Raw genomic sequence first — 281,441 nt, forward strand, 5'->3', positions numbered from 1 at the left:
GGTAAGGCTCACAGAGTCATCCAACCCGGCCCTGCCCAGGCCAGCAGCCGCAGGTGGGACTTGAAATCCAGTGCATGTACAGCGGGCTCGGTTTTAAGCTGACACTTTTGTACGGCCTACAAATGATGTTCTCACTATCTTGGCAGAAGAAAGGTTCCCCCCAACTCCCACACCATGGAACCCTCCCACCTCCCCCCCCATGACAGGTGAGTCCTGCCAGGTAGGGGTGAGGCTCTTCTCCCACCCTCAGCACTGGCTTCTAGCCCGGAGGTGAGCTGCTCTCAGAGGCAGCTGCTGGTTGCTCCCACCTTGTGTGACTGCTCCGCTGAGGTCCTGCTGCTGGGCAGACACCCTTGGGTCCAAGTCTTCAGCCCCTCTCCAGACAGGTTCAGGGCAAAGCTAGCCAGCGTCCGAGGGAGACAGGGCCCTTTGTCCACAGCCGAGGCGTCAAAGCTGAGCCTGGGGGGAGGAGGGAGAGAAGTGAAGTTTCACTGGGACTTGTCACCCATCTGACTCCCTCCGGGATGTGGAGGGATGGACAGGCCACAGAACCGTCTAGAGGGGAACCTGATTAAACTGTGGCAGCTGCATTGGCATAGCAGATCCGCCATTTTTGCATGGGCTGAATTTCCACTTGGGTTGACTTAGAAGGACAAGGGTGGCTGGGGTGGCCAAAGTTACTGCCTCCAGCTATTTGTGAAGCTGCCAGAGGGTGAGGGGTATGGAGCCCAGCACACACCTGGGTTTTGGTCCCAAGTGCACCTGTGGCTTTGTGCATGCAAGCTGTTAGGCATGGCGTGTCATCCAGTGTGCACAGGGGTGTTGCACATGTGGGCTCTTGTGTGTTCCATCTGCAGTCTGGGCTTGTGCACACACACCCTAGTAGCATGCACGTGGATCTGGGCATTTGCACACACACTCTGTGCTCGTGCAAGCACATGTGTGTTGGAAGAGGATATTTGGAGCTGGCTATGACCCGCCCCCAAGTGATCTGAGAGCTAGAAAATGCAGGAGCAGTGAGACAGCGTGGCCTGGGCCCTGGCTCTGTCCTGGGGACGCATCGTGGAAGGCGGGAAGGGCTGAGGGGCTGACCTCTGCCAGTTCTCGGAACAGCTCCGCGACCTCTCCCAGCTGCGCCTCTTGAGCAGGCCCTGGGCCTCCACTGAGCTGGTGAAGGGCGAGTCTCCTCCTGTTTCTTCGCTGGGAGGGCTGTTGCCCTGAGCCCCCCCAGGCTGGCTGTGGGACGGGGCCTCCAGGCCCAGGTCCTGGAGATATACACTTCCCTGGAGAGCCTCCAAGTCCAGGCTGAGGTCCTCGGCACTCTCACCCAGCCGATCTGGAAAGCCATCCTCCTATAGGGCAGAAGAAGGTGGCATTGGCTGAGAGATAGCAGGGGTTGGGGTCTCCTGGCCACAAGGCGCCCAGTCCCCAGTCTGCGCGTGCTACCTAGCCCCCTTCCCTCCAATATGGGCTGGGTGCTCTATTCCCAAAGGGGCCAGAAGCCTGGGTTTCCACGTCTTCCTAGCCTTGGCCGAGCACCTGCCCGGCTGAGTCTCCGTCTGATCCTCTTAGGCAGTGAGTATAATCACCTCTGCCATGGCTGCTCAGCAGCTAATCATTTCAGTGTCTGCATTAGCAGGAAGCTGGAGTCCGGAGCGGCAGGGGGAATTGAACCTGGGTACTCTGATATGGGAGTCTTACTGCTAGGCCACATATGTGCTCCTGATCAGCTTATTTTAATTTTATTTATTTATTTTTGCAGAATGAAACATTCTTTGTTTTCCTTTAATGAAAATTTAACTATATTTTTATCTCATGCATCATTTCTTCTTTAAACTTTTTTTTGATTAATGTGTAATACTTGTACATTTTTATGGGGTATAGTGCACAGCACATAATGGTCAGATCAGGCAATTAGCATTTCCATTTTCTTGTCTTGTCTTTATGTTTGCAGGCTACAAATTCCCTCGAGTTTTTCACCCAGTACAATACATTATTGTGAACTACAGTTACCCAACTCTGCTATGTAACAGGAAAACTTGTTAGTAGATCTGATTGTTTTGGTACTTGTTATCCAAATGCCTTCCAATTGACACATAATAATTATGTGATGATTTGATACATGTATATAATATATACATACATACAATGTGATATGTGTATATAGTGTATACAAATGTGATAATTTGATTCACTTATACAATGTGATCTGAAATTATCACACTATGTACATATAAACCATGTGATAATTTGATCCGCTTATACATACAGACATGTAGATAATGGGATCATCTGATTCATTTATATAATGCACACATGTATATAATGTGATAGTTGGAGTCATTTATACAATGTATACATGAATACAATGTGAACACTTGAATCATTTATGCAATGTACCCATGTATGTAATTTGATATGTGTATACAATGTAGACATGTTTACAATGTGACAATTCACTCACACAGTGCACACATGTATAACAATGGAGTTAGGGTACTTAGCATGCCTGTTTCTGTAAATACTGATCATTTCTTTGTGTTGAGGGCCCTTGCACTCCTATCTTGTATCCTTATAAAATTTATGATGGATTTTGTTAGAACACAAGAACTTATTCCTCCTATATAACCTTTTATTTTTTTCCCAAAAGGCTTATGGAAAAGGGAATTAAAAGACAAGCTTATTTTGGTGCAAAACATTTTTGAAATCCATGCATACGTAGGGTCTTACAAAAGTTCCTGGAAAATGTGCATTACGCAAAAGCTATGCCTGGATTTCAAATCTTTTTGCACCAAAACAAGCTTCTCTTTTCATTGCATTTTCCATCAACTGTTTGAAGCACACTTGTGCACCTGGCACACACAGCCCGAGGCCACCTCAGACCCTGCTTCTAGTGCACCTGCGTTTTCATATTTCACCCCAGAAGGTCAGGTATGGAACTTCCAGCTGGCATCATATTGGTAATCAGAACATTTCGGTTTTTGAAGCGTTCTTGGACTTTTGGATGAGGGATGCTGAATCTATATTGGATCCTGCTCTCCTGGTTCCGTTGCCTCCTGCCAGGGTGGAGCCTGGAATACCTGACTTTGTCAATCACCTTTAATAACATCTTTCCTTACCCAGCAGATGGCAGCTCAGGCCGAGCCCAAGGCACGCCAAGGCTTGCGGTCTAAGACGACCCGGACTGCAAAGCCGAGCACCACACGCCGCGGTCTCCTTCATCCACTAGAGGGCACTGTCGCCCCACTTTCCAGGTTTGGAGCCTGCGGTGCGGTGAGGCCACACTCCTACCCAGTTCTGTTCTGTCCCACATTCTGGGCGCTTTTTCTACTGTTCTCACTTCTCTCATTGATTCTTTCTGCTCGGCCTCTCCTGCCCGTCACTTCTCTCACCCACTCCTCCTCACCCTATTTGCTGTTCTTTCCAGACTTCCGAAAAATCGGTTCTCCTACCCAGCCCACCCAGAGCCTAGCTGGAGAACTATGCACTCTTCAAAACCCACCTTTGTTAGGCTCTCAAGACTGCCTTCCTGGCTAACCTGAGCCCACGGGATCTGCAGGACAGGAGCTGCTCCTTCCCTGCCTTTGTTAGGATTCTCCCCAGGCAGGCCTTGCTGCATGGGGGGGGGGGGGCCTCTCCCCATTGCTCCTCGTGAGGTCCCAGGCCACAGGACAGATGCTATCCCTAAGGGGACCTGTCCCTTGTCTCCTGAATTCTGCAGGAAGCTTGCATGGAGGCACTGCCAGGTCTGGCACTGTGGTGCTGTGGGTTAAGCCACCATCTGTGACACCAGCATCCCATACTGGAGCACCGGCTCCAGTCCCAGCTGCTCCACTTCTGATCCAGCTCCCGGCTAATGCACCTGGGAAAGCAGCAGGTGATGGCCCAAGCACCTGGGCCCCTGCACCCATGTGGGAGAACAGGATGAAACTCCTAGCTTCAGTCTGTCCCACCCTGCCCATTGCAACTGTTTGGGGGAGTGAGCCAGCAGATGGAAGATTTCTCTCTCTCTCTCTCTCTTTCCCCAAGAAGCTGTTTATTTTACTTATTTGAAAAGTAGAAGGAGGGAGAGATTTCCCACCCACTGGTTCATTCCCCAAATGCTTGCAACAGATGGGGCCGATGGAGCTGGGAACTCAGTCCAGGTCTCCTATGTCAGGGGGAGGGACCCAACTATTTGGGCCATCCCCTGCTGCCTCCCAGGATGTGCAGCAGCGGGAAACTGGACACAAACCCAGGCACTCCCCGATGGGACACAGGTGTCCCGGCAGCATCTAACCAAACTCCTGTGTCAGGGGGGCCTTGTATTTTTTTTTTAAAGTTTTATTTATTTGGGGCCAGCGTCGTGGCGCACTAGGTTAATCCTCTGCCTGTGGTGCCAGCATCCCATATGGGCTCCGGTTCTAGTCCTGGCTGCTCCTCTTCCAATCCAGCTCTCTGCTATGGCCTGGAATAGCAGTGGAAGATGATCCAAGTGCTTAAGCCCCTGCACCCACGTGGGAGACCCAGAGGAGGCTCCAGGCTCCTGGCTTTGGATCGGCGCAGCTCCAGCCTTGCAGCCATCTGGGGAGTGAACCAACGGAAGGAAGACCTCTCTCTCTCTGTCTCTCCCTCTCACTGTCTGTAACTCTGCCTCTCAAGTAAATAAATAAAATCTTTCTTTTTAAAAAAGATTTTATTTATTTACTTGAGAGGCAGAGTTACAGAGAGAGAGAGACAGAGACACCTTTCAAATAAATAAATAAAAGAGGTGGGAGGTGATGGGGCATCACAACCATCAAAGTAGAGCCTTTGTGATTGAATCTGGTGGTTTTATAAGAAGAGATATAAGACAGATGAACACTCACATGCACACACATAAAATGCACACACAGATGCACACAAACATATATGCGCACACACATACCCATATGTGCACACCTACATACATATGCACACACATGCATTCATACACAGATACACTCAAGCATGCATGCATACATACATACACACATGCACACAGAGACAGGCACATATACACACACAGAAACACACATGCACACACATACATACATGCAACACACATGCACAACACATATACACATAGTGCATATACACACATACATACACATGCACATACACGTGTACACAACACACAGGCACAATACACACAAGCACACAATATACACACGCACACACATATACAGTACACACATGTGCAATACACAGGCACAATACACACACACGCACACAACATACACACATATACAGTACACACATGTGCAACACACATGCACAATACACACAAGCACACGATATACACATGCACACACATATACAGTACACACATGTGCAATACACAGGCACAATACACACACACGCACACAACATACACATGCACACACATATACAGTACACACATGTGCAATACACAGGCACAATACACACACGCACACAACATACACACGCACACACATATACAGTACACACATGTGCAACACACATGCACAATACACACGCACACAATATATACACACATATACAGTACACACATGTGCAACACACAGGCACAATACACACACACACGCACACAACATACACACGCACACACATATACAGTACACACATGTGCAACACACATGCACAATACACACAAGCACACAACATACACACGCACACACATATACAGTACACACATGTGCAACACACATGCACAATACACACAAGCACACAACATACACATGCACACACATATACAGTACACACATGTGCAACACACATGCACAATACACACAAGCACACAACATATACATGACACATATACACCACACACATACATGTGCAACCATACACATATGCATACCTACATGTACACATGCACACACAAATACATGTGCCTACACATATGTACACACAAGCATACACATGCACAAAACAGATACGCCTATAGACACACACATACACACATAGTGCACATATACACAAGTGTACATGCACACACACATACACATGTGTGTGCTCCCTGTTTCCTGCCATGTGCCACCCTGTGCTGTCCCAGGACTGTGCCAGCAAGAAGCCTTGCTGGGACCCCCAGAACCAAGAGCCACGCAAGCCTCTCTTCTTCAAACACCTCAAGGATGTTTGTCCCCAAAACCTTGGGCTTGGGGGATTTTCAGGGAAGCTTCCAATGCGAAGCAGAGAAAACCTGCAAAGCAAAGCCAGGCGCTGGACCAGCTCAGGTTGTGTGTGGCCAGGAGGGGGTGGGGCCGTGCACGGGGATGTGGATGGGTGAGGAGGGGCTGCCAGGCACAGGGGCTTCTCTGGGGCTTCCTCTTCCTCCTGCCCTCACTCATGTGATCACGTCACAGGTCTGGCCTCTCCCTGTCTCTTCCTTCCATCACGGCCACAGAACACAAAATATGCAGCTTGAACCATTTTTAAGCACTCAATTCACCACTGTCCGTCTCCAAAGCCTTCTCTGCCCAGACTGAAGCTCTGTCCCCAGGAAACGCTCCCTCCCCAGCCCCTAGCACCCCACCCCAACTCCACATCCTATCTCTGTGGTTCTGACAGCTACGGGGACCTTGCTAGGAGTGGGGTCCTGCAGGGTTTGTCCTTCTGTGTCCCTGATGTCCCCAAGGGCCCTCCACCTTGCAGCAGGTGTCAGAATCCCCTCCCTTTTTAGCCTAAGTACCATTCCATTGCATGGATGCGCTATGTTACGTTTACCCACTGCTCTGTTGATGGACACCCTGAGGCTTCTACCTGTCTGCTGTTGTGAATTAGGCAAATATCCATTGGGGCGCCTTCCCCCTCCTGTCCTGGGCCTCCACCCAGGAGTGGGAGTTTGCACAGCAGCCTCTTCCCACCCGACACTTGTTGAGCCTCCGCCACATTGGTTTCTAGCACCCCCTTCCTTCTTGATCCTCTCCTTTGGGGCCACTGTCCTGGGTTCCCTCCCAGCTGCGCTGACTCCTCTTCCTTCTCTGTCCCCTCCTAACTCCAGCTCCTGCTGCCTCAGCATGGCCTGGCCCCCTCGTGGCTTCCACGGCAGCCTCCTTCTGGTTCTGGCTTCCCCCAGCCCAGGGATGGGTCCGTTCCTATCCCCGGTGTCTGGACAGCCTCCTGCTGGCTCCTGTCTCTTCTGCTGCTGCCTCCCAAGGTTTCCTCGTGCCTCTGGTTTTTATCCTTCCCTAAATATAAACACATCAGGGCAGGCTCTTGGCTTGGGCTGGGCCTCCCTCATCCGAGGCAGAGGTGAGAGCCAGGCCAGAGCCGGGGCGGGGGAGGAGGAGGGGGGACATGTGGGGCACAGGCTGTCCCGGGCTTGGCACCAGCAAGGACACTGAAGACGAGGGGGAGGGGGAGCAGGGGACCTTGTCCTGCGAGCTTGCACCTTTCCCCCAACATTTATTTCTTGGGTGAGAAAAGATAGGAGCCAGCCCAACAGGGGGCATTTCCAAGCATCCGATGAAACACTAATGCACCAGCCCTGGCACCCCACAGAGGATGCAATAAATCCAGGCTCCATCTCCCAGGCCCATGGGAGCCAGGAGGGATGGCTGCTCCCCCCCCGCCCCCTTCCAAAGTCAAACCCAGAGTCAAAACATCTCAGGAGTTCCCACTGTTCAGACGGGTGCTCGGCATGTGTGCTTTTTATATAGTTCGAGAGTACACTTTTATTTTTAAAAATGTAAATAGTTGTTCATCTTGCTCACTCTTAAAAGAAAATAGCACATCAAAGCAACTTGGGGCAAATCACTTCTCCGGTTCCATGCTGTCATGTAAACAACAAAGCAAACACCAGCAAACAAAACAGCAAGCAAATACGGGTTGAGCGTCCCTCACCATAAAACTCCAAGTCTGATATGCTCTGAGAAGTTTTCAAGCCCCAATGTGACACCCTCAAGTGGACAATTCCACACTTGACCTCATGGGTGTGGGTCAAGGTCAAAACGCAGGTGCACTGAAAATAGTGCGTAAAAGTACCTTCAAGCTATGTGTGTAGGACGTGTGTGAGACATTTGAGTCTTGTGTTTAGACTAGGAGTGGGATCCTGCAGACATCCCCAAGATGTCTCATTAAGGGTGTGCAAATATTCCACACTCTAAAAGAAAGAAAAACAGTTCTTTCTAGTCTCAAGCATTTTGGATAGGGACACCCAATGTGTGGAATGGGTAAAGCCCCCGCCTGTGGTGCCAGCATCCCACACGGGCACCGGTTCAAGTCTTGGCTACTCCACTTTAATCCAGCTCCCTGCTAATGTCCTGTGAATGCAGCAGAAGATGGCCCAAGTGTACCCATGTGGGAGACCCGGCTGGAGTTCCAGGCTCCTGGCTTCACCCTGGCCCAGCTCTGGCTGTTGCAGCCATCTGGGCAGTGAACCAGCAGATAGAAGATCTCATTCTCTCTCTCGCTCTCGCTCTCGCTCTCGCTCTCTCTCCCCCTCTCCCCCTCTCCCTCTCTCCCTCTCTCCCTCTCTCCCTCTCTCCCTCTCTCTCTCTCTTCCCTCTCTCTGTAACTCTGCTTTTCAAATCTATCATCTATCTATCTATCTATCTATCTATCTATCTATCTATCTATCTAAAGATAAAGGGAAGATGGTCTTGAACAACAGCCAGGTAGGAAGACCTCAGTCTAGGTTTTCGTCTGAGCTGTGGTTTGTACGAGTTGAATGTGACCTTGGCTACACTCCGAGTCTCAGTCTTTTCTTCTCTAAAATGGGGGTACTGCTGCTCTCCTGCAGGACCACTGTGTGAGTGACACGGTCAACACTGGGTGGTGTGGGCACAGATCCCGCCCATGGCATGCCCTTGGTCAGTGCATGGAGACATCACTGTCTTGTTTGCATTTCCAGAGTCGGAGACCTGCCTCTTCACAGGTCTCTGACAGCCCTAGATGGTGTCATAGGGATCCCCTGACTGCGCGGAGCTGATTGATAGTAACTAATAACCTAGCTGTTAGAATCAAGTGTGATAGAAGGTTCCAGGCAGCAGGCTGGGGGACAACCGAGCCTGCAGCTCACTCTGCAGGCAGAGTATCCAGGAGGGCTTCCTGGAGGAATGAGAGCTGGCCAGGCAATGTCCTGCCCTCTACCCCAGTGTGCCCTTCCCTGGAACCTGGAGTCAGACAGGAGGAGCCCCAGAACCAGCCCAGGGCCTGACGTGAGGTCCATCATGGACCTGCACCGCTGAGGGCCTTTCTTCCATGGGCCCAGCTTCCCAAGGCAAATGCTTGGAGAACAGGTAACCAGGGCAGAGGGCAAGGACACAGCTGCGCAGTCAGATGAGGTCAGGCTTCTTACTGAGCTGCCAAGGGAGCTGAACTAGGGCAGAACGCCTTTCTAGGTTGCATTTGCTTTTCCTGCCTCCCTGCCCTCTGCCTGCCCTCCTTCCCTCCCTCCCTTCCACCCTCCCATCTACCTATCTTCCTTCCACGCATCCCTCTATCCATCTCTCTCCCTCCCTCCCTCCTTGCTCCCTCCACTTCTTCTACCCATCCATCCACCCTGCTACCCACCCACCCGCCTTGCCTCCCTCTGTCTGTTCTAGAAAGAACGCCAATGTCCTTGTCTGTAAAACCTCTGACGAGGACTCACTGAGAAAATAATGTATGTAAAGGCTTGGCAACACGCCTGGGCTAAACACAGGGTACTTGCTGCCACTGTTGTCATCAGCTCCTGCCCATCTCAGCAGCCGGACACCTGCCTGCTCGTCCTCCATGGTGGAGAAGAAGTGCGGGCCAGACTTCCAGGGTCCACTGCTGCTCTTGGTGGCCGGGGCCGAAGCTCCTGAGTCATAGGGCGGGGCGCATGGCTTGGGCTCCGAGCCTGTGGAGAAAGCAGAGCCCAGGAGTCAGGGCTAAGTTGGCACCCAATGCCTGCATCTGCTGCTGCTTGCTCTGGGTTTCAGTTTTCTCACCTGTGAATGGGGGTGATGGTGGTGGGGAAGGGACTGAGGTCTTAGCAAAGATCTTTCAATGATCTTTATTTTTTTAAAAATTTATTTATTTGAAAGGCAGAGTTACAGAGAGAAGGGGAGAAGGGGGGAGGGAGGTATGGAGAGAGAGAGAGGGAGAGAAAGAGAAAGAGAGAGAGAGAGAGAGAGAGAGAGAGAGAGAGAGAGAGAGAGAATCTTCCATCACTGGTTCACTCCTAAGTGGCTGCAATGGCAGGATCTGGGCCAGGCTGAAACCAGGATCCAGGAATGCCATCTGGGTCTCCTGCATGGGTGCAGGGACCCAAGCACTTAGACTGTCACCTGCTGCTTTCCCAGGTGCATTAGCAGGGAGCCTGATAGGAAGCAGAGCACCTGGGACGTGAACCAGTCTCATATGGGATGCTGGTACCAAGATGCTTGGGTGCCAGCTCCAAGATGTTTCTTTTTTAAAGATGTATGTACTAATTTGAAAGGCAGAATGACAGACAGAGAGAGGGACACACACACACTCTCTCACACACAAAAAAAGTAGGGGGAGAGACAGAGAAAGAGGCAGAAACAGAGATTGAGATTTTCCATCCCTGGTTCACTCCCCCAGTGGCTGCAATGGCTGGGGCTGGGCCAGGATGAAGTCAGGAGCCTGGAATTCCATCTGGGTCTTCCATATGGGTGGCAGGGTTCCAAGCACTTGGGCCATCTTTTGCTGCTTTCCCAGGTGCATTAGTAGGGAGCTGGATCAGAGGTTGAGCAGCCAGCTTTTGAACCGGTGCTTATATGGGATGCTGGCGCTGCAAGCAGTGGCTTAGACTGACATGCCACAACAGCGGTCCACATGCAGCTTTTCAGCCAACATCCATGCTACTTCTTTCCTACCCTGAGCCTGTAGCAGACATTTGCAATCAACAATGAAACTCCTTCCTGCTGAGCCATTCAGAATCATCCCCAGCATACATTTCCAGCAGCTGTCTCCAGCTGATCATGAGCTGAAATCCATTTGTTATGCCTATCAGAAAGCCTTTATTTGGGGGTGGTGCTAAGGGGTTCATAGATCAGATGCCCACATTTGAAGAAGAATCTCTGAGGGTGGAACTTCAGGTTGTCCCCTTCTCCTCAAGCCCTCCTCTCTCCCTCCAATTATCTCCAAGTTAATTCTGGGTGGGATGGAAAGAGAGGGGAAACTCGGGGCTCTGGGGCCAACCAGGACCTGCCACTCACAATTGCACAAATCCAGGAAAAGTGTCTCTCTGAGAAATGGGAGGCGGGTATGGCAATGTCCACCCTCCAGGGGCTTGGTAAGGATTGTACATCAAGCAAAGTGGCTTTCGCTCTTCTGGAGCTCCCTGCATTGTGGCTGGATCATGTCCACCCCTGCTTATTCAATTTTCCAGGCAGGCTCCTCACCACTTATAGGAAAAAAGTTGAATCTCTTGGCCCAGCTACTGAAGCCTCAAGGATCTGCCTGCTGTATCTTGTTCTTGCTGCCTGTGAACTTTCCCATTCATACCCTCACATGACCTTGCATGAAAATCATACCCTTTTCCCTCCAAAAACCCCTGTCTAACTCCCAACTTCCAAAGATCTTGTGCCTCTCCTGAGTGTACATCCCATTGCCTTGTTATCTAGATGCTCCTTATTTCCCCTCTAATACCACCTTCCCAAACATACCCCAGGTACTGCTGAGTGGAGTGGATGGATGGATGGATGGGGAACAGAAGAGTGGATGGATGGATGGATACACAGATGGATGGATGGAAGGTTAGAGCATACATAGGGTAGAGTGTATATAAGGAAGAGTGGATGGATGGATGGATGGATGGATGGGGGAACAGAAGAGTGGATGAATGATAGATACACGGATGGATGGATGGGGGGGACAGAGAATACATAAGGAAGACTGTATATATGGTAGAGTGGATGGATGGGTGGATAGATGGAAAGATGTACGTAGCTTGGATGGATGGATAGAAGGGAGGATGGACAGGTGAATGGGAGAGTGGACGGGTGATGGAGAAATGGATGGATGGATGGATGGTGGAAGGACATATGAATGTGAGGAAGAGTGGATGGCTGGGTGGATGGACAGAAGGTTGCACGGATGGATGGAGAGTGCCTGGAGGTGAGGCTGGAGGGGTGGGTGAAGGTAGAAGAGAGGGAATAGACCACTGAGGGGGACACACATGAGGACTGATCATCATGTTCACTGGGAAAGCAGTAACTTCCCGGGGTGGGACAGAGATGGGGGCTGGGAGTGGCATGGCAGACACCTTGGGAAAGTGCCAGCTTGGTCCCTGTTCACTCCACAGCTCGGCTTCCCTGAGGCTCAGTGCCCCTGTCTGTAGCGGGAAAGTCCTTTTATAAAAGCCAGGGTGATTGTCAACAATACCCCAGAGTTCCCCCTGCAACGTGTGTGGCTGGGGGCCCTGCCTTTAACTCCTGCTGCTAGCAGAGGGGAAGAGAAGGTGAAGATGCCACTCTGCATCTTAATACAGAGGCACAGGGAGTGGGGGGCAGAGATGGGGCTGTCTGCGGCCACCTCACCGTCACCCTGCTCTCAGCTGTGTGTACAAAAATGCTCACCAAGTCTTGGGAGTCTGATCTTTTCCAACTTGAGCAGCCTTCTTTAAGCAAAAGAATAAAAAATTATGAATTTGGGGCTGGTGTCATGGTTCAGCAGGTAAAGCCGACACCTGTGATGCTGGCATCCCATATAGGCATTGGTTCATATCCTGGCTGCTCCACTTCTGGTCCAGCTCCCTGCTAATGGCCTGGGAAAAAACAGCAGAAGATAGTCCAGGTGTTTGAGCCTCTGCCACCCACGTGGGAGACTTGGAAGCAGTTCCTGGCCCGACGCTGGCCATTGCAGCCAGCTAGGGAGTTAACAGCAGATGGAAGATCTCTGTCTCTGTCTCTCTCTGTAATTCTCTCTGTAACAAATAAATAAATCTTTAAAAACAATTATGAATGCAAAATTTCTGGGGTCCTTGGGACATACCAAGAGCACCAGGCCATACCAAGAGCCACGGCAGAAATTAAAATCATTTTATAAATACATGAATGAAATGAGTTACATGTGCACCTGCATGTGTATCAAAAAATCCCAAGGAGATTGATAAATAGAAGGGCAGTTCCTCAGAAAATCAATTTTAGGGTTAGCATGTGACCCAGAAATTTTTTTCTTTTTTTTTTTTTTTTTGACAGGCAGAGTGGACAGTGAGAGAGAGAGAGACAGAGAGAAAGGTCTTCCTTTTGCCGTTGGTTCACCCTCCAATGGCCGCCGCGGTAGCGCGCTGCGGCCGGCGCACTGCGCTGTTCTGATGGCAGGAGCCAGGTGCTTATCCTGGTCTCCCATGGGGTGCAGAGCCCAAACACTTGGGCCATCCTCCACTGCACTCCCTGGCCACAGCAGAGAGCTGGCCTGGAAGAGGGGCAACCGGGACAGGATCGGTGCCCCGACCGGGACTAGAACCCGGTGTGCCGGCGCCGCAAGGCGGAGGATTAGCCTGTTGAGCCACGGCGCCGGCCTCTTTTTTTTTTTTTTTTTTAACAGGCAGAGTGGACAGTGAGAGAGAGAGAGACAGACAGAAAGGTCTTCCTTTGCTGTTGGTTCACCCTCCAATGGCTCCCGCGACCAGCGCACTGCAGCTGGCGCATCGCGCTGATCTGAAGGCAGGAGCCAGGTGCTTATCCTGGTCTCCCACGGGGTGCAGGGCCCAAGGACTTGGGCCATCCTCCACTGCACTCCCTGGCCACAGCAGAGAGCTGGCCTGGAAGAGGGCAACCGGGACAGAATCCGGTGCCCCGACCGGGACTAGAACCCGGTGTGTCGGCGCCGCAAGGTGGAAGATTAGCCTACTGAGCTGCGGCGCTGGCCTTAATGACCCAGGAATTTCACTCATAGGTTGTTTCCTGGAGAATGGAAAACTCCCATCTCTCCAGAAACATGTATATGCCTGTGTATAGCCGTATTATCCCTGGGGCCAACTGTGTGATGCAGTGGACTAAGCCGCAGCCTGTGATGCCAGCATCCCATATGGGCAAAGTTTGAATCCTGGCTGCTCTGCTTCCAACCCAGCTCCCTGCTAATGCACCTAAGAAAGCAGCAGAAGATGGCCCAAGTGCTCGAGTCCCTGTTACCCATGTGGGAGACCCAGATGGATCTCCTGGCTCTTGGTTTCAGCCTGGCTCGGCCTTGACCATTTTGGCCATTTGGGGAGTGAACAAGAGAATGGAAGATCGATCTCTCTCTCTCTCTCTCTCTCTCTCTCTCTGTAACCCTGCCTTTTAAATAAATAAATAAATAAACTTTATAAAAAATAAGTATTTTTTTTCCCAACAGCCAAAAGGTAGAAATAATCTAAATGTCCTTCCATGGATGCAATGGCTAAACACAATGTGGTCTATCCACATAATGGAATATTATTCAGCCACAAAACGGAATGAAGTGCTGGCACATAATTCAGCAGAGATAACCCTTGAAGACATTACATTATGTCAAGGCAACTGGTCACCAAAGAACACACAGTCAAGAACTCCATGTACACGAAATGTCCCCGTCGTTGTCCAAGGCTGGCTTAGGGGGAGGACTGGAGGATTATGCGTTGAGAAATAAAGGATGCAAGCTTCTGTTTGAGGAAAATGTTCTAAAGCGGATGCAGTCATGGTTGTACAATGCTGCGCATACACCCAGAACCCACTGAATTACACACTTCACATCGGTAATTTGAGGGCTGGCGTGTGGCGCAGCAGGTTAAGCCTCTGCCGGCCCATATGGGTGCTGGTCAAGTTCCAGCTGCTCCGCTTCCAATCCAGCTCCCTGCTAATGCACCTAGGAAAGCAGCAGAAAATGGCCCAAGTGCCTGTGACCCTGAACACACATGGGAGACCCCGATGATTTCCAGGTTCCTGGTTTCAGCTCAGCCTAGCTCAGGCCGTTGCAGTCATTTGAGGGAGTGAACCAGCAGAGGAAAGAGCTCTCTCTCTCTCTCTCTCTCTCTCTCTCTCTCTGTAACTCTAACTTATAAATAAATAGATAAATCTTTATTTGAAAATGGGTAAATTGTATGGTGCATGAATTACTTCTCAATAAAGTGGTTACAAAGAAATTGCTAGAGCATTGGGTGGGGCAGGTGCACAAGGGGACTGAGGTTTCAGCTCCAGTCAATTCAAGGCAAATGCACTCGGAGGCTAACCTTGCATCAACAGTGAATGGATAAACAATGCCATGGCAATGCCATGGTTTCCGCCATGGCCGTTTTCCTGGCCGCCTTCCCTGGCCCGTGGCAAGGACTCTGTTCTGCTGCTCTTGTGGAGCTTTGCATCTCCCCATCTCCTACCCTGAAGTCAGGGCAGCATCTATGACTCAGAGAAATGTGGGAAATAAACACACAGGCTGTGAAGGAGGAGAAAAGCCAGATGTGGGGATGTGTCCTGGAGGCTTATGGGAGCTCAGGGAGAAAGGGCCATTGCCGTCTGCCAGTCAAGTAGAGGCTGTAGGTGAGCTCCAGGTCTGTCTGCCTCCGCGGGCAGAACTCTTACAGCCTGGAGAGGCCATAGGCAGAATCCCACGCCCTGTATCTGTGAACCCCGAAGGGCCGGGGTCCAAAAGCTAAAGGTGAAAGAGCAGGGATGAGTTTAGCTTTTATGAAGATTCTGACCCAGGAGCAGATTGAACTTGACCTGATGATGACGTCAACTCGGACACAGGTTTCGTAGATTGAGCCTCAGTTTTTGCATCATACACTGAGCTTCCTCCTGGTCTCATGTACTGAGTCCCATCCTCCTACAATAGGTTGAGCCCTGATCCCCGTGTCACTGACTGAACCTCATCCCGAAGCCATGATCGAAGCTCTGATCCTTGTGGTATATCCTGAGCCCTGATCTTGCTGCCATAGCCGAGCCTCATTCCGCTCTCACAGGTTGAGCCTGGTTGTTGGTGTCATATTCCAAGCCCCTATCCTAGTGCCACAAACTGCACCCCAACTCCGATCACAAACTGAAGCCTCAACCTGGTCCCAGGCTGAGCCCTGATCCTGGGGTCACACACTGAGCTCTGATTTTGTTTCCAGTGGTCTCCAGTCATCACTACCCAATAGTGGCTCACACACCCCAACACCAAGCTGTCCCGACCTCGGTTTCCCTGGCCACAGCAGAGAGCTGGCCTGGAAGAGGGGCAACCGGGACAGAATCCGGCGCCCCGACCGGGACTAGAACCTGGTGTGCCGGTGCCGCAAGGCGGAGGATTAGCCTAGTGAGCCGCGGCGCTGGCCTACATAAAATCTTACAGTCACAAGCCACGCCCATTCATGTGTGTAACATCCATGACCGCTTTTGCACTACAGTGTCAGATGCAGAAGCTGCGTCGGAGACCACCTGGCCTATAAAACTGAAGGGATTTATTGCCGGTTCCTTTACAGAAAGATTCACTGATCCCTGCTCCAGGATATGAGGTCTGTGAGGGCAAGGACAGTATATGACCCACTTTTAAACACACAAGTTCCAAGTAGTAAAATCATATACACAGTGGTCACTTCCTATATGCCTAGCCTACGTTAAACCCATCCTGGACTTCTTTTCTTATCTTCACAGCAACCCTATGAGTTCTCATCTTATAGAGGCAAAGCTGAGACTTACACAGGTGTGCTATTTTTCTTTTTTAACCAAGATCGGTATGTTACAAGGAAGAGCACAGATTTGAACTCAAGATATTTCTGAAGTCAAAACGAGGGTTCACAACCTTTTGGCTGTCCTGTCCTGTGCTGATTTAGGCTGGGTATAGTCAGTGCTCCTAAGTTTGGGGACGAAAGAATGGATGGTTGGATGGATGGAAGGAAGGAAAGAAGGACCAGTGAGTGGGTGGATGAGTGGTTGACTGGGTGGATGAAAGTGTGTATGGATATATGGATTGGTGGATGGGTGGATGAGTGGACGGATGGGTGGCTGAGTGGATGTATATATGTATAAGTGGATGGGTAGGTAGGTGATGGGCAGATGGACGGATGGATGGGTGAGTGGACGTATATATGTATAAGAGAATGGATGGGTAGGTAGGTGATGGGCAGATGGACGGATGGATGGGTGAGTGGATGTATATATGTATAAGTGGATGGATGGGTAGGTAGGTGATGGGCAGATGGATGGATGGGTGGGTGAGTGGACGTATATATGTGTAAGTGGATGGATGGGTAGGTAGGTGATGGGCAGATGGATGGATGGATGGGTGAATGCGTGTACACGTATATATGGATGACTGAGTAGATGGATGGGTGTTTGGATACCTGGATGAATGGGTGGGTGGTGAATGAAGGGACGGATGGATGGGTGAGTGGATGTATGCTTATGTGTATGGGTGAGTGGATGGATGCATGGGTTGGTGTCCGGTTGTCTGGATGAATGGGTGGATAGTCGGCAGGTAAACGACATGAGCGTGTCCAGGTGCTGTGATGCACCCCATTCAGGAGATTGCATTCTGAGGGGATGATGGGTAGAGATGTAGAAGGTGGGGGAGGGGGAGAATGGTGGCATAGAAGTCTAGCAGGAAGGGAACCGAAGTGAGACCCGGAACTCACTCATTCCGTGTGCACTCATTATAAATGGGGAAATGGGCCAGCGCCATGGCTTAACAGGCTAATCCTCTGCCTTGCGGCGCCGGCACACCAGGTTCTAGTCCCAGTTGGGGCGCCGGATTCTATCCCGGTTGCCCCTCTTCCAGGCCAGCTCTCTGCCATGGCCTGGGAAGGCAGTGGAGGATGGCCCAAGTGCTTGGGCCCTGCACCCACATGGGAGACCAGGAGAAGCACCTGGCTCCTGGCTTCGGATCAGCGAGGTGCACCGGCCACAGCGGCCATTGGAGGGTGAACCAACGGCAAAAAGGAAGACCTTTCTCTCTTTCTCTCTCTTACTATCCACTCTGCCTGTCCAAAAAAAAAAAAAAAAAAACATGCTGAACCCCAGCATTGCTTCAGGAAGTCTGACTCGGGGCCCTGACAGCAAACGACAGAGCTTAAGAAGGACACAAAATGCCCATTCAGCCCAGAGCTAGAGACGGAGAGACACTGCGAGGGAGACTCTCTCCCAGGAGAGCTAAGCTGTGGCAGGGGGAGGTGCTCCCTGCTCACACCTCCATCCAAGCAGCCGCCATCGGCCCGAGTTCAGGTCCCAGGCAGCCTCCTCCTCCTCCATCCCCCGAGCACCAGCCATAAAAGGGTGTAAAAGTCGCCGAGGTTCTCAGAGCTCATTCCCCCACCTGCTGGCCTATAAATTACAGCATCGACCTGTGTGGGAGGCAGGGTGGGCTGGGCGGCCAGGAGAGGAGCAGACCCTTCAGGAGGACTCCCCAGGATCGCCATCCACAGATGGACTGGAAATCCCTCCCCGGGGACCCCACTCAGAACACATCACAAAGGTGGCCTCACACATGACTGGCTTCAAATCAGGGCTCCTCTGGTGCTGCACCTGCTGTGTGACATGGGGCAAGTCACTCAGCCTCTCTGAGCTCAACTCTGCAAAGGCTCAACCACAGGCAGCGGCTGCGCTCTGCATGTCCGTCATCTCTTCTATGGTGGCCCTGTTTCCCAGCCGCCCTCTCTGTTCCCAACCCCAGCCTTGGGTTTCCTGGTTCTCCTGCCTGCTTCCTGACCCCAGCAAGTCTGCCAGGAGTCTGTGGAAACGATGAGCTAAAGAACTTTCCCATCAGCCCCCTCCTTCGGGGAAACTCCTTGCTACCTCGAAAACCGATGGTGCCAATATTTGCTGAAACTGAGCAGTGCAGCTGGCCTGACCAGGTGGGGCTCAGACAGGAGGGCAGGGGGCGTGAGGGACACGCAGGAGGCCAGCTCCTTTCACCTTTCACTCTGCCCTACCTGTCCCTGGCTCCATCTGCTGGGGTCCCAGACACCATCTAATTCTCTCCAAGGGTTGACCCTCTCTTCTTTGCAAAGATGTCTCTTTGTAAGCCCAGTGCACTCAGACCCTAGGGGATAAAGGGACTCTGTGGTCCCCCGTAGAGGTAAACTGAGGCACTGGAATCCTGGGTAGGTGAACACGAACCACCCATTCTGCCCTTGAGTGTCACGTCTCACCCCTGTATGCACCACCCCGAGCCTGGTCCTGGAGAGACCCCAGGGGGCGTCACCAGGGTGCCCCTAGGAAGTCCTCCACACTAGACAACTTCATGGCTGGGCCTGGGAGGAGCCGTGCCTGACCAGAGAAGGAGACAAGCGGCTCCTGGGGAGTCCAGGCGGTCTGCGCCCAGGACAGGAAGGGCGCGTGGAGGTCGGGGTGGCGGGTGGGAGGGGATAGCGGGCCGGGGCCGCCAGGGAAGCCCGGCGCGGAGGAGGGGGGCCAGCCAGTCGCAGCTTCCCCTTACCTCTCTTAAAGGCCCACCGTCGCAGCCAGAGCTTGGAGAAGGCCGGCCAGGAGTGGTGGAGTGCAGAGTCAGCCATGGGACCCCCGCGTGCGCGCGAGACTGTGAGTGCGCGGCGGCGGCGGCGGCGGCGGCGCGGGCTGGGGAGGCTGGGGAGGCAGGAGCCGGCTGGGGATCCCTGCCAGCCCGGGGCTGCCAGCAGCAGTGGCGGAGGCTGCCTCCAGGGTCCGCCAGAGGCGTCAGCTCATGGGCTCCTGGGGTTTCGGGGTGAAGGGTGAGGGGCTCAGCGATTCTGGGCTCGGGGAGGTCAAGCTCCGGGTGTCGCACACCACCATGACCAGGTCCTAAGGCTGCCCCTGCCCTGGCTGGATCGGACGTTCCCAGGGAAAACAAAGCAGCCAGGGAGTTGCGGGGAGTCTGTGTGTATAGGCACACGATCTTTGGCGTGTGTGTCATCGCCTGTGTGTGCGCCATCATCCATGTGTGGGTGTCGTCATCCATGTGTGTGTCTGACAGTGCAGGCTGTGTCAGGGGCAAGAGTGTGTTTTGGGGCGTCTGAGTGTGTGTTGAGTGTTGGCATGTCTGAGGCCAGCTGTCTGAGAATCTCTGTGGGGCCGGCGCTGTGGTGTAGTAGACTAATAAGCCTCCTGCCGTGCCAGCATCCCACCTGAGTGCCCGTTCCTGTCCTAACTGCTCCTTTTCTGATCCAGCTCTCTGCTGTGGCCTGGGAAAGCCCTGGAAGATGGCCCAAGTCCTTGGGCCCCTGCACCCACGTGGGAGACCTGGAAGAAGCTCCTGGTTCCTGGCTTCAGATCGGTGCAGCTCCGGCCGATGCAGCCATCTGGGGCGTGAACCAGAGATGGAAGACCTCTCTGTCTCTCCCTCTGTCTGTCTGTAACTCTGCCTCTCAAATAAATAATTTAAAAAAAATTAAAAACCAGTCTCTGTGACTGTGTGTATGAAATGCGCACTGCTGTTCATGGGATTGGATCCACACGCAACACCTTTTTCTGGAATCTTGGAGTTGTGGTGTCTGTGTCTGGGTTTCTGTGAGTCTGCATTCTTGTGTCTTCATCTCTGTGTGTGTCCACCTGTGTGCTGTGGCGTGTGCTGTGGTATGTATATGACATGTGTGTGTGATGTGCATGTGCTATGTGTATGGTATGTGTGCTGTGTCTGGAGTATGTATGATGTGTATGTCCAAGTATATAGTATGTGTGTGGTGTGTTTGATTTGTGTGCACAGTGTAGTGTGGTATGTGTAGCACGTGTGTGTGCTGGGGCCTGTGTGGGCTATATGTGGGGTATGGCATGGGATGTGCTGTGTATATGGTATGCATATGATGTATGTATGGTGTAGTATGGTATGTGTGGTATGTAGGATGTATGAGTGTACTGTATGTGCTATGTGTAAATGTGTATGCTGTGCTGTGATGTGTAATGTGTGTATGGTATGTGGGGTGTATGATGTACATGGCATGTGTTTGCTCTGTATATATTGTGGTATGTATGGTGATGTATGATGTATGTGGCATGTGTGTGCCGTGTGCTCTGTGTGCAACATGGCATGTGTGGTGTGCTGTGATGTGTGTATGATGTATTTGGCGTGTGCATGCTCTCTGTGTAGTGTGGCATGTGTGGTGTGTGTGCTTGCTATGTGTGTGATATGAGTGCTCTGTGTGTAGTGTGATATCTATGGTTGTGTACTGTGATGTGTGTGAAAAGTAAGTGGGGTGTGTGTGCTCTGTGTGTAGTATGGCGTGTATGATGTGTGTGCTGTGGTGTCTGTATGCTGTGCGTGGTGTGCTGTGTGCTCCGTGTGCAGTCTGGTATGTATGGTGTGTGGCGTGCACGTGCTCTCTATGTAATGTGGCATGTGTGGTGTGTGCATGTGCTGTGTGTGGGGTGTGTGAGAGCCCACACAGGCCTGTGCTGTGTGCTCCGTGTGCAGTCTGGTATGTATGGTGTGTGGCGTGCACGTGCTCTCTATGTAATGTGGCATGTGTGGTGTGTGCATGTGCTGTGTGTGGGGTGTGTGAGAGCCCACACAGGCCTGTGCTGTGTGCTGCCCCTGGTGGAAGGCGCCCAGGCCTTGCATCTTCACTCTTGCATGTGAGAACTCCGCAGCTGCAGACAAGCGAAAGAGGAAGTGCCGGGTGCCAGCTTTGCTGTAGACGTGTGCTTGTCAGGCTCTGTTTTAATGCTTGCTAAACACCATCGGCGGGGGTGCATACCCCGCAGTTTAATGACTGTGAATATGTTAACATGTGCATGAACAAGGTTAAACATTTTTCATCTGATGACTGCCCTGCTGGGCTGTGCTCTCACTGCTTTTTATTTGCTGAACTCATTATTCAGTGGAGCACTAAGACTTTGGCTATGATATAAAATTAAAAATATAATCTCAAAAATAATACATAAATGGGGCCAGCGCTGTGGCATAGTGGGTAAAAGCCACTGCCTGTAGTGCCGACATCCTTTATGGATGCCAGTTCAAGTCCCGGCTGCTGCACTTCCAATCCAGCTCTCTGCTATGGCCTGGAAAAGCAGTAGAAGGTGACCCAAGTGCTTGGGCCGCTGCACCTGCATAGGAGACCAGGAAGAAGCTCCTGGCTCCTGACTTCAGATTGGGTCAGCTTTGGCCATTGCAGCCATCTGGGGAGTGAACCAGCAAATGAAAGACCTCCCCCCGACCCTCTTCCTCTGCCTTTCAAATCAATAAATAAATCTTTTTTTAAAATAAATATTTTAAAGCTACACAATATATTAAGTTGAAAATAAAAATTTCTGGGAGCCGGTGCTGTGGTATGCTAGGCTAAGCCTCTGCCTGCAGCACCAGAAACCCATATGGGCACTGGTTCCAGTCTTGGCTGCTCCTCTTCTCATCCAGCTCCCTGCTAATGTGCCTGGGAAAGCGGTGGAAGATGGTCCAAGTGCTTGGGCCCCTGCCACCCATATGGGAGACTCAGAAGAAGCTCCTGGCTCCGGGCTTCAGCCTGGCCCAACTCCAGCTGTTGTGGCCATTTGGAGAGTGAACCAGCAGATGGAAGACCTTTCTGTCTCTTCCTCTCTCTGCAACTTTGCCTCTCAAATAAATAAATAAATAAATAAATAAAATCTTTAAAAAAGAAAAGAAAAGTTCCTGGCTCTGTTCCTTCAGGACCCCCTCCCTATGTAGCCCAGATCCACCCTGCTTTGCCTCACAGGCAGGAAGTCCCAGGATGCCCCCTCCTCACCTCCTGGCCCACCTTGTCTCTGCTCCGCCCCCAGGAGCCATCTCCAGCCTGGCTCTATGTGTGACCCCCAGCCTCCTCCCCTCGGAGCTCCCTCTGGGGTCCACTCCTGGGGGCCTTCCAGCGTCCCCTTCCTGGTACCATGGACTCCTCCTCCGTCCTTCCCAGCGTCTCTCCCTGGCAGGACCCATCTTCCTGCCACCACCTGCCTGTCAGCTCTGTCCCCACAGTGTCCCTGGCCACTTCTTGCCCCCTCCACTGGCCCTGCAGACTCCCTCTGGTCCTTGCTCGTGACTCTAGCTCTCACGGCATAAGCAGATGACCCCCAAGCCTCCCCCTCACAGGCACACACCCGAGGGAGCCTGCGTCCCCTCTCAGAGTGCCCGGGTTCCGTCCCTGGCTCCAGCTCCTCATTCCAGCTTCCTGGGAGGCAGCGGTGCTGGCCCAAGGGTTGGGTTCCTGCACCCTGTACATGCTATTCTTTTTCCTATATAAAAGGTTAATTTTTAAATTAGGCACAGTAAGGAGTTAGCAACACTAGCTAAAAGAAACAATTGTAACAGTGAACTGTAACAAAAGTTATGTGAAGTTTCCCTCTCTCTGTCTCTCTGTCTCTCTCTCTCACACACTCTTTCATAGTACATAATGTTTTCAGACTGGCTGGTCACGGGTAGCTGAACCCACAAAAAGCCAAAACTGTGACTGGGGCGAGGCTACACTACTTCCCCAAACACTGGGAGCTGGGTGTGCGTTTGGTGCAGCCGTTAAGATTCAGTTAAGACACCCGGGTCCCAAATCAGGGAGCCCAGGTTCAAGTCCCTGCTCCGGCTCTGGCTCCGGCTCCTGCTTCCTGCCGACGCAGACCTGCAAGGCATCAGTGAAGGCTCAAGTGCTTGGGGCCCTGCCACCCACCTGGGAGACCTGGGCTGAGTTCTGGGCTCCTGGCTTGGATCGGAGCCCCGCTCTGGCCACTGTGGGCATGAACCAGCAGATGGGAGCCTATGCTTCTGTGTCTCTGTCTCTCAAACAAAGAACCAAGGAAGATCGGGATCCATCACGCATCCGTCTTTGGTCGCTCAGAACCACAGGCTGGTGTGCGGGAGGGGACTGCCTCGGAAGCAAGCCTCTGAGACAGGGACGGGGTAGGGAGGGACGGTTCCCAGCTCCTCTTTTGTGCCCAGCCCTGCGCTAAGGTCTCAGGTACAAGGTCTCCAGACGACTCTTTGAGGAAGGCGAAGTCTCTGCGCACAGCCACACGGGGGTGAGCAAGCCGGGACTGATACCCACATCTGTCCCACACAACAGCATCACACTAACACGGAACTGAGCCCAGGCACACATGGTCGCAGTGTCACGGGCTGGCGGAGACCCTAACCACACTCCCAGGTGTTTGCTGCTGAGATTGAAGAAGTCACAGAGCTCACCTCTGCCAGGAAGCCCTCCCAGAGGCACTCACAGGGCAAGGCGGTGGTGATGGCAGGGATGACCCCTCGACCTCCCCGGCTGCCCTGCACCCTGCCTTTGGAGCCCATCCCCAGCCGACTCCCCTGCTCTGCCTGCTTGATTCTGACCACCTGTGCTCCAAACTCTCCCCCTCCTGGCTCTGGGGCCGCCCTCTCAGACCCCCGATCCTCTGGAGCTCGTGTCAGGAACACATGACACTGGGCTGGCAGGAAGCTGCCGACACGGGTGTGCCCCACACAAACCACAGCCCCCTCCCCTCCTCGCCCCACCCCTAGGCCAGCAGCTGGGTGTGGGCGTTCCCCCAGGGGAGGGGGTTGGGTCCTCGCATGGCAGCAGTGGGGGGAGGGGTTCGTCCAAGAGTGAGGGGGAGCCTTCTCCCATCAACCATAAGCAGCTTTAGTGAGCAGGCTGGATCTCCCGCCCCCACCCCCCAGCATCCCCTTTAGGAAGGGCTGAGAGTGGGAGACCCTCCCAAGTCAGCACTTTAAGAAGGAAAGGGTGGGCAGTGGCATTGGCACAGAGTGCTCGGGCTGCCTTTGTCCCACATCAAGGGGCTTGGGTTCAAGTCCCGGCTCTGGCTGCTGAGGCCAGCCCCCTGCTACAGCACACTTGGGGGGCAGCGGGCGACGGCTCAAGCGCTTGCCCCCCCCCCCCCCTCACAAGGGACACCCACACTGAGCCCCTGGCTCCTGCCTCAGCCTGACCCAGCTCTGGCTGCTGCAGGCATTTAAAGAGCAAACCAGCCGATGGAGGATTTCTGTCACTTGGCTTTTCACGGATCCCAGCCCCTGGATGACCTCTCGTGACCGTAGAGCTACACGGGAAGCAGGCTGATGGCTGATGGCAGGGTGGAGAGACGCTGCACCCGGTCAGTCCGCCTGCTGTCCCCGGTCCCCCAGTCTCTGTGTCCCTTCACACCCAGCTTGGTGACTCACCAGATGGAGCCTGGATCTCCGCGCTGGGGAATCCTGCAGCCCCAGGCTGCACGGCCGTGGTTCCAGGGGCACAATGGCCGGCCAGAGTGTGGCGTAACCACAGGGTGACCCAGCTCTTCCCCCAGCTTCCTCTTCCTCAACCGCCCGCCGGCCTGTGCCACCATGCAGGCCCCGGGAGGCGCACAGAGGGCGGAAAGAGCTGTCCCCCCACCCCTCCCTGGTGTCTGCGCCCGCAGGTGTGCTGAGGCAGTGGGGCGGGGAACCAGGGGTGGGGGTGAGGACAGCTTCCTGTGGAAGCCATGGGTTCAGGGGACGCGCATGTGAGTTCGCAGAGGGAGGCATGGGCTGGCCCGTGAGTGCACACAGGGAGCGTGGGGTAGGTGTGTACTCACACTGCCCACGGCCTCTCAGGTGGGCAGTGCCTGCCCGTCCAGCACGGCAGGTGCAAGACGGACAGGAGCGGTCAGCAAGGCTGCGAAGCGTGACGGGGCCCGGCGCCTCTCCAGACGGATCTGATGAGACTGCATCCCTGCTTAGGCTGGGGTAAGCAAGGCTGCCAGGTTCGGTGGAGAGGATTCCCCCGGGGGGCCAGGCTGATGGCTCAGCACAGGGCTGGGAGTGGGAGCTGGGAACGTACTCTGTATCCAGACCAGGGCTTGGAAGGGAATGGGGCCCAGGTCTTCCTGCCACCTCTGGTCCCCTCGGCCACTTCTCTGGGACAGAGGCTCTGCTGAGTGTGGAGCAGGGGAAATTCCTCCCAAGTTTCGTCCCTCGATGAGGCAGCTCACTCGGCACTGGGCAGAGCGGATTCTTCTGGGTGCCTTCCTTGGTGGGCAAGCTGGGCCCACCTGCCTTGTTGCCGTGGTACGCGCAGGCCTTGGCCATGTAGACTTCCGGCTGCGCCCCAGGTTGCTGCACCTCCTTCCACAGGGGGCTGTGCCTTCCTCAGGCCCCCGTCTCACTCACACGCTGATTTCTGTCTTCCCACGTAAGAGGCTCAGCTGCTTGAGAGCAACTCAGTGTGGATTGGGAGGAACGGCTCAGACGTGGCTTAAAAAAAAAAAGAAAAAACCCCATGATTAATTAATTAGAGAGATGAGAGAGAGAGAGAGAGAGAGAGAGGTCTTCCATCCGCTGGTTCATGACCCAAATGGCCTCAGCGGCTGGGACTGGGCCAGGCTGAAACTGGGAGTCTAGAATTCCAGCCTGGTCTTCCACACAGGTGCCAGGGGCCCACGCACTTGGGCCATCCTCCACTGCCGTCCGGGAGCATCAGCAGAGAGCTGGATCAGCAGTGGAGTAGCAGGACTCCAACCAGCACGGCAATGTGGGATTCTGGTGTTGCAAGTGGTGGCTTACCCCACTGTACCACCATATCCGGCCCTGATGTGGCCTTTTTTTAAAAAAAAAAAAGATTAATCTGGGTCCGGCATTGTGGTGTAGCAGGTAAAGCTGTTGGCTGCAATGCCGGCATCCCATATGGGCTTGGGCTCATGTCCCAGATGCTCCTCTTCCAATCCAGCTCCCTGCTGGTGGCCTGGGAAAGCAGCAGAAAATGGCCCAAGTGCTTGAGTCCTTGCTACCCATATGGGAGACCCGGATGAAGCTCTGGCTCCTGGCTTTAGCCTGGCCTAGTGCTGGCCATTTTGGTCATCTGGGAAGTGAACCAGCAGATGGAAGATCTCTCTCCCTCTTTCTCTCCCTCTTTCTCTATAACTCTTTCAAAATAAATACATTATATATAAATATATTTTATATATTTATATATAAATAATATATTTATATATTTATAGTTTAATATATTTTATATATTATATATAAATAATATATATATATATATATATATATATATATATATATATATATAACTTGATGGGCCAATGCTGTGACATAGGCAGTAAAGCTACCACCTGCAGTGCCAGCATCCCATATGGGTGCCAGTTGGAGTCCCGGCTGCTCTACTTTCAATCCAGCTCTCTTCTGCTATGGCCTGGGAAAACAGTGGAAGATGGCCCAAGTACTTGGGCCCCTGCACCCATGTGGGAGACCCGGAAGAAGCTCCTGGCTGTGGATCAGCACAGCTCCAGCTGTTGCAGCCTTCTGAGGAGTGAGCCAGCAGATGGAAGTCCTCTCTCTCTCTCTCTCTCTCTCTCTCTCTCTCCCTCTGTCTCTCTGTAACTCTGCCTTCTAAATAAATAAATAAATCTTTTTAAAAAGATACTTGAGAGATGAGGGAGAGAGAGCTCGCCAAGGAACTTGAAAATGGTCACAGTAGTAAATGTTGTGTCATTTATTTTACCACAATAAAAATGCCCACTACTTCCTAGGTGTTGTCCCAGGTTTTCCTTCTGGGAGCTGAGATTCCTTACGCCATGGCAGTGCTGGAAGCTTACACGCCTTGGCCCACCTCCGTGTGCAGCGACATCACACTGGCAGCAGGAAATTGGCACGAGGAGTATGTTTCTTTTATTGATCGATTTCACTAAAACCAGAGGTAATAGCATTTAACATTTCCCCCCCTATTTATTTCCATTTTATTTGAAAGGCAGAGAAGCAGACGAGAGAGATCTCCCATCTGCTCGTTCACTCCTCAAATGCCCACAATGGCCAGGGCCTGGCCAGGCCCAAACAAGGAGCCTGTAACTACATGCAGATCTCCCATGTGGGTGGCAAGGACCCAAGTACTTGGGCCATCACTGCCGCCTCCCAGGGGGCAATTAGCAGGGAGCTGGATGGAAAGTCACGTCCTGCAGCGGGTTAAGCTGCTGCCTGTGACGTTGGCTTCCTATATTGAAACACCAAGTCCTGGCTGCTCCACTTCTGATCCAGCTCCCTGCCAATGCACCTGGGAAAGCAGTGGAAGATGGCCTAAGTGTTGGGTCTCTGCACCCACATGGGAGACCTAGATGGAGCTCCTGGCTCTTGACTTCAGCCTGGCCCAGTCCCAGTCATTGTGGCCGTTTGGGGAGTGAACCAGCAGATGGGAGATCTCTCTCTCTCTCTCTCTCTCTCTCTCTCAAGTTGTGGGCATCCTAAGCAATGTCTCGATGACCAAACACCCACCCCAGGGAGAGCCACGGGCACCGGCACCTGAGAACTGCTCGGTGGACACTCGCTGCTGAGTCCCACTGCACACAGATGCATATGCTGGAGCACCGTGGGACCGTGACCCCTGGAAACATGAAGCTGCAGGGACAGCCCTAGACGGGGCCCAGAGGGGAGACAACCACAAGCATGAGTTCCCGCATGAGCGCACACCTCCTCGTGGCCGCACGGAAGGGACACGGAGACGCATGCCCTGTGGCTGCTTGCAGAGGGGCAAACAAAGCCACGTTGAGCCTTTTTACAATAAAGATTTAAAAAATTTATCTGAAAGGCAGAGTGACAGAGTGAGGGAGAAGAAGAAGAAGAAGAAGAAGAAGAAGAAGAAGAAGAAGAAGAAGAAGAAGAAGAAGAAGAAGAAGAAGAAGAAGAAAAGAGAGAGAGGAGAGAGAGAGAGAAGAGAGATCTTCCATCTGCTAGTTTACTCTCCAGATGGCCAAAATGTCCAGGACTAGGTCAAGCTGAAGCCAGGAGCCAGGAACTCCATCCGGGTCTCCCACATGGGTGTAGGGGTCCAAGCACGTGGGCCATCCTCTGCTGCTTTCCCAGGTACATCAGCAGGGAGCTGGATCAGAAGTGGAGCAGCCAGGACTTGAACCTGGCTTCCAGCACAGGATGCCAGTGTCGCAAGTGGTAGCTTAACCTGCTATGCCACAGTGCAGCCCCACACAAAAGACTTAAACACACACATGTGGCAAATACTGGGCAGTTGTGGGAACGCGTGGAGACCCTCCATTCCCCTCCTGGGCCTCCCTCAAAACCCTCAATACAACTCTCATTAGGGCAGGCACCTGCCTCTCTGGACAACGCCCATATCCCTTATCAAAGAGTCTGGGTTCAAGTCCAGACTCTGCTGCTGATGCAGCTCCCTGCTAATGCAGACCCTGGCAGGCAGCAGTGAGGGCTTGCGTATTTGAGTCCCTGTCACCCACATGGGAGACCCAGGTTGAATCTGGGCTCCTGGCTTCGCGCTCACCCTGCCTTGGCTGTTGTGGTCATTGGGGAGTGAACCAGCTGGTGGAGGATGTCTTCCTGTCTGTCTCTGTCTCTCTGCCTTCCAAATAAAGAAATAGAAAATGAAGCGTTCACTGACCCAGACTTCCACACTTGTCCCCAGGGAGGCACATGAGGCACAACCCCCACCCCCTCCCCGAAACAGGCTCAAAGCAGGGGACTCAGGCAGACACCACAGATGCTGTAGTCAATAGGTTGAATGCCACATTTGCTTATGGGGCGCCTACTGTTTACAGGGCACTGTCACGGGTGTGAGATCACACAGGCAACAAGAGAGATATGACCTCCCTACCCGCTTCCAGCCTCGGAAGGAGTTCACGGTGCAGTGCAGGAGGCAAACCGTGAACCAGGAAGCACACCCCGGAGGAAGGCCATGAAGACAGGAAGTGAACAATGAGAGACTGGGCGGGGCAGGAAGGTCGGGGTGCTGAGCCATGGGTTGTGGGAGAAACATTCTGGGTGGCAGCAGGTGCCCGGGCAGAAGCAAGGAGGCAGGACTGAGCTCAGGATGGTTGACAGACAGGAGGCCAGCGTGGCTGGAGCCATGCTGGAGAACGGTGTGCTGTCCCATGCAGCCCCACCTACCACGGCTGACGTCCCCTCAGCTGTGTAATCTGGCTCTCCTCTTGCCCTTTGCCCTTTCGCCTGCCCCGTCCCACCTCCAGGGAGGGCCCTCAGCCCTCCTGGCTATTTTCTGCTTGCATTGGTGGTGAAATCCATGAAGCATTAAACGCACCATTTAACCCCTGTCAGGTGCACGGCTCAGCGGTACTGAGCGCACTCCTGGGGCTGAGCAGCCCTCACTACTGTCTGCCTCCAGAACCTTCTCCTCTGACCAGACTGAAGCTCTGTCCCTCCCCAGCTCCGGCGCCCCCACTCCCACTCTGCGTCCTGTCTCTGTGGCTCTGAGTTCTCCAAGGACCTGTTAGGAGTGGGGTCCTGCAGGGTGTGTCCTTCCATGTCTGCGTCTCCCACTGAGCACAGTGTCCCCAGAGTCCCTCCACGTTGTAGCAGGTGCCAGTACTCCCTTCCTTGTTGTGGCTAATATTCCATTGTACGTATGTGGCATGTATGACTGGTTTGTCTATCAGTGGACAGCTGGGCTGCTTTTACCTTTTGGCTGTCGTGAGCCATCCTGCTAAGAGCACGGTGTCTGTGTGTCCACCTGAGTCCTTGCTCTCAGCTTCATGGGTTTATACCCCTGGGGAGTGATACAAGCAAGGGCCTGGGAACTAGTCCTGCTTTTAGCTTTAAGAGATTTAAGCCTGGGGCTGGCGTTGTGGTGCAATGGGCGAAGCTGCTGCCTGCGGTGCCGTCATCCGCTATAGCTGGTTCAAGTCCCGGCTGCTCCACTTTGGATCCAGCTCCCTGATGATGCACCTGGGGAAGCAGCAGAGAATGACCCAAGTTTGTGGGCCCCTGCACCCACGTGGGAGACCCAGGTGAAGCTCCTGGCTTCTGGCTCCTGGCTTTGGATCAGCCCAGCTTCAACTATAACCATCTGGGGAGTGAACCAGTGGATAGAAAATCTCTCTCTGTCTCTGTGTCTCCCTCTCTTTCTGTAACTCTGCCTTTGAAATAAATAAATATGGCCGGCGCCGCAGCTCAATAGGCTAATCCACCACCTGTGGCGCCGGCACCCCGGGTTCTAGTCCCGGTCGGGGTGCCGGATTCTGTCCTGGTTGCCCCTCTTCCAGGCCAGCTCTCTGCTGTGGCCAGGGAGTGCAGTGGAGGATGGTCCAAGTGCTTGGGCCCTGCACCCCATGGGAGACCAGGAGAAGCACCTGGCTCCTGCCATCGGATCAGCGCGGTGCGCCGGCCGCAGCGCGCTACCGCGGCGGCCATTGAGGGGTGAACCAACGGCAAAGGAAGACCTTTCTCTCTGTCTCTCTCTCACTGTCCACTCTGCCTGTCAAAATAAATAAATAAATAAATAAGTAAATCTTTAAAAAGTTATTCCTTCCTTTTTCATAAAACAATAGTGTACAACAATTAATTATACATTTCCAAATAATCAGAAAACATTTTGTAACAGAAATGAGAATATTTGAGATGGAAATGTTAAGGGCCCTGATTTGATTGTTACATGCTGTATGTGTGTGCCAGAATATGATGCTGTACCTCACAAGTAAGTACAAATACTGTTTGTCAACTAAAATTATAAAAAAGCTTAAAAAAAAATCACTAACTTCCGTCCCTTATTGCTATCCTCGAGATGGCCACTAGAGGGCAGAGCTTTCCCATGGCTCCTGCCTCCGCAGAGCTAGGACCACAGCGAGCAAAACGGAAAAAACCAGTCGGGCGGGCCTGGAAAACAGTGGGCTGTGCAACTCAGGTGGTCCTTGGGTCCACTATTCCTTCGCCTGTATTTGACAGAGACGTGGTAGAGCAAAATAGTTCAGTGTGTGGGAAAAAAAAAAAGCAAAGCAAAATTTCGAGGTGGGCTAAAGTTACAATGTGAAAGGGCAAGTGATGGTAGTGGGAATTTACAGAGCGACTTTTACAATATCGTATTAAACCACGAGCCCAGGAGCCAAGAATGAAAAGACCTTATGTACGAAACACATCGGTGTCACCTTATAATATTTTACATACAAACTAAAACAATTTTATAAATTTTTAAAAAGATTTATTTGTTTAGTTGAGAGGCAGTGTGTGTGTGTGTGTGAGAGAGAGAGAGAGAGAAAGAGAGAGAGAATCTTCCACCTGCTGGTTCTCTCCCCAGATGCCCATACCAGTAGGAGCTGGACCAGGCCAAGGTGAGGAAGGAGCCAGGAACTCCATCTGAGCCTCCCTACTCAGGCCAGCTTCCATTACCTTCCCAGATGTATTAACAGGGCACTGGGGGGCCTGGCGCTGTTGTGTAGCAGGTGAAAGCCCTGGCCTGAAGTGCTGGTATCCCATATGGGTGCCAGTTCAAGACCCAGCTGCTCCACTTCCAATCCAGCTCTCTGCTATGGCCTGGGAAAGCAGTAGAAGATGGCCCAAGTCCTTGGGTCCCTGCACCCACGTGGGAGACCTGGAAGAAGCTCCTGGCTCCTGGCTTTGGGTTGGTGCAGTTCGGGCCATTGCAGCCAACTGGGGAGTGAACCAGTGGGTGGAAGAACTCTCTCTCTGTCTCTACCTCTCTCTGTAACTTGGTCTTTCAAATAAATAAAATAAATCTTAAACAAAAACAAAAACAAAAACAAAAACAGAGGCCGGCACCGTGGCTCACTTGGTTAATCCTCCATCTGCTGCACCAGCATCCCATATGAGCACTGGGTTCTAGTCTCGGTTGCTCCTCTTCCAGTCCAGCTCTCTGCTGTGGCCCAGGAGGGCAGTGGAGGATGGCCCAAGTGCTTGGGAGCCTGCACCCGCATGGGAGACCAGGAGGAAGCACCTGGTTCCTGGCTTCAGATTGGCGCAGCGTGCCGGCTGTAGCGGCCATTTGGGGGGTGAACCAACAGAAGGAAGACCTTTCTCTCTGTCTCTCTCTCACTGTCTAACTCTACCTGTCAAGTAAAAAAAAAAAAAAGAAAAAGAAAAAGAAAAAAAAAAGCAGGAAGCTGGACCAGAGGCAGAGTAGCCGAGACTTTAACTGGCAGTTCGATACGGGATGCTGGCAATGCAAGTCAGGGCGTCACCAGTTGAGTCATAATGCTGGCCCCAAAGATTTTATAGATTACTAAGAAAAATTATATCATAGGGGAATATCACAAACAAAACCAGTAAGTAGAAAATACATTGTTTGTCTGAGACACCTGTAAGGAAAAAAAACCAACATAAATGGAAAATGGAGAAAATATAGGAAGAGGTGCTTCTCTGAAGAACAGGGTTAAGAGGTTTAAGAAACATCAGGGCTGGGAGGGGGGAAGGTGGGGTCGGCGCAGTGGCTCAGTGGGTTAATGCCCTGGCCTGAAGCGCTGGCATCCCATATGGGCACTGGTTCAAGACCCGGCTGCTCCACTTCCGATCCAGCTCTGCTATGGCCTGGGAAAGCAGTAGAAGATGGCCCAAGTCCTTAGGCTCCTGCACCCATGTGGGAGACCTGGAGGAAGCTCCTGGCTCCTGGCTTTGGATCAGTGTAGCTCTGGCCATTGTGGCCAACTGGGGAATGAACCATCAGATGGAAGACCTCTCTCTCTCTCTCTCTCTGTAACTCTGACTTTCAAATAAATGAATAAATATTAAAAAAAAAAAGAAACACAAGGGGACTTCAATGAGTTCATGAAAAGTGGAATTGCAAGACACGCTTATTTTGGTGCAGAAAAAAAGTTTGGAATCCATGCACATGAAGGGGTCTTTAAACTGCTCATAGAAAACAAACGATGGAAAAGCAGTTGAGGGAGTCCAGATTTCTTTGCACCGAAATGAAGATCCTTTCATTCCAGTTTCCACAAACTCCAAAAAGATTTATTTATATATTTGTTCAAAAGGCAGATTATTAGGAGAGAGGGAGAGAGAGAGAGAGAGAGAGAGAGAGAGAGAGAGAGAGAGATCTTCCAGCCTCTGATTCACTCCCCAAATGTCCATGCAACAGCCAGGGCTGGGCCAGATCAAAGCCAGGAGCCAGGAGACAGGAGCTCCGTCTGGGTGGGTCTCCAGTGTGGGTGCCAGGGACCCAAGCACTTGGGCCATTGCTGCTTCCTCCGGGGTGCATCAGCGGGAGCTGGATGGGAAGAGGAGGCAGGAGTCCGCCCCAGGCCCTCTCCTGTGGGCCGCGGGGTCCCCAGCAGAGACTTAAGGGCTGCACCACTAACTCAGCCCTGGCGGGAACTTTGCAGCCCTGCCGTGCAGTCCCCAGGAGCCCAGAGGGTGCATTTGCACAGATTTTGACAACAGCCCTTCCCCATGTGAGAAAAACAAGACCCCTGTGCATGCAGGAGGCATGCGCAGCCTGGGTGCAGGGATGGGACCGCCCGATAAACCCCAGGAAGCCAGGCAGCCGTGTGTTCTGTTAAGCGCAGCTTCCCCACCCAGGGATACTCGGGGGTCACAGCACAGTCCCCAGGCACTGGTTCCCAGTTTGCAGGATGGGGGAGGGGAGCCAGGGCCCTCTCCACCATCGGCCACAGTGCCCCACCTTCCCCTCCCCTGCAGCCACAGCCTTGGACAGGAAAGCCGCGTCTTAATATAACCCGGGAATGTAGCGGGCCTGTGGCAGCTGCCTTTCTTTCTTTCTTTCTTTCTTTCTTTCTTTCTTTCTTTCTTTCTTTCTTTCTTTCTTTCTTTCTCTTTCTCTCTCCTTCCTTCCTTCCTTCCTTCCTTCCTTCCTTCCTTCCTTCCTTCCTTCCTTCCTTCCTTCCTTTCTTTCTTTTTGACAGGCAGCGTGGATAGTAAAAGAGAGAGACAGAAAGGTCTTCCTTTTTGCCATTGGTTCACACTCCAATGGCCGCTGCAGCCATCAGCTGGCGCACCGTGCTGATCCGAAGGCAGGAGCCAGGTGCTTCTCCTGGTCTCCCATGCGGGTGCAGGGCCCAAGCACTTGGGCCATCCTCCACTGCACTCCCTGGCCACAGCAGAGAGCTGGCCTGGAAGAGGGGCAACCAGGACAGAATCCGGCACCCCGACCGGAACTAGAACCCGGGGTGCCGGCGCCACAGGTGGAGGATTAGCCTATTGAGCTGCGGCGCCGGCTGGCAGCTTCATTTCTTGACCAGCTCCTCCCAGCAAGATGTATGTAGAATGCTTAGTGAACCCTTAAATCGGGGTCGCTGGCCCCGGAGCACTTTCAGTACCGTCTGCTGAACCCCATCTCACTGGCTCAAGTGTCCCTGGGAGGCCAGCCTCGTTGGGTCCATTTTTTTTTTGACAGGCAGAGTGGACAGTGAGAGAGAGAGAGACAGAGAGAAAGGTCTTCCTTTACCGTTGGTTCACCCTCCAATGGCCGCCGCAGCTGGCGCATCTCGCTGATCCGAAGCCAGGAGCCAGGTGCTTCTCCTGGTCTCCCATGCGGGTGCAGGGCCCAAGCACTTGGGCCATCCTCCACTGCCCTCCCGGGCCACAGCAGAGAGCTGGCCTGGAAGAGGGGCACCCGGGACAGAATCCGGCACCCCGACCGGGACTAGAACTGATCATCTCTCTGTGATGAGAGGTAGTGAGCTCCCTGACATTAGGGTCGCTCAAGCCCCGACTCAGGGGGTCCAGATTTCAACGTTTAGATTCTAAGTCTGTGCTGTGCAGCAAGGCCCCTGGGTCTTGGGCAGGAAAGCAGCAGGACTGTGGAGGGTTACTGCGAAGTCCCTGGTCCCCACCCTCCCCTCTCCCCCAGAGTGCTCCCTGCCCGTCACAGTCGGCCTGAGGCCCTCCTCCCCTCACACATGTCATGTCGCACGGGAACACTGGATGACAGAGGTGTGGGAGAAAGACAGAGAGGTAAGTGGGAAGCAACAGGAGCAGGTGTTAAGGTGGGCAGCCAGGTGCACGGTGAGTCCAGAGCAGACCCCCCCAAGGAAGAAGGAGGCAGAGAGGAGCTGGTGACAGGCACCTGTGACAGCCAGGAGAACCGTGAGGGGGTGCAGCCACTCCAGAGGGGGCTGCACCCAGACCTCTGTGTGTGCTGGGTCCCAGAGCAAGGGGTTTGGAAAGTGTTTGAGGTTGTATCCTGGGGGCAATGGGGAGCCATGGAGGGTTTAAGCAGAGGGGCAGCAAGATCCAGGCTTTGTTCCAGAACATTCCCCGAGGAGGGGCGTTAGGGAGGTGTGGTCCAGGAGGCGGGAGGCACTGAGGCAGCATTGCTGTCCTACATGGGGGCAGGACTGTGGCCCAGGCCTGGGATGGAGAGAAGCATCCCAGGAGACTTGGAGGGAGGCTCGTGAGGTGGACAAGCTGGGCATTGGGGGTGGGGGTCAGGGTGCCTCCTGCCTCTCAGCCTGGACTCCCCAGATACAGGGGCCTGGGGAAGGCTCCTGGTTGCACCTGGGACCCGCAGCCTCGATTCCCGTCTGCCTGTGGGTGCAGCACCCTGCCCCTTCCCGCCATTTGCCTGTCTGCATTTCCTGAGCCTGGAGGGTTCCAGTCACTGCTGCAGCTGTCCTGGAAACGACGGGGCTAGGCAGGTGGCCCCCACCCCATGAGGCCACAGCGGCCCTGGGCTGACGCTCTTCCTCTTCCTCCCGGGTGGGTCGGTGCCAGGGCCTCTGGGACCTGGCGGAAGGGCAGGGAGAGCAGTGGGTGAGCCAAGGTCATCGCCAAGGCTGCCTCTCTTCCCGAGCCCTCTTGGACACACAAGGCAGCCTCGGGTCTGCAGACCCCGTTTGGGTGCAGGGGACCCCTGTGTGCCCATCACCCTGGGGCAGTCTGGCTCCCTCTTCTTAGCTCAGCCTCCACTCGGAGCACTTGGTAGGGGCCTCCGCCTGCGTCTCTGGTATTCTCTGAGCTTCCCTAACTCCATTGATGTTCTGTTCATCTTTATTTATTCATTTGTTTTTGCCGCTTTCTGAAATCTTCATCCACACTCGTGTCCCAGCTGCCTCCTGCGTGGGGGTGTGTGTTCCTGGCAGCAGCGATTTCCCCCTCTCTCTGTTGTCAGCTGCAGCCCCAGCGCCTGCCCTGGGCACACCATAGGTGCTCAATAAATGCTGGTTGAAAGAAAGGAGAAGACAGTAGCTGCCGTCTCCCCCTGCTCCAGAGGTGATGAGGAGTGAGGGAGACAAATGATAGAGAGACCTAAAGAGGAGGAAGTGAGACAGGAATGTCAGGGAAATGAGTGCTTAGGCAGTGGGCACAGTACGTGCAAAGGTCCTGAGGCAGGAACATGGCTGAAGCAGAGTGAGCACCTGCCATGCCACCGCTGGCCCCCCAGACTTGGCTCTTTTTGAGGTTTGACCTACTGGGGCCCTGCCCGCCGTGCTCACAGGTGCCCCCTGGTGGCCACCTCAGGAAGGACAGATGCCGCTGTGGAGGCCGGAGAGCCGAGCGGTGCCACTGCCCCTTGTCCAGGCTGAGCCGTGGTGAGATGTGAGGCTGGGCTACAGCTGAGGATTGAGATAGGCCATGGGGCTTAGGGACAGGAAGGGCGAGAGGACACCCTTGAGGGTCTGGGGACCCTGTGGGGCGGAGCTGCCCTTATCTGTTGTGGAGAAGGGGCAAGGGGAGTGACGCTGGGTGGCAGTGTGTCCACTGCTCCCAGCTGGTGTGATCCCCGTGTATGGGGCCTCTGGGAGACCCCGCAAGCTGGAGCTCGGGAGAGAAGCACGGAGGCGGTGTTTTGTTTTGGGTTTGCAGTGCTTCGCGCGTATTCTCGCTACTTTGGGGATGAGCATGGCTTGGGAGAGTGCAGGGCTGCCTTAGTCCAAGTGTTAGAGCTGGCTCCAGAGGCCCCGGGAGCAAAAGGCTGCTTCTCAAAGGCTTAGGTTTTAAACAGTGACTGACTGATCGATTGATTTTATTTGAAAGAGCCAGAGATACAGATAGAAGAAAAGAGAGAGAGAGAGCGAGAAAGGGAGAGAGAGAGAGAGAGAGAGAGAGAGAAAGAAAGAAAGAAAGGAAGGAAGAAAGGAAGGATTGATGGATGTAGAGGCTGGGCCAGGCTGAAGCCAGGAGCCAGGGAGTCCATCCGGGTCTTCCACGTGGGTTGCAGGGGCCCAAGCACTTGACCTATCACCTGCTGCCTCCCAGGGTGCCCATCAGCAGGAAGCTGGAGTCAGGAACAGAGCTGGGACTTGAACCCAGGCCCTCTGATGTAGGATGTGGGCATCTCCGAAAGACAATTTGACTATGGCACCAAATGCCAGTCCCCCCGAAGTCTTTTTTTGGTTGTTGGTAGTAAGAGTGTGGATACTAGGGGCCGGCACTGTGGTGCAACGGGTTAAAGCCCTGGCCTGAAACACCAGCATCCCATGTGGGAGCCGGTTCTAGTCCCGGCTGCTCCTCTTCTGATCCAGCTCTCTGCTATGGCCTGGGATAGCAGTAGAAGAGCACTTGAAGGCTTGAGTCCTTGGGCCCCTGTACCCATGTGGGAGACCTGGAGGAAGCTCCTGGCTCCTGGCTTCGGATCGGTGCAGCTCCAGCCATTGCAGCCGTCTGGGGAGTGAACCACTAGATGGAAGACCTTTCTCTCTGTTTCTACCTCTTTCTGTAACTCTTTCAAATCAATAAAATAAATCTTTTTTTTTTAAAAGAGTGTGGACACTGAACCCCATGGTGGGGTTGAAAGGTGGGGCCGTTGAGAACTGATTGGATTGGGTTTGCTCCTTAGGGTGCAGCCCCCTTGGTCACATCCTGGTGACTCAGTGAGGAGAGATCCGTGCCGTGGATGCTCTGGGCCACCTTGGGACTCTGCCAGGGAGAACTCCATCGCTGAGTGCCCAAACCTCCAAAATCAAGAGTCAAAAGAAAGCTCTCTTCTCTTCAATGGGCGTGTCACAATAGCAGCAAACAGCAGACCGATGCAGCCCGTGACGGGCTCACTCCAACATCACTGTCCCAGGCTCCCAGGGCAAGTTCAAGTCCTTTGCTCTGCCCCATCCACTGCCCCAGACCAGTGCCCTCCAGGCCTTGCTGGCCAGTTCAGGTCAATGTGCAAGAGTGTAGCTGGGTCTGAGACACTGGGCTCCCCTCCTCTGGTCTGTGCCCTACCACCTCGTGTTAGCCCCTGCAAGGCACCCCACTTCGGTATACATAAGGTGCTCAATAGACATTTGTAGACACAAATCACATGGCTCTGGCTTTTTTTTAAAATAAAAGATTTACTTTTATTTCAAAGCCAGAGTTACAGGAGAGAGAGAGAGAGAGAGAGAGAGAGAGAGAGAGAGAATGAGAGAGAAATTTTCCATGCTCTGGTTCACTCCCCAGATGACCACAGCTGGGCCAACCTGAAGCCAGGAGCCAGGAGCTTCTTCTGGGGCTCCCATGTGGGTGCAGGGCTCCAAGCACTTGGGCCATCTTCCACTGCTTTCCCAGGCTATAGCAGAGAACTGGATCAGTAGTGTAGCAGCTGGGACCCAAGCCGGTGCCCATAGGGGATGCCGGCATTGCAGGCGGTGGCTTTACTCACTACGCCACATCACTGGTCTCTACTTGTTAATAATACATCCTTGAGCAATGTATAAAAGATAGAGCTGCAATATCCAAATACGTTGGGAAAAATAAGCTTCAAACTTTTTTTTCCCCCATGAAAAGATCAAGAAAGCAGCCAGCTGTCACCCGGAGGATGTTGCTCAGCAGAATAGGAAGACGTGCTGAGCCTCCAAGCCCCTTCCTGGCAGCTGCGCGGGGGTGACCCCAGAGTCAGGCCTGAGGATCTGAGAAAGTGACGCTGTGGCCAGGCAGGGCCTTCCTGAACCCCGCCCAGCCCAGGTTCCCACGGCAGATGCCTGTCCCGGGAACGTATCCCAAGGCCAAGGGATTTGCGGAGGTGGTGTGGGGGAGGAGAAAGGTCAGCTTCCAGGCGGCCACAGCGACTCCCACCCCTCCCAGGACACGTGGGAGACCCTTGTCACACTGATGACGTGAGGGCTGCGTGCCAGGCCTCAGGCCAGGTCGTAAAAACCATTGGCTGTCTTCCTCTCCTGCTTCCCACGGTGTTCCAGCTGCACAGGGGCTGCCTCTGTGTCCTTCCCATGACCTTGCCCCAGCCCCAGGGCCTTTGCATCTGTGGTGCCCTCCGTCTGGAGCTCCTTCAGCCCCGGCCTCCATCCTCATGGCTGCCCTCTTACGTCAGACACCTCCCAGGGTCCTCCCTCTTCCGAAAAGTGGACCCCACACCATCACTCACAGTTATATCACTAAACTCCAGTTTCCTGGTTCCATGTATAATGTTGAACAGTCACTTGTTTCAATTTTATTTGAAAAGCAAAGAAACATAGAGATCTTCCATCTACTGGTTCACTCCCCAAATGCCTGCAACAGCCAGGGCTGGCCCAGGCTGAAGCCAGGGTGCTGGGAACTCCATCGGGGTCTCCTATGTGAGTGGCGGAGGCCCGAGTCTCCGAGCCAACCCTTCTGCTTTCCCAGGGTGCAGGTTAGGGAGCTGGGCCTGAAGTGGAGAGACTGGGACTCTGCTACAGGCGGTGAGTGTCCCATTGGCAACTTACCCACTGTCCCCAATGCCTGCCTCTGTGTCTTGCTTTGAGCTTAGTCGTTGTTCCTGGGCTTATCCTAAGCTTTGTGAGAGCAGGAACCTGTCTGCTATTTCCACCTAAATTCCAAGCTCCATGTAGGAATGTCACTTCATGCCTCCACGCCTCTTGTTTCTAGTCTATAAAATGGGTATGAAAATGATGCTTCAGTCAGAGTGGTCCCTTGGAAAGTGCTTAGCAACAGTGCCTGGCGTGTGTGCTCCCAGGCTCTCCATTGCTGTCTAGGATCGGGTAACTGCCACGTTAGGAACTTGGTCTCTGGGCGGTGACGTTAGGAGGCGGTGAGACATGTATGAGATGGGGCCTCGTGAGAAGTCCCTGTGTGGTTTTTCGGTGCAATCCTAAGTTTCTCGAGGGCACACGCTATTGAGTTTTAGTCTAGTGCCATCTGCAGAACCTGGTTTCCCTGGATCACCTAGGTGGGTTACATTGTATTTAAAATAATACTTGAGGCTGCAGTGCCAAGAATGGGCTCTAGGGGGCAGTCGGAACTGGTGCCAGTGGGGTGATGAAGGATCAAGAAAGGGTGGATTTGATGGGTGTGTGTGCCTTTTTTGGCCTGTGATGGACATGCACCCAACTGCCAAATTTAAAGCACTGACGCTGGGTGTGTTCTGCTGCACCAGCACATCGCCCCCAAGTTTTCTGGCTGTCCCTTGTGTGTGTGTGTGTGTGTGTGTATGTGGAGGGGTCCTTCCTTCCCAACATCAACGAAAGTAGCAACAATAAAGAAAAACAAAACAAAACAACGAAAAGGCAACCCCAGCAGTAAAACCATCATCTCCAACAATAAAAGCAACAACACAAGTGACAGCAACAACCGAGCCCTAACCGAAGCCTCTCGTGGCTCAGGAATATTTTATCGGCTAAGTTTCTCCCATGCAGCTCCCTCTGTCCCAGCTCTGGGCCCGGGAACCTAGCAGAGCTCTTGTGGGGACCCACTGGGGATAGGGCTGCTGGATCGGCCACTGCTTCTTTCCATTTGCCTTGCAGGTCCGTGTGACTTCAAAACTGACCTGCGGGGTCTCCCAGCTTTGGGTCACACGTGAAGGTGCCGGAAGGTAGGGGTTGGCTTTTAGGAGTTTGGCAGGAGGTTACCCTCTGGGGTGATGGTGGGGAGGATGTTTTTTTTCCCACAGGGCTTCTGGTGATGGCGCATCTCTCATTGCCACTATGAAAGGGCCCATTCCTTTCCGTGTTGGTGTTCTTGGGAAGCAGTGCCTGGCCGGGGTTTCCTGAACATTTGCCATATGCCAGGCTCAGGGCTGGATGCAATGCCCCCATCATCTCATGCTGTTTCTCTGTCATCCCATTTAATCCTCTGGATTCCATGTCAGTCCCTGCCAGGTGGCTCTGAAGATCTACAGTGGCCTAGGAGACCGTGGTGGGTCCAAGGATCAGCCCTCACCTTGCCGCTCCCTGTCCCAGGCTGTGGTACCCACACCAACCTCCTGCAGCTCCTCCAGGGCTGCAGCAGCACTGCCTGCCTCGGGGCCATTGCATTGCTCATCCTCACTTCCCAGAATGCTTCTCCTCCAGCTACCCACACGTCTCTTGCCCTACCCCCCTCGGATCTCTGCATAGAGGCCACCATATCACAGGAAGCATCCTGATCTTCCTATTTCCAGATTCTACTCCCTACCTGCCCACCGTCCACCTCAGCCCTGTGTTACTTCCCTGAGTGCCCTCCAGATGAATGGAGTTCTTGTGTACATAGGGTCCCTCCCTCCCCTAATACACGAAGAAAGCGCCTTTTAATAAAGATTTTATTAATTTATTTGAGAGGTAGAGTTACAGACAGAGAGGGAGAGACAGAGAGAAAGGTCTTCCATCTGCTTGTTCACTCCTCAAATGGCTACAACAGCTGGAGCTGTGTTGATCTGAAGCCAGGAGCTTCTTCCAGGTCTCCCACATGGGTGCAGGGGCCCAAGGACTTGGGCCATCTTCCACTGCTTTCCCAGGCCATAGAGAGAGATGGATCAGAAGTGGAGCAGCTGGGATTTGAACTCACACCCAAATGGGATGCCGGCATTGCAGGTGGTGGCTTTACCTGCTATGCCACAGCAGCAGCCCCAGCACTTTGTTTTAAATTGACAAAGAGTATATTTTTGTACAGGGACCAGCATTTGTGTTCTTGTTGCCTGGTGTAATTCACTCAACGTAGCATCCGCAGGTTGCAGCTGGAGTTGGAATTTCTTCCCTTACGGAGGCTGTGTAAGGCTCCATTGTGTGATGGAAGCCGTTGCGTTTGTCCGTTCATCCGTGCGGACATGTGGGCTGGTTCGCTTCCCGGCTGTGAGTAATCACACAGTTATGAGATGGATGGGGAAGCACAGCTTCAAGCCCTGCCTGGAATTCTTGTGAGCATACCAAGCCATGAAACTGCTGGAGCAGACTTACATATAACTTTTTTAAAAAGTTTATTTATTTGAGAAGGAGGAGAGAGAGGAGGGAGAAAGAGAAGAGAGAGGAGAGAGAGAGAGAGGAGAGAGAGAGAGAGAGGAGAGAGAGAGAGAGAGAGAGAGAGAGAGAGAGAGAGAGAAATATCCCATCTGCTGGTTCACTCTTCACATGACTGCAATGGCTGGGGCTGTGCCAGGTGGAAGCCAGGAGCCAGGAATTCAATCCAGGTCTCCCATGTGAGTGGCAGGGACCTAAGTACTTGAGCCATCATTGCTGCCTCCCATTGTGCAAATTAGCAGGAAACTGGGCAACAGGGTGGCTGGAACTCCAATGAGGCACTGCAGGCTGAATGGACTTTAGCTGTTGCGTGCATCTGGGGAGTGAACCCCAGTGGATGGACAATCCCTCCCTCTGTCACTTTGCTTTTCAAGTAAATATAAATAAAAATATGGCACAGCAGGGTAAGCTGTCTTTTGAGATGCTGGCATCTGATATTGCAGCGCTGGTCCGAGTTCTGGCTGCTCTGCTGTCCACGCATCTCCCTACTAACACACACCCTGGAAGGCAGTAGATGAAGGCTCAAGAATTTGGGTCCATCTCACCCATGTGGGAGACCTGGATGAAGCTCCTGACTCCTGGCTTTAGCCTGGCCCTACCATGGCTGTTGTGAGCACTGGGGGAGTGAACCAGTGGGTGGATGTGCTCTCTCTCTCTCTCTCTCTCTCTCTCTCTCTCTTTTTCCCTCTCCCTCTGTCCTCACCAGAGCCCCAGTGAGACTGACTGTTTTACAGAATGGGAGCTGGAGGCTGAGAGAAGGGCATGGCCGAGCTGGAACGAGGGAAGGATATAGACACAGGCTGGGAGCCAGAGCTGGGACTCAGACCCGGGTACTCCAAGGTGGAGTCCGGGTGCCTTAACTGCTGAGCTAAACGCCAGCCCCTTAACTGTGTGTTGTAAGCCAGACACACCTCCTGTGATCTAGCCCTTGCTAACTCTGCACCCACTCACTTGGGACCTCCAAAGAGAGTTTATCAAGCTCCCAGGCGATGAGTGGTCTGCAAATATTCCAGGAGGTAAAAAGGGCAGCACACCTCCCGAGTGTGGAGTGGAGCTCTCACCCCAGGGGTTGGAAATCCGCCCATGTTAAGTATTCCCAGCCTGGGAAACATCCTCCTATTGTTGGTAGCTTAGCTTTGAAAGTTCAGTTCTTTATGTATTTGGTGAGATTCTGTGGACAGAATTGGCCCCGCCAACTTTGCTTTGAAAAACAAGATTTTAACTGTATGTACTTTTGGGACCAGGTGTTATCTTTCAATCCATACATTCAAAGCGTGACGATGGAGTGAAGCCACTGCCTGCGATGCTAGCATCTGAGTTGGGTGCCTGCTTGAGTCCTGGCTGCTCTGCTCTGACTCAGCTCCTGGTGATGCACCTGGGAAAGGCTCAAGTGCTTGGACCCCTGAACCCGCATGGGAGACCTGGAGAAGGCTCCTGGCTCCTTGTTTCGGATTGGCACAGCTCCTGCCATTGTGGCCAACTGGGGAGTGAACCAGCAGATGGAAGACTCGCTCACTCGCTCTCTCTCTCTCTCTCTCTCTCCTTCCTACCCTCCCCCCGCATAACTCTGCCTCTCAAATGGAAAAAAAAAAGGGTGGTGGTGGTGGGTTATGATCAAATCAGATTGGTTACATAGTTTCAAAATGAAGTGAGCCCTTTCTGCTGAACACTTAGTAGTTGTATGGATGGGGCACATATACAATGTATATACATCACGTCATATTCCTGTCCATAGCCCTGTCTCTGCATCACCAATCCCTGGCCCTCGATTCTGCTCTTTGATGAGGGCAGGTGCACAGCCCTGACTCTGTCATGCTCTCCTGGGGCCAGGGCTGTTGGTGGCTTTGGTTCCTGGTGAGCTGCTCTGTAATCAGAGAAGGAAGCTTTCAAACACACGGCAGGGTTTGCGTCAGATATCACAGGCGGCATTTATGGTCTTATAAGTGCTTTAATGAGTGCGGATCAATAGTCAGTTTCCACTCATAACTCCAAGAGCAAACAGCAGCTGCTCCCAGTGTCCTGGTGGACAGCAGGGGTCTGATTGTGTCCTTCAGCCCTGGAGCACAGGGGAGAGATGTCCAGCAGCTGTAGCGGGTTTGGGCTTAGCAGTAAAGACACTGACATTCCGCATCAGAGTGCATGGGTTCGATGTCCACCTCCTGCTCCTGGCTCCAGCTCACTGGGAGGCAGTGGTTAAGGCTCACGTAGTTGGGTCCCTGCCACCCACATGGGACACTTGGATAGAATTCCTGCCTCCTGGCTTTAGCTCCCAGCTGCAGCTATCTGGGGAGTGTATCAGTGGATAGGCACTCGCTCTTGGCTTTCGCTCTCTCAATGTTTACACAGAGAGAGAAACATCAAGATTGAGATCTTCCATCCACTAGTTCACTTCCCAAATGCCTGCAACAGCCAGAACTGAGCCAGACCAAAGCCAGGAGCCAGGAACACCATCCAGGTCTCCCATGTGGGTGCTGGAGTCCAAGCACTTGGGCCATCTGTTGTTGCTTTCCCAAGTGCATTAGCAGGGAGCTGGATAGGAAGTGGAGCAGAAGATTACTCAAGAGTTTGGGCCCCTGCCACCCAAATGGGAGACCCGGATGGAGTTCCAGGCTCCTGGCTTTGGCCATGCCCAGTTCTGGTCATTGCAGCCATTTGGGGAGTGAACCATTCAGTGAAAGATTCTCTCTCTCTCTCTCTCTCTCTCTCTCTCTCCTACCTCTCTTTCTTTCCTTTCTCTCTCTCTCTCTTCCCCTCCTACCTCTTTTTCTTTCCTCTCTTCCTCCCTCCCTCCCTCCCTCCCTCCCTCTCTCCCTCCCTCCCTTCCTTCCTTCCTCACTCCCTTCCTCCCTCCCTCCCTCACTCCTTTCCTCCCTCCCTTCCTTCCTTCCTCCCTCCCCCAGGCTCTTTTCACTCAGTGGTATTCTTTGGAGGCTCACCCCTGTTTGTCTATTGATAGCTTCTCCCTTATCATCGCTGACACCTTTCCATCACACAGAGGAGTCACTGTTGATTTATCCACTCCCTGATAGATATCCTGGTTGTTTCCAGGTGTGAGTCATACACAGACCTAAAGCGTGGACCTGGAAGATTATTTTGTTAAAAATTGTAAAAGTCTGTTACTTGGGAGACACAAAGGGCCAGCATCTGCTGGTTCACTCCCTAAATGCTTGCAACACCTGGGGCTGGGCCAGTATGAAAGGGGAGGCTGGAAGCTCCATCCAGGTCTTCCATGTGGGTGGCAGGGGCCCAAGGACTTGAGTCATCATGGCTGCATCCTGGGGTCTGCAGCAGCAGGAAGCTGGATTGGAAGTGGAGCTGGGACTTGAACCCAAGCACTCGATATGGGATATGGAGGTCCCAAGCAGTGGATTAACCTGCTGTGCCAGACCCCTGCCCCTTCAGTTTCTACTTTAATATTTCAAAAACTTTATTCATTTGAGAGGGAGGAAGAGAGCACTCCCATCCGTTGGTTTACTCTCCAAATTTCCACAACAGCTAGGAATGGGCCAGACTCAAGCCTGGAGCTGGGAGCTCTATCCAGGTCTCCCATGCAGGTGGCAAGGACCCAAGTACTCGAGCCATCCCTGCTGCCTCCCAGGGTCTGCATTAGCAGGGAGTTGGAGTCAGGAGCAGAAGCAAGGACTTCAACTCAGACGCTCCCAATGTAGGTCACGAGCACCTTCACCACTAGGCTGGATGCCCACACTCAGAGCCTCTTTTAAAAAAACCATAGTTCAGGGCCAGCGCTGTGGCATAGCAGGTAAAGCTGCCTCCTGCAGTGTCAGCATCTCATATGGGCACTGGTTCGAGTCCCAGCTGCTCCACTTCCGACCCATCTATTTGCTATGGCTTGGTAAAGCAGTCGAAGATGGCCCAAGTCCTTGCTCCCCTGCACCCATGTGGGAGACCAGGAAGAAGCTCCTGGCTCCTGGCTCCTGGCTTCAGACTGGTACAGCTCTGGTCACTGTGGCCAACTGGGGAGTGAACCAGCAGATGGAAGACCTCTCTTCCTGCCTCTCCTTCTCTCTGTGTAATTCTGACTTTCAAGTAAATAAATAAATCTTTAAACAAAAACATAGTTCATCCTAGAAGATTTGAGATGAGTCATTTAAGATTGTGAATAAAGCAATGCCTTTGGCTTTAAAATTTTTATGCTAAACCGAATATTGCTATGATTATGTAAAACTTTAAAAAGAACGCAAATGCTGCTTGTAATTTGTCTCTCTAAACATATTTAAAAAATAATCCCCTTGTCCGGTGTTTGTGACCAATGTCTACAACATCACATCAGTGATTATTCTGCAGTTTACCAAACCAACCCCACACTTCTGCCTTGAGAAGTTCTCATTTTCTCCAAGACGCGGTATTTGCCACAGCCTTATAGATAAAAGGCAAAGTCCACCAGAGCAGGACCACTTGGTATACAACAGGCACTCAATCGACGCTAGATGAATGAATCAAAGTTTGGATTATTTTCCTCAGCCCAGTTTCTTAGAGGTAGAATTGCTGCACCAAAGGGAATATATTTTGGAGCAGGTGTTCAGCCTGGCCAGCTACGGTGCCTGCACCCCGTATCATATCAGAGTACCCAGGTTTGATTCTCCGCTAGGGCTCCAGATTCCAGCTTCCTGTTAATGCACATCGTGTGGGCAGCAGTGATGGCTCAGGTGATTGGGTCCCTGTCACCCACGTGGGAGACCCGGATGGAGCTCCCAGCTCCTGGTTCTAACCCTGACCCAGTCATTGGAAGCCTTTGGAGAGAGAATCAAGCAGGTAAGAGCTCAGTGTTGGACCTGAACTGTGGCACGGTTGGTTAAGCTGCCATTTGGAATGCTGGCATACCACGTTGAGAGCTGGCTGGAGTCCAGGCTGCTCTGCTTCTGAGCCAGCTTCCTGCTCAAGTGCCTGGGAAGATAGGGGATGACAACCCAAGTACTCACCTCCCTGCCACCCACGTAGAAGACCAGGATGGAGTTCCTGGCTCCTGGCTTTGGACTGGCCTGCACCTGGTTGTGGCCTTTTGAGGAGTGAACTAGCAGATGGAAGATCTCTCTCTCTTTCTCTCTCTCTGCCTTTCAAATAAGACAAATACATCTTCTTTTTTTAAAAAAGGTATCTCTCAAATAAATAAAATTTTAAAAAATCATATAAATCATATACTTTTGTGAGCCCTGATAGTTTCTTTTTCCAAACCGGTGGTGACTGGCACTGGCCAGGCACTGGCCAGATTTTCCTATGCTCCAGGGTGGCCACGCCCCTCAAAGGCCTGCCGCTGACACAGGGCTTGCTTCCGGACTGTCATCCTGGGACCTCTTATCGGATCCTGGGGCTCATTCCCGTTTGCACTTATCTTTATTGCTCTTCCCTGAGGTTTATCGCTTGTTTTCCACCGCTGGCTGACATGTCAGCACGGCAAACAAGGACAGGGCAGAGGTTCGTTTCATCTTCAGCGCTTTAGGCAAGGATGTCCACATCCTAATCCCAGGCATCTGTGAGTATGTCAGGTTCTGTGGCCAGAGGGAATGAAGTTTGCTAATTTGCTGGCTGATGGGGAGGTTTCCCAGCAGGGTCCAGCGAGAGTCTCTGCATGCAGAAGTGGACAAGAGATAGAGAGAAGGGGCTTGGCCAGACACTGCTGGCCTTGGAGGCAGAGGACTGACCCCTGGGCCGTGTGATGCACCACCCCCTGGGCTAGGTGACCCACAGCCTCTAGAGAAGGAAACAGATCCTTCCTTGGAGGAAGGAACCAGCACTGGTGACACCTCCATTTTTTGGGGAAATATTTTGAATTTTTATGTATGTATTTAGTTGAAAAAGAAAGAGGTAGATGGTAGATAGATAGATAGAAATAAACATATGATAATAGATGATAGATACATGGAAATAGCTGATAGGTAGATAGATGTTAGGTAGGTGATTGATTGGTAGATGACAGAGAGATCATCCATTCACTGGTTCAAATGCCTGCAACTGCCAGGGCTGGGCCTGGCTGAAGCCAGGTTCCCAGAATCTTATCTGGATCTCCCATGTGGGTGGCAGGGGCCCAAGTACTTGAGCCATCACCTACTGCCTCCCAGCATCTGCTGTAGCAAGAAGCAGAGGTGGAGACAAACCCCAGGACTCTGATGAAGAATGACCAAGCAGTGATTTATTATTTATTTATTTATTTATTTTTTGACAGAGTGGATAGTGAGAGAGAGAGAGACAGAGAGAAAGGTCTTCCTTTTTGCCGTTGGTTCACCCTCCAATGGCCGCTGCGGCTGGTGCATCTCGCTGATCCAAAGCCAGGAGCCAGGTGCTTCTCCTGGTCTCCAATATGGGTGCAGGGCCCAAGCACTTGGGCCATCCTCCCCTGCCTTCCTGAGCCATAGCAGAGAGCTGGCCTGGAAGAGGGGCAACCGGGATAGAATCCGGCGCCCCAACCGGGACTAGAACCCGGTGTGCCGGCGCCGCAAGGCGGAGGATTAGCCTGTTGAGCCGCGGCGCCGGCCCAAGCAGTGATTTAACTACTGTTCAAAATGTGTGCCTGAGACTTGACTGTGACTCAGCAAGACCCCTTCAGATACCGCACAATCCCACGTCCCACAGCCACATCTCAGTCAGTGATGGGCCAACGAGGAGAATATTTCAAAAGGAAATCAGAGGGGCTGGGCTGTGGCGTAGCTAGGTAGCTGGCCCCTGTGGTGCTGGTGTCCCATATGGGCTCCTGTTTCAGTCCCGGCTGCTCAACTTCCGATCTAACTCCTTGCCAATACTCCTGGGAAAGCGGTGGAAGATGGCCCAAGTGCTTGGGCCCCTGCACCCACGTGGGAGACCCAGAAGAAGCTCCTGGCTTCAGCCTGGCCCAGCCTGGCCCAGCCCTGGCCATCATGGCCATTTGGGGAGTGAACCAGAGGATGGAAGATCTCTCTCTCTCTCTCTGTCTCTGCCTCTCCCTCTTCTAACTCTGACTTTCAGATAAAAAAAAAAAGGCAATGAGAAAATGAAATTTGAAAGATGTTCATTTGGCTGCTAACATTTTTGAAATCTATAATACACATTTTCCATGAACTTTAAAACGTATTATTGGGGCTGGCGCTATGGAGTAGTGGGTAAAAGCTGCTGCCTGCAGTGCTGGCATCCCATATGGGTGCCAGTTCGAGTCCTGGCTGTTCCACTTCTGATCCAGCTCTCTGCTATGGCCTGCGAAAGCAGTAGAGGATGGCCCAAGTGCTTGGGCCTCTGTGTCCATGTGGGAGACCTGGAAGAAGCTCCTGGCTTTGGACCAGATCAGCTCCAGCCATTGCAGCCAGTTGGGGAGTGAACCAGCAGATGGAAGATCTCTCTCTCTCTCTCTCTCTCTCTCTCTCTCTCTCTCCCTCTGCCTCTGCCTCTCTATAACTCTGCATTTCAAATAAATAAATAAATCTTTAAAAATTATTTATTTATTCACATTCATTTGAAAGGGAGAGGGAGAGGGAGAGAGGGAGAGAGGGAGAGAGGGAGAGAGGGAGAGAGAGAGAGAGAGAGAGAGAGAGAGACCTTCCATCTACTGGAAGATGCCTACAACTAATGCCTACAACAGCTGAGACTGGGTTAGGCTGAAGCCAGGAATTGAGACCCCAGTCCATGTCTGCCATGTGGGTGGCAGGGACCCAAATACTAGAACCACTTACTGATGCCTGCCAGGGTGTGCATCAGCAGGGAGCTGGATCAGAAGGGAGTTAGGAGTGTGGTTTTTTCAGCTTGGCTTCATTCATTTAGAGATAGGCATTAAAGATTCCTCCACGTCTTTTTGAAATGTTGGTAATAAGCATGAAACCTAAATGTTCCCATTTTAATGATTTTTTAATTCATCAATTTATTTGAAAAGCAAAGTTATAGAGAGGGAGCAGCAGAGCGGTGGGGGGTGGGGGGTGGGCTTCCATCCGCTGGTTCACTCCCTAGTTGGCTTCTTCTGGGTCTCCCACATGGGTGCAGAGATCCATCTTGAGCCGTCTTCTGCTGCTTTCCCAGGCCATCGCAGAGAACTGGACTGGAAGTGGAGCAGCCAGGGCTCAAATGGGCACTCATATGGGACACTGGCACTGCAGGCAGCGGCCTCACACACAGCGCCGGCCTCACTTTAGTGATCTTTGAAGTGAGACATCTCAGTGGCATCAAGTACATTCCTGGAGCTGTGCGGCCCTCACCTCCATCATCTCCAGAACGTTCTCCTCTTCCCAAGCTGAGGATCTGTCTCCAGGAAGCACTCACTCCCCAGCCCCTCCCCAGCCCCCGGTACCCCTTCTCTGCTTCCTGTCTCTGAGGATCTGATGACTCAGGGACTCCAAGGAGTAGATCCTGTAGGCTGTGTTCTCTTGTGATTGGCTTATCCCCACCCCCAGCCCCCCAGCACCAGGTCCTCAATGTCATGACACCATGGCAGGTATAGGGACTCTCTTCTTATTCTGAGGCTGACTCATATCTCACTCTGTGGATGTGAGTGTATCCCCTCTTCAATGGGTGCTTGGCTGGCTTCCACCTTGCGGCTGTTGGGACTCGCTTGGCAAGGAGCACAGGTGCACAGGTATTTCACTGAGTTCCTGCTTTTGCTTCGGGCAGATCCTAGGAGTGAAACTGTCAGTTCCTATGCGAATTCTGTGTTAAATTTCTTCTTGTCTTTTTATAGATTTGTGTTTATTCAAAATGCAGTTACAGAGAGATCGAGAGATTGAGAGATGGAGAGATCAAGAGATGGAGAGATTGAGAGAGATCGAGAGAGAGATTGAAAGAGAGATATCGAGAGAGAGAGAGAGAGAGAGAGAGAGAGAGAGAGAGAGATCTTCCATCCACTGGTTCACTTCCCAAATGGCCACAACAGCCAAGACTGGGCTAGGCTGAAACCAGGAGCCAGGAGCTTCTTCCAGGTTTCCCACATGGGAGGGCGCAGGGGCCCAAATACTTGGGCCATCTTCTGCTGCTTCCCCAGGCCATTAGCAGGGACCTGGATTGGAAGCAGAGCAGCTGGACTTGCACCTGCACTCATAGGGATGCCAGTATCACATGCAGTAGCTTAACCCACTGCCCCCAACACTGCCCCCTGTTCCTGTCTTTTTTCAGATTTCAAGTGTGATAGGTAACACATGGTGCCCACTAAGTTGCTTTTACTCTTTTTTTTTATTTCTTTAAGCATCAGATGGAACACTTGGCTCTTGGCAGTTTTATTTTTGTCTTGGGAACATTTTCTTAATGCCCCTGGCTTTTTATCTGGTTAAGGTGCTTTCATTCCTCTCTTATCAACTTGAAAACATCCTTTTGGACAGATCTGAGCTTTTTCCTGTCGTGCTTGTTAAATGAATTTTCCTATTAGCTTATCTAGCTTATATTTTCATGGCACTCATTTCTTTTTGGATATGTAGACATTTTTATTTTCATAAAATGAAATCTTGAAATTGCCCTTTCCTTTGGCGACTTTATACATCTCCAATTTCCTTCTTTTTTTTCTTCTTTTAAGATTTATTTATTTATTTGAAAGTCATAGTTACACAGCAACAGAAGGAGAGGCAGAGAGAGAGAGAGGTCTTCCATCTGCTGGTTCACTCCCAAAAGACTGCAACGGCCAGAGCTGTGCTGATCTGAAGCCAGGAGCCAGGAGCTTCTTCTAGGTCTTCCATGTGGGTGCAGGGGCCCAAGGACTTGGGCCATCTCCTGCTGCTTTCCCAGGCTATAACAGATAGCTGGATAAGAGGTGGAGCAGCCAGGACTCTAACTGGCGCTCATAGGGGATGCCGGCACTGCAGGCGGCGGCTTTACCCGCTACACTACAGCACCGGCCCCTATCCAGTTTCCTGCCTTGGGATTGATCCATACCCAATTCTGTGTTCTTTGAGTTTGTTCTATGTTGTCAGTTGTAATCTATGCTTAAGTGCACTTTTAGATCTAGTTTTTAAAAAATATTTATCTAGGCCGGCGCCGCGGCTCACTAGGCTAATCCTCCTCCTTGCGGCGCCGGCACACCGGGTTCTAGTCCCGGTCGGGGCACCGATCCTGTCCCGGTTGCCTCTCTTCCAGGCCAGCTCTCTGCTGTGGCCAGGGAGTGCAGTGGAGGATGGCCCAAGTGCTTGGGCCCTGCACCCGCATTGGAGACCAGGAGAAGCACCTGGCTCCTGCCATCAGATCAGCGCGGTGCGCCGGCCGCAACGCGTCTACCGCGGCGGCCATTGGAGAGTGAATCAACGGCAAAAGGAAGACCTTTCTCTCTGTCTCTCTCTCTCTCACTGTCCACTCTGCCTGTAAAAAAAAAATATTTATCTATTTAATTTTATTTGAGAGGCAGACAGAGACACTGGGGTGGGGGGAGGGAGGGAGAGAGAGAGAGAGAGAGAGAGAGAGAGAATCTTATGTTAGGGGTGAAGTGAGGGCTGGAGCCAGGAGCCAGGAGCTCCAGCCAGGTCTCCCAGGTCAGTGGCAGAAACCCAATCACCTCCCAGGGTCTGCTTTAGCAGGCAGCTGGAGTCAGGAGCCGGACTCAGGAATTGAACTCTGGCACACCGATATGGAATGCAGGCGTTTTAAGCACTAGGCTGAACCCATGCTCCTGTGAATTATTTTTTAAGGGAGAAAGATGGTCCTTATTCAGTCTTCGGTTTTTCTACTCAGAAATAATGTATCTTCCTGCATCCATTCCAGTCTTATTTCATGTCTTTCTATAACACAGTATAGTTTTTAAAACTTGGATTAGAGCCGTGGCTGTTAAATTGTTCCCTCTGATTTTTACTTCATGTTACTTTGTAGCCATGGTGATGCCATTCTGAAAAAGTGTAGCTGCCTTATGTTGATTTATTTTTAAAAACTTTTATTTGGAAATCATTTCAAACTTACAGAAAAGTTGCAAGCAAAATACTGTGACAAAGACCACTCAACTCTACCTTTCCTGAGCTTTGAACTGATTCGTCATTTGCTCACTGTCCATTATATAGATGTCATTTTCTGAGACATTTGGAGTTCAGTTTGGGCTTTTAGCAAAAACTAATGTGAGGGTACTTCACAAAGTTCATGGAGAAAGGAATGGAAAGATACTTATTTTTGGTGCACAGTTTTTGTTTGTTTGTTTTTTGAAAATCCCTGCATAGTTTTTCATAATATGCATTTTGGATGAATGTTTTGAAGACCCCCATATACTTCATTAAAATAAGTGAGGCCAGGGTGGCATCGTGGCACAGAGGGTTGAACAGTGGCCTGCAGTGCCAGCTTCCCACGTGTGAGTTCCAGCTGCTCCACTTCCAATCCCAGCTCCCTGTTAGTGCACCTGGGAAAACATGAGAGGATGGCCCAAGCGCTCAGGGCTCTGCCACCTACATGGGAGACCCAGATGGAGTTCTTGGCTCCTGGCTTAAAAGGGGTCCAACTCAAGCCAATTATGACCATTTGGGAGAGTGAACTAAGAGTTGGAAGATCTCTCTCTCTCTGTAACTCTGCCTTTCAAATAAAGAAACAAACAAATATTTAAAAAATAAGTCAGGTGAACAAAGTGAGTTTCCAGTTTCCTGTGTATTCTTTGAGTGATATTGCAGGATTCTAGAACTATCCATGAGTGGGTGCTGTTAGCAGGTGCTACGTGTTCTCTTCCCTTTTAATAGAAATAGCAATATTCGATGTACACAAGTCATTTTTTCATAGAATCATTTTATTTTGTACATTTTCATTTCAGGACCTGTAGATCGAGTTCATACTCTTCTTGGAAGCTCACAGATGTTTTCCCAGAATTTATGTCAGAAAAACAGTTTTGCTTAATTTGAAAATTTTACATGATTATTTTCTACCTAGATGTGGGTGACTGCCTCTCTCAGCCCATGGGAAAAAGTCTTTGTGTGTTTAAAGAAGCACTTTTGAGAATCAAAGATGTTTTATGATGGTTCCATCTTCACGTCTCGTGAGACGTACACAGGGTGGAGGGAGAGGGGAGGAAGCAGAGGCTGGTGCCCAGTGGAAAGGCCTCTGAGAAGGCGGTGGCATTGTCTTCATGTCGCCTGCCCCATTCCAGGGCACGAAGCTGTTTCCTGTCTAAGCATTTTATATACTGAGTCCAGTGGCTGTTTACACCTCTCAAACTCCGTAAGAGGAAGTCTCCATTTTAACTTGTTTTATTAATTTTTTAAAATAAAATCATTCAAGAGGCAGACAGAGAAAGTTTCAGCCAGTGAGAGCTTCTGTCCACTGGTTCACTCCCCCAACCGCCCATGTGGGAGCTCCATCTGGGTCTCCCACCTGGGTGGCAGGGAGCCGAGCACTTGAGCCATCACTGCTGTCTCCCAGGGTGTGCATCGGCAGAGAGCTGGAGTGAGGAGCCAGAACCAGAGTCTGAACGCAGACACTCGGATGTGTGCCATGGGCATCTTAACTGTCAGCTGAACACTGCCCTCTGGACGTCTCAGCCTTGACCTTGGCCCTGGCAGCATTAGAAGCCAGAAGTCTATTCTTCCAGAAATTACCACAGGTGGCTTGGAACTTCCAAAAGGCTGGGTTCCAGGTAGGAGCATGCAGGAGGTCTGAGCATTTAAAACCCAAGGTGGGGCCGGCACTGTGGCTCAGGGGGTTAAAGTCCTGGCCTGAAGCGCCGGCATCCCATATGGGCGCCGGTTCTAGTCCCGGCTGCTCCTCTTCCAGTCCAGCTCTCTGCTATGGCCTGGGATAGCAGTAAAAGATGGCCCAAGTCCTTGGGCCCTTGTACCTGCGTGGGAGACCTGGAAGAAGCTCCTGGCTCCTGGCTTCAGATCGGTGCTGCTCCGGCTGTTGTGGCCATCTGGGGAGTGAACCATCGGATGGAAGACCTCTCTGTCTCTACCTCTCTCTGTAACTCTGTCACTCAAACAAATAAAAATAAAAATAAATCTTAAAAAAAAAAAAAAAAACCAAGGGAGAATGTCATTGTCAGCACGGGAAGGAACAGAGCCAGGATCAGGCTGTAACAGCGTGGAGGGCTTGAACACATTCTGTTACATGCGAGTGATTGTCACAGATCTCACATGATTTGATTCCATTTATAGGAAAAGATCAGAAGAGGCAAATCCCAAATGTGGATCTGTGGTTGCCAGAGGCCATGGAGGGGAGAGAAATGGAGGAGGTTTTGCTTCTTGGATATGGGGTTTCTGTTTGGGATGACAAAAGCCTTTGGGGACAACACGGTTGTGACAGTCACACGACAACATGGCAGATGACACTGGATTATACCCTTTAAAATGGTTAAAATGGTGAATTCTACGTTCTGGGTATCTTACCACAATAACAAAAAATCAAACAAAAGAAAGGCCCAGGAATGGAGATTTCACATCAAGCCATGTATGCATAAAATCCCTCCTTTATTATTTTAATTAATTGATTTTGAGAGCTTCCAAGAGGGAGACAGAGAAGGAGGGGTGAAGGGATAAGGAGAAAGGGAGAGGGGGAAACGCTTCCATATGGGCACCGGTTCTAGTCCCGGCTGCTCCTCTTCTGATCCAGCTCTCTGCTGTGGCCTGGGATAGCAGTAGAAGATGGCTTGAGTCCTTTGGTCCCTGTACACACGTGGGAGACCCGGAGGAAGCTCCTGGCTCCTGGCTTTGGATCGGCGCAGCACCAGCCATTGCGGCCACCTGGGGAATGAACCAGTGGATGGAAGACCTCTCTCTCTGTCTCTACCTCTCTCTGTAACTCTTTCAAATAAATAAAATAAATCTTTAAAAAAAAAGAGGCAGATCAGGGAAAATTAATGATAGGTGAACTGATGAGTGTTTGAAAGAGAATGTAAAGGTCTCTACATTTGGGGGTGGAAAGGATGCGTTAGTGTAAATACAAGGATACTTTAGAAACTTCATGGGAAAATGAATGAAAGGATAAGCTTGTTTTGGTGCAAAAATATTAAACCCATCAGAGTTACATAGAGAGAAGGAGAGGCAGAGAGTGAGAATGAGAGTAAGAGCTAAATCTTCCACCTTCTGGTTCACTCCCCAGATTGCTGCAATAGCCAGGGCTGAGCCAGGCTGAAGCCAGGAGCCAGGAGCCAGGAGCTTCTTCCAGGTCTCCCTCGTGGGAGGGCGCAGGGGCCCAAGCACATGGGCCATCTTCTACTGCCTTCCCAGGTGCTTTAGCAGGGAGCTGGATCGGGAGTGGAGCAGCTGGGACTCCAGCTGGTGCCCATGTGGGATGCTGGCACTGCAGATGGTGACTTTACCTCTGCGCCACAGCTTCAGGTCCCCCTTTTGAATTTTTAAATGTCTTATGTACTCTCTCTCTTTCCCCTATATATTAAGGAATGGAACTGTTGTACAAAGCTTCCCTTTATCTGCTGGCTATCTTTCAAATATGAGGCTACTTCAAAAAGTTTGTGGGCAGGTGGAATTAAAAGATACATTTATTTTGATACAGATAATTTTGGGATCCATGTATAGTGTTTTTCATACTTTATATTCTCCATGAACTTTTGGAAGTCTTGTATGCATGGGTTTCAACATTTCTTTGCATCAAAAAGCTTATTCTTTATTTTGTTTCCTGTGAACTATTCAAAGCCCACTGGTAAGTTGAAAAAATTTGTCTTTCCATATGATGTATTTTTTTTGCTTTTCATATAATCTGAATTTTCACATAGCTAAATATGCTATTTTCAATTTTTACATTTGAGATTCGTATCTTGCTGAGAGAAATTTTCCCTGCTCTGAAATTATCTCTATCTCTATCTGTATCTCTATCTGTATTTGTATCTCTATCTGTAGCTGTATCTGTATCTCTATATAGAGAGATATCTTCCATCTACTGGTTCACTCCTCAAATGACTGCAATGGCCAGAGCTAGGCTGAGCCAAAGCCAGGAGCCAGGAGCCAGGATCTTCTTCTGGGTCTCCCATGTGAATACAGGGGTCCAAGGATTTGGGCCATCTTCTGGTGCTTTCCCAGGTGCATTAGCAGGGAGCTGGATTGGAAGTGGAGCAGCTGGGACTCAAACCAGTGCCAGTATGGGATGCCGGCACCACAGGTGGTGGCTTTACCTGCTAGTGCCACAATGCTGCCCCTGGCCCCTGGTTTCATTCTTGAATGGCTGTTTAATTCATCCAGTGTTCTCCAGCATCATGGAGACCCTGTCTCTCACCTCCTTGGGTCTAGGGATCCAGTGACCTCTGTGAACAGACACCTGGGGACAGAACCATCTTTGCACCTCTGGGCCAGAACTGCCCTTGGTCCTGGTGTGGGGGCTGTGCTCTTTCACTGTTGTGGTTGGTCCAATGAGTAAATTCATTTATGAAAACATTCAAGACAAGTTTTAGTGGATTCTCAACTCTAGGCGCTTGCACTGTGTATTGAGGGAAATCAGTCTATAGCTCTTTTCTCTTCCCCCTCCCAAGTGTCAGGCATGAAATAATCGGGTTTCCATAGCAACACAGGGGCAGGATTTACCTTTGGTGCTTTGCTTTAATGAAAACCAGCTCCATTTAGGAAGCATGTGCCAAAGAGACCTGCTGAAGAAACACTCCACAGACCCAGAAATGCAACAAGAATAGAGTGTTTGGTGCCTATATACATGGACTATGAAATGATCTCTCTCTCTCTCTCTCTCTCTCTCTCTCTCTCTCTCTCATTCAGAACACAACCTGCTTAAATGTCAAAACCAAAGCCAATCTGTTGAAAACAAAGCAAAGGACTGGAGTTCAGCCCTCCAATTAAGATGCTGGTGAGGCCGGCGCCGCGGCTCACTAGGCTAATCCTCCGCCTTGCGGCGCCGGCACACCGGGTTCTAGTCCCGGTCGGGGCACCGATCCTGTCCCGGTTGCCCCTCTTCCAGGCCAGCTCTCTGCTGTGGCCAGGGAGTGCAGTAGAGGATGGCCCAAGTGCTTGGGCCCTGCACCCGCATTGGAGACCAGGAGAAGCACCTGGCTCCTGCCATCGGATCAGCGCGGTGCGCCGGCCGCAGCGCGCTACCGCGGCGGCCATTGGAGGGTGAACCAACGGCAAAAAGGAAGACCTTTCTCTCTGTCTCTCTCTCTCACTGTCCACTCTGCCTGTCAAAAAAAAAAAAAAAAAAAAAAAAAAAGATGCTGGTGAGGACGCCTGGGTTCAACCCCAGCTTCAGCTTCCTGCTAACGCAGACCCCGGCAGGCAGTGGTGATGGCTCAAGCAACCGAACTCCTGCCACCCACGTGCTCGGGGACTGGTTTATTGAGTTTCCTGCTCCAAGCTCTGGCCCCAGCCCAGCCTCAGCTGTTGTGGGCATCTGAAGAGTCACCCAGTGAATGAGAGATCTCTCTGGCTCTGTCTCTCTTCATCTTTCTCTCTCTCTCTCTCTCTTTTTTTTTTTTTTTGACAGGCAGAGTGGATAGTGAGAGAGAGACAGAGAGAAAGGTCTTCCTTTTTGCCGTTGATTCACCCTCCAATCGCCGCTGCAGCCGGCGCATCACGCTGATCCGAAGCCCGGAGCCAGGTGCTTCTCCTGATCTTCAATGCGGGTGCAGGGCCCAAGCACTTGGGCCATCCTCCTCTGCCTTCCCAAGCCATAGCGGAGAGCTGGCCTGGAAGAGGGGCAACCGGGATAGAATCCAGCGCCCCAACCGGGACTAGAACCCGGTGTGCCGGCGCCGCAAGGCGGAGGATTAGCCCGTTGAGCCACGGCGCTGGCCCTCTCTCTCTCTTTTTCAAATAAATAAATTTTAGAAAGTAAAAATGGGGGCTGGCATTGTGGTGTAGTGGGTTAAGCCATCACCTGTGACTACAGCATCTCGTACAGCTGCTCCACTTCTGATCCAGTTTTCTGCTAATGCACCTGGGAAAGCAGCAGAAGATGGCCCGAGTGCTTTGGCCCTTGCACCCATATGGGAGACCTGGATGGAGCTCCTGGCTCCTGGCTTCATCCCCACCCAGCCCAGGCCATCGTGGCCATCTGGGGAGTGAACCAGGGGATGGAAGACCCCCCCACCTCTTTCAAATAAATAAGTACATTTGAAAGCAAGTGAAAATGAAAACAAAGCACAATTTTGAAACTTTTTTAACTGTCAAATTTTGAGGTGATATTAGGTTACTAGAAACTTGTGCAAATCATATAGTGAATTCCTGTTTCATTTCTTTTACTGAATAACTTGCAAGCAAGGGCAACGTTATGCCTTTTAAAAAAATATTTATTCATTTGAGAGGCAGACTTTTAGAGAGGCAGAGGCAGAGAGAGAGAGAGGTCTTTCATCCACTGGTTCACTCCCCACATGGCTGCAAAGGCCAGAGCTGGGCCCATCCGAAGGCAGGAGCTTTTTCCAGGTCTCCCATGCAGGTGCAGGGGCCCAAGGACTTGGGTCACTTTCCACTGCTTTCCCAAGCCATAGCAGAGAGCTGTGTCAGAAGTGGAGCAGCTGGGGCTCAAACCAGCATCCACAGGGGATGCTGGCATTGCAGATGGCAGCTTTATCTGCTATGCTACAGCGCTGGCCCCAACATTATGCCTTTTTATACCTATATATCTCTATATGTATTTCCTAGAACCTGTGATCAAAATTGACGTTGCAACACTTCCATTATTTAATTGACACACTTTTCAGTCTCTGCAAACATTCCCAGTCTTGTCTTTCAGGGTTAAAGACAGCCCAGGATCAACTCTGATCACTTAATTTTGGTGGTGCTGCCCAATTTTTCTCCAGTGAGCAGCTACTAATTTTTTTTTTTATTGTTCTTGACCGACACAATCACGCATCACACCATGAGGGTTCCGTCACCAAAGGCGCATGTACCGCAGCAATCCCACCGTACTCTGGTGCACTGGGTTAAGCCCAGCATCCCCTATCAGAGCACTGTTTAGAGTCCTGGTCATTTGCTGCAGATCCAGCTCCCTGCTAATGCACCTAGGAAAGCAGTAGAAGATGGCCCAAGTGCTTGGGCCCCTGCACCCATGTAGGAGATCTGGAAGAAGCTCCTGGCTTCAGCCCGGCCCAGCCCTGGCCATTGTGGCTGTCTGGGGAGTGAACCAATGGAAGCAAGATTGCTATTTTTGTAGTGTGCATGCTACAGGCTATGGACCAGGTGGCCAGGGTATGTAGCAGGCTGTGCCATCTCGGTTTGTGGAAATGCTCTCCGTGATGTCTGCATGGTGACAAAATCTACCGCACAGCACATTTCTCAGCTCACGTCCCAGTGGTTCAGTGCTGCACGGCTGTACTTTGCACCGACAGAAGTGTGCTGTCCGCCTCCCTTTACTCCCCACGAGTTGTTCTTGTCTGAATTAGTGATTGCAAAGGTGACTGCACAGTGCTGATTTCCGACTTGCTTCCCAATGATTTTATTATTTTTAAAGATTTATTTTATTTATTTGAAAGAACGAGAGAGAGAGAGAGAGAGAGAGAGAGAGAGAGAAAGAGAGAGAGAGGTTTTTCATTCCACTGGTTCACTCCCCAGATGACCCCAACATCCTGGGCTGGACCAGGCTGAAGCCGGGAGCCAGGAGCTTCCTCTGGGTCTCCCATGCAGGTACAAGGAGTTGGGCCATCTTCTGCTTTCCCAGGCCACAGCAGAGTGCTGGATCAGAAGGGGAGAAGCTGAGACTCGAACCGTGGCTCATATGGGATGCTGGCACTGCAGGCTGTGGCTTTAACCCGCTCTACCAGAGCGCTAGCCCCAGCCTCCCAATGATTTTAACACAAGGAGGAGTTTGGGAAGCTGGATTTCCATATGTACAAGGATGACACTGGAGTCAGCATCTCACTGAGTCTAAAAACCAACTGGAAATGAATCAAAGACCTACACGTCAGACCTAGCATCAGGGAATTACTAGATGAACACATACAGGAAACACTTCCAAACATAAGAACAGGCAATGGTGTTTTGGGTAAGACCCCAAAAGCACAGGCAACGGGAGCAAAACCAGACGAATGGAATTATACCAAACTAAGACGCTTCTGCACAGCAAAGAAAACCATCGGCCAGCTGAAGAGACGATCTATAAGACGGGACAAAATATTTGCAAGTGATCTAGCTGACAAGGAGTTAGTACGCAGAACACACAACAGCAAAAAAACCACACTGATTAACACAATAAACATATGATCTCAACAGAAAACACAGAAATGGCCAACAAAGGTAGGATAAAGTGCTCAACGTTGGTAACTTAGGGAAATGCAAATCAATGCTTGGAGTTTTTTGGGGGTGGGGAGGGATCCAAGGGGCTTGCTTCACAAAGGAAGGCTTGTGCCGGGCTATGGGATCTTGATCTTCTCCCAGCCAGTCACGGCTGAAACCAGTCTTGGCTTTACACCCGACACAGAAGTTCCACATCCTGAGGGATTCCCGCGTCCCTTCTTCCGCCTTTGTTCAGAACACCATGCCCCTGCCTGGAATTGCAGAAGTCTTTGGGGGTTCCTCTGAGTCCAAGGAGGCCACAATACCCAAGGACACGTCTGCATAAGAAGAAAGGAAAACTGCTCCCATTCAACTACAATTTCAGATATCCTGAGGCTGAAACTGCCTCCTTTGAGGAAACTTGAAAAAAATACCTGGAAAATGGAATGATAAGATCAGTTTATCTTGGTATGTAAAAGCTTTGAACTGTATTAAGGTCTTTTAAAAGTTCATACACAGGGGCCAGCATCATGGCACAGTGAGTTAAGCTACTGCCTTGTGATGTCAGCATCCCATATGAGAGCTGGTTCAAGTCCTGGCTGCTCCACTTCTGATCCAGCTCCCTGCTAATGCACCTCGGAAATCAGCAGAGGACGGCCCAAGTGCCTGGGTCTCTGCCTCACAGATAGGAGATCTCGATGGAGTTCCTGGATCTTGGCTTGGGGCTTGGCTCAGCTGTTATGGGCATTTGGGGGTTGGACCAGTAGATGGAAGCTCACTCCGTCTCTGCCTTTCAAATAAATAGATAATTATTTTTAAAAAGTTCATGAACTCTTTTTACAGTTAAAAGTTTTTCTTAAAAGTTCATGGAGGATGTCTATCATGAAAAAAACGTGCATGGACTTCAAAATTCGGAGGGCTCCAGTCCTTCCAGAAGTCCATGGAAAATGGATACAATGAAAAAAACTGTTCATGGATTTTTCTAGATGTTTTGCATCCAAATGAACTTACCCTTCAATGTCATTTGTTCCTGAACTTTCTGAAGGACTTTGGGGGTGTGTGTGCCTGAACGTGTAGTGATGACGTCCAGAGAACAGGACATGACAAAGGTCCAACCACCTTACTGCATCCGAGGAGCCTGGCGTCCAGGAAAGTCACGAGTGGATGGGAATGGCGGCTCCTCCACTCTCACCTCCTGTGTGCTCTTGGTCCTGGGGTTCCATCACCTCCGCACTCTGCCTCACTGGTATGTTGGGTTGATAGCATCTGCAGGTCAGATTTGGGGAGGTGTATAGAAAAGAAGACTTGGGAAAGTCCTCAGGAGGACCCCAGACCCAGAGCATTCATATTCTCATTTTCTCTCTCCCTCCTCCCACTATGGTGTACTTATTTATTTAAAAGGCAGAGTGATAGATCTTCCATTCACCGATTCATCTCCCAAATGGCTGCCACTGCAGGGGCTGGGCCAGGTGGAAGTCCAGCCAGGCGCTTCACATGGATCTCCCCTGTGGGTGTCACGGGTCCAAGCACTTGGGCCATCACGTGCTGCTTTCCCAGGTGCATCTGCAAGGAGTTGGATTGGAAGTGGAGCATCTGGGCCTGGAACCTGGTTCCCTTTCCTGTCCTTATTAAGCAAACAGAAGTCCATGGGGCCTTGGTTGGCCACACCTTGCAGATCCAGTTCTCTGTCCCTTTTCCGTGTGCCCCATGGTCTCCACAACATGCTCGTCTCAGAATTCCTAAGTGTTTTCTGCATTTCTTTCCTGTTTGTCAAGGCAGACACCACGTCAGTGTTGTTTGGTTCTTCGTCCCCTCAGATGTATCAGCGGGCTGATCAATATTTGTTAAATGGGAGAATCAACAAACTATAAGGGGTTTTATAGTGAGCAAGACAAACATAACCCATTTCCTTCTAGAAACCGAGTTGCCTGCTGGAAACCGCGCGTGTCCACCTGCGCCTTATCTGGGGTCCCCCACGACCTTGCGAGGGACGCTTCTCCGGCTTGGAGCCCAGCCCTAGGAGCGCGCGGGGTACGGCGACCAGGACGCACGCTCGCGCGCGCTGGCAGGCTGCCGTCCCCGGGGGCCCCTGGCGCGGGTGGGTCGCGCCCCGGGTTGGGGCGCACGCGCGTTCGCCCAGCTCCGGGGCCCAGGCGCGCCGCGGCGAGCGGGCTGCAGCCTTTCAGGGAGTGTCGAGTCACCGAGACAAATCACACGGGTGTGCGTGCCATATGGTGACAAGCCTCGAATGTGAACAAAACAGCAACATGGCCAAGAAGGGGAGGCTCGGCCCGGCCGCGTCGGGGCCTCGAGGGTGGGGAGGGCGTCCCCGGGCTGCGGACCTGGCGCGCCCCCTCGGCCCCCGAGCGCCCGGGGCCTCTGCGCGCGGGGCGGGGCCGGGCGGCGCCGCCCTCGCTCCCTCCCCTCCGCGGGCCTCCCCCGGGCCGCTCCCGGGCGCCGAGTCCCTTCCGAGGCCAGATCCGCGCCGCCTTTTCCCGCGGCCCTCGCGGGGCCCAGCTGACGGGCCGCGTTGTTTACGGGCCCGAGGCCGCCCTCGCTCCCGCCCGCCGCCCGCCCGCGCGCCCCTCTGTCTGGGGGGCCGCCGGTAGCGCAGCTCCGAGAGCACGCGGCCGAGCGTCCGGAGGCCCGAGGCGCAGCGCAGGGCTCCCGGGCCGAAGACCGCGGGCCGTGGGCCGCGCCGCCGCGTCTGTGGCGTCCGCGGAGGCCGCGCGCCCTTCGCGGCGCCGTCTCCAGGGTCCGCCCGGGCGGGCGTCGCGGGTCCGCGTCCTGCCCCAGCGCCTCTCAGGAGGCCGGCTCCGAGCATGAGCCCCGCGGGCCGGCGCCGCGCGCTCTGATCCGCGGGGACCCCGCGCTCCCGCAGCCATGGGCGCTGGGGGCCGGCGGGGGGCGGCGGCCGCGCCGCTGCTGGCCGCGGTGGCCGCGCTGCTGGTGGGCGCCGCGGGCCACCTGTACCCCGGAGAGGGTAAGTTTAGGGAGGCTCGGGCGCGGGCTGGGGGCGCCGCGCGGGGGACGGGACCCTCCCCCCACCCCCCTCGCCAAAATGGAGCCCTCGTAGTGGACTAAGCATTTTCCCCCGCTGAGGGAGGAGCGGTGGCCGGGCCGGCCGCTGCGGCCCCGCGCGGGGCGGGAAGCCACTGACCTTGGCCTTTGGTCGCCCGGCCGCGGGCGCCTCTCCCGAGCGCGCCCCCCTCAGAGCCCGGCTCGCTCCGGAGACGCCACCCGCGCCCTCTCCGGGTCGCCTCTGGGCTGTGGGGTCACTGGGTCGGGGCAGCCGAGCGCCCGCCCAGCGCGCACGGTTTGGAGCCGCAGCCCAGGGAGGTCCGCAGTGGGTGCCGCTGTCTGCGTGGAAAGGCTGGGGCCCTCCCTGCTACCCCAGTCCTTGGCTCTAGGACTCCCGGCCGACCGGACTTCCGAGGCCCCTTGATAAGGCCTGGGCATCAGCAGCAGTGAGAGCACCACCCGTAGTGGCCTAACTGTTGTCATTACTGTCACCGTTAACCCCACCAGTGACCCCTGGAGGCGGTTAGCGTCCTGCACCCATTTCACAGAGGGATTAATTGAGGTCTGGGGAGGACATAGTCTCACTGTCCAGAGCCAGGACTGACCTTCTCTGTGTCCAGTTCTGTCTGAGGCACTGGACTGCTGTCCCTTGTCTCCTGTCTCCCAGGTACCCCCAGCCCCTCAGCTCTGCCCTTGGAGACAGGCAGGGAGTGACCCTCTGGTGGGCAGCCCTCCTGGGTGCTCCTGCCTGGGCAGCAGGCAGAGGTGGACCCCAATCCTTGTGTCTTCCTCAGACTTCAGAGCAAACCCCTTTGTGGGGACGCTGCTGTTGTCCACCGTGAGGTCCGAGGCCTTCAAAATAGCTGTTGTGCAGCTGCTTTGGGTTTCTCGTAGAAGGAGATCAATCAGGGTGAGGACGGGGCTGGAATGGGATGGAGTCGAAGCTCTTTAACTTGCAGGTGGCCACCGACCCAGTGTGCAGAGGGAGGGCCCGGTATACAGTAGGTGCTCAGCCCAGTGTGCTGAGGGAGGGCCTGGAATACAGTAGGCGCTCAGCGGCAGGTGGAAGTCGCTGTTAGTTCTTGGTGAGAGTACCCATGACGGATGGTTATACCTGTGCGCACATGCGTGTGGTTCCCTGCTCTTATGTTCCGTACAGCTTTGGTAACCAACCATGGATCTGTGCCTGGGCTTTCAGGGGTCAGCAAAAGTGTTTGCCGGCTTTTCACCTGTTCCTGCTTTCCACCAGGGGCACAGCTTATGTTGTTTTTGTTCGCTGCTGCAATTCTTGAGCCCAGAACAATGCTTGGGTGCAGTAGGTGATCAGTGTCTTTGCTGCCTGGGGAGCTGACCTGGGTGCCTGCAGTTCCTTTATCATCCAAAGGAGCACCTTAGTCTCTGTGTGATACCTGGCTAACACTCAGCTTGTACCGTCTTGTGGGCTTGGCAGGCATAATGTTGGGGCATCCTCACCACACCCTAAGAGGCAGGTCGATGAGGAAATGTTATGAGGTTATAGGGCCGGCGTACCTGCTGTCTTGCAATCCCCTGAGATCAATGAGCTGGGGAGGGGCCAGCGACTTGCCAGGCTGCCAGTCACTGACACCTGCCCATATGGTGTGAGCTCAGTGTGATGGTTGGGGATGGACCGGTCTGGTCTATTCTCCCCTTGCAGGTTCTGCTGCTGTGCGCGGGATTGGGCAAGGATCCCGTCCTTCGTTTTCCGCTGTGCCCTGAGCTTTGGGAAGTTAGAGGAGCAGCGTGAGACTGATTAAAGCAGGGGTGAGCGGAGTTTTGGGGGCACTCACTCCTCTCTGTGATGGTCACCTCCTTGCAGCTACCCCTTAACTATTGCTTCTCCCCTGGAGACCAGCCCCTCGCCCCTTCCCCGCTTGTTCCCAGAGACTCTGGTGGGGACCCCTCACCCTGGTCCCTCCATGGTTGACACTGATCGCCTGTGGCTGCAGGGCCATCCTGGGCACTGCAGGGTGTGGGGCAGCATCTCCTTGCCGGTGGCATTCCTCTGGCCCCTGGGTCGCGACAAGCACAGGTGCCTCCCGAGAGAGCCATTGCACGGGAGGGTGCTGGGTGTTGATTCCGCTCCCCCAGGGCTCTCTGCCTCTTCCTCTCTTTGTTCAGGAATTTTCACCGGCCCTGAGCCTTTCCCTTTTCAGCCCACATAGAAGCCTTGCACTCGGTCACCCAACCTTGACCTGCAGCCCCCACCCTCCCCCCTTCACCTTTCACCCACTGGTCTGGCTATGGCGTCTTGCTGGTGTCTGCACCACCCCTGGCTCTCTCTCAAAGGTAACCTACCCCTCCCAGTTGTGTCTCCTGCAGCCTGGCCTCTGCTGACCCTTATGGGTCCAACAGTGCCTGCCCTGGAAGGACAGGTCAGCTCCTGTTTGGTCTGTTCCGTCCCTCATGCCCAGCTCACACACGTGGGCCCCTCCTTCTTCCAGGGCCAGTATCTTTGACCTTCTCCCAACCCACTGTGTGATTTTCCTATAGTCTGACTCCTTCACCTAAAACACAGATCTTGGTCTGGTCTGCTGGGCCTTTGGGCCAAACCCACGGGCTGTTTGTGTAAATAAAGTTTTATTGGCACGGGGCCACGCCCATGTGTTTGTTGACTCATGGTGTGTTCCCACTGCCTTGTGTCCTAAGGCCGCAGGGTTGAGTGGTTCCCCGCCCACGAGGAGTATGTGTGGACACTTTGACCCTTCACAGAGAAAGTGTGCCGCCCTAGGATTCGCAGGAAGCTCCCCGGGGCTTGGTTCCCCAGGCCTGGGAGCTTGTCTGGACCTCGCTGCGTGAGTGGAGATGAGTCAGATGCCTGGGGTTGTGCTGTATCCCTATCCACCTCACAGCTGTTACAGGAGCCCCTGGCATTTGCTGGGCTCGTTGTATAGGTCCCCAAGGTGAGAGAACCCCTCACCTCCTCCTTTGCTGTGTTTGGGATCTTATTTGATCATTTCATCAGACATTTCGGCATTCTGTGCCCTTAACCCTGCCCCTAGGATCCCCAAGGGAGTACTGGTTGTGATTTTCTTAAGATCGCTTGTGGTAATTTCTGTTAAGGACCAACTGGAGGTGTCGGGGTTTATGTTTTGCAATTGAGTCATCATTGTGGTTTTTTAATTAGAAACCATGGGTGGGCATTTGACAGAGTGGTTAAGTCACTGCTTGGGATGCACAACATCCGGTGTCAGAGTCCCAGCTCCTCTGCTTCCAATCCAGCTTCCTGCTCCTGCACCTGGGAGGCAGTGAATGGGGGCTCAAGTACTTAGGTCCCTACCACCCATGTGGGAGCCCCGGATGGAGCTCCTGGCTCCTGGCTTCAGCCTGGCCCAGCCCTGGCTGTTGTGGGTATTTGGGGAGTGAATGAGCAAATGGAAGATATTTCTCTCTCTGTCTCTCTCTGCCTTTGAAGTAAAATGAAAATTTAAAAAATTTAAAGCTACTTTGCTATAAAAAATGATGAAAAGCAACACGTTGCAAAAAAAAAAAAAGTAGAGGAATGTAGAGAGGAAAAAAAATGAAAGTCCCTCTTTAACACCTTGACCACTGAAGCCCGTTTCATTCCCATCCTGGGAGGTGTCTGTGCCATCCCTGTGGTGTGTATCTTTTTAACCTTTGAAACATTTTTATTTTTAAAATCAGTGGTGAAATTGACTTTTTTGGGTGCAGTTTCATAAATTGAAAGCCACACATAGACTCATATGCCCATCCCTACAACCAATCATTGTCCACACTCCTTTACTCGTTTATTATAACACCTCTGTCCTGACCCGTGGCAACCACTGGTCCCCCGGGGCACTTTGTGGAGGGGCTGGCATTGTAGTGCAGTGGGTAAAGCTGCTGCCTGCAGTGCTAGCATCCCATATGAGCACTGGTTCAAGACCTGGCTCCTCCTCTTCTGATTCAGTTCCCTGCTAATGCACCTGGGAATGCAGCTGAAGATGGCCCTAGTGCTTGGGCCCCTGCAGGAACATGGGAGACCCAGAGGAAGCTCCTGGCTCCTGGCTCCTGGCTCCAGCCTGGCCAGCCCTGGTTGTTGCTGCCATTTGGAAACTGGTGGGTGGAAGATCTCTTTCTCTATTTTTCCCTCTCTCTCTGTAACTCTGCCTTTCAAATAAATAAACCTTTAGAAAAAAGTTTGTGGGGGCTGGCAGTGTGGCATAGCAGGTTAAGTCGCCACCTGTGACATCTGCATTCTATATGGGTGCTGATTTGAGTGCCGGCTGCTCCACTTCTGATCCAGCTCCTTGCTAATGCACCTGGGAAAGCAGTGAAAAATGGCCCAAATGCTTGGCCTCTGCACCCACATGGGAGACCTGGAAGAAGCTCCTGTTTCCTGGCTTTGGTCTGGCTGAGCTCTGGACATTGCAGCCATTTGGGGAGTGAACCAGTGGATGGAAGTCTGTCTGTCTGTCTCTCTTTTCTAAGGTTTGCTTATTTATTTGAAAGATAGTATTTCAGAGAGAGAGAGGGAAGGAGGGAAGGAGGAAGGGAGAGAGGGAGAGAGGAGGAGAGGGAGAGAGGGGGAGAGGGGGAGAGGGGGAGAGGGGAGAGAGAGATCTTCCATCCACAGCTTCAGCTTCTTTCCCAGGTGCATTAGCAGGGAGCTGGATCAGAAGTAGAGTAGCCGGCGCTCAAACCGACACCCATATGGGATGCCAGTGTTGTAGACAATGGCTTAGCCTGTGATGCCACAGTGCGAGCCCCGGTATTGTCAGATTTACCTGCTGGCTTTAAATTGATTCCTCACACCCTCAGTCAATACTTGAGGCAGGTTTGTGGTCATTTAGGGACGTTTGAAAAATTTAAGTCTTGAAGTTGAGGTCAAACAAGGTAGCAGCCTGTGTCTGCTCTCGTGCTGTGGGTGCAGACAGTTCTCCTACTGAGGATTAAAGTGTCCTTTCAGCGGTATATTTGCTGTCATGAATTTTGGCATTTTTGAGCTTGCTGTTGGTGATTGGAGTGTTTAAAATAGCTCCCAAATTTTGCATCGACATGCAGCCTGGTGTTTCTGAGTGCCAGGAGACTATGATGTGTCTCCCCGAGACCGTAGGTGTGTTAGACAAGCTTCATCTAGCCAAGGTACAGGGCTAAGCAATCCATCATCTATAGTCAACAGTGTCCTTCCACTGAGTACACATAAAACAGTTGCGTACTGAACTGCTGATACACCTGTGGCCAGCAGCTCACAGGAGCCTGACCCTGTGTTTCCCTTTGGAGCCATCCTTTGCTGCCTTCCCAGGCACATCAGCAGGGAGCTGGATTGGAAGTGGTGCATCTGGGACTGGACCCAGCCCTGGGACATGGAACATGGGACATGGGATCCTGCTGTTGACCGGGGCTGCTTAACCCACTGTACCACCAGGCTGGCCTTTGTGCAGATGGTTTGTTATCGCTGTGGTGTAAAATGTGTGAATTTGAGTTGTCATCTGCTGTTCAGACTCCTTTGGGACGTAATTGCCCCTTTTGGTTGTGTTTTTATCTGTGTGCACATCCTCGGTTCCCCCGTGGAAGCCTGTGAGAGGGTGCGGAACTCCTGGCCTGAGTTTCCACAGTAACGCCGGTGCCAGGGGTGCTGCGGTGGCTTTTGGGGTTTCAGAAGCATGTTTTGTTTTCAGCAGAACAAGATCTGTTCCGGGTGGCCACCTGCAGACTGGCTCTGACTCCAGTTGGAGTTCCAAGTGGACTTGTGAGGATTAGCATTGCATTTGGAAATCTGGCTTTGTCTTCCAGTTCCTTGAGTGCATGGTGTCTCGTCAGGTTCGCGTAAAAGCCCCTATCTTGTGTTTGGGAGCAGCAGGATGTTGAGATTCTGTTTCAAAAGTTTGCTATTTATTTATTTATGTTTATTTTTGATTTATTTTATTTATTTGAAAGAGTTACAGAGAGAGGTAGAGCCAGCAGGAGACAGAGGTCTTCCATTCCACTGGTTCACTTCCCAAATGGCCGCAATGGCCAGAGCTGAGCTGATCCAAAGCCAGGAGCCAGGAGTTTTCTCCGGGTCCCCCACGCGGGTGCAGGGGCCTAAGCATTTGAGCCATCTTCTACTGCTTTCCCAGGCCATAGCAGAGAGCTGGATAAGAAGAGGAGCAGTCGGGACTTGAACCGGCATCCATGTGGGATGCCAGCACTGCAGGCTGGGGCTTTAACCCGCTGCACCACAGCACCAGACCCTATTCATTTATTTTTTTAAGAGTTTATTTTATTTATTTGAAATGCAGAGTTACAGAGGTGAGGAGAGAAAGAGAAGGGGGCGGGGAGAAAGAGAGAGAGAGAGAGAGAGAGAGAGAGATCTTCCATCTGCTGGTTCACTCCCCAAATGGTCACAACAGCTAGGGCTGGGCCAGGCTGAAGCCAGGAGTCAGGGTCTCCCATGTGGATGCAGGGGCTCAAGCACTCAGGCCATCTTCTGCTGTTTCCCAGGCACATTTGCAGGGAGCTGGATCAGAAGTGAAGGAGCTGGGACTTAAACCAGCGCCCATATGGGATGCCGGTGCTGTAGGTCATGGCTTAACCTGCTCTGCCACAGTGCTGGTCCTTATTTATTTTTGAGAGAGAGAATGAACTCCTGTATATTGGCTCACTCCCCAAATGCCCACAATAGTTGGGGCTGGACCAGAGCTGAAACTGGGAGTCAGGAACTCCATCGAGGTCTCCTGTAAGATGACAGGCACCCAGTGACTCGAGCCTCCGTTGCCACCTTCCAGAGTCTGCATCAGCAGGAGGCTGGAGTCCTGAGCTGGAGCTGGGCACTCCAAAGTGGGATGCAGGGGTCTTAACCACTGGGCTAAAAGCACCTGCTCCTAAAAATTCAGCTCATATGTAGTAATTGCATACATTCCTGGGCCACCGTGTGATGTTTCAACAAACGTGTGTGCATGAAATTCTTATTTCTCTCCTTTGCTTTTCTGGGAAGCTGGGATACATAGGTACTTTCCAATGACTGTGTTGGTCCTACAGACAAAGGTAGTGGACATGGAGAGGAAGGATATGACTGACTGGTCACTGCCGGTCTCTGGCTTCTTGTTGCTGATCTGTCCTTAAGGTTGTGCCCTTTTGTTTTATCCTAGAACAGAAAAAGGCGCGGTGGTATGGTAGGTTAAGCCTCCACCTCAGTGCCAGCTTTCCATATGGGTACCAGTTTGAGTCTCGGCTGCTTCACTTCCAGTCCAGCTCTCTGCTAATAGCCTGGGAGGGCAGCGGAGGTTGGCCCAAGTGCTTAGGCCCCTACCCCCAAGTAAGAGACCCGGAAGAAGCTCCTGGCTCCTTCAGATTGTCCCAGCTCCAGCTGTTGTGACCATTTGGGGAGTGAGCCAGCGGAATGAAGATATCTTTCTCTCTCTCTCTGTAAATCTGCCTCTCAAATAAATAAATCTATATAAGAAGTATTTATTTGAAAGGCAGAATGTCAGAGAGAGATCTTGTATCCACTGATTCACTCACCAAATGGCTGCAATGTCTATGCTGAAACCAGGATCCTAGTACTCCATCCAGGTCTCCCTCGTGGGTAGCAGGGGCCTGAGCACTTGGGCCATCATCTGCTGCTTTCCCAGGCGCCCCAGCGTGGAGCTGGATCGCCACAGCCCTGGCTGCTGTCCTGTTGTCGTCATTTACAGGTGAGGAAACAGAGGCACAGAGAGAAGTTGAGGTCACGCGGGTAGCAGGGCTGGTGCGGGAACAGCATCTGTGTGGGGTGTCTAACGCGTGCAGCCCCCACACCTGAACCCCAGGCTTGTTGGGGCAGGGCCCCCTTGAATTTAGGAGGAAAGCCGAGGTAAGAGTGGAAAGAATGTGGAGAGGAACGTGGGGGCCCCAGCACAGGTCACCAGGGAACGTCTGAAGAATGCTGTGACGGAGTGGCGAGGGCGCCCGGGACGGGAAGCGGAGAGCGTGAGCCCGAGCCGGGGAGAGGAGCTCAGGGTGTGCTAGCTGCTTCCTTCCCACCGCCCACCCCCGTACTTCCCTCCTGCTGTTTGCTTTGTGGGAAGAAAACCAGAGGCGAGGGGATGCTCTCCTGCCAGCCTTCTCCTCTCCTCCTGGGAAGCTAAGGACCAGCACCGTCCAGTCGGATATTCGGCTTGGATGGAAGTGTTCCGAAGGGGCCAGGTCCACCAGGGTGGCTCCTACCCACCCGTGGCTCTCAAGCTCATGAAGCTGTGGCTGACGAGACTGTGCAGGGTGTCTGTGTGTGTGTGTGTGTGTGAAGCCATCTTTAAAAGCACCCTCCCTGAGACAGTGTTACGGATTCACTTGCTTCTTCCCTTCCTTATGCATATCTATTTTGTTTTTTGAAAGATGTATTTATTTATTTGAAAGGTGGAGTTACAGAGAGATAGAGAGACAGAGAGAGCTTCCATCCACTGGTTCATTCCCCAGATGCCCATAACAGCTGGGGCTGGGTCAGGGCAAAGCTAGGAGCCGGGAACTCCATCCTGGTCTCCTACGTGAGTGGCAGAGGTCATCACCTGCTGCCTTCCCAGGCGCATTAGCAGGGAGCTGGATGGGAAGTGGAACAGCTGGGTCTTGAACCAGTGCTCAGATGGGATACAGGTGTTAGAGGTGGTGGCTGAACCCGCTGCGCCACGATGCTGGCCCCCTTGTGCATGTTTTAGGATATGGGAAGATGACAACCCTACGAGGTCGCCCTGAGCACAGCTGTTCTGCTCGCTCGTCTGTCAGATTGCAGTCCTAACATCACTCTGCAGTCCTAACCTTGTGTGAATCTTGATTTGTTCATCATAAAAATGGGTGTGAGGGGGCATTTTCTCTCCAGACCAGTTTTAGAGTTTGGTGTGTGAGATTGTAGCCCAGCTATGGGGGTCCTTTATAAAGTTCATGGGAAAGGAATTAAAAGAAAAGCTTACTTTGATATAAAACTTTTTGTTATCCATGCATACAAGAAATCTTCAGAAATGTAATGATATATGCATATTGTGGGGAAAAGAGATGCGTGCATTAAAAGTATTTACCGTTGGGCTGCTATTTGTGGCACAGTGAGTTAAGCCAGCATCCCATAGATCACTGGTTCAAATCCTGGTACTCTGCTTCCAATCCAGCTCCCTGCTAATGTTCCCTGGGGAAAGCAGTGGAAGATGGCCCAAGTGTTTGGACCCCTGCACCCATGTAGGAGATCAGGATAGAGTTCCTGGCTCCTGGCTTCAGCCTGGCCCAGCCCTGGCTGTTATGGCCATTTGGAAAGTGAACCAGTGGATGGAAGATTCTCTCTCTCTGACTCTCTCTCTCTCTCTCACTTTGAAATAAAGAAATAAAGAAATAAATCTTTTTTTACAAAAATAGGATTGAGTGTGAGACCATGCATGTGAGATTATGGGCCAGCTCTGAGGGTCATTTATAAAGTTCATAGAAGGCTCAAGTGTGTGGCAGAGCAGGTAAAGCTGCTGCCTGCAATGTTGGTGTTCCGTTTGGGCAGTTCCTGGCTCCTGGCCTCTGCCTGGCCCAGCCCTGGCCATTGCAGCCATCTGGGGAGTGAACTAGCAGATAGAAGATATCTCTGTGTCTCTGTCTGTCCCTCTCTCTGTAACTCTTTCAAATAAAGCAAATGTTTTTTTAAAAAAAAGTTCACAGAAAATGAAATTAAAAGATAAATTTATTTTGGTGCAAAATTTTTTTGAAATTGATGCATACTAGGAGGCTTCAAAAATCTAATTCATGTGCATATTGTGAAAGAAACTATGGATGTACTTCAAAATTATTTGCATCAAAATAAATTTACCTTTTTAAAAAGATTTACTTGAAAAGTAGAGAGAGTGAGGGAGAGGGAGAGAGAGGGAGGGAGGGAGGGTAGGACAGGAGAGAGAGAGAGAGAGAAAGAAAGAGAGAGATTTTTCATCTGCTGGTTGACTCCTCAGATGGCCACAACAGCCCGAAGTGTGCCAGGCTGAAGCCAGGAACTCCATCTGGGTCTCCCACGTGGGTGCAGGGGCCCGAGCACTTGGGCCATCTTCTGATGCTTTACCAGGTGCATTAGCAGGGAGCCGGATCAGAAGCTGGGCAGCCGGGACTCAAACTGACACTCCCATGTGGGATGCTGGCATCACGAGCAGGAGCTTAGCTCCTCCTGCCAGCCCCTATACTTACCTTTAATTCCTTTCTCCCATGCATGTTTATGCTTGGCAGAGTAAGGTGCTGGGAGGACGGAAGCTGTCCCGGGAGTCTTCCTCCACGTCTTCCTCCACCTGTGTGTGGGGCAGCCCTCCCCGGGTGCTCTGATGGAGAGCCTGCAGAGCCCCTGCTACTGCCCCGGGGTGCCGAGCACTGGCAGAACCTCCACATCTGTTTCTGGTGCCTGGGTGTTGCCTGTCCCGGCAGTGGTGGATGTCTCCCACCCATAGGGTCACACACAACTTTACTGAGTTCAGAGTTAGAGTTGTGCAGAGGAAAAAAAAGCTGTTCTTCATTGTCGCGTGTGGTTTAGCCATCCAGTCTGTGTTTCTGAGAGCTCGAGCAAGGTCCAGTTCACATGCCTCACGGTGCACCTGCTGACAGCCCGTGATTCATGGTTTGGATGCATTCAGCTTGTGCAACCGTCCTCACAGCCAATTCCAGAGCATTTCCAGGACCCCCAAAGAAGAAATCCTGTCCCCACACGCAGGCACCGCCCCCCAGCTCTCTTCCCCTGCTACTTTCCGTGTCTGGACTTGCCTCTTCTGGATGTTTCCTGTGAATGGAATTGCCTGCAACCATGCTTTGTTCCTTTTTCATGGCTGAATACTATTCTGCCACACACATTTGCTATGGTTATTGATTGACTTTACCTATTTGTTTTTTTAAACTTTTTTAAAAATGAATATAAATTTCTGAAGTACAGCTTATGGATTACAATGGCTCCCCCTCCATAATTTCCCTCCCACCTGCAACCCTCCCCTCTCCCGTGCCCTCTCCCCTTCCATTCACATCAAGATTCATTTTCAATTATCTTTATATACAAAAGATCAATTTAGCATATATTAAGTAAAGATTTCAACAGTTTGCACCCACACAGAAACACAAAGTGTAAAATACTGTTTGCGTACTAGTATAGCATTAAATCACAATGTATAGCACATTTAGGACAGAGATCCTGCATGAGGACTAAGTGCACAGTGATTCCTGTTGTTCACTTAAAAGATTGACACTCTTGTTTATGGCATCAGTAATCACCCTAGGCTCTTGCCATTAGTTGCCAAGGCTATGGAAGCCTTTTGAGTTTGCTGACTCTGATCTTATTTAGACAAGGTCATAGTCAAAGTAGAAGTTCTCTCCTCCCTTCAGAGAAAGGTACCTCCTTCTTTGATGACCTGTTCTTTCCACTGGGATCTCACTCGCAGAGATCTTTCATATAGGTTTTATTTATTTATTTGCCACACTGTCTTGGCTTTCCATGCCTAAAATACTCTTATGGGCTCTTCAGCCAGATCTGTATGCCTTAAGGGCTGATTCTGAGGCCAGAGTGCTGTTTAGGACATCTGCCATTCTATGAGTCTGCTGTGTACCCCTCTTCCCCTGTTGGCTCGTTCTCTCCCTTTTTGATTCTATCAGTTAGTATTTGCAGACACTAGTCTTGTTTATGTGATCCCTATGACTCTTAGTCCTATCATTATGATCAATTGTGAACAGAAATTGATCACTTGGACTAGTGAGATGGCATTGGTACATGCCACCTTGATGGGATTGTATTGGAATCCCCTGGCACATTTCTAACTACCATTTGGGGCAAGTCCGATGTCCCAAATTGTACATCTCCTCCCTCTCTTATTCCCACTCTTATATTTAACAGGGATCACTTTTCAGTTAAATTTAAACACCTAAGAATAATTGTGTATTAATTACAGAGTTCAACCAATAGTATTAAGTAGAACAAAAAAAATACTAAAAGGAAAAAGTATTAAGTTGTTCATCAACAGTCAGGACAAGGGCTGATCAAGTCACTATTTCTCAAAGTGTCCATTTCACTTCAACAGGTTTCCTTTTTGGTGCTCGGTTAGTTGTCACCTTTCAGGGAGAACATATGATATTTGTCCCTTTGGGACTGGCTTATTTCACTCAGCATGATGTTTTCCAGATTCCTCCATTTTGTTGCAAATGACTGGATTTCATTGTTTTTTACTACTGTATAGTATTCTATGGAGTACATGTCCCATAATTTCTTTACCCAGTCTACTGTTGATAGGCATTTAGGTTGATTCCAAGTCTTAGCTATTGTGAATTGAGCTGCATAAACCTTAAGGTGCAGACAGCTTTTTTGTTTGCCAATTTAATTTCCTTTGGGTAAATTCCAAGGAGTGGGATGGCTGGGTTGTATGGTAGAGTTATATTCAGGTTTCTGAGGAATCTCCGGACTGACTTCCATAGTGGCTTAACCAGTTTGCATTCCCACCAACAGTGGGTTAGTGTTCCTTTTTCCCCACATCCTCTCCAGCATCTATTGTTGGTAGATTTCTGAATGTGAGCCATTCTAACCAGGGTGAGGTGAAACCTCATTGTGGTTTTGATTTGCATTTCCCTGATGGCTAGTTTTCTTGAACATTTTTTCATGTGCCTGTTGGCCATCTGGATTTCCTCTTTCGAAAAATGTCTATTGAGGTCCTTGGCCCATCTCTTAAATGGGTTGTTTGTTTTGTTGTTGTGGAGTTTCTTGATCTCTTTGTAGATTCTGGTTATTAATCTTTTACCTGTTGCATGGTTTGCAAATATTTTTTCCCATTCTGTCAGTTGCCTCTTCACTTTCCTGACTGTTTCTTTTGAAGTACAGAAACTTCTCAATTTGATGCAATCCCAAATGTTAATTTTGGCTTTGACTGCCTGTGCCTCTGGGGTCTTTCCAAGAAGTCTTTGCTGGTGCCAATATCTTGCAGGGTTTCACCAATGTTCTCTAATAATTTGATGGTGTCAGGTCATAGATTTAGGTCTTTAATCCACGTTGAGTGGATTTTTGTGTAAGGTGAAAGGTAGGGGTCTTGCTTCATGCTTCTGCCCATGGAAATCCAGTTTTCCCAGCACCACTTATTGAATAGACTGTCCTTGCTCCAGGAATTGGTTTTAGCTCCTTGATCAAATATAAGTTGGCTGTAGATGTTTGGGTTGATTTCTGGTGTTTCTATTCTGTTCCATTGGTCTATCCATCTGTTTCTGTACCAGTACCATGCTGTTTTGATTACAACTGCCCTGTAGTATGTCCTGAGATCTGGTATTGTGATGCCTCCGGCTTTGTTTTTGTTGTACAAGATTGCTTTAGCTATTCGAGGTCTCCTATGTCTCCATATGAATTTCAGCATAATGTTTTCTAGATCTGAGAAGAATGTCTTCGGTATCTTGATTGGTACCGCATTGAATGTATAAATTGCTTTTGGGAGAATGGACATTTTGATGATATTGATTCTTCCAATCCATGAGCATGGAAGATTTTTCCATTTTTTGGCATCCTCTTCTATTTCTTTCTTTAAGGTTTTGTAATTCTCATCGTAGAGATCTTTAACGTCCTTGTTAAGTTTATTCCAAGGTATTTGATTGTTTTTGTGGCTATTGTGAATGGGATTGATCTTAGCAGTTCTTTCTCAGCCATGGCATTGCCTGTGTATACAAAGGCTGTTGATTTTTGTGCACTGATTTTATATCCTGCTACTTTTCCAAACTCTTGTATGAGTTCCAATAGTCTCTTACTAGAGTTCTTTGGGTCCCCTAAATAAAGAATCATATTGTCTGCAAAGAGGGATAGTTTGAGTTCTTCCTTCCCCATTTGTATTCCTTTAATTTCTTTTTCTTGTCTAATAGCTCTGGCTAAAACTTCCAGAGCTATATTGAATAGCAGTGGTGAGAGTGCACATCCCTGTCTGGTACCAGATCTCAGTGGAAATGCTTCCAACTTTTCCCCATTCAATAGGATGTTGTCCTTGGGTTTTTCATAAATTGCTTTGATTGTATTGAGGAATGTTCCTTCCATACCCAATTCGCTTAGAGTTTTCATCATGAAAGGGTGTTGAATTTTATTGAATGGTTTCTCTGCGTCTATTGAGATAATCATATGGTTTTTCTTCTGCAGTCTGTTAATGTGGTGTATCACATTGATTGATTTGCGAACATTGATAAATCCCACTTGGTCTGGGTGGATGATTTTTCTGATGTGTTGTTGTTTTCTATTGGTGAGAATTTTATTGAGGATTTTTTGTCTTTGTTCATCAGGGATATTGGTCTGTAATTCTCTTTAAATGCTGCATCTTTTTCCGGCTTAGGAATTAAGGTGATGGTGGCTTCATAGAAAGAATTTAGGAGGATTCCCTCTTTTTCGATTGTTCTGAATAGTTTGAGAAGAATTGGAGTTAGTTCTTTAAATGTCTGGTAGAATTCAGCAGTGAATCCATCTGGTCCTGGGCTTTTCTTTGTTGGGAGGGCCTTTATTACTGTTACAATTTCTTTCTCAGTTATGGGTCTGTTTAGGTTTTCTATGTCTTCATGGTTCAATTTAGGTAGGTTGTATGTGTCCAAGAATCTGTGCATTTCTGATAGATTTCCCTGTTTGCTGGCATGCAATTCTTTGTAGTAATTTCTGATGATTCTTTTCATTTCTGTGTTGTCTGTTGTTACATTTCCCTTTTCATCTCTGATTTTATTGATTTGGGTCTTTTCTTTTTTTAGTTAGTTGGGCCAATGGTGTGTCAACTTTATTTTTTATTGATGAACTTTATCTATTTGGTTTTTAAAAAAGATTTATTTTATTTACTTGAAAGGCAGAGTGACAGAGAGACAAGAAGAGATAGAGAGAGATCTTCCACTTGCTGGTTCATTTCCCAGATGACTGCAATGGCCAGGGCTGAGGCAGGCAGAAGCCAGGGGCCAGGAGCTTCTTCTGGGTCTCCCACATGAGTACAGGGGCCAAAGAACTTGGACCACATGTTGCTGCTTTTCCAGGTACTTTAGCAGGGTCACAAGTGGAGCAGCCAGGACTCGAACTGGTGCCCACGTTTCACCTGCTTCACCACAATGCTGGCCTGTCGATGTACATTGAATGGTTCCCACTTTTTGGTTGGACTCTGAATGCTGTTGCTATGAATGGTTGCCCACAGGCTTTTGTGTGAATGCCCATTTTCTTTTCTCTCGGGGTGGCACCGAGGAGCTGGATGGCCGAGTCCTGAGCGGCTCTCTGTTGACTCTTTGGAGCAATGGCCACGCTGTTTCCCAGAGGGGCTGCTCCTTTCGGCACCTGCACCAGAGCGGGCGACCACTCTGCTTCTGCACCAACACCTGTGATTGAGATTGCCTTTGTCCTTTGCTGCATCCTCATGGGGACGTAGTGGTATCTCCTTGTGGCTTGGGCTTGCATTTTCTTGACGTCTATCCGCCGGTTACAGCGGGCGCTCCGGCCTGATGTGGGCACGTCTACAGCCTGCCGAGGGTGGTGGGCGGCTCCTCTCTCCATCCCCAGTGAAAGGAAATTCAGAGCATGGTGCTTGGATTGGAGAAGCCCAGATCTGCAGCTGCGTCTGTGTCTCTGATGCCAGACAGGAAATGCAACACCCCCTTAAATCTGAGTTTCATATGAGCACATTTCAAAAAGTTTGTGGAAACACAGAATTAAATTTATCTGGGTGGAAAAATGGAAATGCATGCAGGTGAGGGCGGTTTATGAGGTCACGGGCAATGTGCACTATGACAAAACTCTGCCAAATATTTTTTTTGTGCCCAAATCAGCTTATTTTTAATTCCATTTTCCATAAACTTTTTGAAATGTCCTTATGTAAACAGTAGGTAATTTTTTTTTTTCTCGAGAAGGAGAGTGTAGTGGAGAGGGGAGAGAGAGAGAGAGTGAGCATCCTGCTGGCTAACTCCTCAGATGCCCACAACGGCTGAGGCTGAGCCAGGGATGGCAGCCCTGGTTTCCCGTGTGGGTGGCAGAAGCCGGATGACTTGAGCCACCACTGCTGCCTCCCCAAGTCTGCATTGGCAGGAAGCTGGAGTCAGCAGAGCCGGGAAGAAAGAAATGGGGGTGTGGGGTGCAGACGTCCCAACCAGCAGCTTGAGCAGTTTTTTAGGTTGAGTGTGTCCCACTCACAGCAGGGGACGCCTGTGTCCTAAGGAAGGCGTGACCTCCATGGAACTCAACTTGGTTCTTGGTTGGGCCACCTTGGCCGTCCCTGGTGGGCTGCACGCTGGCAGTCACTGCATTTGCCCTGCAGAGTGCTGGGTTTCTCTTCTGTGGGGAGGGGACAGGAGAGGAGAACAGAGGGGCTAAATGTTTGTGAGCATCTGGGGCGCAGGGCCTGCTGGGAGCTCTCCGTGTGGAAGCCTCTGGTGTGGCCACAGCCGGCAGTGGGCAACCCAAGTCTGTGGGGCCAAAGCTGCCATCCAGCTGGGCCCGGCCCTTGGCAGCAGGTGTCGAGGGGAGGGTGGTTGTATGCTGGGGACCTGATTTTCCTTCCAGCTTCCGTGGGAGCTAGTGAGTGAGTGAATGTGTGTGTGCACATATGTATGTGTGTGTATGTGTGCATGTATCTGTATCTGTATGTCTGTGTGCACATGCGTGTAGGTATAGGCATGTTTGTGCCAGTGTCTATGTATGTGTATACATGTTTATACATTTATGTGTATATGTGCATACATATATGTGTGCACGTGTGTATATATGTCTATGTGTGCATGTCTTTGTGTGTATGTGTTTCTGTATGTTTGTGTGTATGTGTATGTATGTATGTCTATGTGTGTGTGTTTTCCTTTAATTCAGCCCAATCCACTCCATGTAGAAAGTGATCCAAGAATATTAGCACTTTGTTTACCACAGTTGTTTCATTTTCTTGTTTTTTTTCCCCCAATTTGTGCATTACTTAGGGGGTCATTCTCAAAGTGTATCTTTAAGATAATTTTTTAAAATTTTTTTTAATTTTTTTTAATTTTTGACAGACAGAGTGGACAGTGAGAGAGAGACAGAGAGAAAGGTCTTCCCTTGCCTTTGGTTCACCCTCCAATGGCCGCTGCGGCCGGCGCACCGCGCTGATCCGATGGCAGGAGCCAGGTGCTTCTCCTGGTCTCCCATGGGGTGCAGGGCCCAAGCACTTGGGCCATCCTCCACTGCACTCCCTGGCCACAGCAGAGAGCCGGACTGGAAGAGGGGCAACCAGGACAGGATCGGTGCCCCGACCGGGACTAGAACCCGGTGTGCCGGCGCCGCAAGGCGGAGGATTAGCCTACTGAGCCACGGCGCCGGCCGTAAGATAATTTTTTAAAAGATTTTATTTATTTGAGAGGTAGAGTTAGAGAGAGAGGTCTTCCATCCACTGTTTCACCCCACAAATGACCACAATGGCTGGAGCTGGGCTGATCCAAAGCCAGGAGCCGGGAGCTTCTTCCGGGTCTCCCACACGGGTGCAGGGGCCCAAGGACTTGAGCCATCTTCCACTGATCACCCAGGCCATAGCAGTGAGCTGGATTGGAAGAGAAGCAGCCAGGACACGAACCTGTGGCCATATGGGATGTTGGTGCCAACCATGCCAGATCGCTGGCCCCACCCAAGAGAATTTCCAACCTTCTTTAGAACAATCTGTGTGCCTTAAAGATCTCAAGATTTGAGGTTTTGGAATGAAATAAGCAGGGTTTACTGACTGAGCCCCAGAGACCAAGAGCTTAGGGTTGTGTGTGTATGTGTGTGCATGTGTGTTGTGTGTATGCATGTCCACGTGTATGTGTGTTGTGTGTGTATGCGTGTGTGTGTATGTGTGTGTCAGCAGGGAGAAACTGTCTAAAGTGAGTCTCATGAAGAGTGTCAGGAACACAAGGGTGGGTGGTGCTGTGGTGCAGTGGGTTAAGCTGCTGCTTGTGACACCAGCATTCCATAGGAGCACTGGTTCGAGTCCTGGCTGCTCTGCTTTTGATCCAGCTCCCTGTTAATGCACCTGAGAAAGCCATGGAAGATGGCCCAAGTGCTTGGGCCCCTGCCATCCATGTGGGAGACCAGGATGAAGCTCCTGGCTCCTGGCTTTAGCCTGATCTAGTCCTGCCTGTTGGGACCATTTGGAGAGTGAACCAGCAGATTGAAGAGCTCACTCTCTCTCTTTATCATCCTGCCTTTCAAATAAATAAATCTTAAAATACAATACAGGTATATAGAAGAAAGGAAATCAGAGAAGGCTACCTGGAGGCGGTGGCATTTGAGCTGGATCTTGAAGGATGATGGGCTGGATTTAGAAGTATGAGGGAACTTGTAAAAGCTGTGGGAAATGGAATTAAAAGAGAAGTTTATGGGCAGTAGTTAGGTGTAGTGGTTAAGATGCCCATGTTCCACATCAGAGTGCCTGGGTTTGATTCCTGGCTCTGGCTCCTGGCTCCCAGTGTGGTTCTCCCCCAAGTCGTGGTAGGTGTGGGGGCGTGAGCCAGCAGATGAGAGATCTGTGTATGTCTCCGTCTGCCTCTCAAGTGGGCATACATGAGAAAAGGTCATTCCAGAGCAATAACAATGAAAAAGAATGAAATCCATGTGTGGTTTTTTCATGATACATATTGTGGAGAACCCTCATATGTGTAGTTGTCACGTTAAAAAAAAGATTTATTTATTTATTTGAAAGGCAGAGTTATGGCCATTTGGTTCATGCCCCAAATGGCTGCAACAGGTAGGGACCTGAGCTCCAACTGGGTCTTCCTCGTGGGTGCAGGGACTCAAGCATTTGAGCCATCGCTGCCACCTCCCAGGGTGCACAGTAGCAGGGAGCTGGAGTCAGGCATGGAGCTGGGACTGGAACCCAGGCGCTCCCATGTGGTTTGCAGGCATCCCAGCAGGGTCTTCCCGCGAGGCCAAATGCCCACTCTGATCTGCTTGTGACTCCACGCCCGTTGACCAGTCTCTCCCCACGCTTTCCTCCTGCCCCCCAGCCCAGCCTCTGGTGGCCATTCTACTCTCTACTTCCAGCTTTTTTAAGGAGACCGTGCAGTATTTGCCTGTCTGTGTGTGGCTTATCTCACTTAGCATAGTGCCTTCCAGAACTATTGATGCTGTGGCAGGTGATAGCTTTTCATACTTTTTAATAATCAAATAGTGTTCCACTGTATATTTGTATCACATAATTCACCCATTCATCTGTTTCTGGAAATTTAATTAATTAATTTGAAAGAGGGAGGGAGGGAGGGAGAGAGGGAGAGAGAGAGGGAGGGAGAGGGAGAGAGAGAGAGAGAGGGGGGAGAGAGAGAGAGATAGAGAGAGAGAGAGAGAGAGAGAGAGAGAGAGAGAGAGAGAGAAAGAGTGTTCCTATCCATGGGTTCATTCCCCAGATGCCCACAATGGCCAGGAGTGGACTGGGGCTGAAGCTGCGAGCTGGGACTCTGTCCAGGTCTCCCACAGTGGTGGCAGGAACCCCATTACTTGAGCCCTCACTGCTGCCTCCAGGGTCTGCATTAGCAGGGAGCTGCAGTCAGCAGCCAGAGTCAGGTCCTCTGATACCAGACAAGGGCATCCTAACTTCCTCTTAGGCTAAACGATAGCCCTGCGGTTGAATATTTAGGTTGACGGCTATTATCCAAAGAACAGGATCTATCAAGTGCTGGCGAGGATGTGGAGAAGGGAAAAATGTTACGGTTGGTGCTTTTTAAGGGCTGTCATCCCAGAACTGGAAATACGGCCGCAGGAGATGGAGTCGAGTGTGCAAACTTTGCCCGCCCACGTGGGTGGCAGCACTCCCCACAATGGGCCAGACCTGGAAGCAAGCCCTGACCCTCGTCCCCCTCCCAGGGCCCTCCTGCTCACCCGTCCTCTGCCCGTCTTTCGCCCTGCAGTGTGTCCCGGCATGGATATCCGGAACAACCTCACCAGGCTGCACGAGCTGGAGAACTGCTCTGTCATCGAGGGCCACCTGCAGATCCTCCTGATGTTCAAGACGAGGCCCGAGGACTTCCGGGACCTCAGCTTCCCCAAGCTCATCATGATCACCGACTACCTGCTGCTGTTCCGGGTCTACGGGCTGGAGAGCCTCAAGGACCTGTTCCCCAACCTCACGGTCATCCGGGGCTCCAGGCTGTTCTTCAACTACGCGCTGGTCATCTTCGAGATGGTGCACCTGAAGGAGCTTGGGCTGCACAGCCTCATGAACATCACCCGGGGCTCCGTGCGCATCGAGAAGAACAACGAACTCTGCTACTTGGCCACCATAGACTGGTCCCGGATCCTGGACTCCGTGGAGGACAACTACATTGTGCTGAACAAGGACGACAACGAGGAGTGCGGGGACATCTGTCCGGGCACCGCGAAGGGCAAGACCAACTGTCCTGCCACTGTCATCAACGGGCAGTTTGTCGAGCGGTGCTGGACTCACAGCCACTGCCAGAAAGGTACGCGGTGGGGGCAGGGGCAGGGGCCTCGCGGGTTCCCAGTGCCTCGTTCTTAAGGCTTGGACGCTGGGTAGGGGCCTGAAGCAGCCACCCGTGGCAAGGGGGTGGCAGAGGCTTTTTGCCAGGACTTGGGTGGCGAGTGAGTGCTCTGTCGTGATGGGGGTCATCTCCTGCTATCCCACAGAGATGCGTTTTTTTTTTTTTTTTTTTGGCCAGGCAGAGTTATACAGAGAGACAGAGAGAGTTATAGACAGTGAGAGAGAGAGACAGAGAGAAAGGTCTTCCTTCGGTTCACTCCCCTAATGGCCGCCACGGCCGGTGCTATGCCGATCCGAAGCCAAGAGCTGGGTACTTCCTTCCGGTTTCCCACGTGGGTGCAGGGACCCAAGCACTTGGTCCATCCTCCACTGCCTTCCTGGGCCACAGCAAAGAGCTGGACTGGAAGAGGAGCAACTGGGACTAGAACCTGGTGCCCATATGGGATGCCAGCACTGCAGGTGGAGGATTAACCAAGTGAGCCACAGTGCCAGCCCCCCAGCTTAGCAAGGTTTTGACCCTACCTTGATGCAAAGCCAGTAGCTGGATTGGAAGCAGAGCAGTCGGGACTCGAACTGGCGCCCATATGGGATGCTTGGCCTTGCCCATGGCGGCTTAACCTGCTGCACCACAGCACCGACCCCAGAGGATGCATTTAAGATCCCGGGAGGTGCCTGAGACCATGGTTAGTCCTAATCCCTGTATATACTATGTTCTTTCCTATGCATCCCCGTGTTAAAACTTCACTTATAAATTAGGCACAGATGAACAAAAACAGTCATAAAATAGAACACTTATAACAGTATAGTCTAGTAAAGTTGCCAGCATCATGACTCCACGTTTGGGGTCCTTATGAAGTAGAATAGGGGCGACTTGAATCCAGAGCACCATGACACACCGTGCAGTGGATCGAGAAACCAAGACGGCTGCTCATTGTGTAACGGGAGGGTAGCGTATACTATGTGGCTATGCCAGACAAAGAGGTGATTCATGTCTCATCTGGGGTGGTGCGAGAATTCTTCACGCTTGCTCAGAAGGCAATTTAAAATCATATGGATTGTTTACTTCTGGAGTTTTCCATTTAATGTTTCAGACTGTTATTGACTATGTGTGAGTGCAATCCAAAAATATAAAACCTTGGATAAGGAGGGAACTGGTGGATTCAACTCTGCCATTATAGCCTGCATCCACAGGCCTGCGCAGATAGGCGGGTGTGGCTGTGTTTTGATAAAGCTTTATTGACAAAAACAAATCGTGGGCTGGTTTGGCCTGAGGGCCTATGCTTGCCACCTCCTGGGCCCCAGGGTGACCGCTCTTATGTTCCTCTTGTTGGGAGAAGGGTAGAAGGGGAAGCGTGTGAATTTGGTTTTTAAAAAATGAGCAGTTTCTTATCGGATTGTGGAAGTTACCTTGCTCCCATGAGACATTTGGATAAAGACAGCTGTGGAGGAGCAAGGCGATATGTCCGTGGTGTTCCCCCATGGACGGGGGCGTGTCTCCTCGTAGTGGGTGTTCCTGTTGTTGGCTGAGAGCAGGGTCAATGATTCAGGGCTGGAGCTTTCCCTCCCTGCAGGGCTGCTTTCCCGGCTGAAGGTTCTGGGTGAGAGGCTCCTGCCAGGGCATTGCTGGAATATGGAGCCCATGGACGGGAGAGAAGGCACTGGCCCGCGCTGAGTGCTGCCTGGAAAACCTCCAGGGTTGACTGGGAGTCAGGACAGCGCCAGCTGCTGTCCCTGTTTCTTTGAACCTTTTAGGCTGGGTTTTTCTCATTTGGGTTTCTCGTGCTGCTCCTAGACTTTGTACGTGTGCCTGGTGGCGTTTGGAAAATTCACCTGCGTGCAGTTTTCACCCGCGAACGCTTTGCACGTTGCACGTTCAGAGCTGTTTGTTTGGAGCTGAGAATGACCTGAGTGTGTGTTGCTGGAGAAGCTGAGAGTACGAGGGGGCTCAAAGGCGGGTTTTTGCACGGGCCTCTTCTGTCCTTTCTGCTTAGAAAGTCTCTGTTTTAATTTGAATTATTATTAATTTTTAACTAAAGATTTATTTATTTGAAAGGCAGAGTTACAGAGAAAGGAAGAGACAGAGATAGAGAGAGAGAGAGATCTGTCTATTTTTTCACTCCTCAGATAGCTGCAACGGTTGAAGCCAGGAGCCAGGAGCTCCATCCTGGTCTCCCACATGGGTGCAGGGGCCCAAGCACTTGGGCCATCTTCTGCTGCTTTCCCAGGTGCATTAGCAGGGAGCTGGATGGGAAGTGGAGCAGCTGGGACTCGAACTGATGCTCATACGGGATGCCAGCATGGCAGGCAGTGGCTTAACCCATTGTAGCACAGCACCAGCCCCAGTTATTATCATTTTAAAAAGTCATTTGTCATGAGCATTTGGGATCCACTCATGCAGTGTGAGAGATTCAGATCAAGTTCTTCTCCCCCTTGTAATGGGCTGGGGCCTCAGTGTCACTGCAGAAACCTACCCCTCTGTGGTGCTTTGGGGCTTTTTCCTGGGGGCGGGGAGTAGGTGCTAGTTGAGGAGGGGAAGGGATATGGGGCCGTTAAAGAAGATGGGACCCTGATCGAGGGTCATCACTGGGCCAAGATTGGCAAACATGGAGGCACCGTGGTGGGATGGGATTTTGTAGACAAGAGAGGGAATTTCTGTGTTGGGGGTGGTGGGCTTGGTGAGTTGGGAGAGGGCAACACTTGCCCAAGGCCACACAGCCGGTAAAGAGCTCAGGGTGTGGGTGTTTAGATGCCTGCATCTCACTTCACAGTGCCTGGCGCTGGCTTCCTGCGGATGTGCACCCCGGGGGGCAGCCGTGATGGCTCAAGGACCTGGGTCTCTGCTGCCCACATGGGAGACCTGGATTGTGACCAGGCTTCCAGCTTTGGCCACAGCTTGCTGTGAGCATCTGGGGGGTGACCCAGAGAATGGGAGCCCTGTCTGTTTGTCTCTCTCTGTCCTTCTGTTTCTCAAAACTTTTTTTTTTAAAACCCCAAAATGCAAAACAAAAAGCCCTGGAGTTTGGGCCAAGTCCATGGGAGACACACACAGAAAAGGCATGTTTTCGTTTAGGGGGCTCCACTCTGGGCAGGAACGGGGGAGCCTCTTCCAGCTGGGGCATCAGAGGCAAGAACCAGCCCTTTATTTTATTCCAGTGTTGAGTTCTCCAAACTTAGGTGCTGGGTTTAAGCGCTCCCGGCTCAAGTTTAAGGCATTCCTCTGTGGATTCTTTTCTGTCTCCGTTTCAGTCAAAACATCCAGAATGGCATTATCTCTGGTTGAGTCTTCTGCTCGCTCATGTTTTCAGCAGCTTTAAAAAACAAACAAAAAAAAGCCGTTTTGTTTTTGAGCCCAGGCTGGTTTTCCAGCACGGGTTTTGTCACGGGGGGACTGTGATATTGACACCTGCCAGGGTGCTGGGTTCCGGGCTCTGGCATCCATCTCAACTCCCATCCAGTGCGGGGTGGGGGTGGGGGTATCCCTGGGGTCCTGGCACGATGTGAAGAAAGACTTGCTTGGAGGCTGGCCCCATGCAAGGATCACTGGTCTCTGCCCCCACTCCATTTCTTTTTCTTTTTCTTTTTAAAAGATGTATTTATTTATTTGAAAGTCAGAGTTAAACAGAGAGAGAAGGAGAGGCAGAGAGAGAGAGAGAGAGAGAGAGAGAGAGAGAGAGAGAGAGTCTTCCATCTGCTGGTTTACTCCCCAGTTGGCCACAACAGCTGGAGCTACACTATGCCAGTCCAAAACCAGGAGCCAGGAGCTTCTTTCAGGTCTCCCACACAGGTACAGGGGCCCAAGCATTTGGGCCACCTTCTACTGATTTCTCAGGACATAGCAGAGAGCTGGATCAGAAGTGGAGCAGCTGGGACTTGAACTGGCACCCATATGGGATACCGGCATGGCAGGCAGCGGCTTTACCTGCTACACCACAGCCCCAGCCCCAACCAGCTCCATTGCTTTGATTGTGATGACTTATATAGCACGTGGCATTGATTGTCTTCACCATGTTTAAGTGCGCAGCTCAGCAGTATTAAGCGGGTCCTGTGGCTGTGCAGACCTCACCAGAACTTCCTCCTCTCCCCAAACTGGCTCTCCATCCCCAGGAAACCCTCACTCCCCTGCCCTGGCACCTGCTTCCTGGCTCTGTGCATCTGAGGGCTCCAGGGACCTTCTGGGATTGGGGTCCTACAGGCCGTGTCCTTTTGTGTCTGAATTCACTTCCTCTGAAAGGTGGAGCAGTTTGCTGTTGTCTGGGTGGACCATGCTGTGTTTGCCTATCCAATGGGGACACTCTGAACTGCTGCCACATTGTTAGTTGCTCTGGCCCCAAATGTATGACTGTAGCATTTACAAAAATCAATCAATTAATCAATTGTTTAATTTGAGAGACACAGAGTGAGTACATGCCCATCTGCTGCGACCAAGGCTGGGCCAGGCTGAAGCCAGGAGCCAGGAACTCCATGCTGGTCTCCCACATGGGTGGCAAGGACCCAAGTTCTTGAACCATCACTGCTGCCTACCAGGGTATATTAGCAGGAAGTTGAAATCAGGAGCGGAGTTTGGGACTCCAGTATGGGATGTGGGTGTCGCAGCCTCTACACCAAATCCCTGCCTCCCCCTCCCCCACCCCGTAGAAGTCTTACAGTGGGGAGCACTCAGGCACTGTGAGGTGTAGCAGCCTGCTCCTCCCCAGGCCCAGCATTGCCACTAAGTGGTAGGGGTGGGGCTTGAAACTGGGGATTCTGGTTCTGAATCTAGCTCTTGACCGCGTGCTTTCCTGTGCTCATGGTGGGAAAGTGATGAAGTGCAAAGACTGTAGAGGGAGAGAGAGAGAGGGAGAGAGAGAGAGAGAGAGAAGGAGGGAGGGACGGATGGACAGATGGATGGAGGGAAGAAGGAAACCCCTGGGAACCTGCTCCTGTCAAGCTTCTGGCTGCCCCTTTTATCATCCTTCTCACCCATCACACATTGGCAGCCTCCCCCGTCAGACTAAGCTCTGCAGAACGCGAGGACTGTGGTCTTCACTCAGTCCCCGGCACCTATCATGGTACCTGACCCAGAGTCTACCGGTGGTGACGTGTTTCCTTGCTTCAGGAGATGGAGCTGGGAAGTGATTGTACTTCAACCTTATCTGGTGTGAGGTCCTTGACCAGAGGTCAACAAGCTCTGGCCCATGACCAGGTCCAGCCAGCTGACCATTGCCTTTCTGATGCCTGAAAGAATATTCTTCCTACTTTTCAGATGTTGGAGGGAAAAATCTAAATAAGAATGAAAAAAAATTTTTTTAAAAACTTACTATCGCTGTGGTGCAGCAGGTTAACTCCCTGGCCTGAAGCTCCAGCATGCCATGTGGGCGCTGGTTCAAGACTCAGCTGCTCCACTTCCGATGCAGCTCTCTGCTATGGCCTGGGAAAGCAGTAGAAGATGGCCCCAGCTGTTGCGGTCAACTGGGGAGTGAACCAGTGGATGGAAGATCTCTCTCTTTCTCTCTCTGTCTCTCTCTCTGTCTCTCTCTCTCCTCTCTCTGTGTAACTCTGACTTTCAAACAAATAAATAAATCTTTAAAAAAATTTACTTGTTTGTTGAAAGAGAGAGAGTTTCCATCTGCTGGTTCACTGCCCAAGTGACCACAACAGCTGGGGCTGGTCCAAGCCAAATCCAGGAGCCAAGAACTCATCCGGGTCTCCCATAAGGGCACCAGGACCTTAGGTACTTGGACCATCACCTGCTGCCTCCCAGGCACATTAGCAGGAAGCTGGGTCAGAAGTGCAGAGGAGCCAGGACTTGAACCAGCTCTCCGGTATGGGATGTGGCCATTCCAAGTGGCAGCTGAACCTACTGCCCCACACCACCAGCCCCAGAAGAAAATGTCCTAACAGTTAAGAACTGTGTGAAACTCACATTTCAGAGGTAGATATTTGGGGCTGCTTGGGATGCCCACGCTCCATGCTGGGATGCTCGAGTTTGAGTCCCAGCTCAGCTCCTGCTTTCAGCTCCTTGCTAATTAATGCACACGCTGGGATGCAGCCGTATTGGAGTCCCTGCCACCGGGATGGAGCTCCCAGCTCCTGGCTTTGGCTTGGCCCAGCCCCTGCTGTTGCAGGCATTTAGGGAGTGAACCAGTGGATGGTACATCTCTGTCTGCCTATCTCTGTCTCGTCCCTCTGCCTTTCAAATAATTAAATGTTTAAATTGCTGGCCTCTGTTCTCAGCTGCGTGCGTTATAGAGGTGAGCGGACATTCAGGAATAGAAGTGGAAGGGGTAGCCGTGGAAGTTGGGAGTGGCTCAGCCTTAGGCTGTTATGGCACCTTTGCCTTTGGTTGGTACCCAGGGTAGGAGTTGCAAGGCCTCCGGTGCCATCCGTGCCTCTCAGGAACTTTGGGTGAGGCTGGGGAGTGAGAAGGGGGCAGCGAGTGAACTGTGTGAGGCAGCCCAGCCTGCAGGGATGACCCAGGGCAAGGCGAGCCCGGCCACCCCCTCCAGGTGAGTCACTGCGTCCAGCGGTTATGGACGCGTTTGGAAAACATGATGTTCTCCAGATAGCACCCAGAATATTGATAAATTGAATTCCTCTGTGGCTGTGTCACTGCTTTCCATGCAGAGAATAGGAAAGACTGAGGCATGAGCTCCAGGGCTGGAGTCAAAACCACAGGCAGAGACAGGAGTATCTAGTCTGATGGGCCGTGCGCATCTTCCATTCGTCTCTGTTCCATCCTGTTTTGTTGAAGATCTTTTTAAAATTCCAGGGGAGAGATGAAGGCATGACACGGAAAGATGCTGGGTTTTTTTTTGTTTGTTAAAGAGTTATTTAGTTATTTGAAAGTCAGAGTTACACAGAGAGAGGCAGAGAGAGAGAGGGAGAGAGGGAGAGAGGTCTTCCATCCACTGGTTCACTCCCCAGTTGGTTGCAATGGCTGGAGCTGTGCTGATCCAAAGCCAGAAGCCAGGAGCTTCTTCTGGGTCTCCCACGTGGGTGCAGAGGCCCAAGGACTTGGGCCATCTTCCACTGCTTTCCCAGGCCATAGCAGAGAGCTGCATCGGAAGTGGAGCAGCCAAGTCTCGAACTGGCGCCCATATGGGATGCCAGTGCTTCAGGCCAGGGTGTTAACCTGCTGCGCCACAGCGCCGGCCCCTAGATTTTTTGTTTTTTAATTTGAAAGAGTCTCATGCACGCCTGTGTGCATACACACACACACACACACACACACAGGTCTTCCATCTACTGGTTTACTCCCCAGATGGCTGCAGCAATCAGGGCTGGGCCGGGCTGAAGCCAGGAGCCACGGATTCCGTCTGGGTCTCCCATGTGGGTGGCGGGGGCCCAGGTGCCTGAGCCATCACTGCTGCCTCCCAAGGTGTGCATTAGCAGGAAGTGGAGCCTGGTCTTGAGCTCAGGTGCTCTGATGTGGGGTATGGGTGTCCCAGCGGTGGCATAGCTGCTCTGCTGCCTGCCCACCCCAAATACTTGGGGCTCCCACTGCAGGAAAGAACGGGGACTCCAGGGAGCCCGTTTCCGAGGACTGAGGGCACATCACCACTGGCGTTTGTGGGAGGAGACAGATTGTCCCAGGTGGGAGTGGCGAGTGGTGCTGAGAGGCAGAGTGAGGGGCAGGGTGTCCCAGGAGGGCGCAGTGGCAATGACAAGGTGCAGAGGTCTCTCTTGCAGAAGAGTGGGAAGGTGTGGGTTCGGGTGAGCCTTTGATGTATCTGTGAAAAGGCTGCTAGAGGGGCTCTGGATAGGCACAGCTCTGGCTGTTGCAGCCATTTGGGGAGTGGACAGCGGATGGAAGACCTCTCTCTGTCTGTATCTCTCAAATAAATAAATAAGATCTTAAGAAGTTAACTCCATTGGAAGGAAGGATGGAGAAGGGGAGAGAGGGAGGAAGGCAGGAGAGAGAAGAGAAGAAAGAGCGGAATATCATTATATTAGAATTGTAACTAGGAACTACATTGACTCTGTTCTCTTGTATTAATATCATATTAACAAGAAAAATATCAGGAAATAAATTTTTAAGTTAGGTGATTATGGTTTATTCTCTCTCCCTCCCTTCCTCCCTCCCTCCCTCCCTCTCCCTTTCTCTTTCCTGTCTCCTCTCTCTCTCCCTCCTCTCACTATTTCTTGCAATGTTGTTATACGTTCAACTTTTCTTTCTAGAAAATTTTATTTACTTATTTGTTATTTGAATGGCAGAGAGAGAGAGAGCAAGAGTGAGAGGTCTCCCACCAACAGGTTTGCTTCCAAAAGTCCCACATGGTCAGCATTGGGCCAGGTCAAATGCAGGAGCCAGGAACGTGGTCCAGGTCTCATAATTTCTTGAGCCATCACCTGCTGCCTCTCAGGTGCATTAGCAGGGAGTCGGAGTCAGGAGCCGAGCCAGGACTCAAACCCAGGCTGCACTGTGATATGGGATGTGGGAAACCCTAGCAGCCTTTTTAAAAAATATTTTATTTATTTATTTGAGAGGCAGAGTTATAGACAAAGAGAAGGAGAGACAGAGAGAAAGGTCTTCCATCCACTGGTGCACTCAAATGGCCACATGGCTGGAGTTGGGCTGATCCAAAGCCAGGGGCCAGGAGCTTCTTCTGGGTCTTCCACATGAATGCAGGGGCCCGAGGACCTGGGCCATCTTCCACTGCTTTCCCAGGTACACTAGTAGAGAGCTGGATCAGAAGTGGATCAGCTGGGACTCGAACCAGCGCGCATGTAGGTTGCCAGCAAAGTAGGCAGAGGATTAATCTATTGCACCGTAGCGCTGGCCCCGTTAACATATTTTTGATTAACAAGATCAACTAGTAAGAAGTAAAAAGACCCTTGTTCAGTGGGAATATAGGCAAGGGCTGTTAACAATAATGATATGATACTGTTACTATTTTTCTGTTTTATTAGTTGCTGTTATTCATGTCTCTTTTTAAAAATGTGTATTTCTTTGAAAGGCATAGTGATAGGGAGAGGGAAAAAGAGGGGGGGGGGGAGGGAGGGAGGGAGGAAGAGATCTTCCATCTGCTGGTTCACGCCCCAAATGGCCACAACAGCTAGGGCTGGGCCAGGCTGAAGCCAGAAGCCAGGAGCCTCATCTGGGTCTCCCACATGGGTGCAGGGGCCCAATCACTTGAGCAGTGTTCTACTGCTTTCCCAGGTGCATTAGCAGGGAGCTGGATAGGAAGTGGAGTGATCAGGACATGAACCAGTGCCCCTTACAGGATGCTGTTTGAGAGACAGTGTTTGCAGGTGAGGTCTCGGGGAGACAGATGAAGGTGGCTTGAGTAGACCTGAGCCCCAACAGTTGCCAACTTAGAATCAAAGAAGTTGGAAAATGACATGGTTGGTTTTCTCCCTAACCTGACGTGTCACTCTTGCCTACACAGAGGCAAATGCCTTGCTAGGTTTCCCCAGCTTGGTGAAGACCTTGGAAAGGTTCTGTCCAGCCAGGAATGAGAATCCGTTCCTTTTTTTTTAATTTAAAGGTTTAATTTATTTGAAAGGCAGAATTATAGAGGAAAAGAAACAGAGGGAGACAGAGAAATCTCCCATCCATTGGTTCATTCCCCAAATGGCTACAGTGGCCAGGACTGGGCCAAGCCAAAGCCAGGAGCTTCATCCTGGTCTCCCACATGGGTGCAGGGGCCCAAGCGCTTGGGCCATCTTTCACTGCTTTCCTAGGTGCATTAGCAGGGAGCTGAATCAGAAGTGGAGCAGCCAGGACTCCAACTGCTGAGACAGAGTCCAGAGGGAGGGGAGGGGCGAGTCTTCCAGGTTTATTTCCTGTTAAACAACCTTCTTGTCAGAACGAACTGGATCCCCTGAGAACTACGTTAGTCCCTTCCAAGGGGCACTGCCCCCAGTGACCTCACCACCTCTTGAAGGCCTCACCACCATCAGCACGCTGAGGACCAAGTTCCTAACCAAATCAAACGGCAGCAGAGGGCGGCAGAACCAACTCAGCTGTCCAGTGAGAGAGTCCCACAAGCCCTGTACCCCACTCAGGTTGCAATGAATTCAGATTAAATACGATTGGCCACGTGTCCTCCCCACATGTAGACAATGCGGTGTAGAATTTCTTTTTAGAGTTCTCTAGACATGGTACAGCTTTCAAGCGTTTCTTTGGGTGATTCAAGACTGCTCTGGAGTCGGGTGAGCCTGGGTTTGAAACCTCTCTGTGTTGTGTGCTCTTGGACTGGTTGTTCTAGCTTTTCTGAGCTTGTCTCCTGCTCTGGAATTGAGGCCGTGATCAGGGGAAAGCAGTCTCCAAAGGTTTTTCTTCTCACCAACATCCCCTCTGTTGATCAGAATTAAAATCCCGGTCCTCGTTTTCACTTTGACTTGTGATGAGACTCCTCCTTAAATATAAAGCGCAGCGTTGCATGCTTGCTCGACGTCTGCACGCCTCTGAGAGCCCCTGGGATAGAGGAGGGAGTAGTTGAGAAGGTGGAGTCCAATGAAGAGGCTATTGTGAGGACGTCTGAGAGACAGAGGTACCAGGAAGGGGCAGGTGTCTGCGTCTTCCTGGCCTCTGTGCTGTGGAGGATGGAGCCCCGCCTTCCAGCTTTCCTTGAATGGTGGGAGTGTGGGTAGGTGGCCGTAGACTCAGGACAGGGAAGGCATTATGGGAAAGAACCTTAGCCTGGCTTTGTCTTCCTGGATCAAAGCTGAGCATCTTGGTTGACTCATGATTTCCAGGCACAAGGGTCTGTTCGGGCTCAGGTGAACCATGGGCCAGCTGCTGGTGGTTTCCCCTGGGGCAGCAGATCTCTCTGCATCTGCCAGGAAATGTGCATCCGTCAGCTATCTGCTGTGTAACAAACAGCCCACCCGGAGGCGTCGTGATGCTTACATGCAGTGGTCACATAGCTCAGGCCGCCATGGGATGTCTGATGTGGATGTACCTGCTGACCCTGGGCCTGGGCTGAGGTCTGTCTCGAGGGTCTGGGGTCAGCCAGTGGGTGGTCCGCCTGCTGCACCGTCCAGCCTGGCCTCGTTCATGTGTCTGGTGGTCGGCTGGGGTGCCCTGGTCTGCCTCCCAGGTTGGACTTGGAGGTTCTGGGATGGGTAGGACATCAACCCCGACAAGCATGTTCCATGGTTCTGGCTGCATTGTGTGTGCTGTGGACCTGTGGGCTTCAGCAAGGCGTAGGGTGGTGGGGAGCTTGAAGACGGAGGATGCAACTCTGCTGGCCCATGAAGGGGTGCCACTGGCGGCTGATTTGGGCAAATGCTGCAGACTCACCAGGGTAGGGAGCATGGTGGGGCCCGTGGCACATTTTAGCCAGGATATAGCTCTCAGTGATGGAGAACATGAAACAATTTTCCTGAGTCATCATTTTATCTCCTGAGTTCCCATGATTAAGTGATCAGCCTTCCCCAGAAATTCTTGATGTTTTCTTTAATAGAAGTTTTAATTGGCACAAAATAATTGTGTGTACATAGGCTACGTGGGCGATATCAGAGCAGGTGTATGTGTGTAAGTGATCACACCGGGCTGACTGGCAGGTCCCTCACCTCAAACAGCCATCATTTCTTTGTATCTAGAATATTTAAAAATCTCTTTTGACTAATGTGGAATATACAGTAAATATTTTTTTAAAAAATATTTATGATTTATTTATTTATTTGGAAGGCAGGATTATAGAGAGGCAGAAGGAGAGAGGTCTTCCATCCGCTGGTTCACTCCCCAAATGGTCACAATGGCTGAAGCTGAGCTGATCCAAAGCCAGGAACCAGGAGCTTCTTCCTGGGCTCCGACGCAGGTGCAGGGGCCCAAGCATTTGGGACCTGCTCTCCCAGGCCATTAGCAGAGAGCTGAATCAGAAGTGGAGCAGCTGGGACTTGAACTGGTATCCAGAGGGGATGCCAGCACTGCTTTACCTGTTGCACTACAGCGCTGGCCCCATAGTAAAAATTTTTGGAAGATTTATTGATTTATTTGAAAAGCAGAGTGACAGAGACAGAGAGAGAGAGAGAGGGAGAGAGAGATCTTTTATCCCCTGATTCACTCCTCAAATGGCTGCAACAGCCAGGGCTGGGCCAGGTTGAAGCCAAGAACTCCGTCTGGGTCTCCCATGTGGGTTGCAGGGACCCAAGAACTCGAGACATAATTCTGCCTTCAGGGAGCATTAGCAGGAAACTGGATTGGAAGTGGAGCAGCTGGGACTCGAACTAGTGCTTATATGGGATGCCAGTGTTGTAGGTAGTGTCTTAAAATGTTGTGCCATAATGCCAGCTCCAAATATACAATAATTGTGATGTTTCTTTGGCATGCATTGATGACAAACAAAAGCCTTTGGTTTGTTTCTAGGGTATCAGTAATGTTTCATTCTTCTGTCTTGTTCCTACTCTGATACTATTATTATTATTATTATTATTATTTTTGACAGGCAGAGTGGACAGTGAGATTGAGAGCGACAGACAGAAAGGTCTTCCTTTTGCAGTTGGTTCACCCTCCAACGGCCACCGTGGCCGGCGCGCTGCAGCCAGTGCATCGTGCTGATCCAAAGCCAGGAGCCAGGTGCTCTCATGGTCTCCCATGTGGGTGCAGGGCCCAAGCACTTGGGCCATCCTCCACTGCCTTCCCAGGCCACAGCAGAGAGCTGGCCTGGAAGAGGGGCAACCGGGACAGAATCTGGCGCCCCAACGAGGACTAGAACCCTGTGTGCCAGTGCCGCAGGTAGAGGATTAGCCTATTGAGCCACGGATACTATGTTAATTTAACAATTATCAACTTAGAATGTTCTGTTAAATGATCTAATTTTTTCCCTATTAAACCTATTAAAAAATGTTTATTTCCCTGTTGAACTTAAACATTTCCAAATCTTCTCTTGATCTTGGCCAAAAGGCTGAGAAACTAGAATTTCGAGATCTTTACCCCAGCACATATAAAACCCACTGAGATATTGGTTAAAAATGTTTATTAAAAGTTTAATTCAACTTTTTTTTAAAAAGAATTATTTTATTTATTTGAAAGACAGAGTTACAGACAGAAGTAGAGCCAGAGAGAGGTCTTTCATTCTACTGGTTCACTCCCCAAATGACTCCCCAAATGACCGCAACGGCCAGAGCTGAGCTGATCTGAAGCCAGGAGCCAGGAGCTTCTTCCAGGTCTCCCATGTGGGTGCAGGGGCCTAAGGACTTGGGGCATCTTCCACTGCTTTCCCAGGCCACAGCAGAGAGCTGGATCAGAAGAGGAACAGCCGGGACTCAAACCGGTGCCCATGTGGAATGCTGGCACTGCAGGCTGGGGCTTTAGCCCACTGCGCCACAGTGCCGGCCCCTAATTCAACTTTTAATTAAAAATTTTAAGCCCAAAAATTAATTTGAGACATCACTATTTTTGTATTATTTTCTTTCCATGCAGATAATGTAATTTTAAAAAGTTTAATGTATTTTTATTTATCTTAAAGGTAGAGGGACAGACAGAGAGAGAGAGGTCTTCTATCCACTGGTTCACTTCCCAAATGGCTGCAACAGCCAGGCCTGGGCCAGGCAGAATCCAGGAGCCATGAACTCCATCTGGTCTCCCATGTGGGTGGCAGGGGCTAAATTATTCTTTTAGCATTGTGTTGAGTGTGGCTGGCTAGCTTGCTTTGTTTTTGTTTCACTTATGGGATTTTTGATATCTGTGTTCTTGTGGGTAATGGTGCTGTGTCTTTGGCTTGTGTTATTCTGCATTCTCTCCATATGATTTTGCCTAGCCATTCTAGCTGCATACAATGAATCGGGCAGATTTCCACTTTAACTGTTTCAGAATGGTAGAATCAGGATTCACAGCTGCTCGAACAACTGAGTGTTTCTTGGGAAGTCTTATCGTGCTCTGTAGCCTTGTGGGAAAGTAATTCTTTCAGTCACTCTTTAAAAATCTCATACCAGACAGCTGGAGGGGTCAGCCTAAAGTCTCTTAACCTCGGGTCACATCTTTCTGTGATCTGTGTTTTCTTGGCAGTTGTCGAGAGGCTCAGTCAACAGCCTGTGTTGTGCTTGCTATAATCCTGCTTGTGCGTTCTCCTTCACCCCTTTGTAGGTTGGCCAGTTTTGCTTATTTTTCTCAGAAAGCCAGATTTTAGGAGGGCTGGCGCGGTGGTGGTGTAGGTGAAGCCACTTCCTGGTATGCCGGCATCCCATCCAGGCACTGTGGCACTGGATGGCTGCTCCATTTTCCATCCAGCTCCCTGCTAATGGCCTGGGAAAAGCAGTGATTATGGCTCAAGTGCTTGGGCCCCTGCACCCACATGGGAGACTTGGAGGAAACCTCTGGCTCCTGGCTTTGGCCTGGCCCAACACTGGCTGTTGTGGCTATCTGGGGAGTGAACCAGTGGATGGCAGATCTCTCTTTCTGTCTTTCCTGCTCTCTCTGTAACTCTGAACTTCATATAAATAAATACGTCTTTAAAATAAAAAAAGAAACCCAGATTTTGGGTTTATTCATTAACTCTGTTTTTTTCCCCCACGAGTCAGCACTTACTGTTATAATCTTAATTCTTTTTAAGGTTATTCTGAGTCATGGCTTTGCATGTTTCCCCTAGTACAGAATGTATTGGAGGAGTGAGTAAATTAATGAAAAATCAAATTGCATTCATTTAAAACAATTACATGTCTTAAGGCCAAGAATTTACTCGACAGTGCTGCTTTGGCTGCTCCCATGAGTTTTGGCTTTACAGAGGTTCCTCAACTTACAATAGAGTTTTATTTCAATAGCCTCATTGTAACTTGAAAATATTGCTGGTCATTTCATACCCCTAACCTGTGGAACATCATAGCTTAGCAACACAGTACACTATAGACCATTAGTTGTTTGCTGTCCTGGCCACATTGCTGGCTGGGAGCTGCCTAGTATTACAAGAGTGTCTTACTACACATTGCAGCCCTAGGAAAAGACCCAAGAAGACATCCAAGGATGTTTGCTACTGGTTTTGCATCATGGTAGGGTCAAAACATTGCTAAGCTGAAAATTCCTAAGCTGGGACGGCCTGTGCTTTCTAAAGAGCTTATGATCATCATTTTTATTTGTTAGTTTGCATCCCCCTGATCATGAACACTGCTGTGGAGAGCTTGCCTTTCAATCATTTCAAATAAATCATCTCATTTTATCATCGTAGGCTTTCTGCGAGTTATCTTTTTTTTTTTTTTTTAAGATTTTACTTATTTGAGAGGTAGAGTTACTGAGAGAGGGAGAGACGAGAGAGAGAGAGAGAGAGAGAGAGAGAGAGGTCTTCCATCCACTGATTCACTCCTCAAATGGCCGCAACAGCAGGAGCTGAGATGATCTAAAGTCTAGAGCCAGGAGCTTCTTCCGGGTCTCCCATGCAGGTGCAGGGGCCCAAGGACTTGGGCCATCTTCTACTGCTTTCCCAGGCCACAGCAGAGAGCTGGATCAGAAGTGGAGCAGCCAGGACTCAATGGGATGCTGGTGTGGCAGGTGGAGGCTTAGCCTACTATGCCACAGCACCAACCTGAATTATCATCTTTTTCTATCTCTCTAAACATTATTTGACAGGTAGAGTTACAGAGAGAGAGACACAGACAGACAGAAAGAGATTGATCTTCCATCCACTGTTTCATTCCCCATATGGGTACAACATCCAGGGCTGGGCCAGGCTGAATCTGGGAGCCTGGGACTCCATCTGGGTCTCCTATGTGGCTGCAGGGGCCCAAGCAATTGGGCCATCCTCTGCTGCTTTCCCAGGTGCATTAGCAGGGACCTGGATAGGAAGTGGAGCAGGTGAAACTTGAACCGGTGCTCAAAAGGGGTGCTGGTGCCGCAGGTAGTGGCTTAACCTGCTGCATGGTGATGCTGGGCCCTTTCCTGCTCTTACTGACCATGGAACTGAGCTCCATGAGAGGCTGAGGGACTTGTCCCCAGGTCATACAGATAATGGAATAGGGGCTGGAATTCAGTCCATGGTCTGTTTTGATTCTAAACCACATATCTTCTGACTGTATTACACCACCTCTGCACTTGAGTGAGTTTTAATCACTTAGTTGTTAAGGTTCTTAAAAAAAATTAACTTTTGGTTAGGATGCCTGCATCCCACATTGGAGGGCCTGGGTTTAAAGTCTGGCTCCCATTCCCGCCTCCAGCTTCCTGCCCATGCTCACCCTGGGAGGCAGTGGTGATGGCTCAAATAGTTGGGTCCCTGCCACTCCCATGTGGGAGACCTGGATTACATTCCTGGTTCCTGGTCCTAAGTCCAGCCCCGGCTGATGTGGGCATCTGGGTAATGACACTCTCTCCTTCTCTTTTTCTCTCTCTGTATCTCAAATCAGCTTTAAAGATTAACTTTCCATGTTAACAGTTATTTTATTCTCCCATGGTTTTTTTTTTTTAAATAAATAACTTGTTTGGGACAGTGGCCCTGATGCAAACTTGGAGTGTGTGCATTTTTACTTGCTTGTGGCTTCTTGGTAGCAGAGTGGCTGTTCTGTCGGCTTTCCATAAAAAGTGACGTGGTTGATTGAAAAGCAGGCGACTTCAGTGTTGCGAGCTTAGAATCTACAGACTCAAAAGGGAAAGTTTCCACTGACACAAATGTGTCTAGTCGGAATAAGAAACACTGTCTCGCCCGCCCTCTGTCCGTTAGCCTAGCTGCCTTCTCCCCAAGGCAGCCGGAACCTGTTTCCCTGGTCACCCTTTCTGTCTCCTTCCCTCACCCCGGGCTGCTGGTTTGGGCCTGGGCAGGGTGTGACTTGTGGATCCACGGATCGATCAGGTGTTCAGGGGCCCGTGTGCCTCTGTCTCAGCCTGTGAATGTGGATCTGTGGCTGGCTGGGGGACTGATCAGGTGGTCAGGGATGGTGGCCCTTCCATTCTATTTCTGTGTCTCTGTCTCAGCGTGAGGGTGTGGATGCACTGCCGGCCGGGTGATCGATCAGGTGCCGCTCCTGCTATTTCTGTGCCTGTCTCTGCAGGAGGACGCCGCAGTGCCCGTGTGACTCGCTGGGACGCCGAGCGATGAGATTTTCCTTCACACTGGGCCGTGATTCACGCGGGGTTTTATGGGCTGTCTCACGTTAGAAGTATTACGGCAGCAGTTCTCGTCTGAAATCTAATAAGGGTTTTAGTCTGGCGCCTGGAGCCCGTGCTCCTTGCACTTCCACTGTTCGTGTGGGGAGGAAACAGTTGGGAGGTTTCGCTGACACCCGCCCAGAGCTGCCTCTCTCCTCGTTTTCTCTGCTTTGGCTGCCGCTGGGGGCAGGAAATGGGGTCCTGCTTTAGATTCGTTTTCTTTATTGTGTTTTTTGGGGGGAATCTTTGTTTTTAGATTTACATTTCTTGTCTGTATTTATTGGAGACGTAGAGTTATAGAGAGGGAGAGATCTTCTGTTTGCTGGTTCAATCCCCAAATGGCCATCATGGCTGAGACTGGGCCCGGAGCTTAGAACTCTATCTGGGTCTCCCACGTGGGAGACTCTGTCCACTTGGGACATCTTTCACTGCTTTCCCACTTACATAAGCAGGGAGCTGGAGTGGAAGTGGAGCAGCCGGGACACGAACTGGCACCTATATGGGATGTGGGCACTGCAGGCAGCAGCTTTACCCACTGCACCATCAGCCTGGGCCAGGGAGTGGCAAATTAAAAACAATTTTTTTTTTTTACATTATATTTGAAAGGCAGAGAGATGCACACTCAGGGAGACAGACACAGACAGAGATCTTCCATCTTCTGGGTCACTCGCCAAATGCCCACAACAGCTGGGGCTGGGCCAGGCGAAAGCTGGGAGCCAGGAGCTCCATCTGGGTCTCCTGTGTGGGTGGCAGGGGCCAAACACTTGAGCCATCCTCTGTGGCCTCCCAGGATGCAACTTAGGGAGCTGGATCAGAAGCTGAGACAGGGCTCACACCCAGGTACTCCAGTATGGGATACAGTGTCCCAAGTGACAGCTTAGTGCTAGACCAAATGCTGGCCTCTATCTGAAGTAGCTTCTGAGACACGTGCCATGCAAATGTTTTCAGCTTCACAGTTTCACACCCTAAGTCTTGTTTTATTAACATGGACTCAGAGACTGGTTTCAAATGTCCTTAAATTAAATATTGATGACTAAGAGAGTGGACTTGAAGTGCTCTCACCACAAAACATGATAAATCGACAATGTAATGCATGCATTAACCATCTTGACTTAGTCATTCCATGGTGTATAGGAATTTTAAGAACATCATGTGTGATAAATATATGTACAATGTTTGTTTATCTGTTAACACAGGCAAACACATTCATTTAAATTTAAAATTTATTGAACTCAGAGGAACAAAAAGGATTTGGGATGTTTCTTTTCTGAAGTAGTTAACAAGATTAAGGTGGTTCATTTTTTTTTTTATAGAAAAGATTTATTTACTTGAAAGACAGAGTTACAGAGGGGGGGGGTGGACAGAGACAGATGGAGATCTTCCATCCGCTGGTTTACTCCCCAAGTGGCTGCAATGACTGGGGCTGGGCCAGGCTGAAGTCAGGAGCCTGGAAATCCATCTGGGTCTCCCATGTGGGTGCAAGGGCCCAGGCATTTGGGCCATCCTCCGTTGCTTTCCCAGGCCATTAGCAGGGAGCTGGATCAGAAGTGGAGCAGCTGGGACTCAAACTGGTGCCCCTATGGAATGCTGGTGTTACAGGCGGCAGTTTTACCCTCCATGCCACAACTAAATGTTGACCCAGATGCAGTGCTGCACACATTTTGAACAGATTCACAGCAAATTTGGCTTCCCAATCAGCAGAATTTTACTAAATTTTTCTTTTTGTTTACCAACTATTTAGGCCTGTACAAGCGACTAACTTTTTTTTAAAAAAATTATTTATTTGAGAGGTACACAGAGAGAGAAAGAGCGCATGCATGAGCCATCCGAAATGCCGAGTCACTCTCTAACTGCCTGCGGTGGCCAGGGCTGCTCCCAGGCCTGCATTGTTAGCGGGAAGCTGGATCAGGAACCAGAGCTGGTCCTGGAACCCAGGTACTCCAGTGTGGGACACAGGTATCTCAATGGCGTCCTCACCACTAGGCCTAACACCCAGCCCCAGCTGTAGCTTTAACGTTGATCTAGGAGTCGCCATCGTCTGCCAACGTCAAACTAGTGAAAGTGCAGGTGTTAACCAGCCACATTCCCAGAAGCTCCTTGTTGGGGTGATTAAGGCTGCAGGTGAGTTTCCCTCTCTACCCACTGCAGGGAGGAATTTAAATTAAAAATGTCTATCTATTTGAGAGGCAGAGTTACAGAGAGTGGGAGAGACAGAGATAAAGGACTTCCCTCCACTGGTTTACTCCCCAAATGGCTGCAATGGCCTGAGCTGAGCTGATCCAAAGCCAGGAACCAGCAGCTTCTTCTGGGTCTCCCACGCGGGGGCAGGGGCCCAAGGACTTGGGCCATCTTCTACTGCCTTCCCAGACCATAGCAGAGAGCTGGATCGGAGGTGGAGCAGCCGGAACTTGAATTGGTGCCCATATGGGATGCTGGTATTGCAGGCAATGGCTTTACCTACTATGCCACACTACCAGTTCCAAATAAATAAATCTTAAAACAATTTTAAAAAAATGTACTCAAGAAGTAGACAGAGAGTGCTTCTATTCACTGATCCATCCTCAGGATGCTTACAGCATCCGGCCTGGTCTCCCCCGTGAGTGGCAGGGACCCAGTCAGTTGAACTGTCTCCTACTTCCTCCCAGGGGCTGTGACATGAGATGCAGGTATCTTAGCTGCTAGACCAAATGCCCACCCCATTTACTTATTTATTTATTGAGGAGGAGGAGCGTGGAGAGAGAAGTGGATAGGAGTCCTGGTTACTCTAGGTTTCTCCCGCTGCTCACGTTAGAATCACCCCAGCGTATCATCTACCCAAGACACACTGTTTGAAAGGTTGGAGCAATGTTGGCTGGTGGTGGTTGACAGGATCCACTGCCACTAGCAGTTAGGGTTCAAAACCCTAGAATCTGGAAAGAGGTGCAAGGATGTGTGGCAGGTCCCTGGCCAAGAGACACAGGCCTGGCCACCTGGTGCCTTTGAACTCTCTTATCAAGACAGCCCCATGGATTTGAGCACAGAGACTATCAAGCGCAGAAAACTGTTTTCTCTCTGGCTGAATTGCTGGCACATTCCACGGAGACCCCCTGCTTTCCAGCATTTTCGGCAGCAGTTCGCAGTTGCTGGAATTCCGGCAAGCTGGTGTGGCGCGTGGCTCCTGGCTCCAGCCCCGGAGGCCGGGCCAGCCAGAGGGAGCAGGCCAGGCGGGAGGCTGGAGGCTTTTGCAGGCTGGAGCTCTGTCTGCAGACACGTGTTGCTTTGGCATTGGTCTGTTGAAAACACAGTCCCCAGCCAGCTTCTGCTCTGAGGTGGTCCAGCTCTCTGCGTAGGGAGAGGCCATGAGCGCCTGTGTACAGAGGCTGCTCTGAGGACAAGGCTTGGCTCTGCCAAGCAAACACCAGCAGGATGCGTGGTGCACAGAGGAAGAAATGCAGGCTGCAAGCAAAGCCAGCGCCAGATTCAAGGTGACCCAGCTGCTGGCAGGATGAGCCCCAGGCTCTGCTCCAAGTGCACAGCTTATGACCCCAGGACTGGAGCCGGGGACCTGTCTCTCCTTCCTCCTCCCACCTGATCTGTCCTTGGGGTTTGTCCCCTGGACTCCTTCAACAGCTTTCAAAGCCATCTTCGTTGCCTTAGCTGTGCATCCGCTGCTGGGCCGTCCGTTTCACCTGCTCAGCACTGGGTTCTGAGGATGTGGCTGAGAACCACATGGAGAAGAGTTTCTGCCCTCATGAGGCAGGCACTCTAGTGGGGAAAGCACCGATGTCATCCATAGCCGTGAGCCCACGAGCTGCCATTTCACGTCCACAAGGATGGCTGTGACCAGCAAGAACAGAAAGTAGCAGTGAGCAGTGTTGATGAGGATTGGGCAGTAATTTGCAAGTTTTGGGCATTGCTTCTGGGAATGTGTGGTGGTGCAGCCACCGCCAAAAACAGCCCGGTGGTTCCTCAAGAGAGGAAATGTGGAATGACTGTAAGATCTAGCAGTTCCATTTCTGGGTCCCTGGCTGTAGGGTCTTGGAGAGAGATCTGTGCCCTGAGGGTCACAGCAGTTTCTCCAGAACAGGAGAGAACAGAGAGTCCACCCACAGGTGAGGGGTAAACACAGCATGGTCCATCTTTACACAGTGGACTGTGCTTCAGCCTTCAAAAGAAATGCAGCTGTGACGCCTGCTCCATGATACAAACAAAATAAGCCAGTTGCGAGAGGACAAACCCTGTGTGAGCGAGTCCACTCCTAGGAGGTCTCTGGAGTCGTCAGATTCCCCGGAGTTGGGGGCACCAGGGGCTGGAGAGGTGGCCGGGGAGCGAGCATTTCCTGGGGACAGAGCTTCAGGTTGGGTGGGTGAGAAAGTTCTGGAGCAGGACTGGTGAGGGCTGCACAGCCCTGGAACTGCACTAGACATCCTGACTGTACACTGTGACCTGGTTTAGATGGTAGATTTTAGGTTATGTCTTACTGCAATGAAAACACAAATTTTAAAAATGAAAATGAGAGATTGGGGCTTCATTTCAGGGTGGTGGGAGAGCCCGCGGCAGGTGCAGAGTCTCTCTGCCCTGTCCCAGAGTTGTGTGCTTTTGTCACTGTCTGGGTCTGCAGTGTCCCCTCGGTGGCTGCTGGGTGGGAGGCTTCGGTGATGTGAGAAATGTGGCTCTGCTGGGTAAAAGAAGTGGGCGAGTTAATTTTTTTTTTTGAGCGATGTTGGAGGGAGGAAGAGAGAGAGAGCCAGAGCAAGATAGTGTGCGCCCCCACCTGCTCATTCACTCCCCAAATACCCACAGTGTCTGGGGTCGGATCAGTCTGGAGCCAGGAGCTGGGAGCTCAATCCAGGTTTCCTGTGTGGGTGGCAGAGATCCAAGTACCTGAACCATCGCCTACTGCCTGCCAGAGTGTGCATTAGCAGGGAGCTGGAGTCAGGAGCTAGAGGCGGGCATCAAACCCAGGCCCCTGGATGTGGGACGTAGGTATTTTAACTACTAAGCTAAATTCCTACTGCTTAAACTCTTTTTTTTAAACTTATCTCTTAATTCCTTTTTCTCTAAACTTTCTGAAGTTGCTGTGAACAGTTCTAGGTCTGTGTGTACCGAGGGACTTGGTGTTCCTTTGGTGGGAGACAGGACGTGTACTCTGCGTTTGTGTAGCATTGTGGGTTCCTTGGTCCATGCCAACACCTCCAACCTGGCACTGCCCAGGCAAGGAGGTCATCTTTCCTTTCCTTTTCTTTTTAGTTTTGTGTTGAGCAGGTGCTACTTTCAGAGCCTCTTATTTTGCACTATCTGGCATTTCTGTTTTGCCTCCGTGTCACACGAAAAGGATTAGGAAATTATTGTGAAAAGGCCTCCCAGAGTCACTCTTCCTTCTCATTGTTTGAGAGTGCCCTAGCTTTGCTTATTCTTCCAGAACTTCAGAAAATGTAGCCACGTTCCAAGAAATAAAAAAGGAGAGGGGAAAAAGTCAGCCCCAGAGGCGCTTTGTGGGTTTTATTGTGGGACGTGAACTGTTGAGGTTGACTTAGAGGGAAGTGACGTCTTGACAGTGTTTACTTGTACCGTCCCGTGTCATGGATTTCCTCCTTGTTTTCCCAAGGGTTCTTTTTTATTCTTAGAATTTTTATGTGTTTTTTTTTTTCAGATATGATCTGTTTTCTTCTTGTGAGTGCTGCTTTTAGGTTGGTTGACTATCACACTATCCCTCTGTCTGCCCATCCATCCATCCACCCACCCACTCACCCACTTATCCATCCATCCATCCATCCATCCACCCACCCACCCATCCATCTGTCCATCCATCCATCCATCCATCCATCTACCTACCTACCTACCTATCTTCCCATCCTTCCATCCATCCATCCACCCACCCACTCACCCACTTATCCATCTATCCATCCATCCATCCACCCATCCATCTGTCCATCTACCTACCTATCTTCCCACCCTTCCATCCATCCATCTACCCACCCACCTATCTATCTACCATCCATCTGTTCATCCATCCATCCATCCACCCATCACCAGCTTATTCATCCATGCATCCATCCACTGTCCTAACCATCTGTCTGCTCCTCCCCACCTATCCCTCCATCCCTCCACCCACTCACCCACTCACCCATCTACCTCTCCATCTCTCCATATTTCTATCTAATATAAGAAATCTTTTTACAAAGCGTTAAAAGCAGTTATTTTTCAGAATAGGGCCCCGGGCTTATGTCTTCTCTTTCACGCTGCCTTATTAAATGCTGACTAGTTCTAAAAGCCATACGGTTGATTCCCCTCAATTTCCAGCTCTATCATCATAGCTTCTGCAGATAGCAGTGATTCATTGCCCTTTGCCCATAATGATGTCAGTTACTGCGGTTAATCTTGTTACGAGTGGAGTTTCCAGAGCCCTGTTAAATGACAGCTCTGGATGCCGCCAGCCCGGGCGCACGTCCGACTTGAGCTGAGTGCCTCGCTTGCTTCACCGCAGAGAACAGATATCATTATTAAGCTCCCCGACCCTCTTGCGTTCAGCTTTGTTTAGCCAGCGGAGTATAGTCAGGAACTCCTGTCTCCTGCAGGTGGCATATGACCCTGCACAAGCACAGCAGGTTCACCTTGCTGCAGTGGCTATGAACCCCCAGCCCCGGTTTCAAGCAGAGCAGATTGTTGCTGGCTTGTTGCCCCTCGCACAGGGACGACGTTCATTCCTGGGGTGGCTTTTCCATCAGGGGAATGTGGATTTCCTGAACACCCTGTGCAGTCATGGCCAGAGGATGGTGCCCTTTCTAAGTGGTTGAGGGTTGCAGCTGTCCAAACTTTGTCACTGTTACAAGGTGCTCGAGGCAGGCTGAATGTGTAAAGCAAAGAGGTTCAGCTCCCGGTTTTGGAGACTGGAAGTCCAAACAGTGAGGAGCAGGGTCCAGCAAGGACCACAGCCCCACGTTTGTGTCTCTGTGCCGGTGTGGTCTCTCTGCTTCTCCTGATGCCACCACGATCCAATGCAATCACTTCCCAAAGGCTCTGCCTCTGTACACCATCATTGCATTAAGTTTCCACCTCCTTTTTTAAGGTTTATTTATTTATTTGCAAGGCAGAGTTACAGAGAGACAGAGACAAAGAGGTCTTCCGTTGGCTGGTTCAGTTCCAAATGGCCACAGTGACAAGGGTTGGGCCAGACTGAAGCCAGGAGCCAGGAACCTCATCCAAGTCTCCCATGTGGGTGGCAGGGACCCAAGGACTTGGGCCATCCTCCACTGCTTTCTCAGGCCATTAGCAGGGAGCTGGATCAGAAGCAGAGCAGCTGGGGCTGGCGTTGTGCAGGGCTGACACCGCCTGCAGTGCCGGCATCCCATATAGGTGCCGGTTCGAGACTGGGCTGCTCCACTTCCGGTCCAGGTCTCTGCTATGGCCTGGGAGGGCAATAGAACATGGCCCAAGTCCTTGGGCCCCTGCACCCTTGTGGGAGAGCGAGAAGAAGCTCCTGGCCCCTGGCTTCAGATTGGCGTAGCTCTGGCTGTTGCGGCCAGTTGGGGAGTGAACCAGCAGATGCGAGACCTCTCTTTCTCTCTCTGCCTCTCCTTCTCTCTCTGTGTAACTCTGACTTTCAAATAAATAAATAAATCTTAAAAAAAAAAGAAGCAAAGCAGCTGGGACATGAACCAGCGCTCTGATATCGGATGCTGGCATCAGGAGCAGTGGCTTAACCTGTCCCGTGCCAATGCCTTCAGTTTGTATTATCTTCACTGTTAACCAAAAACTTTGGGGGTTAAACTCTGATGTGAGTTCATGAAACAGTATTCAGATCATAGTAAGTGCTCCCTGGGGCTGTATCATTGGCCCTGAGGTTTGGGACAATCTGCTGCAGGTTTATCTGGAAAATTCTCTGGGTGATGCTACCCTGGAGTCTCAGCGGAAATAAGACTTGGATGTGAAGGTATTGGTCTCAGGACCTTGTTTTTGATGTGTTAGGAAACAGAAGAGCACCTTTCAGGATACAATGTCAATCATTGGTGATACATGCTGGGTTTTTAGGAAAAGCAAACAGAAGGTGAAACCAGCACCAGGTGTCCTCCTTGGTGGCTTTCTTCCTGAGCTCTTTGCTTGTCCCGTCAGTAACCCTGCCTGGCCCAGTGCAGAAGCTGTTTTGTAACAAAGTTGCAAGTGAGTGTGCAACCTCCGCTAGTCCTCTTGGTGAAAGGCCAGACCAGACCTGGTGCCTAGTTCTAAACTGGCTGCAGTTGATACAAAATTTTGAGAGAGAAAAAGAGAGAGATCCTTCATTTGCTGGTTCACTCCCCAAATGGCTGCAATGGCCAAGGCTGCGCCAGGCCAAAGCCAAGGAGCTTCTTCTGGGTCTCCCACGTGGTTGCAGGGGCCCAAAGACTTGGATCATCCTCTGCTGCTTTCCCAAGCCCATTAGGAGGGAGCTGAATCAGAAGTGGAACAACCGGGACTCGAACCAGTGCCCGTATGGGATGCAGGCATGGCAGGCAGTAGCTTAACTCTGCACCACCCTGCTGGCCCCATGACTCAAAATTTCTTTGGTTTGGGGTAGGGGCTGGGAACTTGAGTCCCCTTAAGTTAATCAGAGAAGGTGACTGACAGTGAATTCTCCTGAGATATCATCTTCTACCCCTGGTGGCCACTGGCCCCCTGGTGACATTTGCTGAGAGCTATGTGACCATGGCAGATTAGTTAACCTCTCTGGGCCTCCGTTTTGTCCTCTGTAAAACAAAGATAATGGCGGGGCCCCAGTGGTGATGGGAGGATTAAAGGGTTAGTAGAGGAACCGCTGTCAGGTGGCCCGACTGGGAACTCTTTTTTCCCTGGCCGCCTTGAGGGACCCTGCCCCCTCTCTCCATCGTCTAGCAGCCATACACACTTTCCGCTGTCTCGTGTGGCTTGGCCAAAGGCCTCTCTTTACCGGCCAGCTTCCTCAATGCCCTGTGTTGCCATTCCGGGACCATCTCTGCACCAGAGCCCACCTGCCAGGGCTTGGCCAGGACCACGCCCACCCGCTCCCAGGCAGACGCTGCCCTGAGGTGCTCGCTGCCTGCTGCTGTCTCCCCACAGCCTCCAGCATCTTGGCTCCTTGCACGCGCTGTTGTCCGAGGCCAGGACAGTGGCCTGCTTTGTGCCTCTCCTTGCTCTGGTTGAGATGCGGCTTAGTCTCGGGCGTGTGGCCGGCAGCTCGTCTCCTCGCCCTCACGGAGGCTCCTTGTCCCCGCGGCTGAGGGTTCAGCCGCACACCCGGCGTCCCAGCTCCTTGGAGCTGCCCGTGAATGGGGTTTCTGAGCTCGTCTTGTTGACTTCGCTTCATGCCTCTGTTAGGGCTCTTGTGAAATTACTGGCAGAGGAAAAACCAAGGGGGAAAACAGCCCTGCTTGGTGTCAGGGCGGGAGCTGGAGGGAGAAAGGCTGGAATGGAGATTTGCATAAACTGGCTGGCTCGTGTTGCAAGACCTTATCTTTCAAATCAGTCAGATGTTTTTATTGATCTTTTTTAAAATTCATTTTTATTTATTTGTAAGACAGATAAACAGAAGGAGACACAGTGATGGAGATAGATAGATAGATAGATAGATAGGCAGACAGAGAACTCCATCTGCTGTTTCACTCCCCAAACACCCAGGAGCCAGGAGCTCCATCCAGGTCTCCCATGTGAGTGGCAGGGATCCACCCCTTGAGTCACTGCTGCCTGCTAGGATGCATGTTAACAGGGAGCTGGAATGGGAAACAGAGCCAGGATTTAAACCCAGGCACTCTGATGGGTGTGAGCGTCCCAAGTTGTGCCAAATGTCTGTTTTCCCCTCCCTGTCCCCCACCATTTTTAAAGATATCTTTATTTGAAAGGCAGAGTGACAGAGATAAAGAGAGAGAGAGAGAGAGAGAAACAGAGACAGAGACAGAGACTCAGCCCTGACAGTGGTCACCTCCCCAGAATGCCTCCTTGTGTGTTTATGCGGGGCTGCTTTCCCGGGCTGCTCTGTCTGTGGATGCCTGGGTTGTAGTAAGTGATAAGCATGGCATCGGGCATGTGGTGGCCCCTGAGTCGTAGCCATTGCTGAACACCAGCCTCCCTCTGCATGGGAGCTGGCTCCTGGTCACGGATCAGTAGCCTTCCTTGTGCCTCCAGCCCTCCCCAAAGACTAAGCGTTCTCCCCTCCAAGAGCCAGGGATGGGCACAGTCACCATCCAGTAGGGGAGCCAGTGCAGGCACTTGGCACAGGAGTTAAGATGCCACTTGGGACGCCCTCATCTTATATTGGAGTGCCTGGTTCAGGTCCTGGCTCCACTTCGGGTTCCAGCTCCCTGCTCATGCACACCCTGGCAGGCAGCAGGTGATGGCTCAAGTACTTGGGTCCCTGTCAACTGTGTGCAAGACCCAGGTGGAGTTCTTAGCTCCTGGGCATCTGGGGAATGAACGAGCAGATGGGGAAGGTCAGTCTGCTCTGTCTCTCTCTGCCTCTCAAATACGATAAATAAATAAATTAATGCAGGGCACGTGGCAAATGCCAGGCTGCTATTGGAGCAGCTAGGAAACCAGCTGAGTGCCAGGATTCAGGGCCAGGGGTGTGAGTGTGGGCTTGCAGCCCAGTGTGCCAGCGTGGGCCCCGGGCTGGTAAATGGCCGCTTCTGCTCCCAAGCCACACCGTCATCGTCCCTGTCCGCTCACCCTTGCTTGCTTGTGAGAAACATGGGGTCTGAGTGGCCCCAGCCTTCAGCACACCTGGGCCCTGACCCAGGCTTCCCCAAGTGCTGTTCTGTAGAAAACAGGACATCGTTTGCTGTTTATGCAGTATGTGCTCTAGGCTGGGCACTGGGCTAAATTTTTTTTTTGGGGGGGGAGTAATTTCCTGGGACCCCTACAACAGCTGTGTCCCAAGAGTATCACCGTCGTTGTCTTGTTCGGGCGTGGAGAGGCTGGGTCATTTGTAGAAGCAGGCCCAGCTATAGAGAGAAAGCTTCAAACCCAGGCCAGAAGGTGCCAGGGCCCACACAGACTTCTCTTGAAAAGATCAGGTGGTAAATATGAGGGCACTTCAGAGCGCTGATGGATTTGCAATAAAAAAGACACCTGCTTTTCAAAAATATTTTATACCAAAATAAATTTAATTCTATTTTTTCTACTCACTTAAAAAAAAAAGATTGATTTATTTGGGGAGTGAGCCAGTGAATGGAAGATCTTTCTCTGTCCCCCCCCCCCCTTTTTTTTTTTTTTTACAAAAGATTCATTTATTTACATGAAAGGCAGGGTGACAGAGAGATCTTTTATCCACTTGTTCACTCCCCAAGTGGCTGCAATAGCCAGGGCTGGGCCAGGCTGAAGCTGGGAGCCAGGAACTCCATCTGGGTCTCCCATGTGGGGGGCAGGGACCCAAGCACTTGGGCCATTTTCTGCTGGTTCCCCAGGTGCATTAGCTGGGAGCTGGACCAGAACTGGAACAGCCAGGATGCGAACTGAACCCATAGGGATGCTGGTGCTGCAGGTGGTAGCTTTACCCACTGTGAAATGGGCCACCTCCATTTTCTTTTAAAGAAGGGAGAACAATGAGAAATGTTCCTTGTTACTATTTTTTTTTTTTGAGATTTATTTGTTTATTTGAAAGGCAGAGTTACAGAGAGAGGGAGAGAGGGAGATCCATCTTCCATCCACTGGTTCACTCCCCAGATGGCTGCAACAGCCGGGGCTGCACCAGGCTAAAGCCAGGAGCTTCATCTGAGTCTCCCACGTGGCTGCAGGGGCCCAAGCACTTGAGTCATCTTCTGTTGCTCTCCCAGCCATTTGCAGGGAGCTAGATCAGAAGTGGAGTAGCCGGGACATGAACCAGCACCCATATGTGATGCTGGCCTCACAGGTGTCAGTTTTACCAGCTGGGCCACAATGCAAGCCCCGCTCCCGTCACTGTTCCTGGGTTATTTTGTGGCTGGGGGAGATAAATCCTGGAGAGGGCGAGTGTGGTCTGTGAGTCACGACTGCCCCCTTTCCTGCCAGGGATGTCCAGGCCCTAAGCCCTATAATCTGTGAGTATGTCACTCACATGGCACCAGGCTGTTAGGGATCCTGAGCTGGGGAGATTATGCTGGGTTATCTGTGTGGGTCTGATGTCATCATAGGAATTCTTTTGCAGGGAAGAAGATAAGAGAGTTAGAGCCTGAGAGGGCAGAGCCTGGAGCCTTAAGGCCAAAGAGAGCCTTTTTTTGGCTCTCTTTTTTGCATAAAGAGCTGCTGGGCTGGCTTCACCCCTACACAGTGCCCCATCCCTGGAGCCCACACTGGGAATCAGCAAAGGCTGATTTTTTTAAAAGATTGATTTATTTATTTGAAAGTTGGAATTACAGACAGAGGGTTATGGGGGAGAGAGAGAGAAAGAGAGAGAGAAATCTTCTATCTGCTGGTTCACTCCCCAGATGACCCCAACAGCCAGGGCTGGGCCAGGCTGAAGTCAGGAGCCAGGAGCTCTATCTGGGTCTCTTACAATGGGTGCAGGGGCCCAAGCACTTGGGCCATCTTCCATTGCTTTCCCAGGTGTATCAGCAGGGAACTGGTTTGGAAGTGGAGCAGCCCAGACTTGAACCAATGCTCATATGGGATGCTGGTACTGCAGGTGGCAGCTTCACCCATTGGTCCTAATAACTTGATTTTTAACCCTATGAGACTCATTTCAGGCTTTTTTCCTCTGGAATTGTAAGAAAATATTACCTTTATGTATTTAAAAATTTTTTTTTTCATTACTTGAAAGCAGAGAGAGAGAGAGAAAGAGAAAGAGAGAGATGTCTTGCATCTTCTGATTCACTCCCCCAGTGCCCACAACAGCCTGGGCTGGATCAGGCTGAAGCTCGAGGCCCAGAGCTCCATCTGGTTCTCCTCCTGCATGGGTGGGTGGAAGGGGCCCAAGTACTTGAGCCATCACTGCTGGCTCCTGAGTGTATTAGCAGGAAGCTGGGTCAGAAGCAGAGGAGCTAGGACTTGAATCGACACTCCAGTGTGGAATGTGGGCATCCCAGGCAGTGGCTCAACACTGCACCACAATGCCCTTCCCACCTTTATGCTGTTGCATGTTTGTGGTCTTTCGTCCCAGCAGCTTTAGGAAAGGATATGGAGGGAACACCGAGACTTAGGACCCGGAAAACCCCACAGCATGGATCTTGAGCTAAGGCCTACAGGTGCCAGGGCCGGGGCTTGGTGACAAGTGGATTGGGGTCCCAGCAGCAGCCTGGTGGCCTTACTGCAAGCTCAGGGGCACCCTCACGCCAGCTCCCTGGGATTGCAATGGTTTACTTCTTCGCAGGTTCTCTGGATATGAGGGACCTGCACCTCAGAACCCAGAGCCCAGGACCATCCCACTGGTTCCTGCTCATCCTTTGGGTATCCTGTCACCCCTGCTCTTAGCACATGGTGTGTGTTTTGGGGGGTAGGAGAGAGGAGGTCCAGGGCTTCCTGGTTTGTACAGGGGATGGGGAACCCCAAGCTAGATTCTAGCTGGAACTTCAGAGTAAGAGTCTATTAGGATCTGCAGATTCCACATCCGTGTACTCAACCAACCACGGGTTGAACACATCACGTACATTCTTTCCTAGACGGTAGCGTTTAGTAGCAGCTGTGTGCATAGCACTGACATGATACTGGATGTGCTAAGTCGTCTAGACAGGATTAAAGTCCAAGGGGGGTGTACCGGGGTTCTGTGCAAACGCTGCACCATTGCATGGAAGGGCCTTGAACAGCTGTGGATTTTGGTGTCTATAGGCGGTCCCAGAACCCATCCAGAGCCAGGGGGATGATTGCATTTCTATCTCCGTCACTATTTCCCCTCAAAACAAGACCATGAGGCCAGGAAGTGGTCTGAATTCCCATTGGAATTTCCCGATTGGATGGGTCTGGTTGGTTGAATGGGTTCACTAGAGGGAGATGAGGAAGCGGAGATGGGGGCTTTCCGGGGGCTGCTGCCGACTTCCCCACATAGAGCCTTGTGCCCCCAGTCTTTTCCTGGGGTTCCCAGTTGTGCTCAGGTGCAGCAGGGACAGGGCACTGCACCGGCAGGCGTGGGTGGCCGTTGGGATGGCTGCCCGCTCGGCCTGGATGGAGAGCCCAGGCTGTCCTTGTGGAGATTCAAGGGTGATTCTGGCCCCCAGATATAGATGGTGACACAAGGGACGAAATACGAGGAGCCATGACCTTCCTTGCTGTCCCTGCCAGAGGCATGTGATGACCTGGAAGGGGCCTGGGAGTGCCTGTGCCAACCATTGTCCACCTGAAATAAGCAGAGACATAGGGACCTGTGGTCCTGGGTTCAAATCCTGGGTCTGTCACGTCTTTGCTGTGTGAACTTGGGAGCTGTTTTCTAAAAAATACTTATTTGAGAGGCAGTGGAACACACACATGAGAGAGAGAGAGACAGAGAGTGAGAGAGATAGAGAGAGACACATAGAGAGTGAGAGAGCGAGCTCCTGTCTGCTGATTCACTCCCCAGATGTCTGCAGTGACTGGGGCTGGGCCTGCCTGGACTGGAAGCTGGGAGCCAGAAGCTCAATGCAGGTGTCCCACGTGGACAGCAGGGACCCCAGGGACCCTAACAGTTGAGCCACCATTGCTGCCTCCCAGGGTCTGCATTAACAGGAAGTTAAAGTCACTCATCCCCTTGCACTCTGATACAGGACCTAGGTGTCTTACCTGGCACTGTAACTCCTAGATCAAATGCCTATCCCTTTACAAAGTATTTATTTGAGAGGCAACCACACACACACACACACACACACACTCAGGGTGGGGAGAGGGCAGATGAACAAGCAAGCTTGGGAACTAATGTGAGTGTTTTTTTTTCTTACAAAGAGTGACACATAACTGTACAGCCTGGTAGGTGGTTGAATGGCATGGCCTGGAGCTCCTGGTCCACGGAGTGCAACTCCTCGAGGTCTAAAACCCCCAGACACTGGTGAAATCCTGCAGGCCCACAGCCTGTCCACTGGCCCTGAGTGATGGCCCGCCCACTGGCCATGAGTGACAGCTCACCCACCAGCCATGAGGGTTCCTGACCTTGGGCAGGCTCTCGACTTCTAAGTGCTGAAAGGTTGTATTCCCTCTGGTGGGCGGCCCGAGCTTCCAGTCACCTCCCATGCCATGGTTTATTTTATTTGCTCAGGAAACGTTGATGGAAGGCGGGCCTCTTGGGATGTATGAGCTGATGCAAAGCCACAGTCCCCAGGGAGGAAGGCGGTCGCTGCCTCTCGCCATGGAAAATGTTTATTCTCCTCCATGCTTCTCTTTCTGAACCCAGTGTTCCTCTGCAGATGTGTAAAAAATAGTTTGTTGGGGGGTAGGGGGGTGGGGAGGAAACAGATTTAAAGGTAAGTTGATCTGGGTCCTAAAAAGCCTGCAGATTTTCATCACTCTGCATTTTCCACGAACTTCTGGAAGACCCTTCCTATGCCTGCCCAAGGTCAGGAGCTGAGCAGGGGCTCTTGCTTGGCCCAGGGCTCTCCCATGTGTGGATTTCAAAATTGTTTTGCACCTGTACTGACTCATCTTTTCGTTCATTCCCGGGAACCTTTTCAAGTTCCCTCCTGGTTTAGCCAAGGAAGACACCTTCCTCGAGCTGTCTTTGTTCAAAGGCCAAAAATGCATGGGCATGAGATTCCTGGCTCCTGGCTTTGGCCTGGCCCAGCCCCAACCATTGTGGCCCTTTGGGGTGGGGGGCTGAATCAGTGGGTAGAAGATCTCTCTCACTGTGTCTCTCCCTCTGTCACTCTTTCTTTCAAAAAGATCTGGGTCATTTTAGCATGCAGGTGTCTCCTCAAGTGCTATTTTTTATACCTGTGATTAGTGAAGATGTTTTTCATTTTGGAAAATGATCACAGATCTGCTTATTGGAGATTTCTGATTTTTGATGTTCCATACTTCGGCATCTTTCATTTTCCAATCAATTGCTATGTAGGAATTACTTTTACTTGTGCCCCTGCACCTTCCTTTAACATTTTAAAATAATTTATCTGAGAGGGAGAGAGAGCTAGAACACTCTCATCTGCTGGTTCCCTCCTCAGATGCCCCCAACATCAGGCCCAAGGGCCAGGAGCAAATCCTAGAGCTGGGAACTCCATCCGGATCTGCCATGTGGGTGGCAGAGACCCAAATGCTTGAGCCCTCACCACTGCCTCCCAGGGTGTGCGTTAGCAGGGAGCTGAAGTCAGGAGCCAAAACCAGGAATGGAACCCTTGTAGTTTGTTGTGGGACATGGGCGTTGTAACCTCTAGACTAACCCCTGCCCCTGCCCCCATTTTAAGATGGGAAAACATGGCTGGTGCCGCGGCTCACTAGGCTAATCCTCCGCCTTGTGGCGCCAGCACACTGGGTTCTAGTCCCGGTCGGGGCACCGGATTCTATCCCAGTTGCCCCTCTTCCAGGCCAGCTCTCTGCTGTGGCCCGAAAGTGCAGTGGAGGATGGCCCAAGTCCTTGGGCCCTGCACCCGCATGGGAGACCAGGAGAAGCACCTGGCTCCTGCCATCGGATCAGCGTGGTGCGCCGGCCACAGCAGCCATTGGAGTGTGAACCAATGGCAAAGGAAGACCTTTCTCTCTGTCTCTCTCTCACTCTCCACTCTGCCTGTCAAAAAAAAAAAAAAAAAAAGGAAAAGAGGCCCACAGATGTGGACTCACTCACCCAACTTGACTTAATAGGGCAGACTGGGTCATGGAACTTGGGTCCGGACACTTTGCTTGAGTTGGTGTCAACTCCTTCCCACCTGGGCGGCTAAGAGCTGCTTGCATCCCCTGACCTCACACCACATGTCCCCACGATGTGGACCAGCTGGGGGTCTTGAGATCGTCCCACCTCCCATACGTCTCCTTGGGTGGTCGTGGGTGTAAATGCAGCTGTTGGGGAGACACACAGTGAAGGGGAAAGACTTGGCAGGAAGGTAGGGGTCGTGGGGAGGGTGTGGGCAGGAGTAGAGAATTAGGAAGCCTGGGTTGGAGCCATCTACAGTGTGGGCATTACAGGCTGAAGGCTCTTGAGCCAGACCGCCCAGCTATAATCCTGGCTGCATCCACTCTCTCTTTGATGTGTGACCTTGAGCCCGTTACTGAGCTGTCTCTGTCTTTGCTTGCAAAATAAAGATAACAGATAGAACCTACCCGGTGTAGTTATCAGGGGCCCCTAGCTCCCCTGACACAATGCCTGGTGTGGGGCTGGCCACCAGAATGTTCTTGAGTTACTTTTCAAGAGTATTGTACAATATATATACCATGCAGCTTACCACTTTAAACATGGTCAAGGAGTGGGCATTACATGTAGCCGATTAAGCTGCTGGTTGCATCGCCGGCATCCCAAATTGGTGCATGGGTTCAGTTCCCAGCTTTTGTGCTTCTCATGCAGCTCCCTACTATTGTATCTGGGAAAGCAGCAGCTGATAGCTCAGGAACTTGGGTCTCTGCACCTACTTAGGAAACCCTGATGGAGTTCCTGGCTCCTGGCTTCAACCTGGCTGGTCTGTTGCAGCCGTTTGGGGAATGAACCAGTGGATGGAAGATCTCTCTCTATTACTCACCTTTCAAATAACAAATATAATAAACATTTTCTAAAAAAAATTTTAAAAAACATGAAAACAGGCCGGCGCCATGGCTTACCTGGCTAATCCTCCACCTGCAGCACCAGCACCCTGGGTTCTAGTCCTGGCTGGTTGCCCCTCTTCCAGTCCAGCTCTCTGCTGTGGCCCGGGAAGGCAGTGGAGGATGGCCCAAGTGCTTGGGCCCTGCACCCCATGGGAGATCAGGAGGAAGCACTTGGCTCCTGGCTTCGGATCGGCGCAGCGCGCCAGCCGTAGTGGCCATTTGGGGGGGTGAGCCAACGGAAAAGGAAGACCTTTCTCTCTGTCTCTCTCTCTCTCACTCTCTAACTCTGCCTGTCAAAAAACAAACAAACAAAAAAAAACCCAAAACCAGGAAAACATTTTAAATATTTCACAGCATCCAGTTCAGCAGCATCAAGTCCATCCATGTTCTTGCACCATCGTCACCACTGTCCATCCTCAGAACATTCTTTGCTTCCCAAACTGAAGCTCTGTCCCAAGAATACTCTCTCTTCAGCCGCTGCACCCCACTTTCTGCTTCCTGTCTCTGTGGCTCTGCCGACTCCAGGGACCTCCTAGGAGTGGAGTCCTGCAGGGTTTATCCTTTTGTGTTGGGTGTATCTCGCTGAGCATGATGTCCTCCAGGTCCCTCTGTGGGGAAGCAGGTGTCAGAATTCCCCTCCTTCCAGAGGCTGAGTCGTGTTCCACTGTGTGCATGGACCATGCTGTATTTATCTACTCTTCCAACCATGATGCCTTGAGTCTGAAATCCAGCTTTCCCTGGACAGCTCACCCACACATCCGGGCCTTGGGTGGCAAACTTATTTTATCAGATCACAGAAGTAGAGCAGAAAGCCCTGCTGTCCTACAGCTGCACGTGTGTGTATCCCGAGTCCAGTCGGTGTATGAGATGAGGAGACGTAACGTATTCCTCTGTGCAGCTGTGGGGCGCGGACCGGGAGAAGACAGCTTTGCTGCTCCAAGTGCATCCCACAGAGGCAGTGCCTTGCTGTTGGACGTTCCTTCTCTGATGTGTCTCTCTGCTGAGTTTGTGGGTAGGGTCATCTTTCTTCCCGGGTAATCGTAGCCTCCGCTGCACTGGGCTGTGGGTTATATGAACCTCAAGGTGTGCAGGCCATTGGCAGCCTTTGCAGCAGAGCTCACTGTGTCTGAGATGTGTGTGCACATTCTGCAAGGGTGGATGTGCTCTGAGCACATTCCTCTCGGGAGAAAAGCAGAAGCTGTCAGATGCTTCAGAGTGGTCCTTGGTGTACTTCTGGGGGTGGTGATTCTTGCAGTGCCCTGTGCAGGTGCGAGGGTGCGGAATTGTCTGGCCCTGCCACGGCAACCACAGGTGGGACTCAAAATCCAAAACTTTATTTGTTTGAAAGTCATTGGTTACAGAGAGAGGGAGAGACAGATGGGAGATCTTCCATTCGCTGGTTCACTCCACAAATGCCTGCAACAGCCAGGGCTCCACCCAGCCAAAGCCAGAAGCCAGGAACTCCAGCCAGGTCTCCCGCACGGGTGGCAGGGACTCAAGCACTTGGGCCATCACTGCTGCTTTTCTCAGACCCTTAGCAGGGAACTGGATTAGAAGTTTAGAGCAGCTGGGACTTGGATTGGTGCTCTGCTCTGGGATTCCTGCATTGGTAGCAGTGGCTTAACCCACTGTGCCACAATACCAGCCCCATGGGACATCGTGATTGTCATGAGTGGGGAGGTTCCGTGGGGATTGAGTAGACAGAGAGCAGTTTGGCACCCCACAAGCACCGGACCACCCCTGCCACAGAGAACGAGCAGACTCCAGATGCCCCGACTGTGAGACTAGTGATAGTGGTATTATCTGTGGGACATCTTTATGGGTGTAAATCTGGGATTTGGGAAATTTCCCTCGAGTACTCAGATGTGGAATTGGCCAGGACACACGGGGAAGGGGAGCCAGGCCATGGCCCCACCCTGCCGGGGACTGACTGCATTTCTGTCCAGATCTATGCTTGGCCAGAGTGATGTTTTTTGCCTCTTGTCCATGGTACCTCCCTTGGCAAGCTCTGTGGGCTGCTCCAGGTCGCGTGGAGGGTGCTGCATCCCTGCCCACAGCCGTCTCCCTCTCTTCCTCCCCGGAGCAGAAGTGGCTGCCGGCTTCTTTACCCTGCCCCTATGTAAGTGTGCTCATGCGTGTTTTAGTTCACAAGGGGTCACCGGGTTGGGCACTTGGGTTTTGTTGTGAGTCAATTTCATTTGTTACTCATTTAAAATCTGGAACGTGCCTGGCCCGGGAGCCACTGGGTCATGAAGAATGTTTGGTGGAACGCACGTCTGTGTCCAAGATGGGCTGCTTTGGGAAAAGCAGTAGTCGGAGCACAGATGTTTACCTGCTCCAGCAGGACTGGCAGCTGGAGGAAGACACATGCCTGCTGAAAGCCAAGATGAGCTGATTGCTCCATAAACCAACAGGCTGGTCCCAAGGGGATGGCTTTCCTAGAATTTCCTGGTTGTATAAAGGATATTATTTTTGGTTTTTTAATTATTAAAAAGATTTGCTTATTTATTTGAAAATCAAAATTACAAAGAGAGAGAGAGAGAGAGAGGTCTTCCATTCACTGGTTCATTCCCCAAATAGCTGCAATGACCATGGCTGAGCCAGGCTGAAGCCAGGAGCCAGGAGCTTCTTCAGGGTTTCCCATGTGAGTGCAGGGTCCCGAGGATGTGGGCCATCCTCTGCTGCTTTCCCAGGCACATTAGGCAGAGAGCAGGATGGGAAGTGGAGCAGCTGGGACAAAACCAGGGCCTATGTGGGATGCTGGCACAGCAGGCTGTAACTTTACTCACTATGCCACGATGCAAGCCCTGAGAAGTGAGAGAGTCAGACCTTCCATCACTGGTTCACTCTCCAAATGCCAACAACAGCCAGGCTGGGCCAGACCAAAGATGGAGTTCCTGGTGTCCCGTGTAGGTGGCAGGGGCCCAAGTTCTTCAGCCACTACTGTTGCCTCCCAGGATGCATTTGCAAGGAACTGTATAGAAAGTGGGGTGGCTAGGACTCAAAGAGGTGCTGTGATATGGGCTGCTGGTGTGGTAAGCAGCAGCTTAACCTCCTGCACACTGCACCTGAGACTCACAGCTCACCTGCCCACAGCATCTTTGAGGCGGAAGAGCCTCTTACCACCTAACGACTCTCTGCTTTAAGAAAGGGGGAACCAAGGCTCCCGGAAGTTAAGGCACCTGGCCTGGTGTCAGGTGCATCCTTCCCTGAGGTTCTACCTGAGCGCTGTGGGGTTCCGTGGCCTTGGTTTCTAGTCACCAGCCCGTCCCACTGAATCAGGTAGCAAGTGGAGTCTGGAGGACATGTGCCTCCTCCTTCTCCTCTCGCTCAGAGGGGTTGCTGGCTCTGCCATCATGGGGTCCACGCTGTCTTGGCCTCACCCACCTACTTCCATGGAGCCCCTGGCTGCTGGCATCACCCTGCCCCCATGTAGGGACTGTTCTCTGGCATGCTCTAGGACAGGAGGCTCCATGTGTCAGGTCCCGCGTGGCTACTGGATTTCCTGAGGGTGTTGTGTTAAATTCTGTCTTTGCATCCGTAGGAGGCTGTACATGCAGGGCAGCCAGGGGCCGGGTTGGCCAAGGAAACAGATGGGAAGGAAATTCAGAGGCATGTCCAAGATACGCCTTTGATCTCTGCATTTCAAAGTGAGAGACTCACAGTGAAGGCAGAGTCCACGCAGGGAGGCTGAGCCTGCTGTTCCTCCCGGTGGCCGCCCAAGGGTGATGTGGCTGGACGTAGGTGACATCGCACGTGGTTTCAGAGGGCATTCGGGTTGTTTTGGCCACGGATGGGTTCCAAGAAGCAGAAGTTTATGAGCCAAACCGGAGGTGGTTTTCTGGGGGACAAGGACAGGAAGGGAGTATGTTGGGGTGGGGGTGTTCCTTAAGTCTCTTTCCACACCCAAGGCCACATCCTTGCAACTGTCTTTTCCTTGGCCAGGGTAGGGGGAGGTGTCTGGGAGGACCCGTGTTTTATTTGAGACAGGAGCTTTATTTCTCTGTGTGGGAATTTCTTCCTTTCCAACTTCCTCATACCCGGTCTTTGTTCCAGCTATCCCTGGGTAGGAGGGGGCTTAAGAAAGTTTCTGGAAAAGTGGAATTAAAAGACAGGTTTAGGGGCGAACGTTTGGCCCAGCAGAGGAGCAGGCAATGCCTACGTCCCGTATCAGAGCACTTGAGCGCGAGTCTCAGCTCCTCTCCAATTCCATCTTCCTGCAGTGCACACCCTGGGAGGCAGCAGTGATGGCTCAGGTGCTGGGGTCCCTGCCATCCACACTGGAGACCCCGAGGGAGCTCCCAGCTCTTGGCTTTAGCCTGGCCTAGCTCTGGGTATTGTGGGTGTGAACCAGCAGATGGATATTTCTGTCTCTCTGCTTTTGTTTTCTTTTTAAAAAAGATTTATTTATTTAAAAGACAGAGTTATAGAAAGAGAATAAGGCACACACACACACATACACACAGAGACAGACAGACAGACAGACAGAGAGAGAAAGCTTCTATCTGCTGTTTCTCTCTGGGCCAGGCCAAAACCAGCAGCCTGGAACTCCATCCGAGTGGCAGGGGCCCAAGCTCTTGGGCCATCACCTGCTGCTTTCCCAGGCACACTGGCAGGGAGCTGGATCAGAAGTAGAGCAGCCTGGACTGGAACCAGAGCTGGTGTCGCTGGCTCCAGCTTACTCTACTGTGCTGTAATACCAGCCCTTTCACCTTTCAAACAAAATAAACATTAAATAAATTCTAAAGCAATGAATTTGTTTTTGGTGCAAAAACCTTGAAATCCATTCACAGTTTTTATTTTTTTTTTTAGTACTGGTGTTTTGCCTGACCCCTCATATGCATGAATCTGAAAAGTTTTTTTACACCTTTTGGTGCAAAAAACCTTTTGATAGTTTTCCCCAAAGTGAGTTTGTGGGTGTGAATGAACTTGGCCAATCACTCAGCCGAGGTGGTCTTCATTTTAGTTTGAGCCCAGATTCCCAGGAGGCTCCAGGCCCACTGTTGGCAGCAACCTGTCAATCACAGGCCTCTAGGAGGGACATGCCCTTGAGACCTCCCATAAGGTTTCCTCCAGGGAGGTTATATGGCTCAGTCTCTGAGAGGGAAATTGCGCATTTTGTTTTCTCTTTGTAGCTCCAGTGTTCTGCTACTGTGGGTGAGTCCTTCTAGAAGCTTCCAGGGGGTTTCAGAGGGCACAGAGGTGTTGCCGGGAGGTGTGGTGCTTTTACAACATGACGTTGAGGCTGGAGAAAAGAGCCTGCCTGCTGTTTCATGCCGAGTCCTCCCCAGCTCTCCCAGGCTGTTTCCTGTTGGACATGAGAATGGGGTGGGGGTGGGGGGCCGCTGGATGGGGCTGGGGAGAGCTTTGAGGGTTCAGACGCTGATGGGGTCCCTGGGCTTGAGTGTGCGTCAGTCCCCACCTCTTGTACAGGGCCTGGGGCTGCCTGGCCTGGGGATCTGTTTGTCTTTTCTGAACTGGATATGTGTGGTGACAGCCTGGATTTCCGGAGAGGTCACCAGTTCAGGTCACTGGCAACACACAAAAGTGGCCCCAAACCCAGCAGTGCTCAAGAGTGCCCCAAGCAGGAGGAAGCTCAAATCACTTGGCTCGCATGACACCTTTGTGTCCCGTACCTTGGGCCCCACCTGGGGACGGCGGCTTTGTGCACGCTTCCCTCTGATTCCTAGGTCCACCCATGGCACTATTTCTTGGCTCCTCCTCCCCCGGGGTGGGGGGAAACTGAGGCACCAAAGGCAGAGTTCCCTGACCAGGAAATGGACACATTCCCTGGAGACCCATGTCAGGCCAGCTCCAGGATTCCTTGCAGCCCACACTGTGGCAAAGCCTGACGCTGTGTATTTCAGGCCTGTGGGCTGGAGTCTCACAACAGTGAATCTAAACCACATAAAATCTCTACAGTCCCCATCCCTGAACGCTGAGGGCCCAGTACGCATGGCCAGCTGTCTGTCGGTTCTGCAGCTCCACCACATGACAAGGATAGAGAGGGAAGTGGGGTGTGGACCAAGGCAGGAGGGAGGGCACGGCGGCCATGTTGGCAATGAACTCTCTGGCTGGTCAAGGCAAGAAAGTCACACTTTGGGAACAGGTGTCTCACATCCAGGTGCCTGGGTGTCATCCCAACTCTAGCTTCCTGCTAATGCAGACCCTGGGAGGCAGCGGAAATGGCTCAAGTAGTTGAGCTCCTGGGTGCGGTTTCTGCCCTGGTGGCTGTGGGCGTTTGGGGAGTGAATAAGCAAATGGGACCCCTCTCTCTTTTGGTCTGTCTTCAATTAAAAAAAAAAAAAAAGTAACACTTTGGCTTTTACAGAGTAACTTTCGCTGGGAATTAGCCCTGGGGGCTGTTAAGGTCCTGCTCTGAGCCTGGTTGCTGCATGGTTACAATTTGTAGCTAAATGTTCTTGCATTTATCTATTGCACTTCTCTGTCCTCTTGTGTCCAGAGCTGCTACTAGTGCCTACCATTTAGCAGCTCAGATCTGTTGATGGAGATGAGAGGAGGAGCCACAGGGCCTGTTTTACTGCCTAGTGCGCTTTTATAGTGAAGAAAGTAAGAGTTTGTTAGAATGGGGCTGTCCAGTAAAACAGAGAACCAGGTTTCTAAGGCATCTCTGTGATTCAGGAAAAAAACCCACCCGTGAATAAACACCTGTGGGGTGTGGCTGACCTTGGGAAGGATGCAGAGAAAAAAAAATCCCCTCCTTATAGTGGTCTGCTCGTGAAAGAAGCTTTTTACCCCTAAAGATCCCCCACCTCCGGCAGACAACTTTGGGTATTAGAATATATGACTCATCTTTCTTTCTTTCTCTCTTTTTTAAAGATTTATTTATTTATTTGAAAGAGTTACACAGAGAGAGGAGAGGCAGAGAGAGAGAGGTCTCTCATCTGATGGTTCACTCACCAATTGGCTGCAATGGCTGGAGCTGCGCTGATCCGAAGCCAGGGGCCAGGAGCATCCTCTGGGTCTCCCACGCGGGTGCAGGGGCCCAAGGACTTGGACCATCTTGTACTGCTTTCCCAGACCATAGCAGAGAGCTGGATCGAAAGTGGAGCAGCTGGGTCTCGAACTGGTGCCCATATCAGATGCCGGCGCTCAGGCCAGGGCGTTAACCTGCTGCGCTACAGCGTGGCCCCAACGATTCATCTTTCTGAGATGAGATCTGGCGTCCAGGCTGATGGGGAAACATTTGCAGGGCTTTCTTTTTCTTTTCCTGTTTGCATTTTCCCCCCAAGCCGTGCACTGGGGTTTGGGCCACGTAAGCAGGGGTGGAACCAGGAAGTCCCAGGTATGTGGGCTGTTTGCTCAGGTAGATGGAGAGCTACAAAGTGGGTCTGAATAGGAGCTGTCTCTCCAGTTGAAAACACACACACACACACACACAAAGATTTCCCCTGCCAATCAGAGGACTACCTCGTTTTCTAACAGGATGCAGATAGCCATGTCTGGGAGTGTATACAAGGCAAGCACTCCCAGGAACACGAGGCCACAAGCCTTCTGGAGTGGAAGTGACATACAGAGCCCCTGTTTCTTCCAGGGTGGAAGATGGGAGGTGCCTTTGAAATGTTTGGGGGAAAGTGGAATTAAAAGATAACGCATGAGGCAGGTGTTTGGCATGGTGGTTAAAATGCAACTTGGGACACATCCCACATTGGAGTGCCTGGGTTTGAGTCCTGGCTCCGCCTCTGATTCCAGCTTCCCTGGGAGGCAGCATGGATGGCTCGAGTGCTTGGGCCCCTGCCTCTCATGTGGGAGACCTGGATGGAGTCCTGAGCTCCTGGCTTCAGCCCCAGCTCTTGCAGGTATCTGAGGGATGAACCAGCAGATGGAATCTCTCTCTCTCATTCTCTGTGTACATATGTCTGCCTTTCAGAGCAATTAACTTTTTAAAAGGTGTCTTGTGTTTTCCACATATAGCAGTTTTAGGAATCAACTCAATCAAGAAATAAGCTAGAAACTCTATCATCATGAGTTTTGAAATAGTGCATTTTCACTCTTACTTAGGAGCTCCTTCCCTGGGGTCTTTACTAAAATTCAGCCCGTTCTAAATGTCTACTTTTGCCTTTTAGGAGTTGAGGGAACTTTCTTCCCTGTCATTGGCCTTAAACTCTGCTAGCTCTCGGATATAGCAATTCCCAGGAAACTGAAGTCTGCGATCTGTGCACATACAATGCCGCCGTGTATGTGTCCTGTGATCGGGACCCCTGAAGTGGCCCTGGGGGACACAGACCTTCTACAGTGACCAATTTCAGCCTGGGTCTTTCCCTACCCCCACCTTCCTTATTCCCATGCAAGCTGTGGGTTTCTCTGTTTCCCACCACTAGAAAATTGTCATTCCTCATTCCAGAGTGACACAGAAAAACATGCGGCTCCACACGAACGGAGAAGAATAAGCAAAGAGTTCGAGGCGCGAGGCATTGCCAGGGAGTAAAGGGCAGTGTCAGTATTGTCGGGAGGCGCAGCACTGAAGGAGGGGCACCCATGGGAGAGTCTGGCCTGGGACAGCCAGTGGGCCTGCAGGGAGAGGATGTAAACCCCTGGGCAGGCTCTAGTCCAGTCCCGATGGTGTTGATTAAGCTTCAGCGAGGTAGCCCAGCTGGGAGCTTGAATAATAGGCTAGTAAGATCATGGTCAAAAATACAGTTGGCAAACAACACACCTTTTAAAAGTGCTGTTGGAATACTTAGCAAAAGTAATCATGTGTTAAATCTAAGGAAAAAAACCCATGTTTCCCAAAACAGATACTGCCCTGATCCCAGTCTCTGGCTGTCAGAAAGCCTAGGAAATTCATTTTTCAAAAGTTAACTAAACCACATGCAAAACAAACTCCGACCACTTGATAATGGGACAAACAAAAACTGAAATAAAAACCTCGGGCCAGTGCGGTAGTGCAGCAGGTTAATGCCCTGACCTCAAGCGCCAGCATCCTATATGGGTGCCGGTTTGATACCCGGCTGCTTCACTTCCGATCCAGCTCTCTGCTATGGCCTGGGAAAGCAGTAGATGATGGCCCAAGTCCTTGGGCCCCTGCACCCGCATGGGAGACCTGGAAGAAGCTCCTGGCTCCTGACTTCGGATCGGGCCAGCTCTGGCCATGGCGGCCATCTGGGGATTGAACCAGCGGATGGAAGACCTCTCTCTCTCTTCCTCTCCTCTCTCTGTGTAACTCTGACTTTCAAATAAATAATCTTAAAAAAAAAATAAGAAAAAAACTACTAAAAGCTGTGCGTACATTAAGGAGGAGCTAACTACCGCAGTGTAGACTCTTAAAAACTTTTTTTCTTTCCGTCTATTTTCATTATATTGGAAAGGCAGAGAGAGAGGGACAGAGAATCTTCCATCTACTGGTTCACTCCCCAAATGGCCACAACAGCCAGGGCTAGACCAGGAAGAAACCGGGAGCCAGGAATTCCGTCCAGGTCTCGCACATGGCTGGAAGGAACCCAGGCACTGGAGCCATCTCCTGCTGCCTCCAGGGTGTGGGTTAGCAGGAAGCTGGATTGGAAATGGAGCCAGGACTTGAACAAGGCACTCTGATATGGGATGTGGGTGTCCCCAGGCAGCATATTAATGAACACCTGCCCCAGTGTAGAAAAAAAAGAAAACAAAGGTGTAAGTAAATACAGGGGCTGGCATTGTAGCTCAGTGGATTAAGTCACCTCCTGCTGTGTAGGCTCCCATCTGAGCGCTGGTTCAAGTCCAGGCTGCTCCACTTCTGATCCAGCTCCCTGCAAATGCACCAGGGAAAGCAGTGAAGATGGTCCAAGTATATGGGACCTTGCCTGGCCCAGCCCTGGTCATTGTGGCCATTTGAGAAGGGCTCTGCCTATATACATAATACATAAATCTTAAAAAAATAAAAATTCATTTTCTCAGTCACACGAGCCAAGTTTCCATGCACTTGATGGCCACTTTTGACTAGTGACCACTGAACTGGTCACAACAGATAGTTCAGAACTATTGCATTGCTGCAGAGTTTATTGCATAGAACTCTTTTGTTGTTCAAGATTTATTTATTTGAGGCCGGCGCCGCGGCTCACTAGGCTAATCCTCCGCCTTGCGGCGCCGGCACACCGGGTTCTAGTCCCGGTCGGGGCACCGATCCTGTCCCGGTTGCCCCTCTTCCAGGCCAGCTCTCTGCTGTGGCCAGGGAGTGCAGTGGAGGATGGTCCAAGTCCTTGGGCCCTGCACCCCATGGGAGACCAGGAGAAGCACCTGGCTCCTGCCATCGGATCAGCGTGGTGCGCCGGCCTCAGCATGCCTACCGCGGCGGCCATTGGAGGGTGAACCAACGGCAAAAGGAAGACCTTTCTCTCTGTCTCTCTTTCACTGTCTACTCTGCCTGTCAAAAAGAAAAAAAAAGATTTATTTATTTGAAAGTCAGAGTTAGAGAGAAAGAGAGAGAGAGAGAGAGAGAGAGAGATCTTCCATCTACTGGTTCATTCCACAAATGGCTGTGATGGCCAGGGCTGGGCCAGGAGCCTGGAACTCCATCCGGGTCTCCCACATGGTTGCAGGGGCCTAAGCACCTGGGCCACCCTCTGCCGGTTTTCCAGGCGCATTAGCAGGGAGCTGGATTAGAAGTGGAGCAGCGGGGGGACTTAAAACTAGTGCCGGTATTGCTGGTGGGGGCTTCACCTGCTGCACCACAACGCCGACCCCTGGATGGAACTCTTAACAGCAAGAATCAGTAAAACAATGTACCTAAGAAAAAGGGAGAGGAAAGACAAATATTGTGGATCAAGTTCAGAATGACAACAGAGGCAACATAAGACCCATAAAAAATTGTAAAGACAGCTCTGCTAATACTTTCGGAACTATTATTTATTGATTCGAATAGCTCGTTTTTTTTTAGTTTATTTCCTTTGCAAGAAATTGAGGCTCTGGGTTTGCCCTCAAGACAGCGAGGCCTATTACCTCCTAAATTCCTGAATCGCCTGTAAAATGTAAAGGAGCATACTTCAAAGATCTTGTGGGAAATACAAGCAAAAAAAGTAAGCTATTGTGGTGCGGTAGAACCCGGGAGTCCACACGTTCCCCATAAAGTAGCTGAAGACCCCGAAAAGCAGAGTAGGCAGGAATGCAATTTTTACAAAGCGACCCTTAGGGTGAATTGCCCAAAATGTGGAAATCGCTGTGAGGAAAAACCCTAAAACCCCTGCAAACAGCGGTCCTTCCGCCGCAGAGGGCAGGATGGCACCTTGGGCTGCTGCCCCCCGCTTTGGGCCCCAGCCGGGCTCAGAGCCTGGGTCACAGCTCCTGCCTGCCTGGCTGAGCCCCTCAGGTGTCCCCAGCTGCACAAGGTGGGGCCCAGGGTGTCATCGGGGCTCCCGGTGAGCTTCGGGAGCCAGCCCCTTCCTCGGCCTCCACCCCAGGGCCAGGAGGGTGGCCCCGAGGGTGGGCCTGCCCGCCGCCCTTCCTCCCTGGCCTCCGGCCTCCTCTCCCTCTGCACTTTCACCTTCGTGGGCCCTGAGCCGCCCCTGCCGCGATGCACAAGTGGGCTCCGCCCCGACCCCGCTGCGCACAGCGCGACCCCAGACCCCAGACCCCCCCCCCCCCCCCAGTCGCAGGCGCTGAGCGCGGCCCGGGTTCGAATTCTGGCCCCGCCGGCCGGGAACAGCTGGGGAAAGCCTCCTGCATCCCGGCGCCCCCTCCCATAGCTTCCACTCAGGGGTCTCGGGAGCCGACCTGGGCTGCCCGCTGTGCCCCTGCCTCCGTTCCCGCGGCCCCGCGTCCTGTTTGGGTGACTGGGGAGCGGCCCTGGCCGCTTCCCCGGGGGTGACTCGGGCCGCCGCCGCGCGGTGCACAGCTCGTTCCCGGGCTCACGCCCCCAGTGCGCGTCTGCCCTGCACGGTCCGGGCCCGCTGGAGGCCCTCCGGGGGCGCCCGCCACCCACTCGCGTCCCCCGGGGCCGACCGCCAGGCGGCGCTGCCTCGGCCCCATCGCCGGCGCGGCCAGCGCAGCCTCGCGCGCGCGCGCCCGGGGGGGCGGGGCCAGCGCGCGGCAGCTCGCTCGCCCATTGGCTCACGGCGAGGGCGGTGCTGCGGACGCCGTCAACGCCCGGCCTGGAGTCCACGGGGCGGAACGCGCCGCGGGCTTTGTGGCGCGCCGACCTCGCTAGCTGGCGGGGGGCCCTGGCACGTCTTGGGCCCGCCTCCCGCCGGGGGTGGGGGTGGGGGGGGTGGTGGGAGGGAGGGAGAGACACGCACACGAAGCTGACCAATCCTGGGGCTACCCTTAGGGGCGCTTGTCTCCCGCCCCCTTCCTGGCTGTGGCGTGCACCGTAAGTCTCCGAAGAGTTCCGCAGATGATAGTGGGGCCTCCCCCGTGGACGCCTACAGACACACGCGCACTCCCTGATCTTCCCCCCTCCCCGCGTACTAAGAGCCGACCAATCCTGAGGCGGCCGTGGCGGGCTGGCCCGTGCCCCCTCCCCCGGCTGCGCGCGCCGTAAGTCTCCGAAGAGCTCCGCAGCACCGGAGCCGCCACTGAATCGTCCCTGGGTCCGAGGGGAGCCGAACCCCCAGAGTCGGGGTCCGTGGCCCGCGTGGGCGATGCGGGCTTCGAACGTGAGCGCAGCCGATGGCTTCTCGGAGAGCGATTGGCACGGGACGCCGCTCTTTCTTCCGTTTGGAAATTTCTGGAAAGTAGCCATTTTTGGGCTAATCTTGAGGTGTTTGGTTTTATTTTTTTTTTTTCCCGCCATTTTAAAACCGGAGACGCCTGGAGCGAGGCGCTGCTGCTGTGGAGACTCTCCGTAGTGGCTTTGCGTCTTCTTTTACTTTTCTTTTTTCTTTAGTTTTTTTTTTTTCTCCCTGTTTTGTGTTTTTAACCAGACGCCCTCTTTCTTTACATTTGTTTTTTCTAAAAATGTAAAGCTGAAAAAAAATTTTTTTTTTAACTTTACATCCACTGGGGCACTCCCAGATGGCCAGGGTGGGTGGCCTAGGCCGGGAACTCCATCCGGGCAGGCGCTGGAGGCTTCCCGCTGCCTTGCAGGTTCGCGGGCCAGGAGCCGGCGCTGGGACTCGAACCGGGATCTCCCACATGGGGCGGGTATCTCAGCCTACTGGGCCGCGCTTGCCGCTGAAGAGGTTCTGACTGCGGTGTTTAAGTGCCAGGCCACGTTTTCGTATAGATTTTAAGGGGTCATTCTCCGGTATCGTAGTGACACCATGGGGCTCAGCACACGAAACACAGACCCCTGACAAAAATAAGTTATGGGGCGTAGGGGGTAAAGCCACGGCCTGGGACACTGGCAGCCCATGTGGGCACCGGTTTGAATCCTGGCTGCTCCACTTCCCATCTAGCTCCCTGCTAATGGCCTGAGAAAGCAGTAGAAGGTGGCTTAAGTGCTTGGGACCCTGCACCTGCGTAGGAAGACCTGGACGAAGCTCCTGGCTTCTAGCAGTGGATCGGCACAGCTCTGGCCATTGAGGCCATTTGGGGAGTGAACCAGCAGATGGAAGACCTCTCTCTCTCTCTCTGCCTCTCTATAACTGCCATTCAAATAAATAATTAAATCTTAAAAAGGAAAAATTTTTCTTAGTATTTTCCTATACCCTGAGATTTCCACTTTTTTTTTTTTAAATTTATTTATTTGAAAGGCAGAGTTAGAGAGAAGGCGAGACAGAGATCTTCTGGTTCACTCCTCAAACGGCTGCAGTGGCCAGAACTGGGCCTGTCAGGAGCCAGGAGCCAGGAGCTTCATGCCGGTCTCCCACGCGGGTGCAGGGGCCCGAGCACTGTGGCCCTCCTCTACTGCTTTCCCAGGCCATAGCAGAGAGCTGGATCGGAAGTGTAGCAGCCAGGACTTGGACCAGCGCCCATTTGGGATCCTGGCATTGCAGGCGGTGGCTTTACCTGCCACGCCACAGCACCTGCCCCTCACTTTCTTCCTCTCTTCCTGGTGTGGGAAGATAAAGGGTGAGGATAGTGCTCCCCGGAACTTCTGGAGGACTGGAGTGGCCCTGTCTCCACTGTGCTTTGCTGCTCTTGCAGGTAGCAGGTTTCCTGTGCCCTCCCTCTGCATTCCACACATATTTGTTGAATGAATGAGAAAGAATTGGAAGTGCCAACAACTTATTGAATAGTCCATAGGAGAACAAAGCTGTTATTAAAACACACTCCGCCCTCAGGTTCCTATGTTGATTTTGCAATGAGTCAAAAATGCCCTAAAGAGAAACTGCAAAAGGTCTCAGTGAGCCGGTTGGCAGCTCCTCCTCTTCCTCCCCCTCCTCCTCCCCCTCCCCCTCCTCCTGCTTCTAAGATTCCTTTATTTGAAATTCAAAGTGATAGAGGGAGAGACTGAGAGAATCTTCCATCTGCTGGTCCACTCACTAAATGGTGGGCTGGGTGAAGCCAGGAGCCAGGGGCTTCCCAGGCGTCTCCCATGTATGTGGCAGGGGCCTAGGTGCCTGTTTGCTTTCCCCAGGCACATTAAGAGGGAGCTGGATCAGAAGTGGAGAGGCTGGGACTTGAACCTGTGCTCCCACAGGGCATGCCTGTGCTGTGCCTCAAAGCTGGCCCCTCAGCTCTTAGATGATAGCTGTTGGCAGATCATGATATGGATCAATAACATTTGCATGTCATCTAGTAGAGACTTTTTAAAAATGTATTTCAGGCACTGGCATTGTGCAGTGGGTTAAGTCACCACCTGTGACGCCAACATCCCCTAGGAACGTGGGTTCTAGTCCTGGCTGCTCCACTTTTGATCCAGTTCCCTGCTAATGACCCAGGAAAGCAGCAAAATATGGCCCAAGTCCTTGGGCCCCTGCACGCACGTGGGAGACCCGGATGAAGCTCCCGGCCCCTTAAGAGCTTAAGCTTGACCCAGCCCTGGCATTTCACAGTGAAATCTTTTTCTGTTCCTCTGCCTTTGAAATAAAAATGAAAATAAATGAACAGTTTAAAAAGCAGATACAGAACAGTGCCATCATCATCTCCCCATGTGTCTTCGCAGCGTCCACAGTTCCAGCCCTGGTGACTGTGGGGCAGTGTCCTTTGTCACGGTGGTTCTGCCTTTAGCGGGAATCAGGCCGTCTGTGACGTCGCCTGTCTGCCTCTGGCCTCATCTGCGGGCGTCTGATCGCCTGATCGCTTCCTGGCTTTGTCTGGGCTTTGTCAGGCCTTTGAGGGAAAGAGCCCATCTTCCAGCCCAGGAAATGGGCCCCTTCCTGTTCTCACTGGGGCCTTGGCGGACAGCAAGGTCTCAGGTCATTGTTGTCTGCCTTAAATATTGCTTCCTGCAATTGAGCGGCCCCACAGAGAGATGAGGGTGATGATGATGTTAATAATCACGCCCTGTGCAGGTGGCAGACGTGCAGCGGCGGGGGGCGGGGGGCGGGGGGGGCGGGTGTGTGTGTGCGCATCTGGACTGAACATGTGCTGGCTTTTTTTCCTCTCCTTGTTCCCTGAGCAGCATGGCAGCACGTCGTGCGAGGCGTTCTCAGTCGTTGTAGGTTCCATGCTGATGGAAGGGGCTTGAGCGTCTGCACAGCTCGCTGTCTGCATGGGTCCTGGAGCTCAGTCCTCCCAGATCCCAAGGGGAGATTGTACCAGTGGTGGCCCCAATGGTGGCCCCAGTGACACAGCCGGTCAGTGTATGTGTCAGAGAAACCTGGGTTTCGCTTGCAGTCTCATTTCGTTCTTGGGACAACCTTGAGAAACAGTGGCCCATTTGCCCATTTACAGTTGAGAAAACTGAGGCTGCTATTATTCTTTACAGAATCCTTTTTTTAAAATTAAGTTTTTTATTTGAGAGGGAGACAGTATTTGAGAGAGAGAGAGAGAGAGAGAGAGAGAGAGAGAGAATCTCCATCCACTCATTTGTTCCTCAAATGTTCCTGACGGTTGGGGCTGAAGCCTGGAGCTGCGAACTCAGTAAAGATCTCTCATGTGGGTGGCAGGGCCCCAGTACTTGAGCCGGCACCTGCTGCCTCCCAGGGTGTGCACCAGCAGGAAGCAGACCTCAGAACTGCAGATGTCCTCCTTGCCTGTTAGCCCCGAGACAAATGCTTTGCTACCTTGTGTCTCTCCTGACAATCTTCGAGACAAATGTCTCTCCCGACTATCTTCAGTGACTTCCTGTTGGTGGCCTGACATCTGCGGCGGGTGGGGGTGGGGTGAGGAAGATGCTCCCACCGTGGGAATGCCCTCCTCCCTCAGGTGGTGGTTGAGTGTGTAGGAACACTGCGCTGGGGCGGGGGCTTCGGGCATTAAGGGAGGCGCCAGGGACGGGGCAGGTGCTGCAGAGGTGTGACCGATGTCGCTCCTACAATGCCTGGCTTCTGCGTCCTCAGCCAGCAGCCTGGAGCCGGACCGAGCCACCAAGCCTCTGTGTTTCTGTTTTCTCTGCAGTGTGCCCGACCATCTGTAAGTCGCACGGCTGCACCGCCGAGGGCCTCTGCTGCCACAGCGAGTGCTTGGGCAACTGTACCGAGCCCGATGACCCCACCAAGTGCACCGTGTGCCGGAACTTCTACCTGGATGGCCGGTGTGTGGAGACCTGCCCGCCCCCCTACTACCACTTCCAGGACTGGCGCTGTGTGAACTTCAGCTTCTGCCAGGACCTGCACAACAAGTGCAAGAACTCGCGCAGGCCGGGCTGCCACCAGTACGTCATCCACAACAACAAGTGCATCCCCGAGTGCCCCTCGGGGTACACGATGAACTCCAGCAAGTGAGTCCGGGGTGGGTCTGGGTGGGCGTGTGGGAGTGGTGGTGGGAGCTCACATGGTGGAACTCTGCAAAGCCACAGCTAGCTGGCTACGAGCTGGGCTGGCACGGGTCGAGGTTTGCCTGTTACAGCTTTGTGCAAAGCCAAAACCAGCTGCTGCTGATCCCCTACTCTGGCAGGTGACGTGTTTGGGACTCTGAGATATCCTCTTTTTTTTTTTTTTAAAGATTTATTTATTGAAGGGCAGAGTGATAGGGAGAGACAGAGAAAGAGATCTTCTATTCACTGCTTCACTCCTGGCCAGGACTGGGCCAGGTGGAAGCCAGCAGCCTGGAACTCCATCCAGGTCTCCAGCGCGGGTGGCAGGGGCCCAAGCACTTTCCCAGGCACGTTAGCAGGGAGCTGGATTGGAAGTGGAGCAGCCAGGACTCGAAACCGTGCTCTATGGGATGCTGGCATGGCAGGCGGCAGGCCGACCCGCTGCACCACCACGCCGGCCTCTCTCATGTGTCATTTTTGCCTCCTGTTTTTGACCTGGGCTTTGATGTAGGAACCAGCATTACCTGAGAGGCGCAAATGGTAAACGTTTCCAGCATCATGTCCACTGTCTCTGAGCTTGCCGTGCTTAGATAGCGCCAGAGCAGAAAGCACAAAGCCAGCAGTCCTGGCTTTGCCCCCAGACACTCCTCTTGACCAGGCCAGGGCCACAGCTGAGGATTTCACGTCTTCCCCGGGAGGAAGGGCTGCGCACGGTTCCCAGCGCTCTGCTGCCCTGTGAACAGGACGGGCCGAGTTCCCCAGCGTCTGGGTGCGAGGGAGCAGGTTTTCCCTCTCCTGGGCCGTGATACACAGTATGTGTGCACATTGTAGGCTCCACTGCTGCCCAGCTAGCTGTTGAGGTGAGCTATTCCAGTGCCTGGGCTGTAGACTGACTTCAGCAAACCCATTTCCTGGATTTTGTGTTGAGTATTTTTTTTTTTTTAATACACCACCAAACAACACAAAAACAAATCAGAGATAGATGCACATCCAGAGACCTTGAGCCGACCTGCTTACGCAAAAAATCTTCCTCTTCAGACTTGTGAATCAGCAAGTGAGTGTGTTTTGGTGGGAGATTTTTATTTCCCGGGGTGGAGAGGGAGGGAAGGGAGAGGAATCTTTATTTCATTCCTCTGGAGTGTGTCTGCTGGGTGTTTGTGAAGCCCGCAAGTACAGTGTGTGTCTTCTACTTGTTTGTGATAAAAATCTATCAAGTGGCTTTGTTGGCCCCAAACAGGCCTCTCCGAGTGACCTCTGCGTGCCAGGTGCAATATTTTCCTTTTCCTCCTTGGCTCCTTGGGAACATGACCGAATTCCTTTCGATTTGTTTCTTGTTTGAAAAGAAGCGTGGGGGAATGGACGTCTCCTGGTGAGATGTTTGTCTGCTAGACCTTGGCTTTCAGCAGCTAGGCGTTTCTTCTGTTTACTGCCACTGAGGCCGAGAACCTCCATCGATGATCCTGCTGCGGCTGCTGTCAGACCCAGAACAGAGCCCTGAGAAACTGGCCACGCGCCTTTCTATGTGGGGACCGTGACTTGGAAGCAGGGCTGCCAATCACGGCGCACTGCAGCAGTGTTTGACTTCATAGGGTTTAAAAAAAAAAAAAAAGACAGTTAATATTTTTACTTTTGGAGATTTGTTTTTAAGATTGATTTATTTGTTTGGAAGGCAGAGTGATACAGAGACGAGGAGAGAGGGAGACAAAGATGGACACACAGAGATTTCTTCTGTCTGCTCGTTCACTCCCCCAAATGATGCCTACAACAGCCAGGGCTGGGCCATTCCAAAACCGGGAACCAGGAACTCCATCCGGGTCCTCCACATGGGTGGCAGGGACCTGAGCATTTGGGCCTTCATCTGCTGCCTCCCAGGCACATTAGCAGGGAGCTGGATAAGATGCACAGGACTTGAGCCAGAACTAGAACCAGGCATTCCCATGTGGGTTGGGGGCACCCTAAGTGGTGGCTTAATTCCCCGAGCCACAGTGCCCTGACCCAAAGACTCAAACAAAACCCAGGCCCTCAGCACCATGGCTCTGCATGTCCTGCTTTCCTCCCGGAACCCCTTTCCCCACTGCCACAGTCACACAGACTCTGCCTTCAACTCCCCAGGTCTGTTCTTTTTGCTCTGCCCTGGCCCGGGCTGGCTCCCCTTACCAGAAGCTCTTGGTTCTCAGAGGCCTTGCTGCTCCTCCTTGTCGTCCAGGTTGCAGCTTGCAAGTGATGCCCTCAGTAAGCTGCCCTGTTCGTCTGACCACTTGTCTGAACCAGCTGTTCATCTACTGCTGCCAGCCAGGGTGCGCATTAGAAGGGAGCTGGAGTCAGGAGCAGAGCTGGAAGTTGGACCCCGGCCCTCCTGTCTGGGTTGCGGACATCCCAGGTGCTCACGTCTTAACTATGGTGTCTAAGTTATCTGTGAGTTCCTGCCTACATCGCAGTAGCTAACATCCCATCGGACAAAGCAGGCTGCACGGCACGCCCAGATTCAACAAGTGGGGCAGTAAACTCCGCCCATTACACAGAACGGTGGCCATTTGTAGTTTCTCGCTGGGCAGGTAGATCGTCTGCAGCTCCGAAGAACGGGCTTGGCAAAGAGCCAGAGGGCAAACACTTTTCACCCCTGAGGGCCGTGTGTTGGTGCTGTGGCAGCCCCGTATGAAAGCCAGCAATGCTGAGACCGCAAAGAGAGATGTGGCTGTGCTCCGGTAGTGTTGTTTGCAAAAACAGGTGGCTGGCTGCGTTGGGTCTGTGGGCTACGGTTTGCTAACCCCTGGCTTAGAGCATCCCTTGTCACCTAAAGTGTAGAACCCATAAAAGAAAGGAAACACTTGGTCCCTCTTCTGCATGCAGTCCAGCTGTCCTCACGCCAACTGGGTCTCCTGAAGTATAATTCAGACACTGACCATCTGTTGGTGTCAGCATCCATGAAGTCAAGGCCCAGGCCTCCCCGGGACTGGCTACACACTGGGGGTCCCCAGGCCACCTGCTCTGCTGACCAACTGGCTACACATCTGGGAGTTCCTACAAGCCCTTGATGACCCATTCACCACGATGACATAGAACTGAAATAAACTTGCTACATTTGCAGTTGTAGCTTTATTTTTGATTGGATTTATTGATTTTTTTAAAAGAGAGAGAGAGGGAGAGAGAGAGAATCATCCACTGGTTCACTCCCAAATGCTCACAGCAGCCAGGGCTGGACCAGGCTGAAGCCAGGAACCAAGGGCTCCATGTAGGTCTCCCCCACATGGGGAACAGCACCTGCTGCTTCTTAACTATGGACACCATAGTTAAGATGTGAGCACCTGGGATGTCCGCATCCCAGACAGGAGGACCAGGGTCCAACTTCCAGCTCTGCCCCTGTCTTCCATTAGCAGGAAGCCGGAATTATAGGCAGTGCTGGGACTTGAACCCAGACATTCAGATATGGGATGTGGGCATTCCCGTAGGTGTCTTAACTTCTGCACCAAACACTTGCCCCCTGGTTCCAGTTTTATTACAAAGCATACATGTAGGGCAAGGTTTAGGACACCACTCACTTGGCACATGGGTGGGAGTACCTGCTGGGGGGCTCTGCTGAGCTGTGGTGCAGACTTTCTGTTGGGGTCTTGTTGTGTTGGCACCATTGGTTGGCTCACTGCTATGTAACTGGACTCCACATTCAGTTCCCCTGCTCCCTTCTCCTGAGTCAGGTTGGGGAGAGACTCAGTCCTCTACTCCCTTGGTTACTTTCTTGTTAAATGAGTCCCATCCTGAAGCTCTCTAGGGTCACTACAAGGCTCCCCAGCGTCCATCCGCTGGGTCACTCCCCAGATGGCCACACGCCTGGAGCTGGGCCAGGCTGAAGCCAGGAGCCAGGAGCTTCATCTGGGTCTCCCACGTGGGTGGCAGGGACCCAAGCACTTGAGCTATTTTCTCTGCTGCTTTTTCCCAGGCCATTAACGGAGCTGGGTTGGAAGTAGAGCAGCCACGATTCAAACTGGTGCCCATATGGGATGCTGGCAATGCAGGCAGTGACTTTACCTGCTGTGTCACACTCCTAAAAGACATGCCTACCGTTGCGGGGGTGGAGGTGGGGGTGGGAAATTCCAAGGGTTTGGAACTCTGTTCAGGAGCCAGTACAAAGACCAGGTGCAGCCATCAGTGGGTGGAGCCCAGGGGTGCCCCTCCACATTCCATAATGATGCACAGGACAGTGAGTACTTATTGGCCCCAGATCTCAGCAGTGCTGAGGTCAGGAATCCTTGCCTCCGGGGAACAGCAAAAGTCCCATCACTTGGAATCCTATGGAGCATGCCCCTGGCCTTGTGGGAGGCTCCACACACATCCTGATCCCCGTCTCTCTCTGCTTCTTCCTCAGCTTGATGTGCACCCCGTGCCTGGGCCCCTGTCCCAAGGTGTGCCACCTGCTAGATGGTGAGAAGACCATCGACTCGGTGACGTCTGCCCAGGAGCTCCGAGGCTGCACCGTCATCAACGGCAGTCTGATCATCAACATCCGAGGAGGCAGTGAGTGCCCTGGGCCAGGATGGGGGCCACCTGCTGGGCTGTGCTGCCCGAGGAGCCGGCCCAGTCTGTGCTATGCGTGCCCAAGGCTGGGGGAAGACCCATGCCCAGGTGTTTGCCTCAAAACAAGAAAGGAGCAGCTCAGATCCGGCCCCACCTCCTCTGAGATTCTCATTGTCCGTAGTGGTGGTGGTGGGGGGGGCAGCATCAGAGACCAGGGATGTTTTGTTTTGTTTTGAGTGTATAAGAAACAGAGTTGATGTAGCTCAGCAGTGTTTTGGAGGCTGGAAGTCCAAGATTGGGAGGTCTCTTGTGTTTGGTGCACACACAGGGCTTCCTGGCTATGTCCCAAAGTGAATGGGATTGTCATGGTGATGAGAGCATGACAGACAGGAAGCCAGGGTGATGCAGGGGCCAGGCATATCCTTTTAAAAGTGGCCGGCACCATGGCTTAACAGGCTAATCCTCCGCCTTGCGGCGCCAGCACACCGGGTTCTAGTCCTGGTTGGGGTGCCGGATTCTATCCCGGTTGCCCCTCTTCCAGGCCAGCTCTCTGCTATGGCCCGGGAAGGCAGTGGAGGATGGCCCAAGTCCTTGGGCCCTGCACCCGCATGGGAGACCAGGAGAAGCACCTGGCTCCTGCCATCGGATCAGCGAGATGCGCCGGCCGCAGTGGCCATTGGAGGGTGAACCAACAGCAAAAAGGAAGACCTTTCTCTCTGTCTTTCTCTCTCACTATCCACTCTGCCTGTCAAAAAAAAAAAAAAAAAAAAAAAAAAAAAGAAAGAAAAGAAAAAAAATTAATGATTAATTAACTAATTAATTTGAAAGGCAGAGTTACAGAGAGGGAGAGATAGAGCTCTTCCATCCATTGGTTCACTCCTCATGTGGCTGCAATGGCCAGGGCTGGGCCAGGCCTAAGCCAGGAGCCAGGAGCTTCACCTGGGTCTCCCATTTGGGTACAGGACCCCAAGTGTTTGGGTCGTCTTCTGCTGCTTCCACGTTAGCAGTGAAGCTGGACTGGAAGTGGAGCAGCTGGGGCTCGAACAGGTGCCCATGTGGGATGTCGGCACTACACACAGCAGCTTAACCCACTGTGCCATAGCACTGGCCCCCAGGTGTGCCCTTTTGATGATGGCAGTCTTGAGAGTAGCAACTGGGGATCCAGGAGAACTACATTAATCCCTTCCTAGACCAGCGTCCCCAGTAACCTACCAGCCTCTCACCAGGGTCACCTCTTAAGGGTCCCATCCACCAGCTCCCAAACCTAGCAAACAGCTGGCCGCCTGGGGACTCAACTGCACCCAGACCTTAGCATTGCACCCTAAGTTCCTGTCTGTCTCATAGTCATGCAAATTGCAGTTACTCCATCCGCAGTCATCCCAGTGTCTTAACTCATTCCAGCATCACTCAAAAGTCCAAAGTCTCATCTGAGACTCCAGACAAACGCTTTTCAGCTGTGAGCCTGGAAACTGAAAACTCAAGTTATATACCTCCAAGGTACAGCAGAGAGCACCTATTCCTAAGGATGTGTGTTTTTTTAAATTTATTTATTTGAGAGGTAGGAAGAGAAGGAAAGAGACACAGAGAGAGACCTTCCATCCACTGCTTCACTCTCCAAAGGGGCAGGGCCAGGCTAAAGTCAGCAGCTGGGAACTCCATCGAGGTCTCCCACATGGGTGGCATGGACCCAAGTACTTGAGCCCCCAGTGCTGCCTCCGGGGGTTCACGTTAGCAGGGAGCTCGGTCAGAAGCAGAGCCGGGGGGGAAGCAGGCATTGCAGTGTGGGAGGTGGGTGACCCAAGCAGTGTCTTGACCATTGCATGGAACACCTGCCCCAGGAGTCTGCATTTTGAACAAGCAGGCAGCAGGCCCCCTTGCAGATGTGGGGACCATGGGTCCAGAAATCCCGTCTCAGACAAAAAGGCATTCTTTGGTTTATCATTCAGCAGGCACTTACTGGGTCTTCACACTGGCAAAGCCCCTGACGTGATGCTCTTACAAACCAGCATGTCCGCTGAGCTCGGCTGTGGTCTCTGCTAGGAAGGAAAGCAGAGCAAGTCCACGGATGGAATATAAGGGGCCAGCATTTTTTTTTAAGATTTATTTTATTTATTTTTGTCTGAAATACAGAGTTAACAGAGAGAGATAGAGAGAGAGAGAGAGGTCTTCCATCCGCTGGTTCCCTCCCCAGATGGCCGCAATGGCTGGAGCTGCGCCGATCCGAAGCCAGAAGCCAGGAGCTTCTTCTGGGTCTTCCACGCGGGTGCAGGGGCCCAAGCACTTGGGCCGTCTTCTACTGCTTTCCCAGGCCACAGCAGAGAGCCGGATTGGAAGAGGAGCAGCCGGGACTAGAACTGGCGCCATATGGGATGCTGGTGCTTCAGGGCAGGGCTTTAACCCCTTGCGCCGCAGCGCCGGCCTCGCATTTCTGTTTTTATATATAAAGCACCTTATAGCAAAAGGACAACTGTCTCTCATTGTCCACGAGGATTGTCCTGGACCTGCTCTGAGGCTGAAATCCGTGGCTACTCTGGTCCCTTATGTAAAAACAGGAGCGTAGTATTCACATAGAACCCCAGAATCTTCCTGTGGACTTTAAATCACCTCCAGATGACTCGTGACATCAGTACAGCGTCAGTGCTACGTGCGTTGTCGAGTTGCTCTATTGTGCAAGAAACAGTGGCAAGGGAAAAACAGTGCGCATGGGTCCCGTCTGGAGGCAGCTTCTTCGCCTGAGTGTTTTCCATCTGCAGTTGGTTGAGTGCGTGGATTTGGAATCTGTGGATGTAGAAGTCTGACTGCATTCAGCTTTTCAGGCTGGATAATTGCGGTCCTGACCGCTTAGCTCTGCAGTTGGAGCACGAAAACAGCCGTGGACACGCGCCAGCAAACTGGTCTGGCGCTGCTCCAGTCAAATGTTCCTTACACAACTGGCTGTATTTGGTCACTGGGCTAGAGTTTGTCAACCTCTGAAGTATAGAATAAAGGAGGTTGTTATTTTATTTATTTTTTTTTGTTGTTATTTTTAAAGATTTATTTATTTGAAAATCAGAGTGACACAGAGAGAGGGAAAGGCAGACAGAGACAGTGAGAGACATCTTCCATCCTCTGGTTCGCTCCCCAAATGGCTACAATGGCCAAGGCTGAGCCAGGCTGAAGCCAGGAGCCTAGAACTCCATCTGGGTCTCCCATGTGGGTGGCAGGGGCCCAAGTACTCAGGCCATCTTCCTCTGCTTTCCCAGGTGCATTAGCAAGCAGCTGGACCAGAAGTGGAGCAGCTGGGACCTGACCCAGTGCTCACAAGGGATGTCAGTATCACAGGTGGCATCCTAACCCACTGTACCACAAAACTAGCCCCCTCCCCTTTTTGCTAAAGATATGTTTATTTATTTTACACTATATAGTCATTTATTTGAAAGGCAGAGTGGCAGAGAAAGAGAGAAGGGGTTATTATTTTAGAGCAGTTTCTGGTCTGGGAGGAAAGCTTTTAAGTGGGGGTGGAGCAAGCCAAGGAGATATATGAGGGAATAACATTCTGGGCAAAGGCCCTGGGACAGGGGTATGCTTGGCCACTTCAGGAGGCATTGAGACTTTGGGTCGCCTTCCAAGCTTCACAGGCACTGAGCAGAGTGTGTTGAAATCACTCGCAGCCTGTTGGCGAGCCCGTCACCAAGGGGAATCATGGGAGGATGAAAATATTTCTATAGAAACTCACGGAACATTCTTTCCTCTCCGTAGACAACCTGGCGGCTGAGCTCGAGGCCAACCTTGGCCTCATTGAAGAGATTTCAGGGTACCTGAAAATCCGCCGATCCTACGCTCTGGTGTCACTTTCCTTCTTCCGGAAGTTACGTCTGATTCGAGGGGAGACCTTGGAGATTGGGTATGTGGGCCCGATCCTGGGTGTGGAGCTCAGATGTTAATGGCATTGTCCTTTTTTTTTTTTTTTCCTAAGACCCCCTCCGAAATGCCCATCTTTTTGAACAAAGTCCCTGGCAAAGCCTGGGTGGGACGGGTCTTGTCTTAGAAGCTCCAAAACCTGGAATTTGTGATGTGGTCATTTTTGGAAACTGGAGAGCTTTGATGCTCTCCCAGGTACTGGTGCTGGAGGCAGCTCAACAAGGACACCCCTCATGGTGTGCAGACCTAGTGGTTGCTTGCATCTGGCCCTTTCTTCCTCCTGGCCCGACGTAGAATGTACCTGCCCCTTGTTGAGATGCTTACGTGCTGATGGCTCGGTAATTAAAGTGCAGGTATAGTCACTGAGCTGATAGAAAACCTGCAGTCTACCAAGGAAGGTTGTGCGTTCTTGGTCTCGGTCTGATGTCCGTATACGAGAGGCTTCGTCTCACGTCTGCTCGGCAGCTAGTTCTTGTCTCCTGTTGACCAAAACATGCTACTTTGCTGTTCCCTGGAGCGGCTCAGGTGCCTCTGGGGTCTTCAGTATGCCCGGTCACATGCCATCACTGTCTTAGCGTCCCTCTCTCCTCCCTTTAAGACTAAGCTCAGCGATGTGTTTGGCCGCACACAGCAGCAAGCAGAAGCATAGCGGCAGGTGGACTTGTAGCAAGTCATCTGTGAAAAATTCTTGAGCTAAAATCTCTTCACCCTTGAGCAATTCAACTAGTCTTACAGGGATAAGCTCATTATAAAGGAATGTGTAATAGAAACTAGAAAAAAAAGTCAGCCGACAGTTCAAAGTTTTTGGTGCCTGCATTTGAGCACGAGACTATTTGATTTTTCTTGTCTTCTGTGTTTGACAGTCCGTTTAATATCTTCATGATTTTGCCTCATATCTTTGATAGCTGTTGTGTGAAAGAGAGAATGCTGGTTAGAGTGGCAACCTTCTATTCCTTTGTGTAAAGATTTTTTTTTTTCTCTGAATGTAATTTTATGGCATCTGTTGAATAAAATCACTAAGATGAAAAGAAAAAAGACTGAACTCGGATACCTTCTCAGCCATGAAAGCCTGGTCCTCCCTACTCAACAGTTTTTTATTGTGCAACAAGCAAGTGGGCAGGAGTGCGGGTGCGGGACTGAATGAGGTCAACTCCGGGCATGGGTCTGCCATCCTGGAGGCTACCACTGGACGACCATAAATGTGTGTGTTTTTCCTTAGAAACTACTCCTTCTACGCCTTGGACAACCAGAACCTGAGGCAGCTCTGGGACTGGAGCAAACACAACCTCACCATCTCTCAGGGGAAGCTCTTCTTCCACTACAACCCCAAACTTTGCTTGTCAGAGATTCACAAGATGGAAGAAGTCTCCGGAACCAAGGGGCGCCAGGAGAGGAACGACATCGCCCTGAAAACCAACGGGGACCAGGCTTCCTGTAAGTGGTCAGCCACTGACCAGAGAACATGGCTGCCCTCCCTTGCCCACCGCACTGCCTCCTAGTGGGCCTACTGAAGGCAGCTTTGCACGTCTGTGTGACTACTGCACTAAATACAGTGCCTGATACTGGATGATGCCTGTAAGCATTGCATAAATGAATGAGTGACAGCTCCTTTTATAAGTTTGTGGAATAGTGGAATTAAAAGAGAAGTTTATTTGGATACAAAACATTTTCACATCCGTACATAGTTTTTTTTTTTTTTTTTTTTCATCAAATGCACTTTTCATGAATTTTCTGAAGGCCCTCATAGGCATGGATTATATTTTATTTTATTTTTTTTAACAGCCAAATAAACCTCTATTTTTATTTCATTGTCCATGAACTTTTCTTAAAATTCATTTGAGAGGCAGAAAGAGGGAGAGAGAGACAGGGACAAAAAGCTCCTATTCATTGATTCACACCTGAAATGCCTAGGAGTTAGAAATTCCATCCAGGTCTCTCACATGGATGTCAGGGACTCAGGCACTTGAGCCATCCCTGCTGCCTCCCAGGGTGTGCATTAGGAGGAAGCTAGAGTCAGGAGCAGAGTTGGGGCTTGAACCCAGGCACTGTGACAAGGAATGTGGGCCTCTCAAGTTGCATCTTAACGAGTGACCCAAGTGCTTGCCCTCTCCCTAGACCTATTTATCAGGCCTGGTGCCCGTGCCGGGGGGGTTCGGAGTTGAATAGCATGCGTGTGTCATTCTGAGTCCTTGGGGATGGTGATAGAAGGGCAGGGAGGGCACCTGCCCGGGAAGTACGGTGGGCAGGGGAGTGGAGGCGGAGGAGCAGCAATGGGGAGGGCCCGATGACCTCCGAGCAAGAGAGGGAAGGAAAGAGGCCCAGGCGGGGAGTTCCCCAGACAGCAGATCTTTCCTGTCCCCGAGAGTCTTGGTCAAACCTAGGGGGACTCAAGGCAGCCTCTTGTCTACAGAGGAGTCCCACATTGGGTAGGACAGATCTGGAGCCCTGATGAGCTCGGGCGCAGATGGGGGCTGTCCTGGGAGGGCCAGGCTTGGCGCAGGTGCCACAGTAGGTCCCTTGGTTGCTGTAGATAGAGGCTGTGTGCCGACTGCATGCTTCTGGCGGCGTCTGAGCAAGCTGCTGGGGCTTCAGCTCCCCGGCTCCCCGGCTCCCCAGGCAGAAAGTGGTCCCAGGAGAGAGTGTGGGTGGTTGGCGCTCCAGAGGCGGAATGAGTTGCTCAGCTTTGTCTTTGCAGGGTTTTGTGATCCGTAAGCCCCCTGCTAGAGGCTTCCAGAAGCCCAGGGGACAGATGGACCTGGAGAAGTTCATGTTGGTGTAACAAGTATTTAGAATCCACGCGTGCCTTTTACCCACAGCATGCGTTTTCCATGAACTGATGGAGCCCCTCACTACGCATGGATTTCAATTTTGCTTTTACGCAGAATAAACTTACTTTTAAATGTCGTTTTCCCACGGATCCTTTGCAGGATGTCTGTGCACGCCTCTGGGGCGTGTTTATTTGCACACAAGCTGCATTTGCTGCTGTGGCAGGCTCGCAAGCCCGTGTGCAAAACAAACTCATACTGGAAAATCCCCCCCTCAGTACCGAGGGTCCTCTGTGGGCTGGCGTGGGTGCGTTTGGCAGCGGAGTAGCTGGCCAGTCGATGGGCTGGTTTGTATGGGGAGCCAGGTGGCATGACTGGGCCTTGCTTTCCAGACCTGGCCTTTCGCTGGGTGATCACACCCAGAGGGGCAGGTGGGGCTGAGACCTGAGAGGCAGGTAGGCAGCAGGTACTTCCATCCGTTCTCACGCCCCTCTCCGGGAAGCATGGAGTCATACATGTTTTGGTCTGAAACTGTTCAATGCTGACGTTGCCTGTGGTGTGCCTTTGTTCTGCTTTTCCAGGTGAAAACGAGTTGCTTAAGTTTTCTTCTATTCGGACAACTTTTGACAAGATCTTGCTGAGATGGGAGCCCTACTGGCCCCCCGACTTCCGAGACCTCTTGGGGTTCATGCTTTTTTACAAAGAGGCGTAAGTAGAAAGATAAAGAGGGGTCTGGTGGGAAGATGGATCATAGCCCTCTGCCTCCTGGTATAAACACCCTAGGGTTCTCTGCAGGCTCTCACCCATCTGTGTTGTGTCCTTATGCAGGCGGTAGCGCCCCCTTGTGTCAAATGCATGAGGTGGACACAGACCGAGTGTCCTGCACAGCTCTGGATGAACCGTTTTCGTTGGGCGGTGTACATTTCTCCGTCGCGGCCACCTCACCCAACATCCTCAGCTGCCAACAGCTTGGTGTGCTGAGAAGATGTTTTTAAATATTCATTTTTAATATTTTCCCAATTTTCACAAAAGTGGCGGACCACTAGACCCCAGGTTTCTCGGTTTAACTGTTGCTAAGTGCACAGCCGCACTGAGGTTGTTTGTCCGCCGTCACCACTGTTCAGTCCCCGCCCCGTCCTCGTGTTCCCACACTGCAGCCCTGTGCTTACAGGTAGATGATGTGCAGTGCCTTTGAGTGTGTGGCTGTGCTGAGATCTCCAAAGCGGGTAGTAGAGGAGGGCGTGGGATCGGCGTTCACCGTAGTTGTAGTCCTCAGCTTTTCATCACTGTGATAAAGTGTCAGAGACAGCCCAGCTGCATAAAGGACAGAGGTTCCCTTTGGCTTACGGTTCTGGAGGTTCACAGTCCCAGATCGGTTTGGCTTCCTTTTTGCTGGCAGAGTCCCGAGGAGGGGGCACAGCACCACAGTGAGAGACAGGGATCGTGTGTGGTCTGTGTCCTTCCACAGCCACCATGAGTTGGTCATGGGGGTTCCATCCTCCCAATCTACTTCAGCCCACTTGCTTCCGAAAGGGCCCACATGTAAACGTTGGAACTGGATTTCGTAAGTGCTGTGAACATAAAATATGGCAGACTCAGCTGCATGAGTTCAGGGGCCAGATCATATTTTAAGCATCACATAGCTCCATCTCTCAGCATGAGAACTTTACACATATCTTCTCATGGAATCTTGGCAGAAACTCATGAGCTGGTTACTGGCGTTACATGTGCTTCTCAACTTAGGATGCTTCTAGTAACACAATGGAAATGAGGAATATTGGAAGTTACAAAATGTTTCGAACCTACCTAACCTGAACATTCTAGCTTAGCAACACAACACTCTATAGAACATTCTAGCTAAGTGACATGATACCAGAGAACATTCTAGGTTAGTGACACAGAACACTACAGAACGTTTTAGGTTAGTAACACGGAACACTACAGAACACCCTAGCTGAGCGACATAGCACACTACAGAACATTCCAGCTAAGTGACATGGCACAGTAGAGAACATTCTAGCTCAGCAACACACTACAGAGGGTCACTTTCCTGGGTGACCGTAGGGCTGACTGCCGCCGCCCAGCGTCACAGGAAAGGCTCCTACTCCATAGCACCAGCTCGGGAGATCAAAATCCAAAACCTGAATTATAATTTCCACTGAATGGATATTGTTTTCACACCATCATAAAGCTGGGATATTGTTAGTTGAACCATCGTAAGTCAAGACCGGCATCATCATCATTAGTTTATAATTGAGATGTCAGGGTTGGAGGTCCCTTGCCTCCGATTGTTTCCTTTCCCGTTTTTCTCTGGGTGGGTAAGACACAACCTCGTGGGATGTCACCTCCCCAGGCCCCGTCTCCAGGATGCTCAGGGTGACAGTTGCACCACAGTCACCGCCTTCCCCTGTGCTGTCTCCAAAGCCCTTATCAGAACGTGACAGAGTTTGATGGGCAGGACGCGTGTGGCTCCAACAGCTGGACCGTGGTAGACATCGACCCGCCCCTGAGATCCAATGACCCCAAGGCTCAGAACCACCCTGGGTGGCTGATGCGCGGCCTCAAGCCCTGGACCCAGTATGCCATCTTCGTGAAGACGTTGGTCACCTTCTCTGATGAGCGCCGGACCTACGGAGCCAAGAGCGACATCATTTACGTCCAGACGGATGCTACCAGTATGTGTTTGCTGTTGGCGTGGCTGTGCTCGCCGTTGGACATCTTGCCTTGGACAGGCTGATGTGGTGGTGTTGTGTGCAATCTGCTTTTGCATGGTTCATGGCTTCTGAAGGGACCAAGTGCTGAGAAATGGAGTTGGGAGCAGCAGACCCCTAAGGGCATAGCTAGCCACACCCACCCCACCCCATCTGCAGTTTCCTTTTCCACCGTGTCAACTGTATTTTTTTTTTTTTTTAAAGATATAAGAGTTAGAGAGAAAGAGAGAGAGAGAGGTCTTCCATCTGCTGGTGCACTCCCCAATTGGCTGCAATGGCTGGAGCTGCGCCATTCCAAAACCAGAAGCCAGGAGCTTCTCTTGGTCTCACATGCGGGTGCAGGGGCCCAAGGACTTGGGCCATCCTCTGCTGTCCTCCTAGGCCACAGCAGAGAGCTGGATCAGATGTGGAGCAGCTGGGTCTCGAACTGGCACCCATATGGGATGCCGGCACTTCAGGCCAGGGTGTTAACCTGCTACGCCACAGCGCTGGCCAGTCAATTGTATTTTTTTTTTCTAAGATTTATTTTATTTAGGAAGCTCCAAAAATAAACAGTTCTTAACTTTTTTTAAAAAAATTATTTTTATTATGGAAATCAGAGTGACAGAAAGGACAGACAGTGAGGGAGAAATCTTCCACCCACTGGTTCATTCCCCAAATGACTCCTGGGGCTGTACCAGGCTGAAGCCAGGGGCCAGGAGCTTCTTCTGTGTCTCCCTCGTGGCTGACAAGGGCCCAAGTGCTTGGGACATCTTTTGCTGCTTTCCCAGGCGCATTAACAAGGAGCTAGATTGGAAATGGAGCAGCTGGAACTTGAACTGGCTCCCACATGGGACGACGGCGTTGCAAGTGGCAGCTTAACCTGCTGCATCGCAACGCTGGCTCCTGTTCATAAACTTTAAGTGACTTTTCTGATAGCTTATTGTTATAACTGCTCTATTTCAAAGATTTATTTATTTATTTAAAAGGCAGAGTGACAGGAAGAGGAAGAGGGAGAAAGAGAGACAGAGATCTTCCATCCTCTGGCTCACTCCCCCAAATGGCTACAACTTGAAGCCAGGAAGGCAGGAACTCCTTCCAGGTCTCCCACATGGGTGTAGGGGCCCAAGTACTTGGGCAGTCCTCTACTGCCTTCCCAGGTGCATTGGCAGGGAGCTGGATCAGAACCAGGGTAACACGGACATGAGCTGACTCTCTGATGTGGCTGCCTGTGTTGCCATCAGTGACTTAACCACACTGCCACAGCACTGGCCCCAGGAAGGTTTACTATTAGAACTTTTTTTTTTTTTTTTTCAATGTAAGAGAGAGAGAGAGGGAGAGTATGTGTCAGACAGTCAGATGAGAGAGAGCTACCATCTCTTGGGTCAGTCTCCAAACATCTGCAATGGCCCGGGGCTGGGTCAGGTTGAAGTCAGGAACCAGAAACTCCATCTGGGTGTCCCACATGGGTGGCAGGGGCCCAAGTACTTGAGTCATCACCTGCTGCCTTCCAGGTGTGCACCAGCAGGAAGCTGGAGTCAGGAGCTGGAGCTGAGACTCAGACGCAGCATCTTAACTGCCAGGCTAAATGCCTCCCCTGCTTGTGTTTCTCCACCTTGTGTGCCCCTCCCCTCACCCCTCCACCCCACACCCTGCACCCTGCACCTTCCTCATAGTGCACCCCTTTCTTTTCTCCTTTGCAGATCCTTCTGTCCCCCTGGATCCGATTTCGGTTTCTAACTCCTCCTCCCAGATTCTTTTGAAGTGGAAACCTCCCTCGGACCCCAATGGCAACATCACGCACTACCTGGTTTTCTGGGAGAGACAGGAGGAGGACAGAGAGCTCTACGAGTTGGATTATTGTCTCAAAGGTGAGTGCAGTGCCGGCGGGGGCAGGCCATGCTTTGCTCCACTTTCAGGGCACAGTCTTTCTTCCTGTTTCCTAGTGAGTGCGCACGTGCACATGTACATACTCCGCTGGATCCTCTATGAAAACACACACACTAAAGTGGGTTTACGCATGGGAGACCAGGAGGAGGCACCTGGCTCCTGGCTTCGGGTCAGCGCAGCGCCGGCCGTAGCGGCCATTTGGGGGGTGAACCAATGGAAAAGGAAGACCTTTCTGTCTGTCTGTCTCTCTCTCTCACTGTCTAACTCTGCCTGTCAAAAATAAATAAATAAATAAAAATAAAGTGGGTTTATTGGGACTGGCATTGTGGTGCAGCGTGTTAAGCCACTGCCTGCAGTGCCAGCATCCCAGATGAGCACCAGTTTGAGTCTCTGCCACCCATGTGGGAGACCTGGATGGAGTTCCAGGCCCCTGGCTTCAGTCTGACCCAGCCCCGGCTATTGTGGTCATTTGAATGATAAACGAATGGATGAAAGCTCTCCCTGTCTCTCCCTCTTTCTAACTCTGAGAGAGATCTTCCATCTGCTGGTTCACTCCCTAAATGCCCACAATAGCTGGAATTGGACCAGATTAAAACCAGGAGTGGGGAACTCCATCCAGGTCTCCCATGTGAGTGGCAGGAACCCAGCGACTCGAGCCATCACTGCTGCCTCCCAGGGTCTGCATTTGCAGGGAGCTGGAGTCAGGAGCCCGAGCCGGGACTCAAACCCAGGGACGTGAGTGTCTTCCCTGCTGGGCTAAACGCCCACTCCATACACACGATTTTCACACATCGTTTCATGGTTATGTACTCTGGAGACTTGTGTCAGAAGCACATAGAGTCACGGGCAGCATGTCGATGGTTTGTTTGGTCAAGGACTGGCCACGAGTCGTCTGGTGAGATTGTATCACTGGGTGGTGACGTAGCCACTGGAGTCCCCTAGCCATGCTGTTATTGACCTGTAGCCCTCTTCTTAGACCACACGCACTCTCTCTCAGGCTTGATGCCGTTCCCTTCTGGAATTCTCTCCCCTATCCTGTTTCTCGTACTGCACTCCTCGCTCTCAATGCTGTAAGACCCACACACGACTTTGGTGCAGGTCTGGCCCTACCCCCGAGCGTGTTGAGAGAAGGGTTTTGACTCCGCCCGAACCGTACAGTTTTAAGTCTGAGACAGCAAGAAGCAGTTGTCTCTCCCTGCTGTCATGCTTGCTCTCTCTCTTTTTTAAAAAAAGATTTATTTGTTATTAAGGCAGACCTATACAGAGACAGGGGAGCACACAAACACACCACAGATTTCCCATCCACTGCTTCACTCCTCAGATGCCCACGACAGCCAGAGCCGGGCCAGACCGAAGCCAGGATCCAGGGACCCAGGTCCTTGGGCCGTCTTCCACTGCTTTCAATTAAAGGCTATACCAGTGACAATTAAAATTAAATTTTTTTTTTTTTTAATTTGAGAGGTGGAGAGGGGAGAGACAGACAGAGATGGAGATGGAGCTTCCATTCACTGGTTCACTCCCCAAGTGCTGTAACGCTCGGGGCTGGGGCAGTTGAAGCCAGGAGCCAGGAACTCAGTCTGGGTCTCCCACATGGGTGACAGGTGCTCAGGTCCATGAGCTTCACATGCTGTCTTCCAGGGTGCACATTAGCGGGGAGCTGGGTCAGGAGCAGAGACAGGATTCCAACCCATTCCATCCCAACCGCTTAGATACGGGAGGCAGGTGTCCCAGGTGGCAGTGTCACTGCTGGGCCAAGCACCTCAGCAGCTTCAGTTTTGAGTCTCCAGTCCTGTTTACATAATGAGCTTCCATCCATCTAGGGAAAAAAAAAAAAAAAAGGAAAAATACGAGTTAGAAGCCTTAAACTAGTTTGTACATCTGAGTTTAAAGTTATTTAAAAACTGCCGTTATTCTTTATGGACACAGAATAATTGTGTGTAGTTATGGGACACAGTGTAGGGTTTTACTACATGTATGTGGTGTGTAGGGACACACCTGATCAGCTTGGGGTGGCTACAATTAGCATATCTGTCACCTCTAACAGGGGAGGGGAGGTCATTTCTTTGTGATAGGAATGTCCCAGATTCTCACAATGGTAGTTACCAGAGCCTGGGAAGGTGGGTACAAGGTTACAGATGGGAGGGATACATTCTGGGGTTCACTTGCATGGCAGGGTGAGGATACTAACAGAGATTTATTGTGTATTTCCAAATAGCTGAAACAGGGGTCTAGAAACTCCCAGCAAACCGGACAGGCAGAAATCACCTTTTTTCTTTAGTTGTTTGTATTTTTTTTTTTAAAGATTTATTTTATTTATTTGAAAGGCAGAGTGAAAGAGAGAAGGAGAGAGAAAGAGAGATCTTCCATCTGCTGATTCTCTCCCCACATGCCCACAATGGCCAGGGCTGGGCCAGGCTGAAGCCAGGAGCCTGGAACTCCATCCTGGTCTCCCACGTGGGTGCAGGGGCTCAAGTGCTTGGTCCTTCGTCCACTGCCTTCCGAGGCACATGAGCAGGGAGCTGGATTAGAAGTGGAGCAGCCGGGCCTTCCTGGTGTCATGTCAGTTGGCTGCTTCATCAGCTGTGCCACAATCCCAGCCCCCTTTCCGTATTCTTGAAGGTAGGGAAGATGCTGCAAAAGGTTCATGGAGAAAAGGAGTTAAAAAGATAAGTTTTGTTTGATGCCAACAGTTTTTGAAATCCTTGCATAGTTTTTTTCCTCGTAACACCTGAATTTTTTTTTTTTTTTTTTTTTTTTTTTTACAGGCAGAGTGGATAGTGAGAGAGAGAGACAGAGAGAAAGGTCTTCCTTTTTGCCGTTGGTTCACCCTCCAATGGCCGCTGAGGCCGGCGCATCGCGCTGATCCAAAGCCAGGAGCCAGGTGCTTCTCCTGGTCTCCCATGCGGGTGCAGGGCCCAAGGACTTGGGCCATCCTCCACTGCCTTCCCGGGCCATAGCAGAGAGCTGGCCTGGAAGAGGGGCAACCGGGATAGAATCTGGCGCCCCGACCGGGACTAGAACCCGGTGTGCTGGCGCCGCAAGGCGGAGGATTAGCCTGTTAAGCCACGGCGCCGGCCAACACCTGAATTTTTTAAACATGCATGGATTGCAGGATGTTTTGTATCCCCGGAATCTTGCCTTTTAATATATTTTCCGTGAGTGGTTTAAAGGACCCCTGTAGCTAACGCCAGGTTTTCTACACACGAACCCCACCAGGGAAGTGCAAGTCACCAGTCTTCCTCTCTCTTTAATTGGCTTGTTGTTCTACTCCGTTCTCTGGAGAGATTTCTCAGTTAGTCGAGGCCTCTGCCCGTGACCTCAGTGGACAGTGCCGAGGGCCACTGGTGCCACGTGGCTAGGGCCGGGAGCCCCAGGGTTGCTTGTGGCTCAGCCCCGGCCGGCTGCCCAGTCTGGGCCAGGTCTCCAGGCAGCGAGTCACTGTCTACCTCCTTTTCGGGAGAAGCGGCTGGAGGACAGATAATCTCTGGGCGCTGTCAGGGCTCTAAGATCATGTGCTATATGTGTGCTGTGACATCATCCCCGCCCGAGCCCCGGCTTGCAAACGTGATTTATCTCCTCGCCTGCTTTATATAACTCCCGAGCATGCCCAGCCGCTGGCCCGGCTCCCAGCTCCTGGCCCTGCGCTGGAACCAGCAATGCCAGAGCTCACCCTGCCCCTCCCCGCCTTGTTGTTTTAAAGAGCAACAACTTCTATTCTGAAAGTCTAAATCTGTAATTACCAAATGACAGGATTGAACATGATTTTATTTGCGAGGATCACAAAGTTTTACCAGTGGGACTCCACTCCTGGGAGGTCCCTGGAATATTCAGATCCACAGAGGCAGGAAGTAGAATGGGGGGGTGGTGCCAGGGGCTGGAGGAGGGGGCTGGGGAGCGAGTGCCTCCTGGGGACAGAGCTTCAGTTTTGCAAGAGGAGAGAGTGAAGTTCTGGTGGTGAGGGCTGCATAACTGTGTGAATGTGCTTAACGCCACTAAACCGTGTCCTGGAAAATGGTGAAAATGTTAAATTTTTTTTCCCCAGAAACTTTTTATTTAAGGTATACAAACTTCATGCATTTCCTAAATACAACTTTAGGAACATAGTGATTCTTCCCACCCACACTCCCACACTTTCTCCTCCTCCCTCTCCTATTCCCATTCTTATTTTTTATTAAGATCTGTTTTCAATTAACTTTATACACATAAGATTAACTCTACACTAGGTAAAGAGTTCAACAAATAGTATGAAAAAAAAAAAAACTGTTCCTCAACAGTTGAGACAAGAAAATGTTAAATTTTTTTTTTTTTTTTTTTTTTTGGACAGGCAGAGTGGATAGTGAGAGAGAGAGACAGAGAGAAAGGTCTTCCTTTTTGCCATTGGCTCACCCTCCAATGGCCGCTGCGGCCGGCGCATTGTGCTGATCTGAAGCCAGGAGCCAGGTGCTTCTCCTGGTCTCCCATGCAGGTGCAGGGCCCAAGGACTTGGGCCATCCTCCACTGCCTTCCCGGGCCATAGCAGAGAGCTGGCCTGGAAGAGGGGCAACTGGGACAGAATCCGGCACCCCGACCAGGACTAGAACCTGGTGTGCCGGTGCCGCAAGGCAGAGGATTAGCCTGTTAAGCCATGGCGCTGGCCAGAAAATGTTAAATTTTATGTGATGTTTATTTTGACAACTTAAAACACACGCGCGCGCACGCGCGCGCACACATACACACACACTAAATAAACTTGCCAACTGTCATCAGCAGTGCTTCATATTAGTATCACCATTATGGTTTTTTAAAAAAATTATTGTAAAAATATACTTGGCACAAAATGATTCATTGTAACCATGATTTATTTATTTAAAGATTTTATTTATTTGAAAGGGAGCAATGAGAGAGAGAGAGAGGAAGAGAGACAGATTTTCCATCTGCTGGTTTACTCCCGAAATGGCCACAATGGCCAGGGCTGGGTCAGGCCAAAGCCAGGAGCCTGCAGCTCCATCCGGGTCTCCCATGTGGGTGGCAGGGGCCCAGGTCCTTGGGTCATTATCTTCTGCCTCCCAGGGTACACATGAGCAGGGAGCTGGATTGGAAGCAGAACAGCCAGGACTCAATCCCAACACTCCAGTATGGGATGCTGGCGTCACCATGGATAGCTGTGCCACAGTGCCAGCCCCCGTTTTAAAATTGCTTTTATGTTTACAGTTCAGTGGCATAAAGCACACTCAGGATGTCGTACGACCATCATCACTGTCCACCCGCAGAGCTTTCTCATCTTCCTAACCCGGAACTCTGTCCCCATTCAACAACCCCAGCCACCTCCCCTGGCACCCCCCTCTACTTCCGGTCTCTCTGGATCTGATGACTCCAGGGACCTCTTTGTGCTCCTACTTTTTTTGTGTGTGATTTTTTTTTTTAAGATTTACACAAAGGAGAGGCAGAGAGAGAGAGAGAGAGAGAGAGAGATATCTTCCATCTGATGGTTCCACTCTCCAGTTGACCGCAATGGCTGGAGCTGCACTGATCCGAAGCCAGGAGCCAGGAGCCAGGAGCTTCTTCTGGGTCTCCCACGTGGGTGCAAGGACTTGGGCCATATTCTGCTGTTTTCCCAGGCCACAGCAGAGAGCTGGATCAGAAGTGGAGCAGCCGGGACTAGAACTGGTTGCCCATATGGGAAGCCGGCGCTTCAGGCCAGGGCATTAACCTGCTGCACCACAGTGCCATCCCCGTGTGCTTCTACTTTTAAAGTCTCAGAAAAACCATGGCATTCCCAATTTTGTGCTGTGGCTGCTGGAAAGAGGTACTGGGAGTCAGGAACGAACCTGTGCCCAAGCATACATCCCCCCTCTCCAGAAAAATGCTGGGAGCTCCCCGACTGTGGAAATCTTACAGTTTTCTTCTCTTTGTCATAGGTTACTGGCCCTCTTCACGGTTACCTCAGCCAGACCTGCCGTGTGTGTTCATAAACATGGGAAGTACTTCTAAGAGGGGCTTTGTGGCACAGCGGGTTAAGTTGCTGTCTGCAGTGCTGGCATCCCATATGGACTCCAGTTCAAGTCCTGGCTGCTTCACTTTTAATCCAGTTCTCTACTAACGCACTGGGAAGGCACTGGAAGATGCCAAGCACTGGAAGTGCTTGGGCCCCTGTACCCACGTGGGAGACCAGGATGGAGTCACTGGCTCTTGGCTTCAGCCCGGCCCAGGCCTGCCTGTTGTCAGGGAGTGAACCAGTGGATGAGAGATATTCTCTCTCTCTCTCTGACTCCTTCCCTCTCTCCCTCTCTCCCTCCCTCTCTTTCTCTCTCTCTCTGAAATAAGTAAAATAAATTTTAGAGGTGGGTGAGTTGGCACAAGTGGTTATGTTGCCACTTGGGGTGCCCATATCCCACATCCGAGGGCCTGGGTTTGAGTCCCTGCACTTCCCATCTACCTTTGAGCTAATGCACACCCTGGGAGGCGGCAGGTGCTTGGGCCCCTGCCATCTATGTGAGAAAACCTGATGGAGATCCTTGCTCCCGGCTCCGGCCTGGCCCAGCCCTGGCTGTTGAGGCCATTTGGGGAGTGAATCAGTGGATGGAAGATATTCTCTCTCTCCTCCCCTCCCCCTACCCCCAGTCTCTCTGTTACTCTGTCTTTCAAATAAAAATAAATACACCTTTTAATATTTTTTTTAGGAGAAGTATTTCTGAGAGCCTCTTGCTGGCTTTTCAAGCTGCACTTGAGTTTGTGAGTGGCTGCTTACCCTTGGCAGGGAAGTCCTTGACACACTTACTTTGAGTTTGTTGTCCGTGTCTGAGCATCAAGAGTACAGGAAGGAAGAAGAGAACTTCCTGCGCTCAGCAGATACCGGCAGGCACCAGGCTGAGAGGCAGGAGAGCTGGATCCGTGGGGATGTTTGTGGCTGTGGCCCGTAAGATTGATGTTGGTTTTCACAGCTGCTCCTCCAGGGAGCAGCAGCCTCTGGGCTTGAGCTCAACATCTATATGTTAATTTAAATATTTATTTTATTTGAAAGGCAGAGTGACAGAGAAAGAAAGATCCCCCATCTGCTGGTTTAATCCCCAAATGCTGGCAACAGCCAGGGCTGGGTCAGACCAAAGCCAGGAGGCAGGGACTCCAACCAGCGTCTCCCACATGGGTAGCAGGGGCCCAAGCACTTGGGCCATCTTCCACTTCTTTCCAAGATGTATTCACAGGGAGCTGGATCAGAAGTGGAGCAACGGGGACTTGAACTGGTACCCACATGGGATGCCGGTGTTGCAGGTGGCTGCCTAACCCAAGAACTTAAGCCATCACTACTGCCTCCCGGGGCGCGCATCAGCAGGGAGCTGGTGTAAGGAGTTGGAGCTGGGACTTGAACCCAGGCGCTCCGATGTGGGACGTGGAGTCTTCAACACTAGGCCATACAATCCCCCCGCCCCTGCACCTGGGCTTTGACCTTAGGGTTCAAGACCAGCCATGGGACTTAAAAAGAAAACAGTTTTAGTTTTTATGACCACCATCTGCAGAAGTTACCTCGTTTTCTTTTCCCTTCTCTTGGCGTACTCGAGAAGTTCCTGCCTCCAGCATCTCATCACGGGTCTCAGTTCAGCCTTGGGCCGGGCCGTTCGCTGGGGCCGGGTGGTCCTGTGCCTTGTGGGGTGTGAGCCGCATCCTCCAGCCCCGTTGTGACCCCTTTGGCGCTCCCTGGGCTGCACACGGCTCCCCCGGCCCCAGCAGAGAACCAGTGAGCAAGTCCCGCTTGTGGATTCCTGAATGGATGCCCTGGGCTCCCAGTTGGAATTCTCTTCCCCTCTTGGTTGATTTATCCGTTCACCTGTGACTGGGGCCGCCTATTCCTCTTCCAGCCTCCTCTCCCACTGCCCGGTCCCTCCCCCTCCTGGCTACATTGTTTCCTTGATGTGCCAAGGAATATACCACCCCAGGGCCTTTACACTGCTTTGTTACTCTGTCCGGATTAGTTTGCACCAAGATATGTGCTGACTCACTCTTTTGCTTAGCTCAGGATGGCTCAGTGATTACTTTCTGTGAAGCTACACCATAAAAACGTCTGGTTTTTTACCATCATCTCAGCACGACCTATGTATTCCTGGTTTACTATAGGAAGTCAGTAAGCCCCATGAGGACAAGGGCGTTGCCTGGTTGTTGTAACATCTCCAGTATGCAGATGATGGTGTTCAACAGCTTGTAAGATATTGACATTTTCTCTTTTTTTAAAATAAAGATTTATTTATTTGAAAGAGTGACAGAGAGAGGAGAGGGAGAGAGATCCATCTGCTGGTTCACTCCCCTAATGGCTGCAAGGGCTGGGGTTGGACCAGGCTGAAGCCAGGAGCTGGGACCTCCATCTAGGTCTCCCATGTGGGTGCATGGGCGTTTGGGCCATCACCACTGCTTCCCCAGGCGCATTAGCAGGGAGCTGGATCAGAAGCAGAGCATCCAGGACTTGAGTTGGTGCCCACATGGAATACCGGTGTTGCAGGCAGTGGCTTTACCCGCTGTGCCACAGAGCCGGCCCCTCCCTGGACACTCTTGAGAGAGGCTTATTTCTTGAAGGGCAGCTTGAACCCAGGCTGTGTCTTTGTGCATGTGCCTCTGTGTTGTTGGGGGAGGCTGAAGCCCCCTGTTCTGCCATTGTCTCTCTCCAGGGTTGAAGCTGCCCTCCCGCATGTGGTCGCCCCCATTTGAGTCCGACGATTCGCAGAAGCACAACCAGAGTGAGTATGAGGACTCGGCGGGCGAGTGCTGCTCCTGCCCCAAGACCGACTCCCAGATCCTGAAGGAGCTGGAGGAGTCTTCCTTCCGCAAGACGTTCGAGGACTACCTGCACAACGTGGTCTTTGTGCCCAGGTGAGGATGCGCCATGGCCCTCTGTCCCTGTGGGGCTGGCAGCTAGCTGGGTTTTTTTTTTTTGGGGGGGGGTGCGTCGTGACGTGGGGGACAGCACAAAGTGGGGACTCCGAGATCCTGGGAGGATGTACGGAGCCCGAGCCGAGGGCTTTGCCTGGATGCAGACACAACTCTTGTGATTTCCACGAGAACCATCGCAGCAAATCGCAGCATTTGCACAACCTAGCCGTTTTCATCTTGTCTCTCTGAGCCCCCCTCACCTGAGCTCCGAGGCCCCCTGCATCTGACAGATGGGGTCAATGTTGGGAAAGATCTGCACCTGCTGAAGCTCAGGGCTGTCTCTCTGTTTTAATGCATGTCATCTTCCCGCCCTTCTGGAATGTTCCACAGTGTCATCCACACCCGGGAGCCTTCTCCTGTTTAAATATGGGAGAGTGCAGATGGCCTGTGATGAGGCCCGTCTGGCCTGTCTGTGTTCTCAGAAGCCTGTGATAAAATCTGCTGCAAGCTCCCCCTTCCGCCTGACCTCATAATGCCAGGGAAGAGCCTTGGGTCAAAGGCATGGGGTCACAGGTCACGGTTTTTTTTTTTTTTTTTTTAAAGTCTCATTCATGCTGATACAGAGCAGTCTTTTCTAGGTGCAGGGTAGGCCCTTCCCCCATACATCTCTCTGTTTTGGGAATGCAGAGACAGACTGGTGAGAGGTTTACGTAGTAGGGACTTGGTGTGAACGGCCTGGGTTCCTGCCCTTCTCTCTGCTAGCTGGAGCAGGTTACGTCACCTCCCTCTGGACCTCAGTTTCCTGATCTGTAAAATGGACTTAATGCAGTCTTCCTGCAACATCTGTGTGGGGTTAGCGTCAGGACCCCCTGGGGTACCAGAGTTCACAGGCGCTCAAGTTCTTTCTGTCATGGTCCCTACGCACATCCTCTGTGGACTTTGAGTCGTCTCTGGGAGATGTACGACACCCAGTGCAGCATCATGCTTTGTAAATCCTGGTGATGCTGTCTCATGGGGAATCAGGCCAAGGACAAAAGTCTGCCCGCATCCAGCCCAGATGTGAGTTATGTTCTCCCGAGAGTTTGTCCTGCAGTGAGTGAGTGTATGGACGCAGAACCCATGGGCATGAGAACTGGCCGTGAGATTACATGAGCGGTGCAGCGACCCTCAGCACTGACACCATCAACATTTGGAGTCAGTAGGAGCTGCCGTGTGCATAGCAGGGTGCCAAGTAGCGCCCCTAGCCTCCGTCCCTCCAGCCAGGACAACCAGAACCATCTCCAGGGATTGCAAATCGACCCCTGGGTTGGACCCCTCCCCCTAGGAATCCAGCAGGTGGCTCCTTCCAAGTGTCCCACAGAGTTGTCCCTCCAGCCCCAGAGGGTCCATGCTGTCTGTTGCAATGCTCACTTACGGAAGCAGATTTTTGAATTCATATTAAAATGTCTATACTACCTCAGGCCATAGATTCAGTGCCATCTCTATCAAAATACCAACAACATTCTTCACAGAATTAGGAGTAAAACAGCCCAACAACCCTAAAATTCATATGCAATCATGGAAGACCCAGAGTAGCCAAAGTGATTCTGAGAGAGAAAAAAAAATCAAGCTGGAGGCATCACAGTACCTGGCTTCCAAGCATACCACACAGCTACAGTAATTAACGCAGCATGGTACCCGTCTAAAAACCCACACATGGCTCAGTGGAACAGAACCGAGCGCCCAGAAATGCATCCACACACAGCCAATCGCTCTTGGACAGAAGTGCCCAGACGGCGCCCTGGGGGAAGAATGATGACTCCAGTAAATGGTGCTGCTGAAATTGGATGGATCTAAATCGAAGAACCACGTTAGGTCCCTACCTCTCGCCCGACACAGACGTCAACTCAGAACCATCTCTGTGCTCGTGTCTCTTTATTTTTTCCTTTCTTTCTTGCCATTTCCCCAAAAGGCATTCGGGGTGGGGGTGCTCAGGCGGGAGGCAGGAGGCGGGAGGCAGATACTGTTTGAGCCATGGAAAAAAAGAGTAATCTCCCAGGCTGCTGTCACCTGTGGTCACATGCCAGGGAAGCAGACATCCAGGGGGATCCCAAGAGACCAAGTCTCAGTGACCATCAAGGGGCTTCAAAAGTGTTCCTGGAAGAAGTGCTGAAATGTGTTTATTCTGATGTAAGAACTGTTGAAATCCATGAACTTGGGGAGGTCTTCAGAAAATTCTCAAAATAAGTGTATTATGAAAAAAAATCACCAGCAGGTCTCGAGATTTTCTTTTCCACCAAAACAAACATGTCTTTTCCTCCCCCGTTTTCCCACGGATGTTTTGAAGTACTCTGCTCTTTGCTTGGGTCCCCTCCCTGCCTTGCTGGATTCCATGCACCTGCGGAGAAAAGTACAAACCATTCAGTTCACCTGCAGCAGCCAGCAAGGGGAGCGATCTGTCCTCTGTCCAGGGCAGACCTCCAGGGTGTCTGACCTGGGGAAGTTCCGTCTGTCCTCAAAGCGGTTCTTGTTTTCACAGAAAAACCTCTTCAGGCTCTGGTGCTGAGAACACTAGGTACGGCTGCCCTGGGGACGCCCGCACGGCCTCAGCGCCGGGCCAGGCGGGATGGGGGTCGGGGTGGGGACCCTCCTCGGGCACCTTGCAGATCCCAGGGGTTTCTGTGGCTTCTTGCATGCCAGGGGCTGCCAAGCTGAGATCAGAGGCTTCACAAATTCACCAATGAAGGGTCTTCAGCCTGAACTGTGGTGGGGCTGGGGGAATCATAACTAACACATTGTTTCCAAAACGTGGCATAAAGGGAGCATTTTCTGGGGCAGCTCCTCCGGGCCTCAATCTCCCCCATCTGTCTGTCCACACAGCCTGAGTGCAGGTGCAGAGCTGAGCCGGAGGTGCAGAGCCCAGGTTCGCCAGCCCAGAGCTCCTGCTGGGAGGGGTAGGCTGGATCTGGAGGTAGAGCATGGTGAACCGGGCCGAGGATGCAGGCCAGGGCGCTGAGTCCCCCTGAGGACAGCCAGGGCTGTCTCCTTCCAATTTGTGTCTTAGGGAGTGTGGTGTCATGGCGGGGCCCTGGGAGGAGTCATGGACGTGGGAGCAGACCCAGGCAGCCTGGGGCCACAGTGAGGCATTTTCTGTTCCTAGACTGTCTTATTTTTTTTTTTTTTCCTGTGTGGCCTGAGCTGTCCTCTAGCGGCTGTTTGGAATAAGTGTTGTAGTCTGAGAAGACCTAGACATATCCGGCCTCGGTCACCCAAGCAGAGTTTCTCATTCTCAGCCCCGTCTTGGGGTGGGGCTGTCCTGGGGTGTGGAGCAGCATCCCTGGCCTCCACCTTGTCCATGCTAGGGGCAAAGCCGCTCCCCAAAGTAGAGACAACCAAAACTGTCACTAGAAGTTGCCAGAAGTACCCTGCGGGTGGGAGTATGAGTGCCCCTTGTTGGGACCCCGGGTTCAGGGTGAGCTGGTTGCTGCCTACATGGGCAGGGGGAGATTCAATTGATGTCCAGGGAGTCTTTCGTCGCCCCCTCGTGGTCTTGCTGGGTAGAACCCTTTAGGGATATAGGCGTACCTGGAGGCAGTGTGGGTTGCTTTCCAGGCCGCCGCTATAAAGCAGGTCACGTGACCTTTCTGCTTCCCTGGTGCGTGTAAAAGTTGTGTTTACACTGAACTGTACTCTGTTAGGCGTTATGTCTTAAAAAATGTACATTCTCAATTTAAAAAATGTTTTATTGCTAAGTAAGCATTTGGTGCAGTGGTTAAGCCGCTGGCTGGGATGCCTGCATCCTGCATCAGAATGCCTGGGTTTGAGTCCTGGGCCCACTCTCCGTTCCAGCTCCCTGCTATCGCATACCCTGGGAGGTGGCAGTGATGGCCCAAGTACTTGGGACCCAGCCACTCACATGAAAGACCTGAATGGAGTTCCTGGCTTTGAGCTGGCCCAGCCCCTGCCATTGTAGGCGTTTGGGGGAGTGAATCAGCAGCTGAGTTCTCTCTCTCTCTCTGTCTCAAATAGATAAATATTTTTTATTTTATTTTATTATTTTTTTTGACAGGCAGAGTGGACAGTGAGAGAGAGAGACAGAGAAAGGAGAGAGAAAGGTCTTCCTTTTCCGTTGGTTCACCCCCCATTGGCCGCTGCAGCCGGCATGCTGTGGCCGGCGCACCACGCTGATCCGAAGCCAGGAGCCAGGTGCTTCTCCTGGTCTCCCATGCAGGCGCAGGGCCCAAGCACTTGGGCCATCCTCCACTGCACTCCCGGGACACAGCAGAGAGCTGGACTGGAAGAGGGGCAACCGGGACAGAATCCGGCGCCCCGAGTGGGACTAGAACCCGGGGTGCTGGCGCCGCAGGCAGAGGATTAGCCTATTGAGCCGCGGCGCCGGCCAGATAAATAATTTTTTTTAAAAGAAGTTAAGTTTAGAAGTTTGAACAGGAAACGACTTCCTGGTGATTGCAAGTCAACCACTTAAATATCTGTTGAGTGAAAGCAGAATTTGAAACATCCATTAAAGTCCATTTGGAAATGTTGAAAATATGAATATCTCATACCTCAGCTTGTAGAATATTGCTAAAGCTAAGCTGTGATGTAAATGGATTCATCTGTTAAGAAAAGTTATTAAATATAGACACATTGAGGGGGAATCAATAATAGCTAGGCCCACAGTAACTAATCAAAAGGGAAAGACGGACAAAGGGAAGTGGGCGTTCAGCACAGTGGTGGGGATGCTTCCTGGGATGCCTGCACCTTGTGTTACAGTGCTGTTCTCATGTCCTGCGGTTCTGACCCCAGCTCCCTGCTGCTGCATACCCTGGGAGGCAGCAGGGAGGGCTCAAGGACTTGGGTCCCTGCCACCCACATGGGAGACCTGGATGGAGTTCTTGACTCCTGACTTTGGCCTGGCCAGGCCTTGGCTGTTGGAGGCATTGTGACCCAGGGCATGGAAGAGCTCTCTCTCTCCCCCTGTTTCTTCCTTTCAAATACAATGAAAATAAATAAAATAAAGGAAGGAAGTTATATAAAGCCCTTTAATACAAATGGGAATTTTAATGCTTTTTCTTTGGACCCTGTATGCTATGAAATTTGAAATTTTCACTTGCCTATGCTGCTTCAAGGATGGGCAGAAATGTAGCAAATTTGGAAGAATGCTAAGAAATCGGTGTCCGTTGATTTCCTTGGGGAAAAAAATCTCTGATCCCCGAGAAGAATGTCTGCTTCCCGTGACCCAGAAGCCATTCTAGAGCACAGATATCTGTGAGAACCATTCCAGTTTACAAGCCTGAGACAACGCCCCTAGTGGGTAGGTGTGGTGACGTCACAGTGACAGGGAAGGCACACCAAGCTAAGAGGGGGGCACTATAAAAAGTTTCTGAAAAAATGGAATTAAAAGGCTAATTTATTTTGGTACTGAAAAGTTTTGAAATTCATACATAGTATTTTCTTTTTAAAGATTTATTATTTAGGAAGCAGAGTTACAGAGAGATGAAGAGACAGAGACATTGTCCATCTGCTTGTTCACTCTCCAAACAGCTGCAAAGGCTGGAGCTGGGCTGATCCAAAGCCAGGAGCCAGGAGCTTCTTCCAGGTCTCCCACGCAGGTGCAGGGGCCTATGTACTTGGGCCATCTTCCACTGCTTTCCAGGTCATAGCAGAGAGCTGGATTGGGACACAAACTGGCACCCCTATGGGATGCTGACACTGTAGGCAGAGACTTAGCCCACTATGCTACAGCGCTAGACCCTCATGCATCGTATTTTCTTTCTTTTCTTTAAGATTTATTTATTTGAAAGGCAGAGAGTTACAGAGAGGCAGAGGCGGAGAGAGAGAGAAAGAGAGAGAGAGAGGTCTTCCATCCACATTCCCAAATGGCCACAATGACTGGAGCAGGCTGATCTGAAGCCAGGAACCAGGAACTTCTTCCAGGTCTCCCACACAGGTGCAGGGGCCCACACTTGGGCTGTCTTCTATTGCTTTTCCAGGCCATAGCAGACAGCCAGATCAGAAGTGGAGCAGCCGGGACTGGAACTGGCACCCATATGGGATGCCGGCACTGCAGACGGCGTCTTTACCTGCTACACACAGTGCTGGCCCCGCATAGTGTTTTCAAGGTGTGCATTTTCCACTAGCTTTTGGAAGACCCTGCATGTATGAATTCAGAACCAAATGTCCCAAATGAAACACTCAGTGGAAAATATTATTTATCTCAGAAATGTAAGGATTGTTTAAGATAGAAGATCTGATAATCTGTTTCATCATATGATCTATAAAAAGAGAAAAAAAAATCATATGCTGTCATTCTTTAACACTAATTAATTCTTACCTTAGAGAAGTGGACAAGAGGCTAGAAACTTCTTATAATACCAGGAATAGGGTCAGTGATGTGGTGTAGCAGGTTAAGCTGCCGACTGCAATGCAAGCATCCTTTATTGAAGCCCTGTGTCCCAGCTGCTCTACTCCTGATCCTGCTCCCTGCTAATGCACCTGAGAAAGACGTGGAAGATGGCCCAAGTACTTGGTCCCCTGTTGCCTATGTGAGAAACCAAGATGGAATTCTGGGCTCCCAGCTTTGGTCTGGCTATTGTTGCCATTTGGGGAGTGAACCAGAGGATGGAAGATTCTTCCCTCCCTCTAACCCTCCTTCCTCCCTGTGACTCTGCCTTTCATATTAATATAAATAAATTTTTAAAAATACTTTAAAAAGTCATGACACTAATTTTAAATAATAAAAAAAAATACTGTGAATAGAATACTTCTTCAGCCAGACAAATAGTACCTGGATTATGCCAACAACCAAGCTAACATCATTCTTTTCTAAAGATTTATTCATTTATTTGAGAGGCTGAGTTTCAGAAAGAGGGAGAAGGAGAGAGACAGAGAGAGGTCTTCCATCCACTGCTTCACTTCCCAGGTGTCCACAACAGCCAGGGCTGGGCCAGGCTGAAGGCAGGAGACTGGCACTCTATCCAGGTCTCCCACGTGGGTGGCAGGAGCCCAGGTACTTGGGCCATCTTCAGCTGGTTTCCCAGGAGCATTAGCAAGGAGCTGGATGGTGAGTAGAGCAGTTGCAATTTGAATCAATGCTCATATGGGATGCCGGCACTGAAGGTAGCAGCCCAACCCACTGTGCCACAACACTGGCCCTGCTATCATTCTTAAAACCACTGTTTCAGTTAGAATATAGGATAGGGGAACAGATGGGTTTTGTAGTGCCATAAAACCTTGTTGTTCCTCATGATAACTCCATCGATAGTATTACCTGAAAAGGAAAAAATGAAAGATTTTTGTTACTATGGAAGGGCTTGATTCTTTTCAAAGATTAAAAAAAAATTATTTGTGAGGCAGAGAGGGAGAGGGAGACAGACAGGGAAATGTCCTGTTTGCAAGGAGCAGAAACAAGGAGCCAGGAGCTCCACCCAGGTCTCCCACATGTGTGGCAGGCACCCAGGTCCTTGAGCCATTGCCTGCTGCCTCCCAGGGTGCGCATTAGCAGGGAGCTGGAATCAGGACTCGAACGTGTGACTCTGATGTGGAGTGTGAGCGTCACCATGCAATGACCCAACCGTAGACCCAATGGCTGCCCCTGAAAAGCCAGGTGCTTTCCAGCTTGGGTGTCTTCGTCTTCCCCTTTACCCTGAGCGGCCCCTTCTCTAAATGGTGACCCTGAAATCAAGCATGCCGAGCGGGATACTGGTGTGTTCCTGTCGTTGATGGCCCGGGTGCCACCCAGCAGCCTCCTGGGGAGGACCCAGCTGGGGGCATTTGCAGAGCTGCCCCGAGGGGCTGATGACTCCTGCCTTCTAATCCATCTGCTCCCGCAGCCTTTCTCTTCAATTCGCTTTGCATCCCTGAACATCATCTGCCATCATGCTGGTGGGTGCGTGACCACATGTGTCCTGTTTGTCCCCGCCCCGTGCAGGCCGTCTCGGAAACGCAGGTCCCTCGGTGAGGTCAGCAATGTGACAGCGGCCACACCCACAGTCCCAGGATTCTCCAACACGACGTCCACCAGCGTGCCTGTGAGCCCGGAGGTGCACAGGCCCTTCGAGAAGGTGGTGAACAAAGAGTCGCTGGTCATCTCCGGCCTGCGCCACTTCACCGGCTACCGCATCGAGCTGCAGGCCTGCAACCAGGACACGCCCGAGGAGAGGTGCAGCGTGGCTGCCTACGTCAGTGCGCGGACCATGCCTGAAGGTGGGCCTGCTCTCCGGGGGGCGGCACCTCGGGGGCAAGGACAGCCCTTCTGCCCTCTAGCCAGCGCACTTGTGTGCTTACATGTATTTGCCTTTATTCATCTTTTTAAAAAATTATTCACTGATTTGAGAGGCAGAGAGACAGACATGGAGCTCCTGCTAGCTGTCTCCAAATGGCTGCAACAGCTGATGGGAAACACTGAAGTCCAGGGCTGCTAAGCCATTGTGTGCTACATGCGCATCCCATACTGGAGTGCCAGATTGAGTCCTGGCTGCTCCCCTTCTAATCCAGCTCCCTGCTGATGCGCCTGGGAAAGCAGTGGAGGATGGCCCAAGTGCTTGAGCCCCTTCCACCCACCTGGAGACCTGGATGGAGTTCCTGGCTCCTGGCTTTGGTCTGGCCCAGCCCTGGCCATTGCAGCCATTTGGGGAGTAAACCAGCAGGTGGCAAATCTCTGTCTCTCCCTGTCCCCTTTCATATAAATAAATCTTTAAAAAAATGAAATTCATGCACAGTATTTTTATACTATGTATTTCCATGAGTTTTTTGAAGACCCCTACATACGCATGCGTTTCAAATTCTTTTGTTTCAAAATGAACTTACTTACCTTTCAATTCTATTCCCCATGAACTTTTGCGAGTGTCCTCCTGCAGTCAGCTCTCCATCTCGGTGGGCTCCACATCCATAGGTTCAGCTAAAAATCACAGATCAGTAATATTCAGAAAACATTGCATCTGTTCTGATCAGGGGCAGACTGAACAAGTACGGGCTGCTATTCCCTAGTGATCAGCCTAACAACAATTCACGAAACAAGTCATCTACTTAGGGATGCTTTAAAGAGTACAGCGGTGGTGTGTAGGCTTTGTGCACTGCTACGCCGTTTTACCTAAGGGACCTCTGCATTCATGGAGTTTGGCAATGCTGAGGGGTCTTGGAACCAGTCCCTCGGGAACCCTGATGATAATCGTACAGACTTACTTGTGGGTGTTACCGGTGGCACAAGCTGGGGGAAGGCGTGTCCATGGGAACTCTGTCTGCTGTTTTGCAACTTGTTGTGAATTTGAAATAACTTCAGCCTACAAGGTCTAGGAAAAAGATAACCCATTTAATCTTAAATCCCATGAGGTGAGTTTTACGTGTCCCTTCTTGGATGAGGAAAATGAGACATGGGAAAATTACATAACCAACAAGGTTGCTTGGCTGGTGGCAGAGGTGGGGTTCGATCCAAGACTAACATCCTTGCCTCTCACTGCTGCTCCTTCTAGCCAAGGCTGATGACATCGTCGGCCCCGTGACGCATGAGATCTTCGAGAACAACGTGGTCCATTTGATGTGGCAAGAGCCGAAGGACCCCAACGGTCTGATCGTGCTGTACGAAGTGAGCTATCGGCGATATGGTGATGAGGTAAGGGCACGACGCTTGAGTGTGTGGCTTCACCTTTGTGCTTGGTACCCTCTTCTCCCTCTTGTGTTCCGGCCCACATACTTCTGTCCGGAGATCCTGCATCTTTAGGGTTTGACGTCTTGAGATACAGCCCTCCAAGGAGGTGACTCAGAAATCCAACACAGGAACTTTGATTTCTTTCCTCAGTTTCTCCCACTGCTCTTCAGCCCTGTTCTCCACATTGGCTGGTGGGTGCCTGCACCTGTGTCCCTGCTGACATAACAAGGAACTCATTTCACTTGAGAGACTGGGAAGGAATCACTTAAAACCTTAATATGTGACTTAATGATTATTATTATTATTATTAGTTTTTAAGGATTTATTTTATTTATTTGAAAGAGTTACAGAAAGAAGTAGAGACAGAGAGAGATCTTTCATCTGCTAGTTCAATCCCCAAATGGCTGCAATGGCCAAACTGAGCTGATCTGAAGCCAGGAGCTAGGCGTTTCTTTGGGGTCTCCCACATGGGTGCAGGGGCCCAAGGTCTTGGGTCATCCTTTGCTGCTTTCCCAGTTGCACTAGCAAGGAGCTGGATTGGATGTGAAGCAAGCAGGACTTGAACAGGTGCCCATATGGGATACTGGCGCTGCAGGCTAGGGCTTTAACCCACTGTGCCATAGCACCAGCCCCTATATATATATATGTATATTTATAAAATTTACTTGATGTACAATATTGGTACTTACTGATGGGGTGCAGTATTACAATTCAACATGTCAACGCTACATGGAGGCAGGATAGTTAGCAATTCTGTATCCTCCAATATTGGCATTTCCATGGGAAACTTCAGATTGTTCTCCGGATATTTTGAAATGTGCAGTTAGTCATTCTACAGTGCAGTCAGCCTGCTGTGCTCTGGAACATTAGAACTGGGGGCTGGTGTGTGGCACAGTGGTGAAGCTGCGACTTGAGGTGTCTCCATTGCATGCTGAGTCAGAGGGCCTGGCTCTGAGTCCTGGCCCCACTTCCTGCTAACGCACACCCTGAGAGGTGGAGATTTCAAGTGCTGAGGTCCTTGCCACCCATATACAAGGCCTGGATGGAGCCCCTGGCTCCTGCCTTGGCCTGGCCCAGCCCTGGCTGTTGCAGACATTTGGAGAGTGAACCAGCAGATGGAAGATCCCTGTCTGTGTGTTTATCTCTCTGTCTGCCTTTCCAAGAAAATGAAAATAAATAATAAACAGAACTACTCCCTCACCCCCACCATATTCTGATGCCCGTTATCTACTCTCGTTCAAATCTCTCCCTCAAAAGATGAATGGATTTTTAAAAATTGTCTATTTACGCCATGGGCTGTTAGTCCTCTGTTTAAAAGAAGGATGAAATCCTGTCGTTTGCAGCTATGTGAAACTGAAGGACGTTCGTTAAGTGACATAAAGCAGGCACAGAAAGACAAACACTGCTGTTCCGGCTCATTGGTGGAAGCTAAGAAAGTGAGGCCCAGGGAAGTGAGTGGGATGGAGGCCGCCGGGAGCCAGGAAGCCGAGAGGAGAGGGTTAAGTGGCATCTTTGTTAAGTCCTTCCTGAAGTAGCAGATGCTGTGCAGGTTGGTGGGTGCCCACAGAGGCCACTGCACAAAACCAGAGCAGTAGCTAGGCTCTGCACTTGTGGTCAACACTTGGCGCACAGTGGCTCGTTCAGGGTGTTTGTCACCTCCAAGGTGCTACAAGAGGCCACGTGACTTTTAGAGACTCTTAAGAAAGAAAAAAGTGCCTTCAGTCTCCCTTGGCTGTCATCCTTCCCCCATCTCCTGCCCTCCTAGCCACTGGCAGTCTAGTACACAACATGTACTCAATATTTGCAGCATTGGAAAAGCAGTTATGGGGCATTGTGGCATGGTGGGTAAAGCCGCTGCCTGCAATGCCAGCATCCCTCAGCCAGCTGGTTTGAGTCCCAGCCAATCCCAGCCACTCCTGGGAAAAGCAGAGGAAGGTGGTCCAAGTGCTTAGGCCCCCGTGCCTTTCAAATAAATAAATAAATATTTTTTTATTTGAAAGGCAGAGCTACAGAGAGGCAGAGTTAGAGGGAGGGAGGGAGGGAGGGAGGGAGGGAGAGAGAGAGGGAGAGAGAGAGATCTTCCATCCTATGGTCACTCCCCAGATGGCCGCAATGGTTCAAGCTGTGCCAGTCTGAAGCCAGGAGCCAGGAGCCTCCTCTGGGTCTCCCATGTGTGTGCAGGGGCCCAAGCACTTGAGCTATTTTTTTTTTTACTGCTTTCCCAGGCCATAGCAGAGAGCTGGATTGGAAGTAGAGCAGCTGGGACTGGAACCAGCACACATGTGGGATGCCAGCACTGCAGGCGGCGGTTTTACCTGCTAGACCACAGTGCCGGCCCGTTTTTTTGCTTCCTAAGTACATGCAGTTTTAAGACAAGACACACCTAAAGTTTGCAGAACAAGCTAACGTCATCTCATCCTGTGCTGTGCACGGACTCCATTCCTTGAGAGAACTTCAGGGAAAACATCCCAGGGATGCAGCCCTCACTTCCCCTGTGTTGCCACGTGTGTGCCTGTTGTGTATTGAGGCCTGTGTATCTAAGGAAGATGGGAATGTGCGGCCAAAGCGTAGTAGAGCAACTTGTAACCGAGCGGCTGTAGACCTGGAAATAACTTCGGGTACAGCAACTGCTTTTTTTTTTTAAAGATTTATTTGAAAGGCAGAAAGAGAGAGAGAGAGGAGTTCCGATCTTCCACCTGTTGGTTCACTCCCCAAAGGGCTACAATGGCTGGTGCTGAGCCAGGCCAAAGCCAGGAACCTGGACTCCATCCGGATCTCATACGTGGATGGCAGGAGCTCAGCTGCTTGGGCCATCCTCTGCTGCTTTTCCTGAGCATATTAGTAGGGAGCTGGATCAGAAGTGGAGCGCTTGGTACTTGAGCTGGCCCTCTGATACGGGATGCTGGCATCGCAGGTGGAGGCCTCACCCACTGCGCCATGACTCCAGCTGCTCCGATTGTCTTCTTACGAATGTGTTCACAGACATCATTTATTTACAACGTTTTCCTTAATTGCCTAGTGTTTCCTTGACAAAGAAAAGCATAATGCAAACCTTTCCTAAAAGGTATTATTTATAATGTATACTGGCAGGACATAGTTGTTCCCCATTATCTTCAAGGGATACAGCCCAAAACTCCCAGTGGGTGCCTGAAGCTACAGAGAGTACTCAACTCTGTTTTAAAAAGTTCCTTGAAACATGGAATTAAAAGTTAAGTGTATCTTGGTGCCAAATATTTTCGAAGCATGCATATCTACTCATAATATGCATTTTCCATTGAAGTTTTTAAAAAGGTTATTCTGTTTTTGAGCACTTTATTTTATAAAAATTTATTTGAAGCCCCGGTCTTGTGGCATGGCCGGTAAAGCCACCACCTGCAACACCGACATCTCATGTAGGCGCTGGTTTGTGTCCCATCCAGCTCCCTGCTAATGTCCTGGGAAAAGCAGTAGATGATGGCCCAAGTGTTTGGGCCCCTGCCACCCACTTGGGAGGCCCTGGTGAAGATCCTGGCTCCTTGCTTTGGCCTGGGCCACCCAGCATCAGCCCTTGTGGCCATCTGGGGAGTGAACCAGTGGTTGGACTATCTCCACTATCTCCTCTCTCTTTCTCTCTCTCTCTCTTGATTTCTGAATAAATATTTTAAAAAATTACTTGAAAGGTAGAGCAACAGAGAGAGAGAGAGAAAGAGAGAGAGAGAGAGAGAGAGAGAGATCTTCTATCTGCTGGTTCATGCCCCAGATGCCGTCAACAGGGCAAAGCCAGGAGCTGGGAACTCCATCCAGGTCTCCCATGTGGGTGGTAGGGACCCAGGTACTTGAGCATCATCTGTTGCTAACCAGGGTGTGCATGAGCAGGGAGCTGGATCAGAAACAGCTGGGATGTCCTGAGCCGGGTCTCCCCCTCGCATCCATTCTGTGGGTGCTCATATCCTTTCGCCTCGGTATGTCTCGGAGTTGGTCGTTTTTCTGCCCTTTGCACAACGTTTCACCTGATCTGGCAGCTCTTGTTTGGCGTGTGCATGCACATGCCTGCACACACGTGTGTGGTGTGTGTGTGTGTCTCAGCAGAGACCTTTTTTTGTGTGTCAGGTTCTGGAACCTTCTGTCCTTCCTTCCTATACCCCACACCTTGAGGTGTGGGGTGAGTGGCAAGGGTCAGAGAGTGCATTTCCCTCTCGTCCCGGCCAGTACCTTTGGTTTATACACTTGCTTGTTTGTCTCTCCTGAGTGACTCATGCCACTTGGAAGAACTTTGGACCAGAATTCCCAGCCCAGCCCTCACAGCCCGATTTGTTTTCTTGCTGTTATGGTCACATGATAAGCACGAGAGGCTTTTACATGGCGTTCTCTCCCCTACCCTCCTCCCTTTAAAATTTTCCAGCCCAGTTCCCTGCAGGCTCCATCAGCTTGGAGCTGCTGGGGGAAGTTTTCTGAGTCCTGGCTCCAGGCCTGCAGGTTTCCCAGAAACCCTGGGCTCTCCTAAGAATTTCTGGGTTTATCTTTGGTCACATGCTTATCACGGGGCGTGCGCTCCCGTGTTTATCTCTTCTCCTCCTACTCCGTGGATGTTTGGGTGGATTCCAAGTCTTCTTATGAGGAGGAAAAAAACCCGAGAAGATAGAACCATGGGAAGCAAAAAAACCTTTGCTGTTTGTCCTCAGTCAACCCATTCATCCATCAGGTTCCAGTGAGTCAGAGGCCAGGAGGTGTGGGAAATGATTGCAATGACTTCCCTCCCAGTTTTTATTTATTTATTTTTTAAAGATTTATTTATTTGAAAGAGAGAGAGAGATCTTCCATCCTCTGGTTCACTCCCCAAATGGCCACAGCCCACCCCGATGGCCAAGGCTAGGCCAGGATGAAGCCAGGAGCCTGGAACTGGTCTCCCACATGGGTGTCAGGGGCCCAGATGCTTTGGCCATCTTCTGCTGCTTTCTCGGGCACATTAGCTGGGAGCTGGAGTGGAGGTGGAGGAGCAGCTGGGAGCTGAAGTGGGCTCCCACGGGATGCTAGACCTGCGGGCAGCAGCCTGACCTGCTACAACATAATTCTGGCCTCTCTCTCTCTTTTAATTAAGAGGGAGAGAGAGAGACAAAGAGACAGAGAGACAGAGAGATCCCACCCACTGCTTTACTGCCCAAATGCTTGCAACAAAGCCGGCTGGGGACTGAAGCCAGCAGCTGGAAACGGAATCAGAATCTTACACGTGGGTGGCAGGGACTCCACCACCTGAGCCATTCCCACTGCCACCCAGGGTCCACATTCGGGAAAAGCCGGCATCAGGGGGATCAGGAGCCATTCCCACTGCCACCCAGGGTCCACATTCGGGAAAAGCCGGCATCAGGGGGATCAGGAGCCATTCCCACTGCCACCCAGGGTCCACATTCGGGAAAAGCCGGCATCAGGGGGATCAGGAGCCATTCCCACTGCCACCCAGGGTCCACATTCGGGAAAAGCCGGCATCAGGGGGATCAGGAGCCATTACCACTGCCACCCAGGGTCCACATTCGGGAAAAGCCGGCATCAGGGGGATCAGGAGCCATTCCCACTGCCACCCAGGGTCCACATTCGGGAAAAGCCGGCATCAGGGGGATCAGTGAGCCATTCCCACTGCCACCCAGGGTCCACATTCGGGAAAAGCCGGCATCAGGGGGATCAGGAGCCATTCCCACTGCCACCCAGGGTCCACATTCGGGAAAAGCCGGCATCAGGGGGATCAGGAGCCCGGGCCCTGCAGTGGAGGATTGGACATCTCACTGTCTTCCCACCACGTGTCTGGCACTGCTGCTGGGGCCCGGCTGAAGTGCCCCATGGTGGTGGGTGGTCCCAAGCAGAATTCTGAGACCCAGGTGGGTCTGGGTTGAAGGCTGACCTGCCACCCCCCCATGCTGGGGGCCTCAGGCACCGTGTTGGGCGTCCTAAGCCGGGGTTGACCAGCAAGCTACATCCCATGGGCCGCACGTGCCTGTGTTCTCCCAGCTCTGGCGCTGCGTTTATGCTTTAGGATAACTGGGAGTAAATGACGAAGAGAGACTTGGGGGAGGGGGAAGGAGGCAGAGTGAGGTCAGTTAACCAGTACTGCGGTGACTGCAGTAACGGTAGCTGGGGGCCCACACCCTATAGCGTGGGGTTGGCTTGCTTTCCAACGGTTTATTTTCTGTTTTGTAAAGAAGCAGAACGGGGGAGTTTACAGGGTCCCAACACAAGCAGATGATGTTTAGGGAGCTGGAAGTGCAAACCTTGCTGATCTAATCACTGCAAACGGTGTGCAGTGACCGAGTAAGCCCGTGGCACCCACTAACTACGTGCAGCTATTACGGGCCACTTGGAACGATAACAAACAAGCGAACACAGAAGAAAGCATTTTGAGTGTTCTTACAGAAGGAGACGATGGCTCTGTGAGGTTCTGTACGTGCTCATTAGCCTAGTTGTTTTGAAGATTTATTATTTATTTATTTGAAAGGCAGAGTGGTACAGAGAGAGGGGTAAGAAGACAGGGAGACAGGGATGCCCGCAACAACTGGGGCTGGACCAACAGGAAGCCAGGAGCCAGCAGTTCCATGCGGGAACTACTGCCTCCCATGGTGCGTGTTAGCAGGGAGCTAGAGTCAGGAGTGGTGCAGAGACCCAAACCCAGGTGCTCTGGTGGCCCGGGGGCAGCTTGATGGCTTCACCAGACGCTGGCCCCTAAATGTATCTTTTAATGCCATTTCCCACGGTTGTTAAAGTGGTCTTATAGCGCTAAGGGTCTGGGATACTGGGATTCCCAGTGTTGCCTGAGTGTTGACACTCTGTGTGGAGCTCTGGCTCTTTTTAAAGCATTGTATTTATACATCTGAGAAAGGAGAGAGAAACACACACACACACACACACAGAGAGAGAGAGAGGGAGGGAGGGAGGGAGGGAGGGAGGGAGATAGATGCCACCTACTGGTTCACTCCCCAAATAGCCAGGGCTGGGCTGTGCCAAAGCTGGGAGCCTGGAACTCACTCAGGGTCTCCTGTGTGGGTGGCAGGGGCCCCGCTGCCTCCCAGGTGTGTGCAGAATGTCTGAGTGGGGTCCTGGCTGTCACGTTCCCCCCTGAGCTTCCACCCAGAGCTCAGCCAACCTCCTCTGCCTTCCTTCCTCACAGGAGCTGCACCTCTGTGTCTCCCGCAAGCACTTTGCTCTGGAGCGGGGCTGCAGGCTGCGGGGGCTTTCCCCCGGAAACTACAGCGTGCGGGTGCGGGCCACCTCCCTGGCGGGCAATGGCTCCTGGACGGAAGCCACCTATTTCTACGTGACAGACTACCGTAAGTCAGTACATTTCAGAGGCTGCTGCAGCTGGGGGCCGAGGGGGTGGCAGAACAGGGGGTCTGGGAAGCAGGGGAAGGGGACAGAGTGTCTCTGTCACTACACTTCTCCCCCTGCTTTGAGAGGCAAGCTCTGTCCTGACCTCCTCCACCCCGGAGGAGGAGGATTTGGAGGGGAGGAAGAGGAGGAGGAAGGATGTGCAGAGGCAGGTGACTTGGTGTTTCCACTTCTCCCAGTGTTTGTGAGTCGTTCTGTGCCCCAGGAACTGCCAGAGACAGCTTGGAGCAGTTTGCTGTCTACTCCAGGAGGAGCAGGAGGGTGGGATTGCTCAGGACAGAGCCGGCCATCCAAGGCCATGTGCTAGGCTGGAGACAGGGACTCTCTCAGACTGACTCCCCTGGTTCAAATCCCTTCTGCATCAGTGAGCAATTCTAGGACCTTGGACAAGACCCCCTTGCTTCTGGAAGCTTCCCCAGTTCCCAATCTATCTTCCTTTCCCTCCCTCTATCCTTCCTCCCTCCCTCCCCTCCCTCTCTCCCTCATTTCCTCTCTCCCTTCTTCATTCTTCCTTCCTTTCTGAGACAGGCAGAGAGACAGACAGACAGCTTCCATCCACTGGTTCACTCCCCAAGTGTCCACAATGACTGAGACTGGGCCAGGCTGCAGCTGGGAGGCTGGGAGCGCCATCCAGGTCTCCCAAGGGAGTGGCAGGGACCCAAGTACTTGAGCCGTCACTGCTGCCTCCCCAGGCGTGCATTGGCAGGGAGCTGGCATCGGAGTGCAGCCTGGGACTGAACCTGGGCCTTCTGGTGTGGGTGTCAGTGGGTCTTCACCAGTGCCTTAACTGCTGGGCCAGGCAGCCACCCCAGATCCCAGTCTGCCACCTGGAGCTACTCGGCGTCCCTCCCTTCTTGACGGGCAGGGAGAGGGGTAAGAGTGCCCACATGATGCGCCTGGGGCTGGGCACAGTGTGTTAGAGGCGTTCAGTCAGCCGCTGTTGTTGAGGACCCCTGGGACCAGGCCCGTATCTCCGCTTTGCAGAGCACACTTTCTTCCTTGGTGCTGAGCAGTCCAAGCACGTGTTTATAATTACAGACAACTTGACCTTGCAAGTGTGAATGAAAAACGCAAAAAGAGGCTGCGTAATACTTCCCCAGCCAGTTAAAGAGAGGGGTGTGGGGGTGGGGGGAAGAGTGAGAGTGTGTGAGAGTGTGAGTCCATCCACTGGTTCACTCCCCAAATGGCCACAGTGGCTAAGGCTGGGCCAGGCTGAAATCAAGAGCCAGGAACTCCATCCAGGTCTCCCATGTGGGTGACAGGGGTCCAAACACTTGGGCCATCTTCTTCTGCTTTCCCAGGTGCATTAGTAGGGAGCTGGATTGGAAGTGGAGCAGTTGGTACTCAAACCCGTCCTCATAAGGATGTTGGGTTGCAAATGGCTTAACCAGACTTAACCCTTGCTGTACCACAATGCCAGCCCCTGAAGAGGAATTCTTTAGGGGAAATGTATTTTCTTTAGTCTGGTATTCTTAGCAATGAGACTATCCACAAGGTCTTTATTGTTTTTAGATTTATTTATTTATTTGAAAGTGAGAGAGAAAGAGAGAGAGAGAGAGAGAGGTCTTCCATCCACTTGTTCACTCCCCAGATGGCTGCAACAGCCAGGGCTGGACCATGCCAAAACCAGGAGCCAGGAGCTTTTTCCAGGTCTCTCATATGGGTGGCAGGGGCCCAAGCTCTTGGGCCATCTTCCACTGCTTTCCCAGGCCATTGGCAGGGAGCTGGATCAGAAGTGGAGGAGCCAGCACATGAACTGGCACCCATGTGGGATGCTGGCATTGCAGGACGTGGCTTTACCTGCTATGTCATGACTCTGATCCTATCCACAAAGTTCTTTAATGGCTGGTGGCTGATCTCCTGGTGAGGAGGGGCCAGAGCCTTTGTACAACACTTTCTGGTGAATTTTTCACCTGCCAAAGGTGATGATGGGTCTGGAGTGAGGGGTGTAATTTGCAGGGCCCATTGCAAAATGGAAACGCAGAGCTGCTTGCTTTTAAAGCATTAAGAGGGACTTGGCACTTTTGAGCAGTGGGTTAAGCCAATGCTCATGATGCCAGAATCCCATATGAGCACGGGTTCAAGTCCCAGCTGCTCTACTTCTGATCTAATGTATCCTTGCTAATGTATCTGGGAAGGCAATTGAAGGTGGTCCAAGTGCTTTGGGCCCTTGCCACCCACATGGGAGACCCTGGTGGAGTTCCAGGCTCCCAGTTTTGGCCTGGCTCAGCCCCAGCCATTGCAGCCATTTGAGGACGGGTGCCATTGAACCAGTGGGTAGAAGTTCTCTCTCTCTCTCTCTTCATTTCCCTCTTTGTAACTCTGCCTTTCAAATAAATGAATATATCTTTTAAAAAAGTATTCAGCACTTCATGGCAGCCAGTGCAAGGTGTAAAGCTGGGTGCAGGGTTCTTGTCTGAAGCAGTGGTCTGGGGGCGGCATCAGCACTGCTTCTGGAATAGGGTTCTCCAAGCCCACTGCCTAGTCCCTCGGAGCTAGCCATGGGCTGTGTTAGGACTAGAGGTAGAGAAAGAGAGAGTCAGGGTCAAGGAGAGAGGGACCAACATGGCCCCTGTTCCAAGTATGCATGTGATTAGATTAAGTAACTTATGGATTTTTATTCGAGAGGCACAGAGAGAGAGAAGAGAGAAAAAAGAAAAAGGGGAGTGATCTCCCTTCCTCTGGTTCATTCCCCAAATTATCAGTAGCTGGAAACTCAATCCAGGTCTCCCACATGGTGGCAGGAACCCAAGTACTTGAGCCATCAGCACTGCCTCCCAGGGTGTGCATTAGCAGGGAGCTGGACTTGGGAGCAGAGCCAGGACTCGAACCCAGGCGCTCTGACATGGGGCATGGGTGTCCCAAGCAGCGTCTTAGCTGCCACGCTTTTCAGTGCCCGCGCTGGGTGTGATTTTTGTGCTGCAAACACGTTTCGATGTGGAACATGTCTTTTCTTCTTCTGTTCCAGTAGATGTCCCATCAAATATTGCAAAAATCATCATCGGCCCCCTCATCTTCGTCTTCCTCTTCAGTGTGGTGATCGGAAGTATTTATCTATTCCTGAGAAAGAGGTGAGTGAGGTGGTGTGCTGGCGGATGGCGAACAGCAGGCTCTCTGGGGAAGAAGTATGCTTCGCTCTAGGCACAGCCAAGCCTGTTGTAAATTTTCATTCACAGGTGATCACTACGATGCAATATGCAGGGCTCGTGTTCTTAGATTCCCTCTAGTCCAGGGTGGGGAGCCTTTCTTCTGCCAAGGGCCATTTGGATATTTACAGCATCATTCATGCGCCAGACAAAATGATCGACTTACAAATGAGCCAGCTGCCAATTCATTGGATTTCCAGTCCCTCCCACGGTTGCCTATGAAACTCCGAAAACCAGAACTGGATAAGAAAGGACTGGTGTAATGTAAATAAGTGAGATAACATAAACCACTTCAAGAGCACTGACTGTAGTGCACATAGCATAATAGGAAGTGAAGAGTTTCACATATGTATTACCTTTGCTTTGAAACAGAATATGTTTCCTTGTAAGCCTCTATAATTTAATTTTAATGGCACTTGTCTTGAACAACTGACTCAAGTTTCCTGGAAACTTAACAGCTATTTCTCACCAGTCCCATGAACTTATAACAGTAGTCCTGGGTGAGTGGCTTCTCCGTGTGCCTCGGACAACCATACCCAAGGGTCTTTCAAAGAAATCATGGGAAATGGGATTCAAAGATAACTTTACTTTGGTACAAGACATCTTTGAAATCCATGTATCTGGGAGGGGGGTGTCTTCCAGAAGTTCATACAGGATATGCATTGTGAAAAAATTAGGCATGGGCTGCCAGCTATTTTTGCTCCAGAGTTTACCTTTCATTCTGCTTTCCATGAACTTTGTGAAGTAGCCCTGTGTCATAATAAAAGTCAGCGAGGGAGGGGTGAGCCTTCGCCTGCAGGTGCACTTAAGAAGCGGTCTGATGGGCTTTCACTCAAAGACCCCCATCCCTGCCATAAACCAGCCGTATCCGGGATTCTGTGAGGTTGCTGGTGAGGGTTGCTGCTTGCCCTGGGGAGCCTTGTCACGTGGAGATGCAGACAGTCGTGAGTATCTCAAGCTGGTGTGCTTCCCTTTCCCTCTTCCAGGCAGCCGGATGGGCCACTGGGACCGCTGTATGCTTCCTCAAACCCTGAGTACCTCAGCGCCAGTGATGGTGAGGACCTTCCCCTTCCCTGGGGGTGGCCGGAACCTGGATGCTCAGTCGAGCAAGCGTTGAGGGTTGATCCCGAGGACAGCCCCCTTGTTCACAGAGCTTGCCCACCTGTGCTTGTCACAGAAGCCCTGTTACTGTGGACAGTCAGTTACCTGCTGGCTGGAGCCTGTTCAGACTTAGCCAGTCTGGGATTTGTAGGCTGGGATGAGAGCGAGGGAACCTTGTACCACAGCTGTGGAGAAGTGAAGCCAGAGACAGTGCTGAGGATCAGAGACAGAAGATCCCATTCCTGCTTGCCAGACAGGGGACTAGAGGAAGATGAAAACAGGGACAAAGCACCCTGAATTTAGGAACTTGAAATAACGGCCATTTATGAGGGAGCTTCAGAACGTTGGTGGAAAAACATCATTAAAAGTATGAGTATATTTCAGTGCAAAAAACCTTGAAATCCATGTGCAGTTTTTTTATGATACGTATTTTCCACGTATTATGAAGCCGCATTTTTTTTTTTTTTTGGCATCAGGATAGACTCATAACTTTTTTAAAAAAAGACTTATTTATTTATTTGAGAGGCAGAGTTACAGAGAGACCAAGGCAGAGAGAGAGGTCTCCCATCCACTGGTCTACTCTCCAAATGGCCACAGTGGCTGGAGCTGGGCCAACCCAAAGCCAGGAGCCAAGAGCTTGGGCCATCTACCACTGCTTTCCCAGGCCATAGCAGAGAGCTGGATTGGAAGTAGAGCAGCTGGGACTAGAATCGGCGCCCACATGCGATGCTGGCACTGCAAACTGGGACTGGCATCCATAATTTTTTTTTTAAAGATTTGTCTATTTATTTATTTGAAAGAGTTACAGAGAGGCAGAGGCAGAGAGGGGGAGAGGGAGAGGAAGGAAGGGAGGAGGAAGAGAGGGAAGGAGGGAGGGAGAGAGGGAGAGAGAGGTCTTCCACCTGCTGGTTCACTCCTCAAATGGCTGCAGTGGCGGAGCTTAGCCAATCCAAATCCAGGAGCCAGGAGCTTCTTCCAGGTCTCCTGTGTGGATGCAGTGGCCCAAGGACTTGGGCCATCTTCTACTGCCTTCCCAGGCCATAGCAGAGAGCTGGATTGGAAGTAGAACAGCTAGGGCTTGAACCAGTGCCCATATGAGATGCCAGCACTGCAGGCAGTAGCTTTACCTACTACACCACAGTGCCAGCCCCTAGCCCTCCTAAAGCTTTTAATTCTAGTCTTTCCCACCAACTTTTTGAAGGACCTTCATAGAGGCTCACAATTTTGTGGGCAGTCTACCTGGGCTGAGCTCAGCTGGGTGGTTCTTCTGGTCCCACCCAGGTTCACTCACATGGCTGCATTCTGCCTGTTTTCAGCTGGTGCCAAGTGGTCTTGGATGGCCTCCCGGGTGTTTCTGGGGGCTCAAAGGCTGCGTGGGCCTGTTGGGAGGTGGCTGAGCCTCGTTTCTTCCCTGCACTGTCTTAGACTCTGGCTGGGCTTCATTCCATGCTGTGCTCTGATGGTTCCTAGGGCAAGGGAGAGTAGGCTCCATGGTCTGCTCCAATCTCTGCTTGGGATGTGCTTGCTGATTCGCATCCACCAGAGCAAACCACAAGGGCATGCCCAGGTCCAGGGCAAGGGGAGACATAGGCTCTACCTCTTCACAGGAAGCACTGCCAAGCACTGCAGCCATGGTTCGGTCAACGAGTTTTGACCTGGACCCCATGTCTTTGGCACCTTGCAGAAATAACAGCCAAAGAGAGGAAATAGAGTCATTCAGTAGTGGGGAATCTGGTATCAGACAGGAGGGACTCAGCCCTGTAGCCCCTTCCCCAGCCTCCATTGCCCTCCATGGGGGCCAGTGCCTGCCCAGTTCTTGGCTGTATGCCCAGTGCCTGGCATAGGTCTTAAATTCTAGAAGTTATTGGATGGCCACTTTTGGGATGCTCCACAGGAGAGGGCTCTGGGTGGGAGGTGGCCGGGGGCCTCTGAGGGATGGGCCCGCAGTGCTGTGTAGCTAATTGAGAAGCAGTGTTTCCCTGTTCCGTGTACGTTCCGGATGAATGGGAGGTGCCTCGGGAGAAGATCACCCTCCTGCGGGAGCTGGGCCAGGGCTCCTTCGGCATGGTGTATGAGGGCAACGCCAAGGACATCATCAAGGGGGAGGCCGAGACCCGCGTGGCTGTGAAGACTGTCAATGAGTCGGCCAGTCTCCGGGAGCGGATCGAGTTCCTCAACGAGGCCTCCGTCATGAAGGGTTTCACCTGCCATCATGTGGTGAGCCTGGCTGGGATGGGATGGGCATTTCTATTCATGTCATTTTCCCCTCCCAGCCTCTTCCTGCTGCACAGAGCCACAGGGGACCCTGGCTGCAGTCTCCTGCACAGCCCTCACCCCATGAGCCTCTCCCGTCCTAAAGATGTGTGTGTGGGGGGTGCTCCCTTCTCCATCCCATTCTATCCCACCTTGCCTGAACCAGACTCTATTGATATCCCATCAATTTTCAGAATCTTCTATTGCTTTCTGGACTCTTCTGTCACTTTTCTGGAACCTTCCATCACTTTCCAGAATTTTCCATCTCTTCTTGGCTCCTTGTAATCCTGAACCACACAGAAGTCCACTATACCCCACCTGCACTAATTCTTGCCCCCTACCCCCTAAATCTAGCACAAATTCCTCCTGCTTTTCTGCTCCCCCAGTGGTCTCTGTTTCTCTTTGGGCTTCATCTCTTTACCATGTACCTGCAGGCACCCAAATCCCTGTTTTTGCCTCTGAGATGCAGTAGATGTCTGCGTTCAGGGGGCCTCAACTGTAGCAGGCAGAGACGGATCCCAAATCTGCTGTGTTAATTATCTTGGGAGGAAACGCCATGGAGAATGGAACAGAGAGGAGGGTGGGAAGGGCGTATCTGAGCCGTGTGGGTGTGGGAGAGTGAGCAGAGTCAGGTGGCGCAGCTAATGCAAAGGCCTGCAGGTAGGAGCAGGAATCAGGGGGATGGTATTTGCCTTGGAATGGCCCTGTGTGTGGGCAGGTGTGCTTCTTCCTCCAGACCAGAGCTGCCCACACTCCCTCCAGGCACAGGGCACTGTGCATGGTGGAGACACTAGACAGAGTGCCGATGGGGAGTACAGACCATCCATGGCTCTCACCCAGAACCTCATGCTTGCTCTGCAGGTCCGCCTCCTGGGGGTGGTGTCCAAGGGCCAGCCCACGCTGGTGGTGATGGAGTTGATGGCTCATGGAGACTTGAAGAGCTACCTTCGTTCTCTGCGGCCCGAGGCCGAGGTGAGGCTGCCTCTAGGTCCCTGGTGGGGCACCTGCTCCCGGAGGCAGGTCCCAGCGTCTCTGAACCCCACCCCATGTTTCGGCTTCAGAACAACCCGGGTCGCCCTCCCCCTACCCTCCAAGAGATGATTCAGATGGCGGCGGAGATCGCGGACGGCATGGCGTACCTGAACGCCAAGAAGTTCGTGCACCGGGACCTGGCAGCCCGAAACTGCATGGTTGCCCACGATTTTACCGTCAAAATCGGAGGTTCGTCCCTGAGCCTTGCTTTCTGCTTTGAAATGTGTGGCCCGGGCCAGCTTTGGTCTTGGAAGGAAGTTTTCTAAACTGAGTTGCTAAATTGTTTTCAGTTGTGTCAAGGGTTAGGCTTTGGGGTAGGTGGGTGGTAGAGTAGGCGTGGGGGTCTGGTCCTGTAATTTTTTAAAAGAAGGATTTATTTGTTTGAAAGGCAGAGAGAGAATCTCCTATCCTACCGGTCCAGTGCCGGGCCAGGCTGAAGCCAGGACCCAAGCAGTACTTTAACTGCATTTCGCTGATAAACTCACTCACCCCTTCACTTCTATAAAGATACACGAGTCCTTCAGATAGTTTGTGGAAAATGGGATTAAAAAATGGTTTATTTTGGTACAAAAAAAAACTTTTAAAATTCATTCATGGCTTTTTTCCTAATACACATTTTTCGCAAACATTTTGAAGACCACTCATAGGCACAGATTTCAGATGTCTATTTGCCAAGCAAACACCTTTTAATTCCAGTTTTCCTCCGACTTTCTCAAGTACTTTTGTATGTCTGCAGTAAGTGCTAAACACGCACTTCGATTTGTCTACTCTTACGAGGCTTGCAGTCTTTTCTTGAATACAAATTAAAAAACTTTATTTTTCTTATGAGAGAGAGAGAGAGAGAGAGAGAGAAAACTCACACTCCCATCTCCTGGGTCACTCCTCAAATGTCCAAAGTAGCCAGGACTGAACCAGGCTGAAGCCCGCAGCTGGGAACTCTGTCCAGTCTCCCGTGAGGGTGACAAGGACCCAACCACTCGAGTCATCACCTGCTGCCTCTCGGGTGCACACAAGCAGGAAGCTGGAGCCTGGAGCAGAGCCGGGAGTTGGCTTTAGGACCCCGATATGACTTGCATGTGTACCAGGCAGCCTCTTACCTGCAGCACCAAGCCCCAGCCCCAGCTTGCAGTCTGTGTACGTGAAGAATGGGCCTGTGTGGCCAGGTGGAGTCGAATTCACTGCAGCAGATGGCCAGTCCGGTCAGTCTGTTGCCCTGGCCGCGTTTCAGGTGGTCCACAGCTGCCCGAGCCTAGTGGCTGCCATGTTGGTCAGCGTGGAGGTAGACCCTGCGCATCCCCACAGGTGGTTATCTGGGATAGGGCTTCTCCAGCAGAACCACAGAGGGGTCTGTACTTTTATCAGCTGGGGAAGATGGCTGAAGATGAATGGGTCCATGACAGAGCCAGCTGAGGGGTAGAGGGCAGGTCAGGAAGGGACCCCTCTCTGTAAGGAGGCAGCATTTTATCCGAGACGGGCAGGATGAGGAGCTGACCTTGTGGTTATTGAGTTAAGCTGCGGCCTGTGAGGCCAGCATCCCGTATCAGAGTGCCAGTTTGAGTCCTGTCTGCTTTAGTTCTGATCTGGCTCCCTGCTAATGCATCTGGGAAAGCAAAAGTTGGTGGCTCAAGTAGTTGGGCCCCGCCTCCCACATGGGAGGCTCAGATAGGGTTCCAGGCTCCTGGCTTTGGCCTGGACCAGCCCTGGCTGTTGTGGCCATTTGGGGGGGGTGAACGAGCAAATAGAAGGTCTCTCTCTCTCTTTGTCTCTCTGTCACTATACCTTGCAAATCAATCAACCTTAAAAAAAAAAAAACTGGCAGGATGAGTGAGAGCACCCCTGGAGGAGGGTACAGCATGTGCAGGGGTCCTGAGGCTGGGGAGAGAATGAGTGTCGAGGGGACCAGGGCAGCACAAGAAGTGAGGTTGAGAAGGCAGGAACTAGACCCATCAGGGCCTTGGGAGTTCAGGCAGGTCCTTTCGATGTCGCCCTGTGTAGGCTATGAGAAGCAGGAGGAGGCGCCGTGCTGTTCAAGGTGCTGAATGCTCGTCTCCTTCCTTAGCAATGGGAGGGGACAGGGTCCTCTGGAGGTACCTGCTCTTGGGCGGTTGGGAGGGAAGCCCGGCTAGGGCCTGAGCAATGGGGAGGCACAGGTGGATTCGGGAGAATGGGCACCATTCACAGGAGGACAGAGCAGCTTGTGGATGGCAAGGCTGCGACCCCTGAGAAGGAGCAGGTTCACTGGAGAAAGTCGAAACTTCAGCTTCAGATGCCCCGGAAGGTTCAGGTGGGAGGGACATGTTGACATCACTGCTCGGTCGCCTGATGCCACCTGTCCCTTCCCCTCAAATGGAGGCCCCTCCTCTCCCTTCACACTCCCACAAGTACCCTCAGGGTCCATCCTCGCTGGAGTCGGCCACCACCCAGGTGGGCACACACCTGGGGCAGGTGAGCCCTGGCTCTGAGGACTCTGCCGGTGCCAGAGCAGCCAGAGGGGCAGGTTGCAGGCTGAGAGTGCCAACTGTGTGTTGCCAGATTTCGGAATGACCAGAGACATCTACGAAACGGATTACTACCGGAAGGGGGGCAAGGGTCTGCTGCCTGTGCGATGGATGGCACCGGAGTCCCTGAAGGACGGGGTTTTCACCACCTCTTCTGACATGTGGTGAGTGCCATGTGGCTGCGCGGCTGGAGTCCCCAGGGGCCCTGAGAGAGTGACCAGCATGGGCATGCCAAAGGCAGGCTTCTTCCCTCCCACCTCTCCACCAAGAACATGAAGGCAATGTCTTGTCTGAGAAACCCCAGCACAGCTATGGTTACGTTCTGACAGAGCTAATCTTACAGGCATATAGGAACCACAGCACGGATTGCCTTTACCCAGGTTCTAGCAAAGCAAGAAGAGGCGTGTGTGTGCACTTGTGTGTGTGTGCGCATGTGCATGGGTGTACCTGCGTGTGCACACGTGTGTAGGTGTGTGGACATGAAGGTGTGTATACATGTGTGTGCATGCATGTGCAGGTGTGTGCACACATGTGTTAACTGCTTGCGATTGTCCTTGACAGGTCGTTTGGCGTGGTCCTCTGGGAAATTACCAGCTTGGCAGAGCAGCCTTACCAAGGCCTGTCCAATGAGCAGGTGTTGAAGTTTGTCATGGACGGAGGGTACCTGGACCAACCCGACAACTGTCCAGAGAGAGTGTGAGTACAGGAAGGGTATGCGGCGGGTGAGGTGTTCAATCAAAGGAGCCTGCCCTCTGTGTGTGTGCTGTGCTTTCCCACCGTACCTGGGGATGTGTGTCTGCATGTCAGGGGAGGGGACTTCAAAAAGTTTGCAGGAATTTGAATGACAAGAGAAGTTTTGGTCCAAGAAATTTTGAAATACACACATAGAAGGAGCTTCAAAATGTTTGTGAAAAATGTACATCAGGAGTCATGGGCGTTTGGCCTCATGGTTAAGGCACCAGCTAAGATGCCTGCATCCCCACAGAGAGCTCGAATCCCACCTCTGGCCCCTGACCCTGGCTCCCTGTGCATGTGTACCTGGGAGGCATCAGTGCTGGCTCAAGTGCCTGGGTCCCTGCCCCCCACGTGGGAGACCTGGGCTGTGCTCTTGGCTCCTGGCTTCAGCTCCAGCCTGACCCTGGCTGTTGCAGGCATTTGGATGGGAGCCTTCTCTGTCTGTCGCTCTGCTTCTCAAATTCAGAGATGTGTATGATGAAAAAAACTGAACAGGATTGCAACTCTTTTTTTTTGCATTAAAATAAAGATCCTGTAATTCTGTTTGCCACAGACATTTTGAAGTATGCTCATACATTTACATACCTGCAAACACTTAGAATGCTTTGTGTCTGTGTTTTCTGCTCGCATTTCCTGTGTCTACCTTCATGCTGTGGTAGCGTGGCCCATCTTCGTGTGGAAGCCTTCCCTGCAGATCCTACCTTTGGAAGGTTCTACAAGAAATCCATAGCAGTGGTTACTTTGGGAGAAGGGAGCTGAAGAACTAGAAAGATCCCTGCTTAACTTTATTCTTTATTACTTAAAAATTTATCAGGCCTCCAGATCTTTTCGTTGTATATTTTTTTTGTAGGAGCAAATGTGCAATGCATGTACACCTGCCATGAAACATTTGGAAAATTGTCCAACCTTACTGATAGACCAATAAACACACACACACACAAGAAAAGGTGAAAGAAATAGAAAAACTAAACACACCAGGATATAGCATTAGTGGTAGTATTGCCAGCTAGTCTTTTTTTTTTAAAAAAAAAACTTTTTTTATTAAGGTTTATTTTATTTATTTGAAAGACAGAGTTACACAGAGAGGTAGAGACAGAGAGAGAGATCTTCCATCCGCTGGTTCACTCCCCAGATGGCCGCAATGGCCGGAGCTGCGTCAATCCAAAATCAGGAGTCAGGAGCTTCTTCCGGGTCTCCCACATGGGTGCAGGGGCCCAAGGACTTGGGCCATCCTCCACTGCTATCCCAGGCCACAGCAGAGAGCTGGATTGGAAGAGGAGCAGCTGGGACTAGAACCGGCGCCCATACGGGATGCTGGTGCTTCAGGTCAGGGCTTTAATCCACTGCGCCACAGCGCCGGCCCCTAAACAGTGTTTTTAAAATATTTTTTTCTTTCTTTGAGAGGCAGACAGAGATGGACGGCGTGTGTGGAGAGAGAAATGGAGGCCGGCGCCATGGCTCAATAGGCTAATCCTCTGCCTGTGGTGCTGGCACCCCGGGTTCTAGTCCTGGTCGGGGAGCCGGATTCTGTCCCGGGTGCTCCTCTTCCAGGCCAGCTCTCTGCTGTGGCCCAGGAAGACAGTGGAGGATGGCCCAAGTGCTTGGGCCCTGTACCCGCATGGGAGACCAGGAGGAAGCACCTGGCTCCTGGCTCCAGATCAGTGCGGTGCGCCGGCCGCAGCGCCCCTGCCACAGCGCCCCTGCCGCAGCGGCCATTGGAGGGTGAACCAACGGAAAAGGAAGACCTTTCTCTCTGTCTCTCTCTCACTGTCCACTCTGCCTGTCAGAAAAATAATAAAAAAAAAAAAGAGAGAGAGAGAGAGGTGGAGAGCTAACTCCCATCTACTGGTCTCTCTCCAAATGGCTGCAGCAGGCAGGGATGGGCCAGGTGGGAAGCAGGAGTCAGGAGCTGTGTCTATGTCTCACATGGGGGGCGGGGACCCAGGTCCTTGGGCCATCATTCGCTGCCTTCCCAGGCGCGTTAGCAGGGAGCTGGACAGGACAGGACATGGAGCAGCGGGACTGGAGCTGGTGCTCTAAGGGATGCAGGTGTCCCAGGTGGCAGCTTAACCTACTGCAGCACAGCGCTAGCCCAGAGGAGCGTTCTTACTGTGCCGCTGTACTCGCGGTTCAGAGTGATGTGGTGTGAGGATGCCGGAGAGAAAGGAAAGGTGGGAAAGAGGAAGGGGAGGGGAGGGGAGGGGAGGGAAGGGGACGGAAAAAGATCTAAATAGCCAACAACAGGAGAGCCGCCAGCTAACTCAGTCGATTCATATGATGTCGCCATTGACATTTCAAATGATGCTTCCAATATATTGAACTCGGTAGATAAGCTTATGATGAAAATCAAGTGGGGGGGGGGGCGGCACTATGGCGCAGCAGGTTAAAGCCGCAGCCCAACAGCACTGGCATCCCACATGGGCACCAGTTTGAGTCCTGGCTGGGCCGCTTCCGATCCAGCTCTCTGCTATGGCCTGGGAAAGCAGTATTAGATGGCCCAAGTCCTTGGGCCCCTGCACCCATGTGGGGGACCAGAAGAAGCTCCTGGCTTCGGATCGGCTCAGCTCCAGCCATTGTGGTCATTTGGGGAGTGAACCAGCAGGTGGAAGACCTCTCTCTCTCTCTGCCTCTCCTTCTCTCTCTAACTCTTTCAAATAAATAAAATAAATCTTTAAAAAAATTAAGCGGGAATGGGTATATTCAGTTGAAAAGACCAAAGGTTAAAGCTGAAGGAAAATTGCGAGATGTGTATATTTTGTTTTTTTTTCCCTGACTTTTCTACAATGAGCACTTAATTGATATATAATTTTTATATATTGATAATATCTATTTTTATATAAAGACCTTTATCAAGGCTTATTAAGAAAATCCATTTGAATACTGCAGCTCCCAAAAAAGACATCAACTGAGGAAACTTCATGGGAAGAAATCTGATATGGAAAAAGTGAGAAGCAGAGTCATTTAGAAACTTGGAGCAAAATAATTTTAAACATTTCCCCATACATTTCCTCTCGTAGCCATGCAAGGCAGCAGCCAGCTTTAGTTCCGTGGTCAGGGGAATTAAGGCCAGGGGTTTGCCCATGTTTTTTCTGGAAGGGATCCTTTGGTGAGTGGCGTCAGTTCGGTGGGCCATAGGGTTTTCTGTCAGAGCTCCTCTGTTCTGTGGATGTAGCTGGAAGGCAACCGCAGACATTATGTAAGAGAATGGCTATGACTGTGTACCAATAAAACTTTATTCAAAAACACCCTGGCCCTGGCGCGGGGGTGGATTTGATCTGGGGACTGAGCTGGCTGACTCTTGTAGAAGAAGTTAGAGTTTGGAAAGAAAGAGGGAAAATGGCAAACACAAGTCCTCAGCCCCTTTCTCGGAGTGCTGCTGGCTGAGGAAATGGGCAGCCATGAGGATGTGAGGCTGGGGTCCTGGGTGCTGACAGACGCCGGACTGAGGTGCCTCCCGCCGCCCCCCAGAGATGGAGGGCTGGGCCAGCAGGACGCACACAGAGCTGTCTCTCTGGGTTCCGTTGGCACTGCTGCTCCCATGAGCTTCAGCTCCCCGGCCTGGAGAGGTCTTTCCCTGGAACCGCCGGGGGTCACAGGCGGCCTTTCCAAGCAGCCCCGGGTGGGACTGAGCCCTCAGGAAATGCACCAGATTGGGGAGGGGCAGGGAAATCAGGAGTGTGTGAAATGAGAAGCCTGCCAACACTGCCTGGGGCAGCCCTTGGGCCGGGACCCTTCACAAAGCTCCTAGAAGGAGCTGGTGTTGCTGTGCAATGTGTTGTGCTGCTGCTTGCAATATGGGCCTCCCGTGTCGGTGTGCCAGTTCAAGTCCCAGCTGCTCCACTTCTGATGCGGCTCCCTGCTCCTGTGCACCCTGGGAGGCAGCAGTGATGGCCCCTGCCAGCCACGTACCTGGATGGAGCTCCTGGCTCCTGGCTTCAGCCCTGGCTCTTGTGGCCATTTGCAGAGTGAACCAGCAGATGGAAGATCTCTCTCTCTCTCTCTCTCTCTCTCTCTCTCTCTCTCTCTGTGTGTGTGTTTCAATTAACTAAACCTTTCAAAGCATCTTGCAGCACGCTTGGCCTGGGCTGCAGAGGCGAGAGGACGGGGGAGGGGCTGCCTGGCTGGGCCCCCAGACTCATGGTGGCCGTGTCCCTGTGTCCCGCAGCACGGACCTGATGCGCATGTGCTGGCAGTTCAACCCCAAGATGCGGCCCACTTTCCTGGAGATCGTCAGCCTGCTGAAGGACGACCTCCACCCCAGCTTCCCGGAAGTTTCCTTCTTCCACAGCGAGGAGAACAAGGCTCCCGAGAGTGAGGACCTGGAGATGGAATTCGAGGACATGGAGAGCGTCCCGCTGGACCGGTCCGCGCACTGCCAGAGGGAGGAGGCGGGGGGCCGGGAAGGGGGCTCCTCGCTGGGCGTCAAGCGATATGAAGACCACATCCCCTACACCCACATGAACGGGGGCAAGAAAAACGGGCGGATTCTGAGCCTGCCTCGGGCGAATCCCTCCTAACGGCGCCTGCCCGGGCCCGGGGTTTCCATCCACAACTTCCTCTGGTTCGAAAGTCTCCGGAAAGCTCAGGATCGCGGCAACCTGCCCGCGTGGCCCACCGGGCTCAGAAATTGGCCCTCGACTTCTCTGCTTGTCTTCGGACTTCACACACACACTTGTGCAATTGCCAATGTGACCGGGGCGTCCGCGAAAGATGCAGCTGTGAGCCTAGAGGGGCAGGGAGGGTTTTCTACAGCTGTCTCAAACCGGGATTTTTGTTTTTGTTTTTTAATCTCGTAGCACAATGGGAAGAAAGCACCTGTTTTTACAGTCTTTTTTTTTTTTTTTTTTTTTCCTTGCTGGTGTCTGAGCTACAGTATAAAATGTAATACTTGTTTGTGGAACAAAAGTTTGAAAGGAGAAAAGGAAAACCCACACCCCCCTGTTTGCAGGGAGTTCCACGCTCGCCAGGGTGGGCGTGCGCAGGTTTTACTCATCCCACTGAAGGACGTCGCTTCTTTGCCTTCTTCTCCACAAAGATCAGTTCCTCAAGTTGACCAATAGCTGCTGTTTTCATACTCTGCGTGAACACCTGCGGTCCCCGGTGTGTGCACACTGTGTGTGTGTGCAGGTTAAAGACCGCTGGTGTGTGTGTGTGCACACACGCACGTGCAGAGTATTCACGCGTGCAGAGCCGGCACTTGACACTTGTGCTGCTTCAAGTTGGCGTGTTCCGGCCCCACGCTCCCCTGCCTTATTCCCTGGCATACTGTGCCCCCGGCAGGTTCTTCTCATTTTACAAGTCTAGCCTCGGATGTCTCCTCTCCTTTCACTTGGATGAAAAAAATTTTTTTTTCCCCAGGAACTAAGGGAGGAGCATTTCTTTTAGAGTGATCATGGGTTCTTTCAAGACCAAACAAAGCTAGGATAGGGAAAAAAAAAATAAAAGAACTGGGATGGCAGGAAAGTTTTGAGGATATATTTGTACCCTGTTTAATGGGAGAACACCTTTAGCATTAGCCGTGAAAGTTATCGAGTCGGGGGTGTGGTCACGGGTGGGCCTTCCTGCTTGTAAGGAGGGGTGCCAGGTACTATCAGCCTCTTTGTTTGGTCTTAAAGCATCCATTCTTCTGGGAATTAAGCCACATTCGCTGCTAATCTTTGTGGACATCGTGAGGCCATGCTGAGTGGGTACACAGGTGGGCTTTGTGGAAGGTGTGGTTTGGATACCACCGCCTGCCACAGGGCTCCTGCTCGGCTCAGTGGGAGGCTTCCAGGAGCGGAACCCAGCTCCGAGGACGCCCGTGTTCTCCCTTGGGTTCTCTCTATGTACCTCATGCGGCTTTGCCTCGCCCGGACCTGCACGGCCCCTGGGGACTGTGCAAACACAACACAATCAAAGCCCAAAGACGTCTGAAGGACAGCATAAGCAATGGCAAAGGAGATGTGGCCACCGCGGCACCTGAGGCACTTCTCAGGGGCTTCGTGATGTTGCAGGGCCCAGGAGAGAGGAGTCTGGAGGAGCAACCGTTCAAGACCTGCACACCAAGGACTTCTGGGTGGGCGGGACCCCATAGTCCCTTCCCTTTGTGAAAGGAACCACAGCTGCTCAGAGGAAGAACGGGGTGGGGGAGGGAAACTCTTCACCTGGGCTCACAGATGTGGTCACCCCCCATGCCCCGGGAGTGGTCCCTCACAGGCTGTGACTGCTGCCTTCTCTCTTCTGAAGAGTTTCGGGCTCCAGAGGGGGACAGATGCATAGTGGCAGCCTCCGAGCCTTTTCGATTCTTGACTAAAGACACAGGTAGACGCGAGTTCCAATTGTTTATTGCTCTCTTATTTATAGGATTTGGAAAATGATGGCATGTAAAATATTGCTGGGGACCCTCTGTGATTCAGTACAAGAAGCAAGAGGACAGAAATTATTTTCGCCAAATTTATTTTGTACATACAAGAGGGTTCTGTACGTAAATTAAAAAAAAAAGTAGGTCTAGATATTTTGTTCTTTTCATAGCAAATTTGTAGTGGTCGTATACTACACTAGCAGCAATTTTCACATTTTTCTAATTCAGAAAGACTTTCTTATATTAGGGGGAAAAGTATTTATTTTAATATATAAAATCACTCTGAAAATCACTTTCGTAAAAAATGGAGTGCATGTAAGTTTTTATCAAGGAAAAAATAAACAGGTGAATGTGGGTAATGATTTCTTTTTTTTTTTTTTCCAGCACAGTCTACCTCAGTGTATTGCTAGGATGTGGTTCAACAATGGACATCTTGGAGACTTCAGAATTCTGCCTGGGTCTGGTCTGAATCAGGGAAAACGTGTGTCAGCTGATTCTAAATTCCAGGGACCAGTAAGGATTTTGAGGGAGGGAGTTGGGATGGAGAAGGTGCAGCCTTCTTGTGAGCATAGATCCTTTTTCTGCTGGCTGATAATATCCTTCTCTGAATTTAGGATTTCTTAAAAAAAAAAAAATCTTCCACTGGGATGGGTGTTGGGTCTTGCAGTTGAGATACAGGTTAATAGCAACACCTGTGCCTGCACTGGACTGCCTGGGTTTCATTCCTGGCTCCAGCTGCCTGCTAGTGCAGACCCTAGGAGGCAGCGTTGAAGGCTCAATCGACTGGGTCCCTGCCAGCCACATGGGAGATCTGGATTAAGCTCCCAACTTCAGATTTTGGCTCTGCCCAGCCCTGTGGCCATTGTGGGCATTTGGGGAGTGAATCAACAGATGGCATTGCTCTCTGTCTCTGAAATAAAAACATTTAAAATATAGAAGAACAAATCCTGCTCCATCTATTGACACAATAAAACATAAACCAAGTTTGAGGACATGTGGTAGATCTGACCCCCGCCTGTGGTCTGCCTCCCTTGGGTGAGAGGTAGCTGTGTCCTTGTTCTACTGGACAAAGACAGGCTTGGCTTCAGAGCCAGTCTCCCCACCTGTCCCATGGGATTGCTTGAAGTGGGCAGGAGGGTGCCCTGGGCCCCCTGCAGGTGGATTCTCACTCGGGCCAGGATGAATCGGATTCAAGGACACCTCACACACAGACACCTAGAGCAATGTCTCCCTCTGTGCTCTGAGTGGGAAGGGGGCTTTTGGGGAAACCCCAAGTCCTAAGCACATGGGAGTACTGAACACTTTACTTGGTAGAGACAAGACCCTGGACCTGTCTGGGGTTTTGGTTGACCTCAGGCTGATACTTGGAGCTTTTGCAGCTTTGAGAACCAGCGTGAAAGTTGAGCTGAGGCAAACAGGGCCGTTGCCCTAATTGCCAAACCTTGCTGCTCTCACTGTCTTTCTTAAAGGCTCTGCTGGTGCAGACTTACCTTTCTCCACCTGCCCTGGAGAGAGATGGAACACAGGGCCCACCCTGTGCAAAGGGGAGCTCATCCATTTCATTGACACTGCTGCAATGTAAGACCTAGCGGCTGTCAGGTTGGGTCACCAGCATCCTTTGGCATGAGAAAATACTGACTTTGTAACAACAGAACTTTGGTCTAGAAAGTCACTGTGACCTTGGGGGTCTGCAGTGATTGGTTACAGAACAGCAGCAACACCAGCGTAGGTTGATGTTTTCTGTTGTTCATTTTTGAAGATGTCTCACTCTGATGAAAACCGTTCTCATTAGTGTGGTGAAATCCACACAGTCATTTCTTCTCCCAGGGGGAGAATAGCAACTGCATCACTTTGCCCCTGGATCAGTGATACACACATATCAGGAAGAAGTCCTGTTTGGGGAGCTGTCCCAGGTGCTGTCCTGTATTTTGAAGACTGTAGGAAGGGAAGCACTGCTGGGTGTCTGGGTATAGGCTGAGCACAAGTGAGGAAAATGTGGGAATTGATTCAATCATCTGCTATATGATTGTATGATTGAGAGACTATGCCTCTAGCTGGTGGGCCAGTTGTTCACGGTATCCCACCTGGACAGACAGTCCACCCTGAAGCATGCTTACTTGGCTGGAAGGTGTATATTTGTAACCTACTTTACACTTGTCAGTGGGCAAGAGTGCCATGGAGGCATGGTCTGGGTGGCCATCCTGGAGGTGAGTGGATGTGCCATAGTTCCAACAACTTTCACAGTTTGTAGAGGGAGGAAGTTGGAGATGGAATTTCTTTTAGATGCCACCTGAGGAGTCCTGTTCACCTGAGACTCTTCAGATAGTATATTTTTGCTGTGGGTGGAGAATGGGGAATGCTGATTTTTTTTTTTTAACAAATGGTTGCACATAGAATGGTATCAGTTCAGAAAATCTTCCAGAATGTTCTTCAGAATATTAATTTACACCAGAGGTGTGATTGGGAATGGAAAGAACAGACCAGTGCTGCTTCTTTAGAACACACACGAAAAATGTGATGGACTTCGAGGGGCTGCAATAGAAGAGCTGATATTTCCTTAGGGGTCCCCTGAGAAACAGTGGGTGTATGATGTTCTGAGCTCACTGCCATCTTCTGTGAAGTGCCGGAACCAGCTCCAGCAAAGTTTGCTATCTGGAAATCGGCCATAAAAACGCTTGCTCAGGATCACATCATGAATCTGGGGCTCTTGGTCCCATTTGAGAAGGAACAGCCCACACACCCGTGTGTGTCCGTACGTGTATTCAGGAATGGCTTGTTTGGTCTGTACACTTTGTGTCAAAGTTGCTGCTCCCTGCCCCTTGTGTGCCTGGGTGGCCTCTGTCAACAGTACAGGATCAAATGTGCCACAGGTTTTGCAGAAAACAACTCAGAAACACGAAAACCACCCAAAGCTCAATGATTATTATTTTTTTCAATGTTTTCCTACAGGAGCCAAGTAGTATCATGTACAGAATATGCCTTTTTGAGGGGGGGAGGGGATATTGAAATTGTTCTGCATGTAAAATATGGGATAATTACCTGTTTATAGTAAAATTCTGAATAAATTATCTGAGAATACTCCTGTTTTTGTGTGATGCTTCCATAATGCTCTTGTGCTGAGTTGGGTTGTGTCTTTGGCATCAGTTATATTAAGGGAAAGCTCTTTGGAAGTTGTGGGCACCTGTTCTTGGAGAAGGAAATTCCCCACAATCTTCAGCTTGTGCAGCTGCAGGTTAAACATAGGGGAGGGGAAAGGGGTTTTCAAAAAGTGCATGAAAAAACTCACATTGTGAAAACACTATGCATGAATTTCACAAAAATGTTTGCACCAAAATCAGCATCTCTCGTCATCCTAACTTCTTCCACAAACTTGTTGCTGCTTCCGGCAGAGCTGGTGATCTGCAAGCCCATACTTGTATGGCCAGACCTGCAGTTAAACATTGCACTTTCTATACCAGTTAATTCCCTCCCCTAGGGACCTCCATACCTTTCACGATGCGGTCATGAAGGGTCTCATTCCAGGAATACCAGGGACCTTGCTCTGATCCAACACCTTGGAAATCTACGTGCCAGATATTTTTGATGCCATTCTAGCATGAACAACTCCTCCCCTCCCCCTTTCCCCCTCTGCCCCATGGTGGGCAGGTAGGTAAGTGCCAGGAGGTGGACCACAAATTCAAGAGGATTCTGAACAACCTTCCTTGAGCTAAATACACACAGATACTGAGTAAGGAGATGGAGTTCCCGCTTTCAGCTTCTTGTGTGGCTTTGAATGAGTCAGAAACTCCAGGTTAGGTTTTGCTGGGGAGCAAATATCCTCAGAACATGGTAACAGAACAGCCAGCATTCCTTAAGTTCCATGTGTTGGGTGAGGGGTCACAGCCTCACTGCTGTCAGTTTAGCTGGGCCAGCTTGTCTTCCAGGAGGTTTGCTCGGGCCTGTTCATGGTGTACCCAGTGGGAAGACAGAGCAAGCCCCAGTGGACAGAATTTCCAGATGTCTGTCTGTGTAGTGTTTGTTACTGCCCCTTTGTACAAAGTAAGTCACATGGCCAAGCTGAGTCAGTGTGGGAGAGGAGCACCCAAGGGCGTGAACTGGCTGGGGAGCATTGAGCATTTCTGCTGCAGATTTTACCCACAGGACCCTGGTGAGCATCCACCGAAGTAATCCCTGACCCCCATGCTCCTTCCAGATGGCTTTCCCCACACTCTCCAGCCCTGCAAGCTCCCCAGTTCTTGGGGAAATGGATGCCACTGCTAACTGGCAGGAGTGGCAGCTGGAGTGGTGCCTCCTGGTTTCAGGACTTTTAACAGGAACCTCTTGGGAAATGAAGGGTTTTCTAAGAGGAGTCTCAAGGCATGCTTCAGTTCAGGGTGAGCAGGTGGGGGTGTGGCCTTTTTTCCCAGAGGGACCTCTTGGGGCTCCTCAAAGCACCTTCCAAGTGGCCACACTGCAGTTTAGCAGAATCCCTGGGGCCCCAGCCTGGAGGGTGGGGTGCCTGCCACTGAATTCCTGGATCTGCCTCCTGGGCCTTGAGTCCCAGTACAGCTGAGAGCACTCACAGTAGAGTGTCCACCCCCTTAGAAGGCACTTGCATTAGTCCATTTTCTGTTGCTATAACAAAATACCTGGGCACTTTTGTCAGAAAAGAAAAGAGGGAGATTTAGCTCACGGTTTTGGAGGCTGAAAGTGCAAGACTGGGAGGCCCTGAGGTTTCTGCCTCTGGTGAGGGCCCCTTGGCTGCACCACAGCCTAGTGGATGACATAATGGCAGGAGTGTGTGAGAAGACCAGACAGGAAGCCAGAGACTGGGCCGGGAAGGGGCAATCTTGGTCTCTGTAGCAACTCATTCTTGCAGGAACCAACTCAGTCCAAGAGAGGAGTCTTAGTTTCTTCTGTGGGTGGTGCCCCCATTGACATGACTACAGCTTCTCTAAGGTCCCAGCACCACACTGGGGACCCAAGTCCCAACACACAAGCTCTTGTGGGGGATAAACAATGTCCAAACCAAGGGGCAAGGATTATGGAGAACAAAAATCTATGTACAGATTTAAAAAATATTTTGCATCAAAATAAACAATTTTAAATTCCTTTTTCTCCTGAACCTATTGAGGTACCTTCATGTACTAAGTACAATAAAATATAGTCAACTGTGAAACTGTAATAAGACAAAAGAAGTGTGGGAACCTACATTTTAATGACCTACCTTGATCTCAGTGGCTGCACATAGGAGTTTAAGGCTGCTTCCATTTGGCCTCTGTCTGTAAAGGTGGTTGACATTGGTCACTCCACAATATGCCATTTTGGCATATGGCTTACTTTGAGTTAAACATGCTTTTAAAAATAGCAAGTTCTGGCCCTTTTTTTTCCTGAGAGCAGGAAATGGAACCCCCTGGCAGGGGTCCTCTTGGTGCCTTGCTAACATCAGAGATGGGGCATGAAGGCCAAGAGAACTCGGTACACTTTTTTTTCCAAAGATTCATTTACTTACTTGAAAGAGAGAGAGTAGGAGAGGCAGATAGAGAGAGAGAGAGAGGTCTTCCATCTGTTTGCCTGTGTACTTAAAATTCATGCCTTTTGTTGTATATAAGTTATACTTCGGTTAAAAGAGTTACATATGAAAGAAATAAAACTATGCCAGGCAAACGGTAAGTACTCCATAAATGTTTGTTTGCCACCAGCATCGGCATTATCATTATCATCATCACCATCACTGGTATTATTGTCACCATTACCATTGCCATCATGATCATCATCAGTAGCAGCATCACCTTCACCATCATCTCATCACCATCACCATCATCATTATCATCATCATGTCATCACTGTCACTGACATTACCATCATCGTTCTTTAAAGACTGATTTGTTTGAAAGAGTGATGGGGGAGGGGAGAGAGACAGACCAAGAGAGCTTCCATCTGCTGGTTCACTCACCAAATGCCACAACAGCAAGCTGAAGCGAGAAGCCCAGATGTTCTCCCACACAGGGCCATCACCTGCTGCCTCCTAGAGTGTGCATTAGCAGGAAGCTGGATTGGAAATGGAAGAGCCAGGATTTGAACCAGGCACTCTGACATGGAATTTGGCCATTCTAAGCAGTATATAACTGCTGAGCCAAATGTTCACCCCTAACGTGTCATCTAATTTCATTTTTCATATAACACTTGGTCTTGGCAGATGAGAGTGAAAGATTATCCCAGTGCCCTTGCAAATCAATCCTGTGGGTTGTCTATGGAAAAGGCAAAACACCAGGGCACTACAACAGTCCCCAAGGCTGGAGGCAGCCTACCCCCACCCCCTGCCAAGAGCTGGTGAAAACTATTTTCCTCATTCTTATCACAACAAGGAAAAGAATTCTGGTGACAACTTGATCAAACTTGGGGGGGGGGGTTCTTCAGCAGTTGAGACTTAAGATGAAACCACAGCCCATATCGGTTCCAGGCTTGTGAGAGCCCAAGACCCAGCTTAGTTGTGCCCCGGTTTCCAGTTCTCAGAAATGGCAAGATAATTAACTGTGTGCATTGTTTTAAGCCATCAATTGTGTGCCTCAACAATAGAAAACAGCATAGTGGCCTGATGCGTGGTACTGTGGTGTGAGGAGTTATCTCTTGTATCTTTTCTGTTCATCAATAACATCGACATTGCCCCTGCTGTCTTAGTGGAAGGCACCGCCACCTGTATTCTTCCTCTCCCTGTAGAGTGACCCAGAAGTCCAGTATGCTCCTTGTGCATACATGAGCTCTTCCAGATGAAGACACAAAAAATTCCTGGAGAGACATGAGGCATCTGGAAGCTGATGTTGCAGCGCCACCTCGTGGTTTCAGTAAATTATGTTTTTCTAGGAAATTTTGTTTTTAAAAGTTCGGATCCTGGAGTTCAAAATAATCTCTCATCATCTTTTTTAGCCTTTGAAGTTACATTCAAATCTTCATTTCTCGCTTTTGGTCATGTTTTTCTTCCCTAATCCCGATGCTAGAAGTTTTTCAGAGCTAACTTTCATCTTTGTTATCTTTGTTGATCTTTTTTTTAATCTTTGCTTTTAAAAAATGGGTTACTTATTTGAAAGGCAGAGTGGCACAGAGACAGGAGAGATGGAGAAAGAGAGAGAGAGATAGACACACAGAGAGAGGTATCTTGCATCCAGAGGTTCACTCCTCCAGATGGCTGCAACAGCCCCAGATGAACTAAGCTGAAGCCAGGAGCCAGAAACTCCATCTCCCACATGGGTGGCAGGGGCTCAAGCACTTGGGCCATCATCTGTCACCTTCTCAGGTGCATTAGCAGGGAGCTGGACCAGAATCAGAATAGCCAGAACTGGAATGGCACTCTGCCATAGGATGTAGGTGTTGTAGCGGCAGCTTTAGCTGCTGTGTCTTTGTTATGATTTTTGTCATTTTGTGCTCTTGGCTATTTTCTCTAGTCTAGTGGAGTCAGGTGTAGTGTGGTTTTCTGTTTATACTTTTTGAAGCTGGTTATTGTTTGTTTTTAGCCTTTTTCTTTTTTAAAGATTGATATTATTTATTTGAAAGAGTTACAGAGAGAGGTAGAGACACAGAGAGAGGTCTTCCACCTGTTGGTTCACTCTCCAGATGGCTGTAACAGCCGGAGCTGCGCCGATCTGAAGCCAGGAACCAGGAGCTTATTCTGGGTCTCCCACATGGATACAGGGGCCCAAGGACTTGGGCCAGCTTCCACTGTTTTTCCAGGCCATAGCAGAGAGCTGGATCAGAAGAGGAGCAGCTGGGACCAGGACCGGTGCCTTATGGGATGCTGGCGCTTCAGGCCAGGGCTTTAAGCCACTGCACCACAACATCAGCCCCAATCTTTTTCTTTTCAATTCTGGTCTACTCCTGTATGACTATGGAAAATTAAAAAGACAGATAGTATGTTAGAGGGAGATGTGTGCTGTAGAGAAAAGTAAGGAGCAAGTAGATAAGGAAGGTATTTGTCAGCTCAGGTATTTGCCACTGATGGGGTGGTTTGAACAGCAGAAATTCATTTTCTCTCAGTCCTGGAGGCCAGAAATGCAAGCACCAGGTGCTGGCTGATTCCATTCCTCATGAAGATTCTCTTCCTAATACATCTTCATGTCTTCATGATCTCATTTAACTTTAACTACATCCACCCAGGCCCCATCTCCAAATGCAAAAAGTGCATGGGGAAAATGGGATGAAAAGATGGCATACATGCTCCATGTGCCCTGAGGTGCCCTCGTATAGGCAACCTGGAGGTTAGGACTTCCAGATGTGAATTTGAGAGGCACACGGCATTCACCACAGGGAATGTGGAGGAGGCTCAGTCACAGAAACACTAACAGTCAGAAAGGGATTGGAGTGAGCCCATGGACATTTGTTTGTTTCTTCTTTCCTTGTAAATGACTTATTTATTTGAAAGGCAGAGTTACACAGAGAGAGGAAGAGATAGAGATATTGATCTTCCATCTGCTGGGTTACTTCCCAAATGGCCACAATGGCCAGGGCTGGGCCAGGCTGAAGTGAGAAGCCAGGAGCTTCTTCCAGGTCTCCCATGTGGGTGGTGGGACCGAAGCATATGGGTCGTTTTCTACAGCTTTCCCAGGCCATCAGAAGAGAGCTGGATTGGAAGTGGAGCAGCTGGGACTTGAACTGGTACCCATATGGGATGCTGGAGTCACAGGCAGCGGCTTTTCCCGCTATACCACAGCACCGGCCCTCCGTGGATATTTCTGATAGAAGAGCATTCCAGGCAGGAATTTCAAGTACAAACAGAAGTCTGGATGTGTGTGTCTGCTTGGCTTGTTCAAGGAGAGGTAAAGAGATGGGGAGAAGTGTGAGAAGCCATAGATCAGTAGGGAGTGCGAATCCCAGGCTGGGAAATAGAAGGTGTCACTGGCCACTCTAACATGGCTTTGCCATAGGATGAAATGTGATTTACATGCTTTAAAAGAACCCCTTGGTGTGTTGTGCTGAGAACAGACTGAAGAGAGGCAAAGGGGGGAAGTTTGGTGGCTCTTGGGATATCTGGGATGATCTCAGTGAGAGAGGATGGTGGTTGGAAGAAGATGGTAAATGGTGGTGGTCGGCAGAAGCAGGAATCCAGGTATATTACTATATATAAAAAAATCTAAAATTACTATATATTTTTTGACAGGCAGAACTAGAAAGTGAGAGAGAGAGTGATGAGAGAAAGGTCTTCCTTTCCATTGGTTCACCCCCAGAATGGCCGCCATGGCTGGCGTGCTGCCGCCGGCGCGGCACCAATCCAAAGCCAGGACCCAGGTGCTTCCTCCTGGTCTCCCATGCGGGTGCCGGGCCCAAGCACTTGGGCCATCCTCCACTGCCTTCCCCGGCCACAGCAGAGAGCTGGACTGGAAGAGGAGCAACTGGGACAGAATCTGGAACACCAACTGGGACTAGAAGCCAGGGTGCTGGCGCCGCAGGCGGAGAATCAGCCAAGTGAGCAGCAGTGCCGGCCTAAAATTACTATATTTTAAAGAATGTTTATTTTATTTTTTCTAAGAATGTTTATTTTCATCTACTTGAAGGAGAAAGAGACTGAGAGCAACACACACACACACACACACACAGAATAACTCCCAGCTTCTGACCTTTTTTTTTTTTTTATTAAACTTTTATTTAATGAATATAAATTTCCAAAGTACAGCTTATGGGTTACAATGGCTTCCCCCTCCCAAAACTTCCCTCCCACCCACAACACTCCCCTTTCCCGCTCCCTCTCCCCTTCCAATCACATCATGATTCATTTTCAATTCTCTTTATATACAGAAGGTCAGTTTAGTATATATTAGGTAACGATTTCAACAGTTTGCCTCCATATAGCAACACAAAGTGAAAAAAAAATACTGTTGGAGTACTAGTTATAGCATTAAATAAGAGTGTAGAGCACATTAAAGACAGATATCCTACATAATATTTTTTTAAAAAATTAATTTTCTATGCCATTTCCAATTTAACACCAGGTTTTTTTTTCATTTCCAATTCTCTTTATATACAGAAGATCGACTCAGTATATAATTAGTAAAGATCTCATCAGTTTGTACCCACGCAGAAACACAAAGTGTAAAAATACTGTTTCAGTACTAGTTATAGCATCACTGCACATTAGACAACACACTAAGGACAGATCTCACATGGGATGTAAGTACACAGTGACTTCTGTTGCTGACTTAACAATTTGACACTCCTGTTCATGGCGTCAGTAATCTCCCTAGGCTCTAGTCATGAGTTGCCAGGGCTATGGAAGCCTTTAGAGTTCGCTGACTTTGATCTTATTCCGATAGGATCATAGTCAAAGTGGAAGTTCTCTCCTCCCTTCGGAGAAAGGTACCTCCTTCTTTGATGGCCCCGTTCTTTCCACTGGGATCTCACTCACAGAGATCTTTCATTTAGGTCTTCTTTTTTTCTCTTTTCCATGGTGTCTTGTCTTTCCATGCCTACAATACTCTCATGGGCTCTTCAGCCAGATCCAAATGCCTTAAGGGCTGATTCTGAGGCCAGAGTGTTGTTTAGGACGTCTGCCATACTATGAGTCTGCTGTGTATCCCACTTCCCTTGTTGGATCTTTCTCTCCCTTTTTGATTCTATCAGTTAGTATTAGCAGACACTTGTCTTGTTTGTGTGATCCCTTTGACTCTTAGACCTATCAGAGCCATCAATTGTGAACTGAAATTGATCACTTGGACTAGTGAGATGGCATTGGTACATGCCACCTTGATGGGATTGTATTGGAATTCCCTGGCACATTTCTAACTCCATCATTTGGGGCAAGTCTGATTGAGCATGTCCCAAATTGTACATCTCCTCCCTCTCTTTTTCCACTCTTAAATTTAACAGGGATCACTTTTCAGTTAAAATTTAAACACCTAAGAATAACTGTGTGTTAATTACAGAGTTCAACCACTAGTACTAGAACAACAACAACAACAACAACAACAAATACTAAAAAGGATAAAGTATTACATTGTACATCTAGAGTCAGGACAAGAGCTGATCAGGTCACTGTTTCTTATAGTGTCCATTTCACTTCAACAGGTTTCCCCTTTGGTGCTCAGTTGTCACCGATCAGGGAAAACAAATGATATTTGTCTCTTTGGGACTGGCTTAATTCACTCAGCATGATGTTTTCCAGATTCCTCCACCTTGTTGCAAATGACCAGGTTTCATTGTTTCTAACTGCTGTATAGTATTCTATGGAGTACATGTCCCATAATTTCTTTATCCAGTCTACTGTTGATGAGCATTTGGGTTGGTTCCAGGTCTTAGCTATTGTGAATTGCGCTGCAATAAACATTAATGTGCAGATGGCTTTTTTATTAGCCAAATTAATTTCCTTTGGGTAAATTCCAAGGAGTGGGATGGCTGGGTTGTATGGTAGGGTTATGTTCAGGTTTCTGAGGAATCTCCAGACTGACTTCCATAGTGGCTTAACCAGTTTGCATTCCCACCAACAGTGGGTTAGTGTCCCTTTTTCCCCACATCCTTGCCAGCATCTATTGTTGGTAGATTTCTGAATGTGAGCCATTCTTACCGGGGTGAGGTGAAACCTCATTGTGGTTTTGATTTGCATTTCTCTGATTGCTAGTGATCTTGAACATTTTTTCATGTGTCTGTTGGCCATTTGGATTTCCTCTTTGGAAAGATGTCTGTTGAGGTCCTTGGCCCATCTCTTAAGTGGGTTGTTTGTTTTGTTGTTGTGGATTTTCTTGATTTCTTTGTAGATTCTGGTTATCAACCCTTTATCTGTAGTATAGTTTGCAAATATTTTTTCCCATTCTGTTGGTTGCTTATTCACTTTACTGACTGTTTCTTTTGAAGTACAGAAACTTCTCAATTTGATGCAATCCCAAATGTTAATATTGGTTTTGACTGCCTGTGCTCCTGGGGTCTTTTCCAAGAAGTCTTTGCCTGTGCCTATATCTTGCAGGGATTCTCCAATGCTCTCTAATAATTTGATGGTTTTGGGTCATAGATTTAAGTCTTTAATCCATGTTGAGTGGATTTTTGTGTAAGGTGAAAGGTATGGGTCTTGCTTCAAGCTTCTGCACATGGAAATCCAATTTTCCCAGCACCATTTATTGAATAGGCTGTCCTTATTCTAGGGATTAGTTTTGGATCTTTGATCAAATATAAGTTGGCTGTAGATGTTTGGATTGATATCTGGTGTTTCTATTCTGTTCCATTGGTCTATCCATCTGTTTCTGTACCAGTACCATGCTGTTTTGATAACAACTGCCCTGTAGTATGTCCTGAAATCTGGTATTGTGATGCCTCCGGCTTTGTTTTTGTTGTACAAGATTGCTTTGGCTATTTGAGGTCTTCTGTGTCTCCATATGAATTTCAGCATCATTTCTTCCAGATCCGAGAAGAAGGTCTTCGGTATCTTGAATGGTATTGCATTGAATGTATAAATTGCTTTTGGGAGAATAGACATTTTGATGATATTGATTCTTCCAATCCATGAGCATGGAAGATTTCTCTATTTTTTGGTATCCTTTTCTTTCTTTAAGGTTTTGTAGTTTTCATCGTAGAGATCTTTAACGTCCTTGGTTAAGTTTATTCCAAGGTATTTGATTGTTTTTGTAGCTACTGTGAATGGGATTGATCTTAGAAGTTCTTCCTCAGCCGTGGCATGCCTGTGTATACAAAGGCTGTTGATTTTTGTGGATTGATTTTATATCCTGCTACTTTGCCAAACTCTTCGATGAGTTCCAGCAGTCTCTTAGTAGAGTTCTTTGGGTCCCCTAAATAAAGAATCATATCATCTGCAAAGAGGGATAGTTTGAGTTCTTCCTTCCCGATTTGTATCCCTTTAATTTCTTCTTCTTGCCTAATAGCTCTGGCTAAAACTTCCAGAACTATATTGAATAGCAGTGGTGAGAGTGCGCATCCCTGTCTGGTACCAGATCTCAGTGGAAATGCTTCCAACTTTTCCCCATTCAAAAGGATGTTGGCTGTGGGTTTTTCATATATTGCTTTGATTGTATTGAGGAATGTTCCTTCAATACCCAGTTTGCTTAGAGTTTTCATCATGAAAGGGTGTTGTATTTTATCAAATGCTTTCTCTGCATCTATTGAGAGAATCATATGGTTTTTCTTCTGCAGTCTGTTAATGTAGTGTTTACGTTGATTGTTTTGCGAACGTTGAACCATCCCTGCATACCAGAGATAAATCCCACTTGGTCTGGGTGGATGATCTTTCTGATGTGTTGTTGTATTCTATTGGCCAGAATTTTATTGAGTATTTTTGCATCTATGTTCATCAGGGATATTGATCTGTAATTCTCTTTCAGTGCTGCATCTTTTTCTGGCTTAGGAATTAAGGTGATGCTGGCTTCATAGAAAGAATTTGGGAGGATTCCCTCTTTTTCGATCGTTTTGAATAGTTTGAGGAGAATGGAGTTAGTTCTTCTCTCAATGTCTGGTAGAACTCAGCAGTGAATCCATCTGGTCCTGGGCTTTTCTTTGTTGGGAGGGCCTTTATTACTGTTTCAATTTCTGTGTCAGTTATGGGTCTGTTTTGGTTTTCTATGTCTTCCTGCCTCAATTTAGGTAGGTTGTATGTGTCCAAGAATCTGTCCATTTCTGATAGATTTCCCTGTTTGCTGGCATACAAGTCCTTGTAGTAATTTCTGATAACTCTTTTTATTCCTGTGGTGTCTGTTGTTATGTTTCCCATTTCATCTCTGATCCTATTGATTTGGGTCTTTTCTCTTCTTTTTTTAGTTAGTTGGGCCAATGGGGTGTCAATTTTGTTTATTTTTTCAAAAACCCAGCTCCTTGTTTGCCTGATTTTTTGTAATTTTTTTTAGATTCAATCCTGTTGATTTCTTCTTGGATTTTAATTATTTCTCTTCTCCTACTGGGTTTGGGTTTAGTTTGCTGCAGATTTTCCAGATCCTTGAGATGACTTGAAAGCTCATCTATTTGGTGCCTTTCCAATTTCTTGATGTAGGCACCTATTGATATAAACTTTCCTCTTAACACTGCTTTTGCTGTATCCCATAGGTTTTGGTATGTTGTGCTTTTATCCTCATTTACTTCCAGAAAACATTTAATTTCTCTTTTAATTTCTTCTATGACCCATTGTTGATTCAGGAGCATGTTATTCAGTCTCCATGTGTTTCCACGTGCTCTAGGGATTCCCAAGTTGCTAATTTCCAATTTCATTCCTTTATAGTCTGAGAAGCTGCATGGTATGATTCTAATTCTTTTGAATTTGCTGAGACTTGCTTTATGGCCTAGTAAGTGGTCAAGCCTAGAGAAGGTTCCATGTACTGCTTAGAAGAATGTAAAGTCCTTAGATGTAGGATGAAATGTTCTGTAGATATCTGTGAGATCCATTGGGCTATAGTGTCATTTAAATCTACTGTCTCCTTGTTGATCTTCTGTCCTGTTGATCTGTATATCTCTGAGAGTGGAGTATTGAAATCCCCCAGTACTATTGTATTGGGGTCTAAGTCTCCCTTTAAGTCCCTTAACAAGTCTTTTAAATAAGCTGGTGCCCTGTAATTAGGTGCATATACATTGATAATCATTTTATCTTCCAGTTGAATGGATCCCTTAATCATTAAATAGTGCCCCTCTTTGTCTCTCCTAACAGTTTTTGTGGTAAAGTTTATGTTGTCCGATATTAAGATGGCTACACCCACTCTTTTTTCATTTCTGTTGGCATGGTATATCTTTTTCCAGCCTTTCACTTTCAGTCTGTATGCATCAGTGTTGGAAAGATGAGTTTCTTGTAAGCAGCAGAAAGATGGATTTTGTTCCTTAACCCAATCAGCCAATCGGTGTCTTTTAACTGGACAGTTCAGGCCATTAACATTCAATGTGACTCTCGAGAAGGAGTAACTTTGCCCTGTCATTTGCCAAAGATTTTTTCTAATATATGGTTTGAGACTCCTGTGATCTTTTGCTGTGAGGTTTCCTTCCTTTACCTTCTTTCATTTTGGTGACCGTGTTTCTGTGTTTCTGTATGTAACACATCTTTAAGCATCTTTTGCAGGGCTGGACGAGTGGCGATGAATTCTTTCAGTTTCTGTTTGCTGTGAAAGGTCTTTATTTCACCTTCATTCATAAATGAGAGCTTTGCAGGATATAATATTCTGGGCTGGCAGTTTTTCTCTCTTAGTACCTGGGCTATATCTCGTCATTCTCTCTTAGCTTGTAGGGTTTCTGATGAGAAGTCAGCTGTGAGTCTAATTGGAGATCCTCTGAGAGTAATCTGGCGTTTCTCTCTTGCACATTTTAGGATCTTTTCTTTGTGTTTCACTGTGGTGAGTTTGATTACGACGTGTTGTGGTGAGGATCTCTTTTGGTCATGTTTACTAGGGGTTCTATGAGCTTCCTGTACTAGGATGTCTCTGTCCTTCTCCAAACCTGGGAAATTTTCTGCTAGTATCTCACTAAAAAGGCCTTCTAATCCTTTCTCCCTTTCCATGCATTCAGGTGCTCCTAGAACCCAAATGTTGGGTTTTTTAATAGTATCCTGTAGATTCCTGACAGTATTTTTTAGATTTCTGATTTCCTCTTCTTTTCTTTGGTTTGACTGTTTCCTTTCCTGTTCTCTGTCTTCTAATTCTGATATTCTCTCTTCTGCTTCACCCATTCTGTTTTTAAGGCTCTCTAATGTGTTTGTCATTTGATCTATTGAGTTCTTCATTTCATTATGGTTTCTTGTCACTATTACAGTTTCATGTTCTACTAGTTGTTTCATTTCATTTTTATTCCTCCTTAATGTTTCATTTTAATGAGAGAGATTTTCTATCTTGTCCATTAAGGATTTCTGTAGTTCAAGAATTTATTTTGAGAACTTCTTAATGTTCTTATCAATTTTTTGAGACCCGCTTCTTGCATTTCTTCGATCTCTTCATCTTCATAATCTTGCATTGAGGTGTCTTTTTCATTTGGGGACATCATAGTGTCTTCCTTGCTCTTGTTACCTCGGTTTCTACATTTGTTGTTTGGCATGTTGTAGATAATTTATTGTTTTTTTTTGTTGTTGTTGTGGTGTTTTTTTCTCATTATACTATGCCTCTAAGTGGGCTGTCTGCTTTGATGGATCCTTAGAGGCTGTGATGGGTGTGGCCAGAGAGCTCTGCTTGATTCTTCAGGTTTAAGGCTGTGCAAAAAGTGACTCACCCAGATTGTTCTCTCCCTTACTCCTTGCTGGATCTTTTTTTTTTTTTTTGACTCAGTTGGGAAGTAATTCCACACAGCTGAGTGGAATTGAGGGTAGTTGAAATCTGGCCTCTGTGAGTATTCATTTGATCTACCCCTGGGACTACACAAAGAGTTTATGTAGCCCTCAATGTGTTCTCAAGTTTTACCACAGTCCCAAGGTTACTGAGTTTGTGTACTCGGTGAGTTTGCTCACTCCCCTTGGATTTTCACAGTCGCAGATATTAGGTTCTCCTGTTTTCACTAGATTCTAACCTCCTGTTATTTCTCCCGAGCAGAGTGAAGTTTTTCTGCCTGGCTACTTGTGGTTGCTGCTTTACATATGTAAAATGGCTCCTGCTCTTTGTTTTGCTCGGCTTTGTAAGGTGAGTGGAGATAGAGGCTAGTGTCCGTGCTAGTTCCCCTGATTTATTTGTTTTTTTTTTCTCTCCTGCAGTCAGCCTGGTGATCTTTGCCCAATGGGGCCTCAGGCCTCTGCCTTTCCCCGCCAATGTCCTGGGTTTCTGAGGTTTTTGTCTTACCTCCCATTCCCGCACTGGCGAGATTCTGCGGCTCGACTCCCGCTGCTGGGCTTCCACACGGTGGGCTCCCTGTAGGTCCTCTGTGTCAGATCCGCTAAATCTGGAAGCATTTCCTCTGCAGTTTTTTTCTTGAGTCTTTTCCTGAGGCTACAGTAATTCCACTTTTATGAAAGTATATTTTCCCAGACTTTCTGTGCATGTCCTCACTATCTGCCATCTTGGCTCTGCCCAAAATCCTGTCTTTTGCAACAACATTGATGGAACTGAAAACTATGATACTTAGAGAAAAGAGCCAGTATCATAAAAGACATATATCATATGTGTTCTCTTATCTATCCTAACAAGTGCCTAAAATGTAACGAATTGGAGTGAAATTGATAATTTGCGACTCCATGTTTATTTATAGCCTTTGTATCCATTTTTGGGGAATAGTGTTTGTTTCTTCATACCATTTGTAGAACATGTTACATACAGTAGGGTTAATCTCGTGAGTATAAAGTAAACTAGAAAATAGTTTCTTGCAGGGCCGGCACCATGGCTCACTTGGTTAATCCTCTGCCTGCAGCGCCAGCAACGCATATGGGTGCCAGGTTCTAGTCCCAGTTGCTCCTCTTCCAGTCTAGTTCTCTGGCCCGGGAGGGCAGTGGAGGATGGCCGAAGTGCTTGGGCCTCTGCAACCGCATGGGAGACCAGGAAGAAGCAGCTGGCCCCTGGCTTTGGATCTGTGCAGTGCCAGCCATAGTGGTTATTTGGGGAGTGAACCAATGGAAGGAAGATCTCTCTCTCTCTCACTGTCTATAACTCTACCTGTCAAATAAAAAAAAAAAGAAAATAGTTCCTTGCAAAAATTAAGAGTGGGAATAGGAGAGGGGGAGGAAGAAGCGAGAGATTGTGGACACAAGGGAGTGTTAGGTGGGAGGCATCGCTATGTTCCTACATCTGTATATATGTAATTCATGAGACTTGTATACCTCAACTAAAATTTGAAATATAAACATATTGAGTAACTTACAAACAAGAAAATATATTTTTAAAATGCAGATGTACCAACAAAATATAAGTAATTCATGAACAATGGGAATAGGATATGATGGACATTTCTGCATAGATAAATATATGACCAGAGGGCATTACAAAGAATGCTAATCAGCAATAAGCATGGACAAACTATTCCACACCAGAAGGAGCTGCCACTTCACATCCACTCCATGGCTCAAATAAATTTCAAAATTTCCAAAGTGATGGAGAAGCCATAGGGAATTTGGAACCTTCAACCATGATAGTGTTACTGTTACAACACATACGGTATGGAAGACAGTTGTCACCTCCTTAGCAAATTCAACATAAAGTTCATTTATGACCCAAACATTTCATACCTAATAGTACATTCACAAATTATAAAATACATAAAAATCTTTGTACATCAGTGCTTGTCCCAACACAGCCAAGCTTGGAAACAACACACAAGTGAGTATATGGTTAACTGGAGACACAAAACTCAATGAATTACTACAAGGAATTATCAGTTTGTCATGAAAAATATAGATACCTGCAATAATATGGATGCCCCTTGAAAATGCCATGCAAAATGAAAGGTTGCCTAAAACCACAGAATCCAATACTTAATTTATAAAAAAACCAGCGGGACCATAAAATCTATGGAAACAGAAACAGATTGGTGGTTGTGTGACTGGCAAGAGAAGAAACTGCGAGTAACCATAAGTGGATAAGGAATTTGATTTGTAGTGATAAAAATATTTTAAAATATGACATAGATGATTGTCACACACAAGAGTGAAATGTCTAAATGAAATTAGTTCAGTTTAAAACTGTTACTTTGTTGAAATATTTTCTGCTCAAGATTAATAACCATTTTCTTATGTTTGCTATTGGCAAAAGTAAATCTAAAGCCAAAATCAATAATAAACAGAAATGAACAGGTGGAAAAGAAGTTTGCAGAATCCTTCTACCTACATATAATGAAAACTTGCTGTGTGATTATCACATCATTTCAAATCAATATGAAATGATATATAATTAAAATGATTTAACATGTCTAATGGTTGCACTGAAAATACTCACTCTATATTATAAAGCCCCCTTTAATATAGACTCTAATGAAGGAAAAACATGTAACTCATTTTGTTAAAATAAGAATATTACAGTGTTGACTAGCTGACAATGAAAATAAAGAAATGAAAAGTTTCAAGGAGAGTATTTATCTGAGATGGGTTTTATTTGTGAACATAAAACCCAGGCTAAGAAATTTTTACACAGTATTACTTTGAAGAAGAGAGGATGATTGCAGCCTGTGTTGGGGTGTAGTGGATATAACCAACACCTGCAACCCCGACATCCTATGTGGGTGTCAGGCCATGTACCGGCTGTCCACTTGCAATCCAGCTCCCTGCTAATGATCCAGAAAAAGCAGTGGAAGATGGCCTCTTGCCATCCCTGACACCACATGGAAACCTAACTGAGCTCCTTTCTTTGGCCTGAACCAGCACTGCACCACTGTGGATATCTTCAGAGTATATCACCAGATGGATGGTTTTTCCCACTCTAGCTCTCTGCTCTGTTGATCGGTATTTGAGAATTAAAAAAGTTTTTAAGAGAAATGTAAATTGTTCTTAAGGTGATTAAAATGTTCAATTTATTTTATAGCATCAGAATGCAAAATCAGTTTTGTAAATACTAGTTTCAAATCCTTGAAACTGAGAGAGCCTCAAAAGCTTCTCTTCAGAACCAATGCTGGACCACTGTAGATATCTTCAGCATCTACCAGCAGACGGAAGGTTTCCCCCACTCTCCCTTTCTTTTCTGTGAATTGGTCCTTCAGAACAAAACATTTTAAGAGAAGTATAAATTGTTCATAAGTCAGTTCCATTCTGCAAGTTATTTTTTAACATCAGAATGCAAAATAAAAAAGGCTTCCATAGCCTTGGCAACTCATGACTAGAGCCTAGGGAGATTACTGACGCCATAAACAAGAGTGTCAAATTGTTAAGTCAGCAACAGGAGTCACTGTGTACTCACTTCTCATGTGTGATCTGTCCTTAATGTGTTGTCCAATGTGAAGTAATGCTATAGCTAGTACTGAAACAGTATTTTACTTTGTGTTTCTATGTGGGTGCAAACTGATGAAATCTTTACTTAATATATGCTAAATCGATCTTCTGTATATAAAGATAATTGAAAATGAATCTTGATGTGAATGGAATGGGAGAGGGGGAGGGAACGGGAGATGGGAGGGGCACAAGTGGGAGGGATATTATGGTTGGGGGAGCCACTGTAATCCATAAACTGTACTTTGGAATTTTATATTTACTAAATAAAAAAATAATAAAGTTGAGAGAGTCTTAAGAGCTACTCTTCAGAACATCTGTTTCCTTGGACACTATTCTATCCCTTAATCCTTTCAAAGCATTCTGCTCAGGTCTCAAGAGAATTATGTAGCACTTGGGAACAAAGATGCAGCCCAGGAGCGACGCACTGGAGGCCAAGATGGAGAAGACCTCCACAGCCACCATGACCTTCCCCTTGGTGCTGTGGTAGACAGGCAGGAAGGTCACCCAGACACTGCAGAACACCAGCATGCTGAACGTCAGGAATTTGGCTTCATTGAAGGTGTCAGGCAGATTCCTGGCTAGGAAAGCCACAGTGAAGCTGGCCAGGGCCAAGGAGCCCAGGTAGCCCAGGACACAGTAGAAAGCAATGACTGAGCCCTTATTGCACACCAGGATGATGTGGCCATGCTCAGAGTGTGCATCTGTGTCAATAAAGGGAGGAGAAGTCCCAAGCCAGATGGCACAGAGAGCCAGTTGGATCAGGGAGCAGATGGGAATAATGGAGTTAGGTGCCCCTGATAGCAGCCAGTGTCTCATTCTTCTCCCTGGGGCAGTGACCCTGAAGGCCAGAAGCACAGTGATAGTTTTGGCCAGGACAGTGGAAACAGCCATGGTGAATACCACTCCAAACGTGGTCTGCTGCAGGACACAGGTGGTTGTACTGGGATGACCAATGAACAATAAAGAGCAGAGGAAGCAGAAGATGAGGGTGATGAGAAGGATGTAGCTGAGACAACGATTGTTGGCCTTGACTATGGGAGTGTCTCGGTGCTTCACAAAGACCCCAAGAACCACAGCGGTGAGGACAGAGAAGCACAGAGCTGTGCAGACCAGGGTCATCCCTAAGGGGTCTTCATAAGCCAGGAAGGCCACAGCTTTGTGCAAGCGATGGTCATGCTCCGTGCTGGCATACTGATGATCCGGACACTTCACACACTGGTCCATATCTGGTGAGAAATGTACAGTAACGTCATCCCATGTTCAGTTATTTCTGATTCACAAAGACCTTCTAGAATTCCCACCTGAGCTAGTTTAGGCAAATACTCCTTATTTCTTATTGAAGACAACTTATAAAAATGACATCTAGGAAATTTTTGGCAATTATTCATGCTCTTCAGGGGCCGGCTAGTTGCTCAGTAGGTTAATCTCTCATGGGTGCCGTTTCTAGTCCTGGCTGCTCTTCCAATCCAGCTCTCTGCTATGGCCTGGGAAAGCAGTAGAGTATGGCCCCAGTCCTTGAGCCCCTGAACCCCTGTGGAGATGGAAAGAAACGCCTAGCCCCTGGCTTTGCATCAGCATAGCTGTGGCCATTGCAGCCATTTGGGGAGTAAACCAACAGAGAGAGGACCTTTCTATCTGTCTCTCCCTCTACTGTCTGTTACTCTATCTCTCAAATAAAATTTTTAAAAAATTAAAAATAAAAAAATTCATGCCCATCTACCTCATGTTAGTCAGTTATTTACTCTCCCTAAGTGCATTACATACTGATGAGTACATTCTTTTTCTAATAACAGAGCCCTAAGACCTACTCTCTGAACCTATTCATGTTGCTTTAAAAACATATCTTTACCTGTGTCATTTTAACACCACAAACTCATTCTTCATGATTTCTTAGGATTGGGAAGTGATGGTCAAGGTACCAGAGGATTCCATGTGTGGTGAGGACTACTCTGCCCTTACACATGACACATTCTTGCTGTGTTCTCACTTTGAACAAGAGCAAGCAGAAGCCCTTGTTTTCAGGGTTCTATTCACTCAAAGATATCATGACTAATCAACCAGTCAAGGTTCCTTGTGTTTGTTTTTAATCAAAGTTATTTTAATTATTTTTAATTAATTGAAAGGCAGAGTTACAGAAATAGGAGAAGTAGAAGGAGGAAAGAAGAGGGAGAGTGACAGGGGGAGGAGGAGGAGAAGGGAGAAAGAGAGAGAGGAAGAGAGAGAAAGGGAGAGAAAATCTTTCACCTGATGGTTCATACCCTAAAAGACTGCAATGGCTGGAGCTGGGCTGATCTGAAACCAGTAACCAGGAGTTTCCTCTGGATTTCCAAAGTGGGTGTGGGCCCAAAACCTTTGATGATTTTCTGCTGCTTTCCCAAGCATCAGCAGAGAACAGGACTTGAAGTGAAGTAGCTGGGACTGAAACTGGTGCCATTTGTGATGCCTGCATCACAGGCAGAGGCTTAACCTGCTATGCCACTCTTAATATTATGGACTGGAAGTTCGTGAATTTTAGGTGCACAGAAAGCACCCAGCTATCTTCATGAAGCATAACTCTTTATGGTAAGATCTGGTTTAAGTCATTCTAAAGGCAAGCTTGATTGACAGACTACCATTAGGAAGGCTATGGGTTAAATTCTAGAGAAACATGAAGAGCTGTACACTTGATATCAGGTGGATTAGTTGCCACTCTTGAGCAACTTCCCATCAATGAACACACTGGGATGCTGCCTGTAATAGAAGTCAGTCTGTAGATCACCTTGAACCCTACAGGCATATTTCTACTTTCCTTTTTATCCTTGAACATGAATTTGCTCTCCACTGTGTCAGTATTCTCTTCTTTTCTATATATTGCTCCAACAATGTCCCATGTCTCCACTTGCAGATGTCTTCCAATATTTAGTTAGTTTCACCTTTGGATATCTCATACATTTAAGATATTACACATGCCATCTTTCAAAGCTTCATTTTCCAGAACTGCTAAGTGACAATAACTTTTCTGTGTGTTTAATCTTGTAGTCAAGCACTACTTAATGAATTACTGATACACTGATTTAATTACACAATCCCATCATCATTTTAAAACAAGGCCACTTTTATATCTTCATTTCCAATAAGTTCCATGTCTTTATTTTTGGATAATATACAAAGCTGAAAATTGTTTACCACAATAAAAGTATTGGGAATTATTTTAATAACCATGAATATATTTGGATTTTAATATATTTCTTAATATGCTTCACAATATTTCTCTCTCAATCTTTGAATTTCTTCTGTATTCTTCAATGTATCACCATTAAGTGATTATATTCTGCTATTAGTATTTCTTACATCTGTGCAGAACCCCTTCAACTTTCTTTGTACACACACTGTAACCATGTTTTTCTTGTTGATCAATCTTGCTGAGGTTCATAAAGTTTCCTTGTTTTAGATGACAATCAATTTTAAATTATTCTAATTTTTAGTTACTTCCGTTTTCTTATAATATCCACATCCTATCTTTGAGGGTTTGTGTTGAATTTGCTTTCATTGACCTACTTTGCTATGCATAGTTATCAATGTGGATGTCAGCCTGTGCTCTTTCAATATAAGTTATATACATGTGCCTGTATGCAAAAGAGTGCTCCTAGAGAATTATATTTTGAGAAGCACTGATTTTTCTCTAAGGCAAAAGTTAGCCCCATTTATGATATCTGATGAGTATTATCCTTAGATTGATATACTGTATAATTTCTAATATAGTTTTCCATATAATACAGTTTGTTTAGAGGTGTGCTTCCTCACATCAAGCATGTTACATGTGAATTAGGTGAAAGCACTTTTATTTATACATACACAAGGAACACAGATACAAAGTTACCTACAATGAAGCTGCACATAGGACATCTTACTCACACAGATTGTACTCTGTTGCCAGAATCTATCACAAATATCAGTAAGTTTCAAATTGGAATGATACCTAATATATGGTGAAAATAACTAATCATACAACACAAACAGAAATTGGAAAATCTTCATGATACATGTGACGATGGCATATTACTGCTAAGTGGAATAAATCAGAGAAATCCCACATTGTTTTATGGGGTGAATATTCTTCAATATTGGTTTCTGTTCATATTTTACAACATATATCATCCTGAACTCCAACATGGTCAGCCTTCCAATGACAATCAGTCTTTTATATGCTTTCTCAAATAATTCATGAAGTAGAGTGTAGTGTGAAAAGTTTTATCCTTGTGAGAATTATTGTTGGCTATAAGGATTAATTACTACCTGGAGGTGGGAAGAATTTTCTCAGCAGTCCACATATTTTATCTCTATAGAGAAGTTGAAAATTATAAGAAACAGCTGTTAAGTTCTCCATGAAGTAGGCACTGACTTACTTGTCTGATTGGAAATCTCATTCTCTGTACAAGGTATACAATCAAAACAACAGGTAGGCTTTCCCTCCAGAGGGGTTTTCCTGAATCCAAGGCTGCAACTCTCACTGTATATTGAGCGTGGAGTCTGAGAAAAGTCACATGAACGTTGGTCATAGTTGGGACTACCACTTAAATTCTAAGAAGAGTGTTTTCAATTCATGGACAACCTATGTACTTAAATTGTAAATTCTAATACACTGATTGCATGCAATTTGACTGTTTACCATGAAACAGATTCAGAACATGTGGAGGAAGAAGTGTGTGTACTGTCCATGCTGAGACAGAAAACACAGAAGAAAATATTTAGATTGGAAGGGGAGTAGTTTAATTTCTGTGTCTTTTTAATAAGCCATATTGCACAAATCCCCATACCACTTGGGAGTAAAAATGTGTACTGTGAATCTTATGATCAGACACAACTTACCTCTGTAATTCCTGTGGCCCACTCTATCAAATTCTCAGAGAGAGACAACTGTTGGCCATATGGCACATATGGGGAAAACTGTCCTACTTTAACCTTATGTCTAACACCATACGGAAAATCCCAAAAGTTGAGAATGTCATATTCAGCTTCCAATTTTCGCTTTTGATTCAAATTCACTAGGTCACCAGCTGGATTGGTAAATTGGAGATTCTTGAGAATTGGGTGTAGCTGAAAAAATACACGATATTCACATGAAGACTGCCTAAGTGATAACACACAAAACCCCTATAGAGAAAGCCTCTCATCATGTGTAAATCACAAATAAACAAAGAAAACTTATTATAGCCAACAAATGAATTAAAACAAAACAACCTGAGAGAGAATTAATCAAAGTAAGCATGATTTCAGGCATTTTTATTCAAAAACAAGGGCAATCAAAATACCTGGCTGTGAGATTCAGATAATTTTAAACTGTGAATGCAAAGCTACCAACACTCAGTATTTTTTCAGTGTACCTAGGACAACCACCTGTAATATGAAGCTACCCTAATAAAAATTTGTGCAAATTGTATGAGATCAATTATGTTCACTCTGGATAAGCATCCTCAGCATAATCTGACACCAAGAAGCAATTATTGTACTGCTGAGGTTGAAAACAGGATGACACAGTTTAGGTATTTCAAATGTCAAAATTAAGTAGACAGGATGAGAGAGTGCTTTCTAACACACAACACTTACGCTTATCCAAGTAACTTTCCCACTTGTCAATGGAATCTGGTATCTGATGACAAATTAAATGCAGGGGCTCATTTCTATCTTGTATTTTGGAGAAAGGATGCCAAGCTATTTGTTTTGAACACCAGCAGATGGTCTTAAGGTGATCACTTCAGGAGTACATGTCATGCAATGGAAACCAAATTACCTGCCAGGGAGAAAATGCCACCCTTGCCCCATTGCTCACTGGCTGCATTTCTAACTCTTGTAGAAGCATCTCATGTACACTGTGGGCCACAGCATACACAGCATTGTATATGTTGTAACTCCCATCACTCATGGTCATATCAAAACGATGTGGAGGCAATGATTCCAAGGAGGCATTCAGTGGACAGTTCTGCAACGTGTTGCAGGACGCCCCAGAAACTGAGCAATCAAAAGCCAATGACCAGAATCTAGAGAGGTAAATGTCTTCTGGGTATCTGGAAGGGTTAACTGTCCGAAGAAAGTTTCTGAAACCAGAGATCTCACTACGGTGGTGAGAAAAGATCAGAGTCCCATGGAATGAGTGGAGCAGGATATGTTTCTCCGCACTGGCAAAATCCCATTGTGAGGTGGTGACCCAGACTTTCCACGTCATTACACGTTCCCATGTTGGGAAGCTGACACCTATGAGGGAATCAGTGTCACAGAAAAGAATCACCACATTTGCTGATGATTTTAGGATCTTGATATGAAACCTTTTCTTGAGTGAAATATGTGACTCCTGAGCGGCTGGGATCAATTCCACAAAGTCCACACAGATGCCATTCTTCTGCAACTCTACTTTCAAATCGGACATAAACTGAATACCTTTTGGGTGGTCTGAGGTGGCCAAACCCACCCAGGTCCAGCTGAAATGAAGCATCAAAGAGACCATGCCAAGGGCCAGAGAAGTGTCTTTGGGTGCCATCTGATAGAGGGAGGGAAACTGACCACTGTCACTCAGAAGCAGTTCAAAAGACCCAAGAGTCAGCTAAGAGAAAATGCAAGAAATCTGTGTAAGGTTATTGCTATAGTGTACTATCTCAGTCCTGGAAAACATTAAGTATATGATGGAAGTGTCAGAAGACATTAGAACATTCATTTTACTCATGTCCACTACATCAGAACTCCTTAGTTCATGAGCCATTATACTCAGAGGTCAAGGAAAACATTTTACATTTTAACTCACCCAAATCTCTACTTGAGAAGAAATGTGGCTACTCCAACAAATTTCTGCACATCTCCTCTTTACATTACACAATTTGGTAAATGCACAATGTCTGGTATTTTCACTTTTTGGGATATAACTAAGGCACCTAACGTGATGTGCTTTTTCCTTCTCTTTCCCTTACACACTCACCTGTGGAATTTTGTAGAGTTCCAGCAGTGTCCCCATTTGGACAGAAAAGCTTGTTCCAGATATTACTGCTACAGACTTGCTCTGTTTCCTACATGTGTAATTAGGAACATCCTTTTCCAGGCCCGCAAGCCAGATGAAGGGATTCTCCATCATCCTCACTTCACTATGCATGAAATTATAGAGATCAAATCCCAAGGTCATGTTGGGTAAAAGATGGGGGTTCTTGTTGATCTCCTCAATGGCAAAAACCAAGGCTAGAACGTACTGGTAGTTGTTGGACTGAAACCTACATGAAAGGCACAGGGATCTTTAAAGGAAAAACTCCAACCCAGATTATCAATTCTACTCCCATAACTGATACAAACTAAGACTGTCAAGGCCAAAAATTCATGTTCTAATCCTTCTCTGTACTATGACTATTTGACTATTATATCATTTTGAGGTAATTAATTTACATAGGTTCTTTATTATACATCTCCTATGAATGGGATTAGTGTCCAAACGGGAATGCAGACAGAATGTGCTCCCTCTCTTCTGGTGAAGGCTGTCATATTTGCAGCACGACACATGTCTTCACCAAAATAGAAATTGCTACTGCCTTGATCCTGAACTTTCAGTCTAAATGATTCTGAAAAATAAAATCTGCTTTTACAACATAGCATCTTGAACATATTATCACATGGGATTCCATGCTGCCAAAGAACATAATCTTATTTTTGGATTCATAGCTCATCAATTCATCTACGGCAAAAGCTACCTCTTCTAAATTATTAGATTTGATTCTAAAGTAAATATTACAACAGGCTCTGAATGTCCTGTCTAAAATCTTCACACTTAGAAGGTTCAACTTGTAAATGAAAGCATGAACAAAGGAAAGGCACACCATCTTTAGCACTGTCTCTATAAATGTTTCCTATATTCACAATCTTCAATGATTCTTCATCTTATCACATCATTAAATGCTTTTTGAAATAGGAGCCATATGATCAGAAGGCTGCAGGCTGTAATAAGAAAAGAGAGTAACTATGTGATCAGAAAGAGGGATGATGTCAGAGCACTAGAATGGTAGATGGAAGTCTGCAATTTATCCAGAAAAGTCTCTTCCCCATCAAATTTACCATCAACAACCATCACAAGCCAGAAAAATAAAATCACATTCAGAGCTTGAAAGGAGAACAGTGATAAGCGAACACTTTAGAAAAGCCTGTAATACTCACTGAGTGGACTTGAAACACTAGACTGCAAGATCCGTAACACTTTTTTTTTTAAAAAAAATTATTTTATTTATTTGAAAGACAGAGATACAGAGAGGTAGAGACAGACAGAGAGGTCTTTCATCAGCCGGTTCATTTCCCAGATGACCACAATGGCTGGAGCTGAGCTGATCTGAAGCCAGGAGCCAGGAGATTCTTTTGGGTCTCCCACACTGGTACAAGGGGCCAAGCACTTGAGCCATCTTCTGCTGCTTTCCCAGGCTGTAGCAGAGAGCTGGATCCGAAGAGGAGCAGCCCAGGCTAGAACTGGCACCCATATGGGATGCCAGTGTTTCAGGCCAGGGCATTAGCCCACTACGCCACAGTGCTGGCCCCAAGACCCATAGCACTTTACAATTAAGACAGTCATCCATTTATTTAGAACACTAAGCATATGTTAAAATAAAACATTACCATTGGTATCGGTATTTACTTCCAACTAGCCTTTCTCACTCAATTTTTCCTATAGAATTGAACATAGTCTCCCATGCAAAGAACACGATGCATATCTATATCTGAGGTCTGACATTTCAGCAAGAACCAAGATGAGAAGCCCCTTTCAGTTTTTCAGAGGCCCTGTGTGTTGAGTATTGAAGAGTAGACTAGGTCATGTTGACTGCTTGTTATTGGTCACAGTGTGCTAGAGAAGTGACAGATTTTCATTTTTTAGTTCGTTCATTTTGCTGTATAAGTATGTATGTATGTATACATATCTTATTTATAAATAGTTGTCTATAACCATATACAGTTGCTATAGTTATATACAGATAGTTACTATAAATATTTGTTACCCAAATATCTGATGCATAGTTTTTACATTGAATGAGAAAATCTGAAAATCCTTGCTAAAAGGATCAAATAATATTCAGTTTTGTACTTCATATTTCCCAGTTCCTCTCCTCATTCTTCTACTCTTCCCTCAATTCCTCATTCTCTTTATTTCTTTCTCCAGCTCCCCTCTGGAAACAAAAGGTCTATAAGCCTTTTGGCACACTGGGTATTTGTGAGAGTTGCCCTTTTGTTCTGTTTTATAATGTCTTCCTTATATCTAGGAACAGTTTATCAGTAATTACTGTATATTCTCAAGTTGGTAATCTAACAGTGGTGGGTATAGTGTGTAAATGTATTTTTAGTTCAGTCTTATTGCTTTCTCAAATGTCATGAACACAGTTGTTTTCTCTGGGTTTGCTGAGACTTGACTATGAGCTCCAGTTTGCATGCCATTCATGTGGGAGGAACCTGGGCTCTATTCATACAAGCTTTTCCTGCTACTGGAAATTCACTATCTCCTGGTCTCCATCATTGCAGGGTACACTTAAATGATGTACTGCATGCATAACTTGGGGAACGCTACTACTACTACTAAATAAGTGTTTCATAAATGGGATGCCATGTGCACATATCAAATTAGGCCAATTTATAAAAATCAATGTGAAGAGAATAATATTGTTATATTGAGCTGGTACCCATTAGATTATTTCTGGAGAGATCTTTGGACACATGCCTCAAATACTTAATCAGCGGCATCACCTTGGTGGCACCAACTATACTTCTCAAATCCATTGTCTTTAATGATACCACAATGATCTATTATCTAATATCTACCTTCTATCAAAGATCTACACAGAGTCAACCTGCTTACTGCATCCTACTTACTGTAACATTACAGTAGACACAAATTAGAAAATTAGCACCTTCCAAAAAAGATGTTCAAACAACAATTATGCCATCCTACCAGATACAATATTCTTTAAGCATGAAATTTTCTTACGTGTGTGTGTGTGTGTGTGTGTGTGAAACATTTATATTTGGCTACAAAAAGAAAACCTATTAAGGAGGGCTAGAAAAAAAATTCCCCTTATGAAATGTCTATTTTTGTCCAGCAAAATAAAGATACAGGGACTCAATCCGAATTTTGCATTTTGGAACCATTAGAGTTCACATGGGTCATTCACCATTAAAAATATATTTAATACTATATTTTTGCAGAGGTGTTGCCCTATGATTACTAATAACTAGTAAAAATTTTACTTTATTAAGTATCCTTTCTTCTTCAGGACTGTAGGAGAAATAAAGCATTCTCATGGCCCCAAATCTAGTACATAGCAGAAAAGTTTGTGAGCACATGTGGAAGAGCTCATGTTAACCCAGGTTTCTCATTCATTCAGTGCACTGGTTATGAAAGTCTTCTGATGAGCACAATAGGCCTGTGAACTGATGAACATGGATGGGGGGGCAGGAAGAACACCAACGAGACTCTCCTCTCCTCCTCTGATGAGAAAACTTTGCCTGACCCATTCATGTGCCAGGAAAGAAAGAAAATGTCTTCATCATTCCCCAAATTAATTATCAGCAGTTTCTAGGAGAGACAAAAGATGGACAAGGCAGGGACACAGAACACACATTTCCAACCATCTGCAGACCATATAACAGACTATTTAAAAAGCTAATATGTAAATCAAGGAAAATGATTAAAACAAAGAGAACTTACCCTTCAAATATGAGATTCTTTCTGAAAACATTCGTCATTGCATCAGTGAGGTAGCTGTAAATGGGGAAAAATGCAGCAATCACAGTATCCCCATCCTTGTAAAAACTGCGTTCCATCTTGAGAAAGCAGTTGGGGTCATCGTGACAAGTCACAAGGAAAAATACCTGCAGAAAGAGCAGCAGAGAAATCAAAGCAAACATCTTAGAAGTTTGTGAAAAGCCCTAGGACACAATGGCAGTGGAACATGCAGTGCTAGGCAGGAGTACACATGCAGCATCTGTCTGGGTGTGTGTGCCTGTGTGGCATATGCTCTCATCATATGTGTGTGTGACTGAGTCAAAGCTACTTTAATACCGCTCCATCTGACTTCTTTCAACCAGCTGTCCATCCATCCATGGGGTTTCTGGAACCCTTTCTGCCCTGAGGCTCTGCAGCTGAGGTCTGCTGTCCAGGTGAAAAATAAGGAAAACATGTTTGGAAATCATCCTCTTCACCCTCAGGGGCATAATTACCTACAAGTTCATGAATACAAAGACCCAAGTGAGGAGCTCCTATTAGTTACATTTGGTCCAAAGGCATTGTCAATAAACTCTCCAGGAAAACTTTTTCCAATTATGCACGTGGATTACCACAGAAGCACTATGGGAGGCATCAGGTGAAGATCTGTGATGGCCCATCTCAGTCAGGATTCAGACAAGAAAACTCCAGTATCACACACTCCAAAGGCTCAAAGAGGAAGGCAGCATTCTCCCACACCCAGGGTTCAGGGCAGCACACACTGCCTTAATGTACACAGACCCCAAACCAATCCTGTTTACAGAGATACAAGTACGTGTGGGTCAGCAGAGTCGTAGGATGACATTCACAGTAAATAACACTCTGACATCAGAATTAACCTTTAAGGCTTCCTGGTCAGGCTGAAAGGCCTGCGAGAGCATTTGAGGCATGAAAAGCCAAGACTCTAAAAGCCAAGACAAAAATTATCTTGCACAGAGGATCTCTGTGAGACCTCAGAGGAAAGAAAGTGTCATCAAAGAAGGAGACACTTTTCTCTGAAGGGAGGAGAGAATATCCACTGTGCTTATGGCCGTGTCCAAAGACCAATGGAGTCTATGGTCACAAAAGGCTTCCATAGCCTTGGCAGCCCATGACAAGAGCCTCAGATGATCACTGACGTCATAAAAAAGAGTGTTAATTGTTTAAGGAACAACAGTAGTCACTGTGAACTTGCTCCCCATGTAGGACCCCTGTTCCTATTGAATTGTAATATGAGAACCAACTGCAAATTCTCTCCCCAAACTGTATTCTATATGTTGTGTGTGCGTAGGTGCAAATTGTTGAAGTCTATGATTAGCATGGAGTTAGTTTTCTGTATATAAAGTCATACTAAAAATGAACCATAATGAAGAAGGAGATGGGAGAGGAAGAGGGAGATGGGATGGGAGCTGGATGGGAGGTATTAGGGAAAGAACCACTATATTCCTAAAGTTGTATCTTTGTAAAAATGCATTCATGAAATAAAAATTAAAAAAAAACAAGTATGTGTGGGTTTTAATTACTGTGGAAACAATAATCACCCTGAATTCTACATGATTTAGATTACTAATACAATGAAGAAAAATATTATCTATTCAGTTGAATAGGAGAAGTAATTCTAAATCAGAGAGTGAGTATCACCTGTTCTTGCTAATGCGTAGAAACTCTAGAGTCAGTCTGAATGTACACGATGCATTGAGCAAATGCTTGGAAGGGAGAGGACGAACTGCATGCACATAAGGAACCCTCATAGAATCCATGGAAAATAGGTATTATGAAAAATTATGCACAGGTTTCAAAATATTTTGCACCCAGATACACTCATCATTAATATCCATTTCCATAGTTTCTGATGTCCTCTGTACACACTCTACACATGACTGAAATATCACAGCACGATTACTGAGTGTTAATCAGAACTTAGTACATGTGTTTTGAAGGGGTTGGCACTGTGGCATAGTGGGCTAGTTCTCCTCCTGTGGCACCAGCATTCCATATGGGCACCCACTCTTGCTCCAGCTGCTCCTCTTCCATTCTAGATCTCTGCTTACAGCCTGGGAAGGCAGTGGAGGATGGCCCAAGTGCTTGTGCCCCTGAGCTTGTGTGGGAAACACAGGGAAGCTCCAGCTTCTGACTTCGAATCCGCTTTGCTGCAGCTACTGCAACCATTTGGGGGTGGAATCGTGGATGGAAGACCATTGCCTCTGTTTCTTCCTCTTTCTGTCTGTAACTCTGCCTCTCACATAAGTAAATGTAAAAAATCTCTCTAAAACATGTGTAAGGAATAATAATGCTAACTTGATTTAACCATCTGCTAAACACACGCATGTCATGTTTTTCCATGACTGAAGTGGTTGTTTCTGTTCACTTAGGAAGTAAGTTCACCAATTTAGACTACAGGAACCTAATTTGGTCATGGTATATACTTTTTATGGAACATAGATAGAGATGGAATAGGATATGAATTTCATTCAGGAAAGGAAACAGTCTGTCCATTTTGTGTTGTAATCATGTGGTCAGATATGGATACCAAAGTTGAGCTATTTTCATGAAAGAAATGTATTTTTTAGAAAAAGATTTATTTATTTATTTGAAAGGCAGACATAGAGAGTGAGGGAATGATCTTCCATCTGCTGGATTGAAAGTAGAATAACTGATACTTAGAGTGGCACCTACATGGGACTCTCATGTCACACACAGTGGCTTATCTCACTATGCCACAATACTCACCCATCAAAGGAATTAATTATAACTATTTTTCCTATGAATTTTACTTTAATGAACATGATACCTCCTTTAGCATGTGATAGAACTATCCAAAGGAGCTAACAATCACCATGAAAACGGTTGTAAACTTTTTAACTGGGAACTGATTTTCTTTAATTGATAAAGAAACACTGGATTTTGAGTGAGCATTACGGCACAGTGGGTACGGGCAACATCTAAGATGCTGGCATCCCATGCAGGTGCCTGTTTGAGTCCAAGCTGCTCTAGGAGCACAGAAGCACACTTCTTTGATAAAAGCCATCAGAGAAAAAAATCAACTAGAATTTCCACAAATGCCTAAAAATAAATGAAAATTCAGAAACAATAAGGAAGAGAACATGTGCAACCCAAAGTAAAAACAATATTGAAACTTGAATATGAAGAGATTGAAAAAATGCATGAAATGAAATTCAAAACATAATCCATAGGGTTCCTCAGAAGCAATGAGCAAGATTCATGAATTAAATCTATAAATGACATAAATAAGTTTCCTATTACACTGAAATTCTGAAGAGAAATAACAATGAAATCTTAGAAATGAAGAATTTAATTGTCCAAAAAATGTGGTGGGTTATGGGAGGGAAAAGCCATTGTAATCCATAAACTGTACTTTGGAAACTCATATTTATTAAATAAATGTTTTAAAAAAATACAGTGGAAAGCCTTAAAAACAATCTTGATGAAGAAGTAGAACGTACACCTGATCTAGAGCACAAAATTTTTAAATTTTTCGGAGAGGAAGAAAATACAAAAATCAAAAGTGTCGCAAATTTATAGGACACTATTAAATGTCTGAATACAGGTCTCAGGAGCTGAGAGGCGGCTGTGAGAGTAACGCCGCGCCCTCCCCGCGGCTGGGCCAGCCCGGCTGACCGAGGTCCTCGTGATGCAGCCTCGAGACCAGAGGAGGCCACGCCGGGCGGCGCCATTTCCCGCTGCCACAGCCACCTGCTCTGCACGCGTTTCCTGCCTCTCTTCTCTCCTGAGAAGACTTCAGCGCCTCCCAAGGCATCTGGCGTTGGCTGAAGAACCAAATAGGGGATAGTGACGGCCGGTGTGCGGATGTCTGCTAATTCCCAGCGTGGCAGGGAGGCGCCAACTTGAGAGGCTCCACAGCAAAGAGCCCCTGGGGTTGCCCCCTTCAGGTGCGTTCCTGCAGTCGCGGGACCAGGTTCCAACCCAGCACCATGGGCGCCCTCTGGCGGCTGCAGACGGCACTGACCCCGACGGAAAGGCAGAAAGGCGGGAACAGGCCTGGCTGAGGCAGAGGTCAGAACTGCAGGAACGTTGCCCTCAGCTGGCGCCATTTGTCCCATTTCAATCAGGTGACTCCTCGGAACCGCTGCGGGCCCCTGACGAGGAGGTGATTCTGAGCAGGACACCTCTGACAGAGGACTGTGTTGGGAGCGCCTTAGCAGTAGGATTGTGGTGGTTTTCCTCTACAAATGCATCAATTTGGATTTAGTTGCCCTGTGCTGCTACTTGCATGACAAAGGCAGGAAAGTGAATTCCACACGGAAAACAAAATAAATGTCTGTTTTCTTTTAAAGACAGGTGCAGGCCTGTGGTAAATGTGAAAAATGATGTGACAATTATTCTTAGGTGTTTAAATTTAACTGAAAAGTGATCCCTATTAAATATAAAGGTGGGAATAAGAGAGGGAGGAGATGTACAGTTCAGCACATGCTCAATTGGACTTGCCCCAAATGGTAGAGTTAGAAATGTGCCAGGGGATTCCAATTCAATCTCCTCAAGGTGGCATGTACCAATGCCATCTCTCTAGTCCAAGTGATCAGTTTCAGTTCACAATTGATCATAATGATAGGATCAAGAGTCAAAGGGGTCACATAAACAAGACTAGTGTCTGCTAATATTAACTGATAGAAGTAAAAAGGAGAGAATGATGCAACATTGGAAGTGGGAGACACAGCAGACTAATAGAATGGCAGATGTCCTAAACAGCACTATGGCCTCAGAATCAGCACTTAAGGCACTCGGATCTGGCTGAAAAGCCCCTGAGAGTATTTCAGGCATGGAAAGCCAAGATACTCTGGCAAAAAAAAAAGAAGACCTAGGGAGAGCGGCAAGATGGCGGAATAGGAAGGGAGCACATTGATAGTTCAGCAAGACACAGGTTAATAAAAGTGGAGATACTGCAGGGTCAAGGAGAGTAGGGAAGAAACAGCAGATGAAACTCTTCCGGAACTAGTGATTCACTGTAGACCTGCGTGGAGAGCGTGGGAGCCCAAGTTCGGGACACCAGCGGCAGACTCAACGCACCAGCGCTGGAACGCGAGGTGAGCCGAACCTCAATAGCCCGAGACACCAGCGGGCAAGCGGAAAGAGGAGACTAGAGGGAACGAGGCTTGAAACTCCATGGGGAAAGGTTCACCAGGCTAACTAGAAGAGAGAGAAGAAAAAAAAAAGTGACCAATACGGATACAAGTTTCTCTCTCTCCGCTCACCCTTCAAAGGCTAGCAAGACAAAGAGCAGGCGCCATTTTGATATATGTCATAAGCAGGGCGACCTCAGGTCTGCACCGGCCCTGAGCCTAGCAGAAAAACCTGACTCTGGGGGGAGGGGTGAAATAACAGGAGATTAGGATCTAACTTGGCAACCCACTGGGAGACTGCAGGAGAATTGGAGCCCACACTGAGGGCAGCAGAGATTCCCTGTGTGGTCCTTGGGAAAGAGCTTCCAAGCTCTGGCTCCTGTGGGTATATCATTCGCCTCTAACTACCTCCAATTCCGTTCAGCTGTGTGGAATTACTTCCCTTTTGAATAAAAAAAAAAGATTGAAAGAAAGAAAGAAAGAAAGAGAGATTTACCACGCCTAACCTGGGAGTGTCATCTTTGACACACCCTCAACCCTGAGGAACCAAACACAGCTCTCAGTCCACACTCATCTCAAGCCTCTAAGGCTCCATCAAAAGCAGACAGTCCACTTAATATAGAGCCATAGTATAACAAGAAAAAAACACCACAGTGAAGAAACCAAATATCTCCAACATGCCATACAACACACACAAAAACCGAGGTAACAAGGAAAAGCAAGACACTATGACGCCCCCAAATGAAAAAGACACCCCAATGCAAGATTATGAAGATGATGAGATAGAAGAAATGCAAGAAGCGGATCTCAAAAAATTGATAAGAACATTAAGAAGTTCTCAAAAACAAATTCTTGAACTACAGAAAGCCTTAATGGACAAGATAGAAAATCTCTCTCACAAAATTGAAATCTTAAGGAGGAATCAAAATGAAATGAAACAACTAGTAGAACAAGAAACTGTGATAGTGACGAGAAATCATAATGAAATGAAGAACTCAATAGATCAAATGACAAACACATTAGAGAGCCTTAAAAACAGAATGGGCAAGGAGAAGAGAGAATATCAGAGTTAGAAGACAGAGAACAGAAAAGGAAACAGGCAAACCAAAGTAAAGAAGAAGAAATTAGAAATCTAAAAAATACTGTCAGGAATCTACAGGATACTCTTAAAAAACCTAACATTCGGGTTCTAGGAGTTCCTGAAGGCATGGAGAGGGAGAAAGGATTAGAAGGCCTTTTCAGTGAGATACTAGCAGAAAATATCCCAGGTTTGGAGAAGGACAGAGGCATCTTAGTACAGGAAGCTTATAGAACCCCTAGTAAACATGACCAAAAGAGATCCTCACCATGACACGTTGTAATCAAACTCACCACAATGAAACATAAAGAAAAGATTCTAAAAGGTGCAAGAGAGAAAAGTCAGATTACTCTTAGAGGATCTCCAATTAGACTCACAGCAGACTTCTCATCAGAAAGCCTACAAGCTAGAAGGGAATGGCGAAACATAGCCCAGGTACTAAGAGAGAAAAACTGCCAGCCCAGAATATTATATCCTGTGAAGCTCTCATTTGTGAATGAAGGTGAAATTAAGACTCTTCATAGCAAACAGAAACTGAAAGAATTTGTTGCCACTCATCCTGCCCTGCAAAAGATGCTTAAAGATGTGTTACACACAGAAACACAGAAACATGGTCACCAATATGAAAGAAGGTAAAGGAAGGAAACCTCACAGCAAAAGATCACAGGAAGCTCAATTTCTCTTTGACATAGAATTAAACTCTGATGTTCTGTTAAAGCAATGTGTTCAAGTAATCTATTATGTTATCTTGATGTCTGCTAAATTCTAATTGTTGAAAAACAGCTGAATTTTTATTAAGAGCTATGGGTTATTTAAATATGTGCTTATTTTCAAAGATTTGAATAATCACCTTGTAACAACGATCAAGTTTGGTCTATGTTATTTCATGATTTTAAGGAATCGTATTTCAACCAGAATTTTGGATTTTGAGCCTTCTTGGCATTCTTGACAGGCATTCAAAAAATCAAAGTTTCAAACAATCTGGACTCTAAAATTTCCAGTAAATCCTGGACTTTCCTTTTTCCAGTTTGGGCCCAACTGAAAAAATCGAAGGACCTATGTCTCTCATCTTATGGAGACACCAACTAATTAGGCTATTTGGATTATATTAGAAGTACTGTCAAAATCTTTACTAATTATATACTGAATCGATCTTCTGTATATAAAGATAATTGGAAATGAAAAGGAAAAACCTGGTGTTAAATTGGAAATGGCATAGAAAAGTAATTAATTTTTAAAAAAAATTTTAAAAAAATCTCTGTCTTTAATGTGCTGTACACTCTTATTTAATGCTATAACTAGTACTCCAACAGTATTTTTTTTCAGTTTGTGTTGCTATATGGGGGCAAACTGTTGAAATCGTTACCTAATATATACTAAACTGATATTCTGTATATAAAGAGAATTGAAAATGAATCATGATGTGATTGGAAGGGGAGAGGGAGCGGGAGAGGGGAGGGTTGTGGGTGGGAGGGAAGTTATGGGAGGGGGAAGCCATTGTAACCCATAGGCTGTACTTTGGAAATTTATATTCATTAAATAAAAGTTTAATAAAAAATATGCTTTAAGATGCAAAAGATCCTATGCAATAAATAAACTGTTTATCTAGAGGAGCTTAAAAAAAAGGAGTACTGTCAAGATGTTATGTGGTACCAAATTTTAAGTTTCTATAATGGAAAATGCTATTAATACAAATGTTTGAGAATTAAAAAGTCTAATGATTTTGTGTTACTAGACATGATAGTTATCTTAGTGAAAAAGCCCCAGAGGCCTAAAGGGTTAAATACTTGTAAAATCCTACAGGTGCTTTTAAAAATATTGTGAAGTAAGCAAGTGCCTCTTGTTGGTTGATGAGTTTATAATTTTAAACATGGAAACTTAAAGTCTTTTGTCATCCACAGTTATATATGATGTGCTGCTCATAAAACTAAAGTGTTGTTGGTTCTGTGTTTAGCTGTCCTCCTATAGGTTCCTATGGACTTTTTCCAGCCACTTCTATTGTATTCAGTACTTTGGGATGGCTCTGTAAACAGATGAAGCCAATAATGTGTTAACAGTACCAACTGAGAGAAAGTATGGTTAACTGAGGTTACTAAAAACAAAAAGCAATTCAAATCCATTGGCAATCGAAAAAAAGAGTTAAAGATTTTAAAAGCTATTATTAAAATTGCTATATTGGTCTATTATGCTATGTTATATGTGTGTAAATATTGTATGTCCACATGGGGGAATTTTATTAAGAGTTTTATTTTAAATGGCTTATAGATAAGATTGTCCACAAATTGTAGCTGCTAAAATCAATCAAAGATACATTTTAATTTCTGTGACCTGAATCTGTGTATCATATGTTTTAAACTTGTTGGTAGAAAGAAACTAAAAACATTTTAGATAGTTGTGCTTAAGTTTACTGGTTAAACAAACTACACCATGTTAGATATTTAAGAGGTGTTTTCAAATATATGATCCTTAAAATTTATAGAAGGCATTGGAGCTTCTGGTAAATGTTTTCTTAAGTTGTTATCTAATGGTTGAAACTGTTTGCTAAGTATTCATGTAATATTGCTATTGTCAGCAAGCGATCTAGGACTTGCTCCCTCATTTCTCTATTCTAAGCCCAACTTGTTCTTTCATTTCTCTATTCTCTTCAAGATAGGAAACTAATTCTATTATGAAGGAATCTGTAGGACGCACAATTTAATCTTTAGACCTTATAAGAGAGATGGCTAACATTTTCCTGTAATAGCATAGCCAAATAATAACTTAAATAATAATCTCATAGCTAGATTCACTTCGCCATCAGTGAAGTATACAGTAAGTAGAAAAAACCTCCCTTTCAGACCAAAGGGAAAGAAAGTTTTAAAGTGAGAATATAATTTTCCTCATGGGCATTGTCTACCTTAGAAAAACTATTACAGAACATGCCTGTGACTATAGACTTGTAGTTCAGGCCACTGAAGATTAGAGATGGGACTTGGGCACTCTCTTGACTTGCATCCTCTGGGCTGCTTTAACACAAACCGGGAGGAAAAGAAAGCTAGGCATCAGAAGCAATGGGTGGCAGGCCTATTAGTGGCTGATCTGTACAGTGATCTGCCCTCAAGGAGACCCAACAGGCCAGTCCACTGCAGTGGCTTTCAATGTGGTAAGCCTGGGCTTCAGCAGAAGTCAGCTTGTGAAGAGCCCTGGCAGCTCTGCCAAGAGCTGGATCACTGGAAATGGACCTGCCCTGGAGTCGAAGGATGCCCAGGTCAGAGCCAAAGATCTTATCGGCTCTAAGCTGAAAAGCCCTTCACTCAGCCCAACTTCCAAAGTGACCACTGCAGCTGAGGGGATGGTCACGTAGGGTCAGCAACATTGCAGGCAGAACTGTAAATTTCTTGTTAGAGATGCCCCCTGCCTTTACCTGGCCATCTCTCTTCCCAGGCCAGCCAAGTAATAAAAGTGAACAGAGTGCCTTCCCCTAGGAGGTTCACACCTCCCTTAGGATGTACCCCATGTGAAGAGATAGATAGGTCTGGGCCTCTTAACTTACAAGGCCTAAAGCCCACCAGATTATTATCAAGCCCCTTCTTTCAGGTTCTATTTGCCTCTCAATCAGAAAACTTAATTGTAGCTTAGACAGCACCTTTCTTAGCTCCTCTAATAATGACTCTGTCCTTTGTTCTAGACACTGTCTAGCGCACTTGGGCCTCATTCCTTTGTAATCATAACCGCTACTCTACCACCAATGGCTCTACTCCCAACCTGTGTGTACTGATGGTCCTCTTCCCCACTTAATGCTGTATAATTGTTCAAACCTGGTAAATGCCACTCTTAGGATCATTGGTTACTATCCTCACTCTGTCTTTTATGACCTTGTCTAAATATAAGCAGAGTTGGCAAACTTGGAAGGCTTCCATAGCCTTGGCAACTCATGACGACAGCCTAGGGTGGTTACTGGCGCCATAAACTAGAGTGTCAATTTGTTGGGTCAAGAACAGGAGCCACTGTGCACTTGCTCCTCATGTGGGATCTCTGTCCTTAATGTGCTGTACATTTTGATTTAATGCTATAACTAGTACTCAAACAGTATGTTTCACTTTGTGTTTCTATGTGGGTGCAAACTGTTGAAATCTTTATACTAAATTGATCTTCTGTATATAAAAAGAATTGAAAATGGGCAAAATGTTGAAATCTTTACCTAATATATACTAAACTGATCTTCTGTATACAAAGAGAATTGAAAATGAATCTTTACATGAATGGAAGGGGAGAGGGAGCGGGAGGGGGGAGGGTTGCGGGCGGGAGGGAAGCTATGGGAGGGGGGAAGCCATTGTAACCCATGAGCTATACTTTGGAAATTTATATTCATTAAATAAAAGTTTAATAAAAAAAAAGAATTGAAAATGAATCTTGATGTGAATGGAAAGGGAGATGGAGCGGGAGAGGGGAGGGTTGCGGGTGGGAGGGAAGTTATGGGAGGGGGAAGCCATTGTAATCCATAAGCTGTACACTGGAAATTTATATTCATTAAATAAAAGTAAAAAAAAAAGAAGACCTAAATGAAAGATCTCAGCGAGTGAGATCCCAGTGGAAAGAATGGGGCCATCAAAGAAGGAGGTACCTTTCTCTGAAGGGAGGAGAGAACTTCCACTTTGACTATGACTTTGTCTAAATAAGATCAGAGTAGGCAAACTCAAAAGCCTTCCATAGCCTTGGCGACTCATGACAAGAGCCTAGGGTGATTACTGACGCCATAAACAAGAGTGTCAATTTGCTAAGTCAACAACAGGAATCACTGTGCACTTACTCCTCATGTAGGAGCTCTGTCCTTAATGTGTTGTATAATGTGAATTAATGCTATAACTAGTACTCAAACAGTACTTTACACGTTGTGTTTCTGTTTGGGTGCAAACTGTTGAAATCTTTACTTAATATACACTAAATTGATCTTCTGTATATAAAGATAATTGAAAATGAATCTTGATATGAATGGAATGGGAGGGGGAGTGGGAGATGGGAGGGTTGCGGATGGGAGGGAAGTTATGGGGGGAAAAGCCACTGTAATCCAAAAGCTGTACTTTCAAAGTTTATATTTACTAAATAAAAGTTATAAAAATAAAAATGATATGAGGCAAAGCACTGAAGAATATATTCTTCAGATAATGCATAAACACCAACAACCCAACTAACAATACTAAATAATATATCATCAAGGAGATACCATTTGCATGTCAAGTCAGGACATTGTTTAAAAAGATCAATGTGAAGGGAATAATATTGTTATCCCCAGGTAGTATCAATTTCCAGTATATTTCCAGAAGGTTCTATGAACATTGCACCTAAAAACTGTTATCATATGCATTGCCTTACATCCACACATTGTATTTCTTAGGATCCATTTGCTTTAATGCTGATGCAAATATCTATATACTACTATGTATCTTCCATCAAGATCTATATACTCGGGGCCAGCGCTGTGGTGTAGTGAGTAAAACCACCAGCTATACTGCCAGCATCCCATATGGGTGCTGGTTTGAGACAGCTGCTCCTCTTCCAATCCAGCTCCCTGCTATGGCCTGGGAAAGTAGTTGAAGATGACTCAAGTGTGTGGGTCCCTGCACCTGTGTAGGAGACCCAGAACAATCTCCTGGCTCCTGGCTTTGGATCAGCACAACTCCAGCCATTTTGGCCATTTTGGGAGTTAACCAGCAGATGGTTAACACTCTCTCTCTCTCACTCCCATTCTCTCACTGCCTCTGCCTTTCTGTAACTCAGCATTTCAAATAAATAATAAATAAATCTTTTTTAAAAAGATTTAGTTGTATGCTTTTGCAGACTTAAATTTTTAAAAAAATCTGTATACTCTGCTCCTACTTCATGTACCCTGCAAGGAGAAGCCAATCTGAAAATTGGCATCCTTGAAAAATTGATGTATGCATCAAATTATACTAGACCTACAGTATATACTACTCCGTAGGCCTGAAATCATCATATACCTATTTACATAGACAAGTATTTAGGATGTTTTGTTATGGAAGGGAAATATGTTAAAGAGGGTTGGAAAGAGGATAATTCTACTTTTGAAATATTTTTGTAATTATGTGTAGAAAAAGATACGGTATACACCTTGAAATTTGTACATGTGAACCATTAATGTGCACCTGGGCTACACTCGTCATAAAAATCTATTGAGCATTAGATTTTTGCACAGGTGGTGGTACAAAGACATGTATTAGCCTTATTCAGTAACACATCTTTTTGGGAAATTCTTTTATTTCTATATGATTTTAGAAGATATAAACAATTCTCACATACCACTGTACTTTGCAGAAAGTAGGGCAGCACATGTAGAAGAGCTTACCTAACTGCACCTGTTTCAGTGCAAAGGCTTGGAGAGAGCCCTTTGCTAAGGCACAGGAGACTACTGTGCTTAAGAACAAGGAGATTGAGGCTGCAATTGTTGTGTAGTGGGTAAAGATGTTGCCCATGATGCCAACATTCCAAATGGGCACCAGTCTGTGTGCCAGCTGTGCCACTTCCAATTAAGCTCCCTACTAGTGGCCTGGAAAAAGCAGTGAAGGATGGGCTAAGTGTTTCAGCCCCTGCCATCCATATGTCAGACTCAGATGAAGTCGTTGGCATTAGTCTGGCCCAGTGCTGGCCACTGCAGACAGCTCAGGAGTGAACTAGCAGATACAACTCTCCCTCTCTGTCTCTCTCTCTTTCTCATTAACTCAGACTTTCAAATAAAATTTAAGAACTTACTGAAACAGTATTTTTACACTTTGTGTTTCTGTGTGGGTGCAAACTGATGAAATCTTTACTAATTATATACTGAATTGATCTTCTGTATATAAAGATAATTGGAAATGAAAAAAAAATCTGGTGTTAAATTGGAAATTTAATTAATTTTTTAAAAAAATATTATGTAGGATCTCTGTCTTTAACGTGCTGTACACTGTTATTTAATGCTATAACTAGTATTCCAACAGTATTTTTTCACTTTGTGTTGCTATGTGGGGGCAAGCTGTTGAAATCGTTACTTAATATATACTAAACTGATCTTCTGTATATAAAGAGAATTGAAAATGAATCTTGATGTGAATGGAAGGGGAGAGGGAGTGGGAAAGGGGAGGGTTGTGGGTGGGAGGGAAGTGATGGGAGGGGGGAAGCCATTGTAATCCATAGGCTGTACTTTGGAAATTTATATTCATTAAATAAAAGTTTAATAAAAAAGATTTAGTTATTTATTTGAAAGTCAGAGTTACACAGAGAAAGGAGAGGCAGAGAGAAAGGTCTTCCATCTGCTGGTTCATTCCCCAATTGATGACAATGGCCAGTGCTCTGCTGATCTGAAGCCAGGAGCCAGGAGCCTCCTTCAGGTCTCCCATGTGAGCGCTAATCCAAAGCCACGAGCCGGGACTCCCATGTGGGTGCAGGAGCCCAAGGACCTGGGCCATCTTCTACTGCTTTCCCAGGCTGCAGCAGAGAGCTGGATTGAAGTAGAGCAGAAAACAGGAGATGAACCGGCATCCATATGGGATGCCAGCTCTGCAGGCAGCAGCTTTACCTGCTACATCACAGTGCATGCCCCAAGAACTTTTTTTAAAATAATACAGAGATTGAAAGACAAGAAGAGAGCAGACAGACTGTCCTCTCATGAGAGTTAATAACTCACTCCACCTTTGAGAGAGTGAGGGTGAAAGCCCATGAGAGTATTCAGGCATGGAAAGCCAAGACACTGTGGCAAAAAATGACCTACATGAAAGCTCTCTGTGAGTGAGATCCTCAGGGAAAGAATGGGCCATCAAAGAAGGAAGTGCCTTTCTCTGAATGGAGGAGAGAACTTCCACTTTGATTATGGCCTTGTCTAAACAAGATCAGAGTTTGTGAACTCAAGAGCCTTCCATAGCCTTGGCAACCCATGACAAGAGCCTTGGGTGATTACTGACATCATAAATAAGAGTGTCAATTGTTAAATCAACAATAGGAGTCACTGAGCACTTACTCCACAAGTAGGATCTCTGTCCTTAAGGTGTTGTACTATGAGAACTAACAGTAAAACTAGTACTCAAACAGTACTTTATGTGTCTGTGTGGATGCAAACTGTTGAAATCTTTACTTAGTATAGAGTTAATCTTCTGTACATAAAGATAATTAAAAATGAATCTTAATGAAGAATGGGATGGGAGATGGAGTAGGAGATGGAATGGTTTGGGGGTGGGAGGGTGGATATGGGGGGAAGAACCATTAATCCAAAATCCATACTTTCAACATTTATATTTATTAAATATAAGTTTTCTATAAAAAATTGGAATTTTTCATTCCATTTTGGGAAACTTTGGCAGTTTATTAACTTTTTCTGAGAAATTGTAAACTTCATCTAGTTTTTAAAATAGACTGAAAAATTATTCATATTGTATTTGTAAGGTTAAAGTATTTCTTTTTTAAACATGTATTTATTTATTTATTTATTTGAGAGTCAGAGTTACAGAGTAACAGAGACAGGGAGAGACAGAAAAAGTGAACTGGTTCACGCCCAAATGGCCACAATAGCCATAGGTGGGCCAATCTGAAGCCAGCAGCCAGGAGCTTCTTTCAGGTCACCCATGTAGGTGCAGGGGCCCAAGGATTTGAGCCACCTTCCACTGATTTCTCGGGCCATTAGAAGGGAGCTAGATAAGAAGTGAAGCAGCCACGATTCAAATCAATACCCATATGGGATACCAGCACCACAGGCAGAGACTTAACCTACTACACCAGAGCCAGCACCAATGTTAAAGTACACAAGACAAATTGTCCTTTGATTTGAAGTTATTTTCTCTTTATTTCTGTCCAATCTTATTAGAGATTATCAATTTTGATTTTTACTACAATCAACATTAGCTTTATTCATCCTTTTGTTACATTTCTTCTCACATTTATCACTTTATCCTCTGGTTTGTGTTGAGTCTGATGTTTTTATAGCTTGTGGTAAATGCTTCAAGTACAGAATTTCATCGTCTCAGTGAAATATAAATCTTTTAATTGTATAAAAGTATATACAATCTGGAATCATACATTTCTGTCTGTATTGAATTGCAGCAACATCCCCACAAAATTTGATAATGTTTTTCTATTTGAGACTCCTTAGGATTTCTGTTGAAGTCCAATAACCTCTAAGTTATTGTAAAGATTGTAAAGCAATTTCCTAAAATCAAATCATGTGGACATTGAAGTTGGTAGGTGCAGAGTTCTTTATCTGTGCATAGGGAACATACACAGAACTTACACTCAGTGTGCATGGAGAACACTATCATACACAGAACTTACACTCAGTGTGCATGGAGAACACTATCTCCAACTGACTCCTGGACTATCTTGTCAGGCTCAATACATGTCAAAGCAAAGTAGAAATCATGGTTTTAAAATCCATGCTGTTTATCATGTTTAAAATCCAGTTGTAAAATCAAAATCATATGTAACAGAAAAACAACCTAAGAAAATTCACAACACAGAGGTGATCCAGCATGTCACCATTCACAGTTACTAATCTCAGTAACTCCAAATTAGCCATGCTGGTATGCAAAGTCTACAATATTGCTTTTCTGCTAACTGTTCTGTATCATGCCACACTCAATAAGGCCCACATTTTCCATCTTCCAGTCATACTGAATCTTATTTAGATTCTCCGAATAAAAACGAACATGATACTTAGTGATTTTTGCCATTTTGAGTATTCTACCAGGAATCTGTTATACCATGGTCCATCTACCCTAGGACTAACACTGCTGATTACCGAGGAAATTATAAGGTGGCTGAACAGGGAAGGGCACGCTGCTCTAGGCTAGGTGTAACTAGTAAAAATGAAAGTGGATTAAGTATATTCCTAGGGGAGAGTTAGAGAGAAAACTGCAGTGGAAATTCTACGGAAAGAAGAGCAACAACATACATCAGTGTGGAATTTGCGGACATGCAGCACAAACATGGGCACAACACATGACCCCAAGCCAAGAGCCTGAAAGTGCCAGCTTTGGACAGTGAGGTGAGATTAGACCTTAGTGGCCTGTGCCACTGGTGATACAGGGTTTGGCATGAGCCCAGCCTGGAGTACAAAGGGGGAGAAGGAAACCATTGACCCATATGAAAAAAAATGCTCAGGATCACTAGGCAAATCAAAACCAAAATGAAGTTTCACCTCACCCCCATTAGAATGGCTTTCATATAGAAATCAACAAACAATAACTGCTGGCAAGTATGGGAGGGGAAAGGTACCCTAATCCATTGTTGTTAGGACTATAAACTGGTGAGGCCATCATGGAAGGTGGCACAGATAACCTCAGAAATCTGAAAAATGATCTACCATATGATCCAGCAATCCCACTCCTAGGAATGTATCCAAACAAAACAAAATTGGCAGATGAAAGTTATCTGTACCTCCATGTTTCCTGAAGCTCAATTCACAATAGGTAATATGTAGAATCAACCCAAATATCCACTAACTGATGACTGAACAAATTCATTACAGTATATACACTATGGAATACTATTCAACAGTTAAAAAATGAAATTCTGTGTTTTGCAACAAAATGGATGCAACTGCAAACCATTGTGATTAGTGAAATAAGCCAGTCCCAAAAAGGCAGATAACATGTTTTCCCTGATCTGTGATAACTAACAGAAAATAACATTTTGATATTTGATAATTATACCCCTTGTCTCTACTGTTGAGGAACAATGTTTTTTCTTCTCTTTGCAGAACTCTTTACTTAGAGAAGCATTAATCTTATGAGAATAAAGTAAACTGAAAATAGATCTTTGTAAATTAAGCATGGGAATAGGAAGAAGTGTTGGATTATGGGCAGGAGGGAGGGTAGAGTGGGAAGAATCACTGTATTACTAAATCTGAATATGAAAACATGAAAGATGTGGACCCTAAATAGAATTTTAGAAAAAGAAAAGAAAAAACGATATTGCTGATTACTGAAGATATCACTAACATCCACTTAAAATGTAGGTCTTCTAAAAAAAGTAGAGCCGGTCCATCTGATATACTTACTGTAAACAATGAGCTTGACCCTATCTCTTGCCCACATAAAATATTAACTCAAATGATAGTACATCCTGAATGAAAGTGGTAAAATTTTAAAACCCCCTTAGAACCTTTCCTCGGACCCAGTCCATCCTTGTATGGGTGGACAAAAACCCTGTACTTACTATTTTATTCCTTTTAGTATTTTTTTTGTTCTTCTTATTACCATTGGTTGAACTCTTTAATTAATACACAATATTTCTTAGGTGTTTAAAATTAACTGAAAAGTGATCTCTGTTAAATATAAGAGTGGGAATAAGAGAGAGAGGAGATACACAGTTCGGCACATGCCTACTCAAACTTATCTCCAATGGTAAGGCTAGAAATGTGCCAGGGGTTTCTAATACAATCCCATCAAGATTGAATGTTTCAATGCCATCTTACTTGTTAAAGTGAACAGTTTAAGTACATGATTGATAAAAAATATATAAGTATCAAAAAGATTCCACAAATAAGACCAGTGTCTGCAAATAATGAATGACAGAATTAAAAGGGGGAGAATAATCCTACTGGGGAAACAGGATACACAGCAGACTCATAGAATGGCAAATCCCTAAACAGTACTCTGACCTCAGAATCAACCCTTAAGGCATTCAGATCTGGCTAAATGGCCCAAGTCACAAGTATGGAAAGCCAAGACATTATGGCAAAAAAAATGACCTGAATGAAAGATCTTGGTGAATGAGATCCCAGTGGAAAGAACAGGCCATCAGAGAAGGAGGCACCTTTCTCTGAAGGGAAGAAGGAACTTCCACTTTGATATGGCCTTATCTAAATAAGATCAGAGTTGGTGAACTCAAGAGGCTTCCATAGCCTTGGCAGCTCATGACAAGAGCCTCCAGTGATTACTGATGTCATAAATCAGAGTGTCAATTCTTAAATCAACAAGAGTCACTGTGCACCTGCTCCCCATGTAGGATCTCTGTTCTTAATGTGTTGTGCTATGAGAATTAATGGTAAAACTACTACTCGAACAGTACTCTATATCTTGTGTGTCTGTGTGGGTACAGTCTGTTGAAATCTTTACTTAGTATATACTAAGATGATCTTCTGTATATAAAGATAATTGAAAATGAATCTTGATGAAGAATGGGATGGGAGAGGGAGTGGGAGATGGGAAAGTTATGGGTGGGAGGGAGGCTATGGGGGGGAAACTGCTATAATTCAAAAGTTGTACTTTGTAAATTTATATTTATTAAATTAAAAAAAGAAGTATCATTCCACTTCAATACTGGATATCAACAGAGAGATCTGAATACACTCCTAAATCAAATATAGGTGAACCTTTCAATTTTGTAGTAAACCCACTTTTCACATGTTGTCTTTGTACTCTGTGGTATTTCTTATATATATTCTGATTAACTGCCTGTTAAAAGATCAAGTTTGATTGGGGAAACTCTGAAAGACACTGGCATAGGCAAAAATACCTTGGAAAAGACACCAGAAGCAAGGCAACGAAAGCTGAAATTGACAAATGGGATTATATACATCAAGCTGAGAAGACTATGCACTGCAAAAGAAACACTTGGCAAAGTGAAAAGGCAACTGACAGAATGGGAGAAAACATTTACAAACTATGAAACTGATAAAAGGATTAATATCCAAGATCTATAAAGAGCTCAAGAAACTCTACAACAAAACAAAGAATTCAGTTAAGAAATAAGCAAAGGATCTTAACAGGCATTTTCCAAAGAGAAAATTCAAATGGCCAACAGACACATGAGAAAATATTCAGGATTACTAGCCATCAGGGAAATGCAAATCAAAACCACAATGAGGTTTCACCTCACCTGTTAGAATGGCTTTCATACAGAAATCAACATACAATAAATGCTGGCAAGGATGTGGAGGAAAACATACCCTAATCCACCATTGGTGGGAATGTAATCTCGTATATCCATTGTGAAAGACAGTATGGAAATACCTCAGAAAGCTGAAAACAGATATACCACACGACCCAGTAATCCCACTCCTGGGAATTTACCCAAGGGAAATGAAATCAGCCTATGAAAGAATTATCTATACCCTATGTTCACTGCAGCTCAATTCACAGTAGCTAAGACAGGTAATCAATCCAGATGTCCATCAACTGACTGGATAAAAAAATTATGGTATATATACACTGTAGAACACTACCCAGCCATAAAAAGAATGAAGTCCTGTCTTTTGCTAACAAAATAGATACAACTGGAAACCTTTATACTTAGTAAAATAAGCCAGTTCCAAAAAGACAAATACCATGTTTTCCCTGATATGTGGTTAACTAATAGAGCACCAAAAATGTAATGTATAGGAGTGAAATTTTCATTTTGAGATTTAATGATTGTTTAGAACACTTATCACTACTGTTGAGGAACAGTGTTTTTTTTTTTTTTTCTTCTTACTATTTGTTGGACTCTTTTGATCTTATTCCGATAGGGTCATAGTCAAAGTGGAAGTTCTCTCCTCCCTTCGGAGAAAGGTACCTCCTTCTTTGATGGCCCAGTTCTTTCCACTGGGATCTCACTCACAGAGATCTTTCATTTAGGTCTTCTTTTTTTTTCTCTTTTCCATGGTGTCTTGGCTTTCCATGCCTACAATACTCTCATGGGCTCTTCAGCCAGATCCGAATGCCTTAAGGGCTGTGGGATACACAGTAGACTCATAGAATGGCAGATGTCCTAAACAACACTCTGGCCTTTTACTTACTCTTAAATAAGTCTGGTACCCAAGCAAGGATGAGGACATGGTAAAAAGATGAAGACAATTCTAAAAGTTAGGAGGAGTTTTAATGGCAGAATAGAGAGGTACCTTACTCCTCTAGTCTAGAGGAAGATAGTTTTAAAAAGAGGAAGACAGCAATTTCAGAGAACCCTTAGTTTTTTAGGATGGATTAGATGGTTATTAACATCACTTATAAAAGTGTCTTGAACTTAATGGGTCTTATGTCGAGAGAGTATATTTATTTTTTAAAATTTTTTCTCTTTTAGTTCTGTTTTGCCATAAACATTGTGATGTCTCCAACTCTTGTAGAATTTGCTGATTTTTCACCTTCAATTATGTCAACATTTGCTTACTTCTAGGCAGGGTGGTTTACTGAGAGTATTTCCATAGTTGTTCCTTCTGATAAACTGATACACTCATCAACATAAAATAACTTTTCTGATTCCTTACAACCATTTCTGACTAAAGTCTGTTATATCTGAAGTTAGAACAGCTGTCTCAGCTCTTCCAAGAATATTCAGGATAGTTTCTAGTTACTTTCTTAGTTCATACCGGACACATAATCTAAGACACAACATAACACAACACAAGAAATCTAGTGTGATTTGATACCAAATAAACTCCAAAAGCAGCAGTAGGGAGGGTGCACCAAGGGGTGGTTCCAGTGGCCAGGCCATGCTGAGAGGGGCAGATGGCATGCTTACCTCAGTGCTGTGGGTGTCTGGGGTGCCTGCATGAGACAAGGTCACGGCGCCCAGCACATAGGAGCAAGAGGGCAGGGCAGATGCCCAGCATTTTTCCACACAACCTTGCTGGAGTTTCTGGTGTGCCCCCTCTCCAAGAAGCCACTCAGATATGAAGCATTAATCAATGACCTGAGTAATGAAATGCTGAGAAAAGCCTATCCAACCACTGACAGGATTCCTACCATCATGCCAAAGGCTGCAAGGAGAACCCAAAAAATAAAGAAACAGAGCAGCAATAGATCATAATTTTTAAAAAACACAACTACTTTTTCTCAATATCATATTCCTTTTAAAACATGGTAACAGGTAATAAGTGCAAGAGAATGTTTCTGTCTCTTCCTATGCTGATAGTCCTTGTTCCACTGACTTCTCCAGCTGGACTTAGGGGGAAGAAAACGTCCCACAGGATATCCCAGCACCACCAGCCTCTACTTCTACAGTTTGTTCCTGTCAATTCCCACGGCAGTCCATGTGTTCTTGCACCTTTAGACTTGGATGGACATTAAACTCTTCAGGCCTAGCTAAGGCAACCAGAGTCAAGGTGGTATTGAATTCATGATATTTGGGCATTCATCTCTGAAAGTTCTGCTTGGTAGAAATACTGGCGATCACTAATTGAGAAAACCAATTATCATGTTCATCTTGATGCAATGAGAAGAACACACACAATTTCTCTGACACTGTGGTTCAAAAATAAAAAAGTATAACCTGAATCCAATATCCTATCTATCAAAGCAATCTGAAGAACATTTTACAAAATTCTATGAAATAATGACTTCACCTTCAAAGATGTCAAGGTCACGAAAAACAAAGGCTGAGAAACCATTCCGTTCAGTATTAAAGACACATGTTTTCTAGGAAAGCAAACAAAAACAACTAAGTATACACAATGTCTGGGAGTAAACTGAACCCATCACATTTCATGATAATGAAAATTCTAATAGCCTGAAGAAAGAACCAACCCATGGAGGGCTATGCCACTTTCAAAGAGGAAGAATTAACTTGAACAACATGCCGATTTTCCCTACATTAACTTCGGAATCAGCGTAGTTTAAGTCAGCCGCCCATACCTTCCTGGACGTCCCTTCTTGACGCATGCGCACGGGAAGGTGTCCAAGGCAGACCACAAGCAGGAGCTGGCCACTGGACAGGAAGCGCCACTCGCACCTGGAGCTGCTGTGCTTCCCGGAGCTCCGCCCTGGAGCCGAGAAAAGCCCCACCTGTGGAACGGGCCTCCCCCTCCAGTCCTGTCCTCTGAGCCCCGGAGCTCAGCCCCAGGCCCGACCCCACCACACAGCCGCGGTCGGCCGCACCCCCGGGCCAGGCGCTGCTCACACGCAGGCTCCCGCTCACTGCCAGGGAGTGACATGGTCCGGCATCACGGCCCGGGCCCCGGCCCTCAGCTCGCCACAGCACCGCCCAGCAGCCAGCTCCCCGGCCCTGGGGCTGCCTCCCAGTCCTCCCCTGACCCAGGCCAAGCCCTTCCCCTACTCACGAAGACCTCTGCCGGGGCTGTAGGGACCGGTAGAGACCGCCTCAGACCAGAACTTTGCCACAGAGACCGCCCTCCACCACCTCCCACACCAGACCGGAAACGGAAGCTCTGCGTGCCTACTCACTATGGCCGGAAGCGGAAATGCGGGGCAGCCCTCCCAGGGCCGGAAATGCAGCCACAGTGCATGCACTTTCCCCTGCCGCCAGGGGTGCAGTGGGTGAGCGGGGGTGGGAGGCGGGGCCGCTGCTTGCGTGCGACCCTCTGGGGCCCTTTCTTCCCCCAGACCCGGCCGCAGACATGTTTTGATTGTTACCAGCTGTGGGAGGGTGGGCAGGACAGCTCCTGGCTTCCCCAACGAAGAATTATCAGTAGCTCCGCGGTTGGGAAAGACTGGGGAGAGGCCTTTGGGGCCGTTAAGTCTCCGACATTCTGAATAAAGTGGAAATTGTTCAGAATTCAAAAGAAACAAGACGTGTTTACGGGGTCTGGGGTCACCCCGAAGTGAAATGCGCACAGTGTTAAGTCGCTTTTTCCTATTTTAGGGAGTAGATGACTGGACAAAATCAGGTGAATCCAGTCACAGCCAATGAGCGGATTCCTGCTACCCATCTTTAAAAGGGAGTGGTGTGAGGGGCCGGCAATGGAGGGTAGTAGACTGAGCCTCCGCATGCAGTGCCGGCATCCCACATGGGTGCCGGTTTGAGTCCCGGCTGCTCCTCTTCTGATCAAGCTCCCCACTATGGCCTGGGAAAGCATTGGAAGATGGCCCAAGTCCTTGGGCCCTTTCACCCACGTGGGAGACCTGAAGAAGCTCCTGGCTCCTGGCTGCAGATCAGCCAATCTCTGGCTGTTGCGGCCAAGTGGGGAGTGAACCAGTGGATGAAAGACTCTCACTCTCTTCTCTCCCTCTCTCTCTCTCTCTGCCTCTCTGTAACTCTGCCATTCAAATAAATCAATATATCTTTTTAAAAATAGTTCATGAAATAATTGAATTATACGTTTAGGGGCAGATGTTGTGGTGCAGCAGGTTGCACCACTGATTACAGCTGCATCCCATATGGAGAGGGCCAGTTCCAGTTCCACAACCTTCACTCCCAATGCAGCCTTCTGCTAATGCGTCCAGGGAGCAGCAAATGATGGCCCTAGTGCTTGGGCCCCTGCCGCTCACATGGGAGAACTGGAGGGACTGGAGGGAGTTCCTTGCTCCCAGCTCAGCCTCAGCCAGTTCTGGCGGTTGCAGACATTTGGAGAGTAAACCAGAAGGTGGGAGTTTCTCTCTCTCTCTCTCTCTCTCTCTCTCTCTCTCTTTCTCTCTCTCTGTTTGCGTGTGTGTGTGTCTTGCTCTCAGTCTCTTTCTTCTTCAAGTAGAGGAAAATAAACATTGTTAGAAAAGAGAAAAAAAGAAAATAAACATTCTTTAAAATATAGTAAATTTAGATTTTCTATATAGTAATACACTTGGATTCCTGCCTCTGCTGACCACCACCATTTACCATCTTCTTGCAACTACCATTCCCTCTCACTGAGATCATCCCAGGCATCCCAAGGGCCTCCAAACTTCCCCCTTTGCCTCTCTTCAGTCTGTTCTCAGCACAACACACCAAGAGGTTCTTTAAAAGCTTGTAAATCACATTTCATTCTATGGCAAAGCCATGTTAGAGTGGCCAGTGACACCTTCCATTTCGCAGCCTGGGATTCGAACTCCTTACTGGTCTATGGCTTCTCACACTTCTCCCCATCTCCTTACCTCTCCTTGAACAAGCCAAGCAGACACACACATCCAGACTTCTGTTTGTACTTGAAATTCCTGCCTGGAATGCTCTTCTATCAGAAATATCCACGGAGGGTCGGTGCTGTGGTGTAGTGGGTTAAGCTGCTGCCTGTGACTCTAGCATCCCATGTGGGTTTCAGTTCAAGTCCCAGTTGCTCTACTTCCAATCCAGCTCCCTTCTAATGGCCAGGGAAAGCAGTAGAACACAACCCAAATGCTTGGGTCCCACCAACCACATGGGAGACCTGGAAGAAGCTCCTGGCTCCTGGCTTTGGATTGGCACAGCTCTGGCCATTGCGGCCATCTGGGGAGTGAACCAGTGGATAGAAGACTTCTATTTCTGTCTCCAGGATCTGAAATTGGAGACAAAATTTCCCAGCAAAACATAACTTACTGAAACCACCAGGTGGCGCTGCAACATCAGCTTCCAGGTGCCTCACGTCTCTCCAGGAATTTTTTGTATCTTCATCTGGAAGAGCTCAGGTATGTACAAGGAGCATCCTGCACCTCTGGGTCACTCTTCAGGGAGAGGAAGAATACAGGTGGAGGTGCCTTCCACTAGGACTGCAGGAAATATGTCGATGTTATTGATGAACAGAAAAGATACAATGTGTGGCACACATTTGAGGGCTTAAAACTTTGCACACACTTAATGATCTTGCCATTTCTGTGAACTGGGAACCTGGGCACAACTTTGCTGGGTCTTGGGCTCTCACAAGCCTGGAACCGATAGAAGCTGTGGTTTCATCTTAAGTCTCAACAGCTGAAGAACCCCCCCCCCCCGAAGCTTGATCAAGTTGTCACCAGAATTCTTTTCCTTGTTGTGATAAGAATGAGGAAGATAGCTTCTCACCAGCTCTTGGCAGGGGGTGGGGGTAGGCTGCCTCCAGCCTTGGGGACTGTTGTAGTGCCCTGGTGTTTTGCCTTTTCCATAGACAATCCACAGGATTGATTTGCAAGGGCACTGGGATAATCTTTCACTCCCATCTGCCAAGACCAAGTGTTACATGAGGGTACTTCAAAAAGTTCATGGAAAATGAAATTAGATGACACGTTAGGGGTGAATATTTGGCTCAGCCATTAAGATACTGCTTAGAATGCCCATCTTCCATGTCAGAGTGCCTGGTTCAAATCCTGGCTCCGCCATTTCCTCTCCAGCTTCCTGCTAATGCACACTCTAGGAGGCAGCAGGTGATGGCCCTGTGTGGGAGAACATCTGGGCTTCTCGCTTCAGCTTGCTGTTGTGGCATTTGGTGAGTGAACCAGCAGATGGAAGCTCTCTTAGTCTGTCTCTCTACCCTCCCCCATCACTCTTTCAAACAAATCAGTCTTTAAAGAACGATGATGGTAATGTCAGTGACAGTGATGACATGATGATGATAATGATGATGGTAATGGTGATGAGATGATGGTGAAGGTGATGCTGCTACTGATGATGATCATGATGGCAATGGTAATGGTGACAATAATACCAATGATGGTGATGATGATAATGCCGATGCTGGTGGCAAACAAACATTTATGGAGTACTTACCGTTTGCCTGGCATAGTTTTATTTCTTTCATATGTAACTCTTTTAACCGAAGTATAACTTATATACAACAAAAGGCATGAATTTTAAGTACACAGGCAAGCAGCAGGAAGACCTCTCTCTGTCTCTTTCTCTCTCTCTCTCTCTTTGCCTCTCCTACTCTCTCTGTGTAACTCTTTCAAGTAAGTAAACGAATCTTTGAAAAAAAGTGTATCAAGTTCCCTTGGCCTTCATGCCCCATCTCTGATGTTAGCAAGGCACCATGAGGACCCTTGCCAGGGGGTTCCATTTGCTGATCTCAGAAAGAAAAGGGCCAGCACCTGCTATTTTTCAAAGCATCTTTAACTCAAAGTAAGCTATATGCCAAAATGGCATATTGTGGAGTGACCAATGTCAACCCCCTTTACAGACAGAGGCCAAATGGAAGCAGCCTTAAACTCCTATACCTGAACCTGTTGAAGCCACTGAGATCAAGGTAGGTCATTAGAATATAGGTTCCCACACTTCTTTTGTCTTATCACACTTTCACAGTTGATTATACTTTATTGTACCTAGTACATGAAGGTAACTCAGTAGGTTCAGGAGAAAATGGAATTTAAAATTGTTTATTTTGATGCAAATTTTTAAAAAATCTGTACATAGATTTTTGTTTTCCATAATCCATGCCCCTTGGTTTGGACATTGTTTATCCCCCACAAGAGCTCATGTGTTGGGACTTGGGTCCCCAGTATGGTGCTGGGGCCTTTAAGAGGCTGTAGTCATATCAATGATGGCATCACTCACAGAGGAAACAAACACTCCTCTGAAGGACTCAGTTGGTTCCTGCAAGAATGAGTTGCTACAGAGACCAAGGTTGCTCCTTCCTGGCCCAGTCTCTGGCTTCCTGTCTGGTCTTATGATCCTTCTCACACATATTCCCACCATGTTGTCATCCACTAGGCTGTGGTGCAGCCAAGGGGCCCTCACCAGAGGCAGAAACCTCAGGGCCTCCCAGTCTTGCACTTTCAGCCTCCAAAACCGTGAGCTAAATCTCCCTCTTTCCTTTCCTGACAAAAGTGCCCAGGTATTTTGTTATAGCAACAGAAAATGGACTAATGCAAGTGCCTTCTGAGAGGGGTAGACACTCTACTGTGAGTGCTCTCAGCTGTACTGAGACTCAAGGCCCAGGAGGCAGATCCAGGAATTCAGTGGCAGGCACCCCACCCTCCAGGCTGGGAACCCAGGGATTCTGCTAAACTGCAGTGTGGCCACTTGGAAGGTGCTTTGAGGAGCCCCAAGAGGTCCCTCTGGGAAAAAAGGCCACACCCCCACCTGCTCACCCTGACACTGAAGCATGCCTTGAGACTCCTCTTAGAAAACCCTTCATTTCCCAAGAGGTTCCTGTTAAAAGTCCTGAAACCAGGAGGCACCACTCCAGCTGCCACTCCTGCCAGTTAGCAGTGGCATCCATTTCCCCAAGCACTGGGGAGCTTGCAGGGCTGGAGAGTGTGGGGAAAGCCATCTGGAAGGAGCATGGGGGACAGGGATTACTTCGGTGGATGCTCACCAGGGTCCTGTGGGTAAAATCTGCAGCAGAAATGCTCAATGCTCCCCAGCCAGTTCACGCCCTTGGGTGGTCCTCTCCCACACTGACTCAGCTTGGCCATGTGACTTACTTTGTACAAAGGGGCAGTAACAAACACTACACAGACAGACGTCTGGAAATTCTGTCCACTGGGGCTTGCTCTGTCTTCCCACTGGGTACACCATGAACAGGCCCGAGCAAACCTCCTGGAAGACAAGCTGGCCCAGCTAAACAGACAGAAGTGCGACTGTGACCTGAGGACCCCTCATCTGACACATGGAACTTAAGGAATGCTGGCTGTTCTTTGTTACCATGTTCCGAGGATATTTGCTTCCCTGCAAAACCTAACCTGGAGTTTCTGACTCATTCAAAGCCACACAAGAAGCTGAAAGCGGGAACTCCATCTCCTTACTCAATATCTGTGTGTATTTAGCTCAAGGAAGCTAAATATGGACCCCAAATCAAGTGCCAGGTAGAAAAGTTGATCAGCGCATGTAGAAGAACTGAAGTAATGACAAGGATGTTCATTTCAGTGCCTGGGCAGGGAGACAGTATTTTTTCAAACTGATAATTGGAGAATGGAGGACAGGAAGTATAACAAATACCCTCTCTTTTCTTCTATGAGGAGATGCAGTTTCATTCCAACATTCTGAGATAGGTCAAATGAAATGTCTTGATGAGGCCATAAGCCTCTAGAGATTCACAAAAGAAGACAGTTCACTTAATCTAGAGTCATAGTATAGCGAGAAAAGCCACCAGAGTGAAAAAAACAAAAAAAGAAGAAAAATGCAAAGAATATCTCCACAATACCAAAAGAAACAAGGAAAACATGAGGACGCGCCCAAATGAACATGACACTCCAGTACATGATTATGAAGAGGATGAAAGAGAAGATTGCAAAGTATGGAATTGAAACATTTATGATAAGAGCATTTAGAAATTATAAGAAAATGCATGAACTACAGAAACCCATGCAGGACATGACAGAGAATCTCTCTTATGAAAATGAAATATTAAGGAGGAATCAAAATGAAACAAGGAATTCAGTAGAACATGAAATTGAGATACTGAAGAGAAATCAAATGAAATGAAGAATTCAATAGAACAAACAAACACATTTGAGAGCCTTAAAAATAGAATCAGTGAGTCAGAAGAGAGCATATCGGACTTAGAAGACAGAGCACAGGAAAGTATACAGTCAAACCAAAGAAAAGAAGAGGAAATTAGAAATCTAAAAAATATTGATATAGGATACTATTAAAAACCCAACATTTGGGTTCAGGGAGTTCCTGAAGGTGTGGAGAGAGAAAGGATTAGAAGGCCTTCTAGGTGAGATACTAGCAGAAAATTCCCCAGATTTGCAGAAGGAAAGAGAAATCCAAGTACAGGAAGCACATAGACGTCCCAATAAACAGACCAAAAGAGAGCTTCACTATGACACATTGTAATCAAGCTCACCACAGTGAAACATAAAGAAAAGTTTCTAAAATGGGCAAGAGAGAAACATGAGATTACTCTCAGAAGATCTCCAATTAGACTAACAGCAGACTTCTCAGCAGAAACCCTACAGGCTAGGAGGGAATGCCGAAATATAGCCCAAGTACTAAGAGAAAAAAAATGCCAATCCACAATATTATATCCTGCAAAGCTCTCATTTGTGAATGAAGGTGAAATAAAGACCTTTCATAGCAAGAAAAAAAATTGAAAGAATTTGTCACCATTCGTCCAGCCCTGCAAAAGATGCTTAAAGATTTGCTACACACAGAAACACAGAAACATGGCCAGCGATACAAAAAGGTAAAGGAAGAAAATCTCTCAGTAAAAGATCACAGGAAGCTCGAAGCATTCGTTAGAAATATCTTTGGAAAAATGACAGGGCAAAGTGACTACTTATCTATAGTCACATTGAATGTAAATGGCCTCAACTCTCTAATTAAAAGACATAGACTGGATGGATGGATTAAAAAACAAAGCCCATCTATTGTCTGCTTACAAACAACACATCTTTTCCAAAAGAGCATGCAGACTAAAAGTGAAAAGTTGGAAAAAGTTATTCCATGCCAACAGAAACCAAAAAAAGAACTGGCGTAGCCATCTTCATATCAGACAAAATAAACTTTAACACAAAACCTGTTAAGAGAGACAAAGAGGGGCACTATATAACGCGTAAGTGTTCAATTCAACACTAATTGGAAGATGTAACTATTATAAAAGTACATGTACCTAATCACAGAACACTAGGTTATTTAAAAGATATGTTAAGGAACTTAAAAAGAAGACTTACACACCAATACAGTAGTATTGGGGGACTTCAATACTCCACTCTCAGAAATAGACAGATCAACCGGATAGAAGATCAACAAGGAAACAGCAGATTTAATAGACACTATAGACCAACTGAATCCAACATAAATCTACATAACTTTTCATCCTACACTTAAAGAATACACATTCTTCTCAGCTGTACATGGAACCTACTCTAGGATTGACCACATACTAGGCCATAAAGCAAGTCTCGGAAAATTAAAAAGAATTGAAATCTAACCATGCATCTTTTCAGACCCCGGTGGAATGAAGCTGGAAAATAGCAACTCAGGAATCCCAAGAGCATATGCAAACACGTGGAGACTGAACAACATGCTCCAAAATGAACAGTGAGTCATAGAAGAAACAAAACAGAAATCAACAACTTTCTGGAAGTTAATGAGGATAACAACACAACGTATAAAAATTATGGGATACAGCAAAAGCAGTGTTAAGAGGAAAGTTTATAGCAATAGGTGCCTACATCAAGAAATTGAAAAGGGACCAAATAAATGAGATGCCAATGCCTCTCAAGGATCTAGAAAAACTGGAGAAACCAGACCCAAAACTAGTAGGAGAAGATAAATAATTAAAATTAGAAAGAAATTGACAGAATTGAATAAAAAAAATACAAAAGATCAGCAAAACGAACGAATGGTTTTTTGAATAAAAACAAAATTGACACACGATTGGACCAACTAACTAAAAAAAGAAGAGAAAAGACCCAAATCAATAAAATCAGAGATGAAAAAGGAAGCGTAACAACAGACACCACAGGAATAAAGAGTCATCAGTAGTTACTACAAAGAGTTGTAGTCAACAAACAGGCAAATCTATCAGAAAGGGATAGATTCCTGGACACATACAACCTACCTAAATTGAACCATGAAGACATAGAAAACCTAAACAGACCCATAACTGAGACAGAAATTGAAACAGTAATAAAGGCCCTCCCAACAAAGAAAAACCTAGGACCAGATGGATTCACTGCTAAATTCTACCAGACATTTAAAGAAGAACTACTCCAATTCTTCTCAAACTATTCAGAGCAATCAAAAAAGAGGAATCCTCCCAAATCTCCCAAATTCTTTCTATGAAGCCAGCATCACCTTAATTCCTAAACTTGAAAAAGATGCAGCAGAGAAAGAGAGTTACAGAGCAATATCTCTGATGAACATAGATGCAAAAATCCCCAATAAAATTCTGGCCAATAGAATGCAATAACACATCAGAAAGATCATCCACCCAGACCAAGTGGGGTTTATCCCCGGTATGCAGGGATGGTTCAATGTTTGCAGATAAATTAACATGATACATCATAGTAGCAAACTGCAAAAAAACACATGATTCTCTCAATAGATGCAGATAAAGTATTTGATAAAATACAACACCCTTTCATGATGAAAACTCTAAGCAAACTGAGTATGGAAGGAATATTCCTCAATACAATGAAAACAATTTATGAAAAACTCATGGCCCGTTTCCTACTGAATTGGAAAATGTTGGAAGCATTTCCACTGAGATCTGGTACCAGACAGGGATGCCCACTCTCACCACTGCTATTCAACATAGTTCTGGAAGTTTTAGCCAGAGCCATCAGGCAAGACAAAGAAATTAAAGGGATAAAAATTGGGGAGGAAGAACTCAAACTATCCCTCTTAGCAGATGATATGATTCTTTAGGGGACCCAAAGAACTCTACTAAGAGACTATTGGAACTCATAGAAGAGTTTGGCAAAGTAGCAGGATATAAAATCAATGCACAAAAATCAACAGCCTTTGTATACACAGGCAATGCCACGGCTGAGGAAGAACTTCTAAGATCAATCCCATTCACAATCGCTACAAAAACAATCAAATACCTTGGAATAAACTTAACCAAGGACGTTAAAGATCTCTACAATGAGAATTATAAAATCTTAAAGAAAGAAATAGAAGAGGACACCAAAAAATGGAGAAATCTTCCATGCTCATGGATTGGAAAAATCAATATCATCAAAATGTCCATTCTCCCCAAAGCAATTTATAGATTCAATGCCATACCAATCAAGATACCAAAGGCATTCTTCTAAGATCTGGAAAAAATGATGCTGAAATTCATAGGGAGGCACAGAATATCTTGAATAGATAAAGCAATCTTGTACAACAAAACACAGCCATAGGCATCACAATACCAGATTTCAAGACATACTACAGTGCAGTTATCAACAAAACAGCATGGTACTGGTACAGAAACAGATGGATAGACCAATGGAAGTGAATAGGAACACCAGAAATCAATCCAAACATCTATAGCTAACTTATATTTGATCAAGGATCTAAAACCAATTCCTGGAGTGTCGGGGCTAGAGCTCAGGCCCGACATGAGCTGCAGCAAACTGAGGCTGCCCTTTGCCTGACCTTGTTTCCTGTAGTTGTCGTTTAGAGGCACATGCAGGTGATTTAGACCTCTAACTGCATAACAGGATGTTACTGAGGTTATCGGTTGTTTGAATTCTATGTAGCCTTCTGTTTGTTAGGCCATACTGATTCTGTGTAACTATCTTAGAGCTTGTGGGGCTGTGGGTATATATACTCGTTTTTTGCTGTGTTCAGGGCCGGTGGTTGAAGAGCCTCTTGAGGAGGTGGCCGCTGGTCCCTGTAGCCAAGCTCCCTACCTTGGCTTGAGAGCTTCAAGGCATTAAACGTTGGTGAACGGACAGAGTACTGTGCCTCTCTTAGTTTGTCAGGAGGCCGCCGACACTGGAGCAAGGATAGTCTATTCAACAAATGGTGCTGGGAAAACTGGATTTCCACATGCAGAAGCATGAAGCAAGACCCCTACCTTACACCTTACACAAAAATCCACTCAACATGTATTAAAGACCTAAATCTATGACCCGACACCATCAAATTATTAGAGAACATTGGAGAAACCCTGCAATATATAGGCGCAGGCAAAGAATTCTTGGAAAAGAGCCCAGAGTCACAGGCATTCAAAGCCAAAATTAACAATTGGGATTACATAAAATATCAATTTCTTATGACTGGTATTGGCAAAAGAAAATCAAAGCAACATTTATAATAAACAAAATGAACAGTTGGAAAAGTTTGCAGAATCACTTCTACATATAATGAAAACTTGGTGTATATCACATCATTTTAAATTCATATGAAATGATATATAATTAAGGAGTTTCTGGACAATGAATTATACACATTATAATGATTTAACATGTCTAATGATTGCACTGAAATATTCGAACTGTATTACTAAGTTGATTTTAGTATAGAGTCCAATGAATGATTAAAAATAGCAAACAAACGTGTAACTCATTTTATCAAAATATGAATATAGGAAGATCAATGAGTTGGCAATGAAAATACAGGATTGAAAAGAAAGGAGATGGGTTTGTATTCATGAACATAAAACCCAGGCTAGGCCGGCGCCGCGGCTCACTAGGCTAATCCTCCGCCTTGCGGCGCCAGCACACCGGGTTCTAGTCCCAGTCAGGGTACCAGATTCTGTCCCGGTTGCCCCTCTTCCAGGCCAGCTCTCTGCTGTGGCCAGGGAGTGCAGTGGAGGATGGTCCAAGTCCTTGGGTCCTGCACCCCATGGGAGACCAGGATAAGCCCCTGGCTCCTGCCCTCGGATCAGTGCGGTGCGCTGGCCTCAGTGTGCAAACCACGGCGGCCATTGGAGGGTGAACCAACGGCAAAAGGAAGACCTTTCTCTGTCTCTCTCTCTCACTGTCCACTCTGCCTGTCAAAAATAATAATAATAATACTAAAAAAAACCCAGGCTAAGAAATTAGTACACATTATTATTTCGAAGGAGGAGGCTTGGGTCCACCAGGGGGTGTAGTGGATATAACCACCACCTGTAACCTTAACATCCCATGTTGGTGCCAGTTCATGGCCTGTCTGCTCCACTTGGAACTCAGCTCCTTGTTAAGATCTAGAAAATGCTTTGGAAGATGGCCTAAGCCTTTCCGTCCCTGACACTCACATGGACACCTGAATTAATCTCCTTGCTTTGGCATGAACCAGCACTGGCCCACTATAGATATCTTCAGATTCCACCACAAGATGGCAGGTTTCTCCCACTCTCTCTTCATTTTTTGTGGATTGGTTCTTCAGAACAAAAATATTTTTAAGAAAAGTATAAATTGTTCATAAGGAGGTCACATGCTGCAAATTATTTTATAACATTAGAATGCAAAATCGGTTTTATAAATTTTAATTTCTAACCATTGAAAACTGAGAGAGCCTAAGAGCTGCTACTCTTTTATTGATTTATTTATTTGTTTATTTTTAAATTTTTGACAGGCAGAGTGGACAGTGAGAGAGAGAGACAGAGAGAAAGGTCTTCCTTTTGCCATTGGTTCACCCTCCAATGACCACTGTGGCTGGCACGCTGTGGCCAGCACACCACGCTGATCTGAAGGCAGGAGCCAGGTGCTGCTCCTGGTCTCCCATGGGGTTCAGGGCCCAAGCACTTGGGCCATCCTCCACTGCACTCCCGGGACACAGCAGCGACTGGCCTGGAATAGGGGCAACCGGGACAGAATCCAGCTCCCCAACCGGGACTAGAACCTGGTGTGCCGGTGCCACAAGGTGGAGGATTAGCCTATTGAGCCACTGCGCTGGCTAAGAGCTACTCTTGAGAACATGTGATTCCTTGGAAATTATTCTATCCCTTAATCCTTTCAAAGCATTCTGCTCAGGTCTTAAGAGAATAATGTAGCACTTGGGAACAAAGATGCAGCCCAGGAGCCCTGCACTGGAGGCCAAGATGGAGAAGACCTCCACAGCCACCATGACCTTCCCCTTGGTGCTGTGGTAGACAGGCAGGAAGGTCACCCAGACACTGCAGAACACCAGCATGCTGAAGGTCAGGAACTTGGCTTCATTGAACGTGTCAGGCAGATTCCTGGCTAGGAAAGCCACAGTAAAGCTCACCAGGGCCAAGGAACCCAGGTATCCCAGGACACAGTAGAAGGCAGTGACTGAGCCCTTGTTGCACACCAGGATGGTGTGGCCATGCTCAGAGTGTGCATCTGTGTCAACAAAGGGAGGAGAAGTTCCAAGCCAGATGGCACAGAGAGCCAGTTGGATCAGGGAGCAGATGGGAATAATGGAGTTAGGTGCCCCTGATATCAGCCAGTGTCTCATCCTTCTCCCTGGGGCAGTGACCTTGAAGGCCAGAACCACAGTGATAGTTTTGGCCAGGACAGTGGAAACAGCCACAGTGAATGCCACTCCAAACGTGGTCTGCTGGAGGACACAGGTGGTTGTGTTGGGATGACCAATAAACAGTAAGGAGCAGAGGAAGCAGAAGATGAGGGTGATCAGCAGGATGTAGCTGAGACAACGATTGTTGGCCTTGACTATGGGAGTGTCTCGGTGCTTCACAAAGACCCCAAGAACAACAGCAGTGAGGACAGAGAAGCACAGAGCTGTGCAGACCAGGGTCATCCCCAGGGGATCTTCATAAGACAGAAAGGTCACTTTTTTGTAGAAGCACTGGTCTCGCTCTGTGTTGGCATACTGAAGATCTGGACACTTCACACACTGGTCCATATCTAGTGAGAAACATACGATAACATCATCCCAAGTTCCTGATTCACAAGGACCCAACTTAGCTAGTTTAGGCCAGTAGTCCTTATTTGATGTTGAAATAGCCTATAATATGACATCTACAAATTATTGGCCATTATTCATGCCCATCGTCCTCATGTTAGCAAGTTATTACTTCATCTCCCAAAGTACCTTACATGCTCATGAGTACATGCTCTTTTTGTCCTAACAACGTCCTAAGGGCTACTCTCTGAACCTACTCATGGTACTTTAAAAACCTACCTTTTTTGCCTGTTTCATTTTAACACCACAAATTCATTCTTCATGGTTCCTTCAGATTGGGAAGCGATGGTCAAGATGCCAGGGGTTTCTATGTGTGGTAAAGACTACTCTGACCTTTATACATGGCACATGCTTGCTGCATCCTCACTTTGAACAGGAGCAAGCAGCAGTCCTTGTTTTCTTAAGTTTTCTTAATGAACACATTCTTTCATACATTCAACTTTTTTAAGTTTTTATTTAACAAATGCATTTTTTCATAGATAGAATTTTGGGAATATAGTGGTTCTTTCTCCTAAACCCACCTTCCCATCTTAACTCTCATCCCACCTCCCTCCCCCTCTCCCATCTCCTTCTTTATTATGGTTCATTTTTTAGTTTGATTTTAAATATAGAGGACCAACTCCATATTAAGCATAGATTTGAACAGTTTGTATCCATGCAGACAAACTACATACAGAATACAGTTTGGGAAAAAGGTTGCAGTCAATTCTCATAGTACAACTCATTATGGATGGAGTTCCTACATGGGGAGTAAGTGCACGGTGAATTCTGTTATTCCTTTAACAATTAACACTCATTTGTATGACATCAGTGATCATCCGAGGCTCTTGCCATGGGCTGCCAAGGCTATGGAAGCCTGCTGTAACCATAGACTCCATCAGTATTTGGACACTGCCATAAGCAGTTGGATATTCTATCCTCCTTTCTGATAAGAATATACTGTTTGATGACCATTTCTTTCCACTGAGGTCTCATGGAGATCCTCCATGTAGGCTATTTTTTTGCCAGAGTCTTGGCTTTCCATGCCTGCAGTAAGCCCTTGTTTTAATGGTGTTATTCCCTCTGGATTCTCATGGCCCTCTCAATGACCAGAGGATCCCAGTTTTATTTCTAATGAGTGTTCATTTAATTATTTATTTATAATTTAATGGAAAGGCAGAGTTTCAAAAGGAGGAGGAGAAGTACTAGGGAGGGAGAGGGAGAGTGAGAGGGAGAGAGAGAAGGACAGGAGGACAGGGAGAAAGAGAAGGGGAAAGAGAAAGAGGGAAAAGAGAAAGGAAGAAATCTTCCACCAGTGATTCACACCCCAAATGATGGCAATAGCTGGAACTAGGCTGTCTTAAGGCAATAAATGGGAGCTTCTTCCTGGTCTCCTACATGGGTGTAGGCTCAGAAACTTGGGCTGTCTTCTGCTGCTTTCTCAAGCATCAGCAGGGAGCTGCAATGGAAGTGAAGCAGCTGAGACTGGAACTGCAGCCCAACTGGGATGCTGGCATTCCAGCCAGAGGCTTCAACTCCTAGCCACAGTACTGGCCCCAGGTTGCCACTCTTAATATCGTGCACTGGGATATTTACTTTGTGAATTTTGGGTGCACAGAAAGCACCCAATGATCTCACTAAACCACATCTCTCTAAGGTACGATCTGGATAGTCATTCTATGGGCAAGCACTGATTGAGAGATCAGCATTAGAAAGCAGATGATCAAGCTCTAGAGAAACACAGAAGAGCTGTACACTTGATACCTTCTGGATAAGATGCCATCCTTGACCAGATTTCCATCAAGGAACACACTGGGATGCTGCCTGTAATCAAAGTCAGTCTGGAGATCACCTTGAACCCTACTGGCATATTTCCACTTTGCTGCCTTTTTTCCTTGAACATGAATTTTCTATCTATCTCTGTCAGTATCCCCTTCTTTTTCTATACATTGTTCCATCAATGTCAGATATCGCAACTTGAAGATATCTTCCAAAATTTAGGTGGTCTTATCTTTGGATAGTTCATACTTTTGAGACATTACATGCGCTCATCTTTCAGAGCTTTGTTTTGCAGAATTTGGAAGCAAAAATAACTGTTTTTTTTTGTATTTAATCTAGTATTCCAGCACTACTTAACTCAATTACTGATTTTTGATTGTATTACACCATCCCAAGATCAGTTGAAAATGGTGCCACTTTTGTATCTTCCTTTATAATAAGTTGCATAGCTTTCATTTCTATTATATGCACAAAGCAGACCATCCTGGGTAATTTCCTGCAGAAGTTGCATTCTTTCTTCAACTTTGTATCCAATCTTCAGCCATAACTTCCATGATTTTAGCATTCTGAAACACACTTTAGGATTGAAAACTGATTCTTCTTTTTGGCATTTTTTTTTTTATTTTTGACAGGCAGAGTGGACAGTGAGAGAGAGAGACAGAGAGAAAGGTCTTCCTTTTTGCCGTTGGTTCACCCTCAATGGCCGCCGCGGTAGCGCGCTGCGGCCGGCGCACCGCACTGATCCGAGGGCAGGAGCCATGTGCTTCTCCTGGTCTCCCATGGGGTGCAGGGCCCAAGGACTTGGGCCATCCTCCACTGCACTCCCTGGCCACAGCAGAGAGCTGGCCTGGAAGAGGGGCAACCGGGACAGGATCGGTGCACCGATCGGGACTAGAACCCGGTGTGCCGGCGCCGCAAGGCGGAGGATTAGCCTAGTGAGCCGCGGCGCCGGCCTCTTTTTGGCATTTTTGAGTTGTTTTGTTCTTTTTTTATAATTCTTAGATCACTTAGATCTATTAAATGTTTTTCTTCAGTTATGCTATTCTTATTACTATTTTTTCAGGGACTATAAACTGAATTACATTGTATGCAAGGCATTGGGCATGATGTAACCTATTTAAAAATACTGTAGGATTTACGTTGTTTCAAATTTCAAATGTGTGAATTTATTTCAACAACAGTGTCTTACAATTTCATTTTACTGAAATATCTGGCAGTATTTGACCAAATGAGTTAAGATGTTCCTGTAGAAAAACAGAATTTTTCCATTTTTCCTGTTCTCTACAGGAGTTGAGAAAAGAGTTCCTTTCCTATGTGAAAGTGTCTAGCACAATAAAAGTACTGAGAATTATTTTAATAATCATGAAGATATTTGGATTTTTCAAAAATTCTCACTGTATTTCATAATATTTCTATCTGGAAATTTCTGAATTTCTTCTATATTCTTCTATCTATCACCATTAAATGATTAAAAAGTTCTAATATTAGTATTTTTATATCTGTGCAGAGATCTCTTAAGCTCTATTTCTGTAACACACAGACACTGTAATCTTGTTTTTAGTACTGTTCCAACTTGCTGAGGTTCATAAATTTTGCTTGTTTTATGAGCACCAACTATAAGCTCTTCCAATTTTTATTTACTTCAGTTTCCTTATAATATCCACATCCTATCTTCAAGGGCTTGCGTTGAATTTGATGTCATTGACCTACCTTGCTATGCATACTTTTTACCATGGATGTCAGCCTGTATTATTTTGACATAAATTTTACTCATGAGTGTATGTGTGTAAGCATATGAATGTTCCTGAAGATTTATGTTTTGATAGGCAATGATTTTTCTCAAAGGCTAAGAGTAGTCTTGTTTATGATATCTGATGAGTATTATCCTCAGCATGATATACTGTATAATTTCTAATACAGTTTTTCATCTTACACACAGTTTGATGAGAGTTGTGCTTTCTCACTCCAAGCATACTATACTTGAATTCGGTGAAAGCATTTTATCTAAACATGCACAAGGAACACAGAGATGAATTTACCTAAATGATTTTACAAATACTACATGTAGTAAAGTATAGTGTTGCAAGTTTTATCCTTTTAAGGATTATTACTGAATATAAGGTTTAACTTCCACCAGAAGGTGAAAAGAATCTTCTCATCAGTCATAATCCACATCTTTTTCTTTTCATGGAGAATAGGAAAATTCTAAGAAACAGGTGTTAATTTCTTCATGAGGCTGGCACTGACTTACCTGTCTGATTGGAAATCTCATTCTCAGGACAAGGTGTGCAATCAAAACAACAGGTAGGCTTTCCCTCCAGAGGGGTTTTCCTGAATCCAGGGCTACAACTCTCACTGCATACCGAACGTGGAGTCTGAGAAAAATCAGATGAGTGTTGGTCAGAGTTGGGACTACTGCTTATGTTCCAAGTAGAGGGTTTTCAAGTCCTGCACAACCTATTCACTTAAACTCTAAACACCTATTTCTGACACAATAATGGCATGCAAGTTTATTTCCAAAATAAATAGATTCAACACATGTGGAGTAACAAGTATGTGTACTGTCCATCCTCAGACACTAAAAACACAACAAAGTATTTAGATTGGGAGGGGTGTGGTTTAATGTCTCTAAGTATGTTTTAATAAGCCAAGTTGCACAAATCCCCATATGAATTGGGGCGTAACAATGTGTACTCTGAATCCTATGATCAGACACAACTTACCTCTGTAATTCCTGTGGCCCACTCTATCAAATTCTCAGAGAGAGACAACTGTTGGCTCTGTGGAACATATGGGGAAAACTTTCCTACTTTAACCTTATGTCCAACACCATACGGAAAATTCAGAAAGTTGAGAATGTCATATTCAGCTTCCAAATTCCTCATGTGATTCAAATTCACGAGGTCACCCGCAGGATTGGTAAGTTGGAGGTTCTTGAGAAATGGGTGCAACTGAAAAAATGCATCATATTCACATGAAGACTGCCCAAGTGATAACACATCAAACCCAGGTTAGAGAAAGCCTTTTGTCTGTAATCACAAATAAACAAAGGGAACATTTTATAGCCACCCAACATATTAAAGCTAAAAACCTGATGAAGACTACATCAAAATAAGTGTGATTTCACTCACTTTCATCCAAAAATAAGGGCAATCAAAAATATCTAACTGTGAAATTCAGACCATTTCCAACTGTGGAGTCCACACTACCAACACTCAATTATTTTCTCAGTGTCCCTAGGACAACCATCTGTAACGCAGTTACCAGAATAAAAAGTATGCAATTTAATGAGATGTCTTATGTACATTGTGGATGAACATACTCAGTAACATTTGACACTAAAAAGTAATAATTTATTTATTTATTTTTTGTCATAAAAGACAGAGTGAGGATAGTAACCAATGATCCTAAGAGTGGCATTTACCAGGTTTGAACAATTATACAGCATTAAGTGGGGAAGAGGACCATCAGTACACACAGGTTGGGAGTAGAGCCATTGGAGGTTGAGTAGAGCTTATGATTACAAAGGAATGAGGCCCAAGTGTGCTAGACAGGGTCTAGAACAAAGGACAGAGTCATGATTAGAGGAGCTAAGAAAGGTGCTGTCTAAGCTACAATTAAGTTTTCTGATTGAGAGGCAAATAGAACCTGACAGAAGGGGCTTGATAATAATCTGTTGGGCTTTAGGCCTTGTAAGTTAAGAGGCCCAGACCTATCTATCTCGTCACATGGGGTATATCCTAAAGGAGGTGTGAACCTCCTAGAGGAAGGCACTCTGTTGACTTTCATTACTTGGCTGGCCTGGGAGGAGAGCTGGTCAGGTAAAGGCAGGTGGCATCTCTAACAAGAAATTTACATTTCTGCCTGCAATGTTGCTGACCCTACATGGCTGTCCCCTCAGCTGCAGTTGTCACTTTGGAAGTTGGGCTGAGTGAAGGGCTTTTCAGCTTAGAGCCGATAAGATCTGTGGCTCTGACCTGGGCATCCTTCGACTCCAGGGCAGGTCCATTTCCAGTGATCCAACTCTTGGCAGAGCTGCCAGGGCTCTTCACAAGCTGACTTCTGCTGAAGCCCAGGCTTACCACATTGAAAGCCACTGCAGTGGACTGGCCTGTTGGGTCTCCTTGAGGGCAGATCACTGTACAGATCAGCCATTAATAGGCCTGCCACCCATTGCTTCTGATGCCTAGCTTTCTTTTCCTCCTGGTTTGTGTTAAAGCAGACCAGAGGATGCAAGTCAAGGGAGTTCCCAAGTCCCATCTCTAATCTTCTGTGGCCTGAACTACAAGTCTATAGTCACAGGCATGTTCTGTAGTAGTTTTTCTAAGGTAGACAATGCTCATGAGGAAAATTATATTCTCACTTTAAAACTTTCTTTCCCTTTGGTCTGAAAGGGAGGTTTTTTCTACTTACTGTATACTTCGCTGATGGCGAAGTGAATCTAGCTATGAGATTATTATTTAAGTTATTATTTGGCTATGCTATTCCAGAAAAATGTTAGCCATCTCTTTTATAAGGTCTAAAGATTAAATTGTGCGTCCTACAGATTCCTTCAATTTAATGAGAGGTCTTATGTACATTGTGGATGAACATACTCAGTAACATTTGACACTAAAAAGTAATATTTTTTTTTACTGCTGAGATTGAAAGTGGAATGACACAGTCTAGGTATTCACAAGTCATAATTAAATTGACAGGATGGGAGAGTAATTTTTAAGATACAGCACTGATGCTTATCCAAGTTACCTTCCCACTTGAAAATGGAACCCTGTTTCTAATCACAAATTATAAGCAAAGGCTCATTTATATCTTTTGATTGAAGAAAGGACCCCAAGTTATTGGTTTGAAAACCCATAGAAGCTTTTAAGGGGATCATTCCAATAATACATGTCATGTAAAGGAAACCAAATTACCTGCCAGGGAGAAAATGCCACCCTTGCCCCATTGTTCACTGGCTGCATTTCTAACTCTTGTAGAAGCATCTCATGTACGCTGTGGGCCACAGCATACACAGCATTTTATATGTTGTAACTCCCATCACTCATGGTCATATCAAAATGATGTGGAGGCAATGATTCCAAGGAGGCATTCAGTGGACAGTTCTGCAAGGTTTTGCAGGATGGCCCAGTAACTGAGCAATCAAAAGCCAATAACCAGAATGTAGAGAGGTAAATGTCTTCTGGGTATTTGGAAGGGTTAGCTGTCCGAAGAAAGTTTCTGAAACCAGAGATCTCACTACGGTGGTGAGAAAAAATGAGAGTCCCATGGAAGGAGTGGAGCAGGAAATGTTCCTCAGAACTGGCAAAATCCCACTGTGAGGTGGTGACCCAGACTTTCCATATCATTACACGTTCCCATGTTGGAAAGCTGACACCTATGAGTGAATCAGTGTCACAGAAAAGAATCACCACATTTGCTGATGATTTTAGGATCTGGATATGAAACCTATTCTGGAGTAAAATATGAGACTCCTCAGTGGCTGGGATCAATTCCACAAAGTCCACACAAATGCCATTCTTCTGCATCTCGACTTTCAAATCGGACATAAACTGAATACCTTTTGGGAGGTCTGAGATGGCCAAACCCACCCAGGTCCACCTGAAATGAAGCATCAAGGAGATCATGCCAAGGGCCAAAGAAGTGTCTTTGGGTGCCATCTGATAGACAGAAGGAAACTGACCACTGTCACTCAGAAGTGGTTCAAAAGCCCCAAGAGTCAGCTATGGGAAAATGTGAGAAATCTGTGTAAGGTTATTGCTGTAGTAAACAATCTTATTCCTGAAGAAATTAAGCAAATGATGGATGTATCAGAAGATTTTAGAATATTTCATTTTTCTCATCTCCTACTACATATAAACTTCCTAGTTCATGAGTCATTAGACTCACAGGTTGAGGAAAACATTTCTCACATTCCTCACCCACATCACTTTAGAACAAATGTGGCTACTCCACCAAATCCCTGCAACCTTCTCCTTAGAATATACACTGTGTGAAATATATAAGGTCTCTATTACTTAAACTTCTGGAACTAAGTAAGGCACCTAAGGTGATGTGCTTTTTCCCTCTCTTTCCCTTACACACTCACCTGTGGAATTTTGTAGAGTTCCAGCAGTGTCCCCATTTGGACAGCAATGCTGGTTCCTGATATTACGGCTACAGACTTGCTCTGTTTCCTACATGTGTAATTAGGAACGTCCTTTTCCAGGCCCGCAAGCCAGATGAAGGGATTCTCCATCACCTTCATGTCACTGTGCATGACATTATAGAGATCAAATCCCAACGTCACATTGGGTAAAAGATGGGGGTTTTTGTTGATCTCCTCAATAGCAAAAACCAAGGCCAGAACATATTGGTAGTTTTTGGACTGAAACCTGCATGAAAGGCACAAGGATCTTTAAGGGAGAAGCCTGCAATCCAGATTATCATCAATTCTACTGTGATTACTCTGACAGATGGATTGGTCATGGTCAAAAATTCAAATGTTCTAATCCTTATATGTATATTTGCTTAGGACAGAGTGTCAAGAGCATCACATTTGCAGGACAGTTGTCCTCACCAGAACCAAAGCTGCTAGTATGTTTCTCCTGATCACCCAGCGTAAAAGATTCTAAAAAATAAGATCTGCTTTTACACCATAATGTCACATCATTAAATGCTTCTTGAAATAAGAGTCATATGATCATAAGGCTGCAGAATACAATGGGAAAAGAGAATAACTCAGCTGAAGGCTATATAATCAGAAATTTGGATGACATCAAAGCATGGAGAATTGTAGATGGAATTCTGGAGTTTATTGAGAAAAATCTCTTCCCCATCAAATGTACCGATCAACCACCATCCCAAGCCAGGAAAGTGAAATCAGATTCAGAGCCTGAAAGAAGGGAAACAGTGAGAAGGGAGGAGCATTTTAGAGAAGCCGGAAACACTCCCTGGGTGGACTTGAATCTATCTATCTATCTATCTATCTATCTATCTATCTATCTAGAAAACATTTATATTTAGCTATAAAAATGTATCTTAAAGAGGAGCAGAAGCAGAATAATCCCCCTTCTGAAATGTATTTTTCCCAGAAAAGGAAAGAATCAGGGCCACATCATGAGTGTTATAGATTCCAAACATTAAATTTCCTATGTTCATCATTAAAATATATTATAAAATTATTATATTTGTGCAAAGGTGTTGAGCTGAGATTACTTTTAAGTAGTGAAAACTTACTCTCTTGAATATCTTTTCTTCTTTACAATGTAGAAGAAATGAAGTGTTCTCATGACCCAAATCTAGCACGTACCAGAAAAGTTTGTGAGCGCATGTGGAAGGGCTCATGTAATCAGTTCGTTCATTACAGTGTATGGGTTTGGTAAGAATCTGCTACTGAGGCACAATAGGCCCCTGAGCTGATGAACGGGGACAGGGAAGGACAGAAAGATCCCAACCAGACTCTCCTTCCTCCTATGATTAGAAAACCTTTCCCTGAACCGTGCACGAACACAGGAAAGAAAATATCACCTCATGCCTCAAATTAATTATGAGCACTTTTTAGAAGAGACAGAGAATGGAAAGAGTAGGAAACCACATATGTCTATCCATCTGCAGACCCAATAACAAGTAGCTATTATGTAAATCAAGAGAAAATGATTATGGCAAAGAGAACTTACCCTTTGAATGTGAGATCTCTTTGGAAAATATTCATGGTTCTGTAAACGAGGTATATGTAAATGGGGAAAAAGGCAGCAATCTCAATATCTCCATCCTTGTAAAAACTCCGTTCCATCTGGGAATAGCACTTGGGACCATCCTGACAAATCACAAGGAGATACAGCTGCAGAAAGAGCAACAGAAAAATCAAAGGAAACATCTTCAAAGTCTTTGAAAAACCCTAGGATACAACCACAGTGGAACGTGGAGGGTCATGCAGGTGCATACATATAGTGTGTGTGTGTGTGTGTGTGTGTGTGATTCCTTGAGTCAAGCCACTTTAATACTGCTCCATCTGTCTTTTTCCACCAGCTGTCCATTCATCCCTGGGGAAATCTTTGCAGCTCAGGTCTCCTGCTCTAGTGAAAAATACAGGAAAGAAAACATGTTTGTGATTCATCTCTTCACCCTAGGTGCCAGAGTTTCCTCCAAGTCCATGGATACAAAGACTCAAGGGAGAAACTCCTGTTAGTTATATTTGGTCCATGGGCTTTGTCAATAAACCTCTCCATGAACTTTTGCAATTATGTACCTGGATTACATCAGATGGCATGAAGGACAGATTCAGGCGAGGTTCTCAGAAAGGTTTCAGACCAGAAAACTCCTGTGTCACACACTTTAAAGATAAAGAGCAACAGGGCAGCCTCCCACACTGCATTTTTGGGCAGGCACATATCATCTTGATGCCACATAGACCCCAAACCAATCCTGTTTAGAGAGATGCTCACTAGGACATGTGGTTTTCAATCACTATGGAACCAGTAATCACCCTGAATTCAGAATTTCCAATTGTGTATGTCAAATCACCACATCTTCAGTTGTAAAACAAGAAACCCTTCCTCTACTGTTAACCATGATAATCTCATGTTGATCTGTTTTTGCACCTTCAACCTTGGTTGATGCTCTCATGAGAACTAGGAACTATTTGAGTACTTTTTGCTTTTTGCTATAAGGCAGACAACATCAGCCAGAAGTCACCTCTTTATTCCCACCACCACAAACACCAAAGGCAGGATGATGTCTGTAGACATCTGTACTGCTTGAATGCAAGCGATTTTCAGAACTGTTATGTTGGACAGGGCTCTACGTACCTTTAATCTTTTGCAAAACCCCCATACTACATAACATGGGGGTGAACACAATGGATAGTATTTCCTGTAGGTAATAATGATGATCAACACTGACTAAGCATTTGTGCTTGCATACCAGTGTGATGTATTGCTAATTGAGTAAATCTAATAAGGATGGGACAAGAGGGCAATAAGAGAACTCTATTGTTCCACTCAAGTGTTTTCTAAACTGACACTGCTAAAAATGAGATGCCTTGTATTTTTTAATCTTTTATTTAATGAATATAAATTTCCAAAGTACAGCTTATGGATTACAATGGTTCCCCCCCCCCATAACTTCCCTCCCACCCGCAACCCTCCACTTTCCCACTCGCTCTCCCCTTCAATTCACATCAAGATTCATTTTCAATTCTCTTTATATACAGAAAATCAGTTTAGTATATAAAAAGATTTCAACAGTTTGCCCTCACATAGCAACACAAAGTGAAAAAATACTGTTGGAGTACTAGTTATAGCATTAAATAACAGTGTACAGCACATTAAGGACAGAGATACTACATGATATTTTTTTAAAATACTGACTAATTTTCTATGTAATTTCCAATTTAACACCAAGTTTTTTTCATTTCCAATTATCTTTATATACAGAAGATCGATTCAGTATATACTAAGTAAAGATTTCATCAGTTTGCACCCACACGTAAACACAAAGTGTAAAAATACTGTTTCAGTACTAGCTATATGACTACTTCACATCGGACAACCCATTAAGGACAGATCCCACATGGGATGTAAGTACACAAGACTCTTGATGTTGATTTAACAATTTAACACTCTTGTTTATGGCATCAGTAATCTCCCTAGGCTCTACTCATGGGTTGCCGAGGCTATGGAAGCCTTTAGGGTTCGCTGACTTTGATCTTATTCCGACAGGGTCATAGTCAAAGTGGAAGTTCTCTCCTCCCTTCAGAGAAAGGTACCTCCTACCTTGATGGCCCCATTCTTCCACTGGGATCACACTCGCTGAGATCCTTCATTTAGATCATTATCTTCTTCTTCTTCTTTTTTTTCCAGAGTGTCTTGGCTTTCCATGCCTAAAATACTCGCATAGGGTCTTCAGCCAGATCCAAATGCCTAAAGGGCTGATTCTGAGGCCAGAGTGCTATTTAGGACATCTGCCATTCTATGAGTCTGCTGTGTCTCCCCGTTCCCATGTTGGATCCTTCTCTCCCTTTTTGGTTTTATCAGTTAGTATTAGCAGACATTAGTCTCATTTGTGTGATCCCTTTGACTCTTAAATCTATCAGTGTGATCCATTGTGAACTGAAGTTGATCACCTGGACTAGTGAGATGGGATTGGTACATGCCACCTTGATGGGATTGTATTGGAATCCCCTGGCACGATTCTCACTCCATCATTCAGGGCAAGTCCGATTTTGCTTGTCCCCAATTCTGCATCTCCTCCCTCACATTTTTTCATTCTTATATTTAACCAGGATCACTTTTCAGTTAAGATTTAAACACCTAAGAAAAATTGTGTGTTAATTACAGAGTTCAAGCATTAGTACTGGAACAAAAAAAATACTAAAATGGATAAAGTATTACAGTGTACATCAACAGTCAGCACAAGATCTGATCAAGTCACTGTTTCTCATAGTGTCCATTTCACTTCCACAAGTTTCCCCTTTGGTGCTCAGTTAGTTGTCACCGATCAGGGAAAACAAATGATATTTTTCTCTTTGGGATTGGCTTAATTCACTCAGCATGATGTTTTCCAGATTGCTCCATCTTGTTGCAAATGACCGGGTTTCATTTTTTTGACTGCTGTATAGTATTCTATGGAGTACATGTCCCATAATTTCTTTATCCAGTCTACTGTTGATGGGCATTTGTGTTGGTTCCAGGTCTTAGCTATTGTGAATTGAGCTGCAATAAGCATTGAGGTGCAGAGAGCTTTTTGGTTTGCCAATTTAATTTCGTTTGGGTAAATTCCAAGGAGTGGGATGGCTGGGTGGAATGGTAGGGTTATATTCAGGTTTCTGAGGAATCTCCAGACTGACTTCCATAGTGGCTTAACCAGTTTGCATTCCCCCCAACAGTGGGTTTGTGTCCCTTTTTCCCCACATCCTCTCCAGCATCTATTGTTGGTAGATTTCTGAATGTGAGCCATTCTCACCGGGGTGAGGTGAAACCTCATTGTGGTTTTGATTTGCATTTCCCTGATTGCTAGTGATCTTGAACATTTTTTCATGTGTCTGTTGGCCCTTTGGATTTCCTCTTTGGAAAGATGTCTGTTGAGGTCCTTGCCCATCTTTTAAGTGAGTTGATTGTTTTGATGTTGTGGAGTTTCTTGATTTCTTTGTAGATTCTGTTTATCAACCCTTTATCTGTTGCGTAGTTTGCAAATATTTTTCCAATTCTGTGGTTTTCCTACTCACTTTCCTGATTGTTTCTTTTGCAGTACAGAAACTTCTCAGTTTGATGCAATCCCAAATGTTAATTTTGGCTTTGACTGCCTGTGTTCCTGGGGTATTTTCCAAGAAGTCTTTGCCAGTACCTATATCTTGCAGGGTTTCTCCAATACTCTCTAATAATTTGATGGTGTTGGGTCATAGCTTTAAGTCTTTAATCCATATTGAGTGAATTTTTGTGTAAGGTGAAAGGTAGGGATCTTGCTTCATGATTCTCCATGTGGAAATCCAGTTTTCCCAACACCATTTATTGAATAGACTGTCCTTAATCCAGGAATTGGTTTTGGATCCTTGATCAAATATGAGTTGGCTGTAGATGTTTGGGTTGATTTCTGGTGTTTCTATCCTGTTCCGTTGGTCTATCCACCTGTTTCTGTACCAGTACCATGCTGTTTTGATAACTACTGCCCTGTAGTATGTCCTGAGATCTGGTATTGTGATGCCTCCGCCTTTTTTTGTTGTGAGGTCTCCTGTCTCTCCATATGAATTTCAGCATCATTTTTTCCAGATCTGAGAAGAATGCCTTTGGTATCTTGATTGGTATTGCATTGAATGAATAAATTGCTTTTGGGAGAATGGGCATCTTGATGATGTTGATTCTTCCAATGCATGAGCATGGTAGATTTTTCCATTTTTTGTTATCCTCTTCTATTTCTTTCTTTAAGGTTTTGTAATTTTCATCGTAGAGATCTTTAATGTCCTTGGTTAAGTTTATTCCAAGGTATTTGATTATTTTTGTAGGTATTGAGAATGGGTTTGAACTTAGAAGTTCTTCCTCAGCCGCGGCATTGTCTGTGTATACAAAGGCTGTTGATTTTTGTGCATTGATTTTATATCTTGCTACTTTGCCAAACTCTTCTATGAGTTCCAGTAGTCTCTTAGTAGAGTTCTTTGGGTCCCCTAAATACAGAATCATATCATCTGCAAAGAGGGATAGTTTGACTTCTTCCTTCCCAATTTGTATCCCTTTAATTTCTTTTTCTTGTCTAATAGCTCTGGCTAAAACTTCCAGAACTATATTGAAGAGCAGTAGTGAGAGTGGGCATCCCTGTCTGGTACCACATCTCAGTGGAAATGCTTCTAACTATTCCCCATTCAATAGGATACTGGCCGTGGGTTTTTCATAAATTGCTTTGATTGTATTGAGGAATGTCCATTCTATACCCCGTTTGCTTAGGGTTTTTATCATGAAAGGGTGTTGTATCTTATCAAATGCTTTCTCTGCGTCTATTGAGAGAATCATATGGCTTTTCTTCTGCAGTCTGTTAATGTGGTGTATCACGTTGTTTGTTTTGAGAACATTGAACCATCCCTGCATATCAGGGATAAATCCCACTTGGTCTGGGTGGATGATCTTTCTAATGTGTTGTTGCATTCTATTGGCCAGAATTTTATTGAGTATTTTTGCATATGTTCATCAGGGATATTGGTCTGTAATTCTCTTTCAATGCTGCATCTTTTTTCCGGCTTAGGAATTAAGGTGATGGTGGCTTCATAGAAAGAATTTGGGAGGATTCCCTCTTTTTCGATTGCTCTGAATATTTTGAGAATTGGAGTTAATTCTTCTCTCAATGTCTTCTTTTTTTAGTTAGTTGGGCCAATGGGGTGTCAATTTTGTTTATTTTTTCAAAAAACCCCTCCCCGTTTGGCTGATTTTTTGTAATTTTTTTTTTGATTCAATCCTGTTGATTTCTTCTTGGATTTTAATTATTTCTCTTCTCCTACTGGGTTTGGGTGTGGTTTGCTGCAGATTTTCTAGATCCTTGAGATGACTTGAAAGCTCATCATTGGGTGCCTTTCCAATTTCTTGATGTAGGCACCTATTGATATAAACTTTCCTCTTAACACTGCTTTTGTTGTATCCCATAGGTTTTGGTATGTTGTGCTTTTATCCTCATTTACTTCCAGAAAATTTTTGATTTCTCTTTTAATTTCTTCTATGACCCATTTTTCATTCAGAAGCATGTTGTTCAATCTCCATGTGTTTGCACGTGCTCTAGGGATTTCCGAGTTGCTAATTTCCAATTTCATTCCTTTGTGGTCTGAGAAGCTGCATGGTATGATTCTAATTCTTTTGAATTTGCTGAGACTTGCTTTATGGCCTAGTATGTGGTCAATCCTAGAGAAGGTTCCATGTACTGCTGAGAAGAATGTAAAGTCCTTAGATGTAGGATGAAATGTTCTGTAGATATCTGTTAGATCCATTTGGGGTATAGTGTCATTTAAATCTACTGTCTCCTTGTTGATCTTCTGTCCTGTTGATCTGTCTATCTCTGAGAGTGGAGTATTGAAGTCCCCCAGTACGATTGTATTGGGGTCTAAGTCTCCCTTTAAGTCCCTTAACAAGTCTTTTAAATAAGCTGGTGCCCTGTGATTAGCTGCATATACATTGATAATCGTTATATCTTCCTGTTGAATGGATCCCTTAATCATTAAATAGTGCCCCTCTTTGTCTCTCCTAACAGTTTTTGTGGTAAAGTTTATGTTGTCCGATATTAAGATGGCTACGCCCGCTCTTTTTTCATTTCTGTTGGCATGGTATATCTTTTTCCAGCCTTTCACTTTCAGTCTGTATGCATCATTGTTGGAAAGATGAGTTTCTTGTAAGCAGCAAAAAGATGGGTTTTGTTCCTTAACTCACTTGGGTTAATTTTGAGGAGTGTGATGGCTGGGTCATATTGTAGGGCTATATTCAGGTTTCTGAGGAGTTTACAAACTGCCTTCCATAATGACTTTACCAGTTTGAATTCACAGCAACAGTGGATTAGTGTGCCTTTTTCCCCATATCCTTACCATCAGCTGTTGTTAGCTAAATTCTGTATGTAAGCCATTCTAACCAGGGTGAGGTAAAGCCTCATTGTGGTTTTGATTTGCATTTCCCTCATGGCTAGTGATCTTGAACATTTTCCATGCTGGCCCTGTGTTTTTCATAAATTACCTTGATTGTGTTGAAGTCTGTTCCTTCTATACACAATTTGCTTAGAGTTTTCATCATAAAAGAGTGTTGTATTTTATCAAATGCTTTCTCTGCATCAATTGAGGTAATCATATGGTTTTCTTCTGCAGTTTGTTAATGTGGATATCACATTGATTGATTTGTGAATGTTGAACCATCCCTGCATACCAAGGATAAATCCCACTGGGTGTGGGTGGATGATTTTTCTGATGTGTTGTTGAATTCTATTGGCCAGCTTTTATTGAAGATTTTTTGTCTAGTTCTTCAGGGAAATTGGTCTATAATTCTCTTTCTCTGCTGCATCTTTTTCAGGTTTATGGATTAAGGTGATGCTGGCTTCATAGAAAGAATTTGGGAGGAGTCCCTCTTTTTCGATTGCTCTGAATAGGTTGAGAAGAATTGGATAGTTCTTTTTAAATGTCTGGTAGAATTCAGCAGTGAATCCGTCTGGTCCTAGGCTTTTCTTTGTTGGGAGGGCCTTTATTACTGTTTCAATTTCTGTCTCTGTTATGGGTCTGTTTAGGTTTTCTATGTCTTCCTGGTTCAATTTAGGTAGGTTGTATGTGTCCAGGAATCTATCCATTTCTGATAGATTTCCCAGTTTATTGACATACAACTCTTTGAAGTAATTTCTGATGACTTTTTTTTTTCTGAGGAGTCTGTATGAAATTCTCTTTTTCATCTCTAATATTATTGGCTTGTGTTTTCTCTCACCTTTTCATGGTTAGTTGGGCCAATGATATTTCTATTTTATTTTAAAAAATCTTTCATTTTTTTCTGATTTTTGTATATTTTTTTGGATTCAATTTTGTTGATTTCTTCTCATATTTTAATTATTTCTCTTCTCCGAATAGTTTTCGGTTTGGTTTGCTGTAGTTTTTCTGGATCCTTGAGATGCATTGAAAGCTCATTTATTTGGTGCCTTTCCAATTTCTTGATGTAGGCACCTATTGCTATAAACATTCCTCTTAACACTGCTTTTGCTGTATCCCATAAGTTTTGATATGTTGTGTTGTTATCTTTCTTTGCTTCCAGGAAGTTTTTGATTTCTCTTTTGATTTCTTCTATGAGTCACTGTTCATTTCAGAGCATGTTGTTCAGTCTCCGTGTGTTCACATATGCTCTAGGGATTCCTAAGTTGCTAATTTCCAGCTTCATTCCATTGTAGTCTGAGAAGATGCATTGTATGATTTCAATTCTTTTGAATTTGCTGAGACTTGCTTAATGGCCTAGCATATGGTCATTCCTAGAGAAAGTTCCATGCACTACTGAGAAGAATGTGTATTCTGCAACTGAAAGATGAAAAGTTCCATAGCTATTCTTTAGATCCATTTGTCTGTAGTGTCAATTAAATCTGCTCTTTCCTTGTTGATCTTCTGCTTGCTTGATCTGTACTTTGCCTAAAGTGGAGTATGAAGTCCCCCAATACTATTATATTGTAGTCTAAGTTTCCCTTTAAATCACTTAACATATCTTTTAAATAGCCCAGTGCCTTGTAATTAGGTGCATAGATTTTTATAATGGTTACATCTTCCTGTTGAATTGATCTCTTAATCATTATATAGTGCCCCTCTTTGTCTCTTTTAACACTTTTCATGTTAAAGTCTATTTTGTCTGATATTAAGATGGCTATGTCAGCTCTTTTTTGGTTTCTGTTGGCATGGAATAATTTTTTCCAACCTTCCACTTTTAGTCTGCATGCTCCTTTGTTGGAAAGATGTGTTTCTGGTAAGCAGCAAATAAATCGGTTTTGTTTTTTAATCCATTCAGAAAGTCTGTGTCTTTTAACTGGTAAGTAGTGACTTTGCCCTGTCCTTTTTCCAAAGATATTTCTAATATATAATTTGAACTTCACGTGATCATTTACTGAGAGATTTTCTTCCTTGACCTTCTTCTGTACTGCTGACTGTGTTTCTGTGTTTAACATATCTTTAAGTACCTTTTGCAGAGCATGACAAGTGATGACAAATTCTTTCAATTTCTCTTTGTTATGAAAGGTCTTTATTTCCCCTTCATTCACAAATGAGAGCTTTTCAGGTTATAATATTCTGGGCTGGCAGTTTTTTTCTGTTAGTACTTGGTCTATATCTAGCCATTTCCTCCTAGCCTATAGGGTTTCTGGTGAGAAGTCTGCTGTGAGTATAATTGGAGATCCTCTGAAAGTAATCTGGTGTTTTCTCCTGCACATTTTAGAATCTTTTCTTTATGTTTCACTGTGGTGAGTTTGATTGTAATGTGTTGTGGTGAGGATCTCTTTTGGTCATGTCCACTGGGAGTTCTGTGTGCTTCCTATACTTGGACGTCTCTGTCTTTCTCCAAAACTGGGAAGTTTTCTGCTAGTAACATGGTCATCAATATGAAAGAAGAAAAAGGAAGAAAAACTCTAGTAAAATATCACAGGAAGTTCAAAGTATATACTAGAAGTATCTTTGCAAAATGGCAAGGCAAAGTCACTATTTATCAATAATCACATTGAATGAAAATGGCCTCAACTCTCCAGTTGAAAGACACTGACTGGCTGAATGGATTAAAAAACAAAACTATCTATTTGCTGCTTAGAAGAAACACATCTTTCCAACAAAGGAGCATGCAGATTGAAAGTGAAAGGTCGGAAAAAGATATCCCATGCCAACAGAAACCAAAAATAACTGGTGTTGCCATCTTAATATCAGACAAAATAGACCTTAACAGAAAAAAATGTTAAAAGAGATAAAGAGGGGCACTATATAATGATTAGGGGATCAATTCAACAGGGAGATGTATGTATTATAAATGTATATGCACCTAATTACAGGGCACTGGGCTATTTCAAAGATATATTAAGGGACTTAAAGGGAGACTTAGACTCCAATACAATAGTTTTGGCAGACTTCAATACTCCACTTTCAGCAATTGACAGATCAACCAGACAGAAAATCAACAAGAAAACAGCAGATTTAATCGACACTTTAGACCAAATGGATCCAATAGATATCTACATAACTTGTCACCCTACACTTGAAGAATACACATTCTTCAGCAGTGCATGGAACTTTTTCTAGGATTGACCACACACTAGGCCATAAAGCAAGTCTCAGCAAATTCAAAAGAATCAAAATCATACCATGCATCTTCTCAGAGCACAATGGAATTAAGCTGGAAATTAGCAACTCAGGAACTACTAGAGCATATGCAAACACATGGAGATTAAACAAAATGCTCATGAATGAAAACTGGGTTCTAGAATAAATCAAAAGAGAAATCAAAAACTTTCTGGAAGTAAATGAGGAAAACAGCAAAACTTATCAAAACTTATGAGATACAGCAAAAGTAGTGTTAAGAGGAAAGGTTATAGCAATAGGTGCCTATATCAAGAAGTTAGTAAGGCACCAAATAAAAGAGCTATCAATGCAAATCAAGGATCTAGAAAAACTACAGCAAACCAAACCCAAAACTAGTAGGAAAAGAGAAATAATTGAAAGTAGAGAGAAATCAACAGAATTGAATGAAAAAATTAGAAAAGATCAGCTAAATGAAGAGCTGGTTTTTTGAAAACATACACAAAATGGACACACCATTGGCTCAACTAAGCAAAAAAGGAGAGAGAAAAGCCAAATCAATACAATCACTGATGAAAAAGGGAATATAACAACAGACTCCCCAGAAATAAAAAGAGAAATCAGAAAATCTACAAAGAGTTGTATGCCAGCAAACTGGGAAATCTATAAGAAATGGATAGATTCCTGGACACATGCAACCTACCTAAATTGAACCATGAAGACACAGATAATCTAAACAGACCCATAACCAAGACAGAAATTGAATTAGTACTAAAGTCTCTCCCAACAAAGGAAAGCCTAGGACCAGATGGATTCACTGTTGAATTTTACCAGACATTTAAAGAACTAACTCCAAATCTTCCCAAACTATTCAAAACAATAAAGGGAGGAATCCTCCTAATTATTTCTATGAAGCCAGCATCACCTGAATTCCTAAACCTGAAAAATATGCAGCAGAGAAAGAGAATTACAGACCAATTTCCTTGATGAACATAGACACAAAAATCCAAAATAAAATTCTAGCCAGTAGAATTCAACAACACCCAGACCAGGTGGGATTTATCCCTGGTATGCAGGGATGGTTCAATGTTTGCAAACCAATCAATGTGATACACTACATTAACAGACTGCAGAAGAAAAGCCATATGATTCTCTCAATAGACGCAGAGAAAGCATTCAATAAAATATAACACCCTTTCATGATGAAAACCCTAAGCAAATTGGGTATAGAAGGAACATTCCTCAATACAATCAAAGCAATTATGAAAAACCCACGACCAGCATCCTATTGAATGGCAAAAGTTAGAAGCATTTCCACTGAGATCTGGTACCAGACAGGGATGCCAACTCTCACCACTGCTATTCAATATAGTTCTGGAAGTTTAGCCAGAGCCATCAGGCAAGAGGAAGAAATTAAAGGGATACAAATTGGGGAGGAAGAAGTCAAACTATCCCTCTTAGCAGATGATATGATTCTGTATTTAGGGGACCCAAAGAACTCTACTAAGAGACCATTGTAATTCACAGAAGAGTTTGGCAAAGTAGCAGGATATAAAATCAATGCAGAAAAAGCAACAGCCTTTGTCTACATAGGCAATGCCATGGGTGAGAAGGAACTTCTAAGACCAATCCCATTCACAATAGCTACAAAAACAATCAAATACCTTGGAATAAAGTAAACGAAGGACATCAAAGACCTCTCTGATGAGAATTACAAAATCTTAAAGAAATAAATAGAAGAGGACACCAAAAAATGGAGAAATCTTCCATGCTCATGTATTGAAGAATCAGTATCATCAACATGTTCATTCCCCCAAAAGCAGTTTATGGATTCAATGCAATACCAATCAAAATACTAAAAGACATTCTTCTGAGATCTGGAAAAAGTGATGCTGAAATTCATAGGGAGACACAGGAGATCTCAAACAGCTAAAGCAATCTTGTACAACAAAAACAAAGCTGGAGGCATCACAATACCAGTTTTCAGGACATACTACAGGGAAGTTATTATCAAAACAGCATGGTACTGGTACAGAAACAGATGGATAGACCAATGGAACAGAAAA

General features: G+C 48.3%; 3 protein-coding genes across 6 annotated transcripts; 1 reads left to right on the top strand and 2 right to left on the bottom strand.

The window, feature by feature from the left end:
* The first annotated feature begins 64,435 nt into the window (after window positions 1–64,435).
* On the top strand, window positions 64,436–198,009 carry INSR (insulin receptor). Of its 4 annotated transcripts, none has more exons than XM_062179232.1 (22): window positions 64,436–64,550; window positions 84,359–84,910; window positions 135,905–136,226; window positions 140,623–140,771; window positions 144,510–144,654; window positions 145,891–146,105; window positions 148,018–148,144; window positions 149,861–150,111; window positions 151,830–151,997; window positions 160,650–160,851; window positions 163,370–163,405; window positions 168,761–169,035; window positions 170,301–170,440; window positions 177,609–177,768; window positions 180,795–180,897; window positions 181,959–182,026; window positions 184,046–184,290; window positions 185,188–185,298; window positions 185,388–185,547; window positions 187,891–188,020; window positions 188,418–188,552; window positions 192,757–198,009. In XM_062179232.1, exons 1-22 carry the CDS (start codon window positions 64,451–64,453, stop codon window positions 193,106–193,108), a joined length of 4,146 nt encoding a protein of 1,381 aa, XP_062035216.1. In that variant the 5' UTR covers window positions 64,436–64,450; the 3' UTR covers window positions 193,109–198,009. The 4 variants fall into 4 exon arrangements, with proteins under 4 accessions (XP_062035216.1, XP_062035217.1, XP_062035218.1 ...); XM_062179233.1 differs by having other exon boundaries at window positions 180,798–180,897; XM_062179234.1 differs by lacking the exon at window positions 163,370–163,405.
* A 16,978-nt stretch (window positions 198,010–214,987) lies between these two features.
* Window positions 214,988–221,912, bottom strand: LOC133749989 (vomeronasal type-2 receptor 116-like). The gene is made up of 5 exons (XM_062179358.1): window positions 221,643–221,912; window positions 220,467–221,273; window positions 219,545–219,772; window positions 219,082–219,205; window positions 214,988–215,922 (listed from the first exon to the last, which is right to left on the bottom strand). Exons 1-5 carry the CDS (start codon window positions 221,841–221,843, stop codon window positions 214,988–214,990), a joined length of 2,295 nt encoding a protein of 764 aa, XP_062035342.1. The 5' UTR covers window positions 221,844–221,912.
* A 37,482-nt stretch (window positions 221,913–259,394) lies between these two features.
* On the bottom strand, window positions 259,395–268,512 carry LOC133749990 (vomeronasal type-2 receptor 116-like). The gene is given in 5 exon segments (XM_062179359.1): window positions 259,395–260,329; window positions 264,397–264,520; window positions 264,869–265,096; window positions 267,059–267,865; window positions 268,231–268,512. Coding segments are annotated over 5 exon segments (2,265 nt in total). The 5' UTR covers window positions 268,402–268,512.
* Between the last annotated feature and the right edge of the window lie 12,929 nt (window positions 268,513–281,441).

Source organism: Lepus europaeus, chromosome 20 (assembly GCF_033115175.1).
Source record: "Lepus europaeus isolate LE1 chromosome 20, mLepTim1.pri, whole genome shotgun sequence".
NCBI classification, from domain to species: Eukaryota; Metazoa; Chordata; class Mammalia; order Lagomorpha; family Leporidae; genus Lepus; species Lepus europaeus.

What these genes read in the sequence shown, in the direction of transcription:
- LOC133749989 (XM_062179358.1), bottom strand. Translation starts at nt 221,843, where the DNA reads ATGACCTTGGGATTTGATCTCTATAATTTCATGCATAGTGAAGTGAGG. An exon ending in AACTCTACAAAATTCCACAG is followed by an intron (nt 221,274 to 221,642) that starts GTGAGTGTGTAA and finishes ATTTTCTCTTAG; the next exon opens with CTGACTCTTGGGTCTTTTGA. An exon ending in TGGCATTTTCTCCCTGGCAG is followed by an intron (nt 219,773 to 220,466) that starts GTAATTTGGTTT and finishes GTATTTTTTCAG; the next exon opens with CTACACCCAATTCTCAAGAA.
- INSR (XM_062179232.1), top strand. Translation starts at nt 64,451, where the DNA reads ATGGGCGCTGGGGGCCGGCGGGGGGCGGCGGCCGCGCCGCTGCTGGCC. An exon ending in ATGCTTTTTTACAAAGAGGC is followed by an intron (nt 148,145 to 149,860) that starts GTAAGTAGAAAG and finishes CTGTCTCCAAAG; the next exon opens with CCCTTATCAGAACGTGACAG. An exon ending in GTTTCACCTGCCATCATGTG is followed by an intron (nt 184,291 to 185,187) that starts GTGAGCCTGGCT and finishes CTTGCTCTGCAG; the next exon opens with GTCCGCCTCCTGGGGGTGGT.